General features: G+C 45.7%; 11 protein-coding genes and 1 long non-coding RNA gene across 23 annotated transcripts in view; 5 read left to right on the forward strand and 7 right to left on the reverse strand.

Moving 5' to 3' along the window:
- Positions 1 to 8,286: 8,286 nt before the first annotated feature.
- Positions 8,287 to 15,922, forward strand: PRMT5 (protein arginine methyltransferase 5; the record flags this gene model as incomplete). 2 transcript variants are annotated; one of them, XM_082839156.1, is made up of 17 exons in its annotated part: positions 8,287 to 8,396; positions 9,054 to 9,172; positions 9,488 to 9,573; positions 9,740 to 9,874; positions 10,253 to 10,365; positions 10,512 to 10,561; positions 10,780 to 10,943; positions 11,668 to 11,829; positions 12,005 to 12,082; positions 12,178 to 12,236; positions 12,323 to 12,445; positions 12,532 to 12,707; positions 13,241 to 13,350; positions 13,801 to 13,894; positions 14,083 to 14,199; positions 14,532 to 14,596; positions 15,399 to 15,922. In XM_082839156.1, the coding sequence occupies 17 exons, from the start codon at positions 8,287 to 8,289 to the stop codon at positions 15,549 to 15,551; spliced, it is 1,914 nt and encodes a 637-aa protein (XP_082695282.1). In that variant the 3' UTR covers positions 15,552 to 15,922. The 2 variants fall into 2 exon arrangements, with proteins under 2 accessions (XP_082695282.1, XP_082695283.1); XM_082839157.1 differs by lacking the exon at positions 8,287 to 8,396 and adding an exon at positions 8,424 to 8,482.
- Positions 15,923 to 17,253: 1,331 nt separating this feature from the next.
- Positions 17,254 to 34,188, forward strand: RBM23 (RNA binding motif protein 23; the record flags this gene model as incomplete). Of its 7 annotated transcripts, XM_082852295.1 has the most annotated exons (15): positions 17,254 to 17,413; positions 20,438 to 20,489; positions 21,140 to 21,215; positions 22,005 to 22,126; positions 22,630 to 22,677; positions 22,806 to 22,973; positions 23,179 to 23,232; positions 23,386 to 23,503; positions 23,600 to 23,752; positions 23,838 to 23,975; positions 24,504 to 24,569; positions 26,092 to 26,287; positions 26,375 to 26,479; positions 26,569 to 26,653; positions 33,970 to 34,188. In XM_082852295.1, exons 3-15 carry the CDS (start codon positions 21,150 to 21,152, stop codon positions 34,025 to 34,027), a joined length of 1,377 nt encoding a protein of 458 aa, XP_082708421.1. In that variant the 5' UTR covers positions 17,254 to 17,413; positions 20,438 to 20,489; positions 21,140 to 21,149. The 7 variants fall into 7 exon arrangements, 6 of the variants coding, with proteins under 6 accessions (XP_082708421.1, XP_082708420.1, XP_082708419.1 ...); XM_082852294.1 differs by lacking the exon at positions 20,438 to 20,489; XR_014326665.1 differs by lacking the exons at positions 17,254 to 17,413; positions 20,438 to 20,489 and adding an exon at positions 26,740 to 26,944 and having other exon boundaries at positions 20,496 to 21,215; positions 33,970 to 34,048.
- A 4,700-nt stretch (positions 34,189 to 38,888) lies between these two features.
- REM2 (RRAD and GEM like GTPase 2) lies at positions 38,889 to 42,515 on the reverse strand (the record flags this gene model as incomplete). Of its 2 annotated transcripts, XM_082834318.1 has the most annotated exons (5): positions 38,889 to 39,184; positions 39,578 to 39,785; positions 40,521 to 40,594; positions 40,841 to 41,182; positions 42,413 to 42,515. In XM_082834318.1, 5 exons carry the CDS (start codon positions 42,513 to 42,515, stop codon positions 38,889 to 38,891), a joined length of 1,023 nt encoding a protein of 340 aa, XP_082690444.1. The 2 variants fall into 2 exon arrangements, with proteins under 2 accessions (XP_082690444.1, XP_082690445.1); XM_082834319.1 differs by lacking the exon at positions 40,841 to 41,182.
- A 4,392-nt stretch (positions 42,516 to 46,907) lies between these two features.
- On the reverse strand, positions 46,908 to 53,043 carry LRP10 (LDL receptor related protein 10). The gene is given in 8 exon segments (XM_082845911.1): positions 46,908 to 48,026; positions 48,138 to 48,267; positions 48,616 to 49,633; positions 49,777 to 49,967; positions 51,398 to 51,533; positions 52,035 to 52,079; positions 52,468 to 52,588; positions 52,590 to 53,043. Coding segments are annotated over 8 exon segments (2,256 nt in total). The 5' UTR covers positions 52,617 to 53,043; the 3' UTR covers positions 46,908 to 47,438.
- An 11,677-nt stretch (positions 53,044 to 64,720) lies between these two features.
- Positions 64,721 to 74,324, reverse strand: MMP14 (matrix metallopeptidase 14). The gene is made up of 10 exons (XM_082855283.1): positions 73,806 to 74,324; positions 69,706 to 69,854; positions 69,329 to 69,451; positions 68,669 to 68,976; positions 67,959 to 68,120; positions 67,493 to 67,653; positions 67,190 to 67,328; positions 66,909 to 67,059; positions 66,315 to 66,430; positions 64,721 to 65,944 (listed from the first exon to the last, which is right to left on the reverse strand). Exons 1-10 carry the CDS (start codon positions 73,908 to 73,910, stop codon positions 65,610 to 65,612), a joined length of 1,749 nt encoding a protein of 582 aa, XP_082711409.1. The 5' UTR covers positions 73,911 to 74,324; the 3' UTR covers positions 64,721 to 65,609.
- A 1,392-nt stretch (positions 74,325 to 75,716) lies between these two features.
- Positions 75,717 to 79,111, reverse strand: MRPL52 (mitochondrial ribosomal protein L52; the record flags this gene model as incomplete). Its single annotated transcript, XM_082837882.1, is given in 7 exon segments — positions 75,717 to 76,264; positions 76,633 to 76,697; positions 78,701 to 78,768; positions 78,845 to 78,905; positions 79,008 to 79,046; positions 79,049 to 79,072; positions 79,075 to 79,111. Coding segments are annotated over 7 exon segments (447 nt in total). The 3' UTR covers positions 75,717 to 76,111.
- A 3,911-nt stretch (positions 79,112 to 83,022) lies between these two features.
- Positions 83,023 to 118,949, forward strand: SLC7A7 (solute carrier family 7 member 7). 3 transcript variants are annotated; one of them, XM_082840985.1, is made up of 11 exons: positions 83,023 to 83,080; positions 85,717 to 85,873; positions 90,295 to 90,840; positions 113,041 to 113,166; positions 113,991 to 114,135; positions 115,748 to 115,871; positions 116,124 to 116,227; positions 116,523 to 116,619; positions 117,570 to 117,719; positions 117,928 to 118,111; positions 118,330 to 118,949. In XM_082840985.1, exons 3-11 carry the CDS (start codon positions 90,342 to 90,344, stop codon positions 118,434 to 118,436), a joined length of 1,536 nt encoding a protein of 511 aa, XP_082697111.1. In that variant the 5' UTR covers positions 83,023 to 83,080; positions 85,717 to 85,873; positions 90,295 to 90,341; the 3' UTR covers positions 118,437 to 118,949. The 3 variants fall into 3 exon arrangements, with proteins under 3 accessions (XP_082697111.1, XP_082697110.1, XP_082697112.1); XM_082840984.1 differs by lacking the exons at positions 83,023 to 83,080; positions 85,717 to 85,873 and adding an exon at positions 89,157 to 89,228; XM_082840986.1 differs by lacking the exons at positions 83,023 to 83,080; positions 85,717 to 85,873 and adding an exon at positions 89,811 to 89,900.
- Positions 118,950 to 119,109: 160 nt separating this feature from the next.
- On the reverse strand, positions 119,110 to 135,972 carry OXA1L (OXA1L mitochondrial inner membrane insertase; the record flags this gene model as incomplete). The annotated part of the gene is made up of 10 exons (XM_082841017.1): positions 119,110 to 120,006; positions 120,090 to 120,170; positions 120,259 to 120,421; positions 120,512 to 120,616; positions 120,804 to 120,968; positions 121,158 to 121,243; positions 121,498 to 121,641; positions 122,881 to 123,094; positions 135,289 to 135,450; positions 135,910 to 135,972. The coding sequence occupies 10 exons, from the start codon at positions 135,970 to 135,972 to the stop codon at positions 119,879 to 119,881; spliced, it is 1,311 nt and encodes a 436-aa protein (XP_082697143.1). The 3' UTR covers positions 119,110 to 119,878.
- An 83-nt stretch (positions 135,973 to 136,055) lies between these two features.
- LOC309965190 lies at positions 136,056 to 227,212 on the forward strand. Its single transcript, XR_014326375.1, has 4 exons — positions 136,056 to 136,123; positions 162,561 to 162,736; positions 212,786 to 212,898; positions 226,777 to 227,212. It is a non-coding gene; the product is annotated as an uncharacterized lncRNA (long non-coding RNA).
- OR6J1 (olfactory receptor family 6 subfamily J member 1) lies at positions 188,097 to 189,073 on the reverse strand (the record flags this gene model as incomplete). The annotated part of the gene is given in 3 exon segments (XM_082837118.1): positions 188,097 to 188,615; positions 188,617 to 188,676; positions 188,678 to 189,073. Coding segments are annotated over 3 exon segments (975 nt in total).
- On the reverse strand, positions 225,452 to 243,189 carry ABHD4 (abhydrolase domain containing 4, N-acyl phospholipase B). Its single transcript, XM_082844516.1, has 7 exons — positions 243,121 to 243,189; positions 239,354 to 239,442; positions 237,787 to 238,159; positions 237,480 to 237,634; positions 235,620 to 235,731; positions 227,585 to 227,771; positions 225,452 to 226,867 (listed from the first exon to the last, which is right to left on the reverse strand). The coding sequence occupies exons 1-7, from the start codon at positions 243,180 to 243,182 to the stop codon at positions 226,778 to 226,780; spliced, it is 1,068 nt and encodes a 355-aa protein (XP_082700642.1). The 5' UTR covers positions 243,183 to 243,189; the 3' UTR covers positions 225,452 to 226,777.
- Positions 243,190 to 254,154: 10,965 nt separating this feature from the next.
- The window catches only part of DAD1 (defender against cell death 1), a 55,339-nt gene continuing 46,946 nt past the window's right edge, over positions 254,155 to 262,547 (forward strand). For both annotated transcript variants that reach the window (XM_082844531.1, XM_082844530.1), the window contains exon 1: positions 254,155 to 254,416. In XM_082844531.1, coding sequence (XP_082700657.1) covers positions 254,206 to 254,416 — 211 coding nt within the window. In that variant the 5' untranslated portion in view covers positions 254,155 to 254,205. The remainder of the gene's footprint in view (positions 254,417 to 262,547) is intronic.

Consider the following 262,547-nt stretch of genomic DNA (forward strand, 5'->3'; position numbering starts at 1 on the left):
ATATGTGGCTTTGGCTGAATAAAGAAAATCTGGCCTCACGCAGACACGTAGGAGATCCTCATGCACCTCCTAAAAAGGACTCAGGGAGCCCCCAAGGTCCTTGGACCACGTTTGGGGAAACGCTATTGCAAAAGAAAAAGCAATGGGTTGGGAATCAGAAGAACTGGATTCTTATTCTGGCTCTACTATTTAGTTGAAGCACAACTTTGTTCAAGACACTGAACCTCAGTTTTCTCGTATACAAAATAGATATATTAATAAGTCCTACCTCACAAGATTATGTCCTGAGCATTAGGACAAGATTATGTCCTGAGGTGAGATAATATATTTAAAGTACCTGGCCTGTGGTAGAGCTTAATAAATATTACTCTGCCCACAGAAAGACAAATACTGTATGATCTCACTTATATGTGAAATCTAAAAGACAAACTCTTAGGAAAAGAGATCATACTTGTGGTTACCATAGGTGGAAAGTGGGGGAAGGGGTAATTGGAGGAAGGTGATCAAGAGGTACGAACTTCCAGTTATAAGATAAATAAGTCCTAGGGATGTACTGTACAACATGGTGCCTATAGTTAACACTGCTGTATGATGTGTAGGAAAGTTGTTAAGAGAGCAAATCCTAAGAGTTCTCATCCCAAGGAGAAACATTTTTTTCTTTCTTTTCCTTTTTATTGTAACTATATAAGAAGATAGATGTTAGCCAAACCTGTTGTAAACATTTCACAATATATGTAAATCAAACCATCATGCTGTACACCTTAAACTTATACAGTGATGTATGGCAATTATTTCTCAATAAAACTAGAAAAAAAACCAAAAACAAACAACAAACCCCAAAATATTAGTCTGCCTAGGAGGACTGTTACGTTATTGCTATGAGTGAGAGTGACTGCTGAAGATCGGACAGCTACAGGGGCCTAGAGAGCGGGGGGTGGGGGGGTGGGGGTGGGGCTTGGCTAGGTCTTCAAAAGAAAGAAGAATGGAAATGACCAGAAAGACCAAGGAGAGATCACAGGTTTTAGATACATTGTAAAGATGTTTCCCACATAGTATAAACATGTTTATAGAAAACTTGGAAAATACATTTTCCCCCGGCACATATTAAAGTCATTCTGCATGTACGATTTGTAATCTGTGTCATTTAATGGCATATCATGAACATTTCTCCATGTTTATTAAATTTTCTCTGACAACATTGATTTTAATGGCTGTTTAAGGTTTCCTTGCATGGATGATTTATTTGACCATACCCCTATAGGATATCCAACTTGTTTTACATTTTTTGTAATCATAAAAAAAATACTACACTAGACATTTCTCTTAATGAATCTTTGTCCTAGTTTGTGAACATTGTCTAGGATAGCTTTCTAGAAGTAAAACTATAGATGATGTGTCTTAAGGTTAAGAACAAAGGCTCTGGAGTCAGTTGACCTAGGTTTGTACCCCATCTAAACCCCTTCTTAGGGGGGCAAGTCATTTAACCTCTCTAAGACTTAATTCCTTCACCCATAGATGGATAACATTTCCTTCCTCACTGGGTTCATGTGAAGATTCAGAGTTCTTGTGAATGTAAAGTGCTTTTCATAGAACCTGACACAAAATAAGGGCTCAATAAATGTTAGCTCTTATTACTATCATAAATGCATTCAGGGGACTTCCCTGCCAGTCCAGTGCTTAAGACTTCACCTTCTAATTCTGGGGGTGTGGGTTCAATCCCTGGTCGGGGAGCTAAGATCCCACATGCTTCGTGGCCAAAAAACCAAAACATAAAACAAATATTGTAACAAATTCGATAAAGACTTTAAAAATGGTCCACATTAAAAAAATTGCATTCATATATTTAATCATGCATGTATACACATACAACTGGCCTGTTTCTGGGCTATTGGTTTTGTCTTTCTTTTTTTAATTTATTTTATTTTATTTTTATTTATTTATTTATTTTGCGTTGGGTCTTCGCTGCTGCATGCGGGCTTTCTCTAGGTTGCGTCAAGCGGGGGCTACTCCCTGTTGAGGTGCGCAGGCTTCTCATTACAGTGGCTTCTCTTGTTGTGGAGCGCGGGCTTAAGTAGCTGTGGCACATGTGCTCAATAGTTGTGGCTCGCGGGCTTAGTTGCTCAGCGGCATGTGGGATCTTCCCAGACCAGGGCTCGAACCCGTGTTCCCTACATTGGCAGGAGTATTCTCAACCACTGTGCCACCAGGGAAGCCCCTGTCTTTTTTTCTCTGTCTATTCTTGTACCAACTGCACATTGTAGCCTTTTATTTATTTATACATTGCTTGTTTCATAAAGGGTTTGAGGTAACAGGCTAAAAATGTAGAGCAAATTCCGTCTCCTTTCTCCTCTTTTTAAAAATTTTTCTTTGATTTTCCTTTTTTAAAAATCTATCTTCCTTCCTTCCTTCCTTTCTTTCCTTCTTTCTTTCTTTCCTACCAGGTCTTAGTTGCGGCACACAGGATCTTTGTTGCCGCATGCAGGATCTTCGTTGTGGCATGCGTGATCTTTTGCGGCGTGCATGATATTTAGTTGCGGCACATGAACTCTTAGTTGCGTGCGGCATGCATGTGGGATCTAGTTCCCTGACCAGTGATGGAACACTGGACCCCCTGCATTGGGAGTGTGGAGTCTTAGCCACTGGACCACCAGGAAAGTCCCTTCTTTGCTTTTCTTGTCTGCTTTTTATTACAAATGAATGGTAGAATCATTTTATTAAGTAACAAAGGATTCCATTCAAATTGTGATTGAGGGACTTCCCTGGCGGCGCAGTGGTTAAGAATCCACCTGCCAATGCAGGGAGCACGGGTTCGAGCCCTGGTCTGGGAATATCCCACATGCCGTGGAGCAACTAAGCCCGTGCGCCACAACTACTGAACCCACGTGCCACAACTACTGAAGCCCGCGCACCTACAGGCCGTGCTCAGCAACAAGAGAAGCCACCGCAATGAGAAGCCTGCACACCACAATGGAGAGTAGCCCCCGCTCACTGCAACTAGAGAAAGCCCGCGCGCAGCAACAAAGACCCAACGCAGCCAAAAAAAAAATTTTTTTAATTAATTAAAAAAAAAAGAATTGTGACTGAATGTTGGAAAAGTGAGAAATTAATTTGGTAGGAATTGACATCTTTATAAGATTCATTTTCCAAAGAACATGACTCATTTCTCCATTTTTTTTCAGTCTTTATATCTCTCAGCAAAATTTTACGATTTTCTATACATAAGTTCCTCTCATTTTCCAGTAAGGTTACAGCTAAGTATTTTATGGTGATGTTATTGTTACCTCTGTGAATGGGTAAAAAACTAATCACAATAGCTAATGTATATTGAAGGCCTCCTATGTGCAGATAGGTTCTAAATGCTTTACTATGTATATATATTTTTTATTTTACATTTTTTTTCCAGTCTCCCAGTTCATCCCACCCCCCACCCAAATGCTTTACTATATTAACTACTTTAATGCTCATAACAGCTTTATGAGATAAGAACTATTATTTACATTCCTATTTTGTGGATTAGGAAATTGAGGCCAGAGGGGTTAGGTTCACATGGTTAATAAATGGATAAATAGGGCTTTAACCTCTTGCCATCTGGCTCCACTGCCCATGATCTTAACTACTATGTTATTGGGATATTTCCTAGTTCCCAGACCAGGGATCAAACCCATGCCCCCTGCATTGGAGGCATGGGGTCTTAACCATTGGACCGCCAGGGAAGTTCCAGGATATTTTTATTAATTATGTCTTCTAACTGGTTATCCTTAATTTATAAGAAGGCTACAGATATGTTTTGTATTTGTCTTGTATTAAGTGATGTCGCTGAATGATATTATTAATTCTCATCATTTTAGAATTGATTCTCATGGATTTTCCATGTATACGATCATATCATCTGCAAACAATGATAAATTTGCCTCTTTCCAAAAGTTATAACTGCTTTAAAAAAATTTCCAGTCATTGTATTGGATTTTTCAGAATAATATTAAATAACACAGTGATGAGACAAGACATTCTTGTATTATTTTATCTTTATATAAATTGTTGACTTCATATACACATATATGTGTTTATGTATAAAGAATATTAAGACTATTAAGAATGTTTTAGAAAATGGAATTGACTTACCATTTTCTGTTTGATGTCTATTAAAAATGATCAAATGTTTTTCTGCTTGCTTGATTTTTGACCTATTATATAAATAAATTTCCTAATACCTAACTTTGTGTTAATTCCTGAGATAAACACTAATTGGTTCTGGTATATTATTATGTTAATATACTATTGAGTTTTATTGTTAATCTTAAATATTTTAGGATTTTTACATTTATATTCCTAAGTGAGACAGGTCTATATGTTTGCTTTATTTTTTTTCTGTGGAGGGGGCGGGTCCTATTTCTGACAGATTTTGATATTAGGTATATTCTGGCTTCACAAACAAATTGGGTAGTTTTCCATCTTTTTCTATGTTCCAGTACAGTTTCTACTTTCTATTCATTTTGACAGATAAATACTGTATAATAGAGATGACAAGGAAGAGAATGCAAATTGGCACAGATTATTTTGCCTCAGTAACTCTGCCACTTTTATAGCTGGAGGAAAGCCTTGGTTGTGAAGAAGCAATTTGGAGCAGTAGGAGGGTCAAATGGGCCATTATTTTGGTGTTGAAGAGTGCAGCTGGCTGGGCAGGCACCGAGGTGAGTGAAGGTGGGGCTGGGGAGGGAAGCGAGGGCTGAAGAAGGAGGGGAGCCCAAGAGAAGGTGAAAGGAGGGTTTATAATGCACTGGCAGTGTTTAAACAAGGACATAAAAACAGAAGCAGGTAGAAGAACTGGGCCTGAAGGTGAGGAATGCTAGAGGGCAACAGGAGGGTTATCTGGGAGAGGGTACTTCTTCCCTTCCAAAAACGTTTCCAGTGCTCTAGCCTGTTTGTCACTGGCTCCTGTTGGAGAAAGTAACATTATTTCTCACCTGCCACCTCCTTGTCTTCATCCCAGCAAAGGCCTACATCCTATAGTATAACAGTGACTGACATGCTTCTGAGCACAAAAGTTCAGCAAGGAGAGCAGAGCAGAGGGAAGGAGAGCATAAGATGGACCTCACCAACTCTGACTTTATGCCTAGGGCCAAGTCCTTTAAAAGGTTCTCTATTTCTTTTTCAGTCTGTTCCTTCTGCTCCTCTGTAACTCATATAGACAGACCCACAGACCATGCTGTTCTTTAAGGCAAAGCAAAGTGCTGTAGGACAGGCAGAGAGCAATTTGGTGTGGAATTCCCGGGAACTGTTCAGCATTATGCTTGCCACATAGCGGAGCCCATTTTGAATGAAAAAACAAAGACATCCCAGATGAATGAAATTCAGCCCATCTAAATTTACTTTAAGGTCAGTCAGAAACTCTAGGCTCTTTTTATGCAAATCCTTTTGAAAATTATTTTAACTGATGGCAAAACTGACATTACTGTTTCATAGATTTCCTCTCTCCCTTTCACCCATGGAGGGGTTAGTTAACAGAGCAGCCTCCAGCTTGACATCAGGAGGAAGATTCCAGGAGCACAGATGGTCCACAGCCCAGATAATTAGCTTCTGAAGACAAAACAACATCTAATAAGTCTTCTGTGAATGTAGAGTTTGGTTGGGCACAGCTGGGGCAGAGAACAAGCAGGCCTCCCCAACAACTCTTTTTCTTCTTAAAATGTCGGCAGAGCACTCACCCACTTCCTGTCAACTCCCTACTCATAAGACCTGCAGGGAAGAATTCAAATAAATATTGTAGACACTCCAGCCTAAAGGAGGGGAAGTATAACTCCCTACTCCTTAAGCGTGGAATGCACAAGTGACTTCCTTCCAAAGAGTACAGGATAGCAGGGGTGGGGGGAGGAGTGTAATTTTACAGTGGAGAAACCTGATAAACACTAGTTCTACCAGATGATAAACATCAACAGTAATAAATTATATTGATGGTATGTAATCTTGATATGATGTGATGAAAATGGCACTTTACCTCTGTGATCTTCCTCCCCCAAACCCATAATCCCAGTCTAATTATGAGAAAACCATCAGAAAAATTCCAGTAGAGAGGTGTCCTTCAGTATACCTGACCAGTACTCCTCAAAATTATCAAGGTCATCAAAAACAAGGAACATCTGACAAACTGTCACAGCCAAGAGGAGTCTAAGCAGACATGACAACTCTATGTAATATGGCATCCTCGATGGGATGGTGGAACAGAAAGAAGGCATTAGGTGAAACCTAAGAAAATCTGAATAAACTATGTACTTTAGTTAATAATAATAATGTATCAATTCTGGTCCATGAATAGTAATAAATGTACCATACTAATGTTAACATGTTAATAATAGAGAAAGCTGTAGGTAGGCATGAGAGAACTGGCTGTGTTGTACTACCTGCTGAAGTTTTCTGTAAATCTAAAACTGTTTTAAGAAATAAAGTCTAGGGGCTTCCCTGGTGGCGCAGTGGTTAAGAATCCGCCTGCCCTGGTCCGGGAAGATCCCACATGCCGTGGAGCAACTAAGCCCGTGTGCCACAACTGCTGAGCCTGTGCTCTAGAGCCCGCAAGCCACAACTGCTGGAGCCCGCGAGCCACAACTACTGAAGCCCGTGCACCTAGAGCCCGTGCTCCGCAACGAGAAGCCACTGCAATGAGAAGCCCACGCACCGCAACGAAGAGTAGCCCCCGCTCGCCGCAACTACAGAAAGCCTGCGTGCAGCAACGAAGACCCAACGCAGCCAAAAAATAAATAAAATAAATAAATAAATGTATTTAAAAAAAGAAAGTCTAGTAATAATAAGAAGAAGATGGGACAAAATCATCTCCAACTTTCTTAGGCTTCATAGGCATTTTCTTCTTTAGCTTTCTAATCTTCATCCTTTGGGGCACTTACATTGCCCGGGCTCCTTATAGCTTATCCTATCCACCCGTTCCGTATTTCTCAGAACTCTGATCCCCCACGGGCTACGGTGATCTCATTCAGTCTCATGGCTTCGGTCACTACCTCTCTAACGGCGATTTCCAAATCTTGTCTGGTTCAGGTCACTGTTCATCCAACTCTCTATTACACAGCGCCCCCTAGACGTCCAATTCAGCATTTTCAAACCCAAACCCTGATTCTCCCTAAACCAGCTTCTACAGAGGCCAGAACCCTGGGTTATCACCCACAGACTTCCCTTTATCACGCTCCCTGTCAGTCGGTCCCTAAATTCTGTCAACGCCTCCTGCCTCGGGACTTTTGTATTGTGTTCTGTTTCCAACCCTGCTGCCAGGCCCTCAGCACTTCTGGCATTCCTACCTTCAGGTATTCCCTTTCTACGTCTTTCTTTGCCTTCCTTTCCTTCTTTTCCACCCCTGGAGCAGGCATTCACAAAGGCAAATGTAGAGGTTCTCTCAGGCCTCCGCCAGGCAGTTCATTACTCCTCTCTCCTCACTATATTTCCTCACCATGGGTTCCTTTTCTCTATCCTCAGTGTGTGTGTGTGTGTGTGTTTAGGTGTTTGTTTACTTTTTTTGTGTTTGAGATATAGAATCACAAAGACTTACTGGCTGAATTGCCACAATCTATTTAAAAATATACTAAGGCCCACACAAAGACCCCAGCCATCAACCCGGTTTTCTCAGGATTCGGATGGACCTAAGTAGTGACACAAGAATCACCTTTGAATTCGGTAAGGGGAAAAGCTGACATAAAATGGCTGCAAAACGCAGTAAAATTAAGACCTCAAAATGAGGGCGAGAGATAATGAGGAAATTTTTAAAAAGAAATAAGGGGAGACTTTCAAAATACTGCTTATGGCCATATTGCATGGAATGCAATAAAGGAAACACCTGTCCCTTCGAGCCAGCCAGGAGTCGAACCTGGAATCTTCTGATCCGTAGTCAGACGCGTTATCCATTGCGCCACTGGCCCTGAGACAATTTCACAGCTCTCAATGATAATACTTCAAGCTTATATTGCAGGGTTTTATACTGCAGGGTTTCATGGGACGTGTAGTCTCTTATCGGAATTCTACGAGTACACGGAGCATTATGGGAGATTGAAGTTCGTCAAGAACCAGACCCTGAGATTGGTGACTCTTCCGGAGCCAAGCCGTACGTCACTGTGCAGCCCGCGGATTGGCGGGAAGAGCCACTCCCCACCCCTCCTCCTCCAGCTCCGGAGCCGTGGAAGACGCTTTGGTTGTTAGGGAGACTCGTCCCGCCTTTTGGGGGCTTTTTTTCGGCTTTGTGATTGGCTGCTAGTGTCAGGGACTCTCGGCGTGGACAGCGCGAGGGAAAAGATGGCGGCGATGGCGGTCGGCGGTGCCAGTGGAAGTCGCGTGTCCAGCGGGAGGGACCTGAATTGCGTCCCCGAAATAGCTGACACACTGGGGGCTGTGGCCAAGCAGGGGTGAGGGCCTGGACCTCTGCGAGCGGAATGCGGGGTCCGAACTCGGGGACAGAGAGGCGCAGACCAGTCATTCCCGAGAGGCAGGGGTGAGGGTGTCGGAGTGGATACGACGAGGGCGGGGGAAACCATTAGTCCTTGGAGGGGAGAAGTCTCGGGCCCTGGAGCGTGAGAGAGAGGAAAAAAAAACTTGTTGGGGGCGTGGGGTCACTGAACCCCAAAGTCAGGGGAGTTATCAGGTGAACTCACACAGGGGGCGTACAGACCTCCAGGGCCATGGCGAGCGAGATTATCGTCTGAGAGTGTAAGAGGGGGCTAGGGAGAGGAGAGAAAAGCCTTGAGGGGGGAAACTTGTGCAGTACTGGTGCAGATCTGGATGTGACAGTCTTGGAAAACCAGTGACAGCAGAATAGAAAGTCCACGTGGTGTGGATTTTCATCGTTTCTCTTTACTCATCTTTTCCATGGCTGTGTTCCGGGGAGAAATTGAGGCACAGTGAAGCGGAAGTGATATGCCCCAAGGTGGGCTGAATTCAGCAGTCCAGTCGGGTGACTGACGGCAGCTGAAAGGGTTGTGCAGAATCTAGATAGCCTAGTCCAATTGCTTGGATGTCTGGGCTGCTGTCTTTACATGACGATTCTGGGTCTGTCGCGGTTGTAGGTTTGATTTCCTCTGCATGCCTGTGTTCCACCCGCGTTTCAAGAGGGAGTTCACTCAGGAACCTGCTAAGAATCGGCCGGGCCCCCAGACACGATCAGACCTACTGCTGTCAGGAAGGGGTAGGGACCATCCCACATACCCCTTAATTATTAGAGGCAATAACAACTTATGCTTTATCAGTGCCTTCCTTCTCTTCCTTTCTTGACTTGGATATATTGGTTCCCCCGGGATATAGATAACTCTTGTTCTCTCCTTGCTTACCTGCTAAAAGCCTTAGTTCCCTATTCTGCGTCAGGCTTTCCTGTCCTTTATCTGTGATAGAAAAAGTCTGTCTCTCATCTCTAACTCTCTAGTCCCTGTTAAGAACTAGAAATGGAATGAGTAAAGTTCTGAACCTCATTCAGTCTTTGTCTTTCTTGGGTGGGGGAGTGCAGACTGGAATACACTAATTGTGGGAAAGCTTTCTCCATGGATTCGTCCAGACTCAAAAGTGGAAAAGATCCGCAGGAACTCCGAGGCGGTAAGACTGACCTCTTCAATGAATTTTTTTAAAGATCAGGTCTGTAAACAAGCTGGATGGGGAGAGTAGTATTTTCCCCCTCCATAATTTAGTAAATCTAATATAATGCAGTTAAAGCTATTTGAATTGCTTGCTCTTAACTTTTTTCTCTTGATCTCCATTCCAGGCTATGTTACAGGAGCTGAATTTTGGGGCATATTTGGGTCTTCCAGCTTTCCTGCTGCCCCTAAATCAGGAAGATAACACAAACTTGGCGAGAGTTTTGACCAACCACATCCACACTGGCCACCACTCCTCCATGGTATGGCTGAGGGCCTCCTTTCCTGCTGCATATTATGGTAGTCAGGCTGTGCTAAGTATCTTCTTGTTCCTAGCCATTCAGTAAAAGGTGGATTTGGCAGAATTGAAATGTCAGTACTGCCTACCCACAACTAAAAGTGGTAAGCAGAGAGTTATAAAATATATAGAATATTCAGGTAGAAGACAAGGCAGATACTTACTTAAGGATATGCATAAGATACATGTACACATACATATAATCACAAATTGAGAAGAGCATGTAAAGGGAGTAATTTGAAATCTGGATCAAGATCTTTTTAGTTGAAGGAAGCTTTCTGGACCCAATGAGTTCAAAACAGTTCTAAATAGGGTACAGAACCTATTTATTGTTCATGTGCAGTTCTGGATGCGGGTGCCATTGGTGGCACCAGAGGACCTGAGAGATGATATAATTGAGAATGCGCCAACTTCACACACAGAGGAGTACAGTGGAGAGGAGAAGACATGGATGTGGTATGTCTCCTTTTGCTGCTGTACCAGGGCAAAGGCTAGGGTGGAGGGAAGTACAGAGTGGAACCTGTAGGAAGGTCTCCTTGAGGTATGGTGATTGGTGGGCCATATGTATTTGACTGTATTTTTCTGTATTTGACTCTGGACAGGTGGCACAACTTCCGGACCTTGTGTGATTATAGCAAGAGGATTGCGGTGGGTAAGTCCACAAATATCCTGGGATACGTTATCATTTTCTGACCTTCTGTGACCAAAAATCAGGGGTCTCATGTACACTTGTCTGCTGGGCAGTTTTGCTACTTTCTCTGTGCCTTAGGTCTGCCTTGCTCTTAAGGAGTAGACAGATCTTGCACAAAAGAGCAAGGAAAGGCTTCTGACCTATCAGTGATTTACAGGTCTTTCTTTTCCCTTGTGTAGCTCTCGAAATTGGTGCTGACCTCCCATCTAATCATGTCATTGATCGTTGGCTTGGGGAGCCCATCAAAGCAGCCATTCTCCCCACCAGCATTTTCCTGACCAATAAGAAGGGATTTCCTGTTCTTTCTAAGATGCACCAGAGGCTGATCTTCCGACTCCTCAAGGTGTGTAGTAGAAGGGTTCTAAAGGTGCTGCAGCTAATCCTCTTGCCTTATTCACATATGTATGATGGGGTGTTCTTTGTTTTATTTTGTTTTTTCCCTGTGTGGGGTTCTTTGCCCCTCTAGTTTCTGGAGAGCAATTTCGGCAAAGTTGGTCTTGGACGCAAAAATGCAAATAGCAGTAGAGGGCCCAGAAACATTTCAAAAGGAACCAGATCTCATGAAAACTTTGCAGAAAGTTTCATTTAAGAAGTTATAGCAACAGGGCTTCCCTGGTGGTGCAGTGGTTAAGAATCCGCCTGCCAGTGCAGGGCACATGGGTTCGATCCCTGGTCCTGGAAGATGCTGCGGAGCAACTAAGCCCGTGCACAACAACTACTGAGCCTGTGCTCTGCAACAAGAGAAGCCACTGCAAGGATAAAGCCTGTGCACTGCAACGAGGAGTAGCCCCGGCTCCCTGCAGCTAGAGAAGGCCCGCACGCAGCAACAAAGACCCAACACAGCCAAAAATAAATAAATTAAATAAAATTTTTAAAAAAAGTTATAGCAACAATCCATGGGCCTCTTGAGCCAGGGTGATGATTATGTGGCATAGGAGGGCTCTTGATGCTTTTGTTGGTATTTGGTGATCTGGGCCTTATTTTATGCTAGAGCTCTTTGGCCATAAACCATAATAATATCCTCTTGGTACAAGGACTGTGTCTGATGGTCTGACTTATTCTCACAGTTGGAGGTGCAGTTCATCATCACAGGCACCAACCACCACTCAGAGAAAGAGTTCTGCTCCTACCTCCAGTACTTGGAATACTTGAGCCAGAATCGACCTCCACCCAATGCCTACGAACTCTTTGCCAAGGGCTATGAAGACTACCTGCAATCCCCACTCCAGGTGGGTCTGGAGTACACTGAGAGGAGGGAGGTGGGGGGAGGAAATGTCTCTTGAGAGCAGGTGCCCTAAAATCCTATCAAAGCTCAGGAGGCAGTGGGAAGGTTTTGGTATTCTGGTGCATTGTCCTTGCCAGAAACTGGCTAACTTACTTTGCCTTTTTCCTCTCATTCATCAGCCACTGATGGATAATCTGGAATCTCAGACATACGAAGTGTTTGAAAAGGACCCTATCAAATACTCTCAATACCAGCAGGTACAGTGTGGGTCCCAGATGGGGTCAAGCACAGGGCCAGGATGACCTGGGTGAGGATGGCATTATAGCCATGAGGTCTTCCCTCGTTCCCCCAGGCCATCTATAAATGTCTGTTAGACCGAGTGCCAGAGGAAGAGAAGGACACCAATGTCCAGTGAGTGCTCTCCCCATGATTCCAGAGATTTGCATGCCTGCCTCTCTACATGCAGAGTCAGCTTGACTCTTCCCTCTCTTTCTTAGAGTGCTGATGGTGCTGGGAGCAGGCCGGGGGCCCCTGGTGAATGCTTCCCTGAGGGCAGCCAAGCAGGCTGACCGGCGGATAAAGCTGTACGCTGTGGAGAAGAACCCAAATGCTGTGGTGACGTGAGTAGCAACCTTTTTTGCTGGGAAGTTTGTCCCCAGTGTCAGTTTTTCTTATCTTATCCTCACTTGTATCATCTCTGTTTTAGGCTGGAGAACTGGCAGTTTGAAGAATGGGGAAGCCAGGTGACAGTAGTCTCATCGGACATGCGGGAGTGGGTGGCTCCAGAGAAAGCGGATATCATTGTCAGTGAGCTTCTGGGGTCCTTCGCTGATAATGAGCTGTCACCGGAATGCCTGGATGGAGCCCAGCACTTCCTAAAAGGTGCCTCCAGGCTGGGGTGTACTGAGTAAGGGGATTGGATTATCAACTGGGAAGGCTGGACGGGACTGGGGAGGGGTGGGTGTGGCAGCAGCCTAGAGGAGGTTACAAAGTTTAGGGAAGGCAGGGCAGACTTGGGTCAGTGCCCTTAGCAAATGAAGCAATTTCTCTGAACCTCGGTATTCACATCTGTAAAATGAGGGGAGTGGACCAGAGCAGAGACTCTTAATCGGAGATCTGTAGACTTCCTAAGCTGACATATGTACTTTGGGCTTAGCTTTCATTAGGATCTTAAAGGAAAGAAAGTTAAGAACCACTAGATTAAAATACCTTGGGTTCCTTCCAGTTTTACTCTTGTGTGACTCTAAATTAACCTAGAAGTAGAATCCCTCAGGGCAGGAGTTAGGAGCAGGTTGGCCTGGGAATGTGATAGCATGGAGCTGCCTGGGTCTATTTTGATATGGGAGGTCTGGGCTTTCAGTACAGATGCGCCATTTCCATCCCTTGGGAAGTAATGTGACTCTCCCGCTCTGCAGATGATGGCGTGAGCATCCCTGGGGAGTACACCTCCTTTCTAGCTCCCATCTCCTCCTCCAAGCTGTACAATGAGGTCCGAGCCTGTCGGGAAAAGGACCGCGACCCTGAGGTAAAGAGATACTCTCTTCTGGAGGACTCTTTTCTCTTTAGTCCTTTTCTTTTTCTCTGTCAGCATAAGTGTTTTCTTCCACTGGAGAAGATGAAGAGGTGAAGGAGTTGGGGATGTGGGAAAGCAATTGAAGTGAAACTATGTTTTTATCTTTTTCTTTTCTTTTTTTTTTAATATTTATTTATTTGGCTGCGTCGGGTCTTAGTTGCGGCACATGGTATCTTCGTTGCCGCGTGCTGGGATCTTCAGTTGCAGCATGTGGGATCTAGTTCCCTGACCAGGGATGGAACCCGGGCCCCCTGCATTGGGAGCGCAGTCTTAGGCACTGGACCATCAGGGAAGTCCCTGTGTTTTTATCTTTGTCTGTGTCCCTAAAGCTTGAGCTGCATTCCCTGGGGAATTAGGTAGCTCTTGCCTGTCTTCTCCAGATCTTGTTCTCTCTCGGGATAGGCCCAGTTTGAAATGCCTTATGTGGTACGACTGCACAATTTCCACCAGCTGTCTGCGCCCCAGCCCTGTTTTACCTTCAGCCATCCCAACAGAGGTGGGTTCCTGCATGGCTGTCCTCTGACTGGTTGCGTGAGAGCTCACCCTCCTGGTTTCTTCCCTTGCTGTCCTGAGTCTGCTCTATCTGGTCTCTATCAGGGCTTCCTTTCCTGGTTCCTGCTCAGGCTTTACCAAGTTGTCTAGGGTTTCTGGCCACTCATCACCCACACCGCTCTTCCCTGACAGATCCTATGATTGACAACAACCGCTACTGCACCTTGGAGTTTCCCGTGGAGGTGAACACAGTGCTGCATGGCTTTGCAGGCTACTTTGAGACTGTGCTTTATCAGGACATCACTCTGAGTAAGTGTCTAGGGCAGTAGATGGGGAGTATAAGAGTATGCTACCTGGGCAGTGTATGTACATGTTTCGGGTAGCGTATGTACATGTTTCATTTAGAGTCACAGGGAACCCAGGAATCAGTGAATGGGGATCTTTGATTACTTGTTTCTGTGTTCACAGAAGAGATTCTCCTCAATCTAGGCAAAAAGCAGAGTCATGGAGACCTCAATTTTTTAAAAATTTTTAATTAAAAAAATTTTTTTTGGAGTATAGTTGATTTACAATGTTGTGTTTCAGTGTACAGCAAAGTGAATCAGTTATACTCAGTTTTTTAAATTACTTTGTCCACTTAGGTATCCGTCCAGAGACTCACTCTCCTGGGATGTTTTCATGGTTTCCCATCCTCTTCCCCATTAAGGTAGGAATCACCTTTAAGGCTCCTTGGGTTAAAGAGTAACTGTTGTCATTGGTGTTCTGCCCCTTCCCTTCTCCCAGGATGATGCTTGTCTGTGACCCATGTTCTACTGTTCTCACGTGCTCTTGGATCCTGTTGTAGATGTTGGGATATCTGCAGGGGCCTTCTGCCTGGCTTCCCACGCCTACTGTGGCTATTCTTCTGTCCATTCTCTACCTGGAGCAAGAGTCATCTTTTAAAAACATGAATCTGATCCTATCTCTCTCCTTAAAACCCTTCGATGTTTTTCCACTGCCCTACAATAAGGTCTTAAATCTTTGTTAGACTTGGTGTGATCTAGTTTTTGCCTGCCTTTTCAGCCACTGTCCTTTGATTACATTGCTTCAGTCCTATGGACCTTCTTTTGGTTCCTCTAATGCCCCATGTTCTTTCCTGCCTCGCGGTTTCACACCTTTGTCCTCTGCCTGTAAAGTTCTTGGCTTATTTCTTGATTCAGCTGACTTATCTTACAAGTTTCATTAAACATTCTTGTTGTCAGATAATTTTCCCTGACCTTGTAGACTAGGTTAGTGTTAACTTTCATAGGTGTTTTCATAGCACCCTATCCCTGTTCACAGTGTTCATCCCACTTTTGATTATTTGTTCAGTGTCTGTTCATTTCTGATTATTTGTTCTGATAAACTTCAAATAAACCTCATGAGGGTTGGAACGTCATTTGATCATTTTATCTCCACACCTAGCTTAGTACATTGCCACATAAAATTCATTAGCTCCACCCTGAACCTCCATGTCTTTCTTCTTACAGCAGCCCATTACCGTGCGTGAAGGCCAGACCATCTGTGTGCGTTTCTGGCGATGCAGCAATTCCAAGAAGGTGTGGTATGAGTGGGCTGTGACAGCACCAGTCTGTTCTGCTATTCACAACCCCACAGGCCGCTCTTACACCATTGGCCTCTAGCCCTGCCTGCAGGTGTCTAGAACCTTGGAAGCAGCTTCAGGTTCTGCTCCTGTAGCACAGAAGGTGCAGTACACCATGGGCTCTGATTTGCCTTGCCCATCAGAGAGGAGCATTTCAGTCCACTTTCCTGCCTTACATCAAGATGGGCAAAGGATGAGAATTGCAGGGCTCACGCCACCAATCTGTGAAGACTTCAGGGCAGGGCATGAGGAATTCATGTTGAATCTGTGGCTACTCCAACAGGCACTCAGCCTCAAGTGCTCCCTGGGATAGCCCTGAGAACATGTGGATTGAACAACTTTTCAGCCCTTTTCTCTGCCCATCTCTGTTCCTATTTTGATGATTTTGTGTAAGGAGGAAATACAAATAAAGTGAGGTTATGGCCTTTCCTGCTCCAACTCTGCTGCCCCCTGCCTCTGCTTCTCCACCCATTACTTACACATATTCAGATCGATGCTCTTATCCAAGACTTGAAGGGGCCTAGCTTTATTTCCTATTTAAGAAGCTTAGTGGTGACTCTTGGACTCCCAATTATAGGCTTTCTGACCAGCTACAGAGAGGTCTTGTCCATTAGGACCTGTGATTAGGCTCTTGTCTGGGGGAGGAGGCATAGAGTTTGTTGCCATGGAGAAAGATAGGGTAGTGAGTGAAGCCAGCTTCCCTTCCACCTTCCTGAGCTGCTGTACTGCCAGCTCCTCTGTTACCTCTTGGGAGAGAAACTGGAAGTCATCCAGGCTTCACCAGCAAGAAGCCACTTTTTTTATTTGAATAAAATCATAGGATTAGAGTTTGAAGTCCTAAGAGATAATCTAGTCCTATTCTACATTTTACAGAAGAGGAATTTGAATTGGTACAATGATATAAAGTTAGTATTCAAATCAGGACTCAACACGGTGACTCCATGGCCCTCTCCATGCTATAACCAGCTATCTTTCTGGCAGCTGTATTAGGCAGCTGAAGGCTCTGGGGGTTCTGGAAGACGTTGCAACGTGAGGGTGGACTTCTCTTTCTGGCTAGAGGGCTGAGTACTGCTGCACCCAGAGTCACCTGAGAAACTGCCTCAAGTTTACCCTTGCGGTGGAAGGTGTGTGGGGCACTGATTTGAACTGAAGGTATATGAGCTGTAGGACCAGGCAGAATGCGGAAGAAGACAAATCTGTGACAGTCACATGAGATCCAGGCGCCGAGGAAACGAGGCAGCGGTTGGGAGGGTTGTATGACACAATGGGGATGGGCAGCCCAGCATCCCTCCCCACGGGAAGCAAATGCAGTTGCTCTCCAGAAAGCTGTCCCAGAGAAGCCTGACGTGAGCTCCTCGGCAAATCTGAGTGGGGACGGCCAAGGACGTCAATAGGCTCCTCCGCGGTGTTAGCCTAGTCTACATGAGAAGCGGCAGCGAGTCGGGGGGGTCCTTTTCTCCGGTTCTCTGCCCGGTTGCCCCGCCTTCCACAAGTCATTTAACCAATGAGAGAGCGATAGGCGGCTACCTAAGGACGCTTCTGCTTTCCCTGAGTCTCGGAAAGATTAGCCAATCAATGGGAACTTGTTGGTTGCTAAGAGACCTTTGAGCTTGGCTCCACCCATGCTCAGATTTTAGCCAATGAAAATCTGTACTTTGGAGTGTTGCCGCGAAACCCGTGAGATTAATTCCGCCACCTGAATGTTTCGGCGCCTGCGCAGATTGGGAAAGGTTCTGGAAGACAGCGGAGCTGCCGCCATTTTGCGGGAAGAGGAGCAGCTCCAGTTGTAGTGGGGCTCTTACTGCTGAGTCTCTGGAAGGGAGTCGTGCTTCGCGTCCCCCGACACACCCAAAGGAACGAAGGGAACCGGGACCCCCCCCACCCTGCGGGGACCCGGAACTGGTAAGAAACCCCGAAACCGTGTCCCCCCCGAAACGTCACCTATGCGTGACGTTGTCGCACGGCGCCTCCCCCTGACGTCACAGGCAGAAAATGGCGTCAAGAGCAGAATTGGGCAAACTTTTAAAATTAAAAACATTTTTTGTTTACTTTGATCTGGAAGTGTTCGCTACCTAACTGTAGTCCATCGGCACCCTCGTGGCTACATCCTTTAGCGATGAAGATGCTGTTTCAAGGGTCCCAATGACTGATCTCTTTCCAGGTCCCCGCAGCCTTGACATTTAGGGTGTCCCACACTGTGGAGGGAGCATCGACCCACCACGGTCTGAGAGGACATGTGGGATCCGTTTTCAGCCCCTAGTGCCACCACTCAGAGATGAGGGAATTGAGGCTTCTTCCTCAATCTTCAGCCTCTCAAAGACTCATGTTCAGTATGTTGGCCACTGTGCCCACACATCCTGTGGCGGTAAAGGAGCATAATGGGGCCACATACGAGGGTTTAGAATCGGGACACTGGCCCTCGCAGAGATGCTGCCTGTCGGTAACTTGTAGGACCATTTTTTGAAGCGTGGTCTTGGCTGTTACACAACATGGGGAATGTTTTTATCTTTCTCATTGTTTTTTCTTAATTAAGCTGTCCTCAGTTTGGAGATGTTTGTGCCCAGCTCAGTTACCCGACCCAGGAGATGGCGCTACCATCACCCCTGGGACTCCAGCGTTTGGTGAATTCTGCCTGATGGGGCTGACAGTGGTTCTTCACTCTCCTTTGCCCCCGCGGCAGTGGGGCCTAAGTGCTGGCTTGGGTCTTGTTTGTGCTATGACAAGGTCCACGTAGTGCCGTGATTATGGGCCTCTAACGTAGTTTTTGAAGCAGGGTTGGAAGCAAGCACTATAATATTTTAATGTATGGGATTGAGTGGACTTTGATCCATAAGTTAGGACTCAAAGAGTTTGAAAACTCCCAACGTGAAAGCACATAGTGTTTGGGACATTCTGTTTTTAGGACATCTAGAAAGACTAAACCCAGCAAGATTGCAAGTTTCAAAGTGTGCTGGTGTTATATATGTCTGTGCTTAAATAGATTCATTCATTTGTTTCTGAAGTCTGAAAACTTTATTCCATAGGAAGGGGTTCATTTGTCAACTTACATGAAAGTTTTTTTTGGTGTTAAGTTATCCCTATGCTGTACTAGCACTCAACAAAGAGCAGTTCTTGAAGCATTTCATTTGGAGAGTTAAAGGCAGACTGTAAAAAAGAGAAGCGTTATGACACTTAGAAAATTTGTATAGATTTGGCAGCCAAAATGAATGAAAGGGGCTTCCCTGGTGGCGCAGTGGTTGAGAGTCCGCCTGCCGATGCAGGGGACACGGGTTCGTGTCCCGGTCCGAGAAGATCCCACATGCTGCGGAGTGGCTGGGCCCGTGAGCTGTGGCCGCTGGGCCTGCATGTCCGGAACCTGTGCTCCGCAACGGGAGAGGTCGCAGCAGTGAGAGACCCGCGTAGTGCAAAAAAAAAAAATGAATGAAAGGAACAGAGCTTGTAGATCAAAAACTTACTTTTAGAACCGTTTTTTCCCACAGTAGCATATGTTAAGATATATGCTGGGATATATTAAAATCAGATAGCATATATTAAAGTCAGCCTGGTTTCTAATGTTTTGTAGCATATACTGTTACACGCTGAGTATCTGTAAGCCACACAATAGGTGTGACTAATGGGACTGATTCTTTTGATATATCTATCAGAACATTAATTCTTCAGGTCAGTATATATTTAAAAATAGACATCTTGGTAAGCTGTGTACTTTTCTTTTTTAAATTTCCTTTAGGGTTTAAGTTATAAACCACATGAGAGAGCAGTAACCTGTTAGAATATTAGACTTAAGAGTCGGAAGATTTATGATCAAGGGTCAGCTCCTCCATTTGAGCTTTGTGACTTTGGGCAGTTCACAGAACCTCAGTTTTTTCATCTGTGCATTTTTAAAATCTTTCTTCCGTCCTTCTTTCCTTCTTCCCTCCCCCCCCCCTTCCTTTCTGCTGTGCCGGGTCTTAGTTCAGGCACGTGGGATCTTTAGTTGCGGCATATGGGCTTTTTACTTGCAGCATGCATGTGGGATCTAGTTCCCTGACCAGGGATCGAACCTGGGCCCCCTGCATTGGGAGCACGGAGTCTTAACCCGCTGGACCACCAGGGAAGTCCCTCATCTGTGCATTAGATCCAGTATTTGCTTGTAGCATATGTTACCATTGATTGTTAAATAAATGTAAGGTGTTAGTATAAGAGATTGAGTTCACTGGTTTTTAGACACACCTATTTTATTTTGGTTTGGTTTCCATTGTAAGCCTTAAATTTGGCTCCAAGTAAGTTTTATTGGTTGGCTCTTTCCAAGAATCTTATCTCTGTAACATGTTTAGCATAGTGCCGAGCAATATTAGGTACTATAAATGATAGATATTGATATAATGATTACTTTTATTAAATCATCAAAATAGGCTATGGACTCTGAGGGCAACCAAGACAGCATGATTGGATGATGCATTAGCTGCTTTAAAGAGGACAAAGCTCTTGAGGATATGGAAAGTCTAATTATGATTAACCTCCTTGTATAGAAAGTATTTAGATTAGTTTTTTTTCAGCTTTATTAAGATATAATTGATATAAAATATAACCGTACACATTAAAGTTTGATGTGTTTTGATATGAGTTAACACCCATGAAACCATCACCCCCCAAATTCCAAAATGCCCTTTTATAATCCTTTCATCCTGGCCCCTTCCCACCTATTCTTAGCCCTAGGTAACCACTGGTCTGCTTTCTGTCACTACAGGTTAGTTTGCATTTTCTAGAATTTTATGTAAATGAGATCATACAGTATGTATGCTTTTTTTTAACCTGTTTCCTTCCACTCAGCATAATTATTTTGAGATTCATCCATGTTATGTATATTGATAATTTCAGACCAGTAATTTCTGAATAATTTATCCTATTGATTTTGTGTGGTGTCTTCTGTTTTTTTTTTACTTATAGACCTGTGGTGGACAGACTTGGGAAAGACCATTGCTAGATGTGAAAGCTTGGGGTAGGCGAGAAGTCCTACTGTACTTTCCTAGACAGAAAGGCTTCAAAGTGGGACTGGTTAAGCCTATCTTAATCATGGTCTTTCTGAGTTACCCAAACTCTGGTCGGTATTGTACAGAAAATGCTTAATGATGAATCCCCTCATTATTTGTGTTGGGCGGTGGTGTGGGGAAAAGCTTAGGACTAATCTGCATTATTCTGGTATTGCTTTCTCTTGCTCCTAATTTTTAGTCATGCGTTCTTACCTTTTTATTGGAAATATGTGCCAATTTATGTTTAAACCAATTATTTATTCAGAATTTTGAACAGTAGAATGGAGGCCAAGTGTCCGTTGTAAAATAAATAGTAATTTTGAGTACCAACATTTTCTTTTCACAGGACAGGGTCTATATTGTATTTTGTCTCTACCTAGATATTCAGTTTTCTTCTAGACCCCTGACCTTTTCTAAGCCACAAAGCAGAACTCGTTCAGATCTGTAAGGTACAAAAATAAACATAGGGTAAACCACAGCGGGTAAGGTACCTTTGGAGTTCAAGAAACAGAACTGTATATCCTGAAGTCTGTTTCTTGGAGGGGGGAGGGAATGTGGGGTGCTGGAAGGGGAGGAAAAATATAAATGAGGTTCTTATGTATTGATGTCCTCTTCTCAGATCTGCTACAATGGCATCCGATGACTTTGATATAGTGATTGAGGCCATGCTGGAGGCTCCCTATAAAAAGGAGGAGGTAAGATTCCCCATCTCACTCTTGGAATTGGGCTGGTAGGAAAAGCACTTGTGGATCATCAGTTTCAACGTTTTGTGAATCTTCTTCCCCTGTTTGTTTATTATGTGCAGTGGCTTTCATAAAAGGCATAATCTTTTTTTTTTTTTTTTTTTTTTTTTTTGCGGTACACGGGCCTCTCACTGTTGTGACCTCTCCCGTTGTGGAGCACAGGCTCCGGACGCGCAAGCCCAGCGGCCAGGGCTCATGGGCCCAGCCGTTCCACAGCATGTGGGATCCTCCCAGACCAGGGCACAAACCCGTGTCCCCTGCATCGGCAGGCGGACTCTCAACCACTGTGCCACCAGGGAAGCTCAAGGCATAATCTTTTAGTAAGCTCTGCTGGAGACCGATACTCAAGGGCCATGCTTACAGAAAGGGCCCCAAAAACTGGGGGTGGAGGGGACATGAAGTTGCGGTGGGAACCAGTGCTTTGCTCACAGCTCTCAGTGACACAGTAGAAGGTCAGTGTATCTCAGACATAACTCTCATTTCTCACTCTCCAGGGAAATGTTAGTGGAACAGATGTTGGGGTAGCTAAAGGTTTGACTTCAAAATCTGATGTTTTTGGGTAGTTTCCTTCCTTCTTCTCTTATTCTTTTTGTTAGGAGATCCAGGTGCTTAGAAACTGTTTAGATGATTGAGAGCTTCGATTTCATGAGCTTTCTTCCTTGTCCACTTCTTTCTTTGCCCAATGGAATCTGTGTGTCTGCCACCTGGTACCTTGTGTCGTTTTCCTGGCGAACCCCTCAGGATGAGCAGCAAACTAACGAGGTTGAAAAGGAGAGCCCTAGTAACACCACCAACAGCACCAGCTGTACCGGCAGCAGTGGCAGTGGCACCAGTGGGAGCAGCGCCAGTGGGGAGGCAGGCAGGTGAGTGTGGCCTGAGGAAAATGGGTTGGCAGCTTGAGGAAGGGAAGCAACTGTGTCCATTATAGAAACAGCCAGAACAGGGAGGTGGTTGCTGGTAAGACTTCTGACTTTTAGTAATGGCTCCACTGGGTCATGGGAATGATGGTGACCTGGGTTAATGATCTTCTAGTCTTCGCTTGCCAGTGTAGATTTGTGGATAGACTTGTGGATCAGTCCTAGCGTCGATGTAGTATTTCACTTGAGTAAAATAGCAAGAGGATCTCTGATTTGGAAACATGAGCTTTTGCTTGGTTTTGTGGGGGAAAATGGCCATTTCAGATGCCTGACAGCATTCAGGGCTCTGTGTAAACTGATGTCATGCCATTGCTGTGAACTTCTGCCATATTGTCTTCTAGGCTTTGGTCTTTCACTGCTTTCTGTTTCACCCTTGCTTTAGTGTCATTTCTTATCCTTGGGAGAGGTGATGAAACCTCAGTAGTAAGAGTGTATGCTCTCTTTCACAGGAAGAAGAGGAGTCGGAGCCATAGTAAAAGCAGGGATAGAAAACGCAGGTCAGTCATTCTGGGGCCGCTTGGGTTTTGAGAATTATAAATGGAAAGATACCAGGGAAAGCTATACATTAAAGGCCAGAAAGGTTGGATTGTTCTTTAAGGAGCTTAATAGTCATTGCCATCCACAGTCGTAGTCGAGACCGTCATAGGCGGAGAAGCAGTCGGAGCCGGAGTCGAGATCGGCAGCGTCGTCACCGCAGCCGTAGCTGGGAACGTCGACGTAGTAGTGAGTCACGAAGTCGAGACCGACGTCGTGAGGATCGTGTGCGCTACAGGAGTCCACCGCTTGCCACTGGGTATCACCTTTTGCTTATAAGATCACCTTTGTATCATGTTTTGGGGTAGGCAGGAGACCCAGTTACTGGAGGGGTGATACTCAGAATTGGCATGTGCGATGAGGTGCTGTAATCTGGTTTTCTCATGGTGGAAGACCCAGCACTGGGCCAGTGTGGATAAAGGTGGGTGACACGGTTTTCAGTTTGGTTGTTCTCTGTTCCGTAGGCGTAGGTATGGACACAGTAAGAGTCCTCATTTCCGGGAGAAGAGCCCAGTCAGGTGAGTGACAATGAGCACTCTTTTAGGGATTGTGAGTTATGAATAAAAAGCGGTTTGAGCCAAACCACAGGAATGTGTAGTACTTGAGGGTAGCTGAAGAATGATGACCATGTACTGGGAGGGAGGGTCTCGACGATTTTGCTCACTCTTTAGGGAGCCAGTTGATAATCTGAGTCCTGAGGAGCGGGATGCCCGCACGGTGTTCTGTATGCAGTTAGCTGCCCGCATTCGGCCTCGAGACCTGGAGGACTTTTTCTCGGCTGTTGGCAAGGTAAACCTCTTCCCCCTCTTAGTTGTCTCTGAGAAGCCTGTCTTCTATCCATCCCCCTTTATGCCCAATTCAGGATTTTCTTTTTGCCCTGGATAGGTTCGAGATGTACGTATCATCTCAGATCGGAACTCACGTCGTTCTAAGGGCATTGCCTATGTGGAATTCTGTGAGATCCAGTCTGTGCCACTTGCCATTGGGCTGACCGGACAGCGGCTGCTGGGAGTGCCTATCATTGTACAGGCCTCACAGGTGAGCAGCCTGAGAAATGGACACAAGAAGATGGAGATAATGGTGGTAGGTGTGGGGCATGACCCATCATTTCCTTCTTCCACAGGCTGAGAAAAACCGACTGGCAGCCATGGCCAACAACCTGCAGAAGGGCAGTGGTGGACCAATGCGCCTCTACGTGGGCTCCCTGCACTTCAATATCACCGAGGACATGCTCCGGGGCATCTTTGAGCCCTTTGGCAAAGTGAGTAGAAAGTGAGGGAAACCTCTGAAGGGAATCGGAAAAAGTGGGGAGGGCGAGTGTACCTTCTCGTTCTGTCTGACCATGATTAACCCATTGCGTGTTTAACAATGGCCATGTGGGTCCGTGCTGGAGGAGTTGGGCTCCATCTCTGTATTCATACTGCTCAGGAGACAAATTAGGCACCATGAAATCAAATAATGGGGTCCATATGAAGTAAGATGAGTCAGAAAAAGTGTTTGGGAAAGTGATGGGCTTTATCTCATTTTTAAAATGATTTGGAGAGCTGTAATGGGTTGGTTAGAAAGTTAGAGGTATTTAGAACAATCTGGGTAGGGGACTTCCCTGGCGGTCCAGTGGTTAAGACTCCATGCTTCCACTTCGGGGGTGCAGGTTTGATCCCTGGTTGGGAAACTAAGATCCCATGTGCCACATGCTGCGCATGGCCAAAAAAATAGAACAGTTTGGGTAGGAAAGATCAAAGGTGTGGCTTAGCCAAAAGATTATTGATTATTTTTCTCTATTCTGCAGATTGATAATATTGTCCTGATGAAGGACTCAGATACAGGTCGCTCTAAAGGTTATGGTTTTATTACGGTGAGTCTCTAGTCTTCAACTTTTTAATTTTAGTTTAGGTTTGTCCACTTGTCTGATTTTGCAGCTTAGCTTCATCCTCCTCCCATAGGAACTGTCTAAATGACCCATAAACCCTGGTGCCTGAAGCTTGGACTAGCCTTCTGCCCCTTGAGATGAGTGCATTGCTTGAGATCATGGCTTTGCTCCTACACTCTGTCAGTGGCACTGGTATGGGGTGTCCAGGAGGTCAACCAGCTTCCCTGGTGCTACAGCTTGCTCTCTGGGTAATAGTAACGATTCCAGGCTGCAGCTAAGAGGTTGGGGGCATGAGGGAGGTTAGGTACGGGCCTTTATAGATGTGCTTTATAGAATTGGTATATTTTCATGATGGGGTGGGAATAAGAAGGTATATACTTCTCTCTGGTCCTACCCAGTTTGAAGCAGTTTCCCCATTGAGAAATATCTTTATATTTAAATACCACTATAGGGAAAACAGTAAGGCCACCTAATAGTGGGCAAGTCTCACCTTTTCCTGACACTCCAACAAAATTGTTTCCAATTCCCATAACTGGTTCTTCCAGCCCCATGTGACTCCAGGCTAGGACTGGCTGCCAGCCACAAAGTCTAATAGAAGCTGATATTTTCTGGGCTCAATCTAGGCAGCATACACCCCCCCAGTTGCCTGCAGGGCAGAGGGGAGGTAGGTTGTGTTCTACCGTGGGAATTGCTCATCTCAGAAGTATCTGGTAAAAGCAAGCCACCTGTACCACCTGCCTAGGAACTGTCAGTACCACATGCCAGGCCCTAGGACAGGTAATACCAGAGTAAGTAAAGCCAGCTGTGGTGTTCATGGTGGCAAGTACCTTTTCTAGCTCCCTGTGTGACTCAGATGCAGAAAGGCTTCTGTGGGGCCTTTTTGCCCTTGTGTTGCTGCCTTTTAGGTCAACACCCTTGACACATAAACAGCAGACTGGGAATCCTCTTTATGCCAGGCTGCTGCTAGTGCTGCTGCTGGAAGGGATGAGAGAGTAGAGGCCTTCTGGCCAGTGGGCCAGAGTCAGCCGCACTGGGGTGGGGTGGGAGTGGGGGTGCAGTCTCGCTCTCAGTACCAGGGTGTGCACCTTCCTGAGCCTGGGCTCTGGAGTTCCACGTTCCTGGTTCTTGACTAAGGACTGAAACTTACTAGTCCTGAGGGCTGAAATTAAAGCTCAGGAGCCTTGGATCTCCACCTGTCTTACTTCCATTTGATATGTCCATTTGTGAAACAGCCTATCAGGCTGGGCTCCCTACAAATGATGCACTGTTAGGTTCTCAGTGGAGCTGGAGATTGAAAAGCGATTGCCCTTGAGTCAGCTGGAAAAGGTCTTTTTTAGAGAACTATTTGCGGGCATGGGGATCTTAGGTCACATTCCCTGGGAAAGAAAAGTTTGAGCCACAGTGAGCATGCAATTTTCATGGGACAGTAGGACGAGAGAGTATTAATGGGGCTTTGAGAGCATGTCTGTGGCCAGGAGGTACCTGATATGACCTGGGTTTCTTGTAGTTCTCTGACTCTGAGTGTGCCCGCCGGGCCCTGGAACAGTTGAATGGCTTTGAGCTTGCTGGTCGGCCTATGAGGGTTGGCCATGTGACCGAGCGACTGGATGGTGGCACAGACATCACTTTTCCTGATGGAGACCAGGATCTGGATCTGGGATCAGTGGGTGGACGTTTGCAGCTCATGGCCAAATTGGCAGAAGGTAGGGCTTCTCTGCAGAGTGAAGAACATAGCGTTGAATTTTACATCAAGGGTTAGGACTTAACCCCACCTCGTCTTTTCCTCTGAGGCTCTGGAATCCAGCTGCCGACCGCTGCTGCTGTTGCCCAAGCTGCTGCCTTGCAACTGAATGGAGCAGTTCCTTTGGGGGCCCTGAACCCAGCGGCTTTGACGGGTAGGCTTGGACTTGGGAAAGGGAGAGAAGGGTCGGGCCTGGAAGGCAGGAATGCTCTGTGCTAACTCCCTTGTCTCTCTTTGTTCCAGCTCTGAGTCCGGCCCTGAACCTCGCCTCCCAGGCAATCGCCTCCCAGTGCTTCCAGCTTTCCAGCCTCTTTACCCGCCAAACCATGTGAGTCTCAAGGCCCAGCTCATTTCAGTGTTCACAGTTAACTTTCTTTCCTCCGGCTTCCCGTTTACATCTTCTCCATGCCACAGGTAATTAGTGGCGCAGTCCACTGCCTACCTGTGCCTCTGGGTCCTGCCACTCCCTTCTCCACGTCTACCCTTCCATGGCCCCTTCTCTCCATTCTGTGGACCAAAGCATCCTGAGGGTGTGAACATTGACGGTGGGGGAACTGGGACCCCCTAGGACACCAAGAAGAGCTCCTGCCCACCGCAGCCGCAGTGGGAATGGACTCTGGTGAGCAAAGCTGCCAGTTGAAGAGAACAGAATCTGCACTTGAATTGAACATCTGTTTCTCTGTATTTATCGTCTCCTGGGATGACCTTCCTTGCCCTTTACAACCACCTCTTACTGATTCCTTGATTCCTCCCCCATTGGGAAGGCCATAGGGCATTAACTGAAGGAACTAACCGCTCTTTGCCTGCCTGTACCTTTACTGTACAGTCTGTCACGGAAAACCTTTAAGACCTCTGGTCTGTGAGGACTTTGGGGTTTGAGGGAGTGAACCTTGAAAGTGCTGGCTTGCTGCTACAAGGGCCCTGGAAGATAGCACAGACGTGTGTTGGGAAGCCTGCCTTAAACCTTAGCTTGGGGCCAGAACTGCTACTGTGGGCTCAACATCTTGCTGGGAGGTGTGGGAATGATCTCTCCTGCCAGCCATTTTGGATGTCTTAGGGGCATTCGGGAGTTCAGTGAAAGGTGGGGTACCTTTCTGGTATCTTCCATCTTCCTTTGTGTAGTTGTCCTTCCTTTGGCCCAGGGTGGGAGGATGGAGGGGAGGCTGCTTCTCTCCACCACTTCCATGTGCCTCTGGAGACTGTGGGCTCAGGCCCAGCTGGGCACACGTGAGTCTTTCTCACTGTATTTTATACCCTTGTGTCTGTGTACATAAATATAAATATATATATATATATAAACTTTGTACAAAAGGCAGGTCCCACGGTTGTGGCGGCGGCTGCCCATGTGTGGTCTCGGTCCAGTGGTGTGTCTGTCTGACGTTAACTTCTCCTGAGCCAAAACTACGAATGGTTCTAGGGATATAAAACATTTGTAATGCTATTAAGTTTTCTTTCCTTTATTTTAATTTTTTAAATATCTGATCTTTAGAAAGAAAAACAGACAAAAGGCACACATGCCATCTGTATCTGCTTTATACTCCCGTGGTCTTTATGCCCCGTGGTCTCCTTCTGTCTTTATCTTGATTATCTCCAAACCTCCCTGCCTAGTGGACAGACCTCCAGGCTCCCTCTCTCTGCCTGGGGACAGATCTCGTCTTTCCACCAGATGGCAGTGTGACAGTAGCACATTCTGCACCTTGCTCTAAGGGTGTTTCGTGATCCTGAGGAGCTTAAGTACCAGAGAAGCCTTCTAAGCTCACCATTCTTACTTTGTTGAGCTCTGTACCCGCCTTTGGACCTTTTTGTAGTAGACATCCAGTCCAATATCCAAAGGGGTTTGGGCATTATACATCAGGGCTCCCCAGGCCTTAAGTCTGTCATTGTTTGCCCTTTCAGTCCCCCCAATTCTTCTTTCCAATGGCTTTGATAACACAGGCCTGAGTCCGATTGATGAATTTCCAGGGAGCTGAGTATTCCACACATGGCCCTTCCAAAGGTGAGGGCACACCTTCCTCTGCCTGCTTTGTAAGGCTTAGAACAAGGGGCTAGTCCAGAGCCTGGCTCACCAACTAGGGACCAACCAAAAGGAGAAGGTCTGAAGTTCAGGGACAGGGCTCTGTGGGCTTCCTCCATTCTTTACTGGTCTCTGTGCAACAGAATGTTGAGAGTGTATTGTCATGCTAAAAATTTGGATAATTGCTGCTAGGTTTTAACTTGTCAGTTAAGGCTTCTAAGCAGAATGATGGTTTTTTAGTGGTTAGCTTATGACGTTGCTCTTTACACTGCAGTGTTAAGTACCTGAAACCTACTTGTGGCATAAAAGGCCACTGGGACTCTGGAGGGACTTCCAGGCTGCTGCAGTCTCACCCACTGTTACCCCTACCCCTTCCCTGTACTAATTTGCTCTCTGGACCTGGGAGGAGGGAAGGAGGCCACGTTATTTTCAGGTAGGAGCAGCTGGCTAAGGCCCAGTCCTTTGCAGTTATTGATGCAGCTGCTAAGGCAACCTGACCTCAGTGCAGACCATTTTTATGCATCCTCCTGAGGCTATGGGCCAGGCCTCCTCATGGCAGTCTTGAACATCTTCAAACTGTAGGTACCCCCAGGCCTTGCTTCCTGCCCTCAGGTGGGCCCCCACCACTGCTCAGTTTCCTTATACTCCCATTCCTAGCTGCTTTGGCCTTCCTGCATTTTGGGTCCTTCCACCTCAGTTCTTCCTTGCTCCTTGTTCTTAAAGCCTTGCGTAGCTTTTTGCTGGGAGAGAGACAAGGGTGGAAGTAAGGGAATGTCAAAGACAACTTCTTTTCTAGTCTTAACCTACATAAGGTGACAACGTCTAGTGGGTAACAGCCAGTGTCACTGCGTGTGACTCAGTGCCTTCTTATTATTCATCCTTCTGTAGAGGGTGGTTGGAGTGGAGAGAAGGGGCAGTGAACAGCCTCTGGGCCCAGCCTAATGTAAAGGAGCCTCCCTCAACCTCCTGCCTGAGCATGGTGGCTAAGGTGGGAGTAGAGATGAGACTGTTGCCCAGGTCTGTTCCCAGCGCAGTTAGAATTTCCCCACGAGTCCTCAATTCTAAATGGGATTTTTCACTTGACTTTCGGCTTATAGCCTCCACTTCTCTCTTTTCTAAGGCAGTGGCATTCCTCCCTGTTCTTTAAACTGCTGTGTTCTTTACGTTGGGATTCACCCTACTTCTTTCTTAGGCTCTGTGGGCTACCAGTGGAAGCAGGGCTGTGACCTATGAACCTTTAGTCTTGGTGCTTCTAAGGAAGGGAAATGAGCTAAAAACTTGGAGGTATTCTGTCACAGCCCCTGTTTTCTATTAAAGAGTCTGGTGCGAATCAGGAAGTATTACTTGGACAGGGATTTCCCTGGTGGTCCAGTGGGTAAGACTCCACGCTCCCAATGCAGGGCGGCCCAGGTTTGATCCCTGGTCAGGGAACTAGATCCTGCATGCATGCCGCAACCAAGAAGCTTGCATGCTGCAACTGGAAAAAATTAAGTGGGGGGGAGTATTACTTGGACAGTGCGAAGAGGCTGTCCTGGCACCAAAAAGTGGAGCGGTTAACAATTAATGAGAATTTACGTTTATGCAGGATTTGGTGTGGGTTAGGCATTGTTCTAATCATTTTATATGTATTGAATTGTTTAATCCTCACAACGATCCCTCTGAAGTAGATTCTTTTATTATCTTTACTTTGTTAATGAGGAAACTGATACCCCAAAGGTTAAGTAACTTGTCCCCCGATAATGCAGTTAGCAAGTTTGGGATTTCAGTCCAGTCTAGCTTCAGATCCCTTGATCTTAATCTTAACCTGCCTCAGCATCACTGTGGAAGCCAAAGCCTTGGAGTCATGGGGAAGTGTCACTTTTTCTGTCTCTTTACTCATAGTTCTCAGTATATCCTGAATTCTTCCACTTCCATGTCTACTGTCTTGTTCTCTTTTCCTGCCCCTCTCTACTGGTCAAAATCCTGTCCTTTAAGACTGATGATTTCCTAGTTGAAGTTGATTTTCCTTTTCAGTATTCTTGGTCCTATGTAGGTCTTATTCTGACTTTATTTACAGTTCTTTGTAAACTCTGTTACTAGATGGTTATAGCTTGATGAAGCCAGTCATAGATGTGTCTTTTTCATTACTGGTTTTTTTTTTTGCTGTACGCGGGCCTCTCACTGTTGTGGCCTCTCCCATTGCGGAGCACAGGCTCCGGACGCGCAGGCTCAGCAGCCATAGCTCATGGGCCCAGCCGCTCCGTGGCATGTGGGATCTTCCCGGACCGGGGCACGAACCCGCATCCCCTGCATCGGCAGGCGGACTCTCAACCCTGCGCCACCAGGGAAGCCCATTCATTACTGTTTTGTTTGCACATATTTCATATCTGTTGAGTTGAATTAATTCCCCTCAGTTCAAGTCAGAGCCAGGCTTTCCAGAGGCTGTCCCTTCTAGCCTGCTTTTCCTAGCAGTCTCGTCCATTTCTTCCTCACCGCTGGAAGAGAGGAGGCAGCTTTACTCTTTTTGGTGTTACCATGGTAGCCTGTGAAGCTTTCTAAAGTGCTGCTTGCCACCACGAGAGACTGATGTTTCCATGACAACCAGGTGAAGTCAGTAGTCATGAGCTGAATGCAGGAAAGGAGTTCTGATCTGAAGCTGTGTGTCTGAATCTTCTGACTTCAGCTATCCCCCCCTTCTCTCCCAACTTTTGCACTCTATATCCAGAATTGATTGCTTGCAAAGTGTATTCTTTTTTTTTTTTTTTTTGGCTGCATTGTGTCTTCGTCGCAGTGTGAAGGCTTCTCATTGCAGTGGCTTCTTGTTGCGGAGCACGGGCTCTAGGCGCACAGGCCTTTGCAGTTGCGGCACGCAGCCTCAGTAGTTGTGGCACGCGGGCTCAGTAGTTGTGGCTCGCAGGCTCTAGAGTGCAGGCTCAGTAGTTGTGGTGCATGGACTTAGTTGCTCCACAGCATGTGGGATCTTCCCGGACCAGGCCTCAAACCTGTGTCTCCTGCATTGGCAGGCGGATTCTTAACCACTGCGCCGCCAGGGAAGCCCCTCAAAGTGTGTTCTTGGTTGAGAGAGCTCTGTGTGAGGTGAAGCAGACCAGTCAACTTAGATCGTGTGGGAAGATGGAGGCAAGGAAAGAGATGATCAAAGATTACTTTTAAAAGTTGGATGAGTTCTCTTGGCTCTCCAAGACGATCTGCTCTCAGGAGCCCTTAAGGAGTTGGGTGGAGTTACTGGAGACCCATTAAGCAGTTATTTTTGAGGGCAGTGGGTGGATGAGGTGCCTGAAGATTGGAAAAGAGCCAGTCGGTGCTGGATTGCAAGAGGGAAACAATGACCTTGGAAATCAGAGACTTGTCAGACTCTTGCCAATATTCCAGAAAGGATGGGAACTTGAGTCAGCTTTCAAGCATCCTGAAGCCTACCTGTTTAAAATGAATGGTGCTGAGAATTAGCCTCCTTCTCCCACTTCCTGGGCCCAACCAGGGGACCTCCACCCTGTAGCAGAAAGATCATACTCTAGAACAACACCGAGTGGTTCCGATCTCTCTTCTGCCACAAACCAGCTGAGTAAGCTTAGGTGTTACTTCTCTAACTCAGACTCCTCCCTTTTAGAAAGGAGATGATAACAGTAGTACCTGTCTCGGGGATGTTGTGAGGATTCAATGAAATGATAACCTGTAGAGGCCTTAGAACTTGATAGCTTCCCATTCCTCTGGATGCCTACATACTTGACTTTCTACCTGACCTAATTCTCTTCCCCAACTTTGAGAATGCTCGAGATTTACAGGGGCGGAACTGATGGTGGGGCAATGGTGAAAATAAACCTTCATTGTTCCTGGGCTAAAGTCCCAGGCTTACAAGGTCCTAGGTCACACACAGTCAGGCTACCTTTCAGGAAAACAAATCCCACTGGTCAAATCTCTTTATACTTGAAACTCTATAATCAGGTTACAACCAGATGGCTTTGGAAAATCAAGGTGGGCCCCTCAAGTACCTTCAGGATACCTAGTGCCCTTTGCTTGGTCTGGCTAGGGAAAATCCCAGAGCAGTCTCTGTTATAGTCCTTTGCAAGCATCCCCCCTAATCTCCCCCAAGCATTCCTATAGCACCTGTCTTTGTGGTCTCCAGAGCCTAGCCCTACCTACTCTGGCAGTTTCCTTTCAGAATAGTGTTTTAAATCAGCACAGGTCCTCTGCCTAAAGTTGTAATTTGAACAGAAAAACGGGAAACTGTGTAGTATAATACCACCCTTAGGCTTCAGTTGCCAATCTTCCCCCCAAAACTACCCAAACAAGAAATCCGATAATGGGTTACCTGTGAGTCTTGCGGGAGGCTGTTGGACTTTGTGGACCACAACTTAAATTTGTATCTCCAGAGTGGTGCCTTGCTTTGAGAGATTAGCATGTTACATGGTTGCCTGAATAAGAGACCAGACACAGGTTGCAAAAAAAACATTGCTTCTAGGGCTTCCCTGGTGGCGCAGTGGTTGAGAGTCCGCCCGCCGATGCAGGGGACGTGGGTTTGTGCACCGGTCCGGGAAGATCCCACATGCCAGTCCGGGAAGATCCCACATGCCGCAGAGTAGCTAGGCCCGTGAGCCATGGCCGCTGAGCCTGCGCGTCCGGAGCCTGTGCTCTGCAACGGGAGGGGCCACAACAGTGAGAGGCCCGCGTACCGCAAACAAAAACAAAAACAAAAGAAAAACATTGCTTCTAAATCAACTATACTCCAATAAAAATTTTTTAAAAAAGAAAAATAATTTTTGTAAAAAGCATTACTTCCCACTGCTCATTTGTATAATCATGAAGATATTTGCATTTTTATCTAGTCCTCATGATTATCCTACAAGATAGGTATTATTATCCTCATTTTATTTATTTATCTATTTATTGGCCACGCCTTATGGCAGGCAGGATCTTAGTTCCCACCAGAAGCGCAGAGTCCTAACCACTGGGCCGCCGGGGAAGCCCTTATTCTCTTTTTATAATTGGGAAGAGCTGAGGTTCAGAAAGACAAGAGAGGTTAAGAGTGACTTTCTCCATAGACTTCCATCCAGAAAATAGTGAGCCTGAGTGCCAGGTAAAAGGCTTGCACAGCCCCATTGAATTTATATTCATGCCTTGAGTTTACAAGGCCACCAAGCTGTAGAGTCATGACATCAAGACTCAAATTCCTTGAGTATTTCCATCAGAGAGCCACCAGGTGATAAAGGACTAAGAAGCAGAATGCTCTTGTCTGGTTTTGGGACCCTTTGACATCCTCCCAAATTTTGCTTCCTTCTGTACAGGGAGGGTCTTTACCTCATCATGTGGCAGGCTGCCCACTATTTCTCCTGTACATTTGCTCATGTGGTTTTGCCGCAAGACATTTCTTTTCCTTCTTTCCCCCATCTATCTACAGCCTATTGTATAACCTTCAAGGCCCAGTTCCTAAAACATGTCTTCCAAATGTTCTGTCTCTTCCATTCAGACTCTTAGAGCATGTGATATAGCTTGCAGTTAGATAGTCAGAATGTGGTATAGTTTGCTGCTGTTTTGGCCATGGTAGTGCTGCCTCCAACTTGCCCTGTCTCTCCAGCTCAATTGTAAGCTGCTTGAGGGCAGGGATAGTGCCTTATCTGTATTTGTTTTCTCTGTAGGGCCCAGCACAGTGACTGGCATATGGCAGTACTTGAGCAGAGCAACAAGCATTTGTAGATGAAGGATTAAAACGTCCAGGAAGATTTTACTTAGACTGATGTGGATTGGAACAATTAGATTAATAAAAAGATGTATGTATGGGTGGACTTTCTGGGAGTGAGGATTTAATGCAGAAGACTTGCGGAGTGTCCTTCCATGACTCCGGCAGTCCTTCAGAAGAGGAGAGCCCCTGTTCCAGTCTCTAAATAGGGTTAGATGCAGCAGGGCAGACAGGCCCAGTTGTAAGCGGAGGCCCAGAGCAGAGGGATAACTTCTAAGACAGGACTGGCCTCACTTCTGGCCTCTCAGGAAGAGAACACCCAGTCTATGCTCTTGGCCAGTGAGGAGGCCTTGTGGGCCAGGAGGCATGGGGTTAGTAGAGGTTGGGCAGGGACTGGGCTGATAAGGGAGCACAGACCCCAAGTCAAAATTACAGTGGTTAAGAGGAGCACGGGGCTTCCCTGGTGACTCAGTGGTTAAGAATCCGCCTGCCAATCTGCCTGCTCGAACCCAAGTTCAAGCCCTGGTTCGGGAAGATCCCACATGCCCGGAGCAACTAAGCCCGTGCACCACAACTACTGAGCCTGCACTCTGGAGCCCGCATGCCACAACTACTGCACCTAGAGCCCATGCTCCGCAACAGGAGAGGCCACCGCAATGAAAAGCCTGCACACCGCAACAAAGAGTAGCCCCTGCTCTCTGCAACTAGAGGAAGCCGCGCGCAGCAACAAAGACCCAACAGAGCCAAAAATAATAAATAAATAAATTTATTAAAAAAAAAAAAAAGGCGCATGAGGGCAGAGAGGATCTTACCTGGCGCAGGCAGCTCAGCATCGGGCCCCTTTGCTGGTCTCATGCCAGCGCAGATCAACAGCCTGGGCTTACTTTGCCTTGATCAGAGGGAGGGAGAAGAGTGGCTAGGATCTCAGAGAAGACCCCACCTCTCCCAAGTCTAGCAGGAGTGGGGCTTCAGCTTCTGTCTGTTCTGAGCTCTTTCCTGTAGGCGTCTGGAGGGAACACACAGATGGGTCGGGCTGATGGAACTGGCTGAGTTGGGGGGAGGGAAGCTTGTGGCGTGTGTGGCTCCCCTCATGGGAGAGGTCCTGCTGTCATCATCTTTAGACTTCTGCCACATGAAAGGCACTGGGCCTTCTGGTTCCTCATTCTCCCCTCCTGCCACATTTGACCAGTGGTGGTACTCTTCCTCTAGAAAACCCTTCTCCCTGGGCAGTAGCCACTACCAGCTCAACCCTAGTTCCTCCACCACTTCTTTGGCAGCTGCATCCCCACCTTCTCTATCTGCCTGTCCCCAGGATTCTCTCTTTGGTCCCTCTTCTTTCTCAGGAACACCAAAGCTTTGTTTTGTTTTAAATGATTTAGCTTAGGGACTTCCCTGGTGGCACAGCGGTTAAGAATCCACCTGCCAATGCAGGGGACATGGGTTCGATCCCTGGTCCGGAAAGATCCCACATGCCGCAGAGCAACTAAACCCATGCGCCACAACTACTGAGGCTGTGAGCCACAACTACTGAGCCCTCGTGCCACAACTACTGAAGCCTGCATGCCTAGAGACCGTGCTTTGCAACAAGAGAAGCCACCACAATGAGAAGCCTACCCACCGCAACAAAGTAGCCCCCGCTCTCCGCAACTAGAGAAAGCCCGCGAGCAGCAACAAAGACCCAATGCAGCCAAAAATAAATATTTTAAAAAGTTATTTATTTAGCCATAGTTAAAACCCCAAAAGGTAGAAAAAAGGCATGCAGTGAAAAGTAAACCTCCTACACTTGTCGTCCACCCACCCAGTTCCCCTTCTCAGCAGCAGTCAGTACCATCCCGGCTTGTGATTTGTTGGGTCACAGACCCCTTTGGAAATCTGATGAAATTCATGAACCTATTAGACAAATGCATGACTGCACAAACGCATCAGATTGTACCATTTCACAAGAATCACAGACCCCTAAAACCCATGTGTGGTTTGAGGCTAAGGATCCCAGCCTGTATTGCACCCTCTTAGTCTCTCCCTTAGTGGGTCCCTGGTGCAAAATGAAAATGCAGGGTTCCTTCTTCAAGGAGCCTCGTTCAAGTGACAGCAGAGCATTAAACTAAGCATGGGGCCCTGTGCGACTGCCCTGCATCTCATCCTTTCCTCTGGCTTTTCTACTACCATTGGTATGGCAATTATTCTCCTATCTGTGTCTCTTGCCCTAACTTGTTCTGAATTTCAGACTCAGCTGTCCAGGGATGTATTTCTGAGCATCTCAAACTCAAGAGTCTCCAAAATGGAGCCATTTACCAGCTACCTCCCCTGCCCCCTAACTCCCAGTTCCTCACCATCCTCCCATCACCTGCAACTTCTCCCTGTCTTTATACCCAGCCACTCAGTTGCAAGTCCCACAGATTCTGACTCTAAGTTCCATGCCGCCTCTCCTTTCCCACTGCCATCTCCCTCAGTGTGGTCCTTCGTTACCTTCCATGTGTATTTCTGTGATTGGCCCCTAAACTCATCTCTTCAGGCCTTGCCTCTGCTGCTTCAGTCCATCTCCTTGCCTCCCCTTCCCAAAGGACCAGCCCCATCATGTCACTTACACACTCAAAACCCTTCAGTGACTCTCACTGCCTACAGAATTGGGCACAACTCCTTTGCCTGGCATTTAAGGTCCTTTGCAATAGGGCTCCCAAACTTCTTTTCATTGCTCATCTCTTAGCCCTCCTCTTCATGTCCCTGAGGTTTCAACGCAACTATAGGACCATCTGGTCCCTTAACGCGCCCAGTGTGTTTTCCTGCAGTTTACAATTTGCACTGCCGCTGTTCCTGGTCCCCAGAGTTTAGAGCTGGCTTACGCCACTATAGCCGTCTAATTTCTCTGGCCCTTTTACCACAGCCACTGCCCATGGCTCTGCCCATAGTGTCCCCTGCATTCTTTCTACTGTCCCTCTCCCTCTTCCCCTCATCCTCACTGAAGGGGAATCTCAGATGCAAGGCTGGATACAATCACCATTAAGTATCAAGAAGACGAGAGTGCAATCCCAGCTCTATTGCTTATTGACCTCAGGCAAGTTACTTTCTGTTTCTTCCACAGTAAAAGAGGTAGTGACACCATATAGTCATTAAAGAATTGAGATAAATAAAGTCCTAAGGATAGTGTCATTATTCATATCATCATCTCACCACCTGTGCTGGACTGGTCCCCCTTGGCTCCTCCCCAGCTGCAAGGACTCAGGAGACTTCTCATCCCTCTTTCCATCGAGTTCTGGGAAGTTGGGTGGGGTAGAGTGGAGGCCTGGCCCTCAGGTGCTCGGGTAGCTGTATTGTATGTCTAGGGGTGAGGGGAACTGCTGCCTCTGCTCTTTGTTCAGACTCTTAGCTCAGGCAGCAGCAGGCGTGGGCGTCCCCAGGGGAGGCACTGACAGCTTCAGTTCTCACAGGGACCTTGCAGGTGACAGATGGGGAGGTGCAGGCCAACCCTATCACGCCCCAGCTGATGGGCCTCCCTGTTGGATGTGGCTCCACCTTGAAGCAGCCCAGGCCACAGCTGAGTGTACTTCTAGGCGCAAAATGTAGCCTCCAGGGCTTCCCTGGTGGCGCAGTGGTTGACAGTCCGCCTGCCGATGCGGGGGACGCGGGTTCGTGCCCCGGTCCGGGAGGATCGCACATGCCGCAGAGCGGCTGGGCCCGTGAGCCATGGCCGCTGAGCCTGCGCGTCCGGAGCCTGTGCTCCGCGGCGGGAGAAGCCGCAGCGGTGAGAGGCCCACGTACCGCAAAAAAAAAAAAAAAAAAAAAAATGTAGCCTCCAGCGGGCTCCTTGCCGGTAAGGGGTAAGGTGATGGGGACTTCGTCACTGAGTTACGAAATTAATTCTAACGGGTCCCTGCTCCTCTCCAGGTCTGTTTTTTCATTGGCAAAGGGACAAGCTGGGCTCCGTAATCTTTAGGGGCCTTTTGCCCCTTGTTATGACTACTCCAGGACTAAGTCAGTTCCGGAGTCTCCCTAGAACCGTTACAGACAAGAAAACTCAGGCTCAGAGGAGCAAGGAACCTAAATCCACCCATCCCTTCCGTGGGGGGATTTTGAGAACAGAGGGTCAAAGTAAGCAAGTGCAGTAGAAAAATTCTTTATTGAAAAGGGAAGGGTGGCTGCCTTGCTGTTGCCTCCTGGGACCTGGCTAAAGGCGGGTTGCCACCGCTCAGCTCTTCAGGCAAGTCTCTGCACACCTTCCCCTTAATAACCTTAAAGGGGAAGTGCCGTGGTAACTCACAATCAATTCAGAAGAACAGCGCTTCCAGGCCCTTGCCTTTAAGAACTTCTTAAAGGCAAAGTGCACAAGTGTAGCAGATCAGAGCCAGGACGCTTTAGGAAAGTCTCAAAGAAGCGGCTCCGTGTCTTTACCTTTAAGGATCTCTTAAAGTTGAGGCATATTCGCGCTGAGTACAAAGGTGGAAAACTGTAAAGGAGTTTACAAAGCACTTTTCCAGTTCTTGCTTTTAGCATCTCTTTACGGGAGAGGTGGTCAAGCGTGAATTAACAAAAAAACAAAATACCTCGCAGAACTACTTTCCTCCCCGCCCGCCGGAAGCCGCCCCGCCCAACAGCCGCTGCACGACCCCCGCGGGTCAGCGTCCTCGCCTTCCAGGAGCCCCGAGGCCGGGAGGTAACCGGAGAGCGCGCGGAGCGGGTGGGGCGACGCCTGCCGGGGTCCGGGGGCGGGGGGCCCGGCTCCCGTAGTCACACCGGGGCGTCCCGGGAGTTTCTGGTTTCCTAGACTGTCTTCACAGAGGAAGCCGGACGGGGGCGGGGCGGGGCGAGGGGGCGAGCGGAGGGCGCGGTGACCATGGCGACCGCGGTGACCATGGCGACCGCAGTGACCATAGCGACCGCGGCTCAGAGAACGGAGAGGTCGTGACACGACCTGGAGCGCTGCTTGAAGAACTTGGTGTTGCGCGGCACCAGGTTGGCAAGGAAGCGCTTGGCCTTCTTGGTGAGGCTCTCGCGGCGCGTGGGCGGCGCGGGGCCCTCGGGCCTGCCCCACTCGGGCTGCGGGCCCCCAGCGCGGTTCGGGCCCCGCCTCAGCCGGATCTGGCGCACCGCTCCCTCGAATAGCTCCCGCGTGTTGTGGTGCAGCGCGGCCGACGTCTCGATGTGCTTGCAGCTCAGTGTCCCTGCCAGATGGCGGCCCTCTGCAGGAAGGGACGTGTTCAGGCGCCCGCCCGCCCACCCACGGGGCTGCGCTGGGCCCGGGGCCGGGCGAGGCTGGGCCTGGGGGGCCCAGGGCATGCAGTGGAAAGGGATTGGGGCAAATGGATCTCTTGCAACTGATAGAACAAGCAGGGATTAAGTGGAGGGCGGTGGTGGTGTGGAGGGGGAGGGAGAAAGGGGCCTTGAGAAGAGGTGAGGGGGAGGAGAAGGGAGTCTCGGGGTCCTAGGCGTGGGCATTGAGAGTCTGCCCCTAGCCTGGGGCTAACTGCAATTTTGTGCACCCAGGAGGTTAAAAGGCCTTATGGAGAAGAGGTGTCCTGGAAGGGAGAGGGTTCCCTGAGATTGCAAACATGGATGAGGTTCAGGGTACTCACCCTCCAGTGAGACCTCCCGGGAGCGGGCCAGGTCACTCTTGTTTCCAACGAGGATGACAGGCAGGTCATGTTGGGGCCTCCCAGCCCTGAGCCGTAGTAGGGTCTCTGGAACTTTGGAGAAGCTTTGTCGATCGGTGACCGAGAAGACGATGAGAAAGGCATCCCCCGTCTGAAGGCAGTGGTCCTGCAGCCACCCCCCTGCATCCCCCTGCAGATGGGCAGAGAGTCGTGGAATGTCAGGGCTGGAGGCATGGGAGAACCTGCCCAGCACCTTACACCTCAAGGATGAGGAGCCAGGATGTGAGGGAGAAGCCACCTGCTTAGGACACAGAGCTAGTTAATGGCAGAATCTCCATACTCGGGGTACGTTTGTGGAGGAGGGAGAAGTTTGTAATGTGAGCTCCACATGGGCGAATGGGGGACATAGGATCCTAGACAGCCCATCCTACTTTCTTATGCTTAAGCTCTTAAAAAATGAATGCTATTCAAGTGTGTGTAATCTGGCCTCTCGTTTCTGCATAGTAATCATTTATGTCCAAATATTCACAAGTCCTCACTTTTTTCCCCTTCCCTGACATTACAGAGCCCTGAGCTTCTGTCCTCTCAGATCAGGATCTTCTAGGCTGAAAAATGTACAGAGGGGGTCAGTTTCAGGGTGTTCAGCCTGGCTTGCAGTTGCAGGGTTTGTCAAATCCAGATCCTAACTTTCCTCTGGGTCAGAAGATCCTGGAAACCAGACAGCAGCTCTCAATACCATGGTGTGTGCATAGGTGTGAGCCTTTGCTCTCTGAGACAATATATATGAAAGGTCAGGTTCCACTACATGTTAAAACCAGGGGCTGTAGTCCCACCAGCCTTCAGCCTTCAGCCTTCAGCCATACTTTGCCCCTCCTCAGCTCTCCCAGGTTTCATCACCTGCTTGCAGCCACATCTTAGTTCTCACCTGTTCCCAGATGTCATAAACAACTAGAGTCACTTCCTCCTTATCCACCATGATGCGTCTCTCATAGGTGTCCTCTGTTGGGAAATAGGGACAGGGAATAGAGCCCATTAGGAGGCTCCCCAACACCTGTTAGACCTGGTAACCAGGGATGCTTTAGATCCCAGCCCTTTAGATCCCTCCCTCCAGGGAGGTTGCCACAGAAAGCATTGAAACAGTTTCTCTTAGGTTCTGGCCTCCAGGACTGTTCATGCCTTGAGCGCTTCCATCCCTGACTAGGGCTCCAGAGGCACCCTCAATTCTTGCAGGGCTCCCTCAAATACCTGGGTTCTCCAGCTCGTGAGCACTGTCTCCCTGGAGACCACCGAAAGTGCCTGCTAGGGTGCTCTTGCCCACGCCGCTCTCCCCCACCAGCATGACCTTGAATATGCCATCCTTTTGGGTGGGGGCTGCCTCCCCTGAGCCCAGGGAGTCAGAGGAGCCAGAGGATGAGGCTTGAGGTGGCCAGTCAAGTTCATCTACAGCCTGGGCCCGCCGCAGCTGGTGCTTGTAGGGGACAGGCATACTTCCTCTTCGTCTGGGGGCCCCCGGGGCAGGGGGTGGCCCGCCCCAGTCCAACCCTGCCAACAGTTTCTCTGACTTCTTCAGCAGTGTAGCATCTGCTTCTGGGGGGGCAAAGAGAAGGAAGCTATGAGTGGGGTATGCCTAGACACCTGCAGAGGACTCAGTCCTGGCTGCTCCAGCCTCAGAGGCCCAGTCCATGACCGTGACCCAGAAGGAGCTGAGAATCTTTGGTCTGACCTTCTTCCACTGAACTCCACCAGAAGCCTGAACTGGTGGGGCTCCCAGGGGCTGACCTGAAGGCTTGCCCAGTGTGGTTCTAGCCACAACCCATTCAAAACATGCCCCATGCAGGGGAGGCACCTGTGTGCAGGCTTGCACACCCACTCACACTTCACACTGACACATAGGCACACACCCAGACTAGGCCTCTGGCCGGGGGCTGCCCCTCCTTCCACCGGGAGGCCCTGCCCCCTCCTGCTTCCTACACTGATGATCCCCACACAGGGGATAAACTGAAGCTGCTGCCCAGGTTCTGGGGTTGGGTACTGATAGAGTCAGAAACTTTGTGGGGAGGCTGTTCCCAGGGAAGGGCTTTGCTCACTGAGATGTGTGTGTTGGGTCTCTATGGGTGTGTTAAAGGGGCTGCCTCTTCCCATGGCCCTGTAGGTAAGCATCCCCCAATGCATGTCTGTGTGTGAGAATCCTTCTGCATCCCTGGCTGTCCCTGTGAGTCTGACAGAATATTGTGTTCGTCGTGAGGCTGAGGGAGGGAGAGAGAGAGGGAGGGAGGAGGAGAAATAGCGAGAGAGCAGGAGCAGGGAGAGTGACAATGCACGGGCCAGGGTAACTGGAGGAGGAACCACAGACATAACAAAGGGGGATAGAGAGAGGCTGGAAATAGCCCAGGATCAATACTTGACTGGCAGCCAGGGCCTCCAGGAGCCAGAGAAACCCTCAAAACAGTTCCCCAGGGTAGCCCCCTGCTCGTGATTCCCAGGCTTGTGGGCTGCCCCTCGTCTTTCCCCCTTCCCTCCTGCCCATCCCAACCTCTTGGGAATGAGGCCGACCTAGGGGCTAAGTACCAGTTTCCCCAGGGAAGCCCTGGGTGATGGGTGAGGGGACATTTAGGCAGCCCACCTCTGTCCCCTAGCCCCGCACCTCATACGAGTCCCAGTCCTAGTGTGGGCAGGAGGCTTCCCCACTTCCTGAGTTGCTCTTTCCCTCTTGCTGTTTGCGTTCGAGCTCCTTCAACCCCTAGTTCTGACCTCCCCACCAAAGCTTCAGCTCCCACCCCCATGGTTGCAGCCAGCACCTGCCAGCTCAGCCCTCACCTGGTGTGGGCGTCCCTGGCGGGGAGGCCCGGTGGCTGCTGGCGGGGCAGAGTGCTGTGGTTTCTGTGTCCGTGTCCATGTCGGTGTCGAGGTCCGTGTGCATCGGTGTGCGTGTGCGTGTGCAGCCTGGCGGCTTGCAGCACCCGCTCCCTCACTCAGCAGCACTGTCAGCTTTTCCCTTTAAATACCACCCCCCCATGCCCTCCCCCTAGACACCTGGGGAAACAGTCCCACCCCCTGATGAGGTCACATATGCTAATTAGCCGTGATGTCAGCGGGATTCCCTCCTTTCTGCCCCCCCCCCCCCCGCCCCCTTTGCGTCGCTTCCCTCTGGGAGCACACACACTGCGGAGTCTGGTTAAGACATGAACAGAACAAAGTCAGAGGGGCAGAAGAGACGGGTTCAGAGAAGTGGGGTGAGGGGTCAGTGGGCAAGGGAGCTGAGGATGGGAGGAGGCAAGGACCCAGGGCCTGGGTGGTCTTTCTCCAGGAGCCAGGACTATGTGTGATTTGTCTCCGTATCCCAGCCCCTTAGCCCAGTGTTCAGCCCAGAGTGGGAGCTCAGTAGCTAAATGGAGGGGCTAAAGGAAGAAACCAAAAAAGACGCAGGGACAGGAGGACAGCCACCCCGCCACCAAGCTTCTCTGCCACCCCCTCTTCCCCATATTACCCCTTCTGGGATAAGGCCCACAGCAGTACCCATTTCCCAGCCTGGCCCCTAGGCAGATGGGGGCTTTGAGGAAGGAGACCTGGCTGCTTTGTTTGGCAGCTTCATTTTTTCACTAGGTTCAGGTGGGTACAAACCATTGTGGGGACTTCTTCCCCATCTCTCCCTCCCTGCCTGGCCCACCAACCTCGTGTTAATCAGAGCAGGAAAATGGGGAGAGACAGCTAGCCCTCTAGAAGTTCCCAATCCCCAGTGCAGGTGCCAGCCCCCTTCTCAGTGCTCTCTGGGGCAGCCCCAGGCCTTCTGGGCTACACAGGGCAGACACACAATGACACCTACCTCTGGGGCAGGAGGGAAGCCAGGATAGCGGGGCTCCTTTACTGCTCCTTTTCTGCCCGGTCCATTTCCCTTCAGGCTCCCACTCTTGTCTTGCCGGTGCCCCCAAGGACCCAAACACACATTCCGATTTCCTGGCCCCTTCTCTCCCCATTTTTGCCAGATGCTGTGCTAAGCACCTTCCTGCATTCTCTCCTTTCATCCTCATGACCCTGAGGCTCAGAGTGGTGGGTGAGTGGCCTGTGCCCCAAATCAATCATGCAGCTGGAAAATGGGGACACCAGGATTCCCACCCAGATCTTTCCAATGCCAAAGACTGTTTTTCATCTCTATGCTATGCTGCCTTCCTTGTCTTAAATATTCCAGCTGTCTCCTATTATTGGGGACAATCTATATTGCGATCTTCAGTGGACTTTTCCAATTGAAGAAGCAAATAGTGATCTAGGGATTACTAGTGCAGTGACGCTTCACTTATGTGGAGGTCAACTACAGGGTAACATTGTGGGGTCTAGAGGGAGCAGAAAGAACTCTTAAGCAGCTACAGTCTTCATGTGCTTCACCCACTGGACAGACTCTACAGTCCTCAGTTACAGCCTACTTGTTCTTACTTTATTCACAATTTTAATGTGTCCATGTGTGTGCCTGTGCTCAAAGATTAGAAGCACATTTATAGCAGCTAGTGACCCCTGATAGCTTGGTACCAAGGGAAGCAATATCACAGAAAACTTTTAAAGCAGTCGTAAGCATTTAAAAAGTGGTCCAAGGTCACCTGGCATTAAGGCAAATAGCTTTTCTGACACTGTTACAGCTTCTGAAAACATTGCTGCCGAGGTTTTTGGTGTCTATGAATGATCCTCAGCTATCCAGAAGGATTTATAGTGCGGATGGGCTGAAGACGAGTGTAATGTTTTAGAGTGATTTCCTTCCAGAATGAGTTTTTTAAAAGTTTTAAATTGTAAAGGGTTGAGCTTTATGTTTCTGGAAAACTCATTTAGGTGGTAGAATTCATTTCTATGATACTAGATAAGAGTGTCAGTGGCTGGAGACCCCAGCGAAGATTCTTGACCATGACTTCTGCCTGCCCTCAATCCAGCCTTAGGCCATAGATGCATGCTTGGTTTCATCTTGAACCACCATCTCTCTTGTCCCACTGGTAAGAGGCTGTGCACTTGCCCAGGTCAAGGCTCCCTCAGGAATTGGAGGTCCTGTGTAATAGTGGGACAGACTGAGATTTGGAACCGAGCTGATCCAGATTTAAGTCTGCCTCTCAGTAGAGACTGGAGCAGTATTCCTCTGAAGCTGCGCATGAGCCTGTGAATTGGGGCTGTGATGCCCACGGCACAGCCTTGTTGTGAGGGTTAGCTACGTGTGATAAAGGGTTTGGCACTCAGCAGGTTGCCCAAAAATTTGGTGCTCCCACAGTCTCAGGCTGTGTGGCTGGGGGTCCCTTTCCCCTCCCAGCGTGGCCTGGAGCTTGGTTCAGGCCCAGATTCTGCTCCTTAAGGACCGAATTCTGGTATCTGCTCAGATTTATCTCAGATTTTCAGCCTGATCCCCATCTCATAACTGAGATCACCTCCCTCCTCCCCACCAAGGGCCTTTGCATGAGTCCCACACCCCCGATACTGGGCACCTTGGACAGTGGTGTCTATCCTGATAGGATCTGAAGTCGCCTCATTTCTTTTTCCTTGGGCCGTGGTGAAAATAACTTGGGTGACAGCCCCCTAGTGCCCCACCCTTGCCTGGGTAAGACCCTCTATCTTAGTTTCCCCATTCTGCCTGTACAAGGTCAGTCCCCTCTCCCCGCCACCTGGGGCTTCACTGTGGCTGACAAAAACGGTGTTACTGCTTGCACCTCGTAGATCACACACCCAGCACGTAGAGGAATCTTCTTTCAGGCCCATAAATCTACATGCACAGGGCTTCCTAGTGAACTCTACCTTCAAGTCCTCCCTCCAGCATTCTGAAGCGTTCCACCATGAGGAACATTCTTCTACCTTAAATCTCTGTCCACTTTCAAGTTTCAAATACCCCTAGGAGGTGAAAGGTCTGGAGCAGGACAACGATGAGGATATCAGGCTGAAGGTTTCGAGCTGGCTATGGAGAAGGAGAGGAGCAGGGAGAGGCAGAGGCCAGGTGATGGAGAGGCATGGGAGGGGAAATCAACATTCCCTGCCTCACTGTTTTCACTGGGCCTAACGCTGGTGGGACCCAGTGATTGTTTACACTGGGGAAGGCAGGCCCGGAGGGAGAACAGCAAGCAAGGATGAGAATCTCTGGAGCCTCTTCCCCAATCTCTGGAGAGGGCGTGGAGTGAAAGGTGCTTGAGTCTTCCCCAAGCCAAGAGGCCAGTGTCCCAGGACTGTACCATGTCCCCTCGGCCACTTCCCTAGGCTCCTGCTTGCTGGGAGAGGGAACGGTATGCAATTAGTGCTGGGTGTGAGGATGCTGGCAGTGTGTCATCAACAGGGCCCCTCCACCGGGGAGGTGGGGATAGGCTGGGCCAGGCAGGAAGGGTAAGGGAGCCTAAGGGGGAGCCCTTTCTCCGGGGACTGATTGTTAGGGAATGCCTCAGCTCTGCTCCTGTGGGCATCACACCCACTCCCACAGGCTCTTTCTAAATCCTTTGTCCCGGCTGATTTTCCTTTTAAACTCTGGGACCGCTCTGTCAGCTTGCTTACCACAGACTGGGTCCCAACATTTCTCACAGATCATTCCCCCCTCCTCCGTTACCCTCTCCAGCTCTATGGCTCTGGCTATTGCTTGTGTTCCTGCGCCCCTTTCTCAGGAAGTCCAGGGTCCCTCTTACAGCCCTAGCCCTTACTGTCCCTAGTTTGCTTATCGTATGGACTCTCACCCTGCCTAAAATTCACAATTCTATACCAACTACTGACAGCATTCTTTAGGATCTAGTTTGGGCCCTCTTCCAGGAAGACCTCTTGGATCTGGCCAAGGTGATGCTAGCATCTTCACACCCTGAATGATTATGATTTTTCTCTGGACGCATCTTTTCCCGCTTTGAGGCATCCTGGCTGCGAGTTCATCTGTCTTGCCTAGGACAGACTGAAAATGCCTGGTAGGGTGGAGGATGGAGGGCAGGAGTGTTTCACCAGGGACAGTCTGCTTCTGTGATTAGTGCTCTGCGAGTACTCCATAAATGGGAAGTTTCTCAGCTGCAGGGCCCAGCGGGCTCATGACTTCCGGCCTGGCGGTGAGTAAGGAGGCTTGGTGCTCACTGCTGGTGTCAGTCACTGTAGAGCTGGGCCCCAGGCAGCGAGTGGAGGTGGAGAGGGTTAGTCTTAGGGTTCCTAGAATTTTCTTACCCCCTGAGTGGTATAAAAAACAAGGATGGGTGGTTGGAAGATAAATAGGAAAAGGCCAGGAGGTGGAGGCCAGAGCAAAGGGCTTCATAGGGAGGAGTAAGGTGAGGGGAGCATAAGCTGAGATGGGCAGAGAGGCGGGGCTCATGCTCACAGCTCATTTACAAAAATCTTAAATTTCTGATTCCTTTATTTTCAACCTTGGCTTCCTGGACAATGACCTGGCTATGGAACAAAAGCATTTGCTGTGCTCTTTTTATGAGCTAGGCCTTGTGGGAGGGATCACCATTGGCAAAACCCCAGGGCCTGCCCAAATCCTCCCCTTGGGGGCTGGAAGTCTCCAGCCAATTGGCATTCTGGTGCTTAAGGCCACTTTTGGGTGGGTTTGGCAAGGATGGAGTGTCCAGGCCTATGACCCTTTAAGAACTTTACTTTTTAAAAAGAGCCACCCAAATGGTGGTGGTGTGGGGAGAGGGTAGTGGAGGACTATGGTCTCTGGCCATGCGCAGAGAGGGGGCTCTGTGTGAGCCCTCTCCCTGCCTGAGGGACACCTAACTTTATAGCAGCTACATGGGATCCCTGGGAGGCCCATCAAGTGCCCTCACACTGAGGGACAGGGAGGGAAGCGGTGGAAGGGAAGCTGAGCTGCCCTCTACAGGGTTGCTGTCACTGTGAGTAGAGCACCCAGGGGAGCCAGGTCACCTCACGCCAGCAGTGGCTCATCTTCTGCTTCGACCACCCAGACCCCGGGCTCAGCCAGTGGCACCAGCAGCACATCGTCCTCATCCTCTGGGGACAGGACTGTTGTGTGGGGTCCAGGTGGGGCCCGGGTTGGTCCTGGGGGCCGCAGGCTGGGCAGGAGGCGGCCTCGCAGGGCCTGTACCACTCCAGACAGCAGTGATGGCTCCAGGGGCGCCGCAGGCAGTGGCCCTGGGGCCTCGGTGACAGTGGGGAAGGCTGGAGACGTGCTGGCAGGTGGCAGTGGAGCCTTTACAGGCAGTGGGGGTGCCTGTTCCCCATCCTGCCCACCCACCGCCCCGCCCTCACGGGCTGGACCTGTGCTGCCGTCTAAGGTCTCAGGGGGAGCAGCAGAAGGTGTGACCTGGGATCTGGTCTCAGAGGTCCGGGCTGGGGGACTGGTTCGCGGAAGCAGGCCCCAGCGGCGGAGACGGCGCACCAGGCGGCGCATAGAGCGGCCCCGCTGGCGGCGGCGGGTGCCTGAGGCGCCCCCTGGAGTCATGTCCTGGCGCAAGATCTGTAACAGAGAACGCAGGTTGCCCAGCACGGAGTTCTGCAAGGAGAGGATGAAGACACCGGAGTCAGAGGGGGTGGGGACGGCCAGAAGCCTGAAAGAAGGAAGCGCTGGGAGTGGGAGGTGGTCCGGCTGCGGAGGGTGACTTACGTCATTCGGGTTCTCTGTAGGGAAGTCCTCTACAGGTGGGATGGCACCCTGGGCAATGAGCTGCCCATAGGAGGGAGGCGCCTGCTGTTGCACAATCTCGGCCTCTGTCCGGGAGAGGGGGGCGAAGATGCTGGAAGGGACGAGGACGGCTCAGTCACGGGTGCTGCTCACCAGAGCCGCCTGCCCCAGCCTGGACAGGCCTCTTTCTTCTGCACCCAAGCCAGGGCACCCGGAGCTAGGCCACGGCTTTCCAAAGTCATCTGGCATCCCCCTCCTTCCTTGAGATGGCTTTCAAGATCTAGACCGGTCCCCCTCTCAGAGAAGCACGCCTGCCAAGCTAGACAACCCTAGGAGCCAACCCAGAAGCTGGTCACCAGAACCCGTCCCCAACGTGGGCGCCCTCTGGACTTCTGTGGCTGCACAGGCCCTGTCCCGCGTCAGTCCCCATGCCTCTACTGCCAGCTGCATTCCCACTGACCTGTACTCCTGGGTACGAATGGCATAGAGCTTGCAGGTGCAGCCCAGGGCAATGACCAGCAGCAAGCCACACACGAGGCTGCCGATGACCGCGGCGGTAATGACCTTGCGGGGCAGGGCATAGGAGCAGTCCCACTCGTCGCTGCCGTCAGCGCAGTCTGGCTGCCCGTCGCACACCCACGTCTCATACACGCACTTCTCGTCCCGGCACCGGAAGTTGCCAGGCTGGCAGTGCCGACAGCGTCTCTCGTCTGCTCCATCAGCACAGAAGGTCTGGTAGTTGCAGCGGTCAGCAGGCAGGTAGCAGGCTGTGGCACCGGGGGTGCCAGCGGCCCCACAGGGGTAGTGTCCAGGTGGGCAGCTGGGGCAGTTCTCCTCGTCCGTGCCGTCGGCGCAGTCCCATGAGCCGTCGCAGCGCTGTGCCTCGCTGTAGCAGCGCTCGCCTAGGCCCTCGCTAGCCCCCAAGCCAGAGCCTAAGCCGCAGGGTCGGTCCCAAGGCAAGCAGTAGCCCCGCACGTGGTAGGTGGCATTGAAGCCCCGACCGCTGCTCCAGGCGACTGTGTGGTAGTCCACTGTGGCCTGGCCGGACAGTGTCTCCACGGTGACAGCCTTGCCATTGCTGAAGTGGGTGAGGCTGCGCAGCAGCCGGAGGGTCTCGGGGGGCCCAGCGCCATCATACACGTGCACTGCATCTCCATAGCTCAGGTCCAGGGCCGTAAAGCGCACCGCCAGGCGCCGGCCATCATGGGGGTCCAACAGCCAGAGGCAAGACTGGGGGTGGGAGACTGAGGCCAGGTGTGAGTATCCGAGGGAGGAGAAGACCCCATAGAAGTCTTCCAAGGTGTGATTGCAGGGTGGGGTGGGGACAGGGCCCGGGGTCAGGTTGGGGAAGGGGTCTGAACTGCAACCTGCCTCGTCAGATCCATCGCCACAGGCATCGACCCCGTCACAGCGCTGGACCAAGGGCACACAGCGGTGGTTCAGGCACTGGAACTCTTCCTGCAGGCACATCAGCCAATCTGCAGAGGCACCATGGAGAGGGGCTGTGAAGCACTGGAGCTGCCAGGATCCTCCCCTCCTCCCTCAGGCTTCCACTGCCTGTTCTAGTGGCACTACACTAGACACTACTAGGCACTACTACAGACAGCCCTGTCCAGCCCACCTTGGCTGTAGGAGAGCAGGAAACCCTGGCCCATGGGTGCTCTGGCCCCAGCATAGCTGTAGGTGATGGTGACGTTGCCTCCAGGAAGCTGCAGAGGGCTGGCAGGTGCCTCGCACAGGGAGATCTGTGGCTGGATGGGGGAGCGCAGGATTAAGCGCTCTGAGCCACAGGCCAGACGCAGTTTTTGGAACCTACAGGGGTGAAGGAGAGCAGGACGTAAGATATTCTTTTTTTTTTTTTTTTTTTTTTTTGCGGTACGCGGGCCTCCCACTGCCGTGGCCTCTCCCGCCGCGGAGCACAGGCTCCGGACGCGCAGGCTCAGCGGCCATGGCTTACGGGCCCAGCCGCTCCACGTCATGTGGGATCTTCGCGGACCGGGGCATGAACCCGTGTCCCCTGCATCGGCAGGTGGACTCTCAACCACTGCGCCACCAGGGAAGCCCCCGTAAGATATTCTTGACCACTGCTGGCTTCTTCCTCCCCCAGTGTTGTCAGGCCCGTTCTACTCCAAGAAGCAGGAACACCTGCTTATCCACAATCCAAATAGCCAAGTGAAAATGGAGTTAGCCAAATTCCTTTGTAATCAAGGCAAGAGCCCTAACAGAGGCCTATGGCACCATGAGACCATGAGTACATCCTAGAGCCTTCTGGAAAAACTGCCTTGTGTTCTGGACTGAGTTAGAACAGATTCATTGCTTTCCTGTCGTTGCAGCACTGTCACCCGAGTCTGGTGCTAGCAGTAACCGGCAATTACCATACAGCTTAATTAACCAGAACTCACCATCCCCTCCCAGTGCCCAGTGGTGAGACCTGAGATCACCATGGCATTCTGATCTCTCTGCCCCAACAACCTCTGCCCAGATTGCCCTCTCCCTTCACCTACCCTTTTCTGGGTAAATCCATACGAAGTGAGCTGTGGGAAGCAAATAGCTAGGTACTCAACATGGGCCCCAACCCCACGGCCCACGGTTGGAGGAGCCCAGGGAGACCTGGACTGTTTAAAAGATCTGGGGAGGGACTTCGCTGGTGATCCAGTGAGTAAGACTCTGCGCTCCCAATGCAGGGGGCGTGGGTTCAATCCCTGGTCGGGGAACTAGATCCCGTATTCCACAACGAAGAAGCCCGCGTGCCGCAACTAAGAGTCTGTGTGCCGCAACTAAAGATCCCTCATGCCCCAACGAAGATCCCACGTGCCGCAACTAAGACCCAGTGCAGCCAAAATAAAATAAATAAATAAATAAATATTTTTTAAAAAAAAAGGTCTGGGGAGGCTGAGGAAGGTTCTAAGCTGATGAAGGAATAGATTTGAATGCCAGGCAAGGATGTGCAATGGATTGAAGGACTCCTCCAAGCAGCCATATCAGAGAGAAAGGACTGTTTCTAGAGGAAAGGACTGTTTCTGTTGTCCTTCAGAGATGACAAGACCCAAGCTAGATGTCCACTCCAGGCAGTTCCAATTCACCATGGAACAAGCCAGGCTTTTAGGGAAGACTAGGCCAAGTCTAATTCTACTCTTCCCCCTGTTGACAGGGATGGAAGTTCCATGGAGAAGATCCCTGAAGTCTTTTCCATGGTAGAGGAGGGGTGGGGGAAAGGAATAGGGTCTTGCTCTGCTTCTCACCTGACCGTTACCGTCTGCTCCTTGCTGCCCAGGATGAGCCAGGTACAGTTGGCAGGGGAGCTGCGGCTGTCCCGGCCCACGGGCCTCTGTAAGGTGCCCTGCACTTCCAAGAGCACTGCCGGGGGGTCCTCACAGGCTGGAGAGAGAGAGGAAGGTAGGGACATCGGTTGAGAGCCTCTTACCATGCCACGCCTCCTCCAAGGGCCTGGGTTCTTCAAGAAGGAGCACAGAAACTCCCCTGCCCCAGCGACACACACTCTAGAGGCATAGTCTTCAGCAGGCCCCTGTCTCTCCACACTCATCACAGTTCCACCTTAAGTATCAACACCACAAACAATATGAGGTCTGCTTTGTGCCAGCCACTGGGCCAGGAGGAACCGGGAAATACTGTTTCTATCCTCAGGAAGACTACATTTTGGCTAGGCCGATCAAGGATGGATATTTGGGGAAAAAATACATAACTACCGGCTGAGGGCTTATACTAGGTCTCAGTTTCTCCATCTGTAAAATAAAGGGTGGATGAGCTCCACTCTAAAACTATGGTAGGTACTAGAGGAATTCAAGGAAGAGAGAGTTTTTCTCTTGGGTCCTGCCTCATTACCAAGCCCATGGGACCCCAGGGGCATCCTCTACTCACCAGGATTTGGGAAAATGATCCTGTCTGGGTGGGCCACAGCGTCTCCTAGAGGAAGAGCGAGAAAGGGCAAGAGTCACGCTTCGGAGTTTTCTTCACCTGAGCGAGTCAAGTAGGAAAGGGAGCCATCTGCGGCTTCCGGGTAGTTTACAGGAAGGGGTGGTGGAGCAGAGGAAGGCAGCGGTGTGTGACCTCGGAGGAAGGTCCGGCAGCACGGCCTATGGAGTGGGTACGGTGATCTACGGAAGCCAGAGGGAGGCTGCGGGCTGAGGAGAGCGGCTAGAGAGTTCCCGGGGATTGGGGCAGGCAGTGCCGGGCACGGGCAGGCAGGGTAAGGTGAGGGGCCACGTAGGAGGAAGGGAGCTAGAGCCCCTGGGCCCGGTGACAGCCCTGGGAGCGGGTTGCCGGGCGAGTAGTCTCGTTTTCGGTTTCTTACCCAGGAGGAGGAGAAGGATGGCCGGCAGCATCGTGAGCCGTCCGCAGGTGCAAGAAGAGTCCCGGAGCTTCGGTGGTCTACCCAGTGGGGAGGCGGCGCCGCTCCGGGCGTCCTGGCCTCCCAGTGTCGCCTCCCTGAGGGGCCTCCATGGCCCGGGCTCCTCGACCGGTGCTCTGGAGGCCAGGGCTGGGGGCGGGTGGGGGGCGGAGGCGGCCCGAGCGCAGGGGCGGTGCCTCTCGCCAACTTCGGAGTTGTTTTCCCCGGCTGCCGCCTCGCTCTCTCCCGAGGCCGGCCCCCGAAGCCCCGGAAATCGGCTGAAAGACCGGCGCTGGGGCGCGCCCTCGCCTAGAGCCGGCCCGCAGGCCGCAAGCGCCCCGGTCCAGGCCTGGCCGCCACCTGCTGGGGCTTGAGGCCACTTCCTCTTTGGGCCAAACTTTACCGACTGTCAGCCCCCAGGGCCGGCCCGGGCGCTGCTCAACTTCTCCAGCGCGTCCAGCCCGCGGAACGCGGCAGGGGAGCGGGGGAGGAGGACAGGCGGCTCGGCACAACGCCCAGTCCCTCGCCCAGTCTGTACCCCCGCCAGCCCAGGGGTTGGAGGAGCCCGGGCGGAGGAGGGGGCGGGTGACGAGCCTGGCCCCACCCCTGCCAATCAACGCGCTCTCCGCCCACCCGACCGTCTTAACGCCTTTCCGGTCGTGCAGGGTCTTGTCACTTGGGCTTTGAAGGCGCTCAGCTTCCACTTTTAACTCTGCTTTGTTTAGTCCTTTCCGTGTAACGTTAGTTACAGGACACGTCTGTCAAAGGGCAACTGCTTATTCCGTAACTGTCATGTCTCTCCTTTGAATCCTTAAGCTCTCAGTACTTTTCTTGTCCCAGTGTCTGGGATGCGGTAGCACTTTTCTCGATGAGCCTCTATTATAGCAATTACCACACGGTGTTGTAACTATTTGTTTACTCTTTCCCGCCCCTGCCCCTCCCCTGCTGTGGAAACTGAAACTTCCTGTAGGCTGTGGCCTAGACTGTTTACCTTTGTACCCACAAGGCTTCTCTCCTGCTGAGACACTGTAATTCAATAAAGGAATAAATGTGCCTTCCCTTCTTGCTGGCCTTGTGACGTTGAGAAAATTGTTTAACCTCTCTGTGCTTCTCAATTGTAAAATGGGGTTAATAATGTACAATTCCCTCTTAAGGTTATTGTCAACATTTAGGGAGATAATACAAGTTGAGCATCTAGGGAGTGTTTCATACATGCTAGCAATTATTATTATTAGTCACAAGAGATATTTCTAATTTATGTGGGCTTGGGTTGCATGTTTCTTGTGGCACTTATAGGTTATAATAGTAAACAATAACAATAGCAAATAGTTTTTGAGCTTTTTTTCACATTTCAGGCACAGATCTAAGCACTTTTCAAGTGTTTGCTCTTTTAATCCTCTCCACAATCTTGTGAAGTGGTTATTATTGTTACTCCCATGTTACAGGTAAGGAAACTCTGGTACAGAGGGGTTTAGTATTGCCCAAGATCATGGATCTGGTAAATGCTGAAACAAGGGTTTGAAACTAGGCGATCTGGCTTTGGACAGAGTGTACATTCAGAGCCTTACTACTCTCGCCTCTTTACAAATGGTACAAACAGTTTTCTGTTCATGACATTTGTTGTTGACATCAGTTTTGATGTGTTCAAAACTGAGACCTCAGCAGGGCCTGAAGCCATAGACTTGGCCATAAAAAGTCCTTCTACCACTTGGATCTTGGTCCCATGCCAAGGGAACTTGGTTCCTTGGTCTCTCTCTGTTCCCTACTATAGCCCTTGGGATTAATGAGGGGTGAAATAGAACCCTAAATGTGGGAGGAGGATGTTGAATAAAGGGAAGCAGAGCAGAGAGGTTGGGGAAATTAAAAATACTTAAGTCCTGAAAGCGATCATGGAAGTTTTAGTTGAGTGCAGGCTGTGTTCTCTATGCTGGGTACTTAGCAGATGCCTGTAACTTGTAAGAGTTCACTTTAACTTCAAGGAGCTTACAGAATAGTTGGGAAGAGAGGTCAGATATATAAATTTAAAAAGTCAGCCATGGGGAGTACTTGGGAGTAGGCTTGTGGGGAGTTTAGAAATGAATTTAGAAATAAAACTGGAAAAGTGGTGGCGAGATGGGAAGAGTTGTAAGGGGCAGGAGGAGGAGGAAGAGCCCATGGTCTGGAATGCTGAATAAACTAAGATTTGAAAAAAAAAAAAATCAAGATCTAGGTTGGGGACTTCCCTGGTGGCGCAGTGGTTAAGAATCCATCTCCCAATGCGGGGGACACGGGTTCGAGCCCTGGTCCGGGAAGATCCCACATGCCGCGGAGCAACTAAGCCCATGTGCCACAACTACTGAGCCCACGTGCCACAACTACTGAAGCCCACGAGCCTAGAGCCCTTGCTGTGCAACAAGAGAAGCCACCGCAATGAGAAGCCTGTGCACTGCAACAAAGAGTAGCTCCCACTCGCCTCAACTAGAGAAAGCCCACGCACAGCAATGAAGACCCAACGCAGGCAAATAAAAGAGTGAATTTGAGCCAAAAGAAAATAGGAAGAAGTGAAAGAGAACCTATAATTAGTTTAAGCTTTAATTCGTTTAGTGATTTTAAGTGTCCAAGCCCATATATATCACACTGTAGACCAAGCCCATTTAGAAATGGGTCTGTGGAGATGTTCTTGGAACTCTGAGAAATTGTGAAAAGTAGTGGAAGTACTGGAAAATGGGCAGATATTTGGTTTTCAAAATGCCAGTATCTTTTTTTTTTTAATATTTATTTATTTATTTTTGGCTGCGTTGGGTCTCCGTTGTGGCGAGTGGGGGCTACTGTTCGTTGCGGTGCACAGGCTTCTCATTGCGGTGGCTTCTCTTGTGGAGCACGGGCTCTAGGTGCACGGGCTTCAGCAGTTGTGGTGCATGGGCTCAGTAGTTGTGGCTCACGGGCTTTAGAATGCAGGCTCAGTAGTTGTGGCTCACAGGCTTAGTTGCTCCGCGCCACGTGGGATCTTCCCGGACCAAGGCTCGAACCCATGTCCCCTGCATTGGCAGGCGGATTCTTAACCACTGCACCACCAGGGAAGTCCCACCAGTATCTAACTTTGATAGAGTACTCACCATATGTTTGGCACTCTTCTCAGCACTGCACATATATCATCTCATTTAATCCTCACCACACCTCCAGGAAGTAGGTGTTATTTTTGTCCTCATTTTATAATTGAGGAAACTGAGTCACAGATAGGTTAGATAACTTGCTCAAGATCAAACTACTAGCATGTGCAGCAGCCAAGGTGCTCTGGTCTGAATGTTTGTGTCCCTCCCGCCACCCCCAATTCATCTCTTGATTTCCTAACCTCCAAAGATGATAGTATTAGGAAGTGGGCCTTTGGGAGATGCTTCGGTCATGAGGTGGAGCCCTCAGAATGGGACTAGTAAAAAAGGCTCTAGAGAGATCACTAGCCCTTTCCGCCATGTGAGGACATAGAAAACACTGGCTGTGAACCGGGAAGAGGGCCCTCGCCAGAAGGTGACTATGCTGGCACCTTGATCTTGGGCTTCCCAGCCTCCAGAACTGTGAGCAATAAATTTCCCTTGTTTATAAGCTACCCAATTGGTTGTATTTTGTTATAGTGGTCTGAATGGACTAAGATGGAAACTTGGTACTGAGAAGTTGGGGTGCTGTTGTTACAAATACATAAGAAAGTGAAAGCAGCTTTAGAACCGGTTGATGGGCAGAGGCTGGAAGACTGGAGGTGCATGCTAGAGAAAGCCTACATTGCTGTGAATGGACTGTTAAGGGTGGTTCTTATGAGGGCTCAGAAGAAGAGAGCTACAGAGAGAGACTCAATCTCTCAAGAGAATACCTAAGTGAACAGATGTTGGTGGAAATATGGATGGTAAAGGTTATTCTGATGAGGTCTCAGAAGGAGATGAGGAAGACACTGTTGGAAACTGGAGGAAAGGCGATCTTTGTTATAAAGGGGCAAAGAACTTGGTTGAATTGCGTTCATGTCCTAGTGTTCCGTGGAAGGTAGAACTTGTGAGGAATGAAATTGGATATTTGGCTGAGGAAATTTCTAAGCAAAGTGTTGAAGAAGCAGCCTGGTTTCTCTCGGATTCTTGTAGTAAAAGATAAAAATGATTCAAAGGTGGAATTGTTCATCAAAAAGGACACAGAACTTAAAAATTTGGAAAATTCTTATCACTATCTAACATACTATATTTTACTCACTTATCATGTTTATTCCCTGCACCACACACGAGAATATAAGTTCCATAGGGGCAAGGATCTATTCTTTTACTGGTGAATTACCAGTGCCAAAGGCAATGTCTGGCATAAAGTAGTCAATAAATAAATATTTGTTGAATGAATGAATGAATGAATGAATCAGTGACTGCCGATCATAGGCATCACGTGGCATCACGTGGATTATGTCTTTTAATCCACTCAACTACCCTTTGAATTATTGGCCCTTTTTTTTTATTAGCCCATTTTAAAGATGAGGAAATTGAAGCTCTGGGAGGATACACAGCTTGCTGAAGGTCACCCTACCAATAAGTCATAAAGGCTGGATCCAAATCCAGATTGTGTAACTCCAGAGTCCTTGTCCTAACCACTGTGTGGTACTGCTTCTCTGGGAAGCTACATTTTAAAAGACTGACAAAATGATTTAATCCAGAGGAGGGTGATAGGAATAGTGAGGGGTCTCTAAGCTGCTCCGTATGAAAGCTGTTTATGGAAGAAGAAAGGCTTTTCACCTAAAAAAAAGCTTAACTGTAGTGAGCGTTTGTATATATGAAAACTAGATCCAAATATTTGAAGAGCTGTAGCGTGGAACAAGAATTTGTTTATTCTGTACAGTCTGAAGGGCAGAAACTGGAATTAACGGAACAAATAAAGATAGTCCCTGCTCAGGGTAGAGGAGCTGAAGGCACAGTTAGGGTTGATGCAGAGGGATACCAGCCCTGGGCTTTCAGGGCTCCTTGAAAACCCTGTGACTTGTGGATTGTAGGATGGCAGAAAGTCCGGGAAGACAAGAGCAAAGGAGCTTCTCAAAGCAAGCTGTGTTAGATGCTAATACAAGCCCAAAGAAAGTGAAAGCAGAGAGGAGGCCCGGGGTGGGAAGAAAGGGGTCACGAGGGCCTTTTAGGGAGAAGTTTCAGTAAATGCCTGGTTGGTATGCAGACATAGAGGTTGGGTTAAAAAGAAATGACTGGGGAAGGAATACAGACAGCTTTTGGAAAACCTTGGCTTGAGAGAAAAGGGGAAAATGAGAAAAATCTTTCAAGACTGCAGCAGAATCCAGGAGAGCTTTTCAAGATGGGGAAACCTGTGTGTTTGAAGGGAATGGGGATTGAAGACTCTACCATATGTTGATGGGAGTAAGTTTCCTTGTGCTTTGGAAAGAATGAGATGCCGGGTCAGGGACACCCCTTGGAGGTTTGAGAACCACCTCAATCATGTCCATTTTGGGGGCCTCGGGTGTATTAAAAAATTAAATACTAAGACTGTTTTCAAAATATTTGGTGTATTTTATTTATTATTTATTTATTTATTTTAAAAAATATTTATTTGTTTATTTTGTTTGCACCAGGTCTTAGCTGTGGTATGCAGGCTCATAGTTGCGGTACCGCGACATGCACGTGGGATTCCCTGACCAGGGATCCAACCTGGGCCCCCTGCATTGGGAGTGCAGAGTCTTACTCACTGGACCACCAGGGAAGTCCCAATTTGGTGTATTTTTTAAAAATTAATTAATTAACTTACTTATCTTTCTATTTTTGGCTGCGTTGGGTCTTCGTTGCTGCGCACGGGCTTTCTCTAGTTGCGGCAAGTTGGGGGGGCTACTCTTCTCGTTGCGGTGCGCGGGCTTCTCACTGCAGTGGCATCTCTTGTTGCGGAGCACAGGCTCTGTCAGTGCGCAGGCTCAGTAGTTGTGGCTCACAGGCTTAGTTGCTCCGCGTCATATGGGATCTTCCTGGACCAGGGTTCAAATCCGTGTCCCCTGCATTGGCAGGAGAGTTCTTAACCACTGCGTCACCAGGGAAGTCCACCAACTTGGTGTATTTTAAGTGTTTATATTTAACAAATGAAAACTTTTAGCATAAATAGGCAATAATATAGTGATAATCACAAAACACCTATAGGTATTTTTATGAACTACAAAATTTATGAATTTTATAAATGTAAGACTGGGATTAAAGGAGTCTCCCAGCCCCAGGGTGCAGATGACTTTAGGAGGATGAGTCCATGTAAGAGGCCCCCCAGGAGGCTTGGGCATGACCTACAAAGGCCTCAGAGAAGTGGCACAGAAATGTCCCATTCTTAGATACAGGAGTCGCAGAGGCCCGCTTGCCTTGGCCAGAGGGAGCTCTGTTCTAGCATTCTGAGGTCCAGGAGTGCAGACCCACCTGGACAAGCCCAGGGGACAGGCATCCTGGAGGGATCAGTGTCTGAGGCGTCCACCGGAGGGCAGTGTGGTAACTCAGAGGACAGGACTCCAGTGCCCCTTTTACTTCCTCCCGCAGACCCTCTGTCCTGCACCCCTTCCACTCCCTCTTCCTTCCTGGAGTTATTCGAGGACTGTTCACCAACCCCCAGCACAGGCACAGACGACGGAAACTGACTTTTCCCTCTCTGCAGCTGGAAGACTAAGGCTTGTCATCCTGTCGCGCCCATAGTCCCACCCCTTTAAGTACAGGTGTCCTGGGTTGAAGCGTGGAAAGTGGAAAGGGGGAAGGGACAGGCCGGTGGTGTCCTTGGCCCTGAGCGTTGCTGGCTTTGCCCCCACCTTTCGGTTCTCCGGGCTTGGCTTGCAGTGCCAACACCGAGCACGAGGGGGCGCTACCACCCTGCAAACCCTCCCCAGCGGTCTCTGCTGCAGAAGGGGCTGCGCCCAGACAGAGAGGATGGGGTGGGCGTTGCTCTGGGCCCCTTCTCCAGCTTTCCTCCACCCAGAACTTATGTGCAGTTTTGTGCAGGCATGGGGTGGGGGTGGGGGACCTCTGGAGCACAGACCAGTAGAGTGGAGGAGGACTCTGGGGACACCTGGCATGGAGCTTAGAGGAGTGAAGGGAGAGAGACCTTCCTGCTGGGTGCTCCAGGGTCCAGGTGCACGCTGTCCTGGGAGTGCAGCCTGGAGGATTGGTATTTCCAGAAGAGGTAGGCCAACACAACCCAATACCAACCATTCCCTGATTAAGGGCAGGCTCTGGGATAGGGCTGGCACATAAGGAGGGGGTCTGTAGGGACAAAGCCATTGTCCTGGAGTTGCGAACCTCTTCCCTTGATATATTTTCTTTCTTTTTTGAACCTTTTAAAGATTGATATGAAATATACAGTAAAATTCAAAAAAAGTACTAAACTTAAATGTACAGCTCAGTGATTTTTTTAAACCTATAAATTTACTATGTATACACATGCTTATTACACGTGTATAGAATACTTCTGTATTCACAACTACAGCTGTTAACGTATGTATGTCACAGCTCTCACTGGCAATTCAAGTCAGTAAACATTTATTAAGGGGCTCCTGTGTGCCTAGCACCATCCGACTCTTTTGTAAGGAAGTGAGGACAGAACATTCGGCTGGTGGCTGTGATGGGGTCAGTGGTATTATGAATCATAGTCATTCTTCGACAGAACTATACCACCCGTGCCTTGGAGGGCAACGGCTGCCTGTGTGATCTACCTGCAGTGCCCATATTTTTGGAATCCAAAATGGGAGCAATTGTCTGCTGTGTCTGTACATACAAACTCATGGAACCTCAGGAAGATATCATCGGATCCAGGATGTTGGGTGAGGGCAGCCTCGCTCCTAGCACAGAGCCAGGCACAGAGTGGCCAAGGAGAGCGTTTTTGGGAATTGATCTTGCTCTCTGGCTTGGTGCTACATGTCTCTGGAAGCTGGGCGAAGGGTGAAGTCTTTGACCATAGGCTGGATCAAAATGAGCTGGAGCCTGTCACATGCGTGTGAATCCGCTGGGCCCTTCGGAGGCACCCATCTTTCCCCCGCTTTGTGGTCAGCCTGGCCTTGCTCCACCCAGACCCCATCCTGCCTCAAATCGGGGAAGTGCCCCAGCGGGAAATCAAGTGAGTGGGCAGGATGTGACCCATGGTGAGGCAGCTTCCAGACGTGGCCCAGTCCCTGAGTCAATGAACTACTTCAGGCTTTCTGAGGAAGTGCTTCTTCCAGGTCACTACAATGTGGACACCTCTCCTTTCCCCTCTACTGCCCCTCCCTATCCAGGTGTGGGTCTTTGGGTGCAGGAAACTGGTCTCCTCCTCCTCTAAGCCACGAAGGCCCATTGGAGGAATAAGGGACCCTGCGGAGACCTGGTCTCAGCCTGGAGGCAGGGAAAGCTGCTCCCTTGGGGTGTGGTGATGGCCCTGGCCTGGGGTGCCCGATCGATCCTGTCGTGCAACCCCGGGCTCCAGGCCTGCTGAGGGACAGAGGAGGACAGAGGGGGCTGGGCCTGGCTGGGGAAGGCTGGCTGGAAGGCACCCAGCCGCGGCCCTGGGCCAGGGTGGAAAGTATGTGTGTGAGCTCATTTGGAAGGTGGCTTCTGGCCAGTCAGGCCTGCCTCCTTTCCAGGCCTTGGCTGCCCAGCCCCCTCGAAGAAGGCTGCCTCTGGGTCTCCCCAGTCTCCCAAGACTGTCTGAGTGAGGAAGGCAGAGACCCTCAGGCTAGGTGACTGATGGGAGTTGCTCTCCTAAAGGAGGTGAATTCAGATTTGGGGCGGTGGGTTGGATGGGGGTACAGGGACTTCAGAACAATGGAGCAACCTCACCTGGGGTTCCCCGGGGCCTTAAGGAATGGGAACTGCCCTGAAAGCCTCCCCCTCCTGCCAGGCCCCTGCCTCAGACGTTGACCACCCGAATCCCTCCCCCAGCTGCTGCCTTTGTCCCATTCACTTCCTCTGGCTTCTGAGTCCTATGCCTCCTCCATTCCCTCAGAATACCTGTTCCTGCCCCCAAGAAGGAAGGTGACTCCTGGCCTGGCCAAGAGGACTCCTGAGGAAAAGCCCTTCTCCCCTGTGCTACCGCTCCTGCGACACAGCACAGCAGGCAAGCACACACATGCTGACAGATTCCGCAGAACACACACTGCCATGCAGACACCCAGCTACATGGAGTCCACAATGGAAGAGACACTCAAGAGACATGGTCAGAATCTGCCTGTACAGGAAAAAAAGTCAGACAGACCTGGGTTTTAATTTTGGACTACTGAGCTGTGAGCTTGAGCAAGTCTTATCTGGGCCTCAGTTTCTGCATCTGTAAAATGGGGCAATGTTTGTGCTTTCCCACCACCTCCCCTTAGCTGGAAAGGGAAATGGGAATGCAGAGGGTAAACAAAGGACTGGGAAGGCTGTCAGATTGTGGGGAGATGGGGCCCGGGAGAAGGACAGGGAAGGACCAGCAGAGCTGGCCAGATTGTACGTGGGGGTCACTCCACTCAGTCCCCTCTCCTCTAGAGAGTCCAGCTCCTCTTAGATCTTCCCCTCCCTTCCCATCCCGTGGACCCAGCACCTGGCTGGCAGCCTTGCAGGCATGGGCCCAGCTGGTGGCAGGAGCCCCGAGAAGGGAGTCGATGTCAAGGGCGTCCATGGATCCCCCAAATGTGTGGGGTGCAGTGATGGGCAGAGTATAGTCCAATTTCCTGAGAGCCCGCTTCTCTGGGTTCTGCCCAAACCTCCTTGCAGATTCCCCTTGGCTCCCTCCTGGCTGCTCTAACTCACATGTGCTGCTTTCGAATAAAGGAACTTGGAACCATAGAAACTGGGTCAGGCCCAATGGACAAAGCAGGGTAGGGCCAGTGAAAGCAATATTTGCAGGTCTCCCGGGGCCTTCTGCTCTCCCCTCACCCAGCCTGACCTGGTGGTTCACTCAGCTGGGGCCCGGTGGGGTCCCCGGGGCAGCCTCACTGGGCTGGATCCCTCAGACCCAAGGCATGTCAGAAGCACGGGACCTTGCAAGCCTTCACCCTGCAATTCTCCCAGCTTGTGAAGCCTCTTCCACCTCTTCCCCCTTTGTCTCTGGTCCTCCATTCCCATCTCTCCCCCTTGGCTTCAGAGAGAATCTTGTGATTCCAGAATCAGGGCCAAACAATTTCCTCGTGATGGGGAAACCACACTCCAGACGCCAGAGCCCTAGGCTCCCTCTCCTCTTCCCTCTGGCAGTCCCCCTTCCCCACGCTCCTCCACTGGCTCCAGCTGTGTTTTGCAGAACTCCCACTGGATAACATCTGTAATTGCCTCCAGATGTGGGCCACAAAAACACAAAAGGGCCATGAGCTCATCTCTGAGCTCCTTGCCACACGCTCGGGCCCTACCACCCCCAGATGCCCCTGACTTCTCAGGGTCCCCATCCCCTCCGGTGAGGGTGGCGGGGAGGTGGTGTCCAACTCCAGTGAGACACACAGGCCCTGCCAAACAGCTGTTGGGCAGGAGAGGCGCAGGAGGCCAGGCATAAGGTCAGGGTTCCTGGCTGGCAGGAAGGGGGGGTACCCCTTCTGCCAAAGCAATCACACCAGCCAGCCCTGACTAGCAGCTGCATCAAACGCCTGGCTTAGGCGGGGCCAGGCCTCTTGGAGGCAGGCCGTGGAGGGGGCCTGGGCTGGAGCCGGGAGGGAGCGAGGGCCGGGCTGAGGCAGGAAGGGAAGGAGGGGAGAAAGAGGGCTGCTCCCTTCAGCTGAGCTGACTCAGCAACTGAGCGATTGCTCCCTCCAGGCTGGTTTGGAGGAAGGGTGGGTCGACAGCCTGGGAACCCTGTCTGGGGCAGCAGTTTCTAAGGAAAGAGGAAACAAAGCCCTGTCATTCTGCCCTTCCAACCCGACCATCCTGCCTCTCCTGGGCAACTGGGGTGAGATCCCTGTTTTGCCAGAGATAGGCTGCTCCTAACTGGCCACGGGGCAACCTCTTTCTTTCCCCTCTGTTCCTTCTGCCCCTGCAGGGGAGCCCCAGGCCTGGGAGAGGCTGAGATCCTGAGGGCTGGGGAGAAGGGCCTGTCCCCCGCTTCCCGCCCAAGCCCGAGGCTGACTGTGATGGGGGAATCCCAGCAGCTGCGCGAGGCCTGAGCAAACGGAGGGTCTGCGGCTGGATCACACGACAGGGTAACGCAATTTAGGAAGATCAATTTAGGAAGATTTTCCGAGTGGCTTCCCCTTGGCCACTTCCTCTTGCTTTGCAGTCCTGGGCCTCAAAGGTAGCCTTGTAGGCCAGGTTGGGAGAGGGGAGCTGGCTGAGCTCTGCGGACAACTCGCCGGCCCCCGTGGAGTATGCCCTCCTCCCCATCTCTGGGCCCTGGATCCTTTTCGCCCACCGAGAATAAACATATTCCGTTATGTATGAAAAATACCAAAACCCCACCTCACGGAAAACACCGCACGGCCCTCCTGCTTCCCATTCCCCTCACAGCCACGTCCCAGGCACACAAACTGCAGCCGCACGAGGAACGTGAAACACTGTTTATTCTTTGTGGAAAGGTTGAACAAGGTCGAAAATGTCCTTAGAGGGCACTGACCCAGCCCCGCCCTGCAGGTTCCTGGGGTCGGACGCCTCTGCCCCACCCCCACCCCTCCCCATGCCCCTTGTTAACAAAAAGGAACGATTTGAAGGGAATTCATATATAATAATTATAATAAAAATATACATTAAACAAAACAAAAAACCCAAACAAGACAACTTCAGCCGGACTGCCAGCACCGTTCACCGCGCTCCTCCCACCCCTGACATCCCTCTCCGCTCACTGCCCCCACGTGGTCTCTCACTCTCCCAGGTCTCCGGGTACCAGGACCACCTTCGGCGGCCCAAGGAGACCTCAAATGGGTGGGCCGGGTGGGGAGGGGAGGGCAGGACACCTGTAGGAAGGGCTGGGGGGGGGTCGTCGGGAAGCGAGGGGCTAACCTGACAAAACGCCCAGGCGCCCGCCCCTTCCCGGAGGCTGGCGGAGGCAGGCTGATCCTCGGCTCCCTAGCTAGGTGGCTGCTCTCATCAAGGTCCCGGGTCGCCAGTCCCCCATGCGTGCCCTCTCTGCTCCTTTCTCTGGCTCCCCGCCTTCCCCTCCGTGCGGTCTGATTGAAGCCAGGGCACCAAACGGGAGCAGGTGTGCCTTTCTCGGGCCCTTCCTGAGAGCTCCAATAAAACGTGCCCTCCCCCGGCTACCACAGCCCGCCCTGTGGCGTCCCTGCCGGCCTGGCCTGCCCGGCCCCCCGCCATCCACTCCTGCTGCAACTCCCTGGTTTGCCTTTTGGTCCTGTCCTATCCTCTCTGACTGCTCTGCCCCTGGGTCCCTACCCCAGCTGCCTGCATTTGAGTGAGGTTCTTTCTCTGTGGGCCTCAGGCTCACCCCCAGGACTCCTGGGGCCCACCCTGGTAGCTGCACCCCCTGGTCTCAGCTCTTCCAACCTTGACATCCCCATCCGAGGCTAACGTTTGGGAGGGTAGGGCTGTCAAGGGTTTCTGCAGCCCCAGGTTAGTCCTTAATGGCTCAGGCTCCTTCCGTGGAAGTTCTCGGGGGCAGGTGGGGCAGAGGCGGATCTTGGTGGAGAGGACTGACCCTCTCTGAGCTTTCCTCCCAAGGTCTTAGGGTAGCTGAGTGGCCCTCACCCCTTCACTCTCTCAGGGTCTCCCCCTCACAATAAGATTAGATTTCTTTCAGCCAGTAAGAGTGGTGGGAGGCTGCCAATTGGGTACCCCCGGGGGCTCGCGGGGCTAGCGTGCCCAGAGACCCCTGAGGTCAGAGTTCAGAGGTTAAAGGTATGTCAGGGAATGGAAAAGGAGCAGATGACCCCATTTGACCTTTACCAGCGAGGTCTGAGGGTCCTGCCTTCAAGTGCAGAGCCCGGACATTCAGATGGGGCTGAACACACACCAAGCCACGGGGGCCCCTGAGGGGCAGGGGCTGGGAGGCCGGCCCCTGCTCAGCCTCCGGGGGACCCATCTAGGGAAGAAGCAATGCCAGCGCGGAGGGGGGGAGAGGCCAGTCATGGGACAGAGAAGAAGGGACGTGGGGGGGGGGCTGGGGAGGGGGCTCGGGACCGGCGGGAGCAGCCCACCCACCACCACCTGCTGCCACTGGCCTTCAGAGGCAAAGTCCTCGTGGGAGGAGTGGGCGGGCAGCAGTGGGGGTCAGACCTTGTCCAGCAGGGAGCGCTGGCAATAGAGCAGTCGCTTGGGGGTCCCGTGGCGTCGGAAGAAGAAGACGGCAAGGCCCACCGCCAGCACCAGGAGCAGCAGCAGCACAGGCAGCACCACGGCGGCCGCGCTCACTGCTCCGCTGCCTTCCTCGTCCACCTCGATGATGATCACCTCCGTCTCCTCCTCAGTCCCCTCATCCGGCCGGCCCCCCGACGACGGGCAGCCCATCCAGTCCCGCAGGGCTGACTTGGGGTAGCCAGGCTCGACCTTCAGCTTCTGGTTGTTGAATTTCCAGTATTTGTTCCCCTTGTAGAAGTAAGTGAAGACTGCAGGGGTCAGCAAGAAGGCGGCATTGCAGATGAGAGGTGCGGTGCGTCCGGAGAAGAGGCAAAGAGAGAAGAAGAGCGGGAGAGAATCCAGTCAGCGTGCGCGCCAGCTGAGGTAATCGCTTCGCTTTTCTGAGCATCAGTTTCCTCAGCTGTCAAACCAGGTAACTCTAGCACCAGGTTGAGACAGTGGTGGGGATTAAGGGGTCCGAAGCGTGGAAAGCACTTACTCAGTGCCTGGCACATGGCAGGGGCTCCCCTGTCCTCCTCATCATTATTTTCAACCCGATCCTCTCCGTCTTTCCTCCTGCTCTCTCTTAACTCCCTCTTCCGGTCCTCCCCTCACAGACACCTCCTGTGCCCCTCTCACCTTCATCGCTGCCCATGAATGACCCTCTGGGAGACTCAGGGATTCCTTCCCAGACCTTGATGTTTTTGGGGTACTCGCTGTCCACTGCCCTGAGCTCCTCGTTGAAACGGTAGTACCTGGGGGAGAGGCAGGGAAGGGAAGTGGTTGGACACTGGGCATGTCCTCCGAGGGGAGTGGGACCCGGGACTGAATTCGCCGGTGAGCAAAGGGTGTCTGTGGATGGGGGCGGGGGGACAGGGGTTTTGAGTAATGAGGGCCTGCAGCTGAAAGCGGTGGAAGGTGGGGGTGGGAGGGAGGGCCCAGGCTGCAAGGAGCCACCAGCGGCCCTTAATGACAGTGCCTGGCAGCTGGAGCGGTGGCACAGGGCTGGAGGCAGGAGGCATCAAATGAGCAGGTCTGAAACGGTGACCCGGTCATACCCCCCTCACTCAGCACCCAATGGAGGCTGCCCGTTGCTAGGCAACAGCACAGGCTCAGCCAGCTTCTTCTCCAGGGAAACATTTCAGGGGGAAAGTAGGTCTTCCTCCAGGATTGAGGGAACCTGGTGGTGGTGTCTGAGGAGGGAGGCCTGGGGCCCAGGGATTGAGGCCTTACTTGTTTCCCCGAAAGAAATAGGTCTTTCCGTTGGGCATCCAGAAGAGAGCAGCGTCGATCTTGTCGGTAGGCAGTCCTCGACCCAGTTCCTTAATGTGCTTGGGGTAGCCAGGCTCCAGGGAAGCTTCATCAAACACCCAGTGCTTGTCTCCTGGGGAGGAGAGGGGAGGGCAGGATCTGATTCCACCTGGGCTCTACGGTCTTTGGAGGAGTCAGGTGGAATGTGCTCCTCCAGGGAGACCCTCCCCACACCCAAAGACTAAGGCAGAATGTCCGGTTACCTTTGAAGAAGACAAACTTGCCATCCTTCCTCTCGTAGGCAGTGTTGATGGATGCAGGCAGGCCCCGCCAGAATTGGCCGATGGGCATGGGGTATCCATCCATCACCTGGTTTTTCCTCACCCGCCAGAACCAGCGCTCCTGGGAGGCAGTTCATTACATCTTTAGCTTTGTCCTCCAGCTCAGTCCCCAAAGCTCCCCCACTGCCTCAGTTTTAGGATTTAGTCCTCCTGCTGCTGTTTCCACCCAGCCTCCCGGTCATGGAGCCCTTTTGTCCCCCACACCAACCCACTTCTCCCTCTCACCTTGAAGACAAACATCTCCCCTCGGAGCATGGCCACGGTGTCAAAGTTCCCATCACAGATGTTGGGCCCATAGGTGGGGTTTTTGGGCTTATCAGGGACAGAGGGCCTGGAGGTGGTCCTGGGTTGAGGGGGCATCTTGGTGGGGAACCCTGACTCGCTCCCTGGGGCAGAGAACAGGAGGGGCACTTCAGACTTGGTGGCAGAGTAGGAGGAAAGGACAGACATATGGGCAGATAACACCTTTGGAGAGGTGTGGCTGGGCCTTTGCGGGAGGCTGAAGCAATCAGCTGGGCAAGGACAGAAAAGGTGGGGTCTTTCAAAAGTGGGAGCGGATGGAGGCAGGGTCAGGTGGGGGGGCCGGCGGGAGACTGTAGGGCATGAGGGAGGGGAAAATGCACAGGCCAGGGAGAACAGGAGAGGATAAGGGGCAGAGAGGAAGGAGCAGATGTGGGCGTAGATTACTTGCCATAAAGTTGCTGGATGCCCCGGCGGTCATCATCGGGCAGCACGAAGTTCTCTGTGTCCATCCACTGGTAAAAGGGTGCCATGATGGCCGAGGGGTCATTGGAATGCTCAAGCCCCAGGGCGTGGCCCAGCTCGTGCACAGCCACCAGAAAGATGTCATTCCCTGGAGGGATGGGGATGGTTATGATGGCAGCCTCAGTCTCTTCCCTCAGACTCCCTGCTTCCCCGTCAGAATCTTCAGGTTCACAACGAAGCCCGCCTGCCAAATTTTCCACCCAAAGTGACCAGATCCCGAGTTCCAGCCTCATAGCTGGCAGAGGAGGCAAAATCCAGCCAGCAACTCTTCTGGGTAGAGGCGAGAGACTGTTCTGGGGCCGGGTCCAAATCCCAGCAAGGATCGGGAAGCTGAGGTCCTATCGGGGCCTCAGTTTCTCCCAGGAGCCAGACATGACATTTGCCTGGAAAAGTGAGTGATGCAGATGCTTTGAAGTCTTTGACTGGGAAGTCAGTTACTGGGCGAGAGAAGGGACCAGATGTAAATAGCTCAAAACAGGATTCCTGCTTTCATTGGAAGTCAGACCGGGAGATGTTTGTGGTCCCCCAGAGCCCTGAGATTTGGGGGTCTGAGGCTTGGGGAGGAAGCTGGAGAACCCCCATACAAATGACTCTTGACTCTTCCAGGGATAAGAGTCCCCGGGCTACCTCGCTCACCATTCAGATCCTCATTCCGGACAGTCCAGGGCTCGGCAGAGTCAAAGTGGGTGTCCCCTCCGATGTTGGGGCCTGGGAAGTAGGCATGGGCCAGGAAGCCACCCTCGCCATCGAAAGGCGTGCTGTCGCCATGGAAACCCTCAGCAAAGAAGATCATGATGTCGGCCTGCTTCTCGTGGCCCTCACGGATGTAGGCGTAGGGTACCTCTCGGAAGTGCAGCGGCGTGGCACTCTCCCACACACGAAACGCCTTGCGGATGGCCTCGAACGTGGCATACTCCCCCACCTTGGGGGTGTAGTTCTGGATGCTGAGGTCCAGCCACGTGGGGAGAGGATGGGAGTGCGTTAGGACAACAAGGGGCAGAACTCCTTTCCTGTACTCTCCCAGGTCTGACTGAGCCGTCCAGCCACCTTTGTCTGACCCAGCTCTTCCCGCCGCCTCACGATGCCTCTGTCCCAAGAACTGAGGGCTTTCTGGTCCTGGGATATACCTTCTACCGGCTGCACCCGTCTCCAGGATGAGAGCCATTTTCCTCCCTACCCCCGAGGATGCTTCTCAGGAACAGGGGTGAGTAGGGAAGGGAGCCTCAGGGTCTCTAAGCACCACTGATAGGGAAGGGTGACCTGATGTGAGAAAGGCCACTTGCCTGTTGGACTCACCAGAAAGTGATCTCGTTATGCTGCCATTTGAGGCCCTGGATGGCATAGCGCTTCCTTCGAACATTGGCCTTGATCTCAGCCCCAAACTTGTCTGGAACGCCACAGCGGGGGCGCCTCATGGCCCTGGGGTGTGAGGATTGTGGTCAGGAGAGCGTATGAAAGAGAAAGGTCTTCAGAGGAGAGGGGGAATGTCCGGCCCCAGGGTCAGTGTGGGGAAGAGACAGGTCATGAGGTCTGGATGAACAGGAGAGGGTCGGGATCAGCTTGTGGGGATGAGGTGTGGGGGTGGAATCAGGCATTCAGGTGGCAGCCTCTCTGGTACTCAGTGTTGTGTCGGTGGGTGCTGGGCAGAATTCCTGCCAGGGTCTAGCACTTACTTCATGGTGTCTGCATCAGCCTTGCCTGTCACTCGCAGACCGTAGAACCTCTGCATGGCAGCGATGGCAGCTGAGAGTGACTGAGGCGAGCGCTGTGTGTGGGTACGCAGGTCCCCAGGGGGCAGGTAGCCATACTGCTGCAGCCAGGCCTGTAGGGAAAGGGATGTGGCTTGGAGCATCCCCACCTGGCCCGAGGGGAGCCTCTGTTTCCTCACGGCACCTGGAATGCACCCTTGGCTTGGTGTGGAAAGGGCAGTGAGCTCCCAGCCTGGCTCTGGCAATGGGTCTGGAGGAACTCCCAGGCTGGACCCAAACTCTGGCCCGGGTCCTAGTATGGCTGATCCTCTTGGAGGGGTGGGGAACCACAGCGCTGGGCTTTGGCTGTAACTCGTTTGATGGGAGCCCTGGTGGTTTAGTTGAGTTCTAGGACGTCTTCTCAGAGCTGAGATTCCTTCTAGTGCTTTTCTCCTCTGTGTCGGTGTTCTTGTAAATACAGCGTGTCCCACCTGAGGCTGGAGTGTGCCCATGGTGGATGGAGAGGGGAGAGGCTGAGGGGCTCCGCTTTGGGGCCTGGCATGAGGCTCTCCTGGGACAGGCATGCTGTGCCTCTGGGGTATACACAGCTGAGATCTTTTCAGAAAGGAGAGCAGAAAAGGAGCTAGGGCTCCGGCTGGCTGCTGATAGGGGAAGCTGGGGCGTTTGGAGGTGGTGCGGATGTGATCCAGTCACAGAGTCAGGATCCTGCCACTGTCGCCATCCAAGCAGCATCTGACCTAGGGCTTGGGACCTAAAGACCCATTTAAGGTTCTCAGTAGAGGGAGTGGGAGATTGGGATGGTGGTCAGGATTAGGGTTAGTACTTTACTTAGTATTTTGGTGACTGTAGTTTATTTTAGGTATGATGTGAAATTGTTCATGATATAAAGGCTGGCATATTGCCTTAAAGTAAAGTTAGGTTTTTGGTGTTTGATTGAAAGGTACCCACATTGCAAAGCCCTGTTGAGGGAAAAGTCAGCCTTTATTGTAAGAAAAATGGAGTCTTTTCCTAAAGCCTGAAAAGTAAAATGAGCCAAGTTTTATATGGAACATGAACATGCTCAGATCCTCCTATGGGGAGATGCTACTCGGACGGCTCTGGTCCCTGCTCCAGCTTTGCCTTCTTAAGGAGTCCAGAGGAGGCTGCAGGTTGCCTAGGGCGGGAGCTTGGAGTGCAGAGTGGCGCTGCATCCCTTACTCCGGGTCATTAGGATGGCTTTCCACGTGGCCCTTCACTTCGAGGCCCAGGCCTTGACGGTGGTGCAGTGCTCTTGCACTGGGGCTGGGGGTGATTCAGGAGCAGCTGACTGGGGACCTGAGCTGGCAGGGGCAAGAATTGCAACATGGTTCTGGGAAGTGATCCCCTACGGCTGATGATGGGAGTTAGGGCCCGAGATGTAAACAACACAGCCTTTCCCCAGCCAACAGGCCTGGCCAGAACAACCCTAGCACCACCCGCTCTGAGAGCCCCTCCTCAGGGGAAGAAGGCAGGGAGCGAAGTTTAACCTCTGTTATACCAGAGGGGAGCAGAGCAGGAGGCTCGTTTGGGGCTGCTCTCCTGGGAGCTCTAAACTTGCCCTGACCTGCGCTAACTGATGCCACAGCTAGTGCCTGCAGGAGGCCTGCTGTGGCCTGTGCCCAAGTATGCAGGAATCTCCCTTTGCCCCTGGCCTCACCTGTAGGGTAGTCACATCCCGGGTTTATGACCTGTGGTGGGGGAGCAGCTGCTTCAGCTTTGGGAAAGGATGGGAGCAGCCCACTGCTGGAGCTGGAAGACTGAGGTCAGGCCCCCTCAACCCTCAGGGGGCAAAGCTCCTAGGGCAGGATGAAAGGAGGGAGGGTGGCAGAGAGATAGGGCGAATCCACATCTGGGAGCTCTGGGATACATCCCTCTTCCTGATGAGTCTTTCAAGAAGGTGGATAGGTCTAAATATTCCCACAACCCCCACCCCATATGCAGTAGAGAAAGGTGGAGACTTGGTCAAGAAAGGGACTTCTCTGGAGTCAAGAGAGCCACAAGTCCTGGAAAGGAAGTGCCCCCATTCCTCTCCTCCTCCCAGGCCTAGGCTCCGAGCAAAGCAAGAACCACAGAGGAGACTATGAGGTCGGAACCACAGAAGAGAGGACTCTTGTGTCTGCGGCTGAGTGGGAGAAGGGCCAAGTGCCAGACTGGCCGAGGAGAGGAGAGGGCTGTCCCGGAGCTGGTGCAGGACCCTGGAGGTGGTGGGAGGAGGCCGGCTGTTTGAGGCCTGGGCCACCCCAGCTCTCCCTCCAGATTTGCCTGGAGAGGGAGCAACTCTGCAGGGTCAGAGAACTGAGTCGGCTGGCTTTGTCCTGAAAACTGAGTGGTGCAAGGTATTCCTCTAGGGGAAAGTCAAGGACAAGGAACCCCTCCCACTCCTAGGCCCACTTCACCGGCCTAGGAGTCCTGGAGGGGGTTGGGGTGAATCTCTGGCTCTTCTGCAGGCCCTGGATCCCAGCCTCTGGGCCTGCTCCTCCCTCCCTCTGCCTCCCACTCCTCCATGGTCCAGAAGCAAATGATGGTTCTGGCACTGGGACTGCCCATGACCCGCTTAAAACAGAGCCAGGGCTGCCGCCCCTCCCCAAGGGGACCTAGTGGGGCAGGGGAGGGAAGGAAGGCAGGGCAGGCGAAGTTGGCAGCGGGAAGCCCCCAGATGCCCGGGCTCCTTTTGTTAGGCGCTCTCCCCTTCGGGCCTCTGATGAAGACTCCAGGCCCGGAAAGAGGATGCCTCCTCCTCCCTCCTGGACCCTGTCAGGCTTAGCCCCTGGGCAGATTTTTCACTCTCCGTGGTCACCTCCATGCCTAGGGCCACACTATTCCTGTCAGTCTCAGGACAGAGAGAGTGTGTTCTTTCTGGAGATGTTTCCTCCCGGGGTGGGACCAGGGCCGGGACCAGGAGGGAGGAAGCCAAGTCCTGATCCCTTCCCCCTGCTCAGGGGCCCTTCCCGGCCCCTCCCGACCGCACCCAGGCCCTGGCCGAGCTGAGTGGGTTGGGATGGCCCAAAATAAGAAGCTGATCAAATCCGTCTCCCACCTTCACCCCAAAATAAAAGACAGAGAGAGGAAAAACTTCCTCAGACAACTCCCACGCGACTTCCTCCCGAGCCCGGTGGGCCAGCGTCGGGGAATGGGTGGGGGGCAACCGAGTCAGTCAAGACCTGCGCGGGAGCCCAGGGCCAGGCCCTCACCCCGCTCCCCGTACGACGCCCCCAGTCTCCCTGCAATTAACACAGAAAAGCAATTAACAAAAAGAGCCTAAAGGCGCCGAAGGGGGAGCAGGGAGCGGAGGCGGCAGCCCGGCCGAGGCCCCGGCTCACAAGGAGACCTTTGTGTGTCCGGAAACGCGGGCCAGGGCGCCAGCGCCGCGACCCTCGACGCCAGGGCTCCGGGCCGGGACACAGAGGGTCCTCTCGGAAAGGCGGGGGATGGGGTGGGGGTCGGGCCCGCTCCGCCGGCCACCCCCGACCGCCCCTGGCAGCCGACGCGTCCGAGGAGGGCCGGGAGCGCCAGCGAGGCGGCGGCCGCAGCGTGGGGGGCCCGGGCCAAGGGGCGCCGTCCCCGGAGCCCTCCCGGCCGGCAGAGCGCCGGCGAGCGCGGGCGGGAGAGCGCCTGCGAACTGTAAAGTCGAAGAAACAACAAACTCTCGCACATGACAAGAAACCAGGACAGCGCGGGGTCTGAGCGGAGTCCAAATATTTATCAGGCTCCCGACCGGTTCCAGAGCTGAGCTCAGAGCCCAGGGGAACAGGGGAGGGGTGGGGAGTGGGCCCCGGCAGGAAAGTTCTTCCAAGGAAAGGAATGGGAAAGAAAGTCGGCGGCGCGCGCGCGCGCGTTGGGGGGGGTGGTAGTTGGAGGAAGCAAAAGTTGGATCGACTTGGAAGTCTGGAGATGAGGAGGGAAAGGAAAGGAAGGGGGACCCTGCAGGCCGGAGCAGCGGAGACGCCGAGAGCCCTCCTCTCCGAATGGGGGTTGTCCCCTCGGAGACCCCCGGGCTCGCCTCCCCGGCGGGCGCGACTCCGGCAGGGCCGGAGGAGCTCACTTACTTCGGGGCTGAAGCTGCTTTGGGCAGAGCTGAGGGAGGCGAGCGCGGAGGCGAGCGCGAGCAGGGGGAGCAGCAGACTGCGGGCGGGTCGTGGGGCGAGAGACATGGTCCGCGACCGTCCGGGCAGCCGGGCCGTGCGGGCTCCGCGTAGGGGCCCAAGCCCTGGGGTCGCACCGCCACTCCCTCGGGGCGCCTTTTGTCTTCCGTAGGCACTGAATTTGGATTCCTAGAGCGCTGTCCGCTTGGAGATGAGGGGATTGTTCTTGAAAGCGCCTGTTTGCTCGTCCCCGCTTTCCCGTTTTTTGATCTTTCTTCTGCTTAGTCTGCGAACTGGATGGCGAGCCCTCTCTCGCTCTCTCCTCTGGTCCCTCCCTTCTCCCACAGGCTCCCTCCGCCCCCGCCCCAATGCCCTCCTTTCCCGGTGCGGACGTGGTTGTTTCAGTCTGAATCCAATTACAGCCAAGAGCAGGGTAAAAAAAAAAAAACCTAAGTTGCCTTTCTGTGGTGGAGGCTGCCATCTGCAGGGGTTGAGGCCACAGCCGAGAGCGGGGGGCTTGGGGGGACTCAAGGGACGGGATGTGGGAGACTTTCTCCTTCTAAGCATATTTTGGGTGGCTTGATTCCTCTGCTTCCACCGTTCGTCTCACCTCTGTGGGAAGCACTGGGAAGCTCAGAGCCTGGGATGGTGGGGGCATCTTCCGTGTCCACGAGACCCGGTGTGCGGGGTCATCTGCTAGGGCCTGTGGCTCAACCGTATTGAAAATTGTGTCCCTTATTCTTGTCAGCCACCTCTGTCCCTACCCTAACAAAAAATTAAAAAAAAAAAGCAACAATAACGAAACCTAACTACCCACTGACAAATCCCACCACCACACTGGATCTGGGGGTCCTGTCCCTGGAGAAAGACGAATGCGCCCCCTTTTTTATTGTCCTTTGCAATCTGCTGCCCCTTGAACTAGAACTGGATGGGGAGGAAAGGAGTGCAAGGCCATGAAACGCGGGGAAAGGCAAATCACGTTTGGTGAAACTGCAGAAAAGAGAGAATGGGAGTCAGGCCTACGGGGGTTTAGTTCCCGCTCTATACCGGAAAAGGAGATAATCCCTGAAAGAGTATAATCTCCTCCTTCAGGGGCTGACCAGACTCTGAGAACAAAAGGTGGAGGTATGAAGGGAAGGGGGAGGGCAGGCTAGAGCTGATGGTGGGAAAGGGAGACAGATAAGAGGCTGAGGCCTAGATCTGGAAAAGCAACACAACAGAGGCAGGAAAAGTGTGGGACACAGAAAACCCAACCATCAGCGAAATCTAAGATCCAGGAAGTGCATTGGTCAGCGAAGAGAGGAAGGAGGTTGGGGGGGGGGCGGAGAAGAAGGGAGGGAAAGAAAGCAAGGGAAGGAATAAAGGAGGCTGGACAGAAATTATGTCAGGTAGGAAGTTCCAGAAATCCTAGAGATAAAAGAACTGTCACATTATTTGTGGCAGGAGAATGGAAGAAAAGCCCAGTGCTCGGTATTGTAATGGGAGCAAAGGTCCTTTTTCCCTCAGAATCCATGGGAGGAGCCATGATCAATAAAATGAAAGGTTTCCCTGGGGCCTGTGCAGCTAACAGATCTGTGGGAAGTATATGGTGGCTATTAGGTACCTATTCCACAGTTACTGTTTGGGGGCTGAGCACCGCAGGGCTCCCCTGCACAAGTGGGGATTGGGAAGTACAGGCCTCTCTCCAACCAACCTCTGCAATTCAGTCAGAACCACAGAAACCTCAGGATCCCACTCTTCAGCAGAACATGCAACACCCAAGTCTGCTGTTCCCGTGTCAGCCTTCCCAGTGGGAGTATCCTCTAGGGCCATGTATCTGAAGTTTAGAAGAACTGATACCAGTTGCTTGCCAAAAAGTGGATCTCAGCTGGAAAGCCTTTTTCTTCAAAACATTTATTAATGCGTAACTGCATGAGGCCTGAACTCTGTATGGGCTGTTAAAAGCTTTAGTGTGTGGCTAAACCCAGGGAAACTAACTGTTGCCCTCTTTTTCATGTTTGCAGAGCAGCAAAGTTGGGCCAGTCCTATGGCCTGCAAAAGAGGGGGTCAATACCCCCGAGCAAGATTCTGCTGAACCGGAATGGAGCTGTGGTGAGGGCACTGTGCCAACACTTCCAGGCAGTGATCTTACAGCCTGTTCTTCCTGGTGTCCATCCTCTTTTGCCCTGAAGACAGATGGGGAACATAAAGACTTTCTTCTGGCTGGGATGACACATCTAGGTGATAGAAAAGAAAGCCAGAGCCAGGCCGGGGGAGACAGGAGTTGCTTTTTATTGACTTGGTCGTGGGTTCTGCAGTAGAGCCCCTTTGGGTTTAAGAGCATTCTGCTGCTTCCTTTCTTCTTCCTGCAACTTCTCTTGCTGCCTGAGCTGCCATGCCTGTAATCCAGCATCCATTTCCTGTGACAGCAGTACAACTCGTCTCTGAAACAGACAGGAAAACAGTGTGGATAACATCTGGGGCTTGAGCTCCGCACCATATATCCTTTCATTCACAGATCAAAGTCAGAGGTTTCAGCTGGAAAATGACACCCCTGACTGGGGAAGGGGTGGAACCAGGTCCTGGGCTGGGAAGCAGGCGGAAGGCAGCAAAATGGGTGTCTACTATTGGTTCCTGCCCTAGGAGTGACCCACTCTACTCTCCCTTCTCCCGGTACTGTTAAAACCTTTGGCGGATAAAACCTCGGAGTGAGGGGTACGTGTTAGCTTAGGTGCCAACTAAAGACAAATTACAATTTAACATTTCTCCCCGATTACACACAGTTTGCTCTGTGTGGGCTCTGGCCACTCACTGCAAACTTTTCCCTTTGGGCTTTTCTTCGAAGCTGGCCTTTCATTGGAGGAGCAGGGCGGCCATCTGCAGATAGAAGTGAGAGAAAAGGCGAGTGTTAGAGATGGCCTGCAGGACCCTGGGAAAGCGGCTGTGATAGGAGAGAGGTCACTCTATAATGAAACACCCTCTTTTCCTTTCCTTCCAGCCAAATTCTCATTCTTAGGCCCACCTCAAGCTGTACTTGTCCCAGAAATCCTTCTCTAACCTCTTCAACTCTGTCAGCTCTCTCTTCTGAAAGAAATGCATCTCCATCATTTAATATTCATCTCTCTGTTTGGGGACATTTATTGTACTACTGATTGGTTTTAGCCTTATTTAGCCACCTCAAATCCTTCTGGAAAGGGGCAGAGCACTGAAATATTATTACTTAATTTTTAAAATGTCCATGCTTTGTTTTCCAGCTAGACTTTTAAGTTCCTTGGGATTAGGGACTGTATCCCTTACTTTCACTGTAGTATAGTGTAGGCCCATAATAAAAATCTTATGTCTGCTGACTTGCTGAAAAAATGCAGTATCTGATCTCAAGTAGTTTATAACAGAGATTAAAAGGATACTTACTTTCTACAAAGAAAGAAAGAAACAGTGAAAACTCTGTCCAAAAGTTTGAAGGCAAGACAAATAAGAGATAATATTCATCAGGAAAGGGAACCAATACTGTGTATATCAGGTGCTTTATACTGGTTGTTTCATTTTATCCAAGAACCATCTGAGATAGGTATTCTTCTTTTACATTTGTGGAAACTGAGAGATACCATTAAGTAACTTGCTAACCACAAAGTTAGCAAGTAGAGTAGCCTGGATTAAGAATCCAGCCCAATTCCATGGGCTTCTCTGGTGGCACAGTGGTTAAGAATCCGCCTGCCAATGCAGGGGACGGGGGACCAATCCCTGGTCCGGGAAGATCCCACATGCCACGGAGCGACTAAGCCCGTGCGCCACAACTACTGAGCCTGCGCTCTAGAGCCTGTGAGCCACAACTACTGAGCACGTGTGCCACAACTACTGAAGCCCACGCGCCTAGAGCCCGTGCTCCCAACAAGAGAAGCCACCACGACGAGAAGCCCGTGCACCGTAACGAAGAGTAGCCCCTGCTCGCAGTAACTAAAGAAAGCCCGCGTGGAGCAGTGAAGACCCAACACAGCCAAAAATAAATAAGTAAAAATAAAATAAATTAAAAAAAAATTCAATTCCAGAGTCTTCCCAATATTCCATACTACTTCAAGGAGCTCCTAGGCATCCTACAGTAAATAACAAGTAGGAAAAAAATCTTCACCATCCTCCTCAGCCACCAAATATCTGATTAAGAAGGTTCATACTCCTGTAGAATCCAATACTCAGGTTGCTGTGCTGTTGAAGGGGGCCTGGCCTCTGCCCAGTTCTAGTCCTGGCTTTGCTACTATCTAGCTGTGTGCTCCTGAGCAATTTACTTCCGTAGGCCTCAATTTTACCACCTGTGAACTGGAGTCCCAAGGCAGTGGGGAGTGGCTTCAACTTTTCTAAGGTTCTTCCTTTCTAGGGCGTTTTGTTTTGTTTTGTTTTAAGGTAAAGGAAGAAACTTTTCTGAAGCGAGCCCGTCATCCTCTGTCCTCGCTCTTTCTAAGCCTCTCTCTGAGACGCTCATTTAGGCAGCCTCTCAAAGAGCTCTACCTGCACTTGGTAACAAATTCTCAACAATGTACTCACCACACAGAAGGGCGGTTCCTCGTAACTTTAAAAAAACCACGTCCCTCTTAGACACATAAAGTCTTGTCCCTCCCGCGGGATGCCCCACATCAGAGTTAGCTTCTGCTTATCCCCACAAGCCAAGAAGATCCTGTCTAGCTTTACTTTCCATAGGCGTAGTTTGTAGTTTAATTTATAAAATAAACAATAGGATTTCCTCCCCCCAACTCCAAATACAAAGTTCAATACGTTGTCCGCTCAGACACAACCCGCACCTTGACACTCCCCCCAACTCCCTCCGACCACGGGCGTTCCCTCTGGGTGAAAATCTCCGAAGTAGAGTTAACTGTCAGATCAGCGCTCACCCGCGTAAGACCAGTCTGGGAGCTCCGTAAGGGGCCCGTAGTCGGAGGGGTTGGCGGCAAGGCCCTGCCTGGGTGGAGAAAAACAGTTCCGTGAGGACTCAGCCCAGCTTCTGGCCCGTCAGTTCCCCCCAGACCGGCACTCACTGGAGTCGCCACTGACTGCCCGCCCGAGCCGCGGCGCCGCAGTGCAGCCTCCGGACACCTGCTGGGAAAACGGCAGAGTTGGGAAAGAGGCCGTGCAGCCAGCCTAGGCGTCCCGGGCCTGCCTCCACGAACCCCTGAGCCCCCGGACCCTACACCCGCTTACTAGACAGCAGTAAACGCAAAGCAGCCATGCTGAAGCGCCGAACCGGAAGTGGGCGTGACCTCGTGGCCACGCCCGACGCTGCGCGGGAAGCCGGGAGTCGCCATCTTGAATCTGGTTTTCAATCAAGGGCCGCGCCATCTTGGCTCATCGTACGGAAAAGAGGGACAAAACTGCTTCCAGGGATTTTTGGGTGAGAATGGTCGTTCAGCGTATGCATTCTCAGTGGTGGTTACAACCGTGCGCAAGTCGCCTGCGCCCAGACTAAACCGTTCCGAACTGTTTTCCCCCACCGCCCCCATTGCCCAGCAGCGGTCTCTAGTCCTTTGAAATTTATTCTTTTATATCAGTTGAGTAACATCCACGTGACCGCATTCTGTCTTCTGGCATCACTGTAACATATTTCCTCCAGCCTAAGAGTCAAATTTAGAGTGAATCAGAAAATTTGGGTTTCAGTTCTCATTTATCAAACGAAATTGAAGAACTTGTATGTGATAAGCACTGTATTCGGTGTCGAGAGCAGAGCAGACGTCCCTATTCAGATAGAGCTCCTAGTCTAGAGAGAGATGAAGATAAATAATCATACACATTACTGTAATATTACAGCTGAGATGAATGCTGGGAAGGGAAGTAGGTGCTGCTTGTGAGCATATGATGGGAACGATCTGGAGTAGGCTAATAAGGCTTTCTTGAGGAAGAGTTATTGGAGCTAACATCTGATTCCATTTTTATAAGCGCTACCACCACACACTGTATAATATAATCCTCGCAAAAACCTTGTGAGGTAGGTAGTAGTAAGTGGCAAACCCAGATCCGTGGCTTCTTCCCTCTTTCTTTTATCACTCACAGACATACTTCTATTGTGCTTTGCAGGTATTGCATTTTTTACAAATTAAAGTTTTGTGGCAACCTTGCATAGAGCAAGTCTATCAGTGCCAGATTTTCAAACAGCATTTGTTCTCTTTGTGCCTTTGTGTCACATTTTGGTAATGCTTGAAATATTTCAAGCTTTGGCATTATTATTTGTTATGGTGATCTGTGATCAGTGATCTTCGATGTTGCTATTGTAATTGTTTTGGCATTTTTTTAGCAATAAGATATTTTTCGAATAAGGTATGTACTTTGTTTTTAGACATAATGCTATTGCACACTTTTAATAGACTATAATATAGTGTAAACATAATTTTACATGTACTGGGAAACTAAAAAATTCCTGTGACTCACTTTATTGTGATATTTGCTTTATTATGGTGGTTAGCTCCGAGGTATGCCTTACTTGCCCTTGGGGAAGTCATTTATCCCTAATTTCTTCATTGAAGAAAAAGCTTAAAATATATCACATTTATGAAAACATTTTAAGAACGATAAGGTAAGTGAAAGTGCTTTATAAATGGTGAAGCTCCTACAAAAGTGGCCATTACTCTTGTGCTAGGCTATAGACACTTAAACACATGCTGACTGGGGGAACCTGAGGGAGTGGTGTAATGGCCTATCTGGAAGTTTATCGTTTCCTTCTGCAAGACTGGGAAGTTTTTCCACAGGAGGTGGCTCTGAACTGTGCTTTGAAAGAGGGGAAGGGTGGGTCCTGGTTTAAGAAGTAAAAGCAGCTGTTTTGATAACAATAAGAATGGTATAGGGAAGGGCTGAACTAGAAGAAGGGATGGGAATAAAAGAACCTTGGCTGTAAGCCAACGGATGGACTCAAAAAACTAAGCAAGGGAAGTAAGACAATAGAGTACCATTACCATTTTACATTTGTACACTTAATTTTCAGTTATCAAAACACTTCTGTATAAATGATACAAAACACTTCTTTATAAATTTTCATAATAAACCCATAAAATAGATAAGACAGACCAGGAAGCAATCACTGTAGAGATAGCTTGTAATTTTCAGAGATCAGGAAATTGAACCAAAATGTGGCTGTGGATTTATTGTTTTACAGTTGCAATAATGACTGAGTAACACCTTTCCCAGGCTAGACTCCATGTGCCTTTGGCTGCTTCTGAGATAGACAGCTGAGGCAGACAGCACTGCAATCCCATTACATAATTTACAGTTGGAGAATCACGCGGTAGGAGCCAAGGGCTGGAAAAATAACGTCGGTGTCAATATTCAAGATTCGTAGGAAAGATGAAAGGCTGGCACTACTATCAACACTATATAAAGGAGTTGAACCAGCAACACTCCTCTATCTTTTAGTAGCTCACACACTATGGATGCAAAATCATGAAAAAGGCCACATGCATTAAGGGGAACAAATAATGTGGACAATATTAACTCCACATGCAGAACTGAACACATGCACTAATTTAATAGCCGTGGGAGTCAAGGAGCCAGAGCTGGAGGACTTTGGGGCAGATGGGAATCTTGATCTGTAAAACTGGGAAAACTGGGAGGGGAAAGGTCTTTGGAAGGAAGGTGAGTTCAGCCTTTGATGTGGTTAGAGTGATGTGGCAGAGGGGACAATCCATGGATTGGAAATCCATGGGTTGGAAATACGGGTTAGGATTTTGAGAGGGAGAGAGAAAGAGAACTCTAGTGCTGACAGCTAACATCATCAGCATTCTCAGGGACCTCATGGAACACTGTTGCAGGGGAGTGGGTCTGGCACTAGGACAGCACTCTTCAATGACTTCATCAGACTCTAAACCACAGGAAAGCGGTTTCATCATCCCCTAACTGAATGTCTTTCAGCCTCTGGACTTCATCTGGCAAAGGCTAGAGTTAACAATGGTGGGAAGCATCCGGAATCTGAGCTTCATGTCTTTCCTCTGTTACTTAAACTCCTTTGCCTCTCCAGGGCATCACAGCCTGCATTTGGCTTTAACACATTGTTGTCCATTCATGTTTTCATCCAACATGTTTATTCAAATATCCTTCTGTCAGGTCTGTATACAGTAATTTTTGTACATGTGCACTGGGCAAGTTGGTGCTTTTTAAACTGTTGTGATGAATAATGATGATGTTGGAGAAAGAACATTAAGTGAAGGTGACTCTGGGTAGCTAATTCCACCTCATTTTGCAACCTCTTCCCCTTTTTGCATACCGTGACTGAATTCTAAGGTTGAAGAAGAGCGAACTATTTGGGAAGTGTCTTATTTCCTGTTCCTTCTTTGGCTTCCTCCTTAGGACGGCTCAAAAAAGATCAAAATCACTGTCACTCCATGCAAGAACTGTGGGAACTGACAGCTATAAACCACCCACTCACACAATACATTGCTTTGCATATTATTTCCTTATTACTTACATAATTTATTGTAACATATTCCTTTTCTTTTCCCATGGCTGTCAAATCTCTGCTCAATCAGTACAGGCTAAATTCTGTGTTAAATGACCCAGCTTCAGGATGGGTAAATTATGACCTCGGGCTACGCTCTTTTTTTCTCGCCTGGTAGCTGGGAAGTCTCTTAAGCTGTGTGCCTTTCCACCAGACTGGTCTTGAAGGTGGGTGGTTCTCTATGAATCTCTGCAGAGTGGCTTTAAAAGATGCCAAAGCTGGACTGTCCATGAAGTCTACTAAAGGAAATTGTATTATTTACAAGTCATCTTTTAGGTTTAATACGTGGTGAAACATTTTCACATCCCTTTCCTTGAATTAGTCCAGCAACTTCCTCTTTTATTGGTCCACTCTGCCACTAAGATCCTTCAGATGAAAGGTGCGGTGGGGACTCCAGCCTCCCGGACACCCTCAGCCCGGACATTTTTGGTTAAGTGCTGCCTCCTGGCGGCGGCTCTACGGCCCGACACCTTCCCGGCCCGGTGGAGACCACTTTCTTTAATTTGGGATCTTGAAGCTGACGCAACAGCTTCCCCGAGGGGGCGGAGAGTTGAGTCGCCCTTCCGGGAGACCCCTCCCCTGGCTCCAAGCGGGCGCCGCTCCCTCCCCTCCCCCACGGGGCTAGTCGATCCACAGTCCCTCCCGAGTTTCAGCCGACAGCGTCTCGGGGCTGGAGGCGGGGTTGCCTGGGTTCGGGGCCCTTGCCCAGACCCCCGTCGGGCCCGCCAGCTCGAGCTGGATTGGGAGGGGGGGAAGAGGAAGCTGAGCGTTCCTGGGGCGGAGGACGCGTCTAAGGGTATCCGCGGTCATTTTCATTTCCCAGGGGCAGCGCAGCTGTGCCCGAGCCAGGACAGGGCAGGGGAGCGGCTTGCGGGGCCTCTCGGTTCTCGGACCTTTGCGATCTTCGCCTACACCGACCACGAGCTCTCTCTTCTAGCGCTTCCTGGAGCCCGTGGGGGGGGGGGCGGGGACTGCTTGGCCAGGTGGAGGGAACGAAGGAGTCCGGGTGAGGTGGGGTCCTGGTGCCCCAGGGCAGAGCCCGCCTCGGCCGCCGCAGCCAGACCTGGACTTCGGAGGCGACCGAGCCTCCCAGAGGGCCTTTGGGGGCGGGCGGTGGCTGGGTCGAGGTGCGAAGGAGAGATCTTCGGGCCGCAGACACGGAACCGGGGGCCGAGAGAAAGAGGGAAGTAACGGGAAACGGCGGGGACGACGTCAGGGGGCAGGGCCGGGAGAGCTAGGCTGGGAGGGGGGGCAGGGCGGGAGAAACGGGCAAAGGTGAGCTCTGCGCGCGGACGGGGCGGGGGCGGAAGGGGGTGGGGCGGGGCGAGGAGCGCAGCGGGGGCGGGTCTGGGGAGACTTCCCGCTGAAGGGCGTGCAGTTCCACTTTTCCTCGAACCCGCTTGCATTTGCTTGAGCCGGAGCGCTTGCCTCCCTCTGCCTTTGTCCCCTCTGCCCTTTCACTCCTTCTTCGCGGACGTCGCACCTTGCGCTCGCCGCACCCAGACCGGCCACCTGAGCCTGGGTGTGGGGCAGAGCAGCCGGGAGCTTCCAAGCCGGGGAAGGCGCGTTAGATGAGGGGCTTTTTGTTTTTGTTTTACCACTGAGGAAGCGGAAAGTCCCTTTCAAATCATTCTAGACCGCCAAGTAAAACTGTGAAAACTATACTCTTTTCCTTTCCTTCAACCCATTACAATCAAAAAGAATAAATACCCTCCCCCCTCAAAACTCGTCGATTAGGAGCCAGAGCAGCTGCAGCATAGGTGGGCCTGAAGGGCAAGTTCAGGACATTCCCGGAGCCCAACTGGGAAATCAGTCTAGGAGGAAGGGCATTGTTCATTCATTTATGCTTCCAGCAAACATTCGTTTGTCTGCACGGGCCCTGCGCTGGGGATGCCAGCGAGTAAAGCTCTGGTGGTGCTGCATGCTAGTGGGGGAGGTGACAGCAAACAAACAAACTCCAGGTGATAGTGGGTGCCTTTGAAGAAAAGTCCGGCCGGTGAAGCGGATGGAGATTGGCAAAGGGAAGAAGTTACTCCTTCCGAGACTCCTCAGGGAAGGTCTCTGATTAGAGTGGTGTTTAAGTACAGACCTGAATGGAGTGAGTGAGGGAATGAACAGTAACATGGAGAATGTTCCAGGCAGAAGGAACAGCCATTGCAGAAGCCCTGAGGTGGCAGGGAGCATGCTTGTGTGGCAACAGCAAGGAGACCAGTGTGGCTGCAGTGAGGGAGAGGGAACAGGGGCCAGTGCCAAGAGGGGCAGCTTTAGGGCTGTCTTCCTAGGAACTTCCCTCATTTACAACTTGGATTTGAGCCCAGTGTGGGATTAAGGGGCAGGCCAGCTGGGCAAGCAGCCTGGGTCTAAAAGGGCGCTAAATTATCCTTAGGGTAATTCAGACGTTTGGAGCCAATGAGCTCGGACTTCTGTCTCTTGGTGAACTGTAAGTTGGCTCCCCTCCACTGACAGAATCCTTGACGACTGCTCACCTAGACCACCTGTCTCTAGAATAATTCTGCAACACGCAGGTACAGGTACAAGTTGCAGGGTTAGACCAGCCAACTGATAGTTGCCTAGAGGCAGTGATCACAGCTGGAATTCTGAAAATGTGCTATGCGCTGTGACGTGCCACTCCCTGAGATTTATGCCATTGTCTACATTCAGAATGGTTTGATATGCCTACCAAGAAACTGTCTGCTTCAGAAAACTGCATGTAATGAATTCATGCATTAAGCTCTAATTTTGAAGAGAAAGAATGAGGCTTCCAGTTTTTATTCCGAGAAAATCGGTATTCCCCCACTTCTGCTACATAAACATTCAACAGATATTTAAATAATGCTGGTTTGAGGGGGTGCCAACTCCCTGGCTTGCCCAGGGTGCCAGGGCTTGCTCTGGCCCACTTGGCCGGCTCTTACCTGGCAACACTTGCATCACGTGAACCACCTGGGGACCTGATATGTGAGCGGGCTTGCTTAGTGTTTGGGTGTGTGCGTGGCTATAACCCCACAACTGGCCTTCCTTGGTATGCATGGCTTACATAGGGGCTGAAATGGCACTGAGGCTCGAGATGGGACCACAGAGTTCCAACGCCCTAACCATGGATCCTATGCCCTCCACAGGGCCAAGGATAGTATGTGAGTGGGAGATGAGTAGGGAATGGAAAGAGCGGGGAGGGTAGTTGTAAAAGGCATCAGGAGAGCACCTAGGTCCTAGGTCACTGGGAAAACTCAAGACCTCAGTAAATGCAGGACAAGCAGGAAGTTCAGGGGCTGAGGTAGAGGGGAGGAGGAGCTGAGGCTCCGAGTGGAGAAGGTGCCTGGAGGCGGGCAGGCGTTGAGGTCCTCTGGGTCTGAACAGGCTGTCCCAGCTCCAACCCGTTCCCTGGCCCCTCCCTGCTGCCGGCCAGAGTCACACATGTGTTTTCCTGTTTTCCAGATCGGTCCCCGGAGTCACACTCTGCCTTTTCTGCTCTTCAGAGTCAACAGCTGCTGGAGCTCGAGCCTTACCCTGGGTTCCCTTTCCCAGCACCTGCCCCTCCTCCCGAGTGCTGGTACCTCCTCCTCCTCGCACCTGCCCGAAGATCTCAGGACAGGTAAGAGATAGGAGAGGAGGGACGATGGGCGAGAGGGGAAGTGTCAGAGGAGGATGGAGTGAGTCCTGAGAACTGGCTGGACCGGAGACCTGTGAGCCTGTTATTTTCCCAGCCCCAGCCCTCCCCATGCAGAGCCCTCTGCCCAGAGACTTCAGCGCTGCATTCGTGGAGGCCCTGGCCACAGAAGTAAACACTTTCTTTCTTGCTGCAATTTTTAAAAAAATTTTTTTTAAAGGGACTGTCATAGCTACAGTGGAATATAGAAAAACAAATGGAGAATGGGGGAGGGAGTAACTGAGCTCCCAGCTTGGGGAGATGGGGGAATCCATCTGGAGCAGAGTGTGTCTGTTTTCTGTTCCTGATATTCGGGGAGGCAGCACAGCCCAGTGGGAGCTAGGAAGGCAGGATGCGGGTGTCTGGGGGAGAAAGTGTCTTTTCACCTTAGCTCCCTGAGCTTGACCGAGGAACCAAGACACTGAACGGTATGCTGGTCCCTGGAGGAAGCGTGTTTTGGTTTTGTCATATTCACAGGTGGGGTCAGGGTGCGGGGCTTCCCTGCCTGCTGGGGCCCTGCTCCCTGTGTTCCCTGAACCCCTGAATCTGAAACTTCTCCTGTAGGATGAGTGTGTTGTCCAGTAATCTCCACTAGGTCCTCAGAGAGGTATGCACTTCAGACAGGAAGGAGACGGGGTGCTGCGTATCTGGAACTCTGTTATCTCCTGGGATTCCAGGCTCTGCAAGTTTCTCTTGTAAAGCCTGGGGTGGGAGAGCACTTCAGGACAGGTCCTGCTGGTTCCAGGCTGCCTGAATGGTGGAGGCATGACCCTGAGAGCTGGGGTCTCCGGAAGGAATGCGAGCCGCCAAGGATGGTACCTTCCTGCCCACGGAGCTGGTGCTGGGCAGTGGTTGAGAAAAGAGGGGGCATCTTTTCTCTGAAGTCAGCCTCCTCTGTCCAGTTTGAGTGGGTCTACTGAAGAGTAGGCTAGGAAAGGGATTCCATTCATATAGATAAGCACTTCCTGGTGAGACCACTAGGGTGTGCTGTTTGCTGGAGTGTGGATTTCACCCCAGTGGGTTTTTGTCTCAAGATTCCATGATGAGGATTTCACCTTTCAGATACCACCAGCCAGAAAATAAACCCTGCACACGTCTCTCCCCACTTAACCTTACAGTTTCCCCTTCATTTGTCGCCCCTTCACTCCTTTTCCCTATGCCCCATTAGGACACATGCTCACCCTTGGTGCCAGGGAATTTGATCTTAAAAGGCCCAGCGTGATGATGTGTTTCCCTGTGTTTTTGTTTGCTTTAGAAGTGGGCACCCTAGCAATATAGCAGCACTGCCAAGAGGACTTGTAATCGTTTCTCGTTCCTGCAAAGGGATGAGAAAGGGGAGGAGCAGCCAGGAAGGAGATGGATGGGCTTTGTTGGAGCCTTTAGCCTAGACTTTATTTTATTTTATTTTAAATTTATTTATTTTATTTATTACTTATTTTTGGCTGTGTTGGGTCTTCATTGCTGCGCGCGAGCTTCCTCTAGTTGCGGTGAACGAGGGCTACTCTTCGTTGCGGTGTGTTGGCTTCAGTAGTTGTGGCTCGCTGGCTCCAGAGCGCAGGCTCGGTAGTCGTGGCGCACGGGCTTAGTTGCTCCGCGGCACGTGTGGGTCTTCCCGGACCAGGGCTCGAACCTTTGTCCCCTGCACTGGCAGGCGGATTCTTAACCACTGCGCCCTAGCCTAGACTTTAGACTGAAGGACAGCAGAGACATTCTTTTAATCTAATCACATCCTCCCCCAGGTAGTTCATTAGAGAGCCATCTAAAGGGCTTTCCTGCCTTAGAGGAGGGCTAGAGACGGGGCAGGTCAGAGCGGGTGGGGAGGTTGGAGAGAGAGCACAGAGCTTGGGCTTTGTTGGCTAACCTACCTGCCTCCCTTGCTATGGCATCTTGGCAGGTGACTCACTTAGTGTCTGCCTTAAGGGGCTGCTGGGGGGATTAAATGAGATGAGACATGTAGGTGTTTAGCCATATGTCTGGCTTGGCTAAGTGCTCAGTAAATGAGTTACTATTATTATAGGAACGTTTAAGTGGGAGCTGGGAGAAAAGGACAGTCTTCTGGATGGATTTCAGAAGTTTTTGTGAGAGTGGCTTGGGGGATATGATCTCTGGGAAGGCTAACATCGGGGTCCCCCTCCTGGGTGAAAAAAAAAGTTTAAGGGACGAGAAGGGGAGGTTGTAGGGTAAAGATAAGCACCCCCCTTACCCCAGGGCTTTTTAGATCTTTGTTCTCTGGTAGTTGAATAACCAAAGGGGGTTTGAAAGGGCACGAGAAGGAACAGAAAGACAGTTGGATTTCAGAATAAGTAGGGTGTATTTCTGTTGGTAAAGGAGACCCAGGATACCGGAGTTAAGTAGACTCTAAAAACAGAATATATGCTTTCCCCAAATTGCTCAACTTCCTCTGTCTGTTCTGGGCCTGTCCAGTATAGCTCAGTGAAAACTTATTTACCCATAGTTTTAGGAAATTAGAGTAAACTTGTATTTGGGGAAGGTGTTTATAGGAATTTATGCTTAGCCCATAGATCCTGGTATGTTTTCTTAAGGATGAAAGGGCCTGTGAGTTGGGCATGGATGCAGCCAGAGGTTTCAGTCTCATTTCTTGACCTTGTTTCCTCGGAAGCAGCTTGAGGATCAGCCTTGGGGTCATGATGCAAGTTTCGGGCGGCCACCTCTCACTCTGTGTGGGGAAGTGTGCAGAGTTCTCTTAGGACGCCCGATCACGAGTTGGACTGTACTTACACTTCCTCTAATCTGCATGTGAACAAGCCTCTGTGGCACAATGTGCAACCTTCCTGCCTTTCTTGTTCAGGGTGAGAGAGAAGTGGGGCTAAGCCGGGGCCTAAAGAGAGAGAGGGCTGTGCATTCTTTCTCAGCCGCAGCCCTGTCCTCAGCTACTTTGCTTGGGGACAGCTTCCCCAGGGCTGCAGAAACTGCACCCACCCAGCTGACCGTCAATCCTTTCTTCTGGGCGCCTGGTCCTGGAGCAGAGCTGACAAAGGAGATTTCTGAGAGAGGGCGTTCTTATCACAGAAAGTGCTGAGCCAAGAGCTCCTAGCCTGCCCCTTGCAGACGGGAAGGGCCAGTGAACCTTGGACCCAGACAGTTGCTTAACACCCCTCTCCCCCTCCCTCTGTCCCTCCGCCCTTCTTGACTTCTTGATATGACTTAAATCCATAAGCATTTGCCCGGCCTTTCCTTTTACTACTGGCTGAAGAGCAGGAGTGGTCAGATCACAGCTCCCAGAGGCTGTGTCTCTGTGTGGCCGCTGCCTCGGGGACCTGCTTCCACCCAGGGCCAGGGAGTGAGTGTGCTTCCCACCCTCTCCCTCAGCCCCGCTCATCTTGCCCACTCTCCCTTTGCTGCTCTGCTGTGTCCAATTGCTTCCTTTCCTGAGTGCCTCTAGCCCTAGGATCTGTCCACTTGCTTGGCCAGCCTGGCCTGACCTCCTCTCATCACCTCCTGCTCCGTGATGCCCAGCATTTGCTACCCCGCTTCAGCTGTTTCCTTGCCTCTGCTTTGGTGCTGTCTCTCCAGCAGCAACCTGCCGGGTGGGGAGTGGTCATCGGCTGCCTCCAGTCATCTCTAGGTTGGGCTGCACATTTGGACCACTGATCTCTCATCCATAGTTTTTTTTGGGTGATGCAACTATGCAGGGATTTCATGGCCAGAGACCTACAACACTAGGGGCTGGGAATGGTATTTGGGAAAGGAAAAGCACGGAGAAGAGGAGGCCTGTCTTCTTTCTGGGTGGGGCTGGGCTGGTTGGGCTTTGCTGGGGCTGAAGAGTTCAGCTGAGGGTTGTTAAGGGATACTCCCTGAACAGGTGGATAGTTGTGAGTTTCCGACAAGAGCTCTCTGAAGCCTTTGCCAGAGCCAGGGTCCTTGGGGGAAAAGGGCAGTGTTGTGAGGAGAACCCACAGACTAGCTGCTTGCAAGGTTGGCTCCCAAGGTTGCATCTCATCACAGGTGACAGGTGAGACTGAAATTGGAGGGAAGACAGACTTTTTTTTGGGTAAGGCTGAAAAGCACAGGCTCAAATCATTATGGTTACATGTGGGAGCTGCCAAATTGTTCGTCTTCCTGTCTCCAGTGAGCTCAGATAGAACCGGGATTTAGTTTTCTATCTTGTAAATCAAGTGGGCAGTGCTAGTCTAATGATGAGAAACATGCTTTCTCTCTGGGGAATGAGTGCCATCCTTTAAAGACTCGAGTTGGTGAGCCAGATGGAGAAGAGGTTCATGGGAGGTGGGACGTGAGAGAGAGGTCTCTGAAATGGTGGGCGTGGGTGGCTTGCCCACTCTGGCCCCTGTGGAGGAGAGTTCTCTGTAATTGCCAACCTGCTATATATCTTCACCTTTCTTCCTTAGAGGGCAATGCCAGAAAGCTGGTGAAGGCTTTCTTCTCCTCCTCCACCATGGTCGACGGCGTTAAGTATGAAGTGGCCTCCCAGCATGAGAGGGACGCCTCCCCTTTGGCCGATGAAGCCAGCCCCAGGTCGGAGCAGGTAAAACTGAAGAAGGAGATCTCGCTGCTGAACGGCGTGTGCCTGATTGTGGGGAACATGATTGGCTCGGGCATCTTTGTCTCCCCCAAAGGCGTGCTCATATACAGTGCCTCCTTTGGCCTCTCCCTGGTCATCTGGGCTGTTGGGGGCCTCTTCTCCGTCTTTGGGGCCCTTTGTTATGCGGAATTGGGCACCACCATTAAGAAATCTGGGGCCAGCTACGCCTACATCCTCGAGGCCTTCGGAGAGCTCCTTGCCTTCATCCGACTCTGGACCTCCCTCCTCATCATTGAGCCCACCAGCCAGGCCATCATTGCCATCACCTTTGCCAACTACATGGTGCAGCCCATCTTCCCGAACTGCTTAGCCCCCTATGCTGCTGGCCGCCTGCTGGCTGCTGCCTGCATCTGTAAGTGGGGCTGGGCAGGAGGGGTGGGGTGGAGCGTGGGGCAGAGGCCAGCACGTGAGTCTGCTTAGTCGGTAAGAAGGAGATGGAAAGGAATGCCTCTGACAGACACTTTTTTGTTGTTGTTAAATTAATGTACGCTAAGTGTGAAAATTCAAACAGCATCAGTGTCCAAAAAAAAAAAAATCCTTTCTCCCAACTTCCTATGGTAAACGTCATTAGCAGTCTCTACCTTTGCTGACATTTTTCTTCTTCTTTCAAGGGATGTAGTTTTGTTCTGTTTTACAAAAATGGGATCATAGTACACATGTAATTCTACAGTTTGGTTTTTTCCCCAGAATTTATCAGTGATGCTCTTTTCGATTTACAGATCTACTTTAAAACAATGCTTCATGTTATTCCATGTTAATTTTAAGGATGTATTGTATGTTTAGCTAATTAGGCCTCTGGTAATGGCCACTTCAGTTGGTTCCAGTTTTTCAGTCTTACAGATAACACTCCAGTGAATATCCTATTGCGTTTGCATGAGTTTTTCTGTGGGCTAGATTCTTTTTTTAAAAAATTTATTTCATTGAAGTTGAGTTGATTTACAATGTTGTGTTAATTTCTGTTGTACAGCAAAGTGATTCAGTTATACTTATGTATACATTCTTTTTCATATTCTTTTCCATTATGATTTATCACAGGATATTGAATATAGTTCCCTGTGCTATATAGTAGGACCTTGCTGTTTAGCCATTGTATGTGTAATAGTTTGCGTCTGCTAATCCCAAACTCCCAGTCCATCCCTCCCCTCCCCGCTCCCCCTTGGCAACCACAAGTCTGTTCTCTATGTCTGTGAGTCTGTTTCTGTTTCATAGATAAGTCATTTGTGTCGTATTTTATTTATTTATTTATTTTCAATTTTTAAAAAATTTTGGCTGCATTGGGTCTTAGTTACAGCACGTGGGATCTTCATTGAGGCACGCGGGATCTTTTGTTGCGGTGCGTGGGCTCTTCGTTGCGGCGTGTGGGCTTCTCTCTAGTTGTGGCGTGCAGGCTCCAGGGTGCGCGAGCTCTGTAGTTGTGGTGCTCAGGGTCCAGAGTGTGTGGGCTGTGTAGTTCGTGACACATGGGCTCCAGTTGAGGTGCGCGAGCTCAGTAGTTGTGGTGCATGGGCTTAGTTGCCCCGCAGCATGTGGGATCTTAGTTCCCCGACCAGGGATCGAACCCACATCCCCTGCATTGCAAGGCGGGTTCTTTACCACTGGACGACCAGGGAAGTCCCTGTGTCATATTTTAGATTCCACATATAAGTGATATCATATCGTATTTGTCTTTCTCTGTCTGACTTCACTTAGTATGATAATCTCTCGGTCCATCCATGTTGCTGCAAAACGCATGATTTTGTTCTTTTTTATGGCTGAGTAATATTCCACCATATATATGTTACACGTCCTCTTTATCCATTCATCTGTCGATGGACATTTAGGTTGTTTTCATGTCTTGGCTCTTGTAAATAGTGCTGCTATGAACATAGGGGTTCATGTTATCTCTTTGAATTATAGTTTTGTCCGGATATCTGCCCAGGAGTGGGATTGCTGGATGATATGGCAACTCTGTTTTTAGTTTTTTTGAGGAACCTCCATACTGTTTTCCATAGTAGCTGCACCAATTTACTTTCTTTGTGGCCTAGATTCTTAAAACTGTCATTTCAATCTACCTTGCCTTTTTCTCCATCTCATAAATAAAATATTATTTAAATTTGTACGTTCAGCAAAGCCACTTTGGAGGTGCTGAGAGGCTGATCCTCTGCAACCCCTTCCCTCAGCTGCCTCTGTTCTAGAAAAGTGCCCTCGCAGCGTGAGAGACCCTGGGACCTTGGAGACCCCGCCCACCCCCGGCTGTGGAGAAGCTGAGCGGTCCTGTCAGTTTCAGGGGCAGCTGTGGGGGGGGACAGGCATTTTGCACCAGGTACAATTGCTTGCTGGATCAACCCTCTCAATCAGCCTCATGTGCTCTTTCCTTTCAGTTTCTCCACTGCCTCATTTTACTCTCAGCTTCCTCTCCAGCCTCTCTTTTGACTGTTGTGCAGAGAGCCGGCTGTCCTCTGTAGGCTCCTCCTGTGGTGTTTTGTGTGCCCATGTGTGGGTTCAGACTCATGTCTGTGTGTGGGGCTGTTTGTCATTCTGGCAACGGTCAGGGAGGTACAAAGGCACTGCCCTAGGTTGCAGGAAGGGGGTTTTCCCTTGAGGTCTTAAATGCGACCTGTAGTTTCTCTGGCATCATTTACCAATGAGCTGGTGGGCTGACTTTCTGATGAAACTAATTTTAGGATCTGTTGGTCTCGGGGTCCCCTCAAACGTGGGCATATACTTACGTATCTTGTGTAGAGTAAGGATTATTCCACTTAAGTAAAATTTCCAAGAGGGCTGCATCCCTTTAAGCACCAGAATTCTATTTTAGCCATCTTGGTTGAAATCTCTTTAAAACCAGTGATATGTCTGCTTGCCCTCATGACTTGAGGTTTTTTTGTTTTTTTTTTTTCTGGTGACTCAGGGTCACCACTGCACATGTCAAAGCTTGTATGACTGAGGCCCCTGGTCTGGGGATGAATGTTTGCTTCCTCAGTGGCCTCAGACAGCTGGCCTGACTTCAGTGCCTCAGGTTTTATTCTTTCATGATTTTGATGTGTGTTGACTCTGATAGCTATTGTTCCTTGATTCTGGCATTGGGCCTGCCTTCATCAGTCTTTTTAATTTGCTGCTTCTAATTTGGGAATAGAGATGTACTCAAACTCTTGTGCACCCAAGTACACATACACACACATGTGCACCCTCCTAAGAATACATGCAGAGTAGCCACAGTTACAATTAGTCTAGAGAGCTCCCCAGTTAATAAAAGACAGAGTTTCGTGCTGGATTTATGGCATATATTTGAGACAAGCCTGATAGAATGAAAAGCATACCAGACTTGTGTTTGAGGCTGGGCTCTATAATTGTGTGTAGTGACTGTTACTTCCAGACTCCTGTCAGCAAGACATGAGATTCAGTGAAAACCATAAATCATGACTCAAGTGTAATGTATTAATGATTATGATTAAAATTGCTCTCTCTCGGTTGCTTATAGGACTTTGTTCTATCTCTAATAATCTTCAGAGGGACATAGAGATCTGGAAGAAGGTTCAGAAGGGCAACCGAGATTGTAAGTAAGAATTTAGGGGCATACGATTCATGAGTTTCTTCCTTCAGCTCTTGTTTAATGAGCAACCAGTACAAGTCGGATGCTGAGATATTCTGTCCAGATAGGATCTAGGCAGTAATAGCGCATTCATCTAACCGTAACCCTTCAGGAGGAAACCAAGAAGTAGGGAGAGGAAGAGGCTTACAAGCAGCTGGGAAAGAGGCCCCCTCAGAGCAAGCGAGACGACTTTCCTCTTGTGGGGAGGAGCGCTTAGGACGACAGTGCAGGGACTGTGATGTCTGAACTGAATTTTGAATAGAAACGTAGCCGTCTCCTCAGACACTTCTCACAGAGGGAACTGCGTGTGAAGGTGCAGGGTACAAAAAGGCGCAGAACCGGTTCAAGAATTCCAGGTAGTTGGTATGGCTGGAATGTGGGTAGGAGAGGAATGAGAAGGGAGAGACTGGAAATGTAGTCCCAGGGCCAGCTCCGCAGGGGTTTATATGGTGCCGGAACAGGTTGGACTTTATCTTGAGAGCAGGCAGAAGCTATTGATTTTCAGTGGAGACATGAAATCACATTTGCTTTGAAGAAGAACTCTGGCTTTGTGGAGAGTGTTTTTGGAAAAAAGTGAGAGACAGAAGGTAGGGGCACCAGGTTAGGGAGCTGCAACCTGAAGGGTAGTGACGGCCTGCACTGTGGGCTGTGCCTTTGGAAGGGAGATGAAGGGATGGATGAAGAAATAGTCATGGGCTTCCCTGGTGGCGCAGTGGTTGGGAGTCCGCCTGCCGATACAGGGGACACGGGTTCGTGCCCCAGTCTGGGAAGATCCCACATGCCGTGGAGCGGCTGGGCCCGTGAGCCATGGCTGCTGGGCCTGTGCCTCTGGAGCCTGTGCTCCACAACGGGAGAGGCCACAACAGTGAGAGGCCCGCAAAAAAAAAAAGAAAAGAAATAGTCATAAGGTGGGATTTCTAGGACTTCTGGGTGTGGAGGGCTTTGGAGCTCTCAGAGATGATGCTAAGGATTCAGGCTTGGACAGATGGGGGGTGATGGGCTTGCCTTCTGAAATAGGGAAGGTGGGCTGAGTGATGAGGTAGAGGGTCACCTGAGGCTTCCGCTGGGATGCTCATGTGCCCTTCCAAGAGCTGTGCCTTCCTAGGGTCATCATGACCCAGAGTTGATCATTTTCCCCCAACTGAGTCACACTTACCTAAAAAAGAGGTACATGTTGATGTCAGTCTATTAATGGACATGGTGAGCATACATATGTGATTTCTTTTTTAAAATTATTTTTATTTATTTTTATTTTTTGGCCGCGCCATGCTGCATGTGGGATCTTAGTTCCCTAACCAGGGATCAATCCCGTACCCGCTGCGCTGGAAGTGCGGAGTCTTAACCATTGGACCGCCAGAGAGGTCCCACACGTATGATTTCTAATGAGCAGAAGGCATGTGTTCGCTATCAAGACACCCCCTTCCTAGTACCATAGTCACTGGGGAACCCATCTAGTAATCAGGGAATTCCTTGCAGGGCATGGAGCCAGAACAAAGGAAGAAAGTTTTGACTATTTGAGGAAAATTTACTGAATGCGGTGGGTTCTCTAAAGTATGAGGCTGAAAGGTAGAGCCCTTCTTGCAGGGAACTCATGGTTAGTGGAGAAGAAGGGCAAAAATAGTCAGTGAAACATTGTATATGGTGAGTGCTGGAGGGGGCTTGAGTGCGGCTAATTCAGGAGGTGAGGTCCGCACTTAGTACCCAACACTGAAGGACGGAGAGGAGTCAAGGGGGGGCGGTGAGGAACCCACTCACCACAGCCTACAGAGCCGACGCCATCGGACGCTCTGACACATCTCATTCCTCTCACCCTCACTCTCTCCGCTGCAGCTCCAGGCCTCCCCTTCTTGCTTTTCTTCCAGTTTGCCTGCCACACTCCCGCTTCAGGGGCTTTGTACTTACTGTTCTTTCTGCCGGGAAGGCTTTTTCCCCAGATGCCTTCAGAGCTTATTCCTTTACTCCATTCAAGTCTTTGCACAAATATTGCCTTACCGGAGACCTATCCCATCTAAAATGGTCACTTGCAGTCTCCCAGCCGGTTTTGTTTTTCTCTATAGACTTCTTACCACCTGACATTAATTCTTTGCTTGTTTATTATCTATCTTTGCCTCTAGAGTATCAACATCATGAAAGTAAGGACTTTGTTTTGCTCACTGCTGAGCCTCTGGCACCTAGAACAGTGCCTGGCGTCCGCTAGGTACTCAGTAAATGTCTGTTGAATGAAGAAGGCGTAAGGAATTCTAGGCACAGGGAAAGGCAATGTAAAGGCACAAAGGTGAGAAGAAGTGTGGGGCGCGGGCTGTGCATGGGGGATTGTGGGATGTGAGGGGACAAGGGGAGGCAAGGGGTTAGCGCACGAGGCCAAACCTTCCTAGAGGGTTTAGATTTTCTCCTGAAGCCTATAAGGAGCCACTGCAGGATTGGAAGGAGGGAGCAGGGCAGCTGGGGTGGGACCTAAGAGCAAGTCTGGAGGCAGAGACATGGGTTAGATACCTTTCTTACCAATCTAGGTAGGAGACGACAAAAGCCTGAATTGCTGTTTTCCCAGCACTGGTCATTGTCGTTATGGAGCTCTCGTGTGTGTGTGTGTGTGTGTGTGTGTGTGTGTGTGTGTGTGTGTGTGTACAGGATGGGCAACCCAGTCCAAGATTACAATGGATCATGATGAGTGTTGTGACTTGTGAGGCAGAGGGAGCCCAGGAGGAAACCTGAATAGCCTAGGGGTTTGGAAGTTCTCCATAAGGAAGTTGACACCTGATTGAAGAAGAATTAACCGAGTAGAGAGGGAAGAGGAGCATCTCAGGCAGCAAGAACGAATGTGTGAAAACTTGAAGACAAGAAAGGACATCTTTGAGACACTGAAAGGAGCTCAGGTATTGCGTTTAAGGTAGGAAATGTTAAGAGTTGGCCTGCAGAGGTAGATGGAGGTCACAGGATAGGTTGTTCAGGGCTTTATCTAAACTGTTCTAGTTATTATTGCTGTGTAACAAATCACACAAAACTAAGTGTTTTCAAACAGTCATTTTATTCTTTCGTGGTTTCTATGGCTTAGGAATTTGGGAAGGGCTAAGTGGGGCAGTTCTGGCTCAGGGTCTTATGTGGTTGTAGACAGATGGTGGCAGGAGCTGAAACAGGCGGAAGCTGAAGCAGATGCAGACTAGATGGGCATCTTTTTCTCAAGTCACGTCAGGGCTTTTCCATGTGGTCTCTCTATATGGACTACATTGAGCTTTCTCACATAATGGCAGCCTCAGCACAATCAGACTGTTTACTCGGTGGCTGAAGGCTTCAAGAATGAGTATCCGAGCAAGCAAAGTGGAAGCTGCATTGCCTCTTATGACCTAGCCTCTGAAGTCACATGGTATCACTCCTGCAGCACTATATAGGTAGAAACATTCACAGAAGACCAGCCAGTTTTAAGAGGCACAGACCCTACCTCTTGATGGGCAGAGTGTTAAAGTCACATTGTATGAAAAGCATGTGGGATGGGAGATACTGTCGAGATATCTTTGGAAAATATAACCTACAACACATGCTATATTAAGGAGTTTGGTGGGCTTCCTCTAAGGCAATGAAAAACCTTTTTGGGCTTTCAAAGTAGGGGAGTGATATTTGTGATTTTTAGGAAGATTATTCTGACTTTGCAGGACGAAAAGCAGTGGGACCAGTTAGGAAGCTGTGCCATGATCCTGGTGAGACATGCTGGTGGCTTGGACTACAGTCATGTTTTGGGGATGAAGGTACTGGTTAAAACTTGGACACCGGGCTTCCCTGGTGGCGCAGTGGTTGAGAGTCCACCTGCCGATGCAGGGGACACGGGTTCGTGCCCCGGTCTGGGAAGATCCCACATGCCGTGGAGCGGCTGGACCCGTGAGCCATGGCCGCATGAGCCTGCGCGTCCGGAGCCTGTGCTCCGCAACGGGAGAGGCCCGTGTACGGCAAAAAAAAAAAAAAAAAAAAAGACTTGGACACCAGTTAGATATGGGTAGAGATTGTCAATGATGATAAGATACTGAGCTTTGGCATCTGGCTTGGGCAACTGGGTGAATGGTGATGCCATTTACTTATAGGGAGAACACTGGAGGAGCAGTAGTAGGTTTGCAAGAAATTGATGGGATCAGTTTGTGCCTGGTGATGTTGAGTAGGTGGTTACATATTCCTGTGTATCTGGAATCATGACAGTTGGGCTGGTGATATACTTTTGGGAATCATCAGTGTATAGTAGTTGAAATCACAGTAGCAGATGAGATGATCCTGGGACAGGATATAGAAAGGGAAGAGAAAAGGGCTTTGGATAGCATTCTTGGAATTCTTAGAATTATAAGAATCCTTAGAGTACCAACATTGAGGGAGAGGTATTCTGCAAAAAAGGGGGAGAAGCAGCATCCAGAGAAATAGGGAAACGTGGAGAGGGTGAGTGGAAGAGAGCAGTTTGGCCAACAGTGTCCAGTCTGCTAAGAGGTCAAGCTAGATAGGACTGAGTGGAGTTGTTTGGATTTATCAACACGAAGATCACTGGTGACTTTGGAGAGGGAAATTTCAGGGCAGTGAGGGCGGAGTCAGATTTCAGAGAGATTTTATTTATCCAGCATGGTTTATTGAATATCAACTCTGCCTAGTTCTGGGTTAGGCCCTGGGGATACAAGGATAACTGTTACCCAATCTCTACCCTCACATAGCTCACAGCTGATGGGAGGGACAGATATGTAAAGTGTTCTGAGGAAAGGCAGTGCACCCAAGGGAGGTGGGTTTACACTCAAAAGTAGCCTTTCCCGGAAGAACTGTTAAATAAAATATGGAATGGAACATCGTTGGAATCGACAAGAAGGAGGTCAAGGGGAACTTTGGCAGGCTTTTCACTGGAGTAGTGGAGCAGATGTCAGACTGCATTGTGGAGAAAGGGCAGGGAAGGGAATATAGATGTGCTTTCTAGAAGATGGACCCTGGAGGCAAGGAAGGCGGTTGTTAGTGGAAGGGACCAAAGCTGAGGGGGGAGTTTATGGGAAAGACTTAAGACCACCTTAGTTTTGTTTGGGGGTGCGTTTCTGGAAAACTTGGATGAAATATTCATACCCTACAATGAAGTCTTCCCCACGGTTGGAATGCTTGGGATCCTGGAGTCAGCATTTCTGTCCCTTGAACAGTCCAGGGCGCATCCTCATCCCTTTGAAAGGCAACGGTGCATGGTGGTGAGGAGCACGGCATCAGGCAGGTTAACTTCATTAGTCTCAGTTTCCTCATCTGTAGAATAGGACTCTACCTCACAGAGGCGTGATCTATATTTCTACCATACTTTCACCCTTTCCTATTCATCAGTGACAAATTTCGGGAGAGCATATATGATTTCTACTTCTGTCCGGGTGGCTTATGTTTCCTTTACAGGTATAGTCCTCCTTTAGAACTGCTGATAAACTAACTACAGCCCTAGATAAGCTAGTATTGCTAATAGACCCTGAAATCATTTACGGATTATTGCTTAGGTAAGTTTTTTGTATGCATGGGTGACTTCACTCATTGCATGGTCAGGGTAATCACATGCTGCCCTCTCTACCAGGAACTCCACCTCCCTTCCCCCCACCCCAGCATCAGCCTCTGTACACTCAGTGCAGGTAACAGTGGTCCTGGTGCCCACCTGCACCCACTTCACTCCCCCAGACTGGATGGGTTGCCTCTCAGTGACTTTCATAACACCTGATTCTTGTATTCGCCCAAGTTTACTTTTCTGGGAAGGCTGGGGACTGGGTCTTAATCAAAGATTCTGCACAGGGTCTGGAACACAGTGGGTTCAAGCTCAATACATGCTTATTGCATGGATGGATGCATGGAAGAATGAATGGATGAATGGATGAATTCTGAGTTCTGAAGGAACCTTGCTGTCTCGTTCAGGGCTCTATAAATGGTTACTTTTCCCAGCCAGAGGGGTGTGCATTCAGCCCCTCCTGAAGCTGATTACTCTGGCTTCTCAGAGCTCTTTGAGGATTGCTCCAGTTCTCTGCAGCCAGGAAGTCCTGTTACCCCAGGGGGAGATAGACCCACTCCCCGGCCCACATCCTTGCATGCAAACGGGGGGCATATAGTGTAGTGGAATGCGTACAAGCTTTTGAGCTGGCCACTGGCTGAGTGGCCTCGGTTTTCTCAATTGTAAGATGAAGATAATAAACCTACTCTGTCAGATTAACTTGGATGATGTATGTAAGAATGTCAGCGACCCTGTGACCCAGTTTTTTTGGTCTAGATTTCTGCCTTTTGTTAATGGGATGTTTTATCTCCTGTGTATTCGGTCTGCCTGCTGTACCCGTCGGCCAGCAGCACACATGCGGGGCCGCCTGTGAACAGACTACTCTTTAGGGGTCAGGCGGTCTCGGCATCCCTGACGCTTGACCCTCGTGATCTGCGTGTAGTAGGTGGTTTTCAGTGAATGTCGGCTGGAGGAGTGAACAGAAGGTACAGCTCCAGATTCAGCTTGGCCGAGAAAGGCATTGCATCTCTTGGCTCTCAGGGTGTTGGGGGCTGAGGGCCACTGTGGGGCCCGGGCAGAGGGGAGGGCGGCTGCTCGAGCCACTCGTGGACGCTGTAGGACTTCAGATCTCTGAGAGCTTTGGCCACTGTCCTCGGGCAGCTTTTCCTGGTACTGGAAGACTCCGTGTCCTTGTGGCTAATGAGGTGGAACAGCCAGATGCTGGGCCCCCAACTGCCTTTTGCCCTTTGAACTTTCTACTTGGAAGCTAGTTGCCTCTTCCAGAGGGATTATCCATTTTAAGCTGGGAGTGAGGAAGCTTACATTTCTTTTTTTTTATAATAAATTTATTTTATTTATTGTTTATTTTTGGCTGCGTTGGGTCTTCGGTGCGGTGCGCGGGCTTCTCATTGCGGTAGCTTCTCCTGTGGCAGAGCTCGGGCTCTAGGCTCACAGGCTTCAGTAGTTGCGGCGTACAGGCTTCAGTAGTTGCGGTGTGCGGGCTTCAGTAGTTGTGGCACGTGAGCTCAGTAGTTGTGGCTCGCGAGCTCAGTAGTCGTGGCTCGCGGGCTTAGTTGCTCGGCGGCATGTGGGATCTTCCCTGACCAGAGCTCGAACCCGTGTCCCCTGCATTGGCAGGCGGATTCTTAACCACTGCGCCACCAGGGAAGCCCAGGAAGCTTACATTTCATGTTCCACATTCACAGCAGCAAGGGGACTAGAGTCAGAGCGCTGAGGTCTTTCTGGTATGGGGTCAACGTGAACTTCGGAACGAACTCTTCACCAGCAGGGAGGGAGGTGGAGCTCTGTGCTGGCCTGATCCCCAAAGCTTTTCAGGGGTTCACCTTTGGTCTCTTCCTTTTTCTATTCTCTTTCTCTCTGCCTCAGAAGAGGCTAAGGGAACAGCCTAGAGGAAGCTGGGGAAGGAGCTAGGGACAGTGGGTCCCAACCTCGGCTGACCGTTGGAGTCACCTAGCGGGTTTAAAAAAAACGCTTGGGACTTCCCTCGTGGTGCAGTGGATAAGACTCTGTGCTCCTAATGCAGGGGTTAGGGTTCAATCTCTGGCCAGGGAACTAGATCCCACATGCATGCTGCAACTAAGGAGCCCACCTGCTGCAGCTAAGACCCGGCACAACCAGATAAATAAATAAATAAATAAATATTAAAAAAAAAAAAATACTCCTGGCCCCTTCCTCTCCCTCTCTTTTCCCCCAGCCAAATAACTCTGAACCACTGGGCAGAAGAATGGAAATTAGCTTGGAGAACAAGACTTGAGGAAGCAGAAGGTTCCTGCTGAGGAGAACTGTTGGGGGCCTTGGGAAGAAAGGTTCTCAATTGTCACCATGCTTTAGAATCACCCAGGGAACTTTAAAAACATGCCGATGCCTGGCTCTACCCCAGAGCTTGACTTCATTGTCCTGGGTGGGGCCCGAGCACTGAACTTTGTTAAAGCTTGTAGAGTGATGCTAGTGTGGAACCAGGAATGCTGAGTTAAGTGAGGGTTTGGGCTTGCTGTGATCAAGGTGGTTCTCTAAGTGATGATTTTGTTTTGTGATGACCTAAGGTAGCCCAGAGCAGGCAAATCATCAGGCTCCGCTGGGGAGCCCCGTCTCAGACCTCCTGAACCAGAACTTCAGGGGCGGAGCCCCAGAGTTGTGGGTTCACACTCCTCAGGGGATCCTCAGGCGATCCTGATGTTCAGTCAGCCTTGGGGACCCATTTCTGAGAACCTGAACTGGACCTAGCAGAGCAAACCAGTAAGGATCCTGTTACCAAGGACTCGCTGGCTTTGAGGCGGCAGCCGATGGAGCGGTTAATCGGTGAGCCTCCTGGTGCAAAGTGCTTGCTTGCTCCCTCCTGTGGTGCAGACCCACAGCAACTGAAGTGCTGGCTAGGCCCCAGAAGGCAGGATGGGAAGCTCTGATCCAGTGACCCACAGGGCTTATGCTCCGTGTGTCTTCTTGCCGGATGCTTTCCCCCCTGAAGCCTGAGTAAGCGACATGGTTATGTAGCCTGAAAAGGTAAAAGTGTTTGAGGACCAGCTGCTATCTGAGAGATACAGCGGCACCTAGGAAGGGTGGAAGAAATAATCGATCAAGGAATCAAGAAGAAAAAGTGATTTTTAAGATGCAGAGAGTATCCTAAACCAGCATTCAACAACAAAAAACAAAACAAGCAGTAAAGAAAACAAGGAAAAACTTGAAATGTCTGGCTTTAGGCAGAAGAGCTGAGGCTTTTTTGGAGAGCTTAAATCTGGTCCTTCTGAGGGAACAGCCTTGGTAGAGTATTCTGGAGACATCTGGTTATTCGCGGGCCTGAGCGTACCAGTTAAGGGGCTGGACTGCTCCCCAGCAGTGTGACTCTGACTATGCATAGACCAGCCTAATGCAGAGACGGGTGGTTTTTCTTGAGTAACATGTGACACAGAGATTGCTCACCCCAATTAAGCCCACAGGCCGCTATACTTCTGCTGATTGCTGGGGAATGAATGACGTCACCAGCCAGAAGACACATGAGATATGTCACTGGTGACTTTGAAGTTCACGATAGCAAATGGAGTGGCAGGTGGAATCTTCATCTCTTTGTCACTTGAAGTCTGTGTATGTGAAAGAAAACAGAGAACACAGAACTGAGTCCTGGAATGTAAGTGCTAGGATACCAGAGGATACACTCTGGTGAGGGATGGAGCAGATGTTATAGGGATTGGGAGAGATGCACTTAATAAAGGTTTAAACTGAAATTTTAGAGGAAGGGGAAAAATACACAGATAAAAGTATACATCTGGGTAGTTTGGAGGCTATGAGGTATTATAGAGAAAGAAGAATAAAGTTGGAAAAATTGCTCAGTAATGCATTTGGAGAAGCTAGAAGATTGGGAGTGATGCTTTTGGACTCATCAACATTTCAATGAGGCTAATAAACACATTTGCTTTTTACAGTTACTGCAAGGAGGAAACAATTTATTTGATTAGAATATGACAGCGACAGAGTATACCTTGTTTGGGCTTCTCTGGTGGTGCAGTGGTTGAGAATCTGCCTGCCAAGGCAGGGGACACGGGTTTGAGCCCTGGTCCGGGAAGATCCCACATGCCGTGGCGCAACTAAGCCCGTGCACCACAACTACTGAGCCTGTGCTCTAGAGCCCACGAGCCACAACTACTGAAACCCGTGCACCTAGCGCCCGTGCTCCTCAACAAGAGAAGTCCGTGCACCGCAACAGAGAGTAGCCCCCGCTCGCCACAACTAAAGAAAGCCCGTGCACAGCAGCGAAGACCCAACACAGCCAAAAAAAAAAAAAAGAAAAAAGTATACCTTGTTCAGAAGTGATGGATTTGCTAGAAAAGCTGAGATTGATATAGTATATCAAAGAGAGATGTACTTGTATGAGGATCTGCTATAATAAGGGATGCCTGCTGCCTCTGGGCAAGGTTACTTTTTGATTCTTTTGATTGCAGTGAGAGGGAAACTTCAGGACCAAGACACAGAGACCTGTCAAAGGATTTCACCTCCCCTTTCTCTCTTTCCCAACAAACGTAATGGACAGTACTACCCAGTACTGCCTCCAGCTTTTTGCCTGCAGGAGGGCTGCTTTTCACAACTAAACAGGAGAAGTCTCTTCCTTCCTCATTACAGATACGTGGCCCATCTCTTAGAAAGGACACCAAGGCCCTGGCCTCTGTTAATCCCATCTGCTTACCTTGGGAAGAAGAATTATTACATAGTGCTATCAGAGGGCTCTCAGATAACAGTTAGGGATTTTCCCTGAAGATCTCCCATAGTAAAGTACATGGAAATAAACCCCCATCCTAAGGGAAGAAGCATGGTGAAGAGAACACGAAGATAAAAGCAAAAAGAAGTAGGAATGATGTAACTGTGGGCATTTACTGCACACTCTCAGATCAGAAGAATAAGTGTTTTGCTTTCCTCATAAGAATCATAAAATTTGTACGAAAGGGAAATATGATAGCAATGGAAGCTTCAATTCCCTGAGCATCTTTTGCTAAAATCAGTTGCATTCTATTAGAAGCAGTACCTCTCTACATTAAAAAAAATGGTTTATTATGGAAGATTTCAAACATATACAAAAGTAGAGCAAATTGCACAGTGAACTCCCAGGGTTCAAGCACCAGCATCAATGATTATCAACATCTATGCTCCAACCACCCCTTCTCACCCACACTAGATTATTTAAATCATATCCAAGACATCAAACCATTTAATCCATAAAGGCTTCAATATGTATCTCTAAAGGATAAGGATTTATTATTATTTGACATAACCAGAGGCAATGTGGAATCCTTGTGAGGAAGTGATTATGCCTTCTCAGAGTTTATGTCCCAGAAAAAGAAATGCTGGTTTTCCTCCAAAATGTACTCTAAATTTTAGGCAAAGAGATTGCAGAAAAGTTCAGGGCAAAGAATTACAATTTTACAACCAGGGATTTAAAAACAGAAAAAAAACCAGGGGTGTCTTCAAAATGAAATTCTTTTTTTTTTTTTTTTTATTATTTGTTTATTTATTTTGGCTGCACCAGGTCTTAGTTGTGGCATGCGGGCTCATAGTTGCGGCATGCGGACTTTCTAGTTGTGGCCTGCACGCGGGATCTAGTTCCCTGACCAGGGATCGAACCTGGGCCCCCGGCATTGGAAGTGCGGAGTCTTACCCACTGGACCACCAGGGAAGTCCCTTCAAGATGAAATTCTGATACAATAAATTATCTTATTTAGGAAGAATAGGAGAATTATCTGAAGAAAGTGGTGTGATTGAACACATTGATTTTTTTTTAAACTAATTGATTTTTTAAAATTTATTTATTTATTTTTTAATTTTTGGCTGTGTTGGGTCTTCATTGCTACGGGCTTTCTCTAGTTGCAGTGAGCAGGGGCTACTCTTCTTTGCAGTGTGCGGGCTTCTCTTTGTGGTGGCTTTTCTTGCTGCGGAGCAGGGGCTCTAAGCACGCGGGCTTCAGTAGTTGTGGCACACGGGCTTAGTTGCTCCATGGCATGTGAGATCTTCCCAGACCAGGGCTCGAACCCGTGTCCCCTGCATTGGCAGGCAGATTCTTAACTACTGCACCATGAGGGAAGCCCCGAACACATTGATTTTTTTTTTTCATTTTAACATCTTTATTGGAGTATAATTGCTTTACAATGGAATGTTAGTTTCAGCTTCACAACAAAATGAGTCAGTTATATATATACATATGTTCCTATATCTCTTCCTGCATATCTCCCTCCCACCCTCCCTATCCCACTCCTCCAGGTGGTCACAAAGCACCGAGCTGATCTCCCTGTGCTATGCGGCTGCTTCCCACTAACTATCTACCTTATGTTTGGTAGTGTATATATGTCCATGCCTCTCTCTCGCTTTGTCACAGTTTACCCTTCCCCCTCCCCATATCCTCAAGTCCATTCTCTAGTAGGTCTGTGTCTTTATTCCTGTTTCACCCCTAGGTTCTTCATGACATTTTTTTTTTCTTAAATTCCATATATATGTGTTAGCATACGGTATTTGTCTCTCTCTTTCTGACTTACTTCACTCTGTATGACAGACTCTAGGTCTATCCACCTCATTACAAATAGCTCTATTTCGTTTCTTTTTATGGCTGAGTAGTATTCCATTGTATATATGTGCCACATCTTCTTTATCCATTCATCCGATGATGGACACTTAGGTTGTTTCCGTCTCCGGGCTATTGTAAATAGAGCTGCAATGAACTTTTTGGTACATGACTCTTTTTGACTTATGGTTTTCTCAGGGTATATGCCCAGTAGTGGGATTGCTGGGTCATAAGGTAGTTCTATGTGTAGTTTTTTAAGGAACCTCCATACTGTTCTCCACAGTGGCTGTATCAATTTACATTCCCACCAACAGTGCAAGAGGGTTCCCTTTTCTCCACACCCTCTCCAGCATTTATTGTTTCTAGATTTTTTGATGATGGCCATTCTGACTTGTGTGAGATGATATCTCATTGTAGTTTTGATTTGCATTTCTTTAATGATTAATGATGTTGAGCATTCTTTCATGTGTTTGTTGGCAGTCTGTATATCTTCTTTGGAGAAATCTCTATTTAGGTCTTCTGCCCATTTTTGGATTGGGTTGTTTGTTTTTTTGTTATTAAGCTGCATGAGCTGCTTATAAATTTTGGAGATTAATCCTTTGTCGGTTGCTTCATTTGCAAATACTTTCTCCCATTCTGAGGGTTGTCTTTTGGTCTTGTTTATGGTTTCCTTTGCTGTGCAAAAGCTTTTGATGAGCTCAGATTTTTAGAAACGATATGCAAGAGATAATGAGAGGTGACATAATCAAGACTAAATAAATAAAGGAGTGACCCTGCAAGGAGAGTGTCCTGAGGTTAATGCCCAGCATAAACTAAGACCTGAAGAAGTTACTAAGGCCAACAAAAGTTTCCGAGAGCAATGTTTAGAGTGAGAACAGCAGGGGCAAGGCTGGATGCTCTGGGGGCAGTTAGATCTACGATAACTAGATGGTGGAAAGGAGAGGCCACAGTCCCTCTTTTCCTCTAACTTGACCTGCAGAAGGATTGCTCACCTAAGAAATGGTTCAATAAAAACCCAACAGGCCGATAGATCTAGGCCAACAAAAAACAAGACCAAGAGAGTTGAGGAGATAGTAATAAAGCGTGTCATTGCTTTAAATGTTTTTAACTATCCACTTGCAAACAAATGGAAAGAATTTATAATTAGTTGAGATGACAGAATGACTACTAGGCATCTCCAGGACCTTGGAGAACAGGAAGGGTGTAAAAAGGAAACTGTTGACTGACCTATTAGTTTCCTATTGCTGCTGTAGCAAATTACAACCAATTTAGTGGTTTAAAACAACACAAATTTATTATTTCACAGTTCTGTAGGTCAGAAGTCTGAAAAGGGTCTCACCGGGCTAACATCAAGGTGTCAGCATTGCCATGTCCCTTTCTGGAGGCTCTAGGGGAGAATCCATTTTCTTGCCTTTTCTAGCTTCTAGGGGCTCATAGCCCCCTTCCATCTTCAAAGCCAGCAGTAGCTAGTCAAGTCTTTCTCACATCAAAAGTCTTTCACATGGGCTTCCCTGGTGGCACAGTGGTTGAGAGTCCGCCTGCTGATGCAGGGGACACGGGTTCGTGCCCTGGTCCGGGAAGATCCCACATGATGTGGAGTGGCTGGGCCCGTGAGCCATGGCCGCTGAGCCTGCGCGTCCGGAGCAAAAAAAAAAAAAAGGCTTTCACACTGACTCTTCTGTTTCTCAGGGCCACTGTGCCTACCACAAGTGATAACCTGGCTTTCCAAGAAAGAGAAGGAGGGACTTCCCTGGTGGCGCAGTGGTTAAGAATCCGCCTGCTAATGCAGGGGTCACGAGTTCGAGCCCTGGTCCGGGAAGATCTCACATGCTGCAGAGCTACTAAGCCCGTGTGCCACAACTACTGAGCCTGCGCTCTAGAGCCCGTGAGCCACAACTACTGAGCCCGAGTGCCACAACTACTGAAGCCCATGTGCCTAGAGCCCGTGCTCCACAACAAGAGAAGCCACCGCAATGAGAAGCTCGCACACCGCAACGAAGAATGGCCCCCGCTTGCCGCAACTAGAGAAAGCCCACACACAGCAAGGAAGATCCAATGCAGCCAAAAATCAATAAAGTAAATAAATTTTTTTTAAAAAAGAGAAGGAGGTGGATTCTGAGCATGCTGCACTGGTAATCTGAGGTTGATTCCTCCCCAAATTCTAGGCTCATCTGTTAAACCTGGTTAGCAAAGTGTGAAGGGAAGAAAGGAGGATCTCTAGTAACCTGTATAGATTTGCTAAAAACAAGCTAACCTCATTTTTTGTTCAATTTTAATTTTTTATTCAAGTGTAATATACAAAAGGAACTGTACACATGTCATAAGTGTACAGCTTGATGAATTTTCAAACTGAGCACACATGTGTAACCAGCATCCACATCAAAAAGGCAGCCCCCTGAACCTCTCGTGTGTTTCTCCCAGTCACTCCCCTGTGCCCCCCATGCACACGCTAAGGGAAATCACTGTTCTGACTTCTAGTAGCATAGATTAATTTAGCCTGTTTTGATGTAACTGGATATAAAGGGTATGTACTCTCTTGTGTTTGGCTTGTTCACTTAATACATTTGTGACATTCATCCATAATTTTGTCTGTAGCTGTAGCTGGTTCTTTCTCATTTGCTGTTTAGTATTCCATTGTATTCATTTAGCCATTCTATCGTTGATTGGCATTTGGGTTGTTTAAATTTTTGACTATGACAATGGTATAGCTATGAACATTCTAGCATATATATGTACTAATTTCATTTGAATCATTATTTGATAGCATCATTAGATTTCTAGAGCAGAGACATGTGTATACAGATTTCAGAGAGGTTCTTGGCAAACTCTTGTGATATTCTTGTTGACAAGGTAGAAAAAGGTGGACTAGATAAAAAAAAATAGTTTGGTGGATTCCTGGTTGACGTTGTGGAATAATGACAGCAGAGAGGAAGGTCTATAGTGATAGACTACAGGGCTCTGCCTATCCTAGTCAACATTTTTATAAGTGACTTCAGTGAAGATCCAGAAAGTTTGCTAATCAGATTTGCAGATTTCACAAAATTGAAGGCATTTGAACTAACTGATTAAAATGAAGGGGGAGCTCCATTTCTGATAAATGGAAATGATGCCTAAAAATTCAGAGAGGAAAGTTACTAGGAACAAGTGTAAAGCCCCATATTTGGGATTAAAAAAAAAATCACTTTTAATAGGCCCAAACACAGGGAGAGGGAAAAGCTGATCAGTTTGGGAGCAAAAAAGGAGTTACAGTTGACGAGTTCAAACTGAGACTCCATAGCCTGCAACAGTAGCTGGAGTTTTCTGTGTGGGTCTCAGTTTCCAGGGAGACACTGACAAAGTGCAATTAATACAGAGGAGTGAACTGGGCCGGTGAGTGGGAAACCATATTTATCACACAAGATGTTGAAGAACATAGGTCTTTGGACTGAAGAGGGAAGACTCAAGGGGAACGGGATGTCAGTCTTTAATGACAAGAAGGGCTTATCGTGATGTGCGAGAGGCTTCAGCTTGATGCTTTGTGGCTCCAGAGGAGAGGTCCAGGACAATTAGCTAGAAGTTGCGAGGGAGAAGTTTTTGGCTGGGTGGGAGGAAGAGCTATTGGTCTCTTTACAGACGGCATGAGTGGCCTAATAAATTGCTGAGGTTTTTACAGTCCCTGGGAATTTGAAGGAGAAAATGGCTTAAATAGCAGCCCAAGTTGTGTGTTATGTTGTATGTATTTAAAACTAATGGTGCTGGGAGAATTGCAGGCTGAATGTTCTTTTTCAGGGACTGTTTAGTTTGAGCATCTGAACTAAATCTGGGCGTCTGATCCTGAATGGGCCTGCAAGCTTTGTTCACTTCTGGATCAAGCCAGGCATCTGCTCTCCTTGCTTTTAGTTCTAGAGCTGATGCTGGGCCTCAGTGCTGGAACTAGCCTCCTCCTCCAGGGGCTCATGGAGGCTGGGTGTCATGACCATTCAGGAGCATCTCTTTAGATGATTATAGGAGTGACTTCTTCTCAGCTGCTTGTTCCTTCAAAGCAGGGGTCAAAGCAGGAATGGAGGTGCACCTGAGTCAAGGGTCTGAGGTGATTTTCAGCCCATCTTTCTGTGGTCTTGGCCCAGTGTTGGGTAGAGATTGAATTGCACCTAGAGGTGGAGGGTAGGGCATCTCTGTCCTTGAGGTTAACTTGCAGTTGCCTCCATATTATTCTAACCCCATGTCCTACCCCCACCCCCTTCCCTGCCTCTGAAGCAGGAGGTCAGGCTCCACTTCAAGAACAGTGTACTTGGCTGGGCTCTGGGGCCACCGGTCAGCTGTATCCGCTGGGGGTGGGGACAGAGAGCCCAGTCAGCACTGCTGCCTGCCATTCCCATTTCCTGCTGCCACGGCCAAGAGGCCCTGGAGGAAGCTGAGCGCTGGGGAAGATGAGGGCCAGCGCTCTTTCCAGAGGATTCCCTTCTTCGTTCAAACCGAACCTCCTGTGCTCAATACAGAGAGCAGATCCGGGCAAGATGGTGGGTCAGTGGCTGAGAACAAAGCCTCAGGAGTGGGGGAGGAGGAAACACTGGTGGGTAAGAGGAAGGATACAGATGGATGGATATAGAAGTAGACTAGAGAAGCTGTAAGGATTAAAATGTAAACAATCCATGTATTTTCTTTTCAGAATTTGTTGTAGTAAAGGATAAGGAGTTGGCTCTTCCTTGGACAGAGCTGAGAACAGAAGCATGTGGCATGTGGTTACAGACTGACTCTGAACCAGAACCAGTCTCTTAATTCTCAAGCCTATCCCAGTTTAGTGTTGTCACCCTGGTGACCCTGAGGGCTACTCATGAATTTTTTTTTAAATTTATTTATTTTTGGCTGCATTGGGCCTTCGTTGCTGTGCGCAGTCTTCTCATTTCGGTGGCTTCTCTTGTTGCAGAGCATGGGCTCTAGGCGCGCGGGCTTCAGTAGTTGTGGCACACGGGCTCAGCATTTATGGCTCATGGGCTTTAGAGCTCAGGTTCAGTAGTTGTGGCACACGGGCTTAGTTGCTCCGCGGCATGTGGGATCTTCCCGGACCAGGGCTCGAACCTGTGTCCCCTGCATTGGCAGGCGGATTCTTAACCACTGTGCCACCAGGGAAGTCCACCCATGAATTTTAATTAGGGGACCCCATTCCCTTGTGAATATGGTAACTCCAGTTGTCCCAGATGCTTCTAATCCAACCTGGCTTGAGTTATATTAGTAAGCCAGCAGCAGAGCCCGAGGGTGAGGGGTGGAGGTTACAGGATGGAGAGAAGAGGCAGGAGGCAGAAGTCCAGTGGGGAGTAAAGGAGGGGTGACCGGCTGAGGAGGATCAGCAGATCTGAAAGATTTGCCCGTTTTATGGGATGCTTGTGGAGACTACATGCTTGTGTCTTTATTAACACTACGTTGGCCTGGAGTTGTGGGTGCATTTTTGCCCAGCCCTGTGATAAGGTTTGGTGGTTTGTTGGCTTGTTTATTAGGCAGAAAGGCAAGTGTTTGTTTGGGACAGGAATGCCCCCTTTCTGCAAGAGCGGAAAAGAACTTGGGCAGTAAGGGAGGGGGAGACAGAAGGTGAGACAGCTGTTCTGAGGGGCTGCTCTTTCCTGCCTCTCAGGATGAAGTAGCCTCTGGGCCAGAGTGTGATGAGACCAGGACACAACAAAACAGAAGGGCTGGGGACACTGAGGGCCACACCACTGCCAGAACTGAGACAGGGAGTGCTTGGGACTGAGCTGGTGGCCTGAAGCAGGCAAGCCCAGCACTTTCTCCTCTGGTAAGGCAGGCTGGCTCTGATCTTGTCTTCGCAGCCCTTGGGAGAACGGCTGTTAAGCCCTCCTTCTAGTGCTCCAGTTGCTGAGCTGGGAAGGAGGGAGCAGTGAAACGATCCACTTTGCCACAGCGGGGAAGGTGCGGGGTATGTGGCTGCCTGCTTGTTTAAGAGGTTGGTGGGGGATTGAGGAACGTTCTGCTGAATTTCAGACTTGTTTCTTTTGATTTTCTTCCCCTCTTGAATTTCTTCTTCTGAAGCAGCAGATTATAGCTTTTTTTGGGGGGTGGGGTAGTAGATTTCTCTGAGATTCTGGTGAAAGTTATCGACCCTTTTCTTAGAACAATGCATATTCTTTGGACATATGTACATAACACTTTACAAAGAATTTCAGGCCTGTGGAAGCCCTAGGTTAAGAACCCTGCCTCTAAGGGCAATCCATGAATTTTGCTGAAGCTCATCCAAGTAAAGGGATTGCCTCTACCCCAGGATAGAAGGACTTGAGGAATGTTTGTGGCTCTGACTTTTGCATTGTCCAGTCAGGAAAAATGCCCCATCCCCCTTCTGTAGGAACCTCAGTTCCAAGAGTCTTTCCAAGCATGAAAACAAGCAGCTGAGCTGGCCGGCAGTAGCAGGAAGTCTGGCCTCCAGCCTAATCCTGGCCACACATCCTGACCTGCTAGCCCAGACGTTGGATAAGTCACAAGAGGACTCATCAAGGTTAACAGTAATCCCACAGCATCAGAGTGTTGGGTCCTGGAGCCCATATAAGGGGATACAGGGCTGGAGAGGGTGAGAGACCATGACTTTTCAGAGCCAACAGCTGGAACGCATCACTAATCCTGTTCCGCTACCAGTTGCCTCCTATTGCTGTGAGCACTTTTGTGCGTAAGCAAATCCAGTCGCTTTGTTTTGTGTCTCTTGTATAAGTGCTGAGGGCGTGCGTGCGTGCGTGCGTGCGTGCGTGCGTGCGTGCGTGCGTGTGTGTGTGTTGCTGTGTACACAGGTGCTCAGCAAGAGCCTTTGAATGATAATGGTGAGGGCATTCTGGGCAGAGGTTTCCAATGAAGAGCAGGTCAGAGCCCAGACAGTTCCGTCTTTGGCCAAAGGCTCTATTTTGGTGACTGGTACCAGAAAAACTGCTTGGGGGTCTAAGGCCCTCTGGACGGTGGGGCCAGTCACCAATCAGTATTATTTTTCTTTCAGGTCTCTTAACCTTCATTAACTGTGCCTATGTCAAGTGGGGAACCCTGGTACAAGATGTTTTCACCTACGCAAAAGTATTGGCGCTGATCGCCGTCATCATCGCAGGCACTGTTAGACTTGGCCAGGGTAAGAAATAAGAGTGACAGCAACTAATGTCTGTTAAGCATTTTCCATACGCCATACCCCTCTAAGTGACCTCTGTGCATGATTTCATTTAATGGGTACTATTATTATCCCCATTTTATTTTTTTGGCCATGCCCCAAGGCTTGCAGGATCTTAGTTCCCCCACCGGGGTTGAACCCGTGCCCCCTGCCATGCAAGCACGGAGTCCTAACCACTGGACCGCCAGGGAAGTCCCTGAAGTCCCTAGCTTAAGTAGTGGAGCTGAAATCTGTACCCAGGCAGACTGAGCCCAAAGCCTGTCCTGTCATTTCTCTGCATGCTGCCTCCCAGAGGAGGTTGATCTGGGCAAAAAGGAGCCATCCCGGGAGCCAGCTTTTGCAGATTGTCGAGCCCAATGCTGTAGCTCTGACTGTTCTCCCCTTGGGAGCGGACAAGGGTGTGAACACCTACCCTGCAACTACTCTGTTGACTGGGCATACTGAGCCCTGCCCTTCCTCCACTCCGTATCAGCTGTCTGGGTTAGGAAGGGGGCAGACAGAACTGCATCACCCCTGTTCTCCAGCCCTCTGCTCTGTCGTGGATCCTTACTCTAGAGAGCCACCGGGGTCCTTCCTGTCAAGACCCCTGTGCTGCTCCCTGCACTCTGGCCCACTACTGTAGATGTCTCTCTTCTGCTCCCCATTCTTTCACTGGTACCCTTGCTGCCAAGGTGTTGTAAGCCACACATTCTGTTATCGTCACATTCTTCCTCTCCTTTACCGGATCACCTTGTAGTTGGGGTGTAGGCCACTAATCCTTATGCCTTTCCATATTCTCTGGGTTCCAGGAGCTTCAACTCACTTTGAAAATTCCTTTGAGGGTTCATCATTTTCAGCGGGCAACATTGCTCTGGCACTGTACTCGGCTCTGTTCTCCTACTCGGGCTGGGATACCCTCAATTATGTCACTGAAGAGATCAAGAATCCTGAGAGGTAGGTACCTCACCATCAACTTTCCATGGCAATGATAGCCATCATTTATTGAGCTCCTACTGTGTGCCAGACAGCATACCACAACTAGTTGATTTTATCAGTGTCATTTTAATAGACTGCAGGCCGGAGGCCCAGGGAAGTAACTTGTCCATGATCACAGCAGCAGAGCTAAGAGGTGAACTTTCTCATGTGTTAAAAAAATTTTTTTCTTCACAGGCCTTTTCTCATTTGTTCATGCATTTCTGCATTAATCAAAGCAAGTTGTACCATGTGCTTGTGTATACTTTTTTTTTTTTTTTTTTGCGCGCTACGCGGGCCTCTCACTGTTGTGGCCTCTCCCGTTTGCGGAGCACAGGCTCCGGATGCGCAGGCTCAGCAGCCATGGCTCACGGGCCCAGGCGCTCCGCGGCATGTGGGATCCTCCCGGACCGGGGCACGAACCCGCATCCCCCGCATCGGCAGGCAGACTCTCAACCACTGCGCCACCAGGGAAGCCCCTTCCTTTCTCTTCTGATCCCTTCCTTGTTTCTCAAATTCATACTGACTTTGAATTGTGGTATTGTTTGTTTCAGGACACCATTTTTACTCTGAATTGCCCTGTAGTCAAGCAGAGTAAAAAGAACTCTGGGCAGGGAGTCAAAGCGCCTGGACCTGTCTTTCCACTGATTTGTTGGATGACCTTGAGGGAATCCCCTGCCATCTCTGCCTGCTCCTTGTCTGTAACTGAGGGGGTTGAATTATATGATCTCTAGAGCTTTTCCTGGCTCTGAAATTCAATGATTCTAGGACCTAAGATTTGCTCACTCCCAGGGAGTGAGGTTTCTATAAATTTCTAAGTCAAAATAATAATAATAAACACCTTTTGGCTTTGAGAAACAGTATTCCTGATACACATCTAGTGCTGCAACCCTGGGAGCAGATGCTAGCAGATCGAGGCCTGGGCGGTGCTTCCACCTACAGGACAGAAACTGAATGACTTTGAGTATTTGCCCCCCTCTCACTGTGAAGAACGTTTATAAAGATCATGGCTTTATTGGGCCAGAGGGACCTTGAGAAGTCTTTCTCTTGGCCTCTGGTTAGGACGGCACTCAAAGCTCTCAAACTGAGTAAGGGGGCGGGGTGCACATGTTTCCCAGATTGCTTGCTCAGATACACATTGTTCTTTCTACTGAGGACCTGTATTATTCTCTGGCGAGGCTAGACTGCAGTTCCCCTCTATAATTTCTTCTTTCATAGTTAACCTTAATACAAATTTTTCAGTGTTGACAGTCTTAGAGGAGGAATCCTGATACTAAGAGACCTCTAGAGTAAAACAAACAAAACTTTCCTGTGCTATTATCATGCTGTGACACAGTCATCTGTTAATCCTTTTTCCTTTTTTTGTGTAGGCCTTTCTCCGAATGTGATGTTCCTTTCCCTGATGCTCTTTAGTTCTTGAGTTCAGAGCTTAAGCCACTATCCTATCCTATCCTAGGCAACTTCAAAGGCAAAAGCCCTGGGGAATTGCCACGGGAGGCCCCATCCCCGGATTAGTGGGGCGGAGTCTGAGAATGAAAGGACAGTGGGGAGGAGACTGTGGGGCTAATATATCCACTTTTCTGTTTGGCTGTAGGAATCTGCCCCTCTCCATTGGCATTTCCATGCCCATTGTCACCATCATCTACATCTTAACCAATGTGGCCTATTACACCGTGCTCGACATGAGAGAGATCCTGGCCAGCGATGCTGTTGCTGTGGTAAAGGATTTTCACTAGCAGAAGGGTGAGGGTGTGTTTGTGGGCTTTGGGTATCGTGCTGCTCTTCAAAGTCCCAGAAAGCGGGTAGTCCTTGAAAAGAGTATGCCTAGAGTACTGGGCGTGCGAGGTCGTTAGCCCTGCTGTGGAAGAAAGGGTTGGGTTGCTAGTAGGGGGCACCAGGGGGCATGCTTGTCCTTGCCTTCCATCCCCGTTAGGTCCTGCTAATGACTCTTCTCCATTCCTTTCCCTTAGACATTTGCAGACCAGATTTTTGGAATGTTCAACTGGACCATTCCAGTGGCAGTTGCGTTATCCTGCTTTGGTGGCCTCAATGCCTCCATTGTGGCTGCGTCTAGGTACGAGTGTCACCTTTTACTGAGGGGTAAAGTGAAGAGCTGTGGCAGGGCAGGGCAGGACTTAACAGGACCCAGACTTTAGTCACTGCGATCCCTAAGTGACAGTCACAACGCTTTGGCCTTGTTCGCATCAGCAGCCTCCCGTTCTTACAAATCTCAGTATTGAACTCCGTTCCAAATTATTCAAACCCTTTTGAAGGAGGGGATGCCAGAGAGGGAGAGCCTTGTGGCACAAGAACCAGGCCACACCCACGTCCCCCAAGTTTCTCAGCCTCTCCTATCTTACCCAAAATAGGCTTTTCTTTGTGGGCTCAAGAGAAGGCCATCTCCCTGACACCATCTGCATGATTCATGTTGAGCGGTTCACACCAGTGCCGGCTCTGCTCTTCAATGTAAGTGGTCTCAAGACTGGGGCTGAAAGCCAGATTGTGGGGGAACTTTACTAGCAGTAGATACAACTGTTCTTAGCTCCCCAGAAGCTCTAAAGAAGATTCTAATAGAAAAACTGTTGATGGACCATCCACTGTGGGCAAGGCACTGTGCTGTAACTGCTGCAGTGGTTTATTTATTTATTTAGGTTGTGCTGGGTCTTTGTCGCAGCATGCGGACCCTTGGTTGTGGCATGCACGTGGATCTAGTTCCGAGACCAGGGATTGAACCCGGGCCCCCTGCATTGGTAGCGTGGAGTCTTACCCACTGGACCACCAGGGAAGTCCCTGCTGCAGTGGTTCTTGAAAGAATCCATATTCTCTAAAGAATGGTGACCTCCTCCGGCCCGGGATGAGGCATAAAGTTCATGGAATACACTGTAACGACTGCCATGGCAGACAGTGATGTAGTGTCCAAGGGAAGAAATGGTCACTGTGGGGGTAGAGGGTGAACAAGGAAAAACTTCCTGGAGAAAGTGAATTTGAAGTGGATTTTTAAGGTTAGGGTTGCAAATGGTAGCGATGGATGGGCTTTAGGTTGAAAGAAACAGCATCAGAGAGTCCGGAGGTTAAGCAGTGCGGAGTTGGGTAGCAGAAGGTAAAAGCTGGAATTGTATGTTGGGGCCGTTCTGGAGAGGCTCTGGGGCAAAAGCTATTTGAGGAACTGTTTTGAGCTGTGCTGTACAGAGGATTAACCTGGCAAGAGTTTGAAGAATGGGCTGAAAAAGGCTACTGACTTAATAGGAAAGGAGCGAGGTGTTGAAACTAAGGTGGTAAACGGGGTGGGAACAGAAAAGGACAGTTGGGGAGACTGAGGACTTGACAAGGGGGTGGATTTGTGGGAGATAAAGGGGACTGGCAAGTGCCTTGCGTGACAGGCCTTGAGAGGAGCTGATGTGGGCTTGTGCCTGCAGGGTCTCATGGCGCTGATCTACTTGTGTGTGGAGGACATCTTCCAGCTCATTAACTACTACAGCTTCAGCTACTGGTTCTTCGTGGGGCTCTCTATCGTGGGTCAGCTTTATCTGCGCTGGAAGGAGCCTAACAGGCCTCGTCCTCTCAAGGTAGGACCTCTCCATCCCAACTCTGCTGCACCCACTCCAGGGGATTCTTACATTTATTCAGAAACCTTTGCCCGGAACTTGACGGTGGTTCCGAGTTGAGAGGAAGGGGATGACAAGAACACTCAGTGCTCTGCTGTTCACAGGTGGGGTTTTCTTGGCTGTCCACCCCGAGCTGTCTAACCTCCACTTGTTTCTTCTGTGCCCTTAGCTCAGCATTTTCTTCCCCATTGTCTTCTGCTTCTGCACCATCTTCCTGGTGGCTGTTCCACTCTACAGTGATACCATCAACTCCCTCATCGGCATCGGCATTGCCCTCTCAGGCTTGCCCTTTTACTTCTTCATCATCAGAGTGCCAGAGCACAAACGACCTCTTTGCCTCCGCAGGATTGTGGGTAAGCCTTGGGTCCTCAAGTCGGCTCAGCTATTGTACGGCCTGGTTTTTTTTTTTTGGCTTTTTCTGCAAATCTAGTCTCCCAAATCACCTTCGCCATAGCTCCTACCCGTTGTTGAGGCTTAACTGTAATTGTCCCCTCGGGCCCAGCCCCATTCAGTGCCACCTGAACTCAGCCCAGTTGACCTCTTCTGTTTTGACTCAAACTTCTCTTTGTAGCATCTGCCACGTGGTATCTCCAGGTCCTATGTATGTCAGTTGCTGCAGAGATGGATTTGGAAGATGGAGGAGAGACGCCCAAGCAACAAGATCCCAAGTCTAACTAAACACCACGAGAAATCCTGAGATGTGGGCAGCAGGGGCCTCATCTCCTACTGGCTGGAGCCAAGGAAGCTGAAAAGCTCACTTCTTTGGAGGCGTCTGTCCGGAAGCCTCTTAGGCAGCTTCAACAACCTCTGAACTTGCTTTCTGAGAGATGGAGAGTAATTTATTTGTTTTGCTACATATTGTTCCGTATTTCTTTTAAAGGGACAATAAAGCAGACTGTGATGGGGAGCATGCCAGGTGTGGGCCTGGATGTTCCATTGGCACATTTCCACGTGTTAAGACATCCACTCACCTCCAGTGTGCCTGCCCACTCCTCTTTCCCACTGAAAGACCCAATAATGCTCCAAACTTCCCGTCTCCTTTAGAGAGACGTCAAACTGTCAAAGGTGCTAGACAATAAAAGGGTATGTTCCTGAGCTCTGAAATGGCTTTTTTTAAATTAATTAATTTATTTTTGGCTGTGTTGGGTCTTCGTTTCTGTGCGAGGGCCTTCTCTAGTTGCGGCGAGCGGTGGCCACTCTTCATCGCGGTGCGCGGGCCTCTCACTATCGCAGCCTCTCTTGTTGTGGACCACAGGCTCCAGACGCGCAGGCTCAGTAGTTGTGGCTCACAGGCCTAGTTGCTCCGCAGCATGTGGGATCCTCCCAGACCAGGGCTCGAACCCGTGTCCCTTGCATTAGCAGGCAGATTCTCAACCACTGTGCCACCAGGGAAGCCCCTGGCTTCATTTTTATATAGTGTCTCAAGGACAGCTCCCATTAGCCTGGCAGGAAGACTAAAAACAATCTTATGCTTGAAAGAATCTGAGTATTTCTTTCTCTCTTGAGCCAGTTGCTGAAGGCTGATGCAACCAGTCTCTACACAAGAGAACACCTAAGCTGCTGTAGCAAAATGCTAGGTTGTTCGATAAAAGCTTTATCAACTTCCTCTTAATTATCACTAAAAACTTAAGCATATCTACTTCTTGAAGAATATTTTATAGGTAATCTTGGGGTAAATGAATGTGGTTCCTCCAGATACAGTCTCCGCTTACCACGCACACCTCTGACCACAAAGCAAGTATGGACGGGACGACACATCTAAGCCCTTAATGCCAGGCTACAACACTGAGATGCCTCCTAAGAGCATGGGCCAACAAGAACAATCATCACTCAACCTGTTCTTTTCTCTGAAGCACTCAGTCCGTTTCCCTGTTTAATAAGTGTCAGGGAGCAGCACGTAATACGGAAGTTTACTAACTCAGCGGATGGGAAGATCACTTGGCTCCCCAGTGTTCTTTTACACTTAGGTGGAAGAGTCTGTAGTGGAATCCACTTTTAAAATGAACATCAACATGTCCCACAGTTTCTAGGTCTGGGGCAAGGACCCAGCATCAGTTCTTGTTCTAAGGCTGAGTCTCTCAAGAGAGAGAGTTCCTGCCAGTATGAGCAGGGAAGAGAATTCAGCCAAGTGTGTCACTCCAGGGATGCTTTGACTTTGGTTTGTTGCTGCTGCTATTGGGGGTGTTGGGAGGTCCATTCTTTCCATGCTGTAGCAGAGGGTTGTGGGTAAAGGTCTGTCGTAAGGGACCTGGGGGAAGGAGAAAACCAATCTCGATGAACAAAGGAAAGGAAGAAACAAATGACAGAGTTTAGCCTGCAAGTGTTATTTACCTCTGGCTGCTAGCTCCAAGTGATTCTGCATGCGTCGTTCACGCTCCTGTAGCTGATGTGCCATTTCGGCATTCTTCCAGCCTGTGTAAAAAGGATTAAGGCAGTTTGGTCGTGTACCCACTTCTAGGCCACTCTCCCCAGTTCCTATTCACGGAGGACAGGCCCTTACCTGTTCTGAAGCTCTTTATGAAGCCTTCCTGGGGAGGTAATTTGTCTGAGTCATGCACAACACGCTGGGGGATTTTAAGTACAGTGCGTACAGCTGGAATACGGAGGCAGGCCACCTGGCCCAGGGAAAATACGTTGGAGGACAGCCAGTACATGAACACTGCCTGGATGAGAAGGAAGAGAAGGTACTCAGAAGCTGCGTCCCTGGGCAGCCTGCCGGGAGACTTGGAGCCAGCCCCTAAGACATTACTTACTGCGGGGAAATGGATAGTTATGGGCAAGACTGCCAGGGGCATCAATCTGATAAAATTTCTCATCCACCGAAGGTCAGAACTTTGCACGCCAGTTTCAGCACCTAGCTGCAAAAAAAAAAAAAAAAAAAAAGCAGGGGAAGAATAGTAAATGCATGGCAATTTTAGTTGAATGTGGCTCAGATTTCTTACCCATCAACTCTATGTCTCCAGGGAGTGAAGAATGACCGTTCTATAACTACCTTCCCCTCACTCCCCATTCTGCAGGCCTGGCACTCGGCGAACCTGGGCTTACCTCAAGGACACCCCACATTGTAGCAGTGACCACCAGAGGTAACATGTAAGTGGGGTCAGATAGTGTGAGATCCTGGAACCACCAGAGGCCACCTGTCTGCAGGCTGGGCACAGGAAGGTTAGCCATTTCTCTCAAGGCAATGAAGAAGGAGATGAAGATCGGGGCCTATGACACAGGATAAACAGTGTCAGGACCCTTTAGTAGAAGGGACATTTTAATTACTCCATTACTGAAACCCATGTAGCATAGTATCACCACCACATGCTTTTTTGGGGGGTCTAGGGCATGGGAAACACAGAGGAGTAATCTGATTGGTTCTGATGAAGTTAAAGAAGGGAAATGTTTTTTGCTCACCTGAGTCAGAGGTAGAATGAGAGGTCTGAAGAGTTTAATATCATGCTTTTTCTGGTAGAACGTCATCTCCGAGGAGGCCCTGTAAACTGTGAAGGGAGTGGAAGCTAACAGCTGGGCTAACAGCTAGGTTGGAGGAGGTGACCATCCTCATCACCTGGCCCATGAGAATTCTAACTGACCCTGGCCAGTCACTGGAAGCATTAGGCCTAAGAAGCAGGTAAATCTTAGAACTCGCCCAACTGTAGCAACTCCTGATTTAGGCTGTTCCCCCAACCTGAGCTGAATGTCAGGGAAAGCGCCAATGTGGTCCTCACCCATGCTCATTCTGCAACTGACTCACATTCAGTATGGTTTCCTGTCAACTTGGCCTCTCTGATTCGAGCGGAAAACTTCTGAATCTCTGGCAAGTGGTTGTGGATGTTAGCTGCCTCTCGCTGGCCCTTCACGATGAGAGGAAACACCAGGCAGCGGGCAAGGACTGTACCTGGAAAACACGAACTAAGACTGGAGTGAAATTCAAGCCATTCTGCAGCTAGAAGGCTGAAGGTTTTTAGGTCCTCACTGAAAGGGTCTCCTAGCCCAGACTTTTCCACCCTGTGACTCGTGCCCAAAGGGCCCCAAAACAACGGGTACGGGTATGACAGTTCCTTCGAGGCTCAGTCTTCTGCTTTGACGCCAAAAGTCTGGCATTAACTTCTCTAGGCAAATGACCAGGAATCTTGTTTCCTTGAACAAAAAGGTGACAGAAGCCACTTTTGTAGATCAATGGTTTCCAAACTTTTCTATGATCAGTGGACTCCTTTTTTCCCCAACTCTAAGTGTAACCCCAATATACATAACAAATAAAATCAAGCTGCCCTGGGTGAGGAGGTAGTCTGACTACAGGATTTTTCAAGCTCCGGCCTTTGCTTTGCTCAGAAGCACTTTTACAGAACTCTGGGGCTCGCAGGAATGAAGTCTGAAAGCCACTGTCCTAGAAATGCCTGCAGTAGGAGGTAATCTGGTGGCCTACTGCTTTAGCTCCCTCCTATTTCTTTTCTTACACTTCACATTTCTTGATCATTTCAACAAATATTTATTTAGTTGATGGTATCTGTGGGTAAGCAAGTGGGCCTGGGCTGAGAAGAGACCAGGGGGAGATACAGCTTTAGGCTTTATCAACATTATGATGAATGGTGTGAAGTGGACAGAGAAGGGAGCTAAGGATGGAACCTGGAATCCCAGCACTAAAGGGGCAGGTAGAGTACTGAGCAATGGAGATGGGAGGGTGTGGTCAGAAAGACAGGAAGAAAATCTACAAAGATTGTTGCAAAAGCCAAGGGACAGGGCTTCCCTGGTGGCACAGTGGTTAAGAATCCGCATGCCAATGCAGGGGACACAGGTTCAAGCCCTGGTCTGGGAAGAACCCACATGCTGCGGAGCAACTATGCCTGTGTGCCACAACTACTGAGCCTGCACTCCAGAGCCCGTGAGCCACAACTACTGAGCCTGCATGCCACAACTACTGAAGCCCGCGTGCCTAGAGCCCGTGCTCCGCAACAAGAGAAGCCACCTCAGTGAGAAGACCGCGCACCTCAACGAAGAGTAGCCCCTGCTCACCGCAACTAGAGAAAGCCCGCGTGCAGCAATGAAGACCCAATACAGCCAAAAATAAATAAATAAATAAAGTTCTAACCCTAAGCCCCCATTTCCTCTACTGTTGTACAAGATATATCCCCCTTACATGCAGCAATGGCCCCCCACCAAGGTAGGCCTAGGTTAACATGCATAAATTCCAGTAAGTTCTGGATCAGTCCCACTGGGGTGTATGACCCCAGCCCAAGCTCAGTGAAGCTCTGTTCTGCAGCAGCCAGAATGATATCTGCAGTGTCTCCAGAAGCCACCTCAGGTACTGCTGTAGGTGGGGGAGTTGCAGGAATGACCGGAGGGGCCTGAACCTGTGGGGAAAAAGGAGGGAAAAAAAAAAAAAAAGCCAGGCGTTATATTCGGGGAGGGAGGGACACACACATAGAAATCGAGGTCCCTCTTACTATAACCAATACTGGGGTACTCTCTTGACTCCCTGTTTCTCGTTCTCCCAGGGTAGCCTACATTGTCATAGAATTCAAAGCTTAAAAAGAACATTTTATGCCAGGAAGTCAATTAAAAAGTACATTATTTTCCTGGATTTTGTAATGCTTGTGGTATCTGTCAGCTTTTAAAAACCATTACTTTGTAAAGATTTCTTATTCTAAATAAATATTCCTACTCATATTTTTTAAGAAAGGATATTTTATTTTCCCCTCTAGGCAGAAAGATAAGTTACTCAAAATAAGACTTCATGATTCTCCTTCATGTTGGGAAGTTATTTCTTGTGCATTTTCCAAACTTCAGTCATTTGAGTATCACTGGCACAATTCTGCATACACTGAAACTATTATAATTTTTCTTTAAACAACTCAGTTTTTAAGATCAAAAATATCTGCTTGGTCTCATCCTGAGAAATATTAATGTCCATGAAATCAGGGATATACAAGTTGTAATCAAAGCTATACAATTATAAATTGTGTCAACTGAAAAAAAAAGCACGACCTAAAAGCTGAGAACTGTGTGTTATTTGGGGCATTACTGAGGACTTAAGTACAGGACAAAGCCTCTCAGCTGTGAGGGACTGTTCCGAAGAGGTAACACCAAAAAATTACTGCTAATTAAATAAAAACCAGATGTCTCAGGTTAATGAATTTAGTGCTTTTCTATGTACGGAAAGACACCAGAATTTGGGTTTACCGAAATCATTCCTTTGATTTGTACCTTAACTATCTAGGGCCAGTATTCTGTTTCTCCATCCTGACTTCCCTCAGGGTGCACTGTTGGGGGTGATTGCAGTGGCTGATGGTCCCAACATCCTTTGTTTAGTGATAAGACAGGTGACATTCTTTGTCCTCAGCACCTCCTTCTAGGCCATAAACTGGACCAACAATTGGGAGGCATTTCATGACCCATTCTGTCCCATGGCACTAGGAAGGCTGATTCGTAGATCAGGCGAAGATTCTGCTGATAGGCTACTCAATTTGCTAATTTTTGGATCAGGCCCTGTTGATAATCTAAAATTCTCTGGATCACCTGGATGAAGAATGGTGCCTGCAGTATCAGTAAATAAAGGATGCTGCAGCCATCAAGCCATCAGCCACCCTCAACTGTATACCCTGAGGGGATTCAGGATGGAGAAAAACAACACAGGTGCTATACAGTTAAGGTGCACATCAAAGGAATGATTTCAACAGGCCTAGACTCTTAAATCATTCCACACATAGAAAAGTACTAAACTCATTCACTTGAGATGTCTGGCTTTTAACACTAATCTTTTGATGTTCTGACTACCTGGTTGTTTTTGCAAAATTCCTACATATCCTGGCTCCTCCCTTTCTTCTTCGGAGTAGTCCCTCGGAGCTATCTCAGAGGATGTCCTCTGGCTTAAGTCCTCAGCAAGACCACTGAATAAAACATAATTCTCAACTTTTAGGTTGTGCATTTGTTTTTCAGTCAACAATTTTGGTGACCACGAAGGGAACCAGAGCAGAACTCTCTCCTTTGCCCGAACTCTAAGAGGATCCAGGGCCTGGTACCAGCAGAGGCCTCTTGGGCCTGTCTGCCTCCTTGGAGAGTCCAGGTGAATTTGGCTGATTCTTGGATCTCCTGATTATTGGTTGATGATCCTGAGTTTTATCTGGCAGTGTCTAACTGCCCAGTTGAAAGCTCCTGGGGAAACCAGGTGGAAAGACTGGGAGTTGCTCAGTTGAGACAATGAGTCTGGACTGGGTGATTAGGTGAGAGGCTGGCCTAACATCTTTGCCTCCAATTAAACACTCTCGCCAAGTCTATGTATGTACAAAACTTATACTTACAAGTACTCACTTAATTGGGAATTAAAGGAAATCTTGCCCTGAAATTAGCCCACATGGGGCTTTTTTTTTTTTGCTGCATCTCATGGCATGCGAACTTCCCGGACCAGGGATCAAACCCACACCCCCTGTAGTAGAAGTGAGGAAGGACCACCAGGGAAGCCCTGGGGCTCTTTTACTGCATACGCCGTTAAGTTAGAGAAAGCAGCTTGATAAACCATCTTTTCAGAATTCTGACCTTAAAGAAATAAAAGCCCTTCTGGGGGAACTTGCAAGTCTCTCCCAGTGTCTGAGATGTAAATGTTCTACTTGATCTTCTTAAGTGTGCGAGTGCGCACATGTGTGTTGTGTTTTGTGAGAACTTGGTCTCTGCCATCCAGAAGGTACATATATTCTGCAGCCAACTGAACAGACTGAGATTCTGAGCAGTCTTTTTCCGGACTGTGCGAACTCTCAGGGGCTTCTTGCCATTTTAACTTTTGCTGCGTCAGCCTGTACAACAAAGGCCTTTACTTTCTTGGGCTATTTTTGGGAGTAAACCTTCTGTATCTTGGTTAGGTGGCATCCTTCGCACTCTCTTGTGGGGATGCTTCTTTCGTCGTATTGGTCTGAATCACAATTAAGATATATCTCATTAATGGCCAGATGACAGGTCTTTTAAATTGGAAAAGCTCTAAATCGGTAAATCTTTAGAGAGTCTCATTATAAACAGCTGTTTTATCGGGACCCATGGAAAAACCAAATTAGAAGGTGGAAAAATACATGTAATGGTTAACCTAAGAACTCCTTTAGTTTAAACCAAACAAAAAACTGGCTTGGGAAGCCTTATTCCTGGTCTCTGCTTCCCCTCAATGGGTGTTATAGATGCTAAAAAAAAAAAATAAAAATCAATAATGTTAATTAGGTTCATTAACAGGGAAATAAGAAAAAACCGAAGGGAAGGTCTAGAGACTTTTTCTCAACAAGGTGGAAATTTTAAAGGGACTTGTCCCAAAAGATAAGAAGTCTCTAGATGGTTTTTAAGAAATGTAATAAATAAAATGGACGTTAATGGGACTAAAACAAAAGGTTTTGGTACAATACTACCTAAAGTTGGATGGGCTTTAGCCCCCTTTAGGGATTCCCATTGATCTTCAACATTAAGGGGCCCCAAACAAGTCTGCTCTATTTATCCCAATTAAAAATAAAAATGTATGTTTAAAAGGCTGGAAGAAAATTTTATTGAGATATCTGACCAACAATTACTTGGGGCAACATATAGGCCAATTAGTCAAATTAAAAGATTGACAGGGATTTCCCTGGTGGTCCAGTGGCTAAGACTCCACGCTCCCAGTGCAGGGGGCCCGGGTTCCATCCCTGGTCAGGGAACTAGATCCCACATGCTGCAACGAAGATCTCACGTGTGGCAACATAAATAAATATTAAAAAAAAAAAAAAAAAGATTTACAAAGGGTCTGAGTCCCTTGGCTCAGCTCCTCACTGGGAACCCCAGTGCCTTTTATTTTTTAAAATATTTATTTATTTATTTGGCTGCATCAGGTCTTGGTTGCAACACGCAGGATCTGCGTTACGGTGCGCGGGCTTCTCTCTAGCTATGGCGCGTTGGCTCAGTAGCTGTGGCTCATGGGCTCTCTAGTTGTGGCACACGGGCTTAGTTGCCCCATGGCATGTAGGATCTTAGTTCCCCGAACAAGGATCGAACCCACGTCCCCTGCACTGGAAGGCAGATTCTCAACCACTGGACAACGAGGGAAGTCCCCCAGTGCCTTTTATACAAAAATACTATGGGGTCCTAATAGATGGGGGTCCTAACAGAAGGGGGTCCTAACAGAAACTAAAGTTAAAGGTATAAAAATTAAAAGAATGGAGACAAAAGTTTATAAACTTTGGTATTAAATGAGCTTTATATAAGATCGTTACATGCCTTTTGCCTAATTATATTATGGGAAAGACATGTTTTACTAGGGAATGCTTCCTTGCCCGATGTAACACAGGGCATATAAATCTGCCCCTCAGGAAATATAATTAAACACACTAAAGGAAACCAACAGGGTTACCTGGGCCTGCACAATATAAACTAAAAACTGGGAGCAATATTCAAGGGCTAATAAAAATAATAATAGAGATTTTGCTCTGGATTTAACTTGTGAACTCAGAAAGAGGACTTTTGTTGAATGTCTTATGCAAGCTTTTAAAGGCATGGTTAAGTTAAACCCTAAAATTCTAGAACATAGAACTCATGAATTTCAGTTTAGTTGGAAATCTTCTCAGTGATATAAAAAAGCAAATAAAAGAAAATACAGTTGGGCAAATCAAGCTTTTAATATCATTTAAGCGGCAAACCAGTTCTTTGGAGAATTAAAAGCAAGTGTCTTTGTCTTGCAAATCTCTACAAATCAAAAATATAAATACAGCTCACAATGACTTGAGGCTGAGCCTAATTAGCTCAATCAGGCAAAATCTGAAACCAAGGAAAAAAGAGAAAAAGGCCTTTTAAAACTCAAACTGCTAGAAAGGCTCCCTCACTCAAAATCTGGCTCATACTCTTTAAATGATCTGTACTTGTTTTTGAAATCTTTTGTCACTTTGGTTAAGTGAATAAGTATTGTTTCACAGTGACCTATGATACTATGCGACCATGTGTTTCGAAACCTTTTTGATATTTTTGACAAGCTTACAAGTAACAATTCTAACTAAAGTTATTTTAACCTCCAGCTAACTCTGGGATGCTTCAAAGAAACCCTGAGGCATCTCAGAGACAAATTTAAACGTTGGCTTATTTGCTAAGTTTAAATTACTTGAGAAATACTTTCAAATGATTGGAGACAAACCTTAGGTTATATTGTATGGGTAAATGTCATTAATATAGCTATTCCAAAATTTATATGGAATTCCTAAAATTCCTGGCATAATGTTATCAGTCATAATTCTAGTTATTATCTTAAAATGCTGTACATCACAGAAATATCCAAGTTTCTTGTCAATTACATTGTAATCAGATATTTTTCTTTTTAACATCTTTATTGGAGTATAATTGCTTTACAATGGTGTGTTAGTTTCTGCTGTATAACAAAGTGAATCAGTTATACATATACATATATCCCCATATCTCCCTCCCTCCCACCCTCCCTATCCCACCCCTCTAGGTGGTCACAAAGCACGGAGCTGATCTCCTTGTGCTATGCGGCTGCTTCCTACTAGCTATCTATTGTAACCAGATCTTTAACCATGCCATTTTAAGTCTTTTGTGGTTTATAGACAACCACTGTTTTACTCTGGAGCTTTTATAAAATGAAGATCTTCAAGAAGATTCATAAAAAGAACTTTCTGGGACTTCCCTGGTGGTCCAGTGGTTAAGACTCCGTGCTTCCACTGCAGGGGGCGCAGCTTCGATCTCTGGTCAGGGAACTAAGATCCTATATGATATGCGGCGTGGCCAAAATAAATAAATAAATAAATAAGAACTTTTTGACAAATGTAAGTTTCTGATAACTTTTAGATCATACCACTGACTTGGGTAAGAAATTACAAAACTAATGAAAAACGTGATGACTTCATCCAGACCAACAGCAATTAATTAAAAACATGGGACTGAATGAACTGATAAATATCATTTATAATTTTCTGAAATATACTGGCTTTTAATCTTTGTTTTCCAGGAAACCTTTCTTCTTAGGCTATGATCTAAAGCAAGTTGATAAAGTATATATTTGTAAACAAAGATGAAACATTTATCTTTCTACCTGATCCATCCAGAATTTGGCTTCTCCAGCTGGCTCTCTCCTGTGGACTTGATGGTTTTTTTGTTTTTTTTTTAATAAATTTATTTATTTTTGGCTGCATTGGGTCTTCGTTGCTGTGCATGGGCTTTCTCTAGTTGCGGCGAGTGGGGGCTACTCTTTGTTGTGGTGCGCGGGCTTCTCATTGAGGAGGCTCTAGGTGCGCGGGCTTCAGTAGTTGTGGCACGTGGGCTCAGCAGTTGTGGCTCACGGGTTCTATGCGCAGGCCCAGTAGTTGTGGTACGTGGGCTTAGCTGCTCCGCGGCATGTGGGATCTTCCTGGACCAGGGCTCAAACCCATGTCCCCTGCATTGACAGGTGGATTCTTAACCACTGGGCCACCAGGGAAGTCCTGACTTGATTGTTTATTGTGACCAGATTACAACTATTTATACTAATCATTATTTTAATTTGTTCTCTGTTTCCAAATTGTTTATGCCTTGTGTTTCTCTTTGCTGTACTATGATCTGATTAACGTTACTAGCTATAGTACATATCCTGTCTATTTTATTTTTATTTTTGGCCGCGTTGTGTGGCATGCAGGATCTTAGTTCCCCGACCAAGGATCAAACCCGTGTCCCCTGCACTGGAAGCACGGAGTCTTAACCACTGGACCACCAGGGAAGTCCTCCTGTCTATTTTATAAGATTGTCTCTTGTATTAACAATGTGTAACCATGGCTAAAAGTCTTGAGACAGTTGACCATATATGTAACTCTACATAGAATAACTGTAATAGTGCAACCTAGATAAGGGAAAACATTTCCTGGATCCTAACAGACGAGTAAGACAGGTGATCCAGAGAATTTTAGATTATGAACAGGGTCTAATCCAAAAATCAACACATTGGCCTATAAACAGAATCTTCCCCTGATCTAGGAATGTGTCTTGCTAGCAATGTGGGACAAAATTGGTCATGGAATGCCTCTCAAAAACATTGATCTAATTTATGACCAAGAGGAGGCACTGAGGACAAAGAATGTTGCCTGTCATATCAGTAAACAAAGGATGTTGGGGCCATCAGCCACCGCAGCCACCTGCAAGGGTGCAACCTGAGGGGATTCAGGATGGAGAAAAACAGAATACTGGCCCTAGATAGTTAAGGTGCACATCAAAGGAATGATTTCAATAAGCACTCCCCACCCCGCCCCCCGCAAAAGCCCAGACTCTTGCATCTTTTGTTACATAGAAAAGTACTAAACTCATTAACTTGAGACATCTGGTTTTTCTTTAATTAAGAGTAATCTTTCGATTCCGACTACTTGTTTTGTTTTGGCTTTTTTTGCAAAACTCCTATATACCCTGGCTCCTCCCTTACCTCTCTGGAACAGTCCCTCAGAGCTGAGAGGCTGTATCCTAGTTAAGCCCTCAGTAATGCCCCAAATAAAACACAATTCTCAACTCTTAGGTTGTGTATTTCTTTTCAGTTGACAACTCGTACCTCATTTACCTTTTTTTTTTTTTTTTGCTGCACCCCGTGGCTTGTGGGTTTTATAACTTATGAAAATATCACCAAGTTAATTTTTTTTCTTGCTGACAACTAACTCTGCAACAGAAACAACATGAACTTATTGACCTTCAGTAAACCTAGGTACAATAAAAGACATGTCTATATTGATTAAACCAGCAAGCTTAAACTAGCTTTAACAACAAGTATTAATTTAATATTGAATATTTCCTAGATCACATGAACCTGAAATTCATTCCGGCCAGTTTCCTTTATATTCAGAAATATTTAATTTGTAAGCGCTTACTTTTCAGTCAATTAAATAGAGGTCTTTTATAAATTTAGAGTGTATACCCAGAGGTAGTGACATCTCATATGTATAATGTCTACACACACATAAACAGACAAAACTAGAGATCTCACAGTTTCACTTAAAAAACTTAGCTATGAATCAGGTATTACAATATAAACTTACTAGTTTATAAATAACAGTTGGAATAAATTAAATTCATTTGCTCAGAAGACTAAGGCTTTGCTATTTGTGTAAAAGACTTAAAGATTTGTATTTCTCTATGACATAAATCACAGCAAGACTTTTTTGACCCACCTCCTAGAGAAATGGAAATAAAAACAAAAATAAACAAATGGGACCTAATGAAACTTAAAAGCTTTTGCACAGCAAAGGAAACCATAAACAAGACCAAAAGACAACCCTCAGAATGGGAGAAAATATTTGCAAATGAAGCAACTGACAAAGGATTAATCTCCAAAATTTACAAGCAGCTCAATATCGAACAAACAAACAAGCCAATCCAAAAATGGGCTGAAGACCTAAATAGACATTTCTCCAAAGAAGATATACAGACTGCCAACAAACATATGAAAGAATGCTCAACATCATTAATCATTAGAGAAATGCAAATCAAAACTACAATGAGATATCATCTCACACCTGTCATAGTGGCTATCATCAAAAAATCTACAAACAATAAATGCTGGAGAGGGTGTGGAGAAAAGGGAACCCTCTTGCACTGTTGATGGGACTATAAATTGATACAGCCACTATAGAGAACAGTATGGAGGTTCCTTAAAAAACTAAAAATAGAACTACCATACGACCCAACAGTCCCACTGCTGGGCATATACCCTGAGAAAACCATAATTCAAAAAGAGTCATGTACCACAATGTTCACTGCAGCTCTACTTACAATAGCCAGGACATGGAAGCAACCTAAGTGTCCATCAACAGATGAGTGGATAAAGAAGATGTGGCACATATATACAATGGGATATTACTCAGCCATAAAAAGAAACGAAATTGAGTTATTTGTAGTGAGGTGGATGGACCCAGAGTCTGTCATACAGAGTGAAGTCAGTCAGAAAGAGAAAAAACAAATACCGTATGCTAACACATATATATGGAATCTCAGGGAAAAAAAAAAAAGGTCATGAAGAACCTAGGGGCAAGATAGGAATAAAGACACAGACCTACTAGAGAATGGACTTTAGGATATGGGGAGGGGGAAGGGTAAGCTGGGACAAAGTGAGAGAGTGGCATGGACATATACACACTACCAAATGTAAAATAGCTAGCTAGCGGGAAGCAGCCGCATAGCACAGGGAGATCAGCTCTGTGCTTTGTGACCACCTAGAGGGGTGGGATGGGGGGGTGGGAGGGAGGGAGATGCAAGAGGGAAGAGATACGGGATCATATGTGTATGTATAACTGATTCACTTTGCTATAAAGCACAAACTAACACACCACTGTAAAGCAATTATACTCCAATAAAGATGTTTAAAAAAAAAAAGATCTGTATTTCTCCTTGATAAACCCTAAGGAGGGTATGAACTGGATTTTGGGTGAGGGAACCCTTCCACTGGTTTGAATTTTAAAAGGCCCTTCCTCTTTGGTTTCAGGTTTTACCTGATTGAGCTAATTAGGCTTAGGCTCAGGCTCAGGTCTTTGTGGGCTGAATTTACATTTCTGATTTGTAGAGATTTTGAAGACAGACAGTTGCTTTTAATTCCCCAAAGAACTGGTTAGTTGCCTAAATGATACTAAAAGATTGATTTGCCCAACTATATTTTCTTTGTTTTTTTAATACCACTGAGATTTCCGACTAAACTGAAAACCAAGAGTTCTTAGGGTTCAATTTATCATGTCTTTCAAAAGTTTGGACAAGGCATTCAACAAAGGCCCCCTTTCTGAGTGCACCAGTTAGACCCAGAGCAAATCTCTATTACTATTTTCATTAACCCTGGAATATTAGCTCTCAGTTTTTACTTTGTTTTGTTCGGACTCTGGTAACCCTACTGGTTTCTTTTAGTATGCTTAATTAATATTGTCTGAGGGGCAGATTTATATGCCCTGTCTTATAATTCCAGGCTGGGGAAGCATTTCCCAGTGAGACATAATATCTATCCTACAATATAATTAGGCAAAAGAGATGTAACCCTCTTACATAAAGTCTATTTAAATATTTTTATCTCAAGTCTATCAACTTCTATATCTTTAACTTTAGTTTCCATTAGGATCCCATCAACAAGCCCTGGTCTTAAAAGGAGTCCAGAAACTTCCTTTTCATCCCAATCATTTAATCTATTTTTGTATAAAAGGCTCTGGGGTCCCCAGTAAGAGGTTGAGCCAAGGGACTCAGGCGCTTTTGTCAATCTTTTAACTTGATCAATTGGCCTGTGGCCCCAAGCAATTGCTGGTCAGGTATCGCAGTGTAAGTTTCTTATAGCCTTTAGAAGGGGGGAAAAAGTATATATATACACACACCCACACACACACATTACACTGGAGTAAGTAAATAAGAGTGGACTCGTTTGGAGCCCTTTAATGTTGGGGACCAATAACATTGGTCCATCCAACCCCAGGTAGTGTTGTATCAAAACCTTTTGTTTTAACCCTATTAACATCCGTTTTATTTATCTCATTTCTTAATAGCCATCTAAAGATTTCTTTATCCATTTGGGATGAGTTCCTTTAAAATTTCCACCTTGTTGGGAAGAAGACTCTAGACTTTCCCTTCATTTTTTTTAACCTCCCTGTTAATCAGCCTCATTAACATTATCTTCAATGTTTTGCATCTGTAAGACCCTCTGAAGGGAAGCAGAGACCACAAATAAGGTTTCCCAAACCCTTTTTTTTTTAAATTAAAGGGAGTTTTAAGGTTAACTATTGTGTGTGTGTGTGTATCCACCTTCTAATTTATTTTTTATAGGTACCAATAAAACAGCTGTTTACAATGACAGCTCTCTAAAAATTTAGAAGTTTTTCCAATTTAAAGGATCCAATGGCTATTGATAGGTGGTATTTTAATTACAACTCAAACCGATAAGATGCAAGAAGCATCCCCACAAGAGAGTGCAAAGGATGTAGCCTTCACAGATCTAGAAAGTTTACTCCTAAAAAACAGTCTAAGAAATTAAAGGTCTTTGTTATATAGGCTGACGCACCGAAGGTTAAGATGACTGAAGCCCCTGAGAGCTGGCACAGTCAGACAAGACTGCTCAGAATCTCAGTCTATTCAACTTGCTGCCAAACGTACACCATATATGTACTTTCCAGATGGCAGAGACCAACTTCACACACACGCACGCACAACACACACATACATACATACATACACACACACACACACACACACACACACACACACACACACGCAAGAAGATCAGGTAGAACGTTTACATTTCAAAGACAGAAAAATGCAAGTTCCCTAGAAGGGCTTTTGTTTCTTTGTAAGGTCAGAATACCAAAAAGATGTTTTATCAAGCTGGCTTTCTCTAGCTTAACTGCATATAAAATAAAAAGAGTCCATATTGGCCATTTTCAGGGCAAGGTCTCCTTTAATTCCCAATTAAGTACCTACTTGTAAATATAAGCACAGAAACCTGGCAGGGTGTTAATTGGAGGCTAGCTTTCTGAAAAAAGGTTAGGCCAGCTTCTCAGCTAGTCACCCAGTCCAGACCAGAGTGTCTCAACTGAGTAACTCCCAGTATCTTTCAACTGCACAGCCAGGTGCCTGTTAGCCACTGCCAAATAAAACTTAGGATCATCAAACAATAAATGGGAGATCCAAGAACCAGGAGAGACTCACCAAAATTTGTCTGGACTCTCTGAGGCGGCAGATGGGTACAAGAGGCCTCTGCTGGTACCAAGGCTCAAGTTCCTCAAGCCCGCGTACCGCAAAAAAAAAAAAAAAAAAGGACTAAATTCATTAACTTGAGACATCTGGTTTTTATTTAATTAGCAGTAATTTTTTGGTGTTTGACCACCTGTTTTTTTTTTTTTTTTTTTTTGCGGTACGCGGGCCTTTCACCGCTGTGGCCTCTCCCGTTGCGGAGCACAGGCTCTGGACGCGCAGGCTCAGCGGCCACGGCTCACGGGCCCAGCCGCTCCGCGGCATGTGGGATCTTCCCGGGCCGGGGCACGAACCCATGTCCCCTGCATCGGCAGGCGGACTCTCAACCACTGCGCCACCAGGGAAGCCCTAGTGCTTTTCTAAATATGGAAAGACGCAAGACTTTGGGCTTATTGAAATCATTCCTTTGATATGTACCTTAACTGTCTAGGGCCAGTTTTGTTTCTCCATCCTGAATTCCCTCAGGGTGCACGGTTGGGGGTGGCTGCGGTGGCTGGGGTGGCTGCGGTGGCTGAAAGCCGCAACATCCTTCGTTTACTGATACAGCAGGTGACATTCTTTGTCCACACTTGATATGCAAGTTATAATTTTTCTAATACACACACAGAATCACATCTCATACCACCATCAGTGGCTTGCCACCATTCTGGCAAACAACGCCTAGTATATAACGTAAATCTTTCCTCCTGTGTTTTCAATAATTTCCCCACTGATTTGAAAATCTATCCCAAGCAGAGATGCTGTCATTTCGCGAGTTGGGTGGAGTGCGGACAAAAACTCTGCTCCACATTCCCCTCCCCCTAGTCAAAGCAAAATAAAAACAAATCAGAAAGAAGCACCACTCCCAACACTGCAGGGACGAAACGTCTCTTACCTGGGCTTCTGCAAAAGAGATGGCAGAGGTACTGAGGCCCCGGGGGCCTGGGGCCGCGAGGAGGACGTAGTGCGGGTGCCCGCAACAGCGGCCGGCTGGGAACCGGAGCCCCGCTGTCAGCGCTTTCCGGGGCCATTGGCAGGGCCCTGCGACGCTGTGGAACTGAGAGGGTAAAAGGAAGATGGAATCCTTTTACCGGGTGAAGTCGCTCATTATGCTCACCGTCTCCCCCCGCACCCCCCCCCCCCCCCGCCCAGACAGGCAGCCAGCTACCACAGGTGAGCACATTCTACTCCCCGCGCTCAGACTGCGACTCTGCAGGCTTGCAAGCTGTGAGTCCTGCATTTTAGCTACTGCAGACCCACCCCGTGGCCCAAAAGTTGAGGCTGAGGTTTCCTTAGAAGGAGTGACGCTTGGTCCCAGGAACAGACCACGGTACTAGGCTGCTGAACCCGCGAAGTCGGGAACGGAACCCTCCCGCGTCCTCATGTGACCCGAGGTCACGAGACGCAGGTCCCGGTGAGAAGATCAGCGTCTTCTCATCCCACAGCACGAGTCATTCCTGGCTCGGGTCACAGGGATAGGCTAGCATCCTAGCGCTCGGCTCCGGGGCATCCTTACCTGACGCTGGGGCCGTAGCAGGCGCAGAAGCTCCCGGCGTCCGCACATCAACCCCAGCGCCATCTTACCAGGAAGAGGACTTACGTTCGCGTCTGCGCACTCAGAACCGCAGCCTCGCGGGAGGAGGCCCTTTTGGAAATGGGCATGAAGCCAGAGCTGTCGCCACGCTCAGGAGGTAAAGGAGACTGGAGCTTGACGACCATATTTGAAGTGGGTAAGAAGCTGCAAAGGGCCACCTTAACAAGATCGCGCAGAGAGTGTTTTCGGGAGATTGAAGTTCAGCGCCGTATCACCACCGGCGTTCGTTAGTGGCTGCATAAACTTGGGAAGTTTTCTTTGTCTTTAAAATCCGTGATTCTCCTGCGACTTGTTAAACTAAAAGGTACCCTCTAGACGACCTTGGCTGTCCTTGGTGTGGGGTTGTCCTGGCCAGTGATGTTCGATTCTTGTTGCTAGATAATACTGTAATCGCAGATCCAGTGAAATTTGAGAGTGGTCTGGAGTTTGACAGGAATTGAGGGAAGGCAGCTTCTAGGAAATATTTTCCTTCCAGATAAAAAGACAAAGCTTCAAGAGGAGGCTCCATCTTTCCCCTTCCCTTTCCTTAGGGGTTGGTTAAGGAGCATCTTGTGACATTGAGGGGACAAATCTTTAAAGATGAAAGGTGGATCATTAGGGAGTTTGAGATTGACGTGTACGCACTGCTATATTTAAAATGGATAACCAACAAAGACCTACTTGTATAGCACAGGGAATTCTGCTCAGTATTATGTAACAGCCTAAATAGGAAAAGAATTTGAAAAAGAATAGATACATGTATAATGTATATGTATAACTGAATCACTTTGCTGTACACCTGAAACTAAAAATATTGTTAATCAACTATACTCCAATATAAAATAAGAAGTTAAAAAAAAAAAGCTAATATGCTGAAGATGGTTGTATGGAAAGATAGAAAACCCCTGAATACTTGATGATGTCATTGAGCTGCTGCAGCAGGCTTGGAAACACCTATCTCCAGATTTTGTTGTGTAAGATAATTGAAGGTCTTTTTTGTCTAGACTGGTAGGTCTCTGTTGCTTGGGTTCTTGAAACTGATAGCATTTCTAGAGATACATGAGGTGAAGTTCCCCTCCTCCAAAGAAAAAAGAAGTAAGAAAGGTGGGAGTTGAGTATGTTTGAACCCCTACGAAGACTCAAACTACAGAATGCTTTTGAAATAGCAAAGTATAGTTTGGGAAAGATACAATAGCTTGAAACGATTTCAATCACTGCTAGTTTGGGCTGGTTATAAATGTATCGGACAGGAATGGTAAAAACAGAAGGCAAAGAAATATAATACAGATTTAGTGGTAATTAGGAGTATGACCTCTTAATCATATATATTGGACACCATTGTAAACAAGCTTTTTAAAGATTACTTTGAAAAATCAATACAGTTAGAAGTAATGACAAATATACAGCTACAGAACACTTGGCAAAAAAACCAAAAACCAAACAACCTATCATATGGTAGACTGTTACTTTGGTGGCCCCAAATGAATCATTCCTCTCAGTTTTGCACCCCTGATAGTTCCCTCCTCTTGAATCTGGGCTGGCCTATGACTTGCTTTAATCCTTAGAATTCATTTTAGGCCTATGCCTTAAGAAGACAATACTTTTGCATTCAGGGAGATGCCACTGTGTTGGAAGTTTGACTTCTCAGACTTCCATGCTGTGAAAAGCCCAGCCTAACCACACGGAGGAGCACTGAGGCCTTGGCTAACAGCTCCTGTTGAGCTCCCAGCCAACAGTCACCACCAGCTCTCCAGACATGTGAAGAAGGCCATCATGGAAGTGGATTCTTCAGCCTCTACTGTAGTTACTTTGGGTGACTCTATGTGGAGCAGAGATAGGCTGTTTTCTCTGCTTAGCTCTGCCCAAGTTGCAAAATACAAGCAAGTGAAATGATTGTGGTTTTAAGCCACTGAATTTTGGAGTACTTTGTTGTCTGGCAGTAGATAACTGAAATAAATTTTAATGTTATGTGAATAGGTTTTTGTGCTTGGGAAAAGAGCATTTCCTTACCACTAAAGCTAACTGAGGTCTGCTTATATTAGTTTGCACTTATTTCTGATATTTCTGTGTGTTTTTATTGCCTTTTCATGGGAATTGGTCCTATTTTTCCTTTAGATGGTACATTTCTAGAGGCAGGGAACAAGCCTCCTATCTTTTGTACTTTTCCCCCTCATTAAGCTTTTCTTTTTTTTTAAATTTTATTATTTATTTTTATTTTTGGCTGCGTTGGGTCTTCAATGCTGTGCGTGGGGGCTACTCTTCGTTTTGGTGCGCGGGCTTCTCATTGCAGTGGCTTCTCTCGTTGCAGAGCACGGGCTCTAGGCATGTGGGCTTCAGTAGTTGTGGCACGTGGGCTCAGTAGTTGTGGCACACAGGCTCTAGAGCTCAGGCTTAGTAGTTGTAACTCTTGGGCTTAGTTGCTCTGCGGCATGTGGCATCTTCCCGGGCCAGGGCTTGAACCTGTGTCCCCTGCATTGGCAGGTGGATTCTTAACCACTGCGCCACCAGGGAAGTCCCAACAATGGTGTTGATATGAATATTTTCCTTTCCCATTTTGGCTTAGATTTAGTGGTGGCTTTCACGAGACCTATGTCCTGGTGGCAAACCTGTTGTGAACAAGAGATTTGCACCTGATTTTAATTCTCATTAGGCATATTAGGTTTTTGAAAGTGACTGGCTGGTTTTCATTAGGATCACAAATTAAAGGATCATAAATTAAGAAAGCCATGATGTAGGTGGTCACTCTAGTTTAAAAAGAGCAATTGCTGTGACTTGGCTGTGTATGCACGTAATGTGTGTATGTGTGTGTGTGTGTGTGTGTGTGTATGCACTCATGTGTAATTGTTAGTAGGATTGGGAAATGGAAAGATTGATAAAAACTGGCATAGAGCTTCAGGTTTCAGGCAGAGGAAGAAGAAGGATAAAACCAAAATAGCAGATGGCTACAATGAGCTCAGTTTTTTCTTCCCTTCTGCTAGGAATTGAATGCTTGTGTCCAAAATTCCAATGTTGAGGGTCAAGTCCCCAATATGATGGTATGTGGAGGTGGTACTGATCTACACATAACTTCCAAACAAAATTGAACATCCTTTAAAGGAATACAATACAATCTAGACACTCAACAGTATAATATTCACATTGTTCAACATCCAATTAAAAATTACTAGACATGCAAAGAAGTAAAAAAATCAGTAGGAGCAAAGTCAATATAAACAGACCCAGAAATAACAGAGATGATGAATTAGCACAAAATTATGTTTAAAAAGCTACTGTAACTATGCTCAATGATTTAAGGGAAAAAGTTAACATAATGAGGAGAGAAACAGATATGAAAAAAACTAGGTGAAACTTATAGAGATGGAAAATACAATATTCAGAAAATGAACAATTCACTGGCTGGGCTTAACAACATATTAGACAATGCAGAAGAACAGATCAGTGAACTTGAAGACCTAGCAATAGAAACCATGCAAACTAAAGCACAGGGAAAATAAAAGGCTAAAAAATTAAACACAGTCTCGGTGACTTGTGGGATAATCGTAAGTGGTATATTATACATATAGTTGGAGTCCTGGGACAGGGGGAGAGGGACAGAGGAAACATTTGAAGAAATAATGGTTAAAAGTTTTAAAAAATGATAAAAACTATAAATTCACAGATCCAACAGACCACAAGTAGGATAAATACAAAATCATACCAAGCCACATCATGATTAAATGGTTGAAAACCAGTGATAAAGAGAAAAATCTCCCCCCACCCCGTGTTATTGAGATTCAATTGCCATATAACATATATGTTTAAGGTGTACAATATGCTGATTTGATATATGTATATATTGCAAAATTGTTATCACAATAAGGTTGGTTAACACATCCATCACCTCACATAGCTATGTTTTGCTTTTTTTCTTTGTGGTAAGAACTTTTAAGATCTACTCATTTAACAGCTTTCAAGTATATAATACAGTATTGTTAACTATAGTCACCGTTCTGTAATTAGATCCCCAGAACTTATTCACCCTATAACTGAAAGTTTGTACCATTTGACCACTTTCACCTATTCCCCCCCATCCCTTGCCCCTGGCAACAACCAATCTACTCTCTATTTCCATGAGTTCAGCTTTTTAAAGATTATAACATACAAGGGAGATCGTACGTATTTGTCTTTTTATGTTTGACTTGTTTCTCTTAGCATAATGCCCTCAGTGTTCATCCATGTTGTTGCAGATGACAAGATTTCCTCCTTTTTTATGGTTAAATACTATTCCATTTTATATATATATATATATATATATATATATATATAAATAATATCATGTTTTCTTTATCCATTCATCTGTCAGTGGACACTTGTTTCAGTGTTTTGCTTGTTGTAAATAATGCTGCAGAGAACATAGAAGTGCAGATATCTCTCTGGGATAGAGATATCATTTCCTTTGGATAAATACCAGGAGTGGGATTGCTGGATATAGTAGTTCTATTTTCAAGATTTTGAGGAACCTCCATACTGTTTTCCAAAGTGGCTGTACCAATTTACATTTCCACCAGCAGAATACAGGCGTTCCTTTTTTTTCCATATCCTCATCAGCATTTGTTATGTCTTGTCTTTTTTTTTTTTTTAATGTCTTGTCTTTTTGATAACAGCCATTCTAACGGGTGTGAGGTGACAATCTCATTATGGTTTGATTTGCATTTCTTTGATGATTATTGATATTGAGCACCTTTTCATGTACCTGTTGGTCATTTGTATGTCTTCTTTGGAAAAATGTTTATTCAAGTCCTTTGCTCAATGTTTTAAAAACATTTTTTATTTCTTTAATGTTGTATCTATTTTATTTATTTATTTTTGGCTGCATTGGGTCTTCGTTGCCGTGCACGGGCTTTCTCTAGTTGCGGGGAGCGGGGGCTACTCTTCGTTGCGGTGTGCGGGCTCCTTATTGCAGTGGCTTCTCTTGTTGTGGAGCATGGGCTCTAGGTGCAGAGGGTTCAGTAGTTGTGGCATGTGGGCTCAGTAGCTGTGGCATGTGGGCTTAGTTGCTCTGTGGCTTGTGGGATCTTCCCAGACCAGGGCTTGAACCTGTGTCCCCTGCATTGGCAGGTGGATTCTTAACCACTGTGTCACCAGGGAAGTTCCCGTTTAAAGTGTTTTAAAGAGAGTATATAATGAAGTGTTAGGTAACAAAATACATATTAACTGTGAGTTCAAAGTTAATATGGGCCACAACAGTCACGGAAAATTCATGAAAGAGGAGAGTGGATGAGATTTTGGCTGGTGCTTCCAGGCAGAGGGAGTAAAACAACAGGCCTGTGGAGGATAGTATGAAGACTGGTCTGTAATGGAGTTAACCCTATTATTCCTTTACAAAGACTTTATCCTAAGAAATTAACCAGTTATATTCATAGATGTTAATTACAGTGCTATTTAAGTTGGTAAAAACTTGAAACAATCTCTATTTTGTTTAAGAGTTTCTCCTAAAAAAAAAAAAAAAAAGAGTTTCTCCTAAGAAAATAGTAAAAAATACCATATTCAAAGATGATCATTACAGTGTTATTTAAAATGACAGAAATTGGAAACCATCTACATTTTAACCAATAGGGAAATGCAAATGGCTTAGGCTGCATTCATTCAACAGAATATGTGTTCATTTCAAAACGTATTTTTAATTATAACAAGTTGGCAAAATGTTTTATGACTTAGTAAAAAATGTATATAATTATATAAAAGAAGCAGAATGCAAAACTATAAGTACATTATGCTGTTAATTTTGTGGAAAAAAAATGCATGTCTTAGGAAAAAAGCCTGAAAGAAAATACACCAAACATTTTATATGAGGATAATCTCAAGGTGATGTCATTATGGGTGATTTTTATTTCCATCTTTACATTTTTCTGTAGTTTTAACACTTCTAGCAATGATTATATATTTTGTTTATATTCCTAGGTACTATCTGTATTAGCTTACTGGGGCTGCTGTAACAATATACTAGGCACTTAAACAACAAATTATTTTTCTCATAATTTGGGAGGCTAGAAGTCCAAGATCAAGGTGTCAGCAGATTTGGTTTCTTCTGAGGCCTTTCTCCTTGGCTTGTAGATGGCAACCTTCTCTCTGTCTTTACATGGTTGTCCTTTTGTCTGCACATGTTTCTGGTGTCTCCCTTTGGGTCCAAATTTCCTCTACTTATAAAGACAATGGTCACATTGGATTAAGGCCCATCCTAAAGACCTCATTTTTGCTTAATTGCCTCTTTGAAGACCTTGTCTCCAAATACAGTTACATTCTGAAATATTGGGGGTTAGAATTTCAACATATAAACTTTGGGGAGACACGATTCACCTTATAGCACTATTTAAAAATATGATTGATATAATATTGAAAATATGAGAAACACAAAATGGGGCAAGTGTGAGTAGAATAGAAAGATATATGGTGGCTAATGGTGGGAGAACAGGTGAAATAACAATGATACCTAAATTATTTTTTTCTTTTTTTAAATTGAAATATAGTTGATTTACAGTGTTGTGATAGTTTCAGGTAGACAGCAAAGTAATTCAGTTATATATATGTATGTATATATATATATTCTTTTTCAGATTCATTCTATTATAGGTTATTACAAGATATTGAATATAGTTCCCTGTGCTATACAGTAGGTCCTTGTTGGTTATCTATTTTGTATATAGTTGTGCGTATCTGTTAATCTCAAACTCCTAATTTATCCCTCTCCCTCCTTTCACCTTTGGTAATCATAAGTTTGTTTTCTATGTTTGTGAGTCTGTTTCTGTTTTGAATTAAGACCTAACTTAAAAAAAAAAAGCAGGCCTAACTTAATTTTTTATATTCAGTTCTCTCTGTTCAAATAACTGGTGTAGTTTCTGTCTCTTGACTAGACTCTGATTTTTACAGTAGTGGAGCTGGATTTGGGGAAGGTGTGGGTTTAGTTTTGGATATCTGAATTTGCAATGACAGTGGGATATTCATGTAGAAATATCTTGTACCTAGATGGAAAAATGACACTGGAGTTTGTGGGAGAGATAGGAAACTGAAAACATTTGTCATTGTCAGCACTGATGTGATGATGGAAACTGTAAGACTACTTGAATTCTCTGGGTGAGCCGTGTGGGGAGCCAAGAGCAGATGGTTGACCATGGTCTTGCATATACTCACAAAGAAAAAGTAGCAAAATTTTTTAAAAAGTCACAAACTTGAACATATAATGATGATTTTATGATAAAGCATTGATAAATGAAGCTCATACCAAGACTTCTGTTTTTTTGTACAGTTAACTTCCTTTGTTTCCAAGTTTATCCCAATATTGGGGCTATTGTGACAAATCAAAGCCTAGGAACCCTGGAGCTCTTACTTTTTTTCCCCTAAGACCTTTGGGGAAAGCCCCCAGGTCACATTGAAGGCAGTGACTTATCTTTTCCTCTTTTATCTTTTGGTTTTGCCAGTCTGCTAACAATACCATAGTGGTACTGCAGAACATTATAAAAATTATGAGAATTTTTTTTTGTAATAGGTCTTTTTTTAAAAAAATTAATTTATTTACTTATTTATTTTTGGCTGCGTTGTGTCTTTGTTGCTAAGTGCGGGCTTTTCTCTAGTTGCAGCCAGCGGGGGCTACTCTTCGTTGCGGTGCTCGGGCTTCTCATTGCGGTGGCTTGTCTTGTGTGAAGCACGGGCTCTAGGCACGTGGGCTTCAGTAGTTGTGGCACGTGGGCTCAGTAGTTGTGGCGCACGGGCTCAGTTGCTCCGCGGCATGTGGGATCGTCCCAGACCAGGGCTCGAACCCGTGTCCCCTGCATTGGCAGGTGGATTCTTAACCACTGTGCCACCAGGGAAGTCCCTGTAATAGGTCTTTATTGGAGTATAATTCCTTCACAATACCGTGTTAGTTTCTGTTGCACAACAAATCGAATCAGCCATATGCATACACATGTCCCATATCCCCTCCCTTTTCAGCCTCCCTCCCATCCTCCCTATCCTATGCTGCTGCTTCCCACCAGCCAACTGTTTTACATTTGGTAGTGTATATATGTCAATGCTACTCTCACTTCGCTGCAGCTTTGCCCTCCCACCCCATGTCATCAAGTCCTTTCTCTATGTCTACCTCTTTATTCCTGCCCTGCAACTGGGTTCATCAGTACAATTTGTTTTAGATTCCATATATATGTATTAGCATATGGTATTTGTTTTTCTCTTTCTGACTTAACTTCACTCTGTATGACAGACTCTAGGTCCATTCACCTCACTACAAATAACTCAATTTTGTTTCTTTTTATGGCTGAGTAATATTCCATTGTATATATGCGCCATATCTTCATTATCCATTCATCTATCGATGGACATTTAGGTTGGTTCCATGTCCTGGCTATTGTAAATAGTGCTGCAGTGAACACTGTGGTGCATGTCTCTTTTTGAATTATGGTTTTCTCAGGGTATATGCCCAGTAGTGGGATTGCTGGGTCATATGGTAGTTCTATTATTAGCTTTTTTAAAAATTACTTTATTATTTTTTTATTTTTAGCTTTTTAAGGAACCTCCATACTGTTTTCCATAGTGGTTGTATCAATTTCCATTCCCACCAACAGTGTAGGAGGGTTCCCTTTTCACCACACCCTTTCCAGCATTTATTGTTTCTAGCTTTTTTGATAATGGCCATTCCGACCATCATGAGGTGATACCTCATTGTAGTTTTGATTTGCATTTCTCTAATAGTGATGTTGAGCATCTTTTCATGTGCCTCTTGGCCATCTGTATGTCTTCCTTGGTGAAATGTCTATTTAGGTCTTCTGCCCTTTTTTAACTGGATTGTTTGTTTTTTTGATATTGAGCTCCATGAGCTGTTTGTATATTTTGGAGATTAATCCTTTGTCTGTTATTTCATTTGCAAATATTTTCTCCCATTCTGAGGGTTGTCTTTTTGTTTTGTTTTTGGTGTCCTTTGCTGTGCAAAGCTTTTAAGTTTAATTAAGTTCCATTTGTTTATTTTTGTTTTTGTTTCTGTTACTCTAGGAGGTGGGTCAAAAAAGATCTTGCTGTGGTTTATGTCAAAGAGGGTTTTTCCTATGTTTTCCTCTAAAAGTTTTATAGTGTCTGATATTACATTTAAGTCTTTAATCCATTTGGAGTTTTTTTTTATTTTATTTTTATTTTTGGCTACATTGGGTCTTCGTTGCTGTGTGCGGGCTTTCTCTAGTTGCTGTGAGTGGGGGCTACACTTCGTTGCAGTGCGTGGGCTTCTTATCGCTGTGGCTTCTCTTGTTGGGGAGCATGGGCTCTAGGCGCACAGGCTTCAGTAGTTGCAGCACGTAGGCTCAGTAGTTGTGGTTCGTGGGCTCTAGAGCACAGGCTCAATATTTGTGGCGCACAGGCTTAGTTGTTCCGCAGCATGTGGGATCTTCCAGGACCAGGGATCAAACCTGTGTCCCCCGCATTGGCAGGCGGATTCTTAACCACTGCACCACCAGGGAGGTCCCCATTTGGAGTTTATTTTTGTGTATGGTGTTAGGTAGTGTTCTAATTTCATTCTTTTACATGTAGCTGTCCAGTTTTCCCAACATCAATTATTGGAGGGGCTGTCTTTTCTCCTTTGTATGTTCTTGCCTCCTTTGTCATAAATTAGGTGCCCATATGTGTGTGGGTTTATCTCTGGGCATTCTATCCTGTACCATTGATCTATATTTCTGTTTTTGTGCCAGTACCATACTGTCTTGATTACTGTAGCTTTGTAATATAGTTTGAAGTCGGGGAGCCTGATTCCTCCAACTCTGTTTTTCTTTCTCAAGATTGCTTTGGATATTTGGGGTCTTTTGGGTTTCCATACGAATTGTAAGATTTTTTGTTCTAATTCTGCGAAGAATGCCATTGGTAATTTGATAGGTATTGCAATGAATCTGTAGATTGCTTTGGGTAGTATAGTCATTTTCACAATATTGATTCTTGCAATCCAAGAACATGGTATATTTCTCCATCTGTTTATGTCATCTTTGATTTCTTTCATCAGTGTTTTATAGTTTTCTGAGTACAAGTCTTTTGCCTCCTTAGGTGGTTTATTCCTAGGTATTTTATTCTTTTTGTTGCAATGGTAAATGGGAGTGTTTCCTTAATTCTCTTTCTGATTTTTCATTGTTGGTGTATAGGAATGCCAGAGATTTCTGTGCCTTAATTTTGTATCCTGCACCCTTACCAAATTCACTGATTAGTTCTAGTTGTTTTCTGGTGGCATCCTTAGGATTTTCTACGTATAGTATCGTGTCATTGGCAAACAGTGACCTTTTTACTTCTTCTTTTCCAATTTGTATTCCTTTTCTTTCTTTTTCTTCTCTGATTGCTGTGGCTAGGACTTCCAAAACTATGTTGAATAAGAGTGGTGAGAGTGGACATCCTTGTCTTGTTGCTGACAACTCATTCAAACATCCACTGTGTGCCTACTTTGTGTCAGGTGTCTGTTATGTGTGTAGTTTACTGCTGACAGTTGTTCTAAGCCTTTTCTCTCCTTTGGTTCCCTCTGGTTGCCCCTCAGTACATATACCTTCTTCTCTTTTGACAGGGGCCCTTACCTCCTACTTTCCTAACAAAGAAAAGAACCATGTGAGGTGAGCCTTTTAATCCATTCCAAAATAACTCTGTTTCTTTCTCCCCATCTTAGAAGAACTGATCTTTTTTTTTTTTTTTTTTGCGGTACAGGGGCCTCTCACTGTTGTGGCCTCTCCCGATGCGGAGCACAGGCTCCAGACGCGCAGGCTCAGCGGCCCAGCCGCTCCACGGCATGTGGGATCCTCCCAGACCGGGGCACGAACCCGCGTCCCCTGCATCGGCAGGCGGACTCTCACCCACTGCGCCACCAGGGAAGCCCTGAACTTCCTCTTTTTAAGTTTGAACTATCCTTGTGTTCTCAATCCTCCTTGTTTTCTCCCTCTTCATCCTTGTGGGTGCTATAACAGCTAGAATCAAAGATTTCTCCCTTAAATATCTTCTTTTTGTCTAGCTTAAGCACCTTTAATTTCCTCTTCTCTCCTTGGCCTGTAGACATAATCTTTTTTCTCTGTGCTGGAACACACACACACACACACACACACACACACACACACACACACACACACACACACACACACACACACACACCTTTGTTTGACCTTGATGCAACTCTTAGCCTATTTTTCTAACCCTTTTATTGTTGTAGGTTTATAATGGAGCAGGAGCCTATGGGACCTTCCCCAGACAGGCCCTTCCCCCATATCCAATGTTTAGCTTATCTCTGAAGTACCTAGATAACAGTTTTTGATGCACATTTCCTGAGTTGTTTTACAGATGTGACACCCCCCCCCCAATGAAAGATGTTAACTACTTGATGACCTTTAGCACATAGCCCCAGGCCTCCTGGCACCTAAGGACTAATAATATTAACCCCTGTGACACCGCCCTGTTCCCTCACCATCAGCCAGTCACAGAACTGTGCATGAGTCGATCACATACCCTGCAACCTGCAACCGTACCCTGCAACCGTCCTCCCTCACCTGGCTTTTCAAAATGCTTTGCCAAAACCCTTCTGGGAGCTCGGGGTTCTTTTGGGCATGAGCCACGTTTCTCCTTGCATGGCCTTGCGGTAAACCTTTCTCTGCTCCAAACTTTGATGTTTCTGTTTGTTTGGCCTCACTGTGCGTCAGGCACAGGAACTTGTGCTAACAGGTTTAAGAATGAAACTCCATTCCCAATGCACAGCCACTCCTAGTTCTGCTCGCTTGACTCCTGCTGCGGCTTCGGCCTCTGTCCCTGTCATTCAGACTGGTCACCGAAAGGCAGTCCTGGCTTCCTAGTCACAAGGCACAGTGGGTTTTTCTCAGCCCTCCCTGTCTTAGCTTCTCTGTGGCATTTGACACTGTTGATCCCCCTTTTTTCTAACACTCTCTTCTCTTGATTTTCATAGCACAACATATGATTTTCTTCTCATCTTTTTGCTCTAACATTTTCAAAACAGTTTAGATGACTAAATGTACTGAGCCTAACTTCCAACATATCTGTTGCAGTTTGAAGGGGTCAGGAAGGAATAGTGGGCGTTACCAAAAGCTGATTGCTGCTCAAATAGGCTTTGTAGGATGTTGTCCAATGATGTTAAAAGCTTCCTCACTTGGAAGGTCTAGATATTTGATTGTGTCCAAGGCTGGTTAAAGTAACCAATCTTATAAGAGACTAATGCTCCCTATGTAGTGTCTTCCCTGAGCAGAGCTTGCCTTTCCAATTCTCTTTATTCCTCTAAGTTTCAGTCTTTCAGTTTCTAATATCTCAGATGTATTAATTCCATTGTTGAGCAGTGGTCAAGCTCTCTCTTCTGATTTTTACTTTTTATTTCCTAATGATATGTATTGATTTTACTTGTCACGTTTTCAGAGTTCTGGAGGTGTTTGCTGTCAACTCAGTGTTCTATGTAAGAAAAAAGCCCCACTTTGTTTGACAGGCTTTTCTCTCTTCTTAAATGTAGGAGTTATTTAACATAATCTAGATTTTGAAAAGTAGAATGCCTCATGGAGATTTTATGTTTGTTACTCAAGATGTAGAAAATAGAGTTCATTTTTGTCTGAGAAGAATCTTCTCTCCATAAATAAAAAGTGATTACTTGGGCTTCCCTGGTGGCGCAGTGGTTGAGAGTCCGACTGCCGATGCAGGGGACGTGGGTTCGTGCCCTGGTCCAGGAAGATCCCACATGCCGCGGAGCGGCTGGTCACATGAGCCATGGCCACTGAGCCTGCGCGTCTGGAGCCTGTGCTCCGCAACGGGAGAGGCCACAACAGTGAGAGGCCCGTGTACTACAAAAAAAAAAAAAAAAAAAAGTGATTACTTAAAAAGTCATCATCCTATTGAGAATGGATAAGAATAAGAAAAAATAACCTGGTCTTATAAACAATTTCTTTTTGTATTGTGCTAAGTTATAGGTGAACTTCTAGTTCTTACTGTTGTTAGTTGATACTTAACATGGAGCCTTCAGCCAAATGAGAAGGGAACCGTGCGTGGTGAGTTGATGGAAAATGGAGCCTTTACGGCGAAGAAAAAAGAAGTCTGAAGTTGTTTCTCTGTGAACTTTAACTACTGTTTCTTCCTGATTTCAAACATGGCAGGTTTTAATAGAGACTTAACATTCATCCCTGCTGTTGTCATTTACTTTGAGTTAACCATTTATTACTGAAACTTAAAGATAAAATCTAGGGAGATTTCTCAACTTAAGGTTCATAGCCTTTCTCTAATTATCCCTCTTCTCTTACGTTGTGCTGCCTTTCCCCTATATATTTGTTGTACCTGGGTACATTGTGAAGTCCAAATTCACATTCTGTCTTTATTTCAGTATGAGGGAATTTCAGAGTATAAGGTCACTTGGCTAGTAATAAGTAAGTCAGGTCAAAAATTTATCCTAGATCTCCTATTAGCCAAATTGAGAACAGTTAGAACCTCAGAATTAATAATAACATAGTAATCCACTAACTAAAATAATCCATGAATCCATACTGATGTACACAAATGAATGAATAAATATATAGAAGGTAAAGAAGGGAAAATCTCCTTCCAGCAGAATGCCAACTAATAAATGTGATAAATGAGGAAGGAATGATGGAATTAGAAAATCACCATTTGGCAACCACCATATTAATAATTGCTTCAGGCAAGAATCATCAAAGGAAGCTAAAATTTGTGGGGGAGTTTGCTAAGGAACATGACACTTACATAGTCTCAAGATTATCTAGTGATTACACAGGGAAAAATAGTAATTTTACAGTGGCACAATCTGGTAGACACTGACTTAATCAAATAACCAAAATTAATATTACCAATAAGGAGACCAAGTAGCATCATGTACCTCTGATGTGATGCATTGACAAGTTGGCATTCCTGCCAAAAATGCATAATCTGAATCTAATCATGAAGAGACATCAGACTAATCCAAACTGAGGGATTGTCTACAAATAACTGGCCTGTAGTCTTCAAAAAAGTCAAGGACATGAAAAACTGATTAACTGTTCCAGATGAAAGGAGGATAAAGACACATGACAGCTAAATGTAACATATAATCCTGGAATTGGAGACTGCACTTAAAAAAAAAAGGAAGGACATTGTGGAACAATTGATGAAATTTTACTTGGGACTGTAGATTAGACAATGGTATTGTATCAAAGTTAAATTTCCTGATTTTGATAATTGTATTGTGATTATATAAGAGAATGTGCTTGTTCATAGGAAATGCCCATTGAAATATTTAGGGGCAAATAGGTACGATGTTTGCAACTTAATTTCAAATGGTTCAGAAAAAAATGAATACACATACACAGAAAGAATGATAAAGCAAATGGGGCAAAATGTAAACACTTGGTGAATCTGGGGAAAGAGTATATTGGAGCGCTTTGTATGATTCTTGCAACTTTTCTATAAACTTGAAATGATATCAAAAAGTTACCAAATAAACCCAATTCTGAATTTTGGGGGATTAATTTTTTTAAGTAAAATCTTTAATTGAAGTATACTAAGCATACAGAAGAGCACAGACACCAAGAGTGTACAGCTCGATACCTTTTTATGAAATGAACCCCCCCGCGTAATCGTGATCCAGGTTAGGATCTAAAATATTACCGACATTCTGGAAACATCCTTCCTAGTCATTACTCCATCCTTCCACTGCAAAGGCAACCTCTATATGACTTCTATTATCATGGTTTAGTTTTGCCTCTTTTTGAATGTTGTGTAAATAGAATCATACCATATGATTATTTTTTGTGTTTATTTTTTCCTAACATTTTGTCTGTGAGAGTCATTTCTTGATGCAAGTAGCTGTAATTCATTTATTTTTTTTATTCTTTAATATTGCACTGTATTTAAATAGACGGTAATTTATTTACCTGTTCTAACATTATTGGACACTTGGGTTGTGTAGTAGACAGTCTCTAAGATAGCCCCTAGTGATCCTTGTCTCCTGTTATTCATCACATTGTGTAATCCTCTCTCCCTGAGTGTGAGCTGGACCCAGTGACCAGTCTCTAATGAATAGAATACGGCAAAAGTGATGGGTTTTCACTTCTGCGATTAGGTTGCAAAAAGACTGTGGCTTCCATTGTGGGTTCTCTTTCTTAGTTTGCTTACCTGGGGGAAATCAGTGTCATGTCATGAGTCAACCCTCTGGAGAGGTCCAAATGGTGAGAGATGAATGAGCTTGGAAGCAGATTCTCCAGCTCCAGGCAAACCTTGAAATGACTGCAGTCCAATGGCTGACAATTTGACAGCAACATCATGACAGGCTAAGAGCTAAGCCACACTGGATTCCCAACTCAAAGAATCTGTGAGATGTTAATGTCTATGTTATCAGCTGCTAACTTTTGGCATAATTTGTTTTGCAGTAATTGATAACCGATAGAGATTTTTTTTTCTAGTTTTTGACCATTACAAACAGTGCTGGCCAAACCTTCTTATATGTGTAGTGCACATATGTGAGCATCTGGGGTGTATACCTAGGAGAAGAATTACTGAGTCATAGGGTATATTTATGACAGCCTTACAGTTTTCCAAAGTAGTTGTACCGGTTTATAAGCCCACAACAATGTATGAGAGTTCCTATTCTTCCATACCCTTGGTAGCACTAGGCATTATCTGTCTTTTTAATTTTAGTCAGTATGGCATATCATTTAAAAATATTTTATCTTGAGATAATTTCAAACTGAGAGAAAAGTTGCGAGAACAGTACACAAAACTTCCATATTCTCTTTACCTATATTCCCTAATTTTTAACATTTTACCATATTTCTCTTTCCCTCTAATGTATATGATGATTCTTTCTCTGAGAACAAGTTGCAAACATAATGACCTGTCCCTTAAATACCACAGTGCATTTCCCCCAAATAAGAGCACTTTCATATATAATCATACTGTAACCATCCAGAATCAGAAAATCAACATTGATACAACACTATTATTCAATCCATAGACCCTGTTAAAATTTTGACAACTATCCCATTCTCTTCCTCTCTTCTGTGGTCTAGAATCCAATCAGTATCATGTTGCATTTAGTTGTCATGTCTCTTTAATCTCCTATAACCTAGAATAGTTCCTTAATATTCCTTAATGTTAATGTCTTTCATGACCGTTGACAGTTTTAAAGAGTATACATGTTTCATTCTGTTAGTACCGTTGATTGGGGTTTGTCCGATGCTTCCTCACATCCAGACTCAGGCCATACATTCTTGGCAGGAGTACCACCCAACCTCCCCAAAACAAACAAACAAACAAACAAACTGATGCTGTGCTCTTCTTAGAGAATCACATTGGGAGATATCCAATATCAACCTGTCCCATTGCTGATGAGGTTAACCAAGATCACCTGGCTAAGTTGATACTGCCAAGTTTCTCCACTGTGATGTCATCATTTTCCCATTTGCAATTTAATAGTGTTTTGTAGGGAGATAGTCCAAGACTCTCCCAATATCCTGTTCCTCATCAAACTTTAGTCACCAATCTTAGTATCCATTGATGACTCCTGCCTAAATCAGCCACCAATATGATGGCTGCCACATGGTGATTTTTAACGTCCATCATTCCTTCTACATTACTAGATGACATTCAATTGTCAGAAAGCATTTTCCCTTCCTTTTTTTTTTCTTTTTCTTTGGTATTTGGGATCCCAGTTCCCTGACCAGTGATTGAACCCGGGACCCCTGCATTGCGAGCATAGAGTCTTAACCATTGGACCACCAGGGAAGTCCCCTCTTCTTTCTTATTCAGTCATTCTTTCATTCATTTATTCATAGCAGTATGGACTCATGGATTCCTATGTTAGTCAATGGATTAAGATCTATCATTATTATAACATTATTATGATGATCAGATTGTTCCAGTTTTTTTTTTTAACATCTTTATTGGGGATAATTGCTTTACAATGGTGTGTTAGTTTCTGCTTTATAACAAAGTGAATCAGTTATACATATACCTATGTTCCCATATGTCTTTCCTCTTGCGTCTCCCTCCCTCCCACCCTCCCTATCCCACCCGATTGTTCCAGTTTTGGCTAGTGTGAACCCTCTCAAGCTGAGTCCCATGTCCTTTGGACATATCAAAGTATTCTTTGAGCACTTCCTTATTTTCTGCTACAACAGGATGTTCCAAGCTCATTTTATGCCCCGGTCCTGGAATCAGCCATTTCTTCAAGGAGCCCTGTTTCCTTTTATTTGTTTATTTTTATTTTTAAATTAATTTTTATTGGTGTATAGTTGATTTACAATGTTGTATTAGTTTCAGGTGTACAGCTAAGTGAACCAGTTATACATATATCCACTTTTTTTTATTTTTTATTTATTTATTTATTTATTTTTGTGGTACGCGGGCCTCTCACTGTTGTGGCCTCTCCCGTTGCAGAGCACAGGCTCCGGACGCACAGGCTCAGCGGCCATGGGTCACGGACCCAGCTGCTCCGCGGCATGTGGGATCTTCCCGGACCGGGGCACGAACCCGTGTCCCCTGCATCGGCAGGCGGATTCTCAACCACTGCGCCACCAGGGAAGCCCCACTTTTTTTTAGATTCTATTCCCATATAGGTCATTACAGAGTATTGAGTACACAGTAGGTTCTTATTAGTTATCTATTATCTAGTAGCATGTATATGTCAATCCCAATTTCCTAATTTATCCCTCCCCCCCGATTCCTTTTAGTGGAGAATGGTGTTTAGAAACCAAGATCTGGGTGTTTAGTATGCTTATAATAACTATGTATCACAGGCATCCATTGATGATCTGTCCTATCTATCTATCTATCATCTATTTATTTCATCATGTATGAGTTCACACCAAAATCTCTAATTCCAGTCCAATACCTCTGTTTTTTTCCTAGTCTTCCTCCATTCCATTTGTGTAAATTCCTCCTCAGGCCCTGATAAGCCTGGCTCTCATTGTCATATATTTACTTATTTCTCAATCTTCCTGTATGTAACCAATCTCCCAACCACAAAGACTGCCTACTTGGCTGGCCTTCTTCTTGGTCCTGCCAACTTCTCAGTCTCAGCCCTGATGCCATTTCCTTGGCCAGCATCTGCCTTAGTTTGTTCTCTCCCTGTGGCTGCCTTTTTGGCAGCCACACTGCCACCTTCAAAGATTGGGCAAGGAAGGGCAGGGAAGAGGGGAGAGCAAGAGCCATCCTGCTATTTTGACTCTTAGACCAGCGTTTTATTGATCTGGCTCCTTAGTGAGAATTCAGCTCGCTTCAGGAATAGATACCCACTGAGAGTTTGGCCCCTTAAAATATCCCAGGGTGCTGGGTTATTTAATGACTTAAAGTGACTAATATTGGCAGGATTAAGCATTATTTAATGAGAATAGGGGGAAGAGAAACAGCAGGAGCAGGTGGGGAAGGATAAACAATCACCACTCCAGTTGGGGCCTTGGATAGAGCTCAACTTCAGTCTTAGTTTTTTTTTTTTTTTTTTTTTGCGGTACGCGGGCCTCTCACTGTTGTGGCCTCTCCCGTTGCGGAGCACAGGCTCCGACGCGCAGGCTCAGCGGCCATGGCTCACGGGCCCAGCCGCTCCGCGGCATGTGGAATCTTCCCGGACGGGGACATGAACCCGTGTCCCCTGCATCGGCAGGCGGACTCTCAACCACTGCGTCACCAGGGAAGCCCCAGTCTTAGTTTTATAGTGAAAATGGTTCCCAGCAGTGCTCCTGCCCCAGAGCGTGAGCTTGCCATAGTAAGGCTGTGTTGGGTTGGAGAGGGGATGGAAGATAGGTTTTCAGATCTATTCTGAAGTGGAATGCACATTTTAGGATGGTTTTGGCATCCACTTGGCCTTCCCAGATGCCCTGTGGTCAGGCTAGACCTCTCAAGCAGCTTCAGACTCCCAGGCCCCTGACCTAGGCTGGAGTCAGAATGGCCTCTGGAGGGCAGAGGAGCACCGTGTGATCCTGCTCAGCTCTAACTTGATCTAACCATTTCCGTTGCCTGTTCATTTGCTAGTAAACTTCTGGAATTCCTTGGCAGACTCTCTTCCACATTTTCTCTAATAAACTAGAAAGAAAAAGGGTTGCATGATCTGGAATAAAACTCAGAAAAGTTAAGTGACATTTATCTAATGTTATAAAGTTATATATATGAGACATTTTGGTTCATATATGTAAGCAGGTAATAGCAACTAGTGAATTCATGAGTCAGAGTAATGTTAAGTACGATGATTTGTTTGATATAGTCATTACTGACAGTCTCAAACAGCTACTGACATAGTTGTCTGAATTTTTAACAGTGAGTGATAACTGCCCAGGTGCCACATTTCTGGCTGTATAGAACAGTGGCTAAGCATGAGGATCATCTCAGACCGCCTGGGTTTGTATCCTGATGACACTACTTACTAGATGTGTGTCTTTAGGCATGTCAGTTACCTTTTCTGTGCTGTAGTTCTCTCATCTGTAAAAGTACCACATGGGGTTCTCATGAGGTTTAAGTGAGATCATACACAATTTTTAGAGTGGTGCCTGGCACATGAGAAGCACCCAATAAACATCAGTTTGGGGGCTTCCCTGGTGGCGCAGTGGTTAAGAATCCGCCTGCCAATGCAGGGGACATGGGTTCGAGCCCTGGTCTGGGAAGATCCCACATGCCGCGGAGCAACTAAGCCCGTGTGCCACAACTAGAGCCCAGGAGCCACAACTACTGAGCCCACATGCCACAACTACTGAAGCTCGCGTGCCTAGAGCCTGTGCTCCGCAACAAGAGAAGCCACGGCAATGAGAAGCCTGCGCACCACAACTAAGAGTAGCCCTCGCTGACTGCAACTAGAGAAAGCTGGCGCGCAGCAACGAAGACCCAACATGGGCAAAAATAAAAAAAACGAAAACCAAACAACATCAGTTTGCACTTGAGTGATTGCTATTATCATCTTAAGCTGCAGATTCATCCTTAACAAAAAAATTCCATAACAAATCTAATCAGCTTTCTTGTCTTGGTTCTCCTATCGACATCATGAGCTTATTATTTACTACTAAAACTGTAGAGAGACCATCTGTTTGCTTCTCCATTAGTTTGAAACAGATGAGATTGAGTTGACCTATTCTGCAAAAATAGCTGGTTGGGTCCAGCCGCAGTTTTCTTCAGTCCCATTTATTTTTTTTATCATTACCTCGCTGGAAAGTTGAAACTACTCTTCATAGATACCAATGTTCCACTAATCTGACCCAGTGTCTGCTGACAACTTTTCAATCATTGTAGTCTATTCAGTTCTTTTTACTCTAGAGGAATTTCTCTGGTAAGCAAAACTGAACTGAGCAATTTCAAACACATACTTAAGTTCCATTAAAAAAAAAAGACATCCTGTTAATGAAGAAAGACTGAGTGATGTTGGGTGGAACTCTGAATTGGGAGCCAGAAGGCCAGAATTCAAGTTTCAACACTGCAGCTATTTGCATATATCTATTGTGTATCTTCTGTGTGTGAAGCAATATGCTTGCCAGGTATTGAGGGGATTCAAAAAAAGGATTCAAACAAGTGGACTTTCTTCTCAGAGTGTTACAACCTGGTTGGAATAGCAAAGCAGCTGTGATAGGAGACTGAATGAAATAAATGCAGAATCCAGCATCCATCCCATTGTATGCTGGAGGAAAGAACGAAACTGTAATAAGGGCCTGGAGGAAGGGTGCCCTGGGCAGTCAGTGCCTCTTCCACACAGTGTGTGCTCTCCTTTGTATCACAAAGTCTGGAAACCTGGGAACAGGATTCCCCAGACTCCTTTGCTTTCAGCCTTCTTGCTATAGTTTATGTTCTGCCAATGAGGGGCTCTTGGCAATTGTGGAAAGCAGAAGAGAAGCCCGAGGCATTTACCCCATTCTCTTCTGGCAGTGTTGGTAAGTGGATGTATGAACTTCTTGTATGTGAGTTTTCACAGTGGCCCTGGTGCTCCCCAGCTGATTCAGGGCTGTGAGGTCTGTGTGAGCAATAGCTTCTAGCAGGTTCCTGACTGCTTGGAAGCAGCAGTGTCTCATTCAATACTCACTCTCTAATAAAACTAGGTCTTCTGTAATGCCATGCTCTTTTTTACCTCTGAGTCTTTACTCATCTGTCCCCTATCACCTATGTTGTCCTTCCTTCCACTTCCTTTGTATTTTATTCGTTTTTATGGCCCAGCAGCTAGTCAGTGACTGTTGCATATCATGCAACCAAACTATATATATATATATATATTTTTTTTTTTTTTTTTTTTGCAGTACGCGGGCCTCTCACTGTTGTGCCCTTTCCCGTTGCGGAGCACAGGCTCCGGACGCGCAGGCTCAGCGGCCATGGCTCACGGGCCCAGCCGCTCCGCAGCATGTGGGATCTTCCCGGACCGGGGCACGAACCCGTGTCCCCTGCATCGGCAGGCGGACTCTCAACCACTGCGCCTCCAGGGAAGCCCCCAAACAATATTTTTTGGATGAATAGATGAAGGAATGAAAGAAAGAAAAGAGGTTACAGGCTTAAGCAGATCTATAAATGGGATGGGGGTAGTGAACACAGTGGAGAGAGTAGGATATGAAGAGACAAAGCAGAGTAACAATTGAAGGGGTTGGAAATGGGAAAAGAATAAATGGAAATGTGGCTCATCACTGGGTTTTTAATAATCTACTATTTATGAAAAAAAGACAAGCCCCATGGTTTGCTAACTATGTGAGCATTTGTTAAAGTATAAAGGTAAGATGGATGAAGAAATGGGTCTGCTACAGTTTGAGGGTAGGAGGAAGGAATTGTCTGGTGGTCAGCTGGTGTGGAGATGACCTATAGAAGAATGTAACAAAGGAGATCTCAAATAGGAAGACAGGTTCTATACAAGAATGATGGGGAAGGACACCCAGGTTTAGGTAGAGTAGATCATAGTGATACCAAGCAGGGCCCTGTGGGGATCGTGCGCACAAAGCCTTTCTGTATCCCTCCATTTCTTTGATTACCTTCTTTCAGCCTCCATGACCTTCCCTGAGTTCCAATGGGCAGATTCAAGCAGTTGTTAATTAGGGAAAGAGGGGGATGCAAGACAAGGGAGAAACAAAGAGTTAAGAGAAAGAATAGTGCAGCCTTGGGGCAGAGTCCTGGTTACCCATCAAGGGATACACACCACAATATCTTTCAGCTATTTTGCAGATACTGAAACCCCGTCCAGATGAGAGAAGTTAAGGATTAAAGATGGTATGCTGCCCACAAGCATGTAGACCCCAGACCAGTTGGAACCTGAAGGCTGATGATGCTGACTCCTACTTACCTCACCACTAACCCATCAGAAGAACATCTATGAGCTGATCATGTCCTCTTTGAACCATTACTATAAAACTTCTCCAAGTTGGGACACACAGCTTTGAGGGCATTAGCCTGCTCTGGCCCCCTTTGCCTGGCAAAGCAATAATGCTATTCTTTTCTTTCTTTTTTTTTTTAATAGAATTTATCTATTTAAATTTTATTTTTTAATTAATTTTTTTTTTTGGCTGCGTTTGGTCCTGTGGCTGCTCAAGCTTTCTCTAGTTGTGGCGAGTGGGGGCTACTCTTCGTTGCGGTGAGCGGGCTCTAAGCACACAGGCTTCAGTAGTTGTGGCAGACAGGCTCAGTAGCTGTGGCTTGCAGGCTCTAGAGCATAGGCTCAGTAGTTGTGGCGCACGGGCTTAGTTGCTCCACGGCATGTGGGATCTTCCCAGATCAGGGATCGAAACTGTGTCCCCTGCATTGGCAGGCAGACTCTTAACCACTGTGCCACCAGGGAAGTCCCAAAGCTATTCTTTTCTACTTCACCCAAAACTCTTGCCTCCAAGATTCAATTTGGCACTGGTGTACAGAGAAGCTGAGCTTTCGGTATCAGTAATATTGGTATAGTGCTTTACACTACTGAAAGTGTTTTTCAGGTGCATTATCCTATTTGATCCTCATTGCAACCTTGTGAACAAAGTATATACTATTAATACAAATAGGTTTGCTTGGAAAAGCAATGTGCTTATTGTGGAAAATTTAAATCCATAGATCACAAAGGAAAAAAATAGAAATCACTCTTAAAGCCATCATTGTTAACATCTTGATGCTGGCCTCTCAGAGCTTTTCAATGCCTGTTTATCTCTAAATTAAAAAATGGGATGTTATATACTTTAACTTTTTTAACAAATAAATTTATTTATTTATTTTATTTTTGGCTGTGTTGGGTCTTCTTTGCTGCGCACTTGCTTTTCTCTAGTTGTGGTGAGTGAGGGCTACTCTTCGTTGAGGTGCGTGGGCTTCTCATTGCTGTAGCTTCTCTTGTTGCAGAGCATGGGCTCTAGGCGTGTGGGCTTCAGTAGTTGTGGCACGTGGGCTCAGTTGCTCCGCGGCATGTGGGATCTTCCCGGACCAGGGCTTGAACCTGTGTCCCCTGCATTGGCAGCCAGATTCTTAACCACTGCGCCACCAGGGAAGTCCCCCTCTAAATTGTTTTTAAGCTTGCTTTTTTTTTTACTTAGGGCATTGTGAACATATTTTCATGTCATTAAATATTCCCCTGTGCATAATTGTTAATGGCTGCATAATATCCCATTGTCTGGTTAAGTAAATTATAGTATAAACTAGTCATTTACTGCTAGAATTTAGTTGACTCCAGTTTTTTACTTTTGCAAACAATATTGAGATGAATGTCCTTGCAGTTAAGTCTCTGCACATATCTTTTTTTTTTTTAACATATCTTTAATTATGTTCTTAGGATAACTGCCTAAAAGTGTGTTGAATGAAAAAAATGCACAATCTGAAAGCTGAGAATTATGTTTTATTGACTTACTGAGGACTTAAGCCCAGGAGGCAGACTCTCAGATAGCTCTGAGGAACTATTCCAAAGAGTAAGGAGAAGTCAGGATATATAAGAATTTTTGCAAAAACAAAACAGAAACGAAAAACAGCCCAGGTAATTGGAACATCAAAAGATTACTGTCAAAGAAAACCAGACCTCAAGTTATGAATTTAGGGTTTTTCTGTGTATGGGAAGATTCAAGAGCCTGGGCTCATTGAAATTATTCCTTTGATACACACCTTATCTAGGGCCAGTATCCTGTTTATCTCCATCCTGAGTTCCCTTAGGGTGCACCATCAGGGCTGGCCGCAGTAGCTGATGGCTGCACCATCCTTTGTTTACTGATATGACAGGCAACATTCTTTGTCCACAGGGCCTCCTCTTGGTCATATATTTGACCAATGTTTGGGAGGCATTTCATGACTAATTTTGTCCCGTGACACTAGGAAGGTTCATTCCTAGATCAGGGGAAGATTCTGTTGATAGGCCACTTGATGTGCTAATTTTTTGATTAGGCCCTGTTGATGATCTAAAATTCTCTGGTAATATATTATGATCCAAGGAATGTTTTCCCTTGCTGCCTCTTCCCATATCTAGAGTTGCACTATTATAACTGTTCTTTGTAGAGTTATATATGATCAACTGCCTCAAGACATTTAGCCATCATTAATTTTGTTGAAGGCCTGGTTATACATTTGTTAATGCAAGAGACAATAATCTTATAAAACAGACAGGGTGTAAGTAATACAGCTAGTAACATTAATAAAGTCATAGTTGCACAGAGAGGCACAAGGTGTAATTTGAAAACAAGAGAGAACAAATTAAAACATGATTAGTATAACTAGCTGTAATCTGATAACAAAAAGTCATCAAGTACACAGGGGTGTCAGAGAGGCCAAATTCTGGAAAGATCAGGTAGAGAGAAAAAGACACGTGTTTCATCTTCGTTTACAAGGTAAACTTTATCAACTTGTTGTATGTCATACTGTAAGAGGATTTTTGGAAAACAAAGTTTTGTTTTCTGGAAAACAAAGATTAAAAGCCAGTATATTTCAGAAAGAAGTTGTAAAATTATAAATCATTTATCAGTTCCTTTACTCCCATGTAATTAATTCCTGTTGATCTGGATGATGTCGTAGATTTTCCATTAGAGTTTTGTAATTTCATATCCAGTTCAGTGGTATGATCTAAAAGTTATCAGAAACTTATATTTGTCAAAAATTTCTTTTTATAAATCTTTTTGAAGATCTTTATTTTCTAGAAGCATCAGAGTAAAACAGTGATTGTCTATAAGTCTTTGACAAGACTTCGGTGTGGTTAAAGTTCTGATTACAATGTAATCAACAAGAAACTTGGATATTTCTGTGACATACAACATTTTAAAATAACTAGAATTACAACTGATAACATTTTACCAAGACATATCAGAATTTTATGAATTATATAACTTTTGGAATATCTATGTTAATGACATCTAACTAAGATGATTTTTTAAAAATTATTTATTTTTGGTTGCATTGGGTCTTTGTTGCTGTGCACGGGCTTTCTCTAGTTGCAGCGAGTGGGGGCTACTCTTCGTTGCAGTGCACGGGCTTCTCATTGCGGTGACTTCTCTTGTTGCAGAGCATGGGCTTCAGTTGTTGTGGCATGCAGGCTTCAGTAGTTGTGGCATGTGGGCTTCAGTAGTTGTGACTCGCGGGCTCTAGAGCGCAGACTCAGTCATTGTGGCACGTGGGCTTAGTTGCTCTGCAGCATGTGGGATCTTCCTGGACCAGGGCACGAATCCGTGTCCCCTGCATTGGCAGGCAGATTCTTAACCACTGTGCCACCAGGGAAGCCCTAAGATGATTTTATAACCACTTTTTGATAATGTTTCCCATGTAATATAACATAAATAAACCTAATTAGTTTTAATATCTCTCTTTGGGATGTTTCAAGGGCCCTTTGAAGCATCCCAAAGTCAGCTGGAAGTCAAAAGAACTTTATTTAAAATTCGATATTTGGGAAGTTTGTCAAAAAATATCAAAAAGGTTTCAAAACACTTGGTCATATAGGATCATAGGTCACTGTGAAACTGTTGTTGAACCCAGGTTTGTGTGCCTGATGCACAGTGGGACCAAACTAACTGAAATGTCAGTGTGGGATGGAGAAAGGTATATTGCAGGGCCAAGCAAGGAGAATGGGTGGCTCATGCTCAAAAGACCCAAACTCCCCAGTGGGTTTCAGGAAAGCTTTTTAAAAAAATTTAAGTGTAGTTGGTTTACAATGTTGTGTTAGTTTCTGGTGTGTAGATTAAGTTATACATATGTATTCTTTCAGATTATTTTCCACTACAGGTTATTACAAGATATTGAATATAGTTCCCTGTGCTATACAGTATGACCTTGTTGTTTGTCTATTTTATGTATAGTAGTGTGTTTTAATCCCAAGCTCCTAATTTATCCCCACCCCTCCCCCACCTTTCTCCTTTGATAACTATAAGTTTGTTTTCTATGTCTGTGAATCTGTTTGTTTTGTAAATAAGTTCACTTGTACCATTTTAGATTCCACATATAAGTAATATCATATGGTATTTGTCTTTCTCTTTCTGACTTACTTAGTATGATAATCTCTAGGTCCATCCACATTGCTGCAAATGGCATTATTTCATTTTTTTATGGCTGAGTAATATTCCATTGTATATATATACCACATCTTTATCCATTCATCTGTCGATGGACATTTAGATTGCTTCCATGTTTTGGCTCTTGTAAGTAGTGCTGCTGTGAACATTGGGGTGCATGTATCTTTTTTAAAAAATATTTATTTATTTATTTAGGCTGCGCCAGGTCTTAGTTGCGGCATGCGGGACCTTTGTTGCAGCATGTGGACGTCTTAGATGTGGCACATGGATATCTTAGTTGCAGCATGCATGCAGGATCTAGTTCCCCAACAAGGGATCAAATTTGGGCCCCCTGCATTGGGAGTGTGGAGGCTTACCCCCTGGACTACCAGGTAAGTCCTGCATATATTTTTTTAGAGTTTTCTCTGGATATATGCCCAGGAAGGGATTGTGGATCATATGGTAACTCTATTTTTAGTTTTTTTTTTTTTTTTTTTTTTTGCGGTACGCGGGCCTCTCACTGTTGTGGCCTCTCCCGCCGCGGAGCACAGGCTCCAGATGCGCAGGCCCAGCGGCCATGGCTCACGGGCCCAGCTGCTCTGCGGCATGTGGGATCCTCCCGGACCGGGGCACGAACCCGCGTCCCCTGCATCGGCAGGCGGACTGTCAACCACTGCGCCACCAGGGAAGCCCTATTTTTAGTTTTTTAAAGGAACCTCCATACTGTTCTCCATAGTGGCTGCACCAATTTACATTCCCAACAACAGTTTATGAGGATTCCCTTTTCTCCACACCCTCTCCAGCGTTCATTATTTGAAGACTTTTTGATGATGGCCATTCTGACTGGTGTGAAGTGATACCTCATTATAGTTTTGATCTGTATTTCTCTAACAGAGATGTTGAGCATCTTTTTATGTGCCTGTTGACTGCCTGTATATCTTCTTTGGAGAAATGTCTATTTAGGTCTTCTGCCCATTTTTTGATTGGGTTGTTTTTTTGATATTGAGCTGTATGAGCTGTTTGTATATTTTGGAAATTAAGCCCTTGTCAGTCGCATCATTTGGGAATATTTTCTCCCATTCTGTAGGTTGTCTTTTCACTTTGTTTATGGTTTCCTTTGCTGTGCAAAAGCTTGTAAGTTTAATTAGGTCCCATTGGTTTACTTTTGCTTTTATTTCTTTTGCCTTAGGAGACTGACTTAAGAATGCTTTGCTATGATTTATGTCAGAGAATATTTTGCCTATGTCCTCTTCTACTGGGGAAGCATTTTTAAAGACAAGGTGAGGGAGGGGAATAGGAGGATGTGTGATCAGCTCATGCACAATTCTGATTGGTTGATGGTGAGGTTAACAGGGCAGTGTCAATTAACATTATCAGTTCTCAGGCTCCAGTAGGTCTCGACATGTTCATGGTCATCAAGTAGTTAACTTCGTCCATTTGGTGGGGGTTTTAGCATCTGTAAAACAGTTTTCCTAGCCCAACTGCTATTTTTGTCACTACATGTTCTCATCCTTTAAATTATTAATTCTCTTTTTTTTAACATTTTTTAAATTGTATCATTTGCTTTTTTAAATTGAAGTATAGTTGATGTACAATATTATATAAATTACAGGTGTACAATACAGTGATTTACAATTTTTTAAAGGTTATACTCCATTTATAGTTATAAAATATTGGCTATATTCCATGTTGTATCAATACAATACATCCTTGTAGCTTATTATATACCTAATAGTTTGTACCTCTTAATCCCCTACCCCTTTATTGCCCCTCCTCCTTTCCCTCTCTGCACTGGTAACCACTAGTTTGTTCTCTATTTGTGAGTTAGCTTCTTTGTTATATTCACTAGTTTGTTGTAGTTTTTAGAGTCCACATGTAAGTGATATTATACAGTATTTGTCTTTGTCTGACTTATTTCAATGATTAATTCTTGAACAAGGCTTTTGTGACTCAGGGGAGGCCTGGGAGACCCAGCTTTTCTACAAAGAGGAGGCAGGCAGAGGATATGGGGAGAGAGGTCTGTCCTGGGAAGGCCGCATAGGGTCCTGCTTGGTTACAAAATAATACTTATTCACTTAACCAAAGTGACAAAAGATTTCAAAAAACAGATGCAGATCACTTAAAGGCAAAGAAGCTCACACAATCTGTTATCAAAAGCAGTATTCTAAGAAAACTTTGTTCTCTTAACAGAGAGAAGAACAAAATCCAGTCCTGCAACAGCCTACTTTTAAGAACAATAGCCATTCGCCTAATTAAGTTTAATCTGATCCCAGCCTGACCATGCATAAAACTCCTTTTTCAGGGCTCCCTTTCTACAAACCTTCCACAACTTTCTGTATCTATATTAGTTCCTTTTTCCATCCAGAAACAACCAGTTGTAGGACAAAAATCACTATTTCCCCTTAACACAATGTACTTCCATTCCTCATACCTTCTTTTGCTGAAAGTCACGTTCTCCTTGCATACTGAAATGTTTCCCTTAATATATTTTATTAGCTTTAATTACATATTAAAAATTTAACCCTAAAAAACTTTAATCTCTAGTGAAAACTGACAAGGAACAAGTAATTGTGAATTGTTTGTCATACCAGAATTTTTTTAAAAAATTATTTATTTATTTTTGGCTACATTTGGTCTTTGTTGCTGCTTGCGGGCTTTCTCTAGTTGTGGTGAGCGGGGGTTCCTCTTCGTTGTGGTGCATGGGCTTCTCATTGCAGTGGCTTCTCTTGTTGAGGAGCACAGGCTCTAGGTGCATGGGCTTCAGTAGTTGTGGCATACAGGCTCAGTAGTTGTGGCTTGCGGGCTCTAGAGCGCAGGCTCAGTAGTTGTGGTGCATGGGCTTAGTTGCTCTGTGGCATGTGCGATCTTCCTGGACCAGGGCCCGAACCCGCGTCCCCTGCATTGGCAGGCAGATTCTTAGCCACTGCACCACCAGGGAAGCCCCCATCAGCATTTTCTGATTGGAATAGTCCATAACCAGGAGAAACATCCATTTTCTCAGAGAATAATTTCTTTCTTCAATGTGGTACAAGATGTGCGTCTAATAAACCCAAACACCTTTAGCTTCCCTCTTGTAAGGAGACAAAAGTAGGCAAATTTAGACTTGTTTAGCAATTAATATTCCAGTATTTTATATTATTTGAAATGACCTGGATATTCTATGAATTCCCATCATTTAACTTAATTTAGCAAAGCTCAAATTACCAAAAATCTGGAGAAACTATTTTAGACAGACATACCCAAAACATAATTATTCCTAAGAGTTCACCTGAAAATTCTTATCTCAGGTAACTTTAAACTTATAAAATATCACCATACCAAGTTAATTTCTTTTTTTTTTTGCTGACAAACTCTGCAACACAAATAATATGAACTTATTGACCTTCAGTAAATCTTGGTACAATAAAAAACATGTCTATATTGATTAAGTCAGCAAGCTTAAAAAGCTATTAATATTAATAGATATTAATTTAATATTGAATATTTCCTAGGTCACGTGAACCTGAAATTCATTCTGGCCAGTTTCCTTTATATTTAGAAATATTTAGTTTGTAAGCACTTACTTTTAAGTCAACTAAATAGAGGTCTTTTATAAATTTAATTTTGAGAGTGTATCCAGAGGTAGTGACATCTCATATGTATGATGTGTACACAGACATTTAAACAGACAAAACTAGAGATCTCATAGTTTCACTTAAAAAACTTAGTTATGAATCAGATATTACAATATAAACTTACTAGCTTATAAATAACAGTTGGAAGAAGTTAAATTTATTCGCTCAGATGACTAAGGATTTACTATTTGTGGGAAAGACTTAAAGTTTGTTCTTTTCCTTGATAAACCCTTAAGGAGGCTATGAATTAGGTTTTGAGTGAGGGAGCCTTCTGGGTGAGGGAGCCTTTCTAGCAGTTTGAGTTTAAAAAGGCCTTTCTCAGGCTTTCCTGGTGGCGCAGTGGTTGAGAGTCCGCCTACCAATGCAGGGGACACGGATTTGTGCCCCGGTCTGGGAAAATCCCACATGCCGCAGAGCGGCTGGGCCCCGCGAGCCGTGGCCACTGAGCCTGCGTGTCCGGAGCCTGTGCTCCGCAATGGGAGAGGCCACAACAGTGAGAGGCCCGTGTACAGCAAAAAAAACAAAAAGGCCTTTCTCTCTTTTTTTTAACCTTGGTTTCTGGTTTTACCTGATTGAGCTAATTAGGCTCAGGCTCAGGTCATTGTGGGCTATATTTACATTTCTGATTTGTAGAGATTTTCAAGACAAAGACAGTTGCTTTTAAGTCTCCAAAGAACTGGTTTGTTGCCTACATGATATTAAAAGATTGATTTGCCAAACCATATTTTCTTTTATTTGCTTTTTTATATCAATGAGATTTCCAACAAAACTGAAATTCAAGAGTTCTATGTTCTAGAATTTTAGGGTTTAATTTATCATGGCTTCAAAAGCTGGCATAAGGCATTTAACAAAGGTCCTCTTTCTGAGGTTAAATCCAGAGCAAAATCTCTATGATTTTTTTTAATTTGCCCCTGAATATTGCTCCCAGTTTTTACTTTATATTGTACAGGCCCAGGTAACCCTATTGGTTTCCTTTAGTATATTTAATATTTCCTTAGGGGCAGATTCATATGCCGTGTCTTATAATACCAGGCAGAGGAAGCATTCTCCAGTGAGACATGATGTCTGTCCCACAATATACTTAGGCAAAAGAGATGGAACCATCTTACATAAAGCCCATTTAAATATACCAATTTTGATAAACTTTTACCTTAATTCTATCAACTTTTATACTTTTAACCTTAGTTTCCATTAAGATGCCATCAACAAGCCTTGGTCTTACAAGGAGTTCAGAAACATTCCTTTTTATCCCAACCATTTTATCTTTTTTTGGTATAAAAGTCTCTGGGGTCCCCAGTGAGAGGCTGAGCCAAGGGTCTCAGGCCCTTATCTTAATTTTTTTCACTTGGCTCAAGAAATTGTTGATCAGGTATCTCACTGCAACTTTCTTCCATCCTTTTAAATACGTATATTTTAAACTGGGGTAAATAGAGCAGACTTGTTTGGGGCCCTTTAAATTGCGCTGCACTCTGTGGGCCTGCAAGCCTTGTAGTTGCCCAGCCTCAAGACCGAAGAAAGAGCCCCAAGACAGCGACAGAGACGTCAGTGGTTTAATAGACAGGGGATCTTACATACCTGCATCGAGGTCCTGGAGTGACATCCAGCTGTGTGTGACAGATGGCAGGCAGGACACAGCAGCAGTCTTTACTACTGAGGGGAGAAGGAGGCTACCATTTATAGGGGGAATTGACATTGGGTTGGCTCATCAGTTACCAGGGCAACCAGCAGCTGGGGCATGCCCCTCACAGCCCCTCAGGTCAATGACCCTCACAAGGACAGATGTTTCCCTTTAATAAACTAGCAGGTGGAGACTTTCTGGTCTAAAGGACAGGGGGTAAGCATGTTCACATGAGTAGGGTGCAGGTGAAGCAGAGACTGGTTGATCAGGGGCTGTACAAAGAGCAAGAGGACAGCCATGTTGAGTGAACTGACCACACAGTTAGGGACCAATAAGGGGCCCCTTTGACCCATTCAACCTTAGGTAGCGTTGTATCAAAACTTTTTTGTTTTTAATCCTATTAATGTCTGTTTTATTTATCCCCTTTCTTAATAATCATTGAAAGATTTTTATCCTTTTGGGATGAGTCCCCTTAAAATTTCCACCTTGTTGGGAGGAAGTCTCTAGACTTTACTTCAGTTTTTTCTTACTTCCTTGTTAATCAACCTAATTAATATAAATTATCCTAATGTTTTTTATTAGCACCTATAAGACTTATTGAGGGGAAGCAGAGACCACAAATAAGGATTCTCAAACCATTTTTTTAAATTAAGATAGTTCTTAGGTTAAACATTTTATATATGTATATATATTTTCCACCATCTAATCTGTTTTTTTCGTAAGTACCAATAAAACAGCTGTTTATAAGGAGAGCGCTTTAAAAATTTACCAATTTAGAAGTTTCTCCAATTTAAAGGATCCATCATCTGGGCATTGATGAGATATATCTTAATAGTGACTCAAACCAATAAGACACAAGAGGTGTCCCCACAAGAGAGTATGAAGAATGCCACCTATACAAGATCCAGAAAGTTTATTCCCCCCAAATAGCCTAAGAAAGTAAAGGCCTTCCTTGTATAGCTGATGCAATGAAGGTTAAGATGTCAAAAAGCCCGAGAGTTGACACAGTCAGAAAAAAGACTGCTCAGAATCCCAGTCTATTCAATTGGCTGACAAATGTACAGAATATGTGTATCTTCTGGATGGTGGTAGAGACTAAGTTCTCAAAACGCAACACACAGGGCTTCCCTGGTGGCGCAGTGGTTGAGAGTCTGCCTGCCGATGCCGGGGACATGGGTTCGTGCCCCAGTCCGGGAAGATCCCACATGCCATGGAGCGGCTGGACCCGTGAGCCATGGCCGCTGAGCCTGCGCGTCCAGAGCCTGTGCTCCGCAACGGGAGAGGCCACAACAGTGAGAGGCCCTCGTACGGCAAAAACAAACAAACAAACAAAAAACCCCAAAAAACCACACAACACACACACATACACACACAATGCCTAAAGAAGATCAGGTGGAATATTTACATCTCACAGGAGAGAAATGCAAGATCCACCTAGAAGGGCTTTTGTTTCTTTAAGGTCAGAATTCATAAAAGATGTTTTATGGCCTGTTTTCTGTAACTTAACTGTGTATGCAATAAGAGCCCCATATTGACCATTTTTAGGGCAAGATTTCCTTTTATTCCCAATTAAGTACTTGTAAGTTTTTTTTAATTTTATTTATTTATTTATTTATTTATTTTTGGCTGCGTTGGGTCTTCGTTGCTGCGCACAGGCTTTCTCTAGTTGCAGCGAGCAGGGGCTACTCTTCGTTGCGGTGCACGGGCTTCTCATTGCGGTGGCTTCTCTTGTTGCGGAGCACAGGCTCTAGGTGCGCGGGCTTCAGTAGTTGTGGCACACGGGCTCAGTAGTTGTGGCTCACGGGCTCTAGAGTGTAGGCTCAGTAGTTGTGGCGTGTGGGCTTAGTTTCTCCGCAGCACGTGGGATCTTCCCACACCAGGGCTCGAACCCGTGTCCCCTGCATTGGCAGGCAGATTCTTAACCACTGTGCCACCAGGGAAGACCGTAAGTGTAAGTTTGGATGAACATAAACCTGGCTGAGTGTTAGTTGGAGGCAAAAATGTTAGTCCAGCCTCTCACCTAATCACCCAGTCCAGATTGTTCACTATCTCAACTGAACAACTCCCAGTGTCTTTCAACTGGGTTTCCCCAGTATCTTTCAACTGGGGAGCCAGGTACCTGTTAGACACTGCCAAAACTCAGGATAATAAGTCAATAATTGGGAGATCTGAGAACAAGAAGAGACTCACCCAAATTCATCTCGACTCTCTGAGGCGGTGGATGGGCACAAGAGGCCTCCTCTGGTACCAAGGCTTCAGTTCTTGTAGAGTTCAGGTGAAGGAAAGAAGTCTCCCCTGGGTCCTTTCTTTGGTTGCCAAAACTGTCGGCTGAAAAATAATGCAGAACCTAAAAGTTGAGAATTATGTTTAATTTGGTGGACTTACTGAGGACTTAAGCTTGGGAGACAGCCCCTCAGATATCTCTGAGGGACTGTTCCGAAGAGATGAGGGAGAAGCCAGGATATATAGGAGTTTTCACAACAAAAAAACAGGTAGTTGGAACATTGTAAGATTACTATTAATTAAAGAAAACCAGATACATCAAGTTAATGAATTTAGCGCTTTTCTCTCTGTGGGAAGATGCAAGACTCTGGGCTCATTGAAATCATTCATTTGATATGCATCTTAAGTATTGAATATCTAGGGCCAGTATCCTGTTTTTCTCCTTCCTGAGTTCCCCTCAGGGTGCACCACTGGGGGCTGGAGCAGTGGCTGATGGTTTGATGGCAGTTAACATCCTTTGTTTAGGGATATGGCAGGTGACATTCTTTGTCCACAAGTGGAATAACTGGATCAGTAGGTCTGCACATTTCAATGCATTTCCCCCACATTCCCAGGAATCACACTTGCTTTTGGAGAGCATCTTTTCTCTGAATCTTCTACAACATAGGGTATTTTAATTTTATTTTGCCATTTTTAGATGTTGAAATAAACATTATTCTCATCTTTAAAAGCAAGAGTTGAGGCTGAAGGAGGCTCTCTATGGTATAGAATAGATGGTGGAGCCTGAATATATCCAGGTCAACTCTTCAATCCCATGTACTCTTAGTTACTTCTCCTCCAGGGATGCACTGTCACTTAAGGGCCATATTTCCTTTCAAGTAAAATAGATATCAGATGACCTATATTATGTTGTTAAAAACTCCAACATGATGGTGGATACCATTAATTGAATATGACTACTAGTCATAGTAGGAGTTAACTAGGAGTCATAGGAGTTTAAATAGGAGTTAAAGAGTAATTCTGTTTAGTCATCTTTCGTTAGAGCCTTCTTCATGCATTGGGTTCAGTTTAATGCTATAATAACTAAAATAAGACATTTAAAATAGTCTGTAGACAGATCATAAAAATGACCAAAGAATTAGATGAAAGGACTTAGGAATGCAAGATACTAGGTATTGAATTAATTAGACAGGAGAATGGGCTAGGAGGAGCTCTGATCTTTGAAGATTTGATGGCCTGAGCTTGAACCAGAGGAAAGGGACTCTCAGTGAGCCTGGAGTGTTCAGTTGACACCAGGAAGTACATTTTGCAAGTGAGACACTGGAAGAGGGGGTGTTATATTTCTTGGAAGTCTCAAAGAAAGGATCCCTTCACTGTTCCCCACCCCAATACTTCCCTATGACAATTGCTTTAAAGGCAGGGAGAGAAGAGAATGGCTTGTTTGACTCTGTGTATGTTAGAGAATCATGGTACATCCTGATGTGGGCTTAGCGAGGCCGCTATCATGCAATTGGTGTCATCTGGATCTCTTTGCTAGCAGCCACCTTCCTTTTGTGTTCGTAGGTATTTCTGGTGGATGTAAGGGGGTGTGTGGGTGAGAAGATAATGGGGTAACATGGACAGTTGAGGAAAAAGAGGGGCCTGGAGAGAGGTGGAACATGGGAGCTTCTCAACTCCCTGACTGCCCTCTTGTTTCACATCTGTCCATACAACTGGCTGGCACTACTTGGGTCTTTATGGGATGAAGGTAAAAATCTAAAAAGGCTGAAAGAAAACTCCAAAAGGCCTTGTTTCAAGGTGATGGGGTAGAGAGAGCCCTGGCCTGAAAGTCTTGGGTTTGTTTCCAACTCAGTCACTCACTGTCTGTGTGGCCTTGGGTCCACCATTTCACCTTTTCTTAAGTCTCAGGATTTTCTCTTTCTTTTTTTTCCACCTTGAACAACTACAACCGTAATAGTGTATTGAATGTTTACTGTCAAATCAGGTGCTCTAAAATGAAGGGATTTGAATAGATCAGGGCCTTTAATTTGGAGTTCGTGGACAAGGTTCAGGGGGTCTGTGAACTTGTAAAGCATTTTTCTGGGGAAAGAATTGAAACGTTCATCACATTTCATGGAAAAAAACCACAAAAATTTCAAAACCAGTGGGCTGAATGAGCTCTAATCTCCTCCCAGCCTGACTCCTGGTGTCTTCTCTTCTAGAAGGGATGCAGCTGCACTTGGCAAACAGCTCCCTCCATGCACCTGAGTCTGCTCTAGGGAAAAGCTGGGCATGTGCTGGTTGTGGGCACAGACTTGTGAGGAGCCTGGTAATAGACGTGTCGGCAAATGTGGCAGAAACTGGTCTTCAGTGCCACACAGCCTGGATTTAAACTCCACTTTGTCACTTACCAACTAGGTAACTTTAGACACGTTAAGTCTTCCTGAGCCTCAGTTTCCTACCTGTAAAATGGGGATAATACTATACCTTCAATGTTGTTAATTTAGTAAGATGTTTAGAGGAATACCTGGCAAATAGCAAGCATTATTTGTTTGTTCTTACTCCTGAAGATGAACATGGATGAGTGTAAGTGGAAACGTTTTGGAGAGATGGTGTGTGTGTGTGTTTGTGTTTGTGTTTGCGGTGGGTGTGGGGGGCAGAGTTATACAGGAGACTCTACTTGGGTAGTAGGATATGAATTTTCAAACCATTTTGTGTGAAATTTGAATACATTCTCTTTTTTTCTTTGTATCAGAAGTCCCTTCAACAAACACCTGAAATGTTTGTTCTATCCTGGCAGGGTAGAACAGGGTAGAACTCCATTTCCCATCACTACCTTGCTCCCAGGATTGGCATGAGTCAGGCCCAGATACTTGGGGCCTGATCCTGGTGTTTGATAGTAATTTTCCTATCCTGGCCATCCTCAGACAAGCCCATCAGAGACAGTACTTGGTGAGTTCCATGATTCAGGACCCTATGGCTAGACTGCACCAGAGACCTCATCGGCCCATCCTTGGCTGGGAACCTGGCATCATCTGCAGTAGGAGCTCTGGAGCCAACTGTCCAGGCACCATGAGCAGAAATGACGTCTGCCCGTGTCTCACAGGTGCCCTGTCAGGTCACCGTTTGGCTTTTGTGAACCTTGGTGGAGTGGGGGAAGCCATCCCTGTGCCTACACTTTGGGGCGTCCCAGAGTGGCTGGAACACTCCCAGCTGGGAGGGCTAGGAAGGTGCCTCGGCTTCACTTGCTGGCCATAGCCTACTCTGTGAAACCTCCGTCTAAACCACGCTGACAGCCTTCCCTTGGTTCCATTTAGACGTGGAGAGAAAGCATCCTTGTCTTTGATCCTGTCCTCTGTTCCTCTGTATATTCTATGATTGGCCAGCGGCATTTCTTTGTGCAGGACAAATTTTACCAATGATTTCTTGGAAACAATTGGGGGACCCTGTCTCAGTCCATTCTGGGTGCTATAACAAAATAACACAGACTGGGTAGCTTATAAACACCTGACATTTATTTCTCACGGTTCTGGAGGCTGGAAGTGTGAGATCAGGGTGCCAGCATGGTGTGGGAGGGCCCTGTAATGGGTCAGGGCGCAGAATTCTCACTGTATCTCACGCGGTAGGAGGGGCTGGGAGCTCTCCCGGGAATCTCTTCTATGAACACTAATTATCTTCTTGATAGCTCCACCCTCACAACTTAATTACCTGCCAAAGGCCCCGCCTCCTAATACCATCACTTTTAGGGCTTAGGATTTCAACATATGAATTTTGGGGGAACACAAACATTCAGACCATAGCAGTCCATCTCTTTCTTTTTCTTGTCAAGAAGTTCTCTTCAGCGCTTATGACTCCTTGTAATCTCATTCCAGGGAGGGGTGGGCCTGGAATTAGAAGCTTTGGCCCTTTAGAGATTCAAAGTGAAGAAGACAACAGAGTTCAAAAGGAAACCATGAGAGGAAAATTAGATTTCATACTGAGGTATAGTTAAGATACAGTAAAATTCACTCCTTTAAAATATACAGATTAATATATTTTGACAGATGTATATAGTTGTGTTATTACAACTGCAATTAAGATATAGAAGAGTTCCATAACCCCCCAATTTTTCCTCCTCTTTGGAATCAGTTCCCTTTCCCTATCCTTAACCCCCGGTAACCATTGATCCGATTTCTGTCCCCTTTGCCTTTTCCAGACTGTCACACCAATAAAATCATGCAGTATATAGCCTTTAGTGTCTGGCTTATTCCACTTAGCAGATGCTTTTGAGATGAGTCCACGTTGCTGCCTGTATCATTAGTTATTCCTTTTTACTGCTGAGTAGCATTCCATGGTATGGGTATCCCATCGATTTATTTATCTATTCACCAGTTGATCGACATTTGGGTTTTTTCCAGTTTGGGGCTATTTTGAATAAAGTTGCTATGAACATTTGCATACAAGTCTTTGAGTAGACATACATTTTCATTTCTTTTGGGTAAATATCTAAAAGTGGGATTGCTGGATTGTATGGTAAGTGTATGTTTATCTTTGTAAGAGACTGTCAAACTGTTTTCCAAAGTGGTTGTATCATTTTGCATTCCTACTAGCAATATAAGAGCTCCAGGGCTTCTCTGGTGGTGCAGTGGTTAAGAATTCGCCTGCCAATGCAGGAGACACGGGTTTGAGCCCTGGTCCGGGAAAATCCCACATGCCGCGGAGCAACTAAGCCCGTGCACCACAACTACTGAGCCTGTGTGCCCCAACTACTGAAGCACGTGTGCCTAGAACCCGTGCTCTGCAACAAGAGAAGCCACAGCAATAAACCCGTGCACCACAGCAAGGAGTAGCCCCGGCTCGCTGCAACTAGAGAAAAGCCCGCGTGCAGCAACAAAGACCCAATGCAGCCAAAAATAAATAAAATAAAAACAATTAAAAAAAAAAAAGAGCTTCAGTCATCCATAGACTCTTTAAGGATCCTTCACAAACATATATTCTACTTTTCCTACCATAATATGTCCTTGGGCTTCCCTGGTGGCGCATATGTTGGGAGTCTGCCTGCCGATGCAGGGGGCGCGGGTTCGTGTCCGGGTCCGGGAGGATCCCACGTGCCGTGGAGCAGAGCGGCTGGGCCCGTGAGCCATGGCCGCTGGGCCTGCGTGTCCGGAGCCTGTGCTCCGCAGCGGGAGAGGCCACAGCAGTGAGAGGCCCGCGTACCACAAAACAAACAAAAAAACCCGGTAAATATGTCCTTTGGGGAGGATCCTGTCTACTGTGAAAGCTTCAGAAAACGTTTTATAATCTGTTTCAGTTACAAAAGTTAGCACAACAGACTCCACCATTAGGAAACTCTCCTGTTTAGAAATAAAGACTATCCAATCCCAATCCTCTTTATCTCTGACCGTTATTCATCACTCCTCTGAATTTTCTCCACCCTCTTCATTAGGGTGACCAAAATTAAAAACTCTGGCTAGCTAACTAATTATTAGTGTCAAGGAGTTTTATCTTTGATATTAAAAAAAAAAAGAGCAAAATGCATTTTTGGGCTTCTCCTACTCATTCTTCAGTTTTTCTTTATCTGTTCTCTCTGAACTTTAATTTTATAAACAAACACATTTCTCTTCAGTTTGACTTTTTTGGAAGCCCTTCCTTTTCTTCCACTCCTCAGCAGTGTATCTCTCCATTGTCCCCTATGTTCTTTGCCTTCGGGATTGGTGGCTGCATCTGCCTGCATGGCTGCTTGCATGGGGACAGCCAGGCCCTGGCTTATTCTTGGCCTTCTGGGATGCAGAGCGTTTTTGCTTCTTTTTCCACCCTCTTAGAAGGGAAAGAGAGAAAATTACGTGATGCTCTGACTGTGTGTGTCCAGGAAAGACCCTGTGAGCATGAAAGCCCTGGGTTTTTATTTTCATTCTATTCCACTTGAATAGAGGCCCTCAGCTCTTTTTTAGACTAGAGCTGGCTATTTTGCATAAAACAAAGAAGTTATACATTAGCATGGGGTAACTGGCTTTTCTCAGTAGCTATCTAGCAATGACTAGAGACAATGGTTTAATTATAAGCCGGCACAGTTAAAAGACTCATAACCTACACACAATACCTTATCAAAATTTCACCATTCCTTTGGAAAGAGGTTTAAACTGGTTTGCGGATCTAATGAAGAGCCTACTTTGTCCTTTCCATTTCCTCGCTGCTCCCAAAGCATCTGAAGCCTGCTTTAGCCTCTGGCTTTTGCCAAAGCTGTTCCCACAGCCTGGGGTGCCTTCCCTCCTTTCTTTTGCTTATCTATTATTTACTTCTCTTTCAAAGCTCTTTTCAGGCACTTCCTCCTTTAAGAAGGTTTTTGGGTTTTTTGCATCTTTACAATTTCAGCTCACCGAGCTCTATGAACATTCAGTTCTAGTACACATAATTTAACTCAGATTATTCTTCAGTTGTATGAGTTGGTGGTCTTGTCTTTTTTTGCAGAAATGAGCTGTTGGAGAGTAGAGACCACATCTTACTCATTTTTGCATTTTAGCCCCTAACACAGATCCCGGCAGCATAAAATTCTGTTGAACCAACGAGTGATTGAATGTTAGGCATATGGCAGGTACTCAATAAATAATTGTTGAATGATTGATTAAGGGCCATTGTAGGAAATGCTCCATAACCTCATTCACAGCATCACCATTTTTTTTGTGTGTGTGTGTGTGGTACGTGGGCCTCTCACTGCTGTGGCCTCTCCCGTTGTGGAGCACAGGCTCCGGACGCGCAGGCTCAGCAGCCATGGCTCACGGGCCCAACCGCTCCGCGGCATAGTGGGATCTTCCCGGACCGGGGCACGAACCCGTGTCCCCTGCATCGGCAGGTGGACTCTCAACCACTGCGCCACCAGGGAAACCCTGCATGTATCTTTTTGGGTGTTTTTTTTATGCTATTTTGAATGGAATTTTTTTTTAACATCTTTATTGGAGTATAATTGCCTTACAATGGTGTGTTAGTTTCTGCTTTACAACAAAATGAATCAGTTATATATATACATATGTTCCCATATCTCTTCCCTCTTGCGTCTCCCTCCCTCCCACCCTCCTTATCCCACCCCTCCAGGTGGTCACAAAGCACCGAGCTGATCTCCCTGCGCTATGCGGCTGCTTCCCACTAGCTATCTACCTTACGTTTGGTAGTGTATATATGTCCATGCCTCTCTCTCGCTTTGTCACAGTTTACCCTTCCCCCTCCCCATATCCTCAAGTCCATTTTCTAGTAGGTCTGTGTCTTTATTCCTGTCTTACCCCTAGGTTCTTCATGACATTTTTTTTTCTTAAATTCCATATATATGTTTTAGCATACGGTATTTGTCTCTCTCTTTCTGACTTACTTCACTCTGTATGACAGACTCTAGGTCTATCCACCTTATTACAAATAGCTCAATTTCGTTTCTTTTTATGGCTGAGTAATATTCCATTGTATATATGTGCCACATCTTCTTTATCCATTCATCCGATGATGGACACTTAGGTTGTTTCCATCTCTGGGCTATTGTAAATAGAGCTGCAATGAACATTTTGGTACATGACTCTTTTTGAATTATGGTTTTCTCAGGGTATATGCCCAGTAGTGGGATTGCTGGGTCATATGGTAGTTCTATTTGTAGTTTTTTAAGGAACCTCCATACTATTCTCCACAGTGGCTGTATCAATTTACATTCCCACCAACAGTGCAAGAGTGTGTATCTTTTTGAATTAGAGTTTTGTCTTGAGTGGGATTGCTGGATCATATGGTAACTCTATTTTTACTTTTCTGAGGAAACTCCATACTATTTTCCACAGTGGCTGTACCAATTTACATTCCCACCAACAGTGTAGGAGGGTTCCCTTTTCTCTACACCCTTTCCAGCATTTGTTATTTGTAGAGTTTTAAACGATGGCCGTTCTGACTGGTGTGAGGCGGTACCTCATTGTAGTTTTGATTTGCATTTCTCTAATAATTAGCAATGTTGAACATCTTTTCATGTGCCTATTGGTCACCTGTATGTCTTCTTTGGAGAAATATCTATTTAGGTCTTCTGCCCATTTTTTGATTGGGTTGTTTTTTGTTGTTGAGTTGTATGAGCTGTTTGTATATTTTGGAAATTAAACCCTTGTCAGTCACATCGTTTGCAAATATTTTCTCCCATTCTGTAGGTTGTCTTTTCATTTTGTTTATTGTTTCCTTTGCTGTGCAAAAGATTGTCAGTTTGATTAGGTCCCATTTGTTTATTTTTGTTTTTATTTCTATTGCCTTGGGAGACTGACCTAAGAAAAGATTGGTATGATTTATGTCGGAGGACATTCTGCCTATGATCTCTGCTAGGAGTTTTATGGTATCATGTCTTATGTTTAAGTCCTTTTGAGTTTATTTTTGTGTATTGTGAGAGGGTGTGTTCTAGGAAGGATTCATTTTAAATTTGAAGTGTGTCAGTGTAACAAATAGGTGTTGAGGTAGAAAAATTGAGGGCAAGAGGATCTATGTAAACAGAATGGTCAGGGAAGACTTCTTTGGGGAGTGACATTTATGCTGACACCTGGTGAATGAACTGAGCTCATCACAGTCAAGGCTGGGGGAAAAGCAACTCTCCAGAGGAAAGAACAAGGGCAAAGGCTCCATGTTGGGGAAGAGCTGGTGTATCCCAGTACCAGAAGGAGGTCAGTGTGTTTGGAGGGTGGTGGAGGAAGGGCAAAGGCAGAAGCTGCTGCTGGACAGCTAGACCTGGGCCACACAAGGCAATTTGTAATCAACTGGGTCTCTCTTAGAAAATCAAATGCTCTTGAAATCACCAAAGGACACTGGGGGTTAAGGTAAGGCATTTGAGTTTTATTTGAAGATTAAAGGGAAGCTACTAATGAGTTTTAGGGAAGTGACTTGACCCCATTTATGTTTGATAAAGATCACTCTGGCTGCTGTGGGAGGATGGGCTGGAGGTGGGCAAAAGAGGGCTCAGGGAGGTGGGTGAGGGGACCATCACAAGTCATCCATGACAGATGCTGGAGACCTGAACCAGGTGGGGGCAGTGGATATGGAGAGAAGTTGATACTAAGATTTGTTTTCAAGAAAAAAATAATAGAGGTTAAATGTATATGTTCCTTTTCAAAAGTGACAGAGGTGCTATAAACTTGAAAGTCTCCATGAATCACTGAAGGCAGCCCCTATGCCATGTCTTCTCCCACAAAGGGACCAATGGGCACCTCGGAATCAGATTGGGAGTTTTCTTTAGAAAGGGAAATGACCATGGACTCACTAAAGGGCGTTCCTTTCAGAAGACTTCTTCTGAAGTCATCGTCTCTAAAGGAGAGTAGGTGAGTGGCTTCTCCTGGTTCTGTGAGCATGGCAGAGCAGCTCCTGTGGCCAGAGAAAGCCTTCCAATCTCTTTGAAAGGCGATGTTGGAAGTCACTGGTGTGTGTTGAAATGGTGAAAGGCCGAGTGGATACGTGTGCGCTCAGACGCGCGCTTGTGTGAGACCAGCCTGTCTGCTATACCCCCTTTCTGTGTAATGACTGGATTTCAGGGACCCTTTAGGAGAGAAACAGGTAGGCCCAATAACAGATACTAGAATTGATGTCAATACAGAAAATGGGAATTTGCATAATTAACTGAAAAAATAAAAAAATATGACCACATGTAGCCACATATCTCCATGGGTTTGTGGAGAAGTTGATTTATTGGTTACAAATAGATAGATGGATGGCTGAATGAATGAATGAGTGAGTTTATTTCACAGCAAGGCAATTTGGAATAGTTTGTTTTGTAGTCTGAACAAAGCTAGATACTATATATACCACATATCTGTAATTTACCTTCTACTATAGAAGGCCTTAGACCCTTTTCATGTGCAATGTGAAGATTCTTGAGATTCCTAAAATAGTGTAACTCTCAAGTATCTAATGCAATGTTGGAGAAAGATAAAGGGAGAGCGCTAAAGGAAGTAAGTTGGGCACTGAGACCAGAAGTCTGCAGTGTGGTGTAATAATAAAATGGGAAGGAACATTACCATTTATAGTCCCTGTTGCTCTATAAAAAGGCAATATCCTAAGAATGTTGTTTGTTGAGCAGTGTGTGGGAATTTAAGACTGGAGAAGCTGGGACAGGGCTAAATTCTCTTTTTAAGAAAGATGTCGGTAGCATCATAATGGGGTAGGTAGGTAGGAACCCAGAGGCAGAGAATGCTGGAACCAGTGGGCAGAGGCATGGAAATGTGGAGAGGGCATGAGAAGATTGGAGATGAGAACCGAGACAGCCGATGGAGATTTCTGTCCTGCTGTGATGTGACCCCCCCGATTCAGGCTTGGTCCTAGGCAAAGCTGTGAAGTTGGCCAAAGTTGTCTTCCCACCACTCTTCCTCTCTGAGTCTACATCCCCCTGGCAGCTCTTTCCCTGCCACATGCTTCCACGCTGTCCTCAAGGTGAGCAGATCTGTACACTGGAAGTGCACTCGACCTGGAACTGGAAGGTCTGGATTCCAGTTCTGACCCTGCCACTCACCAGCAGTGGTGTGATCTTAGACATGTCCCCTTAACCTATGAGACTCTCAGCTTCCCCTGTTGAAAAATGGAGATCAAAATACTAGGTACTGCATCTCAAAAAACTGCTATGAGGCTCAACTGATACGATGCTTGTGTAAGTGCTTTTTAAATATTATAATCTCTCTACTTATTATAAAGGCCTATTGCCCCTCCACCCTCGCCAAATAAACTATACATTACTCAAAATGAAATACCTGCATTTTCCTCTTATCTGTCACCCTCACATCCTTTAGTGAGAAGTCCTCAGCCAGCTTTTGGCAGAATTATATGTAATTCTCAGCAGGTTGTGTGCCATTATTTTTGGCTCGAAGTGCGTCTCATGGGGATTTTAATTGTATTTTATTTTAAAATTTTTTATTATACATTAAATAAATACTTATGTGTATTTATAATCTACACGTAAGATAGAAGGACAACAGTAAAATGAACACACATGTACCTACCACCCAGCTTAAGAAATAGGACATCAACACTGTTGATGGTCTGTATGTGCCCTCTCCAACTCCATCTTCTTTTCCCACCTGAACTAACTGCAGTCCTGAATTTTTTGAGCTTATCTTTCCCTAGCTTTCCTTTATAGTTTTACTATATGTGTATATGTTCCTAAACAATATATTTTTATCTTTGCACATTTTTGAACTTTATATAAATGGCATCAAATTGTGTATATTCTTTTGTTACTGCAATATTTTGTTTCTGACAGTCATCCGTGTTAAAGTATGTGGTTTATCATTCATTCATTTTCACTGTCGTATAGTATTCCACTACGTAACATTGCTTTTTCCATTACTTTGTGGAAAGACATTTTGATTGTTTTCAGTTTCTTCCCCCCAATTTCTAGCAGTGTGGCTATGAATGTTTTTGGACATATCTCTTGGTCACACATGCAAGAGTTTCTCCAGGGCAAATGCTAGATTTAGTGGTTTTAGTAGGTTGTGGGTTATGCAGCTCTTCAACTTCATTAGATAATATGAAATTGTACCAATTTATGATTTCACCAGCAATTTATGAGAAGTGACATCGTAGTAATAATGTGTCTTGCAATTCATCAATATATTTCTCCTTTTATTATTAAAGTCTTTAATTTTTCTCAGTACAGTTTTATTGTTTTCAGACTTGCATATTCAAGTCTTAAAAATCTTTTGTTAAATTCACCCCTAAGTATTTCATATTTTTTGGTGTGGTTGTAAATGTTTTTTAAAAAAATTCAATTTCTGATTGTTTACTGCTAGCATATAGGTTAGCATATAGGCTTCTCTATAAGAATCTTGTATTCTACAACCTTACTACACTTATTCATTAATTCTGGGAAGATTTTTGGGTAGATTCCTTAGGATTTTCTACATAGATGATTATATCATTTGAAAACAAAGACAATTTTACCTCCTCCTACCCCCCAAACTGTGTGCCCTTTTTTTTCTTTTTACTGAGGTACAATTGACAAATAAAATTGTAAGGTTTTTTTGTTTGTTTGTTTGTTGTTTTGCGGTATGTGGGCCTCTCACCATCGTGGCCTCTCCCGCCGCGGAGCACAGGCCCCGGACGCACAGGCTCAGCGGCCATGGCTTATGGGCCTAGCCGCTCTGCGGCATGTGGGATCTTCCTGGACTGGGGCACAAACCCGCGTCCCCTGCATCAGCAGGTGGACTCTCAACCACTGCGCCACCAGGGAAACCCCTGTAAGGTATTTAAAGTGTACGAGGCGATGATTTGATAGATGTATATATTGTTAAAGGATAACCCCAGAGTTAATTAACATACCCATCACCTTACATAATTACCTTTTTATTTTGGTGAGAACATTTAAGTTCTATTCACTTAGCAACTTTCGATTATACAGTACAGCATTATCAACTATACTCACCACATTACACGTCAGATCCTCATACCTTATTCATCTTATAATTGGAAGTTTGTACCCTTTTACCAACCTCTCCCTATTTTCTCCACCCCAGCCCCTGGCAACCACTTTTCTACTATCTGTTTCTATTAGTTTTTTTTTGTTGTTGTTCCACATATAAGTGATATCGTGCAGTGCTTGTCTTTCTCTGGCTAATTTTACTTAGCATAATGCCCTCCAGGTTCATCCATGCTGTCACAAATGTCAGGATTTCCTTCTTTTTTTACAGGATGAATGATATCCCATTATTTATATATACCACATTTTCTTTATTCATTTATCTGTCAATGGACTTTTAGGTTATTTCTATACCTTGGCTATTGTGAGTAATGCTGCAATGGGAATACAGATACCTCTTCGAAAAAATGATTTTGTTTCCTTTGGTTGTATATCCAGAAGTGGGATTGCTGGATCTTATGATACTTCTATTTTTAATTTTGTAAGGAATCGCCATACTGTTTTCTATGGTGATAGTACCAGTTACATTCCCACCAACAGTGCATGAGGGTTTTCTCTTCTTCATAACTTTGCCCACATTCGTTATCTCTTTTCTTTTTAGTAATAGGCATATTAACAGGTGTAAAGTGATATCTCATTGTGGTTTTGATTTGCACTTCCCCAAGAATTAATGATGTGAATCACCTTTTCATTTGCCTGTTGGCCATTTGTATGTCTTCTTTGGAAAAATGTCTATTCGGGCTCTTTGCCCATTTTTAAATTGGGTTGTTTATTTTTTTTTGCTATTGAGTTTATGTGTTCTGTATATTTTGGATATTAATCCCTTATCAGATATATGTCTTGCAAATACTTTCTCCCATTCCATAGGTTGACTTTTCACTTTGTTGATGGTTTCATTTGCTATGCAGACACTTTTTAGTTTGATGCAGTCTCACTTGTTTATTTTGCTTTCGTTGCCTTTGCTTTTGGTGTCATATCCAAAAATCATGGCCAAGACCAGTGTCAAGGATCTTACTCCTTATGTTCTCTTCTAGGAGTTTTAAGGACTCAGGTCTATGTTCAATCCATTTTGAGTTGATTTTTTGTGAGTAGTGTAAGATAGGGGTCCAGTTTCAGTCTTTGGCATGTGGATATCCAGTTTTCTCAACACCTGTTGAAGACACTATCCTTTACTTGTTGTATATTCTTGGCTCCTTTGTTAAAAATTAATTGAGCATATATGCATAGTTTTATTTCTGGGCTCTCTGTTCTGTTAACACTGAGTTTTTATGCCAATACCATATTGTTTTGATTATTATAGCTTTGTAATAGAGTTTGAAATCAGGAAATGTGATGTCTCCAGCTTTGTTGTTCTTTCTCAAGATTGCTGTGGCTATTCAAGGCCTTTTGTGGGTCCATACAAATTTTAGGATTGTTTTGATAAGGATTGCATTAAATTTGTAGATTGCTTTGGGTAGTTATGGACATTTTAACACTATTAATTCTTCTAATCCATGAACACAGGATATCTTTCCATGTGTTTATGTCCCCTTCAATTTATTTCATTAATGTCTTATAGTTTTTAATGTACAGATCTTTTACCTCCCTGGTAAAATATATTCCTAAGTATTTTATTATTTTTGATGCTACTGTAAATAGGATTGTTGTCTCAGTTTCTCTTTCTGATAGTTTGTTATTAATGTATAGAAATACAACCTATTTTTGTGTGGTGATTTTGCATTGTGCAACTTTACTGAATTCGTTTATTAGTTCTAACAGTTTTTTAGAGGAGTCTTTAGGTTTTCTATATATAAAATGTCATCAGCAAATAAAGACAACCTTACTTCTTCCTTTGCAATTTGGAGTCTTTATGTTTCTTTTTCTTGCCTGATTTCTCTGGCTAGGATTTTCAGTACTATGTTGAAAGGGTACTATAAAAGTGGAAAGAGTGGGCATCCTTGCCTTGTTCCTAATCTTAGAGGAAAAGCTTTCACCGTTGAGTAAAATGTTAGCTGTGGGCTTGTCATATATGGCCCTTATTATGCAGAGGTAGGTTCCCTTTATATCAGCTGAACAGACCAGTTACTAGTAAGGAGATTAAATCAGTAATCAACACCCCTCCACCCAAAAAAAAAGGAAAAAAGAAAGAAAATCCAGGACTAGATGGCTTCACTGGTAAATTCTACCAAACATTTAAAGAAAAATTAATACCAGTCCTTCTTAAACTCTTGCAAAAAAGTGAAGAGGGGAAAATACTGCCAAACTCATTTTGTAAGGCTAGTATGACCTTGATACCAAAGCCAGACAAGGACACTACAAGAAAAAAATGTTATACCTAATATCCCCGATGAACACAGACGCAAAAATCTTCAAAAAAGTTTAGCAAACTGCATTTAACAGTACATTAAAAGGATCATACACCATGATCAAGTAAATTTAGTCCATGGATGCAAGACGGTTCAACATCCACAAATCAAGAAATGTGATACACCACATTAACAAAATGAAGGATAAAAGTCAAATGATCAGGACTTCCCTGGTGGTCCAGCAGTTAAGACTCTGCGCTCCCAATGCAGGGGGCCGGGGTTCAATCCCTGGTCAGGGAACTAGATCCCACGTGCTGCAACTAAAGATCCTGCATGCCGCAACGAAGATCCTGCACACTGCAATGAAGATCCCACATGCCACAACTAAGACCCAGCGCAGCCAAACAAATAAGTAAATAATTTTAAAAATCACATGACCATCTCAATAGATGCAGGAAAAAGCCGTTGACAAAATTCAGCATCCTTTCGTGATATGTCTGCATGCCTTTTATTTCTTCTTACCATTGCATTGGCTGGGATGCTATAGTACAATGTTGAGTAGAAGTTGTAAAGTTCTTGTTCCTAATCTTAGGGGAAAGCCTTCAGTCTTTCATCATTTAGTATTTTACTGTGGGTTTTTCATAAGTATCCTTTATCAGCTAGAGGAAATTCTCTTCTATCTTAGTTTGCTATCCATTTTTTTTTTTTAATCATGAATGGGGGTTGACCTTTGTTAAATGCTTTTTCTGCATCTATTGAGATGATCATATGGTTTTTCTCCTTTATCTGTTAATGTAGTGAATTACATATGATTGACTTTTGGTTGTTGAACCAATCCTGTAATTGTGGGATAACCCCCACTTGGTCAAGGATGTATTTTATTACCTTTTTGCTATGTTGTTGGAAATAGTTTGCTAAAGTTTTTTTAAGAATTTTAAAATCTATGTTCTGAAGGATATTTGTAACTTCTTTCTTGTTAGTATGTTTGTCTGATTTTGGTCAGGATAATGCTGGCTTCATAGGTTAATTTGGGAAGTGTTTCTTCCTCTTCTGTTTTCTGAAAGAGTTTTATAGCATTGGTATTATCTCTTTTTAAAGTAAGTAGTAGAGTTAACCATGAGGACATCTGGGCCTGCACTTTTCTTTTTGGGGAAGTTTTTAACTACAAATGCAATTTCTTTAAAAGATTCAGGACTGCTAGAGTTATCTATTTTATTTTGGGTAAGCTTTGGTAGCTTGTGTCGTTCAAGAAATTCATCCATTTCATCTAAGTTGTCAAAAACATTAACATAAGTTGTTTATAATGTTCCATTATTACTTTTTAATTCCTATAGAATTCATAGTGGTATCCACTTTCTTATTCCCCTTATTGGTAATTTGTGTCTTCTCTCCTTTTTTCCCTACTTTCTCCCAACCTCAAGTCCAGCAGAGAGACTCTTCCACCAGTTCCCACAAGTATCTCAGAATTGAGACTTGTTTGGTTTCACTGGCCTGATTTTAGTGATATGGCCATTCCTGAGCCAATAACCATGGTCATGCTCTGACTGGTTAGGGATGAAGTCACCACCACCCCAGCTCCATGAACTGAGTGGGGGAAGGGCCTTACTGAGAAAGATCAGGGACCTACTACTTTAAGAATGGGAAATGCGTGCAGGCAGATAGAAAGTACATATGGCCATTACAGCATTTATGGTTTTTTTCCTGATATAAAGAAGTCTAAAAATTTTACATAGCCAAATTTGTAAACTTATTTTTATATTTCTTCCATCAAAAAAGCTCCCTACATGTCTTTAATAAAATAATTTTTACCTAAATTTTCTTTTTCATGGTTTATATCTATCTACTTAATTCATCCTGAATTTATTTCAGTTTAAGAGATGAGGTGAGGATCTAACAACTTTTTCTTCAAGGTACTAGGTAATCTCTTCATTTACCTTCATTTATTCAGCTTATTCCTTCAGTAAAACATAGTACCTGACACTTAACATGGTACTTAACTTTGTACCAAGCCCTGTGCTAAGCATTCTAACATATATTAATACATTGATATTTATAAGGATTCTATGAGGTAGATACTATTATTATCTCCATATATATCTGAGTTGCAAAGAAATATTGCTTACTCAAGATCAAATGGCTAATAGCTGAGTTCTGAACCTGGGTTTCTAGTAGCTGTTCTCAGTCTTTGTGCTATACTGCTTCTAAAAATCATTGATGTCCACAGCATGCCTTGAAGCTACTAGCTTTGCAGCTAGTAGGCTTCTGTTGTACCCATGCATATTATTATTATTATTATTATTTTGTGGTACGCGGGCCTCTCACTGTTGTGGCCTCTCCCGCTGCGGAGCACAGGCTCCGGACGCGCAGGCTCAGCGGCCTCGGCTCACGGGCCCAGCCGCTCCGTGGCATGTGGGATCCTCCCGGACCGGGGCACGAACCCATGTGCCCTGCATGGGCAGGCGGACTCTCAACCACTGCGCCACCAGGGAAGCCCCCCCATGCATATTATTGTTCCTTTCAGTTGGCTTGTACCAAAAATCAGTTGTTTCTAAGCCTTGATGTAATAGTTGGACTTGTTATTGTAATGACATTTTAATTAAATAAAGATAAGCCAATGAAATACGAGTATTAAAAACAAAGCTATTTCTATGAAAATGAAGTCAGTTCCTTTCAGTAGATTCCATATTGGAATCTATTGAAAAAAAAATTGACTATTGAGGAAAAAAATTGTTGACTGAGGTGTGGGCAAGGACTGTGAAGACTGGCAAAAGACAAACAAAAAGCGAAAATGCTAGAATTCTGCTCACAGATAGTTTCTTAAGCATCTTTACAATTTTTGTGCTGCTGAAACCAATCTTGAAATTTCATATTATGAATGTGGTTTAAACAAGAAATACTACAACAGTCATTATATTCATTCTCAAAGAAAAGGATATTTATAGACTAGTGAGTACATATGTGTTTCTAGGTTTTAATTTCAAATAAATATTTAAGGCACATATAACATTTAAGTTGATATTCTGCTCTAACCTTTCCCCCATCCAAATAACCAACTATGTACTAGACCTCAATCTTTTTTAAAGGAAGTCTTCTAATGTGGTTATAGCCAGTAGTCTTGGCATCGTTTATTGACTTGACCTTCTTTACTGATTAGAAAGTCTACTTTAATTATCTGTTAGATCTTTATGTCTACTCTGCATTATCTTTCTAGGGTATCCAATTCCACTGTTGTATTTGTTTGTTTTTAAGTTAGTGTTTTTAATACCTGATACTTTTTTTGTTCAACGTTTCTTGGCCATTCCATCTCATTAATTTTTCTGTATATATAATATTTCTGAAGTCTATCATGAGTATATTCTTACTGAGAGTATTTTTTTATCAATTTTGAAATGTTCTAGTGAAGAAGGTATGCTAAGTTTATAATTATAACTTAAAAATGAGGCAAGATTAAGAAACTCAGGTATAGGCTAGGGTCAGAAACATTAAGACATACCAGACATAGCTGTGGTACGCTGAGCTTTCTGTACTCTGAGAAGACTGTGTGAGCCAATAATGATGCATGTGAGAAACCACTGTAGATTCGAGGACATGCTGAAAACTATCTAGGAGGGGATAGTTCATGGAGATCAGGACAGAAGCTGCATTTGCAGAGGTTCAGGCAAGGAGGTAACTTCCTCCCCTCCTCTCAGGTCCGGTACATCTTTGTAAGAAGAGCTTGTTCACCTGCTCCCTAAACACCTGCTTCACCTGTTTGTTCCTCAGGGTGTAGATGAAGGGGTTGAACATCGGGGTCACCATGGTATTGAGCAAGGCCACCACATTGTTCCTGTCCTCGCCCTGGCCACCCTTGCCTGACTGGACATACATGAAGATGCAACTGCCATAGAAGAGAGAGACAACAGTGATGTGGGAGAAGCAGGTTGAGAAGGCTTTCTGCCTCTCCTTGGCTGAGGGGTTTTGCAGGATGGTGTGAAGGATGTGGCCATAGCAGGTGGCCTTCACGGACAGAGTGCCCAGTAAGCTGAAGTTGGCCAAAATAAAACCCAGAAGCTCAATCAGACTTGTGTCCGCACATATGAGTTCCAGGAGTGGAAAGTTGTCACAGAAGAAATGATTAATGATATTGGGGCCACAGAATGGCTGCTGAAATATGATGAAACTTGGAACGAGGATGGATAAGGAATCCTGTCATCCATGAACAAAGAACTAGCTGGACACAGACCGTTTTGCTCATTGATGGTGACATAATGCAAGGGTTTACATATGGCCACATACCTGTCAAAGGACATCACTGCCAGTCGGTAGAATTCTGTGGTTCCCAGGAAGAAATAGAGGAAAAACTGAAGAAAGCAACCTGCCAGGAAGATGGTCCTGTATCTTGTCAGGATGTTGGACAGCATTTTGGGGAAGATGACCAGGGTGAACCAGATCTCCAGGATGGCAAAGTTGCGGAGGAAGTAGTACATGGGGGTGTGGAGGTGCCTGTCCATGAGGGTGAGGACCACGAAGAGGTTCCCCAGTAGAGTGAGGAGGCAGGTCAGGAGGAGCCCCAGGAAGATGAGCATCTGCAGCTCACAGGCATCTGAGAGCCCCAGCAGGACAAACTCGGTGACAGTGGTGTGGTTCCCCATGGCTCCTCTGACCTCTGCTGGGGATGGCCAATCAGAGGTGTGCTGCACCAGGAGTCGTGATGTTCTGGGGATCTGAGGACATTTGGAATTGATAGGAAAAAGTGGTGAGTGTTGCATTTTGAGTTGAAGGATTCCTTTATTTTTGTTTTACAGAGCTCCCTTGGGGCTATCTTTCTCATGTATGGTCCCTGGTATGTCTATGTGTTAGAGGCGAGAGTGGTGTTGCGGGGGGCCTAAGTAAGGCCCCAAACCAAAAATTATTCTTGCTTACTTTTGTTAACCAAAATTTTATTTCTAATTCTTCAACAATTACTTTGCCTCTAATATTATACCCTGCTTTCACTACCTTTCATTTTTATCTTTATTCTAATAATGGGTCTTCATCCATAAGTAGTTCATATTTGAGACTGATAACCTTTTTGCTTAACTTAGCCAATCACTACACAGATCCATATCCTCAGGTAAACTGATTGAGAATAGCATAGACACTCTATCGCTAATTCAATGTTACCTGAAAATTCGATGCCTTTCACTAGTATTTGGATTAATAAAAAGACAAGAGGAAATCTATGAGAGAAAAGCACAACTCTTACCAATCAAAAAGAGAAAAACCCAAGTAATGTATGCACAAATAAAAATTCCTTAGTGGGAGTTTGGTATTTAAGATTCTTAATGATCCATCCTCATATGATATATCCACGGTCTCCTTTGATTACATCCTCCCATGGGCTCAAGATACAATAAACCCTTTGTGATTTTTTTATTCTTTATCTATTTTATGCACCTATGTTTTAGCACATGGCATTCTTTCAACTTGGAATCATCAGCCTTTTCAAATCCTGTTTATCCTTTAAGTCTCTCCTCAATAAGTGCTGTCATTTCCATGAAGCCTTCTCTTTTGAATGCCTGAGTCTCTGTATCTCTCATAGTTTTGTTATATATCACTCAACTTTTATTATATTTTATGGTTGCTTTTCATTTGTTGCTCAAAGATGTCTTTATTAATCTTTGCTTTTTATATAGCTCTTAGAACAAGTTTCTTGAAATAATCAGCTTTAGTAAATATTTACTGAATGAGTGAATAACACCTCAAATGTCTGTGAGTTGGATTTGGTGTTGTTTGACACAGAATAGGTTGAGGACATGTTGCTTATGTAGTACTTCCTAGAGGACAGTAACATTGCAGAGTAATATGTCAAGTAGTCTGTTAAAATGGCCCATCTGAAGAGGGTTTGCTTTTCCTCATTAGATGGTGGAGATGTCTCCCCACAAAGATTCTCTAAGGGGAAACTCTCCATCTTTGAGACAGTCTGGGGTTCTAGCTAGTAAAGGGACAGAGGTCTGTTTGGGTCTGCTAGAGTGCTTCCAGCAGCAAACCAAAACCAAAACCAGAACCAAAACAAACATCCCCCCCCCGCCAAAAAAAAACCCAAACAGGACTTCCCTGGTGGCTCAGTGGTTAAGGATCCACCTGCCAATGCAGGGGACACAGGTTCGATCCCTGGTCGGGGGAGATCCCACATGCCACGCAGCAACTAAGCCTGTGCGCCACAACTACCGAGCCTGCGCTCTAGAGCCCACGAGCCACAACTATTGAAGCCTGCACGCCTAGAGCCGGTGCTCTGCAATAAGAGAAGCCACCGCAATAAAGCCCACGCACCGCAACGAAAGGTATCCCCCTCTCGCCGCAACTAGAGAAAGCCCACATGCAGCAACGAAGACCCAATGCAGACAAAAATAAAAAAATAAATTTATTTTAAAAAATCCCCAAACAAACAAACAAAAAACCCCAACAAGAACAACAACAAAAAACCCCAAACCCTAAAAAAGATCTCTTTTTAAATGTCCACATCCCTGGAAGTTTCCTTCCTTAAGCATTATCAACTACTCCCTTAATGATCAGGCAGAACTGTAGCAAGAATTATTTACCAGTCACTGGAGAATAAGATTGGGACCCAGTTTAGGTACCTGGGATGAAGGAGATTCTAGGGGATATTAGTAGAGAAGATGAAATGGTAAACTGTATAAACTTTCTCTTTTTTATGGTTTTGCCTTCTCTTCAGCAAGGCTGCACTATTCAAAGTTATTCCACAAACTACTATTGTATATAACATTTGTTGACAGTTACTAAAGAACACAAAATAGTTGATCAGCCTCTGAGGATGTAACTAAGGGCTGTTCCCCAGGGGTTATTTCTAGGCTCAATATTGCTTAGATACTCAGCGATTTGAAAAAGAGTTCTCTGTAGCCCAATCATTTGGTTCAAAGGTGAGCCCAGGCAGCCAAGAAACGTACCCAGCTCTTTCCAGGACAGAAGCAGGACACAACATGAATGTGATACCCAGACACATCATCAGGAGCTAATAGAATGAGTATCATTTAGGCGAAGTCCTGGTGGGACACACTGGAAGAGAAGTGGGAATAGAGACTAAGATGAGGAAGAGTTGGATGGGAGTGGAAGGTGAGGAGAAAGCTGTGGGTTCATACTGAATCATGAGCTTAGCACAGATAAACCATGAAAAGACATTGTCATTAGCCTAAGCATATAGCTCATAGACAGGGCTGCTTGATAAACTTCTGTTTTTTTCCTGTATCAAATGGGAGGTCAACAGCCAGGGGGAGGGGCTTCCAAATACAAAGAGAAGGGGTCCACTTCATGAATTCAGGTATTTCTCCCTTTATCCTTCAGGCTTGGTGAGTGAAAGGGGAGACTTGCCTGGCAGCCTGAGAGCCTGGGCATGGCTGCACCATCCACTCACACCATTCATTGTTTTTTTGTTTTTTAAAATTTTTTTTATTTAATTAATTTAGTTTTGGCTGCATTGGGTCTTCGTTGCTGCGCGCGGGCTTTCTCTAGTTGCGGCGAGTGGGGGCTACTCTTCGCTGCGGTGCACGGGCTTCTTATTGCGGTGGCTTCTCTTGCTGCGGAGCACGGGCTCTAGGCATGTGAGCTTCAGTAGTTGTGGTGCACGGGCTTCGGTAGTTGTGGCTAGCGGGCTCTAGAACGTGGGCTCAGTAGTTGTGGCGCATGGGCTTAGTTGCTCCGTGGCATGTGGGATCTTCCCGGACCAGGGCTCGAACCTGTGTCCCCTACATTGGCAGGCAGATTCTTAACCACTGCACCACCAGGGAAGCCCCACTCATTGTTTAAGGGTCAGTCATGCAGTGGCCAGTGGGAAAGTCTCTATGGGTGCCCTGGAGGTTCGTCTTGCCTTCTGGATAGTTCTAGCACACTTAGAAGGAGGGTGAGATCTTCTCCTTCTAAGGAAAAGCGTTAAGAGTTTCACCCAGACTTGATGCTCTCCAGAGCTTTGGGTTTTCCAAGGGGACGGTTACACAGAGCACAAGGTGGGACAGGCAGATCTCCTCAATGTGAGTAACTTAATGGTTCTGCCTGGATAAACGTTGACTTGCCTAGCATTGACCTGGACGGTGGGGCTGAAGTTACAAATGAGACCCAGCGTGTGTGCTCGATGTGCCACATCTTATAAAAATTAGCGAAGACAAGTGCCAGGAAGAGGACGGTTTGGGGAAGCCATTGCTGCTCTGCCATCCTCTGCAATGCCATGGTGGAGATTACCCTTCAGGCCCAGGGTTAGGTGTCTAGCAGCCCTCTGGGGAAGTACCAGTCAGGCCATTCCAAATACACTACTCACAGGATTCCAGAAGATACCTGGTTCACATGGGTATTTCTTGTGCTTGCAATATTGTCTATGGGCTCTAAATGCAGATCTTATTCTTTAAGAATAACTATTCCTTTCCAAAGTATCCTGAATGGTCAGCTGGCGTTTCCCGGATGGGAGAATGGTTTCCTTGGACTTGGTCATCATTCAGCTCACAGGATCTGATGAGTCCAGAATGTTTTGAAATTTCCCACATTTCAGCAAGCTCATCCTGGGAGAAGCCTTGGAAGAGTTCAGTTATCATTTAGTGGAATCTTCCTTCATCCTCCTTTTAAACTAATGGGGGTCATTTCAACTGATAAAGACTTTTATTACATTTTCACGTTAGGCAAGTTTCTGCGAGATGGTATTTCTTCTGCGGACAATGGGGCACTGTAAGACAGTGAATGAGCTACTCCTGGAATAAACACATCTCTTTGTGGAGGTGACATAAGGGCTGAGGGATTCGGATTGCAACTTTGTTTTCTTCAGGGATCTACTCTTCTCCTAAGTTTTATGGTGCTTGTGATCCCTGGAGAATTAGTATAACGAGCCTCACTCAGCTTCTTCCCAACTCTCTTGGCTGTTACTTACTACAACTTCGCAAACAAAAGTTTCACTTGTTTGTTCAGATCAAGAATAGCAGTTAATTTTAGTTAAAGTAATAAATCTAATTATTCCTCTGAAATTGGGGCTCCTGTCTAATATTGGGCAGTCCTATTATTACAGGGATGTAAGGAACCATCACAAGTAATATAGAACCTTGGCTAATCCTACCCTGGTCCCTACCTCACTGGGGCTAGGAGATGATAGAAGATGGGGTCCTAGGGGAAAGAGAAATAAGGGAAGGAAATGAAAAGGTTAGGATTATTTTTCCCCAGCTTTATTGAGGTATAATTGACAAATAAAATGGTATATATTTAAAGTGTACAGTGTGATGATTGTGTACATCGTGAAATGATTACTACAATGAAGTTAACTAACACATACATCACCTCACATAGTTACCATTTTTGTGTATGCATGTTTGGTGAGAATGCTTAAGATTTACTCTCTTAGCAAACTTCAAGTATAAAATACCATGTTGCTAGCTATGAACACCGTGCTGTACATTAGGTTCCCAGAACTTATTCATCTTATAGTTAGGAGTTTGTACCCTTGACCAATACCTACCCTTTTCTTCCACCCTCCCAGGCCCTGGAAACCACCATTCTCTCTGTTTCTGTGAGTTGGACTTTTTATTTGTTTGTTTAGATTCCACATATAGGTGATGCCATACAGTATTTGTCTTTCTCTGTCTGGCTTATTTCACTGAGCATAATGCCCTCCAGTCTCATCCATGTTGTTGCAAATGGCAAGATTTCCTTCTTTTTTATGATTTAATAATATTCCATTGTATTGTTTACCTGAGATAAATAGACTGCCAGATATTTTTCCAGCAAAGATGGGTTTATTTGGGATTAGCAACTCGGGGTTGCAACCATGGTGAGCCGTGTGAAAATCCCTGCGCTACAAGGGAAGGAAAATGCTTTTATAGAGAGGAAAAGGAAGTTGGGAGGGCTATAGTAAACAAAGCGTCCATGACTTTTCATTGGCTGAGTCCTTGCCAGGAAAGAAAGGGAGTCTTTCTTCTTCCTGTTGGGCTTTGCTATCATTGCAGGGCGTGAGAACTCCCCCTTCTGGTCTCTCAATTCTATTTAACTGAGATTTCTGCTTATTAATTTTTTTACATTATTATATATATAAACCATATCTTCCTTATCCATTCATCTGGTGACAGACACTTAAGTTGTTTCCTTAGTTATTGTGAGTAATGTTGCAAAAAACACAGATTGCCGATATTTCTTTGAAATAGGGGGACACCCGGGATGCACTGGGCCTTAAGGGCTACTACTGCCGCTGCATGCTGCTAGCCCACTGGACTTGATAGAGAAGCTGCTCAACTCTGCGTCCCTGGAGAAGTGATCATGGACCATGGAAGTCAGTGTCTTGCCCACAGTTTTTTCCCCCAAGGTGTGGGGAGCTGGAAGCAATGCCTGCCCACAGCCCTGTCAGTGTGTGGCTCCCTCTCTGGAAAGAACCATCCAGTAAAGGTCTTTGAGGACCACAAGGAGGTCCTAACAGTTAAAAAAATTTTTTTGTTTGTTTCCTTTGGATATTTACTCAGAAGTGGGATGGCTGGATCATGTGGTAGTTCTATTTTAATTTTTAAAGAAACCTCCATGCTGTTTTTCATAATGGCTGTACCAATTTCCATTCCTAACAACAGTGTACAAGTGTTCCCTTTTTTAAAAAAATATTCATTTATTTATTTGGCTGCGCTGGGTCTTAGTTGCGGCACATGGGATCTCCGTTGCCACGTGCAGAATCTTCATTGCGGCATGCGGGATCTTTAGTTGCAGCATGCGGGATTTTTTTTAGTTGTGGCAAGCAGACTCTTAGTTGCGGCATGTGGGATCTAGTTCCCTGACCAGGGATCAAACCCGGGCGCCCTGCATTAGGAACATGGAGTCTTAACCACTGGACCACCAGGGAAGTTCCAACGGTTCCCTTTTCTTGACATCCTTACCAACGCTTGTTCTTTCTTTCTTTTTTTTAAAATAATAGCCATCCTAACAGGTGTGAGGTATGAGGTGCAATCTCATTGTGGTTTTGATTTGCATTTCCCTGATGATTAGTGATGTTGAGTATATTTTTCATGTACCTGTTGGTCATTTGCATGTCTTCTTTGGAAAAATGTCTACCCAGTTTCTTTGCCCATATTTAAATGGGCTTATTTGATTTTTTGGTATTGAGTTGATTTTTCATGAGCCCAGGTATCTCTCTCGAACTCCAGAACCATCTATCCAACTATTTACTGAAGAGCTCTACCTGGGTGCCTTAAAGCCAATGTGTTAAAACTGACTGGAACCTAAATTGGAAAAGAATTTGAAAAAGGATACTTGTATATGTATAACTGAATCACTTTGCTGTACACCTGAAACTAATACAACATTGTAAATCAACTATACTCCAATATAAAATAAAGATAAGAATAAAACTGACTGGAAGAATATACCAGAGACCACTAAAACAACAATACTTGTTGCAGGTGGTAGTTTGGGGTAGAGAGGGACAGGGTTGACAACATGATTTCTCACCATATCTTTTAGATGAATGAAAAAATGTGAATGTATCATCCTCCTCTCTCCCCGCATCCACTTCTGCCCAAACTTGCCCTTTTCATGTGTATTCCTGTTTATGTGAATGGTATCATCATTTCCTTGGTCACCCAAGCCAGAATTTGGGGAGTTTTCCTGGACTCCTTTCTCTCCTTTACTCTCTTACCCCAACTTCTGTAATTTTGCCTCAAAAATATCTTGCAAATAAATTTCCTCTTTTTTCCATCCCCACTGTTATTGCTTTAGCTTGGGTTCTTTTATCTCTTACTTGGATTTTTTTTTTTTTTTTTTTTGCGGTACGCGGGCCTCTCACTGCTGTGGCCTCTCCCGTTGCGGAGCACAGGCTCCGGACGCGCAGGCTCAGCGGCCATGGCTCACGGGCCCAGCCGCTCCGCGGCATGTGGGATCTTCCCGGACCGGGGCACGAACCCGTGTCCCCTGAACGGGCAGGCGGACTCTCAAACACTGCACCACCAGGGAAGCCCTCTTACTTGGATTTTAATATCTTTCTCACTTTAGTTCCCCACATTCTACTAGAGTGATCTTTTAAAAACACAAAACAGGTTATAATATTTTCCAGCCTAAAATCATTGGATGCCTCCATTAACCTCCAGAGTAAAATGTAAGCTTTCTAGTGTAGCATCCTTTTGATCTTGGGTTCACCTACTGCTCCAGTTTCTTCTTCCATGATTCTTTTTCCATAGCTTAGTCTTCAACCTAACTGCCTTTCCTTCTTGAAAATATCAGGTTCTCTCTTTACATATGCTGTTCTTTCTACCTGAAATGCCTTTCTAACTTTGGCAAAAATCAGATCGAGTTTTCCATGAGAAAACTTTTCTGAGTAGTTCTCCTACCCACCCCCCGCCCAACCACATTCCTCTCATCTATAAATATAAATTCTGATATTGCACTAAATACAATATTATCACTGTTGAGTTTTTCCTCTGTATTTCCCTACTAGCTGGGTGACCCTGGACAGATCCTAACATCAGAAATTGAATCATATTTTTCTTTGTCTTTCAAACATCTGGCACAGTACCCATGTGGTGGGTTTTGAATTGTTAACCATTTTTTTTTTATGGGTATTTCTTATCCCTCCGAGCTGTCTTATTCCTCCCATTTCGGTAAGGAAACTGGGAAAGAAATGTGATTGCAGAAGGCAGAATAAAGCCTTTTCAAGTTTAGGACTCAGGGCCTAGACAAAACCTGATGAGTCAGGGCAAGGCTTCTTATTTCCTGAGATTCTGCATAACAGGGGAAAGAGGAGACTTGAAGAGGAAAACAGGATAGCTCAGAACTGCTGGGTCCCTGGGAAGGAGCATTGTACTCTGCCTTTCCCAACCCCAGGCTGAGTCTAAGCGGGGAGATGACAGAACCCCACATAGAGTTGTGGGTCTGAGAACAGAGAGCACTTGTAATTTGCTTTCTGGGAAGGTCCAGGGCAGTGGCCGTACCTTAGGGGAAAAGTGGCTGCATAAAATTCCTAGGCAGGTGGGACATTTGAGACCATCAGAGAGTTTCCCACAGCTCAGAGAGGTGCAGTAATAAAGGCTAGAGTGTCTGAAAGGGGCATAGAGATAGCAGGGAGAGCCACCCAGCCTGAGGGCCTCCTTGATGTGAATGAGGAGCAATGTACCTGCTACCTATGGACTGATGACCTAGGGCAAGATGGGAGGATCCAGAGGACCGTGGGCAAAGGCCTCCTTGTCTCCTCCCAGCTTCCTCTTAACTTAGACACAACACTGGAGAAAAGTGTGCTTGTGGGAGAATCCAGAACTGACTGATATTTAATTTCTACCATCAGGTTAATGGGCCATCTAGGGAAATTAAACTGAGTTTTAAGAATAGCAAGGAAATTAAATTTGGTATGCACGAGTTTGTGAACTAAGATTAGTATTTGCTTTACCTGGCATCATATAGTGTTATAAATCAATTAATTCAATATTAATATAAAATTTACAAAGGAGTAGAAGTACATATATTAAATTGCTATAAGTAAATTTTGCAATATAAATATAATTTAGATTATTAATCCTTTCTCAATAAAAATGTGAATATCATGAAGGACTTTGAAATGGGAAAAAAAAGATTACAAAATTAGTGAGTGTCCAAACTCACTCATTAAGGTCATCTCTGCCTTCCAGTGTTTTTAAGATGTTTTAGCACTTTGTAAATTGTAGAAAACTAATCATAATGTAAATTATTCTTGTCTGTAGAAAAACACATGGATTGTGTTTATTAGAATGCGACTGACAATTTTCTGTAGATAGATCCAGTGTGCATGTATTTGCAAATTCATTTCAGAATTTCGTATCTCTATAAATGTCATTGCTCTTTGAATGCTTCTTTAAGCTAGTTGTAACATCTTACCGGTTTCCCTCATAAATTAATGAGTTGTTAAATAAAATCTTTGACATGAGTTCATATAGCTCATGCTTTGAGAAAATTCTGCAAGAATTGACCTCTGAAATGTCAACACAGCCTGCTAGAAGTGATTTTAGGGAGAGACAGAGAGTCATATCTTGGGATATCTCTTATTAGGACAGTCGCCTACTGTAGGTTGGAGCACTCTGCTATAATAGCAAAAGTAATTTGTAAGAGGTTTTCAACATTTTAGTTAACAGATCAATAGACGGAAACAGAGAAAACCGCTTAATCACAAAGTGCAGTGAAATAGACTGCTTTCACTTCAGCAAAGTCACTGTTTTCCTCCCACAGTGTGTTCTGCTGATGGATGTGTTGAAATAAACATGTGACTTGAGAGAGATATCTTCTGCATGGTACAAACTTTATTATGCCAACATCTGTCAGCTGGATAAAATGATAGTTAAGACCTGGAGTCAAATCACTCTTTAAGCCTCAATTTCCTTTTGCAAAATGGTGTGTTCTGGTTACAGTTGCAGTGTAGCAAAGCACCCTGAACTTGGTGGTGTAAAATGTGAGTCGGGACTTCGGGAAGGGCTTGGCTGGGAAATCTTACCTGTAGGGTCTCTCATGAGACTGGGACTGCAATCATCTGAAGGCTTGGCTGGGCTGGATGTCCAGGATGGTCCACTCACATGGTTGGCAGTGAAGACTGGTTGTTGGCTGGGAGTTCAACTGGCACTATTGATTAGAAATATCTACACATGGCCTCACAGCATGATGGCCTAACTATACTAGGAGTTCTTAAGTTGTGGCTGGTTATCCCCAGAACAAACATCCCAAGAGCCTGGTAGAAGTTGCAAGGCCTTTTCTGACCTGGCCTTGGAAGTTATATGACATCATTCTACCATACTCAGCTGGTTAAAGCCTGCCCTGGTTCAAAGTGAGGGTATATAGGCCCCAACCTGTTGATAGGAACTTTGGCAAAGTCACATTGTGGAAAAGCATTTGGGATGGGAGATATAGTTGTGGCCATATTTAGAAAATACAATCTGCCACATGTAGATAATATTATTGCCTATTTCATGAGGTTTTGTGAGTATCAACATGAGAAATGGTCTTAATACAGGACTTAATCAGCATTTAAATACTGATTTAATTGCTTAATTAAGTGCTTAAGTACTGATTAAGTACTTAACAACACTTAAGTACTTAATCAGTACTTAATATAGTGCCTGGTGCATTGGAAAACCTCAATAATTGTTGCCATCATTATTACTTCAGCACTGCCCTTTGGACAGTTTTTCAGTTTGTGGTAAACACTATTTTGATTTTCCGAATTCTGGTTCTCAGGGAAATCTGATTAAGATTAGACAAAGGCCAAAAAATACAAGTGAAATTGAATGGAAGTGTATTGTTGTTACCTTTGAAGTGTCCTCTTGTCACTTTAAAAATTCTGAAGTACAGGACAGCCTTTACTTGGAAGTAAAATGTCCCAGATTGCAGAGGGGGGTGGTGATTTGTGACCCTCTTACTTGCTTCGAGGTGATGAAAATGCTTTGGATCCGAACTTGCACTAGAGCATTAGCACCTATTGCTTTTGCTTTGTTTTCTCACTGTTAAATCTGTTGTAATGAAGTCAACGTCAACTTTCTTATCAAGGTTTGCAGGACTGTTCTTTATGACTGGAAAAGTCACAGGGTTTCAGATGTTTTGAAATTTAGCAGCAGTAACTTTCCCTTCCCAAAGCGATTTGAAATGAACATCCGAGACAATGAACTACCTCTGACAAACTCAGCTGTGCTTTGTTGTCATCTGTGATGATTTACATTCCCCTTTCCTTGGCTGTGAAATCGATGTCACAGCTGCACTAGGTACTGGGCAAATGATGTTCTTTTTATCTGCGTTAAATATGAAACTGCGTTCTTATCACTGTGGGTTGAAGGACATCTTTGTACCTGAACACTTTGATGTGAGGGTGATGTCAAACAGATTTTGACTCAGATAAATATTCAGTTGTGCCAGGAATTACAAATAGAATCTGTGACCTTGTTTCAATTAGGAGAAACGTGGAATGAGTTAAGGAAAAATGTATTAAAGTAACATTTTTGTTTTCTTTTTGCTATAAGATAATTTATGTTCCTCATAGGAAATTTTAGAAAATCCAAGCAAAAAGAGAAAAATAAAAATCACCTGCATTCTTACCACCTGGCTGCAATAATTATTCACATTTTAGAATAAGCATCTTGTGCATACACACATTTATATACACCACAGATTTTAAAATAATGGATCGTGATGTACATGTTATTTAGCATTTGGATTTTTTTTTTTTAAATAAAAAAACTTGATAGAGTGTGGGGATCTTTCCATGTCAGTAAATACATAAAATCAATTTAAATTATTTTAATCAGTTTCCTATTTGTCTCTCTGCATTTAGATTGTTTCCCATTCCCACAGTTACAAACATTATAAAGTATATCTTCGTACAGATATTTTAAAAATTTGTTTAAAAAATTATAGAAGTAGTACACATTAAAAAATTCAAATATTGGGCTTCCCTGGTGGCACAGTGGTTGAGAGTCCGCCTGCCGATGCAGGGCACACGGGTTCGTGCCCCGGTCCGGGAGGATCCCACATGCCGCGGAGCGGCTGGGCCCGTGAGCCATGGCCGCTGAGCCTGCGCGTCCGGAGCCTGTGCTCCGCAATGGGAGAGGCCACAACAGTGAGAGGCCCGTGTACCGCAAAAAAAAAAAAAAATCAGTTGAGTTTCTATATGCTAATAAAAAAGTATCAGAAAGAAAAATTAAGAAGACAGTCCCATTTACAATTGCATCAAAGAGAGCAAAATACCTAGGTATAAATTTGACCAATGATGTGAAAGACCTGCACAATGAAAACTGTAAGACACTAATAAACTGAAGAAGAAACAGACAGAAAAAAATGCTGTTATCTGGCATTGGAAGAATACTGTTAAAACGTTCATTCAGCCAAAGTACTGTACACATCCAATTCAATCTCTAACACAATTAAAATAGCATTTCTCACAGAAACCAAACTAACAATCCTATCGTGTGTGGAACCAAAAAGGACCCCAAATAGCCAAAGTGATCCTTAGAAAGGACAGCACAGCTGGAGTCAACTCACTCCATGACTCCAAACTATACTATGAAGCTACAGGAACCAAAACAGTGTGGAACTGGCACAAAAACAGGCACATGCACCAGAGCAATAGAACAGAGAACCCAGAAATAAACCCACACGTATGTGGTCAGTTAATTTATGACAAAGCTGCCAAGGACATACACTGGGGAAAGTCCCCTTAATAAATGATGCCAAGGAAACTAGATCCCACACACCAAAGAAAGACAATGGGAACTGTCTACACCACACACAACACTACCTGAAATCCACAATATTCCACATGGAGCCCTTCCTCTGCTGGCTCCTCTGAAAATGGACCCCCCTCAGCAGTCAGCCACATACAAGAAGCTTCTCCCCACTTTCTCTTCACCTTTTACTTCTGGTGGTGCCTCCCAGCCAGTCCTGAAGACAGTGGGCTCCTGTCTGCATGGGTGAGGCCCAGTGTTGTCCAGAAACTGAAGCTCCAGTGTGTCCTGAGGAGACCCACCTCCCATCAGTGTGGACTCGGCCAGGCATTGTCCCAAAGCCAAAGCCCTGGCGAATCCCAGATCCAGTTCAACCAAAGTTGTGATGCTTATTGGCCTTACGGAGTCCACATGTTATTGAGACACCGTAAGAAGATTACATTAGGAGCCACCATCTCTTGAATGCCATGGATGACCTGGCGTGCAGCCCTGAGGGTGGCGCTGCTGAGGCCATGGGCGGAGTGGGGGGCAGGGGTGGGGTCAGACATCTGGCTGCCCTCCTCTTTGGCTCCAGGACAGCTCACCGACTGCGGAGTTCCGGCCCTGTGGGGACCCGGGCTCCATTCCTGCTTCAGGTCAGTCCCCCTGCGCCAGGATACTTTTAATAGGTAGTGATGACACAGCTGGCTATCCACCTGGAGGATGTAAACTTCCTCTGTGTAAACAAGGACTTTGTGGCTCTAGAGAGACAGTTTCCTCTGTCTTGGTTATTTTGATTTCATTTGAGACTGGTGGAAATGAAACACAATTTTATTTTCTTTTAGCTTTTTATTTTAACATAACTTTTGATTTATAGTCAAGTTGTAAGGAATTCCCATATATCCTTCACCCAGATTCCCCATATGTTAACAATGTACCACATTTACTTTATCTTTTTCTCTCTTGACATATTTCTTTTAACATAAGTTTAATAATTTCTTAATATTTATACTACTAATATTATATATTAATATATACAATACTAACAGTACATATAATCTAATACAGCATAGTGAGCTTAGTACATTAAATAGCCTTTCATATTTCCTGTCCATATTTCTGTGGTCATCTTGAAAAAAATTTTAACATAACATAACAGACCATACTTTGCAACTTGCTGATGTTCCCCTAAGATTTCTAAAATCTAGATCCACATCCTGGCTCTCTCCCTCTTTTCCCCTTACAGTTTAGTTGAGTGAACCGGTCATTTGTCCTATAACATGCCCACAGTCTCTGCTTACTCTTTGCATCCTTGTGGTGCTGTGCAGCCCATTCCTCTGCCCCTCTGTATTCCCTGAAGACTGGTTGTTTGATGTAGAGTCTTGATCAGATTCAAGTTTGATTTTCTTGTCAAGAATATTTCATACTGTTGTATTCTAATTCTTTCGTACTTTCTTTAGTAGCTGGGATACTTCCATAAGGAGAATATTCATCAACTATTTGGTTATGCTGTCTAGATTGTTTTTAACTTTTGCAGAAGGGAGTCAATGAATTATGGTACCTAGCTCAATAATTAAAAGTTGTTTGGGCTTTTTATAGCTTATGAAGAACCACATCCGAATACCAAGCAGGAGTTCATTGGCAGATCAGATTTACTGGAAGTGATTCACAAATATCATTAATAAACTATTATTATCTCCTTCACTTAGCTGTGCCTCATGACTTCACCTATTTAACTAAATCCAGTTCATGATTCTTGACATACTTTAAGGTATTCATTTAAAATGAGTAATGAAATAATTTAACAGTGAATCACCTTTACTTATGTATTTTTATATTGAATAGCAGGAAACCAACAGAGAAATTTGTCACTTTTGTTTGAGAACACAGTTAAATTTATTCTTATTTGACTCTTCCACCCTGGTTGATTAACCAGCTGTGTTTAATTTGAAAGCTTTTGAAATTAAGTTTCTTATCAGCACAGAACAAGGCATTTTATAGTACAGCATCTGGATTTAAAAGTGTTTTAAGTCCAAGGAGATTATTTTTACAGCTTTTCATTAGAGCTGACTCTCTATAGCTGAAAACTACATTTCCAAGACTGCAGCATAACTAGTATTCTGGATGAAATCTAAATTTTGTACATGCAGAATACAGAATCTGGAGCTGTGTTATGTGGGGAGAGTGGCAGGGCATGAGATAACCATGTTCCAATATGGTTCCCGGCAGACAGTGTCACTTTTCCTGCTCCAGCAGCTTCCTGCAGTAGAATTGGCAGTGCACCCCATCACAGCAGAGATAGTCTGGCTAAGCATTCCTGGAAGTCCTGCTTAGATCCTATTCTTCCATTCCTTCCAGTGACTTTGTAAACCACACACAAAAAAATCACTTTCTGTTTATACCAATTTGAATGATTTCTGTTATCTGCAACCTATTTCTCACTAATAAAGCTATTGATTTTTGTATATATACATTTTTTGATTTTTGTATATTATCTTTGTACTGAGCCATCGTATTCAATTTATTTATTGCCTGAGATAATTTTCTGGAAGTTTCCAGTTAAAAATTGTACAGTTGTCATCTCCTCTTTGCTAATTTCATCCTGATTTCTCTTGAATATTTGCACCATATATTGTAGGCAATAGTGAACATTTTGCGGTTTTTCTAACTTTAATGGAAAGCTTCTAGTCTTTCCCAGCTGAAAATAATTCTGATTTTGGAGATTACAGATAATGTAATGTTATGAAGGTATTCATCTTTTCCCATTTTATTAAGAACTTTCTAAGCTAAAAAAAATTAAGAATGTAAGTTGGTTTTTATAAAAAAAATTTTTCAACATCCATGGAAGTGATTAAAAGATGTTTCTCTTTTTTTCTATTTGTATGATGAACTATATTTATAGATTTCCTAATATCGAATTGTCTTGCATTCCTTGAAAAATCCCACTTGGTTATGGTATCTTATTTTTTTTAATGCTTTACTGGATTCTTATTGTGCCTATTTTGTGATTTTTGCATTGATACTCATAAGTGAGTAGTTTTCCTTTTTTTGTACTAGTTTTGCTGTTTTCCTATTGCTATAATGCTTGCTTTATGATAATAATTAGAAAAATTTCCTTATTTTCTGTGCTTAGTTCTGTGAAATTATCTGCATATGGCGATTTTTGGCAGGGAGTATGTAGAGGGCAACTCTGACAACTTTATTCTATTCTACTTCTGTACATTTAGATTTCCCATCTTTTCTGGGGTCAGTTTTGATTGATTTCATACACGTTTTCCAATGTATTTGGATATATGTGAGCAAAACCATATATATATATATTATGTCTTTACATATACATATATGTATATTTCTGCTGTATCTGGTTATTTCTTCCTTTCCTATTTGGTGTGTTTGTGCTTTCTTCTTTTAAAAAAAGTTAGGCTCACTAATAGTTAATCTGTTTAGTTGATTTTCAAAAATCAGTTCTTGTATTTGCTGTTTTTAGTTATAAAAATTTATTACTTTGTGCTTTTCTCTATATTAATTCCTTCCTCTTAATTTTTCTTCCTAATTTATTGTTTTGCATACTCAAGTCATTAATTTTTATTCTTTCTTGTTTATAAGCATTTTAGGCTATGAGTTTTCTCCTGAGCATTTATTTAGCTATATAATTCCGTATGTGAGGTAATAATAATAATAGTGGTAAATAAATCAGCCTCTCATGAAAATAGTTTACAACTTTACATTAACACAGTCTTCTGAAAATAAACATTTTAAACACATATGGTTTCCTATAACAAATATTTTTAATTTCAATGTTACAATACAACTATCCATGGAAATATTTTTTTTTAATTAATTAATTTTTGGCTGTGTTGGGTGGTTGTTGCTATGCGCAGACTTTCTCTAGTTGCAGCGAGCGGGGGTTACCTTTTGTTGTGGTGCAAGGGCTTCTCATTGCGGTGGCTTCTCTTGTTGTGGATCACGGGCTCTAGGCACGAGGGCTTCAGTAGTTGTGGCATGTGGGCTCAGTAGTTGTGGCTCGGGCTTTAGAACGTAGGCTCGGTAGTTGTGGCACATGGGCTTAGTTGCTTCGTGGCATGTGGAATCTTCCCGGACCAGGGCTTGAACCCATGTCCCCTGCATTGGCAGGTGGATTCTTAACCACTGTGCCACCAGGGAAGTCCCCATGGAAGTATTTTTTAAAAACTCTTTCAATAATGTGGGAATGCTCCTTGGTCTTTTTAGTTGACTGATTCAGACAAATGCTTAATTCTGTAAGCACAAGATCCAGGAAAAAAAAATGTAGATTTCACTAAATTTTCAAGTAACTGATATGTAAATATTTTTACTGTCTTCTTATCTATCTAACAAGACTCAATGGTTGGTTTATGACTCTCTATTTTCTTTTTTTTTCACATCTTTATTGGAGTACAAATGCTTTACAATATTGAATTAGTTTCTGATGTGTAACAAAGTGAATCAGCTATATGTATACATATATCCCCATATCCCTTCCCTCTTGAACCTCCCTCCCACCCTCCCTATCCCATTCCTCTATGTCATCACAAAGCACCGAGCTGATCTCACTGTGCTATGCAGCAGCTTCCCATTAGCCATCCATTTTACATTTGGTGGTGTATATACATTAATTCTACTCTCTCACTTCATCCCAGCTTCCCCTCCCCCTCTGTGCCCTCAAGTCCTTTCTCTATGTCTGCATCTTTATTCCTGTGCTGACACTAGGTTCATCAGTACTGCTTTTTAAAATTCCATATATATGAGTTACATACGGTTTTTGTTTTTCTCTTTCTGACTTACTTCACTCTGTATGACAGATTCTAGGTCCATACACCTCACTGCAAATAACTCAGTTTCGTTCCTTTTATGGCTGAGTAATATTCCATTGTATATATGTGCCACATCTTCTCTATCCATTCATCTATTGATGGACATTTAGGTTGCGTCCATGTCCTGGCTATTGTAAATGGTGCTGCAGTGAATATTGTGGTACATGTATCTTTTTGAATTATGGTTTTCTCAAGGTATATGCCCAGTAATGGGATTGCTGGGTCTGGTCGTTCTATTTTTAGTTTTTTAAGGAACCTCCATACTGTTCTCCACAGTGGCTGTATCAATTTACATTCCCACCAACAGTGCAGGAGGGTTCCCTTTTCTCCACATCCTCTCCAGCATTTGTTGTTTGTAGATTTTTTGATGATGGCCATTCTGACCGGTGTGAGGTGATGCCTCATTGTGGTTTTGATTTGTATTTCTCTAATGATTAGTGATGTTGAGCAGCTTTTCATGTATTTGTTGGCCATCTGTATGTCTTCTTTGGAGAAATGTCTATCTAGGTCTTCTTCCCATTTTTGGATTGGGTTGTTTGTTTTTTTGATATTGAGCTGCATGGGCTGCTTGTATATTTTGGAGATTAATCCTTTGTCAATTTCTTCATTTGCAAATATTTTCTCCCATTCTGAGGGTTGTTTTTTCATCTTGTTTATGGTTTCCTTTGCTGTGCAAAAACTTTGAAGTTTCATTAGGTCCCATTTGTTTATTCTTGTTTTTATTTCCCTTACTCTAGGAGGTGGGTCAAAAAGGACCTTTCTGTGACTTATGTCATAGAGTGTTCTGCCTATGTTTTCCTCTAAGAGTTTTATAGTGTCTAGCCTTACATTTAGGTCTTTAATCCATTTTGAGTTTATTTTTGTGTATGGTGTTAGGGTGTGTTCTAATTTCATTCTTTTAAATGTAGCTGTCCATTTTTCCCAGCACCACTTATTGAAGAGGCTGTCTTTTCTCCATTGTATATTCTTGCCTCCTTTGTCAAAGATAAGGTGACCATATGTGCATGGGTTTATCTCTGGGCTTTCTATCCTGTTCCATTGATCTATATTTCTCTTTTTGTGCCAGTACCATACTGTCTTGATTACTGTAGCTTTGTAGTATAGTCTGAAGTCAGGGAGCCTGATTCCTCCAGCTGTTTTTCTTTCTTAAGATTGCTTTGGCTATTCGGAGTCTTTTGTGTTTCCATACAAATTGTAAAATTTCTTGTTCTAGTTCTGTGAAAAGTGCCATTGGTAATTTGATAGGGATTACATTGACCCTGTAGATTGCTTTGGGTAGTATAGTCATTTTCACAATATTGATTCTTCCAATCCAGGAGCATGGTTTATCTCTCCATCTGTTCATGTTACCTCTGATTTCTTTCATCAGTGTTTTATAGTTTTCTGAGTACAGGTCTTTTGCCTTCTTACGTAGGTTTATTCCTAGGTATTTTCTTTTTGTTGTGATGGTAAATGGGATTGTTTCTTTAATTTCTCTTTCTGATCTTTCATTGTTAGTGTATAGGAATGCAAGAGATTTCTGTGCATTCGTTTTGTGTCCTGCAACCTTACCAAATTCATTGATTAGTTCTAGCAGTTTTCTGGTGACATCTTTAGGATTTTCTATGTATAGAATCATGTCACTGGCAAACAGTGACTATTTTACTTCTTCTTTTCCAACTTGTATTCCTTTTATTTCTTTTTCTTCTCTGATTGCTTTGGCTAGGACTTCCAATGCTATGTGGAATAATAGTGGCAAGAGTGGATATCCTTGTCCTGTTCCTGATCTTAGAGGAAATGCCTTCAGTTTTTCACCATTGAGAATGATGTTTGCTGTGGGTTTGTCATATATGGCTTATTATGTTGAGATAGGTTCCGTCTGTGCCTACTTTCTGGAGAGTTTTTATCATAAATGGGTGTTGAATTTTGTCAAAAGCTTTTTCTGCATCTATTGAGATGATCATATGGTTTTTATTCTTTTTTCTTAAAGCCTCTTTATCAGTGTTTCCCTTTCCTTCAAGGCAGTTTGTTACATTGTTAACTAAGGCTTATAGCTTTTGTCTTCTGTTATAATTTTTAACCAAGATCAAATTAGTGAATATCAAACTTATATATTTCTGATTTCAATGTTATTATTTTATGAATGAATTATTTTAATATTTCACCTTGAGTATAGTCATTAATTAGGTTTCTTGTGAATATTTGAAACTTTTTCCTGTCTTTAGAAATGTCATCTATCCATAGAAGCATAGATTCTCACTAAGAGTTAAAAATTTGCATCAGATGGTGGGTTTGGGATGCTCATTGTACTATTTTTTTTATGCTTTCCTGTGTATTTGAACATTTTCATAATAAGAAGCTGGAAAAAATCAGATCTATTTATATAATTATAATAGACATCTAAGAATGCTTCAGAAATGATCAAAGAAGAGAGGGAGCTGGCCATTGGAAGGAACACAGTGGCTGTTTGAATTATAAGCAGACAGTTGTTACCCTCTGTTGTTTTTCTCATGGAGAGTGGAAATGCTCTGGTGTGTGACAGGAAGTATTTAGATTGGGTAGTAGAGGGAATGGCCTTCTGTAGGAGACCATGCAGCTGCTTCCCCTTGCTTGTCTTTAAGAGCTCCATAGATACTCTCTGTGTCACATGGTGGAGGTGAGGCGGCTATCCCTTTGGTTGGAGAGAGAAGACAGTTGAATCGTTTCTCAAACAGACCCAGGGGCAACTGCAACTCACATAACTGTATAGGGTTAGCCAGGACGGTGTCCAGTGCCCTGAAAACAGCAAGGGTGTAGATCAGGTTCTGCCTACAGTAGACCTGCTGAGCTCCACAGATTCCCTCTGTGGATTAGCCTCTGCCTTGTATCTCACCCAGAGCAGTTCCGTCAGAACTCTGAGTACAAGCCAGGGAGGGGCCCTGGAGTTCACAGAGCCCAGCTCTTTACTCTTCTGGGAATGAAGAGTTCATACCAACCAGGCACTTAACAAAAGTATGGGATTTTCCAAGAGAAACAATCCTTATGACATTGGTCAGGCAAATTTCCCTGACAGTAAAAAGTCATTCATAGGACTTCCCTGGCGGTCCAGTGGTGAAGACTCCGTGCTTCCACTGCAGGGGTCACGGTTTCGACCCTTGGTCGGGGAACTAAGATCCCGCATGCTGTGAGGCACAGCCAAAAAGAAAAGCAAAATGTCATTCACCCAAAAGATAGTTGGTGCCCACTATATCCAGAGCCATACCGAGACTATTTGGGCTACAGGATCGCTTCCAGAGTGCCATGTATTGTAACATCTAGGGGGACAGTTTCTGGATTCTGACCTGGTTTTAAATCCTGACTCTTCCATTAGCTAGCTATGTAACTTTGGAAGCAAGTGCCTGTTGGTCTCTGTGCCTCAGTCCCCTCCTCGGTGGAGTGGGTTTCCGGATTACAGCACCTAGCTCATAGGGTCTGCTTGGAGGATTCGGGATAACATGTTTGAAACACACGTAATAAATGTTCAGTAAATGTTCACTATTGTTATGTAGCCTGGTTGTGTTGCATCCTCTTTGACAAACCCCATGCTCTTCATTTTCCAACCACTCAGCTACCTTAAACAGACCCCAAGTTACCTCAGGGCTGAGAAGCAGCTACTCTTGGATTTTCCTGGTTACCCAGCTGGAGGGGGTTTCCAGGCTCTCAGGGGCTTCTTGCCTTTCTAGCTTCATCAAAGCCATTACATTCTCAGCTGAGAGGACTCTGACCCTTGCTATTGGGTTCTGTGGGTGAGGGAACAAGAGAACCACCCTGTGGCGATGGCCTTGGGATCTGTCCTCCTGTCCTTTCCTTTTGAGCTGTAGGTGTAACTGTGGGTGATGAGATTCATTTAGCTCCACCACGGGCAGCCCCAGGGGTCCTGCTGTATTAACCTTCATCTACATTCAGGAGTAACATCCCTACCAAGGCCTTGGTGTAAGTCATTTTTGGGAGACTTTGTGACTCCATGTGCATCTAGTACCTAGATGTGTTTGGATGGTTTCCCGGTTTCTGTGGAATTTTGAAACTTGGAGACCCAAGTATTGATTCACTGAGGGAAACTTTCCCCTCTCTGGAGTGAAGTTGTGGAGCTTCTCTGGAGACTCATTACAACATTGTGCTAATAAGGCCCCAGCCACCTCAGATCCCTTGGCTGTTGATTGCTCTAACTTTGAAGCTGGAAGTTTGCCCTTTTATCCCCCAGTTGCAGAGCATAGCAACTTTGGGAAAGTTTAGTGAGTCTGGTTGAGGGAGTGAGGGAAGAATGGCAGGCAAGGCCCTTCCAAGGGCTGGATCAGAGGGGTTATGACCATGGGCATTGTGTGGCTGTGATGGGTGGGAGTGGTCCACGTCCAGGAGCTACAGGATGATTCCTCCTGTGTCCCTTTCCTAGGAGTCTGTGTCTGCCCCTCCACCTCTTCATCCACTGTGTCCGCTGAGCTTGCCCACCCAGAGTGGCCTTCTCAAAACCTGGGCCCATCTCAAGGCATGGGCCTCCACACCTACAGCCTCTCTCTGCTCAATGTCACCTCTTTAGATGGGCTTTTCCTGTCCATCATGTGTAAAACAGAGTCCCTTCTTATCCTTCCCTGTCCCCTTACTATGCTTATTTACTTTTATTCATAACACTACCTGACATTTTATTTACATATTTATATTTGTTTGTCTTCCCTACTAGAAGGAAAACTCTATGAGGGCAGAGACTGGTGTGTTCATTGCTGTGTACTCTATACTTAGAACAGGCTTGGCACAGAAGAGGTGCTGAATAAGCATTTTTAAATGAAAACAAGAAAGCAAAACACCTCTTTCCCAGAGGAGTCTTTGCACAGAGGAGAGTAGCTGTGGGATCTGGGCAGAAGAGGAGCTGTGCATTTCTTGCAGCATTTTTCAGGGGTTTTGGGTGTGAGATGCAGGAGTACCTTTTGAGAAGGGGATGCGAGGCATGAGAAAACCAGGGTGAATCATTTAGAACAATTCTCATCCTCTTGGGATGATTGGTCTCTCTCTGAGAATGATACCAGTTGACTCGAGATGTCTTCAGCACCTTTGATTACTCCACTGAGGTGAGCGTAATATGTTCTCATCCTTGGACCTCAGGAATGGGACCTAAAGTAATTTGAAGTATGGAGGATGAATACTCAAGAATATAGGCTTGCTTCCAGCCAGACAGGACCATTCCTTGTTTAAAGCACAGTTACCCTTGGTCTTCCTGCTTTTTCTCCTGCCATTTCTCCTAACAGGAGTACTCTTCTGCTGCTCCCCCTTTCCAACTGCTACCTCCTCTTCTAGATCAGGTTCAGATTCTTCTTTTGTGAAGCCTTCCCAGCCATCATGGGGAAGAGCAACCTTTCCTTCCTCTAAATGCCTTTAAGTCTTACTGTTCATGCTTTCATGACATTTGGCCATAAATGATTTGGGGGCAACTCAAGTACTAACTAACTAACTAACTAACCAACTAACTAACTCTGAAGTCTTTGGCTTCTCTAGTCTCCAAAGGTCATCCTTCCCTTCAGTGTTTAAAATCACAAAAGTCGGATCCTGATCCACCACTGAAAGTTCAGCTGTAGACTGGTTCCCCACCCATGTAATTCCCAGAGGATGCTTACATTTTCTGCCTAGCCCTGCTGGTTCTGGAGTTCTGCGGGACCTCTGGCCATCTTGTGACCAGCTTCTGCAACTGCTACTGCTTTCCCCATACCTCCTCACCCCAAGTACAGACGAAGACCCCTGTATTATCTGTCCAAGCACATCACAGACCAGCACGTACTGAAGCTTTGGGATAATAGGAAGGACTTCTAGTATAGGAAAGAGGGAGGAAAACCCCATGAAACGAGATACAGGAAATTATTATTCTTGGAGTCCACCAGCCATATATACCTAGACAGGGTTTTTGGGTTTTTTTTCTTTTACACTTTCCTCATCCCTCATTCTGCTGCCACATGGCCACAAAACCTACCTTCTGCCATGTAGTACCCTTGCCTATATCTCTCTCTGCTCCTTTCATCCCTGGGTGCAGGACCCTGATCTTTGAGACCCAGCAAGAAGGGAAAACCGCATTTTAGCCCCAGGCTCACTTCTCAGGACACATCTTTTTCTGCAGAGATGGATCTCACTCCATAATGCAAGCCATTTCAGTGTCATGAAAGAGAGCAGTGTACCTCTCTCTGTCTTAACCATTGAAGACACTATTTTGGCTTTGCTGCCATAAAGCCATTGGAATGTTTTCCCAAACAAAGTCTGTTCCCCAAATTGAATCTGAAAATTGCTGATAAGTTTAAAATAACTTATTCTGGCTTTTAGACATTACATTTTCAAAAATTGGGGGGTTCAATCTCATTAGAACACTTCATCACACATAGTTTTTTCTTTAAATGTGTTTTCTATCTTACAGAAATCGGCAGAATGGTAAAGCATCTAGGAGGAGATTGGTGGTGCCGTCTAAGGGAAGACCAGGGGAGTCTGTCCCTCCCTTCTGAAGCTCCGAGAGTGTCTGGAGGTGGGTGTGTTGTGTTTCAAGAGAGTCACACTAACAAAAATGTACTTAGGAGTGATGAGCATTTCAGAATGACATTTGGTTAATTTGCATGAGAGATAGGACTGCTAACCAGAAATGCTCTGCCCAGTCTATTCCCTCCCTCTGCCCTATTCCTCCCAGTCAGAACCACTCCCTGAGATCTCACTGACCCTTTGTAGAAGAAAAGTGTGTTCTTCCATCTCAGTCAGTGGATGTCTAGCATGGAGAAGTCTCGGGAAGCAAGCAGTACCTCAGAAAGAGTTAAAAATTCCTCCCTAGTCATTCTGCCTGTCAGGGAGTAGGCAGGGGCCTGCTCACTGGATGAGCCCAAAGTCATCCAAAAGAGCAGGGGCGGCCACTCCCTGGGTAAACTCATCCTTCCTGGGACAGAGCCCCTGGGAACTGAGATAATGGCAATCATGAGGTGTGCTCCCCTCCTCCACCGCTAGGGGTCTGCCATGAGCTGGCGAGGAAGGCAAGTCCTGGACACAGTAAAAGGTGAGAGACACCGGGAGGTGCTCTAAGTGGTTGATTACTTACCAAGAACCTAGAAATGAGGGAAATGGATGGTTCCAATCAGTGGTTCTTAACGTTTTTTGAGTCACAAAGTCATATGAGAATTTGACTCTTCCCATCCTCACCCTAATCTACATAGACACACCATTTCACATATATTTCAGGGGTTTTCCCAGAATACCCTGGAGTTCATCTGTGGACCTTCTGCTCAAAACCGTAAACCCCTGGAGGGCAAGGACTGGGCTTGTTCGCTGATGTGTGTCCAGTGCCTACCTGAAGTGCCCAAGATGAAGGAAGTGTCAGTAAATGTTGAGAGCTAAGAGGCAAAGCAAGCCTGCGCTTGCCTAGCAGAAGCCAGGCCAGGGTGTGCAAACACCAGTGGCTCAGTGCCATGAGGGGCTTTGATGGTGACCTCCCTGTCACTATTCCTCTTGACATTTAAAGCCAGGGCTGCTGAACTGTGAACTCTTCACTCTTCTGACCCTCTGGTCCTGACCTAGCGTGGTGACCTGAGACATGTACGGTCAGTGATGGTCTGGGGAAGAGATAAGTGACATTTTGAGGATTCTCACACTGCTACCTGGTTTTTGCAATGGCTTTGATATCAGCTTATTCTAAAGGCTTCTTTGAAGTCATCATTCAGCTGCATTTACTGAGCATCTCAGGGTCTACTGTGTTTCAGGAGGGTGCTTGATAAATGCTGAGGACTGAATCACCATAACAGCCGGTCTGGGTCACTTCAAAGTCCTCTGCTACTGCCAGCGAGGGAACAAGAGGAGCCACTGTAACCACTACCACTTTCAGAAACTCCTACATCACTGGTCTGCTATGAGCCATGCTGAACACAGTCAAGTTGCTCATAGAACCTACTCCTAGGCCAGTTAAGTTCAGAAAGGGATGGGACTCCATAGTAAAGAGAACTGAGCCCCAGAGTATCAGAAGCTTTAATGAAAAAGGTCTATCAATTCAGAAGCCCCAAAACTCACAGATTCTTCCAAAGAACTGCCAGAATGGAAGACACACAGTGCACCAAAGATTTGGTGCTGAGCATAGCCCACCAGTTCACACGCTTTCTTCCCTGTGGTAAGCTCCCTGTTAGGAATTCCATAGACCTTTCCTGAAACTTATCCTCAGGCTGGGGCCACTGTCAGATCTATTTTTATGTCCTTAAATCTACAAGAAGATTAGAGTTTCAGTCCCTTTGAACACCTGGGAGAGTCCTCACTTTATATGCAAATTGGTATATGCAAATAGATATGAGGAGGCACTTCTTACCTCTGCTGCAGCATTCAAGGCACTAATTAACATAAGTGGATGCTCTGGGGTGTGACCTTAGGAAGCATGTCAATGGTGCCAGGTGGAGGATGGATGTTATCTGCTCTTCCCAGATGTACTGGAACCCCAACTCGGGCCCAGCCAAGATATGCTGCTGGTCTAGCTTAGTAACAGACATTTTGCCTTATTTCTGTAAATGACTAATGACTTTCTCTTCATTCTTGTTCTTCATAACCTCTCCATATATTTGGCACTGTTGACGCTCCTGCCATCTTGGATTTCTCCTCCCCTGCTTCTTAACCCTGCACGGTTCTGTTTCTGTTGGTTTGCTTTCTGACTATTCCTCTTGTTCCCCATGGTGATTTAACCAAGGGCTTTCCCCGAAGCTCCACCCTTTTTTCCTTCTCTACATAAACTTCTCCAGCGTGTACGGTTTCATATCCACTTGCTTGCTTGCTCACTCACTCACTGAGCCTCTCTCACGTCCCTTATGTGGTACTAGGCTTAGAGAACACCAAGATGAATAAAATCTAGTTTCTGCCTTCAGGGAGTCATATAATTGATAAGTGGTAACTTGACCCAGTGCCTGGCTCCTTCTACTCACATTCCAGTGCTCATTGCCCTCTGTCTCAAGACTGTAAGTTATTTATGCATGCTCAGTCTTAATCTCACATGACTCCTTTGCCTGTAACTCCAGCTTTCATTGATTTTCTTCTCCAACAAACTGCTCTAGTCAGGAGAGCTGTTTGGTTTTTTTTTTTAATTGAAGTATATTTGATTTACAGTGTTGTGTTAATTTCTGCTGTACAGCAAAGTGATTCAGTTATGGACATTATTTTTTATATTCCTTTCCATTATGGTTTATCACAGGATGTTGAATATATTTCCCTGTGCTATACAGTAGGACCTTGTTGTTTATCCATTTTTTTAAATGTATGTATCTATTTATTTATCTATCTATTTATTTTTTGTGGCTGTGTCGGGTCTTAGTTGGGCATGTGGGATCTTTTGTTGTGGCGTGACGGCTTTTCATTGTGGCATGCGGGCTTCTCTCTAGTTGTGGCACTCGGGCTCCAGAGCATGTGGGCTCTGTAGTTGGGGTGCGCAGGCTTAGTTGCCCCGCAGCATGTGGGATCTTAGTTCCCCAACCAGGGCTCGAACCCACGTCCCCTGTATTGGAAGGCAGATTCTTAACCACTGGACCCCCAGGGAAGTCCCTCCATTTTATATATACTAGTTTGCACCTGTTAACCCCAAACTCCCAATCCATCCGACCCCCACCCCACCTCCCCCTTGGCAACCACAGATCTGTTCTCTATGTCTGTAAGTCTGTTTCTGTTTCGTAGATAAGTTCATTTGTGTCATATTTTAGATTCTATATATAAGTGATATCATATGGTATTTGTCTTTCTCTTTCTGACTTACTTCACTTAGTATCATAATATTAGGTCCGATCATGTTGCTACAAATGGCATTATTTTGTTCTTTTTTATGGCTGAGTAGTATTCCATTGTATATCTTTTTTATCCATTTATCTGTCGATGGACATTTAGGTTGATTCCATGTTTTGGCTATTGTGAATAGTGCTGCTATGAACGTAGGAGTGCATGTATTTATTTATTTGGCTGTGCTGGGTCTTAGTTGTGGCATGCAGATCTTCATTGTGTTTTGTGGGATCTTTAGTTGTGGCATGCGGGATATTTAGTTGCAACATTTGAACTGTTAGTTGCGGCATGTGGGATCTAGTTCCCTGACCAGGGATTGAACCCAGGCCCCCTGCATTGGGAGCATGGAGTCTTAGCCACTGGACCACCAGGGAAGTCCTGCATGTACCTTTTAGAATTACAGTTTTGTCTGGATATCTACCCAGGAGTGGGATTGCTCGATCATATGGCAACTCTATTTTTAGTTTTCTGAGGAACCTCCATACTGTTTTCCATAGTAGCTGCACCAACTTACATTCCCACCAATGGTGTATGAGGGTTCCCTTTTAGGAGAGCTGGGTTTTATTCCTTCAACAGTTTTATTACCTTGGGTAACTCATTTGACCTGTATTGGATTTAATATCTCTATCTGTGGAATGAGAAGGTTGTAGCACCGGGATTCTTTCATCTCCAAAATTCTATGATCATTTACAATTGGAGGGAGGTAGTGGCTAATACAAAACAGCAATTATATAGTGAAGCTAATGCTTTTTAAAAAAAACTTATGAGCAGCATCCTCATGGGGATTGCTAGCACATCATAAAATTGTTTGCTGGGTCTGGAAAATATTTGTCCTTGTCACTTATTATAATTAGCCAGTCGCCAGAGCTATTAACATATTCAGGTAAGAGGAAGGCAGGCATGGGAGTGGCTGAAGTTAAAGCAGGATTAGGTGGCAGCCTTAAACTTTCTGGAAGGATTGTCCTCATATAGGTACTGTTCTGAGATCATTGATCTTTATAGTAAGTTTGTGCCTTTATCCGTAAATTTATACATGTTATTCATGTTAAATAAATTTCTATAGAGTAAGAGTTCTGCTTCAGATCTTTAAAAAAAAACTTCCTGATTAGAAAAATGATATTATTTCCTTAGTCATTGATACTTTGAATTAAAAAAAACAGATCCATTCAAGCTAGTTGACTAAAGGGGTATGTGTACATATGTGAAAGGATGAACTATTAAATGGCAATGAAAATGAATCACACGCAGCACAGTTGAACCTCCCAAATGTAAGATTGAGCAAAAGATGCCAGACACAAAACAACACATACTATATGGATCCATTTATATGAATTTCAAAAACAGGCAAAACTAACCCATGATGTTAGAAATCAGGATAAAGGTTACCTTTGGGTTGGAGGAAAGGAGTTAGAGAGGGACTTCTGGGGCGCTATCTCATGACCTAGGTGGTGGTTACACCGGTGTGTTCACTTTATGATAATTCATTGAGCTTGTGAGTTGTGTGCTTGTCTGTGTATGTGTTATATTTAAATTTAAAAAGTTAGGACCTCCTTGGTGGCACAGTGGTTAAGAATCCGCCTGCCGATGCAGGGGACATGAGTTTGATCCCTGGTCCGGAAAGGTCCCAAATGCTGCAGAGCAACTAAGTCCGTGTGCCACAGCTACTGAGCCTGCGCTCTAGATCCCGCGAGCCACAACTACTGAGCCCACGTGCTGCAGCTACTGAAGCACACGCCCCTAGAGCTTGTGCTCCGCAACAAGAGAAGCCACTGCAGTGAGAAGCCTGCGCACCGCAACAAAGAGTAGCCCCCGCTTGCTGCAACTAGAGAAAGGCCACGTGCAGCAACAAAGACCCAATGCAGCAAAAAATAAATAAAATTAAAAAAAAAAAAAGGCAGAAACAAATTCCTACAAATTTCCAAGTTCCCACTGGGAACCTTTAGCCAAGTACTTCCATTCTCAGCCCACAGAAGTCACTTCCTTCTTCTAGGCCTCCTCATCCTTTGTGTGGTTGGTACACTTGTCTGCCTGTCTTCCCCAAGAGACAGCAAATGCCAGTGAGGGCAGAAAACTCGGTATTGTTACTTTTGGGTCCCCTACCCTCTTTCTCCAAGGAACCTACATTAGTGTGACAAAACAAAATTATTTTTAAGGCAGGACAAGAAAATTTTAACCATCACCATTTTCTCTGCCATTTGACCCACTCCTCCCTCCTCTTTAGTGTGCATTGTGCATCTGCATTATACATTAACTAGATCCCCTTAGAAGACACAGGAATGATGCCGAAAACTCAGCTTCTCTGTACACCAGTGCCAAATTGAATTGAAACTGGAGGGAAGGAGGCAGGGCACAACCTTTGTAAGAATGACATAGCCCGAGGACATGACATAAACTGAGTAGAACCAAATGGATCCAAGATGGCGGACAAGTCAACTTTTTCCACTAGACGTTGAGCCTCAGTATCAGCAAGCTCACATGAGCAAGCTACATGACACAGCCACAGGCATCATGAGAGTTCCAAGACCGACCATAAGGATCAAAAAGTGGGCGGTGCGCTTCCCTGGTGGCGCAGTGGTTGAGAATCTGCCTGCCAATGCAGGGGACACGGGTTCGAGCCCTGGTCTGGGAAGATCCCACATGCCGCGGAGCACCTAGCTCCGTGAGCCACAACTGCTGAGCCTGCGCGTCTGGAGCCTGTGCTCCGCAACAGGAGAGGCAGCGACAGTGAGAGGCCCGCGCACCGCGAGGAACAGTGGACCCCGCTCGCTGCAACCAGAGAAAGCCTTCGCACAGAAATGAAGACCCAACACAGCCATAAATAAAATTTTTTAAAAAAGCAAAATTCCTTAAAAAAAAAAAAAGTGGGCGGTGGCCCAATTCCTCGAAATCCCTGCCCCTTCCTAAAATAGCTGGAATACTCCTCCCGCTCATTAGCCTATGAAATTACCCACCCCTATAAAAACTGACAACCCCATACCTGGTGCCTTTCTCACCTTCTGAGGTGGCCCACACTCTGTCTGTGGAGTGTGTTTCTGTCTAAATAAATCCACTTCTTACCTATCACTTTGTCTCTCACTGAATTCTTTCTGCGATGAGACGTCAAGAACCTGAGCTTCATTAAGTCCTGAAACCAGGTGTGTGATGTCAGTTGGAAGACTGTGGGTTTTGGCCGGGTTTGAGTCCCGGCCGAGTGGGTTCCAGTCCCAATCTGAGGTGCACAGTTTCAATTCCACTTCAAAGACATGGTTCCCAGTTCCTTAAGAAAGACTTGCTGGGTCACAAAGCTGGCCAGAGTCTGATTTAAATTTTCAAGGCTAAAGATGTATATATTGATACCTTTAATATTTATATACCTATACATACTTTAATATTTATATACATTTCAAAGAACAAACGTAGAACTCACAAGTTTTCTAAAGTAGATGTCTAAGAAAAGGGAGAGGAGAGACAGCTCTTCCCTTTTAAGCCTTGTTGATGAAAAATTAATCAGTCGATCTAAGAAAGAAATGGAAAATTTTATTGGAGCCAAATCTGAAGATTATAACTTGGGAAGAGCATCTCAGAAAGCTGTGAGAACTGTTCTCCCCATTAGAAGTCAAGGCACAGTTATATAATTTTTTTGAGACAGAAGACTGCACATCAAATAATGTATTATTGACAGTTTACATGATCCAGATCTAAACGTCATCGTGGTGGGTAATGTGACCTCTTACAAGATCAAGAAGTCATGCTATCTTTGTAGGAGTTGTCGTGTTGATGCTGGGAGAATGTTGCTCTTTATGGTTAAGCAGGCATTCCTGCCAATGGGGAAGGTCTGGTGATGCATAATGCAGACACACAGGGCACAGTGCCGGAAGAGAGGAAGCCAAAGGGCAGAGAAGAATTTTTTATGTTTAAATTTTTTGTCTTGCCATAAAATATGAATTTTATTTCACAGTGAATTTTATTTCACTTTACTTGTATTTGCCCTTATACAGCCCACTGGGAGCCCATTCCTGCAATGCTTTTTGCTTCTACAAGCTTTTTCAGCTACAGGTAAATGTCTGTGCTGGACCAGGTACAAATCAAAGTGAGCACACCTGACTCCTGTCTGATGGAGCTCACTCACACAACGGACAGATGAACATAAATCAAAGTGAGGATTACCTTTGGCAGGAGAGATTGTTTTGTTTCGAATCCTTAATTTTTAACTATGAAAATACACAGTAATTGTAAAATTTCCGCCAGTACAGAAGTGTATAAAATAAACCGTGAGAGTTTTACCAGCCAGTTCTACTCTCCAGCAGCAAACGTTGTTAATTAAGTAATTTATGCTTATAGAACATATGCATATTTATTCATACACACTTAACTTTTATTGTACAAAAATGGGATGGTGTTATATGAATTGTGTGCAATTTGATATTTTAAAATATCATTCCTTGCCAATACCTATAAAACTATATAATTTATTTTTAGGTGTCACTTTTATAAACAATGGGTACTGAGATTTCTAGTATTTTGTCAATGGTGCTAAAAGTTATTGGCATAAATTCCTACTCTTAGTACTCATGGCTTATAGCTTATAGCGTTTGTCATTTTAAATTTCAGTAGATTATTTTGGTAGAGTCTACCAAATTGTCTACAAAATTTATGGTAACAATTTCCTCACCCACAAACATTGTACGAAAATGTCCATCTTCCTCACCATTGGCATTAAGAGATATTGTCAGTCTTAAAAATTTTTTTGTCCTTCTGCATGTAAAAGATTTACAAGTTCCTTTCCCATTCTGGTCTTCTCTAATGCAGCACGTCCCAGACTTTAGGATTTTATTAAAATTAATTAATGATAGGGGAAAATCTCTTGAAATTGATGTGTTTGGCAAGCAAGAAATGACATTCCCTTCCACCCCAATCTTAGAATGTCAGTATCTTTTCATTAAAGAACATAGCTTAATCTTGGTAGGGTTAGGGCTTCCCTGGTGGCGCAGTGGTTAAGAATCTGCTTGCCAGTGCAGGGGACATAGGTTTGAGCCCTGGTCTGGGAAGATCCCGCATGCCACGGAGCAACTAAGCCCGTGCACCACAACTACTGAGCCTGCACTCTAGAGCCCATGAGCCACAACTACTGAAGCCCATGCGCCTAGAGCCTGTGCTCCGCAACAAGAGAAGCCACTGCAATGAGAAGCCCGCGCACTGCAACGAAGAGTAGCCCCCGCTCTCCACAACTAGAGAAAGCCCGTGCACAGCAACAAAGACCCAATGCAACCAAAAAAAAAAAAAAAAAATCTTGGTACGGTTATAAAGGACATAATTTCAGAATTTAAAAATATTGAAAAAAAATTATTTCATCGTAGACCAGAAACACTTTGTCATGGACCAGCTCTAGTCTGCAGACCCGCGTAGGAAACCACTGATGTAATGCATGTTTAAGCAGCTTTATTTGGACACTTTTCTCTTTCCTTGAAAATTTTGGGAAGTACATAATGTCCATTTTTTTAGTTACCTTATAATTTATCAGAGGTCCATAAATCTTTTAAGTCACAAGCCCTCCTCCAAACTCTGTCCTTGACACTACATCAGTTGTCAGGTGTCAGCCTTGTGCTCTTTCTTTTCCAAAGTCAGACACTTTGCACTGAGGAGATGAAAATATTGTCTGCAACCACACGTCCTTCAGAGTCCTCTTTGTCCCAGGTTTCTTCTGGTTGTATAATTTGTTCTCACATGTATCAACTAAAGGTTGCCTATAACAAACTCTGCATCAGGCCTCAGAACACACTGGAGGAAGGAGCATCATTAGCAAGGTCAGGTTTGCAGAGGGCTCCTCCTACCCCATTAAGAGTCACCAACCAGGAGAATGTGGTCTTGTCTTCCTGGGTTGGGGGAAGCCTCTGTGCATCTGTTGGCATCAATGAATCCTTAGTATTCTGTCTAGGAATTCATTATTCTCGCAGGTGCCAAGCTGAGATTGTCTTTCCTCCTCAACCCTAGTGAAGAGTGATGTTTAGTAAGATAAAGGCAAAGGCTTTTCTAGTATAATAATGCTGAGCTTATGCTATGAAAAACAGTCAACATGAGCAAGTGAAGAAATGGTTCATCTTGAGCTATTTCACCTGGATGGGGTTGGCATGGACCCTCAAAATCTCAAGCATCTCACTTGCTTTCTCCAGATAGACCAGGACCCTGGGGGAGGGGGTGGAGATCAGAGAAAAAGGACCCTCCAGACCCCATCTAAGAAGGACTTGGTGTGAACTGACAGGTCACATGATGAGAAAAGTGATGTTTTGCACCATTCATTGGACACTTATCAGCCAATAGGATTATTTTCTATCTGCTCACAAACTACCTGCAGCTGTGAGATTTCAGCGTGACATGCCAGAGTGGACAGAGGTATTCATCAGGATTTCACCACCCTTTTGGCAATGAAACCAGACTGCATTTTTAGCACACGTATTTCAGTGTCTATCTCCCAAAGAGGAAGTTATATTTAGCATTTCCTGCTAGCCACTGAACAGTGCAAGACCTTCTGGGTCTGGAGTTAGTCACAGCCTTTTATGTCTATCTGTGGAATCCCTCCTTGTAAACTGCTAGGGCTTTGAGGAGCCCGAGTTTATAGCATGAACTCTTACCATAAATCCTTAGAACCCACCAGGAAAGGTGCTGATTGGGTAGTATGTTCATAGTGTTCTTAGTCCCAGCCCTGGGAACATTAGGAATGCCCCAGTCAGATGGAGTGTGTGTGTGTGTGTGCACATGCTTGCATGCATCCATGTGTTTGGGCATGGTAGTGTAAATGGGGCACTCTGGGTGACCTTCTTCAGACATTTTAAAAAAAAATTTTATTGGAGTATAGTTGATTTACAATGTTGTGTTAGTTTCTGCTGTACAGCAATGTGACTCAGTTATACATATACATATATCCACTCTTCTTTAGATTCTTTTCCCATATAGGTCATTACAGAGTACTGAGTAGAGTTCCCTGTGCTATACAGTAGGTCCTTATTAGTTATCTATTTTATATATAGTAGTGTGTATATGTCAATCCCAATCTCCCAATTTATCCCTCTTCCTTTCCCCCCGGTAACCGTAAGTTTGTTCTCTACATCTGTAACTCTATTCCTGTTTTGTAAATAACTTCATTTGTACCCTTAGACTCTTCTTGTACCTACTCCTGAGGAATGTGTTTGCATTGCGTTGGGTTTGGGAAAATCAGATCAGCATGTTATGCAGCCTCCCAAAGAGAGGAGCGAACAGGAGATGAACTTTCAGGGCCATATGCCCTACTTTTCCACATGGATCTTCTGGGTCAAGGGTCAGAGACACAGGGTCCCTTAGACCAGTACCTGCAGACAGGGGGCCTCAGAATCTTCTAGGGAATGTGTTTAAATGCAGATGTCATGGTCAAACTCCACCCAGGTATACTGAATCAAACTCTGGAGTATACAGCCGAGGAATTTATTTTTAAAAAAATACCCTAGATTGTTTTGTGATGTGAGTGGGTTTGCTGACTACTGCCTTACTTGGCCCTTCCTGCAAGGGGATGGTAGCAGCACTCAGCGTTGACATCAAGTCTTTTTGATTTTACCTCCGAAACATTTCTTGCATCTTCTCTGCATGTCCACTAATCACTGGCCAAGTCCAAGCTACCAGCATCACTGGCCTGGACCACTCCGTGGCCTCAAAGTTTCCCCTGCAGGGACTCATCCCCCTCCAATCGGTACTCAACACAGCAGCCAGAGTGGTCCTTTCCAGTCTCAAGTCAGATTCTGTCACACTCCCCACCCTACCCTGACCCTCACTCCAGTTATTATTTTTTTCTTTTTCCTGTCTTTTTTCCTTTGGCTGCACCACACGGCATGCGGGATCTTAGTTCCCTGACCTGGGATCAAACCTGTGCCCCTGCAGTGGAAGCATGAAGTCTTAATCACTGGACCGCCAGGGAAGTCCCGCTCCAGTTATTTCTTTCCATCGCTTTTAGGATGAACACGACGTTCTTCTCACAGTCAGAGGACCTGCAGGACTGGATCCGCACCCTATACCTCATTTCACAGCCATTGTTCCTGCTAATAGATCTCTCCACAGACCTGCCCCCCCCCACTCCTTTCACCTGCTCTTCCTTCAGGCTCAGCTGTCATCACTTCCCCAGGGACGCCTTCCCAACCTCTCAAGGGCTGCACTTTTCAGTTGCAATTTTTTACTAATTGATGCAATAATCTGATTAAACACGAGTCTTCATGTAGAATGTAATTTCCCATGGAGGCAGGGACCACACTTCTTCACTATCACAGCCCTAGTGCTTGGCTCTAAATACCTGTCCTCAGGACTTCCCTGGTGGTCCAGTGGTTAGGACTCGGCACTCTCACTGCCGGGACCCCAGGTTCGATACCTGGTTGGGGCACTAAGATCCCATAAACTGAGTGGCAAGGCCAAAACAAAAACAAAAACCTGCCCTCGCCTCCATATGGCAGGTGTTGTCCATCAAGCAATCTTCAGTCAGAGAATATGCAGGGTCCTCGGATAGACCAGAGCTTTGTAATTATACCCAGGAGTTCCATTCACTTGTTCATTCATTCATTCATGATGACAAATGTAGGATTAAGTGCCATTTTGAGCTGTTAAATTCTGGGCCTAGCTGGAGTCAGCCAGCACAGCAGGCACCGCTGGTAATGATTTGAACATGTCTGAACACTTGGCGTGCCTCACTTCCCTTGGCTCAATCAAAATAAACATCTACTGAACATGAACTAGGCGCCAGACGTGCCCCCTGTCCTTAAGCAGCTTGTGATGTAGGGAGGAAAGACAGACACGGAACAAGTGACTACAAGTTTATGAGTTTTACCAAGGGGCATTCGAGTATGCCTTGGAGACACAGAAGAGGGGGTGCGAGTCTAGTCTAGGGGTTCAGGGGAAAGCTTCCCTGCAGAAGGAATATTTGAGTTGAGGTTGAGGGTGAGTAGGAGTTAGAATAGGCCCTAGGGAGCAGTCCAGGTGAAGGCCAAGGTGAACTTCAGATGATAGGGCTATTTAATGGGCAGTAGGGAGCACCCAGTTCAGCCTAATTCTCCTGTGAGTTGGGGCTTGGCCCATCCAGCCCTTATCCATCCTCTTAAGGGGCGGATGCTGCACTAAACGGGACAGGGAGTCGAGTGGCCTGTGCGTGGGTACCTCTCGGGGCTCCCTCCTCTGACTCAGGCGGCACAGGAGCTGTTGTGAATTCAGCACCACTCTTGTTGGAGCAATATTAAACATCATCACCAAAGGCAGTTTTGACTCATTTATTTATTAATATAGAAAAGGAGCCCAAGGCAGCTGGACCAGTAGTACAAAGCACCAGGAGTTAATACTATTCTGGTGAAAGGGTTGGCTTTACAAAAGTGAAGGAGTAGGCAAGAGCTGCCCTGGTTCTGGGGCCAGGCCCAGCCTACTGCCCAGAACCTCGGAGCAGCACCTGGAACCAGCCGCTGGGAGAGAGTGACGGGGGGTCGGGGGCTGATGAGCTGGAGACCAGAAGGACAGGTGGCAGGGATGGAGGGCCAGGCAGTGAGAACCATCCTGTGGCTGATGAGGACAGGCAACTGCCGGCTGGAGGCTCCCCACTGGACCCTGGGTGGAGGCTCACGTGAGCCTCAGCTCTGGGGGCAGGTAGAAAAACCCTGCGGATACTAGAGAGGATGGGGATCCAGACACGGCTCAGGGTTGAAGGGCCTTTCCCTTCTCTCCACCAGGGGCCACCTTTCTCAACACTATGGGTGGGGCTTCAGGGCCCAAGGCACAGAGGGAGGCCCAGAGGCCTCCCAGCGGGAGGAAGAGGGGGCAGAAAGGAAGCACTTGAATGTTCCCAGCTTAGGCAGCTGGGGCTGAGACACAGGGCAGGCAAACAGCACCCCCGTACAATGAGGCTGGAACGCAGGGCTGGGTTGGGCTTATCCTCAGCCAGGACCAGCCCCATGGCAACGGTGCTTGCCTCAAACCTTAGCAAACAGAGTCTGCTGTGAGCACTGGCTCTCAGTAGACCCGGGTGCCAGCCCTAGCTCTCCTGGAACAGAGCTGTCTCACCATGGACCAGCCATGCCCTGCCCTGCCCTGGGCCTCCTCTGTTAATGAGGGCTTTGGATATGACCTCTCAGGTCACGGGAGCTGCAGGACCTGCTCTTGGTACTTAAGTGGGAACCAGTCCCAACCAGACTCCGGACAGAACTGGCATGGGCCGGGGGGCCGGGGGTGACGGGGGAGGAAGATGTTCCTGCACGGAACTTACCCCACACACACTCCAGAGCCAGGAAAGGCCACTGAGAGCCTCTCCTTCGCCCAGGGGAGGCGGCCGCCCTCCCTTTGGCACAGGGGGGGACGCAGCTTGGTGTGACCCTTCATAACCACACCTGGGTAACACTCGGCATGGAGAGAATGGGGTGGCACTCTGCAAGCCTTTATGCTCTTCCCTGGGGTGGGGAGCTCAAGGCCACTTGTGGCTTTTGCCTCTAGCCCTTAGCGTAGAGAGGAGTGCTCTCCTTCTGTGGTCCTGCCCTGGGGACAGCCCGAGACTCTGCCTGGCTGGCACATGTTAGTTGGTCAGGAAGGGACAGAGGGGTAAGTAAGGAGACAGGGAGGTGAGAGTGAATCTCTGGCTTTCTCCTCGCCCTCTAGGGAGAGCAGCTCAATCAACCGAGTCGCAGATCTCCTCCACCACTGCGTTGAAGATGTGTGGCTGGTCCGCGTACACGTGGTGTGAGGCGCCCTCGATCTCCTGTGGATGGAGGACCCCACCAGGGGCGGGACAGCCCTTTATTCAAGGCATTGGAAAGCTATTGCACCATTTCTTTTTCCCTTAAGCCTGCTTGCCCGTCGCCCATGAGCACTTATTTTATCTAAGACAACAGTCCACCTTTCTCCCCAGACCTTGGCACTTCCCTGTGGGAGTCAGTGAACCCCAATATCCCATCCTTACTTCTCCCATGGCGCCTGATTTTATCTTTCCTTCCATGCCAGCCCCTCCAGTGACCTGCTCATGTCAGCGACCTGCTCATGTCATCCACATGTCCACTAAAGCAGGGCCCATCAGGCACCAGCCTAATTAAGCACACTCATTAGCAAATGAGGGCGGTGTGGGGGCGGAGGAGTGTGGTGGGAAGGCTTCATGGCAGCCTCTACAGTTCCCAGCTCTGGTTTGGGGTGGGAATTACAGGGGGTGGAGGGACAGCGTGGTACCTGTGCCTGACTACTGGACAAGAATCTGCCTTTCAGCTGAACTGAGCTACACAGAAGTGAGAAGCCCCTAATTATGATTTTACAGAGAGCCAGCCCTTTCAAATCCACTACCATAGCTCAACCTGTCCACTCCTCTTTCCCCCCGACTCTCCCATCACCCTTCGCTACCCTGACTCAGCTACTCTGGGTCAGTCAACACGTGCTGGGATGTTGCAGTGTTTCCACCTCAATCCTGCTCCTCCAGTGGCCAACGTACCATGTCTCGGACGTAGGAATCCGGCCGCTGCAGCTTCACCTTTTTTCCCGTGCTGGTGTCTATCCAGGTGTTGGCCCCGTAGATCATGGTGATGGGCATTTCTTTTTGAATCAAGTGAATTCGCTCTAACATGGGTCGCCGGGCCCAGCCGAAGGACTCCATCATGGTTTTGAATGCCGTCTCCCCACTGAAGAAGCAAAACAGGGTGAGGCAATGAATAAACGCCACAGCCTAAAATGTCAGTTTGTTGATCTCAGAGGCTGGGGAAGTATCTTTGTCATTCTTTGTGGTCCTCTCAGAGCCCAGCACTGGGCTCATTAAATATTAGGAAGATTAGGAGACAGGACTGAACCTCCAGAGGCTCCTATCACAGATGAGTTAGGAGGGACACACTTGTGAAAACCCCATGGCACTGAGAATTATCCAAGAGCCTAATAGGTTACTGTTTATTCAACAAATATTTATGTGGCATCCCGGAGCTGAGGGTGGGGACATATGAACAAGACAGACGCAGTGCCTGCCCTCCTGGAGCTCACATTATCTTCATACTTTAGGCATAAATAATGAATTATATGATTAACTTAACTTCAAATTTCCCGAGGATTATGAAAGGGTGGCGGAGTTCTAGGAGAACACAGACTAGGGACTTGGCTTCCTGGGGCTGAAGGAGAGGGTCAGGGGGTTCACTTGGGGTGGGCTCTGATGAGCAAGTACTACAGAAGCACAAAGGGCTTGCTGAAGAGAATGGAATGAAACGTCAGTCTTGTGAAGACCTGGGGGGAGCAGCAGTTTGTGCGACTTGAGAAGCAGTGACGGCCAATCTAATCTCCTTTGCTCCCTGGCCATTTCCTTAGGGAGAGCTAACCGAGGCCGTGTCACGAGGGGTCTGCAAGGCTGGGGCAGAAGCCAGCTGTCCAGGTTGCTCTCCTGGGAAGCAGGAGAGGTTGGGGACACCGCCACCCAGCAGGCTCAGCCTGTTTGGGAATTATATCCCCAGTCTCCTTTGCACCCCTGAGATGAAAGAGAGCCTGGGTTCTGCACAGGCCACCAGAAACAGGGCTCCTCCTTAAGGCAGTGCAGCATAGTGGAAAAATCATGGACTCTGGAGTCAGAGAGACATGAGTTCAAATCCTGGCTGTAGTTTCTAAGCAAGTCATGTAAACAAGAATACACCTTAATTTTCTCATTTACAAGCTGGGAGGAGTTATACCCACTTTATTAGGTCATTGTGAAGAAAATGAAAAATATGTACAAAGCCCCTAAATCTAGGTGAAGCAAAGTAGGTACCCCATCCCCCAAATATTCTTCTTTGGCCAAATCTTATGTTTTCCAAGGGAATGGTAAGAGTTACCATGAGCTCATGAGGGTTACAACTCAGGAAGACTCGGGGGCTTATAAAATTGAGTGATGGTGTTTGGGGGAAGGGGCTGGTTATCACCGATGTCATCTCTGCCTCTTCTAGGACCTGAATGAGGTGTGTGATTATGTACTCTGTGGCTTAGATTGGGAGGCCATTCATTATATGGAACTAGGTCTGGGACTGGGGAATGCTCTGAGGAAAGGGCTAGGGGTGGGCCTGCAGGGTCTCAGAGGGTATGAGACTGGCACTGAGCCCAGTGGGGGCTGAGAGGAGTCGAGAGCAGGAAGCAGTGGGCTTCCTGATTTGACTGTTGAGCTGAGTTTCTATACTGCTGCTTAAGCAGGGCCCTTCAATCAGCTGGGCTCCTGAGGAATGTTGGACGAACAGTTCCCACGCTGCCTGAAAGCTGTCTGGGTTTGACGCTAATGCCCAGACAGCACTGCTGGAATGCAAAACCCCAGTTGCTTCACAGCTTTCGGCTGAACAGTCCTGAAATGAGGCATGGCAGTGCTGCCGCTCCCAATGACCTTGGCTCCCCTGAGATGCCTCCCAGTAGTGTGGGGTGAGGCCTCCACAGAGTTGGTGCCTCATGGTATCAGCCACTCACATGGCACTGCCTGAGGGGAAGACTACCTCCCTAACTCTGCCCTGGATGGCAGTTGTCAAGACTGTAGATCAGCAGGCTTCTGGGGCCTATGTCTGAGTTGTCATAGATATAAACTTCTAGAGATTCTGTGGACGTCCCCAAATCCCCCAAAGATAGGGAAGGCATTCCTATCCCAACAGTAAGTATTTCAAGGTGCACATAATTAAATTTTTAAATGCATAATCTATCCATCAGCAGTTCTATTTGTAGGAATGTAGTCTAGAGTTAGTCACATGTGTGCAAAGGAAGATACATAAGGAGGTTCCCTGAAGCAATGTCACATGATATCTCAGACCTAAACTAACAAGAAGATTCAGGAATTACAGGTCTGGGACAGGAGAAGACTTTCTTTCTTTCTTTTTTTTTTTTTTTTTCTTTATAAAAATACCATGTTCAGAGAAGGAAAAAGAACTACAATCCTGCAGCCTGTGGAACAAAAACCACATTCACAGAAAGATAGACAAGATGAAAAGGCAGAGGGCTATGTACCAGATGAAGGAACAAGATACAACCCCAGAAAAACAACTAAATGAAGTGGAGATAGGCAACCTTCCAGAAAAAGAATTCAGAATAATGATAGTGAAGATGATCCAGGACCTCGGAAAAAGAACGGAGGCAAAGATGGAGACAATGCAAGAAATGTTTAACAAAGACTTAGAAGAATTAAAGAGCAAACAAACAGAGATGAACAATACAATAACTGAAATGAAAACTACACTAGAAGGAATCAATAGCAGAATAACTGAGGCAGAAGAATGGATAAGTGACCTGGAAGACAGAATGGTGGAATTCACTGCTGCGGAACAGAATAAAGAAAAAAGAATGAAAAGAAATGAAGACAACCTAAGAGACCTCTGGGACAACATTAAATGCAACAACATTCGCATTATAGGGGTCCCAGAAGAAGAAAGAGAGAAAGAACCCAAGAAAATATTTGAAGAGATTATAGTCGCAAACTTCCCTAACAGGGGAAAGGAAATAGCCACCCAAGTCCAGGAAGCACAGAGTCCCATACAAGATAAACCCAAGGAGAAACACGCCGAGACATGTAGTAATCAAATCAGCAAAAATTAAAGACAAAGAAAAATTATTGAAAACAGCAAGGGAAAAACGACAAATAACATACAAGGGAACTCCCATAAGGTTAACAGCTGATTTCTCAGCAGAAACTCTACAAGCCAGAAGGGAGTGGCATGATATACTTAAAGTGATGAAAGGGAAGAACCTACAACCAAGATTACTCTACCCGGCAAGGATCTCATTCAGATTCAACAGAGAAATCGAAAGCTTTACAGGCAAGCAAAAGCTAAGAGAATTCAGCACCACCAAACCAGCTCTACAACAAATTCTAAAGGAACTTCTCTAAGTGGGAAACACAAGAGAAGAAAAGGACCTACAAACACAAATGCAAAAAACTAAGAAAATGGTCATAGGAACATACGTATCGATAATTACCTTAAACATGAATGGATTAAATGCTCCAACCAAAAGACACAGGCTTGCTGAATGGATACAAAAACAAGACCCATACATATGCTGTCTACAAGAGACCCACTTCAGACCTAGGGACATATACAGACTGAAAGTGAGGGGGATGGAAAAAGATATTCCATGCAAATAGAAATCAAAAGAAAGCTGGAATAGCAATACTCATATCAGATAAAATTGACTTTAAAATAAAGAATGCTACAAGAGACAAGGAAGGACACTACATAATGATCAAGGGATCAATCCAAGAAGAAGATATAACAATTATAAATATATATGCACCCAACATAGGAGCACCTCAATACATAAGGCAACTGCTAACAGCTGTAAAAGAGGAAATCGACAGTAACACAATAATAGTGGGGGACTTTATCACCTCACTTACATCAATGGACAGATCATCCAAAATGAAAATAAATAAGGAAAAACAAGCTTTAAACAACACAATAGACCAGATAGATTTAATTGATATTTATAGGACATTCCATCCAAAAACAGCAGATTACACTTTCTTCTCAAGTGCGCACAGAACATTCTCCAGGATAGATCACATCTTGGGTCACAAATCAAGCCTCGGTAAGTTTAAGAAAATTGAAATCATATCAAGCATCTTTTCTGACCACAATGCTATGAGATTAGAAATGAATTACAGGGGAAAAAACGTAAAAAACACAAACACATGGAGGCTAAACACTATTTTACTAAATAATCAAGAGATCACTGAAGGAATCAGAGAGGAAGTCAAAAAATACCTAGAGACAAATGACAATGAAAACATGACAATCCAAAAACCTATGGGATGCAGCAAAAACAGTTCTAAGAGGGAAGTTTATAGCTATACAAGCCTACCTCAAGAAACAAGAAAAATCTCAAATAAACAATCTAACCTTACACCTAAAGGAACTAGAGGAAGAAGAACAAACAAAACCCAAAGTTAGCAGAAGGAAAGAAATCATAAAGATCAGAGCAGAAATAAATGAAATAGAAACAAAGAAAACAATAGCAACGATCAATAAAACTAAAAGCTGGTTCTTTGAGAAGATAAACAAAATTGATAAACCATTAGCAAGACTCATCAAGAAAAAGAGGGAGGGCTTCCCTGATGGTGCAGTGGTTGAGAGTCTGCCTGCCAATGCAGGGGACATGGGTTTGTGCCCTGGTCCAGCAGGATCCCACATGCCGTGGAGCGGCTGGGCCTGTGAGCCATGGCCGCTGGGCCTGTGCGTCCGGAGCCTGTGCTCCGCAACGGGAGAGGCCACAACAGTGAGAGGCCCGCGTACCACAAAAACAAAAACAAAAACCAAACAAAACAAAAAAAGAAAAAGAGGGAAAGAACTCAAATCAATAAAATTAGAAATGAAAAAGAAGAAGTTACAACAGACACTGCAGAAATACAAAGCATCCTAAGAGACTACTACCAGCAACTCTATGCCAATAAAATGGACAACCTGGAAGAAATGGACAAATTCTTAGAAAGGTATAACCTTTCAAGGCTGAACCAGGAAGAAATAAAAAATATGAACAGACCAATCACAAGTAATGAAATTGACACTGTGATTAGAAATCTTCCAACAAACAAAAGTCCAGGACCAGATGGCTTCACAGGTGAATTCTATCAAACATTTAGAGAAGAGCTAACACCCATCCTTCTCAAACTCTTCCAAAAAGTTGCGGAGGAAGGAACACTCCCAAACTCATTCTATGAGGCCACCATCACCCTGATACCAAAACCAGACAAAGGTACTACAAAAAAAGAAAATTACAGACCAATATCACTGATGAATATAGATGCAAAAATCCTCAACAAAATACTAGCAAACAGAATCCAACAACACATTACATACACCATGATCAAGTGGGATTTATCCCAGGAATGCAAGGATTCTTCAATATATGCAAATCAATCAATATGATACACCATATTAACAAACTGAAGAATAAAAACCATATGATCATCTCAATAGATGCAGAAAAAGCTTTTGACAAAATTCAACACCCATTTAGGATAAAAACTACAGAAAGTGTGCATAGAGGGAACCTACCTCAACATAATAAAGGCCATATATGACAAACCCACAGCAAACATCATTCTCAATGGTGAAAACCTGAAAGCATTTCCCCTAAGATCAGGAACAAGACAAGGATGTCCTCTCTCACCGCTATTATTCAATGTAGTTTTGGAAGTCCTAGCCATGGCAATCAGAGAAGAAAAAGAAATAAAAGGAATACAAACTGGAAAAGAAGAAGTAAAACAGTCACTGTTTGCAGATGACATGATACTATACATAGAGAATTCTAAAGATGCCACCAGAAAACTAGAGCTAATCATTGAATTTGGTAAAGTTGCAGGATACAAAATTAATGCACAGAAATCTCTTGCATTCCTATACACTAATGATGAAAAATCTGAAAGAGAAATTAAGGAAACACTCCCATGTACCACTGCAACAAAAAGAATAAAATACCTAGGAATAAACCTAGGGAGACAAAAGACCTGTATGCAGAAAACTATAAGACACTGGTGAAAGAAATTAAAGATGATACCAACAGATGGAGAGATATACCATGTTCTTGGATTGGAAGAATCAATATTGTGAAAATGACTATACTACCCAAAGCAATCTACAGATTCAATGCAATCCCTATCAAATTACCAATGGCATTTTTTATGAACTAGAACAAAAAAATCTTAAAATTTGTATGGAGACACAAGACTCTGAATAGCCAAAGCAGTCTTGAGGGAAGAAAATGGAGCTGGAGGAATCAGACTCCCTGACTTCAGACTATACTACAAAGCTACAGTAATGAAGACAATATGGTACTGGCACAAAAACAGAAACATAGATCAATGGAACAAGCTAGAAAGCTCAGAGGTAAACCCACGCACCTATGGTCAACTAATCTATGACAAAAGAGGCAAGGATATACAATGGAGAAAAGACAGTCTCTTCAACGAGTGGTGCTGGGAAAACTGGACAGCTACATGTAAAAGAATGAAATTAGAACACTCCCTAACACCATACACAAAAATAAACTCAAAATGGATTAGAGACCTAAATGTAAGACTGGACACTATAAAACTCTTAGAGGAAAACATAGAAAGAACACTCCTTGACATAAATCACAGCAAGATCTTTTTTGCTCCACCTCCTAGAGTAATGGAAATGAAAACAAAAATAAACAAATGGGACCTAATGAAACTTCAAAGCTTTTGCACAGCAAAGGAAACCATAAACAAGACAAAAAGACAACCCTCAGAATGGGAGAAAATATTTGCAAATGAATCAATGGACAAAGGATTAATCTCCAAAATTATATAAACAGCTCATGTGCTCAATATTAAAAAAAAAACCCAATCCAAAAATGGGAAGAAGACCTAGATAGACATTTCTCCAAAGAAGACATACAGATGGCCAAGAAGCACATGAAAAGCTGCTCAACATCACTAATTATTAGAGAAATGCAAATCAAAACTACAATGAGGTATCACCTCACACCAGTTAGAATGGGCTTCATCAGAAAATCTACAAACAACAAATGCTGGAAAGGGTGTGGAGAAAAGGGAACCCTCTTGCACTTGGAATGTAAACTGATACAGCCACTATGGAGAACAGTATGGAGGTTCCTTAAAAAACTAAAAATAGAATTACCATATGACCCAGCAATCCCACTCCTGGGCATATACTGAGAGAAAACCACAATTCAAAAAGACACATGCATCCCACTGTTCATTGCAGCACTATTTACAATAGCCAGGTCATGGAAGCAACCTAAATGCCCATCGACAGACGAATGGATAAAGAAGTTGTGATACATATATGCAATGGAATATTACTCAGCCATAAAAAGGAACGAAATTGGATCATTTGTTGAGATGTGGATGGATCCAGAAACTGTCATACAGAGTGAAGTAAGTCAGAAAGAGAAAAACAAATATCGTGTATTAACACGTATATGTGGAACCTAGAAAAACAGTACAGATGAACTGGTTTGCAGGGCAGAAATAGAGACACAGACGTAGAGAAGAAACCTATGGACACCAAGGGGGGAAAGCTGCGGGGGGGGTGGGGGTGAGGGGGTGATGAATTGGGCGATTGGGATTGACATGTATACACTGATGTGTATAAAATGGATGACTAATTAGGACCTGATGTATAAAAAAATAAATAAAATTCAAAAAAAAATACCATGTTCATATCACTTTTTCAGTTAAAAAAAAAAAAGATCTTTGCAAATGTTTTCCAGTCTTTTTGCCTGTCAGGCTAACTGCCTATCTCCAGGGAAGAGTAAGGATCCTTCTCTAGAGACGGGCGGCATGTTTAATTAATCTATTATCTTCTCCATCCCTTTGCGCCTATCCCTGGGAAAGTCTCTGGAAACTATCAAGCCTGCTAATGCCTATGTTCTCCTAACTGAATGAGAGCTCTGTGGAAGAAGAAATATAGCACAGAATGATCCTGGGACCGCTCTGGAGTTTTCCAGCAGCTCGAGTTTTAGCTGCCAACCCATCGACCTGAGCTGACTCTGGAAGCTGCCCTCACCTGGGATTCTGGGCGTTGCAGTGGTAGATATACTCCGATATAGTATCATCGTCAAAGAAGTCTGCAAACTTGCGTTTGAAGTCTGGTCGGAATCGCTGTACCAGGCTGGGCCCTGGGAGGGGACAGAACGTGGAGAGGCCGATTTGAATAGGGAGGAAAGACTCCTGCTTTTGTATGTGTTAACAACTTTAACCAAACATTATTTCTCCTAAGGGTTTGTTTGCTTTGTACACTTAATGTTATAGTGGCAGGCAGAGCATGCAAGTCTTTTGGGAAGCTCCAGGTGACTACAAATGACAGTCAGTTGCCAAAGAATTTAGACAGTCTAATGTCACTGAGGAACCAGATTATCTGCAGCTCAATGAAGTCCCAAGATCTTTCTCTCCAAGGATCACAAGCCCCACTGGAGTCCATGGTTGAGATGCTTTGCTTTTACAGTCTGAGCTATGTTCTCTTTCTCCCCGAGACCCTTTATGGCCGTTTAATCTTCTGAAGGTAGTGGATGAAACCAGACCACCTCCCAAGAGCCCTCTCACGTTCAGGCCTGTAATAGAATACGAGTGAAGAGGTAAACCTAATGCTGGCATCTCAGACTCGGGGCACAGTTTTAGAGCAATCTGTTCCCTTCACCTTTCTTTAAATAGTACATATACAAGCAGTAGGGCACTTGAAACACACTGTAAAAACTGGGCCTAATGAATGATCAGCTTCTGGCCTCTCTCTTCTGGTCTGCTGTCTCTGTGTGAGAAGCAAGGGGTGAGAGGGAAGCAAAGCCGGGATCCCCTGGGCCCTGGTCCTCCTGCATGGCTGCCAGCCAACCTCCCCAACCATAACAGCTCTGATGCCCATGCATGGACCTGGCCAGAGGCAAGTCCAGAAATGGGGAGAGTGGTTAGAGCAGGGCTTCTCCCTGTAAAAGGATTATAGAAGGTCTGCTGGAGTGCACAGTGCTGGGTGCCCTAAGAAGGTCAGCCCTCTGCACATTTAGTATCCTTTGGCACCTGTGTCTCTTGCTTTCCTTCCTTTCTCCCCAAACTCCTACCTTCTGCTCAAGTGCTCATTTTTCTCTTTTATCCAGAGCCATTCTGTTTCTGTTGAAGGGCCCAGAGAGACAACTCTTATTCAGCCATTAGCAATTAATTCATAATAATTGGCTATTGAACATTACTGTGTATATATAAGCCATCAGTGCAAAATAGATGGCCACCAATCTTCCGTAAAGGGAATCTGCTATTCGCTTTATCAGAGTAAAAGGCTCCCCAGATAGGGAGGGTGCTAGCAGTGTGAGGTCAGAAGGCTGGGGCATATTGATCCCACTCACTCTGGCTGGCTCCCCGCTCCTTCCCTCCCTTCACTCACAGGATTTGCTGACAGCTACTAAGTGGTGAAGATGTGGTGTCTGACTGGGGCAGGAGCTTGCCTGCCACTGTGGGCTAGGCTGGAGGCTCTGGTCCTGACCTCTCCTGGCAACAGGTGCTGGGTGAGCTGCAGGGATGGGATCCAGCAGTGGTGACCACGCTGAAACACCAACAAGCTGCCATAAACATGTAGCACAGAAACTCAGCAGAGGAAGAGTCACCTCACAGCCCCTTCCTCTCTCTCTGGGGCACAGAGTAGCAGTTCTGCTCCATCTGCCTCTTGCATGGAAAAGCTTTTTCCATGCAGCTGAAGGAAAAAAAGAACCTTCTGAAACTGCAGACAAAGACATCTGGTCCAGATTAACAGCTTTAAATAACAATGTTAGGCCTATTCCCACTTTTCATGAACAAGAGGGGATGGTGAGAGTCCAGGTGCAGTGGGGCTTCTAGAATGGGAGAGCCGTGGTTTGAGGAGATAGTTTTCCATCTATAGGCTACTCACCCCAGGGCCCAGCTACTCGAAGAACAGCCAGTGGATTGGAACGCCCTAGGACAGAGGCCACAGCCTTGACCCAGGTCGGGGGTGCACGGATCTGACTGGGGTCAGTTGGTCGGAGGGGAAAGCCCCATGGGTCCACCAGGATGAGGTGTTTAACTCTAAAGGAGGAAAAAGGAGGAGTCAAGTTGTCTTTGCTTGAAGGTATCACAGCCCTTAAATCACCCAGGAAGAGAACTATTGGAAACAAATACCGGAAGTTTCCCAGCAGGGCGAGGAGTTGTCGTGATGGAGATGGGTGGCTCCCCCTTACCTGTCAGGGTACTTGATGGAGTAGGAAGTGGCCAGGAATCCTCCCAGACTGTGCCCCAGGAGGATCATACTGGGGATCCCCATGGTCTCCCGCCACGTCTCTATAGAGGTCACAAACTCGTCCTCGGCCCCCTCTGGGTCCCTCGGGAACGTTGGCCTAGAGCTTCGCCCGAAGCCGAGCAGATCGAAGGTGTGCAGAGTGCGGCGGGCGCTCAGTGAATCCATGTTGAGGATCCAGAGGCCCACGCCGCCCCCAAAGCCATGCACCATCACCAGGGGGGTGCGGTCCCTGAGCTCAGGGCTCACTGTCACCGTCCAGATCTTGTTCTGGTTTGGGAGGGACACATACCGGGCCAGGAACTTGTTCTGGAGGCCTGGGGAGAGGGGTCCAGGGCAGAGCAATAAGACTGTGTGCTGACAGCATCATCCTTTTGCTTGGACTCCCACTCTTCAGTTCTCTCTCATCCCCAAACCCTTCCTGACCTCCCTCGCTTTTCCTTTCACAACTCTCTGACCATACATCCTAAGAGTTCAACTCCAAGTACAATTTGTAGACCGTCTAGTCTGTAGGTATTAAGAGGGGCCATCTTATTCCTTGAGGCTGTTTGGGTCCCTTTGGGTCCATGGTGGCGGTGACCCCACTGACCCCACAGAGCTTCAGCATCTATCACTCTTGTACCTGTATGTGCTTGGGGCTTGACCCATGGACAGTAGTGTCCTCACTGAGGGTATCTGGGAGGGTTGAGCCAGGTCCCTCTTAGGGACAGACCAAGGTGGGCAATGCTTGCACTGCTGGTGTGAAGGCAGTCACATGACAGAGCTGCCGGGGGGGAAGTCACCTGGCTCCCAGACAGCTTGAAAGGCTTGAAAACTGTGGCTGTTCTGTGGTTGTACTTATCCCAGCCCATAAGAGAGAGGGTAGCCATGGCTGGGGCAGTGGCTATAGGGCGGGGAAGATCATATGAGGAATATGGGGAGATGTGGCCCAAGGATCTTGTTTGAGTCGGTGGCTGCTGATGTCCCTGGGATGCCTTAACCCCCACAGAACACTGCCCACTAGAGCTGGTCTGTGGGAATCCCCAACCACTCTGGTAACTGGATGGCGGGGTGGGGTGGGGGGCGCTACTTGGGCAGAACACAAGGAATAGTAATATTAGAGAATACAGGACTGCTGGTCCTTGGGTAGGAAGATGGTAAATCTAAGAAGTGCTTGTGTGTTTGATGAGAAAGGGAGAGATGGCAAAAGAAAAGAATAGGAGAAGGAAGAAGTAAAGGAGAGAATGTGTACATTTGTACATGTTGTATGTTAATAGCTGGTACAGGGTTTGAGGTGAAGTTGTGGGATGTGACAGAAACCAGCATGACGGACAGGGAGGGAGATGTCAAGGAACCACTATCATGGAATGTGTGTCCTCTGGGCAAATCTTTTCCCTCCACTCACAGACATCCCTTCCTCCCACCCCAAGCATTGTCAATCAGGAATCAGTGGGCTCAGTGTGCCAGGCTCTGGGAAGATCCTGTATCCTGGGCCTCCCGAGGGAGGTGGGATGAGTGTCCCTTCTACTTACACTGGAGGATCCTGGCTTCCACATTCTTCAGCTGAGACATGGAAGTGGGGCGCCAAGCGGGCAGCCAGCTGCTCAGCCAGCCTTGAGGCCTGGGACAGGGAGACACAGAGACACTCACTGGCAAAGCTGGAAACACTGATGCTCTCAGGCTTGCCGGCAGTTAGTTACAAAAGAGTTATCAGTGTGCAGGGTGTTTCCAGGCTCAGGAAACCTGCCCCTATGGCAGTCAGCAATTCCATGGCTGCCTGATAGACTGTTACTCTTCTCTGGTAAATGGTTATTAACAACAACATGCCCTTTGTTTCAACAGATACTCAGAATACCATGTGCACGACACTTCACAGTTTACAAAGCCCTTTCACATTTTTTTATCTCATTGGAGCTTTACAACTCCACTTTGTTACTGGTTATTATAATGTTCAAGGAGGTTACAAGGGGAAAAAAGCCAACTTTTAACTAATGTTTCAGTTCTCCTTTGCCATCCCTAGGACTGTATGTTCCCTTAGAGTAGGGAAAATTCCCATGCCACCTGCCCTCCTGGAAGGGCACCAGTGTTCGTGTGTGCCCTCTTCCAAGCCTCTGGAAGTACAGAGCAATGTGTCACTGCCCAGTTGGGCTCTCAGGCAATCAATCAGTCCAGCCTTGAATGACATGATGGGAGAGGCAGGGAGTAGGATGAGGGAGACCTGGGTTCAAGTCCTGCTGTGATTCCCTGACAGGACAAAGGTTGCCCTTGGTTTTGTTTCCAGTTTATGAAATAAGTAGAAAGCTCACACACGTCATCACCTCCAGTGGCATGCAGTAAAACAGACAAGATAACCTATCTTGCTTTCTACTTTATACCCAGGGAACTTTAAGTCATTGCAGGGTAGAGGTTGAAAGTAGCAGTTGTGGAATAATTTTTAAAAACCCTGGATCTAGGGACTTCCCTGGTGGTACAGTAGTTTAGAATCCGCCTGCCAATGCAGGGGACACGGGATCGAGCCCTGGTCCAGGAAGATCCCACATGCCGGGGAGCAACTAAGCCAGTGCACCACAACTACTGGGCCTGCACTCTAAAGCCCGCGAGCCACAAGTATTGAGCCCACGTGCCACAACTACTGAAGAGCCCCATGCTCTGCAACAAGAGAAGCCACTGCAATGAGAAGCCCGCACACTGCAACGAAGAGTAGCCCCTGCTCGCCGCAACTAGAGAAAGCCCACATGCAGCAACAAAGACCCGATGCAGCCAAAAACAAACAAACAAACCCCCCAAAAAATGCTTTTAAAAAAAAAAACACCCTGGATCTAAGTCACAATAATATCATTTACAAGCAGACTGGTGTTGGCCTGTTAAATAACCTGTCTTTGAGCATCTAGATATGGAAGGGACCTCATAAGGTGCCTGGGACAAAACAGATGCTCAATGAAAGAGCTTTTATTATTCCTTTTCCATCCCATGTGATATTTCTCTTTTCTTGAACTCTGTCTGGATGAAGTGGATTTCAGGATCCACACCACCAGTTACAGAAAGGGCCTGTAAACATCAGAACAGTCAAGCAGGGGCATTCTGCGGGGGAGCGAGGGGAACTATTACCAACCCCCCCATGGCACACATTGGGCATCTTGCTACATCATTTGAAGTGCAGAATTTTAGATTAGAATAGTTCCCTAGAAATCTAGTCCAGCCTCTTTATTTTACAGATGAGCAAAGTGATGCCCGAAGAGGTTATACAGCTAGTTAGAAAAAGAAGCAGAACTAGAACCTGGATCTCAAATCTAGGTTTCACCTTATTTTTTCAAGGCCACACACGAATACTCACATTATACAAGCACAGTTTCACACTTGTCTGTTTTCTGAAGGGAGGTGTGACCTAAGGCCAGAGGCTGAAGTTCTAATCCTGGCATTGCCGCTCACCAGCAATGTGTCTTTGGACACATTATTTAGCCTTCTCTGTCAGTTTCCTCATCTTTAAAGGGAGGTAATAATAGTATCTACCTCATAGGGTTGTTATAAAGATCAAATGAATGAATGCACAGAGACATCACACTAGCACAAGATAAAGTCCCAATAAATGTTCTTTTCCCCAGCTAAATCATAAGCTATCTGTATTCCCAGTGTTTTGCAAGTAGCAAATCTCAGTGACTGAGGTTTGAAAGAAATACTGAGGTTGCAGCTGAAACTGGTCCATCAATGGCTTTAGCCAGGTGAGAGCTGTCACTCTCAATCAATGCAGTCCTACAAAGACTCAGAACCCTTTGAATATTCCACTGGAATTCCTTATAGGCTTGAAGCACGGGCACCAAGACCACAGAATGTTGCCAGTCTTAAGAGACAAACCTTCTCTCCACCCCACAGAGACTGTGACAAGTCAGGGCATGTCATCTGGACCTCACATTGCCTTGTATCTGCCCAAAGCAGCACTCAGGAGAAATGTTGTTCCAAGGAACAGCATCAAGGGCTGCTCTGCAGAGATACTCTTCAGGGAGAGCTTTTCCTCTCTTCTTCACCAAAAATGCTACTGGTAAAGCACTGGAAATAGTCCCTGGCACACTATCTGCTCCATACCACTGGGGAGATGAGGACTGAGCTGGGGAATTCAGGCAAGAAGCAGAGCAGCCACTTAGCCATGAACTTAGCTTGGCTGGGGTTGTCTCTTCCCTTTAGGGTGCCTTTATCCTGATGGTGGGTGAGGCAGAAGGGGTTCTGTGCTGGGTGAGAAGACTGTTCTAGACCTCTGTGATCTTGAGGTCTCCTAACTTCTTTGGGCACTGGATTCTTCATTTGTAAAAAGGAACTGATCTACCTGAATCTCTACCAGCTCTAATATTCGATTTCTCTAAGTCATCGTAGCTATTGTAAATCTCCTCTTGGAAGCATCATTTTGGAAAAACACCACTCTCCTGGGCAGTTCCTTCAAGTCCAGGAAGCTATTATTGTCATAACGTTAACTAGTTTTGCAAACAGCTCTGAAAAGAGGGGAACAAGGGGGAACACGGGATCCAGGAAAGGCCCAGTTTTGGTGAACACCGCCCCCCCGCCCCCCGCTTGGCTGGAAGCTGAGTCATTCTCCAAGCAACTTTTCCTTGCTCCTATCAGACTGTGAACTGCTTGTCACACCACCTACAGGTGGCATCCCAAACTTGATGTCCTTGAGACGGTGTTAACAAATTCCAAAAGCTCTAATTCTGAAACCGCAGCATTAAGGATATTGTTATGATGATTAAAAACTATCAACAAGGATTGCCAGCGGCTAAGCGTCTCGGTTGGCGAGAGCGAAAGAAACTTGCAAGCCTATTAACCCAGACCAATCCCAGCGCAGTGGAGCCCGCTCTCCGCTTGCCACGCCTTACCCGTGCTGGGCTGGGCTAAGCAAGGCTCTTCCCACACCCCTGCCTCCCAACCTGGAGCAAATCCAGACGAGCAGACCTGGCTGTTACCCCCGCACCCGCGTCCACACGCTTGCTTTGGGGGAATCTGGGACATCACCACTAAATCTAATCCCAGGGTACATAGACTAGAGGGGAGCAAGGAATGAACGCGAACACTAAAGTGGAAAGTCAGAACCGCTGGGCTGTAGAAATCGTTCTCTTCCATTCCTCCCCTGGCTCTGCTGCCGCATCTTCTGGGCAAAAGGAAAGCAACCAAATGCAACCCCCCAGCCCTCCCCTGAAGCCGACCTGAAAAAGCAAAGTCTGGAAGGTGTCTAAAACTGTTCCTCAGCCACAGACAGTCCCAGGTTCATGGCCCAGAGATAAAGATAGAGAAAGAGACAGGATTAACTCACTGCTGCTCCAGATCATCAGCCATAGTAAACAAGCCCTGCCGGGTCGAGCTGAGCCAGCCCATCCCTCCGCCTGACGCCAGCACCAGCTGACCCAGAAAAGGGTAGGATAGCAAAGTGGGGCGTGGCCAGCGCCGCGAACGGGGAGGAGGGGCCCCAGGACGCGGGCTGGGGCTCTGAACCCAGCCGGCTGGGACAGCTGGGACACATGAGATGTCTCCGAGAGCGTCACAGAATAGGACAGTAGTTCTGGTCACATATTTGGGGACAGTGAGGGAGATAAGTAGTACTGAAACTACCGAGTCCCTCACAGGAGCTCCATCAAACCTCTACTCTCTGATAATTAAAAAGTGAATTAACTACCCCGGCACGCTCCCGCACACCCACTGGGCTTCCCTATTATAGCCACCCCATGCCCTCAAGTCCACCCCTTAGTGTTCCTTCTAATCAGATGCTCAAGATGTTTGTGGAGACACTACCCACCGTTGAACGCGCCTACAAAGGGTCTGAGAGCCTGTGGCCCAAGTAGACTACCAAATTTCGCAAATAAAACCCAGGACGCCTAGTTAAAGTTGAACTGCAGATAAACAGCAAATACTTTTTTGGAGTAAGCATGTCCCATGCAATATTTAGGACATAAATGGGCATCCTGTACTTTATCTGGCCACCCTAAACCTAAGGCACACATGCCAAGATGAGCATTCCTCTGCTCTGGGGTTGTCTTTGGCGCCAGCCTGGTTCCCAGGGACAAGGTGGCTCAACCTCAGGTGTCCGTCAGTTTGGGATCCCTGCCTCCCCTTCCCCAGGGGAAGCAGCTGAAGGACTCGCCTACATAGGTGGGTCCGCTTTAGGTAACTGGGATGGGGGCTGGAGAGAGAGAGGTCCTGATTGGCTTGCTCAACAGAGGAGTCAGATCTTAAGGCTGACTCCAGAACTTACCTAAACTGGTAAACAGGGCCTGATGTCCCTGGGGTGGTCATCCTCTTGATTAGGTTAAAACCAGACTAAAGATAGTGGATGGTGGGTGGGAGAATGCTGGTGGTAGGGGTTTGTCAAGGTGGTTTGTTTGTTTTTTTAGCCTTCCTGCAGGACTCAGGAGATCCTGAGATTTCTTCTTTCTTGTAACACAGTGTTAAGCTGATCTGATTAGCATTACAAGGGATTGAAGTTTAAGAGAATAGACATTTATAGACTTTAGGGGTCTAGGAATTTGTAAGATGTGGGGCAAAGTAGTACAAATAGCAGAGGATCTGTCTCTCATTCATTCTTACAACAAAGCGGAGTGGTCCTAAACTTCAGGGTGCATTACAGTCATCTGGCTGGCTTGTTAAAAATTCAGGTTTCCAAATCCCTACCCGCTGAGATTCTAATTCATTTGGTTTGGTTTAATGCTAAAAGCTGCAATTTTAGGAAGCACTTCAGATGCTGAAGTTCAATGAATTCTGGGTACAGGTCAGTTCTGGTTTTTACCACGTCTCTACTGCATGCTTGTGGGTGAATTATTTAGCATCTCTTTAATTTTCTTCTTCTGTCTTGTGTCTTGTAAGAATTAACCAAGATAATTCAAATAAACATTTAGTACATTTGTTTATGCTAAAAAGTTACCATTATTATTATTATATACACACCTATTCAAAGCCAAGCATTATGTTAGGCACTAAGAACACCATTATCAAAAGTAAAGAAACACAGGGAATTCCCTGGAAACACAGGGAATTCCCTGGCAGTCCAGTGTTAGAACTCTGAGCTTTCACTACAGAGGGCCTGGATTCAATCCCTGGTTGGGAAACTAAGATCCCACAGGCCGCGCAGCGTGGTCAAAAAAAAAAAAAAAACAAAAAGTAAAGAAACAGGCTGCTCTAGTGGTAAACGTAGGCTTTCTATCTTTTGCCACCCTAGGCTATTTGTCCCTTTGCAGAGTTGGCAACTTTGTTTTGGGAGCTCAGCTCAAACCTCCCCTCTTCTGAGGCCTTTGCTGTGACAACAGGGTCTAAAAGAGATGCCCAGTCACGCTATCACATTACTCTATTTTATTAAATTATCGTGCATATTTGTGGACTCATTTATTATCATTTTCCCTCCACTAGACCCCAAGTTTCCTGGAGGACCTTGTCTTCTTCTCAGCTTTGCTGCCAGCCCCTAGGACAGAGTGTGGCACAGAGTACACAGTCAGTGCTTACTGGAGGAAGAAATGGATGAAAAGTCTAGTGAGGAGGTATATGTATAAACAAGTACCTAAAAAACAATGTGCTAAGTGTTATGGAACGGGAATGTTGCCTGTCATTCCAGTAAACAAATAATGTTGCCCGCCATCAAGCCATCAGCCAGTGAGGTCTCCCCCTGCACACTCCCACCCCATGGTGCGCCCTGAGGGGAAGTCAGGATGGAGAGAAACAGGAAACATCCTGTGCTCTGGATACTGGCCCTAGAGAGTTAAGATGCATAACTAAGGAATAATTTCAGTGAGCCCCAGATGTTTGCATCTTCCCCATACATAGTAAAGCACTAAAATTAAGTTGAGATGTCTGTTTTTTGTGATAAGCAGTAATATTTCCATGTTCGACTACGTTTTTGTTTTTGTTTTAAGCAAAAACTGTATATCCTGGCTCCTCTTCGGAGCAGTTCCTCAGAGCTATCTGAGAGCCTGTCTCCCAGGCTACAGTCCTCAGTAAGGTCCCCAAATAAAACTTAACTCTCAACTTTTAGTTTGTGCATTTTTCTCTGATCATCAGTGTCAAGGGCTTTTGGAAGCTCTACCATATAGGAAATTCCAGGCTACATCACTCTGAGACAGGGCAACAAAATCTCCCACTTTTCTGAAAACCTGTAAGATGTAGAACTTTTGGGGGCAAGGATGACCTGGCTGGAACTGGTATTAGATCTCTCTAGACCTCATCTCTTGTGGCAGTGCACAGAAGCATTTGTACTTTGTTTCTGTGTGCCAACCCAGCTCTACAGTAGAGGTTGGAGAGAAGTAGGAAACTTGAACATACGGAAAATGCCTTTTATAACCGAAGTTAATAGATCCCTTAAGGCGTCCCTGTTACTGAACTGAACTTGTGTCTGCTCACCACCACACAGCAAAGCTAATTTACTGACACTGGGTTGTGGTGAAGGAAAGTATAGTAGTTATTCCAGGGCCCGGCCAGGAGTACAGGTGGCTTGTGCTCAAAAGACCTGAAATCCCCGATGGCTTTCAGGAAAGGATTATTATCTTTTCTTTTTTTAAAAAAATTATTTATTTATTAAAAATTTTTTAATCAAAGTTTTTTATTGAAGTATAGTTGATTTACAGTGCTGTGTTAATTTCTGCTGTACAGCAAAGTGATTCAGTTATACATACATATATATATATTCTTAAATGCAACATTTGAAGTTAGGGTTGCAAGGGGCATGACTTTCTTCTGATTGGTTGGTGGTGAGGTAACAGGGTGGTGTTTCAGGAATTTTAATCATCAACCTTTTGGTTCCAACCAGTCTGGGGTCTGTGTGCTCGTGCTCAGCATAGAGCCACCATCCTCCAGCTGGGTGGGGATGTTAGTTTCTGCAGAACAACTCAAAGATATATGTCAGATCATTATGCATATCCTTTGAGGAGGAACTTGGGCTGGTTTATCATTGAACAATTGTTTCTTGACTGCTCTGCCTTTGTTTCTGTGTTCCTTCACCTCCCTAATTAGTAACTGCTCGAGTCTGCTCTTTGGCACTCAGGGAAGGCCTAGGAGACCAAAGCCTTTTTCTACAAATAAGAAACAGGGGACACAGAGGGGCTTTTGTACCAGGCAGCGTCCTGCAGGGTTCTGCTTGGTTTCATCCCCAGAGCTGGGATATCTCAGGATTGGGCTGGATCTGTTAGAATTATAGAGTGGAGAAGACTCTCAGGCCTGCTCTAGGCAGGCCTCTGAGGAGAAATGTAAGGTTCTTATTTCTCCTTAACTTCAAGGTAAGATACACTATGTGCAGGTGTTTCTTGTACCTCCAACATATGTGATTTTGTAACAGGGAAGAGCCAAATCTGACTACATGTTGGATCTGCTTCTTCTACTTTAACCTTTGATTACTGTTGCTTTTGTTCACTAAAAGGATACTGTCTATACACAATGGCCTGCCTCAGGGAACCCTGCCTCTCTGCCTGAACCAAAGTGCCTTTTTTCAGGGAAACATCCTGACCCTGTCCACCTGTGGGTGGCTGCAAGAAAGAAGAAATTAACACAACCCCTCCCCAAGGCTGGCCATTCCAGGGGACATTGCAAATCTTATGGTCTTTTTACTTTACATCCTCATCTCCTCCCCCTCTCTGTTCTATAAAAGGAACTGGCATCCAAACCCCATAAGATGGTTTTTCGGACACACTAGTCTGCCATTTTCTCAGTCTGCCGGCTTTCCGAATAAAGTCGTATTGTATCCCTTGCCTCAACACCTCTCTCCGATTTATTGGCCTGTCGTGCAGCAAGCAGAGCGAGCTTGGACTCGGTAACAATTTTACATATGATTTTATGTGTGATTAAAGTATTAATATGGTCTTTATGGATGGAAACTAATTTTAACAAACCCTCTTGTCGTGGTCTGAACGCGGGTTGGAAAAGAATTTCCAGACACAGGTAGAATGTAAAGAAGATAGAATTTATTAGAGGGAAGGGTTGCTGCCAGAACAGTGGGCCGACTTCCTGGTAGTCTGGGAGAGTCGAGCCTGAACACGTGCTATTGATCAGTTTTTATAGCCAGAAAACAAAGGAATGGTCCGAGGTGAAAATTTTGTTTGCTGATGGTTGAGGCACATATACCTTCCTTCTATAGGGTGGGAGTGAGACAGGGAAGATGCCTTTCCTTATTTGGAACAGGTGGGCTCAGGAATTTTGTAACCATCGCAACATGGTGGGGAGGGCGATTGATTAAGAGTCCAGTAGGGGGTGTCACCTCGAAACTTTTTCAGGCAGGGTCGTCCTTTGTCCTTGAAGCACCATTGTCCTTGGAGCACCACACCTCCTTCCTGTGCCTGTAAATCATATTAAATAGTCCAGAAGTAGGTGGAACTGATGACCTGACAGTTCAGGCCTGGCAGGGATAGATCATTCTTTGGTTTCAAATGGGTGTCATCGCCTTTTGAAGGAACTATGAATATGGTGTGACCCTTAGAGTAAACAAAGGAACTGAGTACAATAGCTCTAAAGTTGCTCTCTCCAATATGACAGCTACTAGCCACATGCGGCTACTTAGATTTGAATTAATAAAAATTAAAGTTCCATCGCTTCTCGGCCTCTTGGCTAAGATCAAGTGTAGTATCTGTTCTTACCAGTTTAATATCTGATACGTTCTCTTTCTGAGAACAACATATTAAACAGATTTTTTGGAGCAGGGAGTTGGAGTAGGAGCTTGCTCCATCCACTTCACGCATTGATCTGGTATTGCAGTACCTCCAGGACTGGTGCACTCCTCTGGGGATAATAACTGAAATTTAAAAAGCAATAACCAGACTTCCCTGGTGGTCCAGTGGGTAAGAATCCGCCTTCCAATACAGGGGTGCAGGTTCGATCCCTGTGCTGCCACTACAATGAGAAGCCCACGCACCGCAACGAAGAGTAGCCCTGCTTGCCGCAACTAGAGAAAGCCTGTGCGCAGCAATGAAGACCCAGTGCAGCCAAAAATAAATACAGAAAAGAAAAGAAAAGAGAAGAAACAGCCCTAAAGAAGAGATGCATAAGTTGAGATACTGGGGAAGAGGCAAAGAGCTTCCATTCCCTCTTGGGATGTGTGACCCTCCCAGCATCTGGATGTGATCAGCAACTTATAAGTTCTTGGAACCCTTTTTGGTTAGCGTTTTTTAAATGGAGGCTTCATTACATAGGCATGATTGATTATATAATTGGCCATTCGTGATTGAATTCAACCTCCAGCCCCTCTCCCCTTCCTCGACCTTGAGGAGGAACTGAAAGTTCCAACCTTGGAATCATGTAATAATCATTCCCCTGGCATCTAGCCCCCATCCTTAGGGACTTCCCAGAAGTCACTTCATTAACATAAACTCCAGTGTGGTTGAAAGGAGTTTGTTACGAATAACAAACTACCTTTATTGCTCTGGAGCTACTTCTGAAACTGGGGACAAAAACAAGTATTATAACAAAAGATGTTCCTATTGTTCTTACCACTTAGGAAATAATGAGGGTTTAAGGAGTTCTGTGTCAGGAACCGAGATGAAGAACAAATGTATATTTCTGGTTATATCACACTGTCATACAAGGAAAGGGGGTTTGGGCCACACTAGGGCCAAAGTTTAAAAGATGGAGCTGTTACATGCAATAGCAGAGAGAAGCAAAAGGAGGGATCTGAAGGAGAAAGTGAAAATACAAGGGAAAAGAATTGGAAAACAGACTCTCATGCAGAGATTTTCTTTAGAGAGTCCTCTTCTTTGGAGGAGTTGTCTTTCTTTTGATAAAGAACGTCATTTCTTGCTGTAGAGAGATACATTGTAAAATCATGGCCTTTGTTTAGAAGGGGACCTTTCTTGCCCTTCTACTTTCCCATTGTTTTATGATGTTGAGTGTTGAAGGGTAGCAGAATATGCCGCCCCAAAATATGCCACCTTAGCATAAGGATTATTTTGAGCTGAAGGCAACTGGGAAGAAGCAGATACAAGGATGGCTCTGTGCCCTCCTCCTATTTGCCTAAAAGCAGGACAGAAAGATGTCTCCCCTCCTCTCTCTACCAGGAAGGACAGAACTCTAGATCCTTACCAGCCCAGAGAGGGCACCAGAGAAATCTACATAACAAACGTCACTAATTAGCCCTTATTTTTCATTAATGCTTCACATATTTACTTTCTCACAATTTGCTGCCCTGGAAACTCAAAGTTCTTTTTCTCTGTCTTGTTACTTCTCTAAAAATTTATTGCTCTTTTTGTTAAGATGCTATTGTTAAAAACAAGACAACAGGCTCAAAATGGAGTCACTTATGCTAACTTAATTACAATTTCAGCTCTCCCAGAAATGGAATCTTAAACCAGTCAATCAGGGATTGCCTGATCAGTACTAGTTAGGTAATCTGCCTAATAGACCCCTGCCATCCGCTAAAGGAAAGTGACCTTGCCGTAACCAAACTGCTTTTCTGTCTAGTATAATCTAATTGTTCCCTCTCCCTTCTGCCTATAAAAGTCTCTTTAGATAGCTCCTCAGAGTGCCTTTCTATGTGCTGGTTGGTTGCTGCCCAACTCATGAACTGTTGAATAAAGCCAATAAAATCTTTAAATTTTATTGAGTTGAATCTTGCTTGTTAACATTATATAAGCCCAAGTTCTAACCACCCTTTTGAGTTACTTGTAACTGAGTGCTCCACTGTGTATGTGCGATGCATATGTTAGGAAAATTATTTGTTTTTCTCTTGTTAATCTGTTTTTTTGTCAGTCTAAATTATGGGGCCAATGAACCTGATTAGAGGGAAACAGTTTTTCTTCTCAGTGTTTTAGTAACAAAACATCTAAGGTCTACTCTGACTGCAGCTTCAACTTATAAATTTGATTTGCCCTCTGAGAGCCATCTGGGTTGAAGTCCCTCCAGTACCCAATATTTTGTATGCCCAAAATATTGGGGCTCTGTGCTTTGCCAGCTTCTAATTATTCAGAAAAACAGGGAAGCAGACATAGTTAATTACCAGGGTTATTGATAGTTGATAAGAGCCAATATATCCTGAACATTTACTCTGTGTCAAGTGCTATGTTAAATGCTTAATGTTAACATTATCTCATTTAATCCCCACAACCTGCCAACTAAAGAAGGTCACTCTCACCATCCAACTCTAAAAGGATTGAGTCATCAGCCACTGTGGTTGCTGACCTTCAGTACACCCTGAAAGGAGTTCAGGGCAGAGGTCACTCTATGCTTTGGGAAAACTGGCAGAACAGGTCTTCAGATAGATATTTTCAGGAGAAAATTTTATGAACCCAATTGAGACAGGAGGGACGGGGGCAGGACACAACCTTTAAAAGAATGACACACAGGGGAATTTCCTGGTGGTCCAGTGCTTAAGACTTGACGCTTTCACTGAAGGGGCCCGGGTTCAATCCCTGGTCAGGCAACTAAGATCCCACAAGCCACGTGGCCTGGCCCCCCCAAAAATAAAGAATGACACAGCCGTAGAGGATAGGACAAATACTGGTTAGAATCAACTAGGCCCAAGATGGGAGGAGATTCGAATTCCAGTAGACCTTGAGCCTCATTATAAGCTCATACGTGCTAAATGACACACCCACCAGCACCATGACAGTTCTGAGGCTGGCCAAAAAAGGCCAAAAAGTAGGCACTGGCCCAGTTCCTGGAAATTTCTGCCCCTTCCCCCAAATAGCTGGAATAATCCTCCCACTTGTTAGATTATGAAATTACCCAGCCCATAAAAACTAACGACCTCATACTCTGGGGCCTCTCTCCTGAGATGACCCACATTCTGTCTGTGGAGTGTGTAACTCCCTGAATAAATCTGCTTTCACTCTATTTCAGCTAGCTCTTGAATTCTTTCCTGCAGGAAGCCAAGGACCCTCACTTGGTGGCCCATCCCAGGGACTCTCCCAAGACCTGGGATGTGACCATCTTCTCGTGCCCCATTTTCCTGCAACACAATTTCTTGCATTTTCCCATTAGAAAAGCACTAAAATCATTAACTAAGATATTTGTGCCTCATGACTAGCAGTAGCCCTCTACCAAGATGTGTGCTTGATTGCACTTATTCCAAAATCACATACATGCACTTATCCCAAATCACCTCCCCCGACCTCTTCAGAGCAGTTCCTCAGAGCTACGTGGACACTGTCTACTGAGCTATAGTTCTCAGTAAGTCCCCAAGTAAAACTGAAACTCACAGCTCTCACGTTGCCCATTTCTACTTAAGTCCCAACAAGCCAGGTATTCTTATTTCCATTTTAAAGAAAAGGAAAATGAGGCTGTCAGACTAACTAACTTGTCCTGGATTAGATAACTAGCAAACAGCAGAAACCCAGGATTATCTGACTCTTGAGCATGTCCACTACTCAGGACATGACTTTTTACATATGTGAAAGTGCTGATTTAAAATATTGAAACCAACATTCTGTTAGCAATTTCCCACTGAGAAATCAGTCAAAAAAATGTTTCAATGATTATAGAATCATAAACTGAACACAGAAGACCTCTTCTTGCTGTTTTAAGTAGTCCAGAAAGCTTTAGGTCATTATATTCGTGTTTGACTTTGCAGATCTCAGAAAAGGATACATTCAGTAAGTGAAATTTTCATCTCTTCTGCTTTCCCCCTTTGGGAGTTCCTGTGGAGATGTTATGATAATAGTTGACATGGATGAAAGGCAGACAAAACATACAGAAGAGACTACTGGAAGGAGCCTGGCTGATTTCCCTGAGGAATCCACTCCTAAATGATTAAAAAGCATCAGCCTAGCCTTTAAAGTTTGAAGTTGAATACTGGTGAGGAAGCTACCCTCCTACTTACTGATGAGACAGGGAGAAAGGTTCAACTTGTCAGAGAAACTGATGCTTCTTGCCTTATTATATTGAAATAGGAACTGGTCTGGTTATCCACATTTTTTTTTTCCCCTCAGCAACATAAAAGAGCTTAGACTGAACTTAAGTTCTCATAACAGTGCAAATCTCCGTGGGTGTGAATATGAATATATCTCTTTAAAGAGATTGTAAATCTTTCTGAGGACATGGATTATTTCTCTTCTTTCTAGAACTAAGCAAGGTTTTGCTCATGACTGATAATCAGTACATTTGTTGATGCTGATTTGGTTCCAGTTTAAACACAAATAAGAAGTGAAAATGAAGGAAGGTTGTCATTTACTTGCTGTTTTAGGAATTTTGCTTCAGTACCTAGGATAGTTCAAAATTATTAATAAGCTGAAAAAGTACCTGGTTTATGTACCACCTGCAGCTGAGAGTGAGATGAACTAGGTCTGGAAGGTCAGATTCATGTTAAACTAAAAGGGCAGCAAAAGCCAGAAACTAAGGTGGATCTTATTTTTCAAAAAAGTTAAAATGCTAAGTATAAATAGTTAATCCCACTTGTTAAAATACAAAACCTCAAACCTTTAGTTTCCTCTGCAAAATAAATTGGAGAGGGTAGGGCTTGAACCAGGCACCAGGCAATGCTCTTGCAGGTCTTTTAGCGCTGACATCCTGGGATAGTACGACGGGTTCAAGATGACAGCTTGGGAGTAGGAGGCTGCTAAACTTGATCATATACTCTATGCACTTTAATGGAGTTTCTCCCCGCCCCTGCCCATCACCAGCTCTTTTACGACTATATCAGATTCCCCTGAGGATACCTACACTCTAGCATAACGAACTATAATTTGGCAAAACGTGGGCCCGAGGAGGCACCCGATAATTGTCTGCTGAATGAATGAACCCCTGCGGGCTTAGGTTCCACTGCGCTTACTCGTAAGCGTCCCCAAGGACCAGATCGCAAATCGAGTTCAGGCCCGGGTTGAGGTCGAGCTCCCCAACCCCGCTCCGTACTTCCCTCCTCCAATAACCAAGTCTAAACTGATGCCTGCTCAGTGACCGGCCGCCGTGGTTCTCACTGCGGGGCAACTTGACTTGCTCTAATGATCTGGGACAGGCATCTGCAGTTAGCGCCCTCAACAGAATTAGGACCGAGCGGGTACTGAACCGGGAAAAGCCAGACATTGCCTTAAAGCAGATCCAAATAGTTCATCTTTGAGGACGCTGGTGGACCAAAGAGAACCGCTGTCCGCTGAAAAACCTCTTCCCCTTTCCCTCCCACACTATCTTGTTGCTGGAGCAACTGTGGGCGTCACCAACATGACGGCGGAAATAGCGCAAAAAGATACACGTCTCCAGCTCACGGAGGGATCCGTTGCGCAGGCGCATTAGCTTTCTCGGGCTGTAGTTCTCGTTGTGTAGATATATTTTGCGTCTGCGCATTACTTGTTTCGTGCCTTGGCCGGCCTATACGCCTGCGCAACGTAGCAAATTGGGGAGGGCGGAGCTGGGCTACAAGCGGTGCGCATGCGCCGACACTACATCCGGTGTGGTCGTCGGTTCCGCTAGGAGTTTGGGGTACGCCGGCCGGAATATCGAGCGTGTAGTCATGTCGGCGTCGGTGTTGTCGGTCATCTCGCGGTTCTTAGAAGAGTACTTGAGCTCCACTCCTCAGCGTCTGAAGTTGTTGGACGCGTACCTCCTGTATATACTGCTGACCGGGGCGCTGCAATTCGGTTATTGTCTCCTCGTGGGGACCTTCCCCTTCAACTCTTTCCTCTCGGGCTTCATCTCCTGTGTGGGGAGTTTTATCCTAGCGGGTAATGAATGATTCTATAAGTGATATTAGTTATAATGTGTTACTTTGATGCGTGCTTTTATTCCCACAGTACTCGTCTCTATATGAGACCACCGCCTCGTGAAGTTGTGAGAGGAACCTGCATTGCCCTTTTTGTGAATGGGGAAATTGAGGTACATTCAGGTTGTCGTGCCTAATACCAAAGAGCCGCCGAGGAGCTGGGATTAAATCTGGAAACACCTTCGTGTTGCTGTTCAATCTGGTGATCCACTTCACTTCATATTGGTCCTTGGAAAACTCCCAACTTTCACTTAGCTTTAACACAACTTTGAAGTTGGTAAACTTGTAAAATGGAAAAGCCAACTCTGAAGCTGTCATTTCACTATCCTGAACTCAGTTTTCACTCACATAGGTCTATTTCAGCTCTATTATTCTGATTCCCAGCAAATTTGATACCTTGTAGACTGCTGTATTTAATGAGAGCTGACTGTCCCCATATATTTTTGCCAAAATCTGACCTTTCTTGCTCAACAGGGATTCACTGAATACTGAGTCCAGGCTTGGCCCAGGGAGTGTTGGCCAGTACATTTTATAGGTGGCTACCACATGAACTTTTCCAGTCATGGTATCACCTGCTGCATGACTTGGAAAACATGCCAAAATTCCTTTTTTTTTTCCCACGTTTGATCATCAACAGTCACATTGTAAATTGTATTTTGAATCTCATACAAGGTATGGTAAAAGCTTTGGGGATACACCTGGTATATGTTTCTTGTCCTCAACGAGTTTACAGTGTAATTGGGGCATAGACAAAATACAGCGTCTGGAGACTTCATTTACAGTGGAATCTTAATTACAGCTTAAAGTTAGAAACCTATAGAATGCTTATTACACATTCAAATTGCTAGTTCAGACTCATGCCAGAGATACTCTACCTTCTACTCTGTTTCTCAAGTTAAGATAAGTCTAAGGACTTAAGGACTAGTTCAGTAAGCCTGGCCTGGAGTTGCAGAGTTAGCCTGTACATCTTTGAATTTTGGCTTGGATGACCAAGACCTGGTTCTCTGTAGCAGCATCCTGGTCTACAGGAGTTTATATGTTACCATCGTCAGATATACTACCCTCTTTGCTCTAGACTCCTCCTTCCTCCCCTAAAATACTGTTCATGACTAAGAATTTTATTAGCCAGACAGGAGAAGGAATCTTTTAATTTTATTTATTTATTTATTATTTCTTTGGCCACCACGTGGCATGTGGGATCTTAGTTCCCCGACCGGGGATTGAACCCACTCCTCCTGCATTGGAAGCACAGCATCTTAACCACGGGACCACCAGGGAAGTCCCAGGAGAAGGAATCTTGAGAATGTCTAATTTTGTTTTCCAGGTCTGGAAAGAGTAGGAATAGGGTGGAGCCTAAAAGGTGATTTAAAAAAAAAAAAGCCGCCTTTGTGCTGAAGTCACCCTGGCTTCATAAGCTTCTAGGGTTAAGAATGACTTCTCAAGGGCTACGTGGAAGAGTGGTTTGCAGAAGAGTGGATGTGGACTGGAGTTGCAGATTATTGGTGTGATAAAAGTCAGAAGATTTTTTGAGCAGATAATTTTTCCAGTGCCAAGTCTTTTTTTTTGAGGCTGTTGTGGCTAAAGTTGAATTGGCAGACCCCCTACTCTCCTCCTCAATGAGAAGTTGATGGCCTGTCATTGAAGAGAATGCCTAGTGAAAGGGCAGTTTAGTAGTGAGGTCCTTTTGGGGGATTCTGATGTCCGTAGGTGTTGGATAATTGGTAACTGGGCCAGGGAAATGAAAGTTGCTTCAGGAAAAGAAGGGATTCAAGACAATTCAGAGTTGCTGAGGAAGGGTATCGTTTGCATCTCTTTTGACAGACTTGACCTTACTAAAGCCACTGGTGCCATTTGTTAGCTCAGATCCTCAACTGGATACTGTTTTTTAAAAAAATTTTTGGCTGCGTTGGGTCTTTGTTGCGGTGTGTGGGCTTCTCATTGGGTTGGCTTCTCTTGTTGCGGAGCATGGGCTCTAGGTATGTGGGTGTTAGTAGTTGTAGCACACAGGCTCTCTCTTGGTAGTTGTGGCACGTGGGTCTAGTTGCTCCGCGGCATGTGGGATCTTCCCAGACCAGGGCTTGAACCTGTGTCCCCTGCATTGGCAGGTGGATTCTTAACCACTGTGCCAGCAGGGAAGCCCTGGATACTGGTTTTAATGGGAAATTTTAAATTTGGAGTTTATCCTTTGTTCTGGTTGTTGGGAAGGGAAGGCTTGTACTTATTTATAGTGCTGAGGTTTCTAACTTCCCCGAGTTGTGTTTCCTATTGGAAGAGAACGGAGGAGGCCGGTTTGGCTGAGAAAGGGAATTGTAGGCGATTACCCTGAAGGATTAGGTAGTGCTGGATGCTAGAGCTTTGAGTGCCAGGCCAAGGAGTTTTATCCTGTAAGTAATAGGAATACATCTAAGGATTAAAAAAAGTTTTTTTAAAAAAAATTATTTATTTATTTATGGCTGTGTTGGGTCTTCATTTCTGTGCGAGGGCTTTCTCTAGTTGTGGCAAGTGGGGGCCACTCATGGCGGTGCGCGGGCCTCTCACTATCGTGGCCTCTCACTATCGTGGCCTCTCTTGTTGCAGAGCACAGGCTCCAGACGCGCAGGCTCAGTAATTGTGGCTCACGGGGCTAGTTGCTCCGTGGCATGTGGGATCTTCCCAGACCAAGGCTCAAATCCGTGTCCCCTGCATTGGCAGGCAGATTCTCAACCACTGTGCCACCAGGGAAGCGCCAGATTAAAAAAGTTTTTAAAAAAGTTTTAGATTTAAGTAAAGGAGTGACTTAAAATTGGTGTTAATGTGTAGGATGAATTGGAGGGAAAAGTTCTTTAGCCTGGTTCCCTTAATTTCTTTTTTGGCAGTCTGTTCTCTTCCATTCCTTCTGCATGTGTTATGTAGCATATGTTCTTTGGAAATTGATTAGTACATTTTAAACTGATAAAGGATACTATCACATTTTTTAAAAAGCCTGGTGTTATTTGGGCCTGATGAAAATGGTCTGTTTTTTTCTGTTCCTCATGACCAGGAACCTTAACCATAGTTTCAAGGAGACAGAGGTAGAAAATTGCCATTGAGAAATCCTTTTTTTCTTTTTTTGGATCAACAGTTTAAAGTACAGTAGGCTTTGAAAGGACTTCAGAGATAAAATATTTTTCTTCTTTCAGACAGATTTTAAACATCCTCAGCAGCTGACTGTTTATCTTGTGGTTAGATCTCTCTAGAGGAGGACATCTGTCCCTTTTTCAGAGTAGCGTGTCAGTGTTGGCAACCCTTCTAGTTTCCTTTTTTACCTAACTGAAATCCCTCTTTTTGCTCATTTAAAGTGCTATTTTGGAGAGACGAGTGGAAAACAATAAGACTGTCCTTAAAATAAGTCTTTGATCTTGAAATCAGTTTTTAAGTCATTTCACAACTTTGGTCTATTCTGTTTTCTAATCTATATGAAATATTTACGGATTAAAAAAAGTAGTTTTGTTCCCCGTAGTTTACAGATCCAAAAACAGTTTGAATCTGAAAGGCAAGGAGGCCTAATTCAGAGTGTTTTCTATCTCACGGGAGATCTTGGGCTGTGTGGACTGGGGTCCAGCATTTCTTTGGAAATTATCTATTAGATTTTTGGGCCCATAACTTATCCAGGAGATTGGAAGTTTGCCAGCCTTATGCCTGACAGTTCTGTTTCTAAACCTCTTTCATATCCATTGCTACCTCTTCATCCTTTGTCACTCAGGCTCTCAATATCTCTTATCTGGACTACTGTAATCTTCCTTATTGATCTCCCACACTCTCATCTCTCTCCCTCCTGTCCATCTTCCACTATGTTTGCAGGCTTTATTTAACTTGCAAATCTGATTGTGCTACTCCCCACATAAAATTTGTCTGTACCCAAAGAGAAATTTAAAAAAAATTTAATGGCATAGAGGGTCTTTGATAATCCGCTGCCAGCCACATCTCCAGCTTCATCTCGTCTCCACCTCCTCTGTACTTTATATTCCAGCATTATTGAGTTACTTGTTATTCCCTGAACATGCCGAGATGTCTTAAGCTATTTTACCTTTGTTTGACTGCCCAGAAAATTCCTTCACTTCTCAGCCATCTCAGCTCAAGTGCTGCTTCCGTTTGAACCCTTCCCTGGCTCTTCAGATTTAGATCTTTCTCCTGTATTCCTATTTCACTACACTGTAGTGGTGTAGTGCTCTTTTCATCTCTGCATCCTCAGTGCTTAACACTGTATGTTAAATTGTGAGCATGCCTATAATAAGTTAAGGAATGTTGAGCTATTATGTGCCAGGTTCCCTGCCAGGGTACTGAGGATTTAACTGTGGAACACGCAGACATGATCTCTACTCCCATAGAGTTTATAATCTAATGGGAGATGCTGACAAGTAAACCTGGATATAGTGCTGTGATGGAGAAGTATTGGTGAGAATAGGAACACAAGTAGGCACTCAACCCTGCCCAGTGGTCCTATAATACTTTCCTGATATGTTTGCTTTTCCAAAATATGCTTCATATTTTCTCTCTTCACTTTCATCTATATTTTCTCTTTTCCTTTATTCTCAGTTGATGATCTTACTTTATTTATTTTTTGCTAAAAAAGAAATCCTTTCATCTTCCTACCAAGGAATCATAGCAACCCACCTACACATGGACCCCCTACTCGTTGACTTATTTCCTGTAATGGTGGATGATATATCCCTTTCCTGTCAGAGGTCAGCTTCTTCACTTGTGCAGAGGATCCAGCCTTCTCTTGCTCACTCAGGGACTCAGCTTCTGTAATCATCCCTCCATTCTGCATCATTAATTTCTCTCTAGTGGATCATTCCCACCATACATACATGCTCTAATATCGTCCAATTAAAAAAATTAATTTGACTTTAGATACCCCGTCAGCTACTATTCCATGCCTTTCTGCTCCATCATCACAGAATTCCTTGAAAGAATAGTTGTCTAGTTGCTGTTTCTGCTTTCTCACTGTCCATTCATCCCTTAACCTCCTCTTGGTGGTCTGTCCCCACCACTACAGTGAAACTGCTCTTGCCATCTTGCCAGATCTAATGGCCATGTACCTCACCTTGCCTGAATGCTCAGCAACATTTAGCACTTAACATAGTTGGCTGCTTCCTTCTGAGCGAGTGAAGTACTTTCTTCTCAAAGCTTTTGCAACGCTACACTCTCCTGCTTGTTCCTTCTCACCTCATTGGTTTTTCCTTCCTATGGTTTGTGCTAGGTGCTTTTTGGTCTGAGGGCATGGTTCTAGACCTCTTCTCTGTATTTCTTTCCCTTAGGTGAATTTAAATAATGTCTATATAAGTACAACTACCACATTTATATTTTTAGTTTTGACCTATTCTCTGAATTCCAAATTAGTAAGTCCAGTTGCCTACTTGACATCTTCACTTGATGTCTAACACACAACTCCAGATTGAACCTTCCGGCCTAGCCATCTGCCTCTTCGCTGGTCAATACATGGTGTCAACTTTGGTTAAGTTGTTGAAACCACAAATTTAGAAGGTTTTTGGTTTTTTTTTTGGCTGCTCGGCCCGTGGGATCCTAGTTCCCCGACCAGGGATTGAATTGAACCCGGGCCCTCGGCAGTGAAAGCTCAGAGTCCTAACCACTGGGCTAGCAGGGAATTCCCTAGAAGGTTTTCTTGATTCCTTGATTTCTCTTATCTCCCACATCCATTACATCAGCAAGCCCTGTCCTCCCCAAAATACAGCCTGTATCTCTTGACTTCTGTCCCTTTTGACTACCATTACCTGAGCTCTTTGGCTCCTGCATGACTCTTCGGCTTCTTGAACTTTGCAGACCATTCTCCGCATTGCAGTTCTACCATCCTTAAAAATTTTAGATCAGATTATTTTACTCATCTGCTCAAAACTTTGAAATATTGCTCCATTGTACTTAGAACTACATCCAGACTCTTTACTGAAGCTTACAAAGCCCCACTGATTTGGCCCTTATCTCCCCTTGCCCTTGATCCCTACATTCTGGTCAGTCCGACCAAGATTGTTCTTGCTATCTGGAATGCTCTGCCCCTAGATCTTTGCATGGTTGGCTCCTGTCTTTCAAATTTTGGTCTTAAATAGCACCTTCTTAGAGAAGCCTTCTGTGACCACCAAATAAGAAATAGCTTCCCACTCACTCTTTTATTACCTTGCTTTGCTTCATAGCACATATCACTACCTCATATTTCCTTGTTTAGTTGTTTTCTCATTTATTATGTTTCTCTCCATTAGAGTGTAAGTTCCCTGGGAGCCAGACTCTTGTCTGTCTTGTTCTGTGCCATAGTTCTAGCACCTGGGACAGTGCATGGCGCATAGTAGATGCTCAGTAAATATTTTGCTGACTAAGTGACTATTTAAGGAGATAAATTAGAACTGCTAAAATGGAGCAAGCTGCCTTAGGAGGTAGTACATTTCCATCTTTGGAAGTGCTCAGGAAGGACTGAAGGATCTTTTGTGGAGGAGCTTTTTGAACAGGTGTTCTTTGCCTTTTTTGAGAATTACAAACCGTCCAGAGCCTGTGTTACTGATAGAAGCGGCATATCCCTGCATCTGAGGGATTTGCTGCCTCTGTCAGTAACACAGGCTCTGGATGGTTTGTAATTCTGCACCTAGGGATTACTTACCAGATTCTGGATATGGTGAGTATACTTTGGAACTATTCTCAGCTGATTCATGCAGCCTCCCCTGGCATGCCCATATCTGCCACCTCTTGGGTATTTTGTGCATTAGATGGGGTGTTGGTCTTTAGGACCTTCAGGGTCCTTTGCATCTCTGTGCGATTCTGATTCTTATGTTGTCATTGAAGCAACTTGGGTTACTATGATTATGATAATGATAACACATCAATTCATTTCTTTGTGTACCTTAATGGGTAGCTTCTCTTTCCTTTTGTCCCCTCATATTTCTCGAAGCACTACTCTACTCCCATCTTCCACCCCAATAGCCCCTGTTAATCGTGCTTGGTATCTCTTTCTTCAGATTTTTTCCTAGATTCCAACTAAAATAAATGAGAAAATAGTTTGTGTGTGTGTGTGTGTGTGTGTGTGTGTATGCAGTTTAAGAGAAATCTGAAAGGGAATAATATTTTTGGCTTTTTTTCACTTAATATATCTTAGACATCTTTACTGTCAACGTCTAGCAAATTAATCTCATTCTTTTGAATAATTGCATGGGATTTTATTGCATGTCTGTAGTGTAATTTACTTAAGTAATCCCCTTGATGTCATTTGGACTGTTTTCACTTTTTTTTTTTTCAACTTTACGAACATGCTGTTAGAATGCCTTTGTTCTCTAAGATAAATTCTTTACTCAAAAGACATTTAAAATATAATAGATGTTGCCATTGCTCTCCCAAATGGGTGAACCAAGCTGTACTCACCACAGTGGGATTTTAACTCGTCGCCCTTGCTTCAGCAGTGTCCTTCATATTTTGAAGGGTTCAGGTGCCTAAAAAGATCCGGGGTTTTTCCCCAGTGTTTGCATGTTTAAGCATAATGAAGACTCTGTTGCCATGGTGATGGACTCTGGAGAAGTAGTCTTTTTTTAGAAATTTATTTATTTATTTATTTATTTTTGGCAACATTGGTTTTTTGTTGTTGTGTGTGGGCTTTCTCTAGTTATGGTGAGCAGGGGCTACTCTTCATTGTGGTGCGCGGGCTTCTCATTGCAGTGGCTTCTCTTGTTGCAGAGCACGGGCTTTAGGTGCACAGGCTTCAGTAGTTGTAGCATGCGGGCTCAGTAGTTGTGGCTTGCGGGCTCTAGAGCACAGGCTCAGTAGTTGTGGTGCATGAGCTTAGTTGCTCCACGGCATGTGGGATCTTCCTGGACCGGGGCTTGAACCCATGTCCCCTGCATTGGCAGGCGGATTCTTAACCACTGTGCCACCCAGGAAGCCCAGTCTGGTAGTTCTCTGACCTTTGGGTTAGATCTCAGTCTGTTGCCTTTTCTTGGTTAGTGATGGAATGGATGCTAGCCTGAAGCAAATTTGGGTTAAGTAGTGTAATCATTTGTTACAGGTATAAAGATATTTTGGAAAAGTGTATTCCTAGAGCTTTCTTTTCATGTCAAATGGTGACTGTGGCTATGGTGTCA

The sequence above is a fragment of the Leucopleurus acutus genome (genome assembly GCF_964270905.1).
Source record: "Leucopleurus acutus genome assembly, chromosome: 1".
NCBI classification, from domain to species: Eukaryota; Metazoa; Chordata; class Mammalia; order Artiodactyla; family Delphinidae; genus Leucopleurus; species Leucopleurus acutus.

What these genes read in the sequence shown, in the direction of transcription:
- MMP14 (XM_082855283.1), bottom strand. Translation starts at nt 73,910, where the DNA reads ATGTCTCTCGCCCCACGACCCGCCCGCAGTCTGCTGCTCCCCCTGCTC. An exon ending in CATAACGAGATCACTTTCTG is followed by an intron (nt 68,977 to 69,328) that starts GTGAGTCCAACA and finishes GCTGGACCTCAG; the next exon opens with CATCCAGAACTACACCCCCA. An exon ending in TATTTCTTTCGGGGAAACAA is followed by an intron (nt 66,431 to 66,908) that starts GTAAGGCCTCAA and finishes CCTCTCCCCCAG; the next exon opens with GTACTACCGTTTCAACGAGG.
- SLC7A7 (XM_082840985.1), top strand. Translation starts at nt 90,342, where the DNA reads ATGGTCGACGGCGTTAAGTATGAAGTGGCCTCCCAGCATGAGAGGGAC. An exon ending in CACTGTTAGACTTGGCCAGG is followed by an intron (nt 113,167 to 113,990) that starts GTAAGAAATAAG and finishes TCTGGGTTCCAG; the next exon opens with GAGCTTCAACTCACTTTGAA. An exon ending in ACAGGCCTCGTCCTCTCAAG is followed by an intron (nt 117,720 to 117,927) that starts GTAGGACCTCTC and finishes CTGTGCCCTTAG; the next exon opens with CTCAGCATTTTCTTCCCCAT.
- ABHD4 (XM_082844516.1), bottom strand. Translation starts at nt 243,182, where the DNA reads ATGGGCTGGCTCAGCTCGACCCGGCAGGGCTTGTTTACTATGGCTGAT. An exon ending in TCCATCAAGTACCCTGACAG is followed by an intron (nt 237,635 to 237,786) that starts GTAAGGGGGAGC and finishes TTCCTCCTTTAG; the next exon opens with AGTTAAACACCTCATCCTGG. An exon ending in TGCAACGCCCAGAATCCCAG is followed by an intron (nt 227,772 to 235,619) that starts GTGAGGGCAGCT and finishes TTGCTTCTTCAG; the next exon opens with TGGGGAGACGGCATTCAAAA.